Below are 288,358 nucleotides of genomic sequence, written 5' to 3'. Positions count from 1 at the left end.
GTGTCATCAGATAGTTCGGAATTGAAAAGCTGTTTACAAGTGCTAATGGGGTCATTGTGTTGTTTGGAGAAGTTTTGATTATAAACAAGTTCAATGCTTATAGGTCAGAAATACCCAGAAGAACAGAAGCGATACTAAAGTGGTTGTGTCTATTGTTACTATGACGGGTGCCAGAAAATTTCTGTAGTTATGGGGAAAAACAAGAGGAGTGATTTGGGTCCACCCCCTCGCTGGCTGCATTGCCCTAGGAAAGGGCAGATAATTGTTGGTGAGTAGGAGTAGTTTTTATATGCTACAAATTTACAGTTTGTACTTATTATTAAATGCCATTGATTGTAATGTGAAAGTATACTACTGCATTACATCACTATGATGATTAACATCTTAAGTTTAAGCCCTCATTGAATGACACCATCTGCAAATTTAAGACAATTGCCTGTACTTGTTTCCTTTTGTATATTATTTACAGTCAATAATTTAAATCATCTTCTTCGGAGAATAGTTGTGTACTATTTGTCATAGAATTTGATATGTCATGACGTCTTTTTTCTCCACAGATATATTTGTGCCTTTCAAGACTCCACTTGATGGGCGCTATGATGATGATGTTCCAGAGGAGTGTAGATTTAATGTCTCTATGTTATTTGATTCATTGAAAATGTACAAGGTAAAGCAGAACATGTTTCCTAGTTACCTTATTTAAATTGAAACTTTCAAATGTTTAGTTAGAAAAAGTTACCTGTTATGATATCTCAACTGTTTCAAGATATTATAGAAAATAATGCTAGAATGTAAATGATTGTACATGAAATTTAAATATATAAGGAGTTTCTCTTATGCAATTTTCAAGCTAGAATATTACCTTGCATCCGGGGGATCGCAAAAATAACATTTATACAGAGTTAACCATTCTTCTTTTTATATACATGTATATCATTACGATTACGAGAGACCCCTCAATCTGTCGTTGTTGACCCCCAGTTGGTAATTCTTAGGGAAGCCCTGAAAAAAGCATGTAAATTATGTTCTCGCACATGTTGATGTTTGCAGAAGAAGTTAGGATTAGTTGTTGACCTGACCAACACAACACGCTTCTACGACAAGCTTGAGGTGGAGAAACGAGATTGCAGATACGTGAAAATGCAGTGCAGGGGGTAGGTTGTAGTGTTGTTATCATAAACAATTTGTTTTCAATTCAATGTAGTGGTAATATAATATTCAAAGAATCTCTGTCTTATACAATAAATTTATTCAAACCTTATCTTAAAAGAATAGAAAATATTTTTTGTTGTATATTATGTCAGGCATAGCTATGTTTTGCAATTGACATGATGCTGAATCAGAAATCTCCCTTGATTTTTACCTTCATTATTTAAAAAGTGAAAACATTTAATCAACAATTTATTACAGGCACGGGGAAACACCCTCAAAGGAGCAGACGCAGGCGTTTATTGAGCTGGTGGCACGCTTTCATTCCCAGAAACCACTGGAAATGATTGGCATCCACTGCACCCATGGATTCAATCGTACAGGGTTCCTCATAGTTGCCTACATCGTGGAACAATTGAGTTGGAGGTTAGATAGGATTAATATTTACACTAACAGTGGTCAAAATTACTGAAAGCCCTGCACAGGTAAAATATTTTACAAGCTTGTTTAAAATCAAGATTTTATGTAGCAGGATTATTAAAAAAATGATAGCAATTGTTAGTGTAAGAATTCGGGCATGTTCATCCAATAGCTTAATTTTGATGACAATTAATATACCTTATAATTTGTTTATATCATATACATTAAAAATACTTAGCTACCGGTATTTGTTTATGCCAAATTGTGAAGTGGATGTCAATATATTGTGTTCTTAATATCAGAATGACATAAAGGAAAGTGTGGCTTACATATAATTATGCAAATCATTTGAAATAGAAATAAAACATGATTTCTTCCATTTACAGTGTGGATGCTGCCGTGCAGCTGTATGCTCAGGTCAGTTTTGGCTTTCTTTTGAAGGCTTTAGGGCATGACTGTTTCATAAGCCATGATCAGGCATAACAGTAAATAAAATGTTGTTGTTTTTTTCAGATTTCCCTACCTATTTTTTTTCGGGCACCGCCACTATTTTTTTCTGACCTTTAACTGTTTTTATCCTTTTGGGGTTAAGTTTTCAGTTGTTTCTTGCATGGGAAAGCTGCATAAATGTAATTAGTTAAAAAGGTGATGTTTTTCATTCTGAAAAAAACATACAGAGACATATTTGTTACAACTTAAAAACCTGTATATATCCCGACCTACCTACCATATTATTTTTGGCATTAAATTTGGGATAAAATTGGCGTTATTTAATTTGTCCTAAGTACAATACATAATCATAGATATTTTATTTATATGTTAGTTTTGCTTGAGACTATACAAGAATGAAGCTTAAACGACCTTTATAAGGTACTGAAATTATAAATATTCTGGGATCTTAAAAGAAATATAAATGTACCTGGCATCTTACCACAGTGGATAACTGTGAAAATCTTATGGCTACCAGCCTCAATATCCTTTAATCCCATTTGACTACCAAAATAAATGTCATTGTAATTTGCTCCTTGATAGTAATTTTCTCACAATTGATTTGTATAATATTATCCTTTTGGACTTTCTTTGCAAGATTTCATTTATTTCAGCCCAATTTCTCTTCTTCCAAAACAGAATCTTTCCCCAAACATCTCACCATAATTAATCCCCCATATCATACTCTTCAGTTTTGGTTCTAGTTTTATGAATCAAGGTTATATGAATGAAAACCCCCATTCAAGTCAGAAGCTTAACATTCAAAATTTAATTTGTTGTTATTAAATAATGAAACCAAAATGTGGAAGCATGAACATTTCGAAATATTAATCTATCATTGATTGGTCTGATTCCAGGTTAATTAGATAAATACAATCTTTTACGATTTACAGGCTCGCTCACCAGGCATCTACAAGCAGGACTATCTTCAGGAACTTTTCCATCGTTATGGCGATGTAGATGACACACCGGCTGCCCCCATTCTGCCTGAGTGGTGTAATGGTACTGTGTTTTGTTGTTCATTTAATGTCAACGAGGTACAAAAACTAAAATGTTGTTTCTAACTTTAACAGTTAGAAAATTGGATAATATGATAATGTTAACTGTTAGAAAATTGGATAAAATAATAACTTTAACACTCAGAAAATTGGATACCAGTTATATAAATATGTCAAGAATTTCTGTTTGATTCTATGAAAAGTTTACTTTCAAATTCAAATAAACTTTGTCTTACTTTTCCAGTTTTAGAATTTGTTATAAAAATACATCACTATTACTCAGGGAAACTGATTTGAAAAAGATATTGTAGGATATGATCATTGATAAGAGAGTCCTATTAACATTCAAATTGGTCCACATATTATATACTCATGCTTAGGAAGTCCTCTTACTCCGTCTTAAAGTTATGTGGTTGTTGACCTTATGTGATTTCTTAGAAGGCCTCTGATTGGCTGAGGGAAAGGTCGCCACAAGATGTGGCCTTGATAGACTCGACCTCAGATCCCAGTAGCAGAGCGTATTAAGGATAAGTTTTTAATCCGTTTGTGCTCTTGTGTATAATTATGATGATGATACTTTCCTAAACATTGCAAAACTATTTTATGCTCAACAAACACCATGTATAACTTACCTCTGCTTGTATAGAGTCAGAAGAGGGAGTGGATGATGACGGCAATGCTATTGAAGAGGACGGCACGGACCAGGCAGGGGCTAGGAAAAGATTTAAGAAGGAGGTTGTGAAAAAGGTACATTGTAGTCTGTTTTATGTGATTCTTTTTAGCTCGACTATTCGAAGAATAGGTGGGCCATACTGCTCGCCCCAGTGTCGGCGTCGGCGTCCGGTTAAAGTTTTAGGGCAAGTTGGGATTTTCACTTATAAGTCCAATACCCTACATTCAATTGACTTAAAACTTCATGCAGTTGTTCAGGGCCATCACATGATGAGGTTAGATGACTCCATATTATTCTTTACACAGATAATGGCCCCTGATTGACAATGGAACTTAGGTTAAAGTTTTAGGGCAAGTTGGAATATTTATAAATAACTTCTGTATTCTTTGTTCAATTGACTTAATACTTCACACCATCGCACAATGAGGTTACATAACTCCATATTATCCTAAATAGAAGTTATGGCCCCTGATTGACTTAGGTTAAAGTTTTAGGGCAGGTTAAAGTTTTATGGCAAGTTGGGATTTTCACTTAAAACTCCAATACCATTCATTCAATTGACTTAATACTTCACACAGATGTTCAGAGCCATCACATAATGAGGTTACATAACTCCATATGATCTTTTATACAAATTATGGCCCCTGATTGACTATGGAACTTAGGTTAAAGTTTTAGGGCAGGTTGGGATATTGTTTAATAACTTATATACCCTTCATTCAATTGACTTAATACTTCACACATTGTTCAGGACCATCACCCAATGAGGTTACATAACTCCATATCCTAAATACAAGTTATTGCCCCTGATTGACTTAGGTTAAAGTTTTAGGCAAGTAAAAGTTAAGGGCAAGTTGGGATTTTAATAAAAAAAACTTCTATACCGTTCATTAAATGCACTTAATAAAATTCAAAATTATTATGACTATCTTGCAACAAGAAACATAACTCCGTTTTAAGCCTAAATACAAATTATGGCCCTTGATTTTTTTTTTTAATTTCCTTTGAAAGGCATATTTGTATATTCTTAACAACATTTTCATTATGGGAAATCAAGTTATTTTATCGAATAATTTTAGTTATGTTTGACATAAAGAGACCAAACTTGGTATTATTACATCGTTATTGTATTCGAAGTCAAAGCGGCGTAGTCGAGTGCGCTGTCTTACGACGGCTCTTGTTAGATAAACAAATACTACTAGGTGTCTTGAATTATGTGTTCCCTGCAAATCATGGGATGCACAATCTTCCTAGGGATTTCCTTGTCTGGCTTTGTTGTCAGCTGACACACTTTTTCAGATTATTTTTTGAATACCATAGCTTGTTGTTGAGACCTCAAACTTAGCATTGGATAATGTCAGTAGATGGTCGTTATTGATTTAGGGGTCTGTAGCTCAATGGTTTAGGTAATGTTGAAATTTGCGCAATTCAAGAGGCAATGCTTGCTAATTAGTCAAATTATGCATACTAGCAATGACTTTTTGAACTGACTGGAAGTCAATCTGTACTGCACAAAGCATTTATACTCCAGACTTCATAGGTGTCAGTAATGTCTCAAAAGTCACTGTTGTATTTTGGCATTTGCCATTTTATTTACAGGTGTCAGCAAATAAGTGGCATACTAAAATAGCCTTGAGTATAGTTTAGCAAAGGACAAATTGAAAGTCAAAAATAGCATGAAGTCAAAGCTAAACATCCCTTCCTGAAGACAATTCTTTGATTTCAGAATGCAAAGTTCGTGGATGGAGTTACGGGGGTGAAACAGGTCGGCGACCAGCCTAGACTCGGCAGCATTCAACAGAAAGTCCAGGATATGTGTGATTGGAAGGGGTAAGTGTATGGATACTCTTGTAGCCCTTGGCTTCGTTTATGGTTCCATTTCAGATAGGGTTTCTATGTTTAAAGCATGTCACGATTGATGTGAAGAATATGAAAAAATGTTATTAGCTTTTGTGTCTAATTTTCAAAGAACAAATGTCGGGCTATTGTGATAGCCTTGGTGTTACCATAAACAATGCCATTGTGAAAAACTTAAGCCTTGGCCTCAACTTAAACAGCATATGTATAAGATATTTAAATGAAACTCGGTACACATGTTGCAAGAGACAAGGGGCATCTGTAAAACAAGGCCCAGAAGTCTGACTTTAGTTAAATTTAAGTTCTGCCCTTTTTTCAGAAGAAAAAAGACAAGTGTAAGCCTTTGCTCTGCTGAGCTCTTGTTTCTTTTTTCCACTTGCTGAAGGTCATTTTTGTCTGGTAAAATTTCAGGTCAGGATTTCCTGGCTCCCAGCCGATTTCTTTGGATGTGAAGAATATTGACTATCTGAGGAAGAAGCCATATAAATGTAGCTGGAAGGCTGATGGAACCAGGTATGAATTATGAAAGTAAAGTTATATTTTATAGAAATAAACACTAAGCTTGTTTTTCTTTCAACCATTCAATTGACCAATACAGGAACTATATGTTGTCATATAATAGCTCATGGTTGTGTACAATGGATTACTTTGGCCACCTCTGACAAACAGGCATGAAACCAGGCTTGAGCTTGGCTTCTATTCATGTCATATTAGTAATGTTTATCCTCGTTCAGAAAGGTGTGTGATGGTTAAGTGCTGAAGAGGTATAGATGTTTAGCTGTTGCCCTATAAAAGGGTTATGGGTTTTAATACCACCTAAAACCTCCTCAGGCCTAACAGGCCATTTAACAGCTTGCAGTCTGTTAAATCATAAAGTTCATTAGTGTTTGGTTGCTCAAAAGTCCTGTTAACTTGAACAGCTTAATTAAAAAGTCAAACCTACCGACCTTTCTGACCTCCAAACCTCAATTAAATCTTAACGGGAGGTTTGAAACTGGCCTCATCATCTCTGAAAAGTAAAAATTGACACCAATATTAGTTTCATCCAACCAAATGGACAATAATATGATTTATACATGTTTTGACGATTAGACATTTGCACTGAATTTCGAGTGTAAATTTTGTAATCTTGTAATAATCTACTTATTTTATATCTTCTTTGTTTCAGGTTTATGATGTTGATAGATGGTGAGCACCAAGTATTTATGCTGGACAGGGATAACACAGTCTTCCATGTACCAAATCTCATGGTATGTTTCCTTCTTAATCCTCAAGGATAAACTACTGAATTACAGATTTTATGGTAGGAAAGATAATATACTCAGGAAAATAGTTGGAAAAACCAGGTTAAAGCAAAAATAATGTGTACATGTATTAAACATCGGGATTAAATCAAGATTACTGGAGATTGCCTTGAACATACAAGGATTTTAGCTTAACTTTTCTAAGAATAAGGAAGTCTTTTCTACTCGTGTCTGACTTTGGTTAGTTTATTGCTCATTGACCGTTCATCAGGGCTTCTATTTTTTTCATAATTAATCCAGTTTGGATGTTATTCTAATCAATTTATGTCATAAATTTTGCATTTGTTTTCTAATCAAAAAGTATACTGGTAACTGGTACAAAATTGTACAAAACACTATTGTGCTTAGATTGATAATGCTGGGGGAAATTGAGATGATGCTGTTTTCATTTTCATTATATAAATTTCTATGGATAATAATCATGTACAATATACAGTAAAATTTGTTGAAAATTTTAATAGAGTTCCTTATTTTCTGCTTTCTTCATCTAAGCAAATTTGTTCTATTTTTGGCAGTTTCCACGGCGAAAGGATCTCAACGGGCACACAACTAACACCTTGCTTGATGGGGAAATGATCGTGGACACGGTTAACGGTCAGAATGTGCCGCGATTCCTCATCTATGACATCATCAAATTTGAGGTCTGTACTGCAGTAAGAATGTTTGGCCTTTGTTCTTCATTTAGTTTTTGACTGAAGTTGGCAATGAAAGATGAAATAATCATAAACAGATGAAAGAAAGATCCAGTAAAAATTCAACTGTTTCGTACACGCTTTATGTCAATAAAAACTGCATGTGAATTTGGTTTATGATCACCAGGCCGGACAAGTGGGTTTCCTCCAGGCTCTCCGTATTCCCCCATAACACAAGAACACACTCTCATGAATTCTCATGCCAACATAAATGATTAATATACTGTTGTAGTAACTTGTTTCACAATCGTTGTAAAAAGAAACAACTGCAAAAGAATTGTCACGACGCTGGATGTCAATCAACCATTCACTTGACAAATAAAGGGATTATATTTCATCAAGAAATAAATCTCATCAAGTATTTAGGCAGATATAAGCTCCTTGTACACATAATGTTTATTCTCATGAGTTTACGTTTTTGTGACATTAATGGTTTAAATTTGTTCCTTTTGTGTGTGTTTTTTAATTGAATATTGACTATTTCAACAAAACTATGGTTAGCGGATGAGCGAAATGAAAAATAAATGAATAGTGGAATTTGGGCTTTCATTTAATTTAAATGTGACTGTAGATGACTTAATGCTGTGATGAGTTGCAAAGGGCTCAAGGGTCGGTTTCATTTATAGATCTTGGTTGTAATTATTTTATATCTGACAGTATAAATGGCAAAAGTTGCAACAAATTGAATCTTTTTATTTCTTCAACCTTGTGTTTACTTTAAATACTAGTTAAAGTTCAAATCAGTCACAAAATCTGATATGGAGAATAAAGTAAAACATATGAATAAATTCTACATGTGATTAGTTTAAACTTTATTTATTTAACAACAATTGGGAAATTTTTTATATTAACTTATACTTAGTCACTCTCGGTGGCAATATGTTGTGCGAGAGTGTGGTCTTGTGATGTGAGGGGAACTGGAAAACCCATAGAAAACCCATTGGCCTGGCTTGGTGACCACCAACCAAACTCACATATGCCCAGACCGAGAATCTACCCCGGTCGCCTTTTTGAGAAGCGAGTGTGCTAACCACTGAGCTAACCGGACATGTGATTAACGACTAAGCCTAACATCTTTCTTGAAATAAGCCCCAGATAGTTGAAAATATTTTTAGAAATGGTGACAAAAATATATCTGATACACAAATTTTGACAGTTATTACATTCAGACAAATTAATTACACTTAATTACAATAGACAAATGAGGTAAATTTTCTTTAATATTGGTCGCTTCAGTAGTTTTTTAAAAATAAAGGCACAAGTATTAGTACGGTATGTTGTGGGTTGTTGTTTTTTTTTTTCAAAAAAATAATGTTTAAATTATTTTCTATGGTTTGTGTCTTTTTTGAATGCTTGAAAAAGCCATTTTAGACTTTGAAGGGCATCTTATCAATAAGGCTAGGACCAAACATTATCAGATCACAATTTTTCTTTTGGATATAAAGGGAGTGTCAGAAATAGAATTGAAAAAAAATATCTAAATAAGTCAAGAGTAATATTTAATAAGTCAAGAGTAATATTTTCAGCCAATTGTTTCTTCCAAAATATATCTCATGGCAACCAAGAATACAGGATTCGAAAAATTGATCGTACAAAAAGCTCGTTGGTTAGAATGCTTCTCTATGACTAAATTTTATGAACTTAAGATTTTTTTGTTGTTTTTTGTTAGGGTAAGGAGGTAGGTAAGACAGATTTCAACACACGGATTCTATGCATAGAAAAGGAAATCATCGGTCCCCGGCATGCAAAGATGAGCGCAGGTAAACTTGACAAGGCACGGGAACCATTCAGTGTCCGTATTAAACCATTCTGGGACATCGTCACGGCTAGAAAGGTACAAGCATGGGCCTTTTTTAAGGGAAAGAGTGTTCGGTATTTGTGCCCCCCACAGCATGAATTAAAGGGTGATTTACTGTCCATAAAATGGATGATTTTCGACATAAAATTAATTAGTTTGTGAAACTGTACTTTGACAGATGTTGACACATTAACCAAAGATGTTTCATACAAAATTTTAACTTCCTACAACAAAAACTGTGTCAATGTAAAAAAACTTAAGAAGAGTTCGGTTTTGTGGCTTTAGCCCCTGGCAAATTGGTCAGACTTTCTTATTCATTCCTATATTTACACAAAGTTATCTGGCAATAATAATAACATGCAAGTTTGACAGTTTACAGATAAAACTATTTGATGGATTCTTTATGGTGTTTGAAGACTTTTTGTATCAAATGTGTTTAATGACTTGATAATTCAGAAAATTCATCAGTATTTCTTCCAAATGTGCATGTAGATTGTATATGATTTTAAGCTTACATGTTTCAATGAAATATTGGGGCCATATTCATTAACGTTTTGAGTCTGAATTTGAGACTCAGGCTCAGAAAACTAAATTCTTAAATGTTTAAAAGTATCTATGATATAATTAATTTTGACAAAAGATGTGTGCCGGACTCTAGAACATCTTATTAATTACAGTTACAGTACTTTTAATATTTGCTCCTGTAATAGCATTATTACAACAAAATGAAAATTGCTTTTTTGATTCTTCAAGTTTAAATTTGGCCATAACTCCAAAAACTGTTCAAGATATTGAATTGAAACTTGGTACACATGTTCACAATGACAATTTTGCACATGTATAGTAAGGCCCATAACTCTAGCTTTAATAATCATCGTTTAATTATGCTACTTTTTTGACTGACAAAAAATGACAGCTCTACAGCACTCTTGTATTGTTTGTTTCATTGTTCTTATTTGGTTTTATTTTTAAGTTACTTGATGGGGCGTTTGCCAGCCAAGTGAGCCACGAGGTCGACGGCCTGATATTTCAACCTGTTCCTGATGTGAGTGCTGGAAAACGATTATGATTGAGTTTAGTACAATCAAGTACATTTTGATGGTCTTCCAAAAACTATCATCACACGTATATACAATGTATATACACAAGGATGACAATAAAAGGGTTAGGCAGAAAAAAACATTAGTTACAGGCCTTTTAAGGAAAGGAATGATTTAGTTATAATTACAATAAAATAATCAGTTCTAAATTGGCTCTTTAAATAAAAAAGGTTGTTTTTCACATTTTATGAACTCAACTGTTGTTGGTCAAAATGATTTTATAACCCTTTAGAACATACTTTTGTTTTTAGGACATCCACCCTGTTTGAATTCTCAAAACCTGAAAGTCGTAATTTCCGATGATTTTACCTCTTAAGATCCAAATTTAATTTCAATGACTGGACTATTCTGACTGTATTTTATATTCCAGCCGTACCATCCTGGACGTTGTAAGGAGACACTAAAGTGGAAACCACCCGAGCTCAACTCTGTCGACTTTAAGATGGTCATTAAAATGGACGCTGGGGGAGAAGGGTAAGGCTACATATAACTGATTATTGTTACTTCACAAGGCTATGGTCATCTTGTCATAAACAGAGTTTCAGCCTGGGTTTCAAAAGGCAGGGTACTGCTGAAAAGGGACATGTTGTTCAAGCTGAACAAAATTTAAAAACTACTTAATTATCTACAGCATTTAGTTCTATAAAAAAGTGTAGTGAGTCGTTACCAGGTGCAATACCCGCCTATAACTCTATAAGTTATACCTTATCATAACGCTTGAGTCAACTGATTATCATATTTTTTCCAGGATAACCCATAGAACTTAAAGTATTCTGTTTAAGAAGATTTGTGTTGTCATTCTCCAGTGAAGCAATTATATATGAGGTTCTGTAACTATTTTATTGTTATAACACTTTTCAACATGTAGTTTAAGGTACCGTATGTCATTTTGAAAGTGGCATAACAATTGGAAGAGCAAGCTCGAAATCTCCTTACACCAGTTTTTTTAAACAACCACTTCTATGTTAAATTCAGAATTTGAGCAAGCAAGGAAAGCATTAACCAGTGCATGGCTTGCAGGATTTTGCTAATTTCCACCACTGGCCTATTGTCTAGTATTAGTGCAGTTAGGAAAATATGTAATCGGAAATATCTTCAGTTCACCATAATGCCATAATAAGATGGCCAATTCATACATACACGGCCTTCTCTTTATAAATTTTCAATGTGTGTTTCAGGATGCTGGCATCCAAACGAGCCCTCTTGTACGTGACCGGCCTCGAGCAACCATTCTCAGAAATGAAGGTAACAAATTGTACAAAGTTTTATATATACAATTTTATGCTACCAAATTTTATGGTATATGAAATGCTAGGAAAGATAATGCACTTGGAAAAATATGATGCAACAAACCAAATAGCCATGTGTCTGTGAGTCACTATGGCATTGCTCGGCCAAAATTGTCAAATTGTCAAATTTCCACAAATGTTTTGTGTGTTTTGATTATATTTGTAGAAATGAGAGCAGATTCATCTTTTTTTTTTAACACCCCCTCACAAAGATACATGTCGGAACAAACAACACGAATTACAGAATTTATTATTCAGGTATAAAATTGATTTTTTCCGTTTTTCAGTACACCAAAGATCTGAAAGAACTAGATAAGAAGATTATAGAGTGCTGTTTTGACCCGACCACAAATGCTTGGAAGTATATGCGTGTACGGACAGACAAATCCTTCCCCAACCACTACACTACTGCTGTTGGTACTGTGACATTTATTGTTAAACTGCACATGCCACATTACTGTCTGCAAAATATCTATTTCAATTAAAAAAGTTATTCCGACTCCAACACTAAAAAATATTTTTTAGAATTTGGGAGTCTGAATATTTTCTATGGATGGAATTCAAACATTTATGAGTAATATTTCCACAAAGAAAAACATTATTTTTAGATATCTATATTTTACCATGTAGTTATTAAAAGTATGAGTCTGGTCCAGTCTGTTAGACCCATCTTTTGCAATATTTCTTTAACTTGGTTGTTTTTTCGTAGAAAAAAGACGAAGAATTGTGATAGTCTTGGTCATAACTCAAAAACTGATCAAGAAATTCAAATGAAACTTGATACCAGAGACCATACACATGTTCAACTATTCCCATAACTCTGCCTTTAATAATTATTGAGTGGAAAAAACAAAACAGATAAAAAACGAACGTTGGCCTTCGTTAAAATGCATGTTATATGAACTGCTGGGATGAATGTCAAATTTGATGGTGTTGGTATATGATTTACATCCCCAGTAGTAATTTTGTGTTACATGTCTGTTATTGTAAGAAATTAACTGTTTTCAGCTGTGTGTGACAGTATCAAGTACCCTGTGACAAAGGAGATGCTCTTCCGTGTCGTAGAGGTGGAGCGCTGGATGCCCCCTGCCCGTGAAATGATGCCCCCACCAGTGGGGAGACCCCTACATAAGGTCACCCAAAAATGACCTTGAGATTTGCTGCCCCACAGGTGACATGATGCCCCCACATGTTGGGATGCTCCTACATAAAAAACACATCACCTTGACCTTGAAGTCTGTCCATGCATTAGTGGACTCATATACAAACTTTGACATAGTCCCATTTGGTTGAAGTGACCTTGACATTGGCCTATTTATGGGGAAGTGACATTGACCTCCCACTAAGTGATGTGGGGTGATTGTTGCTATAGATGCACAGGGCTGTATAAGCTTTGGAAATGATTTCTTTAGTGAAAGAAACACCTTTGTATCAGCCTATTTTGGGCAAAGTGACATTGACATTCCAGTGATGTGGGATGCTTGTGATTTTATGTGCACAGGACTATCAGCTTGGAAAATGGTGTTAGATTAGATCCAGAATGAAAAACCTCATTGACTTTGATATTTGACATTTTTTGTGAAGTGAATTTTGCATCCCACTTAGTGATGTTAATTGTGTGTGACTTTATGGCATAGTGGTATAATAAACTTTGGAATGGAGTATGTCAATTTAACACTCAAGGGTCTTATAAGAAACACAATGACATTGGCCACCAGTATCGTATGTGGGAGCTTGTGATTTCACATCCATAGGGCTTTTAAAAGTGCTCAAATATTTTCCATGTGTACATAGGACGTAATTATGACACTTAAAACATATAGTGAATTTTTTTAAGCGTCAAAAATAAAAGCTCTGGTGTAAGTTTACAGCCAACAGAGTTGTGTTTCAACTTCTGAAAAGTTGGTGCTATATGGAAGGTTTAATGGCAAACATGTAACTGATATTATAAATTTTTTGATGGGAGCTCGCATTTATAATGATCAGGCAAGTTGTTGGACTTACACACACTAAGTCATACATGTGTATGTCCCTCATTTGTGGGCTTTCAGCATTTAACATAGTGGATTAACATCATATCAATTGAAGGACATCTTATTGTATGAAGATTAATTTAGTGTTCTTAATCCATTTACCTTTATTCTAAAACCCAGTGTCCATATTCTTAAGCATCTTGAGTCTGAGTTCTCGACCTATGACTCAGTAAATAAAATTCTTAAATGTTTTAGAATTTCTTTGATATAACTGCCTTTATGAAAGAAAGATAAGCTTTTTGTAATGGAGCGTTATCTTTGTTTTCATCTACATATCAACTGCCATATCAGAACAGTTACAACTTAAATAGGCATATTTTTTCTATTACTACCATGCAGATAAATTACAATGCCATTCACTAATACATCACACTATTTAAAGAATGTTGTCCTTGACAACATGTTCTTTAGAGCTACAGCACCCGCAACCCTGGTAATTGAAATAATCTCAATAACTCCAGTTGTGGGTGCTGTAACTATTACACATACAGAAATTAATGACATTATTGCTCAGGTAAAAGTGATTTTACATCAGGATTATTATAGACAGCTTTGAGTCTCGAATCTCTAACTCAAGAAGTTAATGAATATGAATTCTGAACCTACATGTTCATTCGGAACTCCTCGACCATTTTCCATCGAAAATGCTTTCCGATGTTTGCCTGTACATCAGAAGAAGTATGTCGTAAAAATTGAGATAATAGTATTAATTGTACTGTTTTCACATGTATTTTGTATTATTAAGTTTAAATTGATATCCTGTGAAGTGTATAATCGCTTAAATAATAAAGATTCCCAACAGTAAAGTCACTAAGTGTAACTGTTAAATTGTTTTTACTCTACAATGTAGTTGCACCTCGGTTAAATGTAAAGATTTCCGCCCATATACATCGGAGGTTGTTTTCTATTGAAAATGGTTGAGGAGATCCAAATACCTTCAAGTTCACTTTTAGTTATTTCAACAGAGTGTAGAAAAAGTCAAGAACATTAAAATGTTGCTGTCATTACAGCCCATAAACCAATCACTTTGTTAATGAAGTGAATTTTATTTAACGTATGAACTACTCACTATTTATAGAACTTGTCAGTTACTGAGTTCATTATTTGTGTGACGTTGACCTTGCAAGTACTAATCACAATGAAATAAAATTTGTCTTAAATGTTCGTTGTTTATTCTGGTTACCATTTCTCCGATTATTGTTGATAGAGGTTAACCAGGGACATGTAGTTGGCGTTTGCTGTTACTGTTTGTCAGTCCATCCACTCTCTAATTTCTTAACTCTTTAAATTTTACGTTGAAAATATTTCTTATTGACTTTGTTAAAATATAATCATTTTATAATCTTATCAACAGATATCATTACGGTTTTAGCCGGGTTTTTAGCTCGACTTTTCGAAGAATAAGGAGAGCTATACTACTCACCCAGGCGTCGGCGTCACACCTTGGTTAAGGTTTTGCATGCAAGCACCTTTATGTCATTATCTCAGTAAATACATCATGTATTGCATTGAAACTTTAGATATGAATTCCCAACTATCTTACCTACTAAATTAATAAAGTGAGATAACACTTATTTGGACTTAATGCAAATAATGGGCCTTTATTATTTGACTTAGAAAGTCTGGTTAAGGTTTTGCATGTAAGCACACATAGGTTAATATCTCAGCAACTACTTGATGTATTGCATTAAGACTTTATACAATGGTACTGAACCATCCAACCTTCTTAGTTAACCAAGTTAGATAACTCTAGTTTGCATTTAATGCAAATAATGACCCTTTATTATTCTACTTAGAAAATCTGGTTAAGGTTTTGCATGTTGCATGTTTGGAGTATTGTGTTTGCCCTACTCCACTGTTTGGAGTATTGTGTTTGCCCTACTCCACCGTTTGGAGTATTGTGTTTACCCTGCGCCATTGTTTGTAGTATTGTGTTTACCCTACACAATAGTTTAAAGTAGTGTATTTCCCCTACTCCATCGTTTGGAGTATTGTGTTTACCCTACGCCATAGTTTAAAGTAATGTGTTTGCCTTACGCCATCGTTTGGAGTATTGTGTTTATCCTACGCCATCGTTGGAGTATTGTGTTTATCCTACGCAATCGTTTGGAGTATTGTGTTAACCCTACTCCACCGTTTGGAGTATTGTGTTTACCCTACTCCATCGTTTGGATTATTGTGTTTACCCTACGCCACAGTTTAAAGTAGTGTGTTTGCCTAACGCCATTGTTTGGAGTATTGTGTTTATCCTACGCGATCGTTTGGAGTATTGTGTTTACCCTACTCCACCGTTTGGAGTATTGTGTTTGCCCTACTCCACCGTTTGGAGTATTGTGTTTGCCCTACTCCACCGTTTGGAGTATTGTGTTTACCCTACGCCATAGTTTAAAGTAGTGTGTTTGCCCTACTCCACCGTTTGGAGTATTGTGTTTACCCTACGCCATAGTTTAAAGTAGTGTGTTTACCCTACTCCACCGTTTGGAGAATTGTGTTTACCCTACGCCATCTTTTAAAGTAGTGTGTTTACCCTACTCCACCGTTTGGAGTATTGTGTTTGCCCTACTCCACCGTTTGGAGAATTGTGTTTACCCTACGCCATAGTTTAAAGTAGTGTGTTTGCCCTACTCCACCGTTTGGAGTATTGTGTTTACCCTACGCCATCTTTTAAAGTATTGTGTTTACCCTACGCCATCGTTTGTTGTATTGTGTTTACCCTACGCCATAGTTTAAAGTAGTGTGTTTACCCTACTCCATCGTTTGTAGTATTGTGTTAACCCTACGCCATAGTTTAAAGTAGTGTATTTACCCTACTCCATCGTTTGTAGTATTGTGTTTACCCTACGCCATAGTTTAAAGTAGTGTGTTTACCCTACTCCATCGTTTGTTGTATTGTGTTTACCCTACGCCATAGTTTAAAGTAGTGTATTTACCCTACTCCATCGTTTGTTGTATTGTGTTTACCCTACGCCATAGTTTAAAGTAGTGTATTTACCCTACTCCATCGTTTGTTGTATTGTGTTTACCCTACGCCATAGTTTAAAGTAGTGTGTTTACCCTACTCCATCGTTTGTAGTATTGTGTTAACCCTACGCCATAGTTTAAAGTAGTGTATTTACCCTACGCCATCGTTTGTTGTATTGTGTTTACCCTACGCCATAGTTTAAAGTAGTGTGTTTACCCTACTCCATCGTTTGGAGTATTGTGTTTACCCTACGCCATAGTTTAAAGTAGTGTATTTACCCTACTCCATCGTTTGTAGTATTGTGTTTACCCTACGCCATAGTTTAAAGTAGTGTGTTTACCCTACTCCACCGTTTGGAGTATTGTGTTTACCCTACGCCATAGTTTAAAGTAGTGTATTTACCCTACGCCATCGTTTGTAGTATTGTGTTAACCCTACGCCATAGTTTAAAGTAGTGTATTTACCCTACTCCATCGTTTGTAGTATTGTGTTAACCCTACGCCATAGTTTAAAGTAGTGTATTTACCCTACGCCATCGTTTGTAGTATTGTGTTAACCCTACGCCATAGTTTAAAGTAGTGTATTTACCCTACTCCATCGTTTGTAGTATTGTGTTAACCCTACGCCATAGTTTAAAGTAGTGTATTTACCCTACTCCATCGTTTGTAGTATTGTGTTTACCCTACGCCCTCTTTTAAAGTAGTGTATTTACCCTACGCCATCGTTTGTAGTATTGTGTTTACCCTACGCCATAGTTTAAAGTAGTGTATTTACCCTACTCCATCGTTTGTAGTATTGTGTTTACCCTACGCCATCGTTTAAAGTAGTGTATTTACCCTACGCCATAGTTTAAAGTAGTGTGTTTACCCTACTCCATCGTTTGGAGTATTGTGTTTAACCTACGCCATAGTTTAAAGTAGTGTGTTTACCCTACGCCATTGTTTGGAGTATTGTGTTTACTCTACGCCATAGTTTAAAGTAGTGTATTTACCCTACGCCATCGTTTGTAGTATTGTGTTTACCCTACGCCATAGTTTGGAGTACTGTTTACTCTACGCCATCGTTTTAAGTATTGTGTTTACCCAATGTCGTCGTTTGGAGTATTGTGTTTACCCTACGCCATTGTTTGGAGCATTGTGTTTACCCTACGTCGTCGTTTTTAAGGATTGTGTTTACCCTACGTCATCGTTTTTAAGGATTGTGTTTAGCCAACGTCATCGTTTTTAAGGATTTTGTTTACCCTACGTCATCGTTTTTAAGGATTGTGTTTACCCAACGTCATCGTTTTTAAGGATTGTGTTTAGCCAACGCCATCGTTTGGAGTATTACGTTTTCCCCACGCAATCGTTTGGAGTATTGTGTTTACCCTATGTCATCTTATGGAGTATTGTGTTTACCCAACGTCATCCTTTCGAGCATTGTGTTTATCCAACGTCATGGTTTAAAGTATTGTGCTTAACCTACGCCATCGTTTTAAGTATTGTGCTTACCCTACGCCATCGTTTTAAGTATTGTGCTTACCCTACGCCATCGTTTTAAGTATTGTGTTTACCCTACGCCATCGTTTTAAGTAGTGTGCTTACCCTACGCCATCGCTTGAAGTAGTGTGTTTACCCTACGCCATCGTTTGGAGTATTGTGTTTACCCTACGCCATCGTAAGTAGTATTGTGTTTACCCTACGCCATCGTTTGGAGTATTACGTTTACCCTACGCCATCGTTTAGAGTATTGTCATTTGCCTACGCCATCATTAAGTACATTTAACTAACAGTGGATTTCACATGGCTTTAAATTTTCCCTAGAAATAATGTCTTCTTAGAGAGAACGTCCGTTCCTATGATGTTTTCAGAGTTTAATAATTTCAAAATGCTTTTCCCGCTTCTAGTCTTAATCAGTTTTACGAAAACGTGAATATGAATAACTGCATTATAGCTAGTCTGAATCATTCGATGATGATTCAGATTTAATGTTGTTGTTTAAAGTTCTATTCTTTTTATAGTATGAAATTAAGTGCTATAATCATCATCATCATCGTCATCATCATCGTCGTCGCCGCCGCCCCCGTCGTCGTCATTACCACCACCACCACCACCACCTTCATCATCATCATCATCATCATCATCATCATCATCAACATCATCATCATCATCATCATCATCATCATCGGCATCATTATCATCATCATCATCATCATCATCATCATCATCGTCATTATAAAAAAAAAAAAAGATAAATTAAAGTAATTCATGAGGAATGTATTAGCACATTTACAAAAGATTGCAAAGGCATGTAAAACATATAATAGACTATAGTACCAAAAATAAATAAAAAAGTAAAAATCTCCCTGAACAAATATCGACACCAAATGGCATTGACCAAATAAACAATTCGAATATCAAACATTTCATGAATACAAATATCTTGCATAAATAATACATGATTATGAATATAATACACAATAATGTTATATACATACATGTATTCGCCGAAGAACTAGTATAACATGTACATTACATTTACAAAACTGCTACATGTTTGACCAAAACATATTTCCATAATGCAAGTTAAGAACATTTAATTTCTTAATCCATAAAAGTTTCTTCTAACCTAAACACATCACCATTAATTTGATGTAAAACAAACCTTATCTCGTAAAAATATGAGGGAAACATAAATACAATGACTTTTCAATTCAAACGTATGAATTATAAATCTCCACGACTGTTTATAGAATCTGTTAAAGACATATCCTAATAGGTAAAATAATATGAAAATTACAAAGTTGAAACATAAACATGTGTTTTTCTAAAGTGGTACAGAAGAATTTGTCCGTTGCTTTCTCATTTGAGATTCGATAATTAAAGTTTTATATACCATGACCAATACTTCCACGAATTGTGTTGTAATAAGCCATTTGATAGTATATATCAACCCAGATAATGGATGTTTCCTACCATATGGCAGTTACAACCTCAAACTATGATAGTAAACCTGTAGTAAACAGGAATTGGTAGTGAAACTCAGTTGGCTGTTAGAGGGTCATGAACTTTCAAGATCTGTCAATCAACATTGCTGGGAAATTTGAATTTGTTTGACAGTTATAAAAAAAATATTTGAAAGTAGTATATATAACTGTTTGAGAGACTTGAAATTCACAAAATATGTTTATGATACATTTAATTAATCATCTTGCAAATTTTAGCATTTTTTGTTCGTTAATTATTTGTATATTTGAAAAAAAAATGTACTGGCAGTCTGTACTAGCAGACAATTCTGTGAGGTCATGTGAAGTGGCCATTTTTCTGACTGTCTGCCTTTTATACTATTACCCCGGCCTTTAAAGTGTGTGGTGTCCGAAGGACTCCACGGGTACTTTGACCAACCTAATTGCGTTCATATCCCCAATAATGACATCAACCCCGCAATTCATTCCTTAATTGTACACCAATAGTTCATTATTTCTTTCAAAAATTGTTAAAAAAAGACTTTATTTCATTTAAGAAAACCTAACAGTAATTCTTTCTCACTCATTCTGTATATTATAAAATATATAGAACGACCCGACTGTAACCGGAAACAGTGAATCAAATGTCGTCACAATAATGCGGGAAAAGATCAACCACTTGAAATCACTTTTAAACGTAAAATTGAATTCTAATGACAACATTACATTTAAGATATCAAAAATTTACACTTGCAAAAATGTTGATTTATATTTTACGGGACCTGCTGCCACAATACAAACAATAACAAGATCAACAATGTTCATGTATATTGTTATTCTATGACTCGCGGTCCGGACATATCCGAAGATGTTGCGTTCATCGGATGATTACCGCAATTGTTGAAAGGCAGTTCATTTAAGCTTGGGAGTTGAGGTGTAAATATTTACTCTGACTTGTCTAGATTTAAAACCTCGACTTTTTTATTTTATATCTGACAATTGTTTTGTATTCATTTGAAATGCGTGATCGTACGACATTTTGTTCTTCCCTAACTTTTGTAAACATTCTTTATAAAATATTTTCAGTGTGACATAATAAATGTTCTATACAGAGATGAAAAACAAACACACACTCAAACTTAAATATTCTGATGTTCTATCTAATTAAAAATGAACACTTAAATATTCTGATGTTCTAGCTATTTCAAAATGAAGTTAAAGTCGCTGCTTCTTACTTCTAAAGCAATACTGGTTGTTTTGAAAAATTCTTAAACTATGGGCAGAAAGGCACCACAGAAAAAACACTACAAAAGTACTCTACACTGATTTTTTCGGTGCGATATCGAAATATCAACAAACTAATATTTAAAAAATGCTTATTCCAATCATACTATAGAAATAGACTGGTAACACCCAAATCCGTTGTCTGCGGTTTAATTACTTCGGCACCTTATTGCAAAGGTTACATATTTGGCTATTAAAAACCCCAGCGAATGACTCTTTACGAGAGAAACGGAATACGACTATAATTATGAGACGAAACATTTCTGTTTCAAAATCGCACATTCGATGTTAGGCAGAAAATCGCGAGTGTTGATTATGAGTTTGATTATAGCTGGTAAGCGGTGAGTATCACGGTGAAGAAATGCACTCGTTCTCATTAATTTCGACAAAATAAAAATCGTTGAATATCTGTGCAAGTAAAGAATGCAGGTTTAAGTTTCGAATATAGTATGTTCTTCGCAAATATAAGATAAATTTATTTAGTATACCGCCGCGTTTATGTTCTTGATTTAATTACTTTTAATATAGAAGGTGTTCGACTGGAAAAGTAGCCATACGGAAGAACTAGGCATAGTTCGCAGTAATCGGAACAATTCTTGATCTACGTGTTTAATGAATTGTGAAGTTGTTCGTTGCCGCTGTTCCGTAACTGAAAGACGTACCGTTTCCAATTTGATCAAATAGCGTTTCCAGTTTTGACTCATTTTGGATTTGAAACTGCAACACCTTTAGGATTAATAATTTCTGTCATGTGTTTCCGTTGCGGATAGAAAAATCCGACCCGAGGGCACCTGCGTTGCCAGGTTACGAGTCTTGCCGTTTTTATATCCGGTAAAGAAAATACTTTAAACGGCGTATTTTTGTATATATATATATATATATATATATATATATATATATATATATATATATATATATATATATATATATATATATATATATATATAAAGTTAATGTTTATGGAACTTATCTATTTAAATCTCAAAATTATGATTACATAAAGTAAATTATAAAAGAAATTGAAATTAATACGTCACAGCGCGTGACTCATCTGGCATGGGGGATGCCAGATGGAGATTTCCAGCGCGGCTGAATTCACCGGAAATGCCTATCCGGTGTGCTAGAATGAATTTTCCAGCACAGCTGAATTCACCGGAGATGCCTATCCGGTGTGCAAGAATGAATTTTCCAGCACAGCTGAATTCACCGGAAATGCCTATCCGGTGTGCTAGAATGAATTTTTCAGCACAGTTGAACCGGAGATGCCTATTCGGTGTGCTAAAAAACTGGATTCTCGCATATAATATCTTCACCCAAATAAGTGGTGTCGACAGTTACGTCTGGGTGTTTCGAATTTCTGCATTCCCCAAACCTGTCGCAAACATACAATCGCCGATTCTACTTCCTCAACTGTTGAACACAGAACAGGACATTCATAGAAACTGATATCTGATACACGGAGCTCGCCTGGCAGTTCGACCATTCCGCCTGCAGTATTGGCTGAGGCTTGAAAAGTATTTGTACTTGTCAGCAAGGCTACACGCTGCTGAGCTTGAACACTCTACACACGCCTTCAAATCCAACCTTCTCTACAGCAATCGTCTTGATAAAAAATATGTCTAAACATTTTAAGCGAAACTTGTATGATTCAAACATCTCAGCACGGGCTCGACTAACAGTCAATGAATTTAATATTTCAGTAGATACGTTATCAAATCATATTCTTTTACAAGGACAATAACATTCAGATATCAAATGTAAAACACTGTCGCAAAATTCTGTTTGTGCACCAGACAATCGAACCTCCTCTAGATGCGAAAGGCTGACATTTCCCGTTTGTATGGGTCTATCTATTTGTTTTTGAAACTGATCTGACAGTCGGAAGAGAAACAGACGCTATGACTGAACGCTGTGTTCATGAAATTGCGTCTCAGTAGACACTCCAACAAAAACAAACCTTTATAGGTGCTACCTCCTGTATCAATTCTGACCTTCGTAAACCAAAAACTACCCTAGGGGAGACGGGGTGATGGCCACGTGTACATTATAGCTAATTTGAAGAGGTATTTGGAACCACTGAGATGGGTTGAGGGTGATTTTGGCCAGGTGACAATTCTGTATTCTTATTTTGGAGATATGCCTGAGACCGCTGAGATCGAAGTGAGTATCTGACAGGAATGTCAATGCATCAAGGCGTAGTTCCTGTAGTGCACTACAACATTGCATGTTACATACGTCAAATATACCCGTCAACACTTCAGATGTGGTGTTGTCAATAATTAATGTGTGTAATTCCTGACAATTTACCAAATCAAGGGGAACATCCATGGTCACGTGCATTAAACAGAGTTTATGTAGACTATTAGAAAACTGCGACCCGCTTACAAAGGACACCTTCATGCGAGGCAATTCCTGCATCCACTCTGACCTCATGTACAACCAGAGTTTCTCTAGGCAGGATGGGGTGATGGTGATATTGTCCAGGTGACAATTCTGTATTGTTATTTTGGAGATATGCCTGAGACCGCTGAGATCCAAGTGAGTATCTGCAGGAAATTTCAATGTTGTAAGGCCTAGTTCCTGTAGTGCACTACAACATTGCATGTTACATACGTCAAATATACCCGTCAACCCTTCAGATGTGGTGTTGTCAATAATTAATGTGTGTAATTCCTGACAATTTACCAAATCAAGGGGAACATCCATGGCCACGTGCATTAAACAGAGTTTCTGTAGACTATTAGGAAACTGCGAACCGTCTACAAAGGACACCTCCATGCGAGGCAATTCCTGCATCAACTCTGAACTCATCTTCAACAGGAGTTCTTCTAGACAAGATGGGTTGATGGTGATATTGTCCAGGTGACAATCATCTATTATTATTTTGGAGATATGTCTGAGACCGCTGAGATCCAAGTGAGTATCTGCAGGAAATTTCAATGCTTCAAGGCGTAGTTCATGTAGTGCATCACAACAATGCATGTTATAAACGTCGCAAAGACCTGTCAACCCTTCCGATGTGGTGTTGTCAATAATTAATTTGTGTAATTTCCGACAATTTGCTAAATCAATGTGGCCATCCATGGACACTTGCATTAAGCAGAGTTCATGTAGACTATTAGAGAAATGCGACCCGCCTACAAAGGACACCTTCATGTGAGGTAATTCCTGCCTCCACTCTGACCTCATGTACAACCAGAGAACCTCTAGACAAGATGGGTTGACAGTGATGTTAGCCAGGTGACAATTCTGTATTCTTATTTTGGAGATATGTCTGAGACCGCTGAGATCCAAGTGAGTATCTGCAGGAAATTTCAATGTTGTAAGGCAAAGTTCCTGTAGTGCACTACAACATTGCATGTTACATACGTCAAATATACCCGTCAACCCTTCAGATGTGGTGTTGTCAATAATTAATGTGTGTAATTCCTGACAATTTACCAAATCAAGGGGAACATACATGGCCACATGCATTAAACAGAGTTTATGTAGACTATTAGGAAACTGCGACCCGCCTACAAAGGACACCTTCATGTGAGGCAATTCCTGCCTCCACTCTAAACTCATGTACAACCAGAGAATATCCAGGCAAGATGGGTTGATGGTGATGTTAGCCAGGTGACAATCATCTATTATTATTTGGGAGATATGTCTGAGACCGCTGAGATCCAAGTGAGTATCTGCAGGAAATTTCAATGTTTCAAGGCGTAGTTCCTGTAGTGCACTACAACATTGCATGTTACATACGTCGCATATTCCTGTCAACACTTCAGATGTGGTGTTATTTATAAATAAACTTTGTAATTTTCGACAATTTGCTAAATCAATGTGGCCATCCATGGACACGTGCATTAAGCAGAGTATCTGTAGACTATTAGAGAAATGCGACCCGCCTAAAAAAGACACCTTCATGTGAGGCAGTTCCTGCCTCATCTCTGACCTCATGTACAACCAGAGTTTCTCTAGGCAGGATGGGTTGATGGTGATGTTAGCCAGGTGACAATTCTGAATTGTTATTTTGGAGATATGTCTGAGACCACTGAGATCCAAGTGAGTATCTGACAGGAATGTCAATGCATCAAGGCGTAGTTCCTGTAGTGCACTACAACATTGCATGTTACATACGTCGAATATACCTGTCAATCCTTCAGATGTGGTGTTTTCAATATTTAATTTGTGTAATTTCTGACAATTTGCCAAATCAAGAGAAACATACATGGCCACGTGCATTAAACAGAGTTCCTGTAGAGTATTAGAGAACTGTGACCCGCCTACAAAAGTCACCTTCATGTGAGGCAATTCCTGCCTCACCTCTGACCCAATGGACAACAAGAGAACCTCTAGGTAAGATGGGTTGATGGTGATGTTGGTCAGGTGACAATTCTGAATTGTTATTTTGGAGATATGTCTGAGACCGCTGAGATCCAAGTGAGTATCTGACGGGAATATCAATGTGTGAAGGTGTATTTCCTGTAGTGCATCACAACATTGCATGTTACATACGTCGCATATTCCTGTCAACCCTTCAGATGTGGTGTAATTTATAAATAAACTTTGTAATTTCCGACAATTTGCTAAATCAATGTGGCCATCCATGGACACGTGCTCTAAGCAGAGTTTCTGTAGACTATTAGAGAAATGCGACCCGCCTACAAAGGACACATTAATGTGAGGCAATTCCTGCCTCACCTCTGACCCAATGGACAACAAGAGAACCTCTAGGTAAGATGGGTTGATGGTGATGCTGGCCAGGTGACACTCCTGTATAATTAATATTGCGAGATGTGTACATATGGAAAAGTCGATATGATCATCGTGGAAAGTAGTTCTTTCTACTAATAAATACGCCAAAGATGCTGAGAATAAGTTTGGATTTATTGCTGTGGTAAACGTACATTTGCGTATGACAATTGTTTCCAGCTTTATACCGCTTGCTTTCAAAAGTGCATGGTACGGTCCAATGCCTGAATCTTGTTCGAGCAGTATATGTTTCAACGAAATTCGCGGCGTTTTAACGCCATTGTCGGAACATTCTTTGTGGGCTAATGTAATTGTAGATTGATAGTCAATTAGATCGGAAATGTAAAACATGCTGTCTCTATAAAACAGCCGTTCTTTTTCATTAAATATGTCTAAACACTTGCAACCTTGTTCGTAGTTCATGACACATAAAAACGACAACATATCGGGTGACATTACAGTTTCAAATTTGTTTATAAACTTTTTCCATACATCACTATCGAAATCCTGTGAAGATAGAAACACACAGGCTAGCATCTCCTTGTAAGTCTGATGTAAAAATGTGTACAAACTTCTTTCTTCTGATATCGTTTTCAGGCTTGTGTTCGAAAGAAGTCCAGATTTAAGAAGTACTGTCGTTTCCTCTTTCCTAAGTTTCCTTATTTGGTGTTCTTCTATTAAAGATCTATTATCGCCTAAGAGTGAAGAGGCAGCCAACTTTCCAATATCGTGAAGTAGTTTTGCTAAACCACAGCATGTGTAATTTCTTTCATCAAAACATTCGGGAAGTGCATGTGTTTGACCATTATTCTTATATAACTCACTTAGACCTTGTACGAGTGGTTTATCTTTCTTTTCGGCACTACGTAGCATCAGTTCTATCATATTTGCGTACAAATGCGATCTTGTCTTACCAAGGTTCATCGATTTCTGCTTGTGATAATCTGACTCTGTTTTGTACTCTGTACTGCCCATGGCTTCATTCGTTGGATATGTTTTATTTTCACTGCGTTTGTTGTGGTAGACGCATAACAACTGCAGTGCAAACATGGGATTTTGGAGATGAGATTCTACATGTTGAATCTGAACAGCATGTACGAAATCACTGGTCTCATATGATGTCTTGAAATGCTTGTTTAAAAATTCGTTCGCACGAATCACAAGTTCTTTCGACATATCTTGTTTCATAGCCTCAATTTGCGCATGTGTATATTACTGACCATATTTATATTTGCAAGTTTCCAAGGACGTGATGTTATAAGAATGGTATAGTTTCTATTAGTGGCTAGGGGCATAATGGAAGGAACGTTACATTCATCTAAGCCATCTAAAATGAACAAACCGTTTTCTTTAGATAAGATTTCATCAAAGGTAGTATTATCCCGCGTTAATTTTGTGTCAACTAATTCCGTATGCGAGAAAATGATATCCTCTAATTTATTACATTGGTTTTCACGTAAATTTATGTAAAACAAATATGTGAACTCTTTTAAATACTCGATATCGCTAAAAACGGTTTGGGTGCCACTAACCGTCGGTTTCAGATCGGTCGATCCCTCTTGTACCTTACACCAAGAGGCAACCAAAAACTTACAAAATGATGTCTTTCCAACACCAGCGTCTGCGGTAAGAATGATTATACCTTTTGAACTGAACAATTGTTCCAGATTCGTGAGAGGTTCTGTGGTGTGTTCTTTTGATGTCTCGTGTGTCTGCATTGACTGAGGAATAACTCTACTAATATTTGGTGGAATATAAAATTCATCGAGTCCATCTACAGTCTCAAGAAAATGACCAAGCGTCAGCGTTGAGTTGTTCTCCCGGTGATATTTTATGAGAGCCTTATTCAGATCTGTAAATTAAAAGAATAAACGTTAGCGGACATTTGTTCTCCCGGTGATACTTAATGAGAGCCATATTCAGATCTGTAAATTAAAAGAATATGCGTTAGGAGACATTTGTTTTCCTGGTGATATTTTATGAAAGCCTTATTCAGATCTGTAAGTTAAACGAATATGCGTTAGCGGACATTTGTTCTCCCGGTGATACTTTATGAGAACCATATTCAGATCTGTAAATTAAAAGAATATGTGTTAGCGGACATTTGTTTTCCTGGTGATATTTTATGAGAGCCATATTCAGATCTGTAAATTAAAAGAATATGCGTTAGCGGACATTTGTTCTCCCGGTGATACTTTATGAGAGCCATATTCAGATCTGTAAATTAAAAGAATATGCGTTAGCGGACATTTGTTTTCCTGGTGAACGTCGCTAAGATTCTCCTTCGGATCTGTTAAATAAAAGACTTCGTGATATTCATAGTTGTACCTAAAACAAACAGTAATCAAACCGATTTTTGGGGGGTATGTTTTAGGAAGGCATTTTGCAGGAACATAGTTATGCAGTAAGTTTATATATGCACATAAAAAGGTAAACGTTGCTGTCCTTGTATGTAAGTTATATCGTATTGTACATAATCAATCTTTTTAAATTGAACATTTGTTATTGAAGTGTTGATAGCGTGTGTTCATGTTGAGTGAACGCATGAGGACACGCAACAACACCAATGTAGCTCTCTTTGCCGAAAGCCTTAATTTTATAACAACACATTGAACTAAACCACTGACCTGATTTAAATGAGGCTCGTTTATCCTCACTCAACCCTGTTATGTCTTGGATGGCTCTTTCTGTAGCATCTTGTATAGCATTGACGCCTTCATCTGACTTGCAATCAAGCACGTCACCAAGGGCCGACGATTTTCTCTCTAATCCGGATCTCAACTCTACGAATATTTCTTTAAGGTCAAGTGCTGCTTTGATGTCTGAAGGTCGAATCACAAGTTCGTCTTTCTCTAGCTGTAAAAATACCTAGTTTACATTAACTTATGAAGTGTTTTCTAACGTCGACGTACACAAACCTGCAAAACATACAGTGCAGGTAGGCTTCGAACATTTAAGCGAACGTTTACTCAAAGAATCTTACCTGATCCAATTGGTCAATTGCATCTTGCGCAAGAGGATTTTCTTTGTTGAAAGTTGGGTCAGCAAATAAAGTCTTGAGATCAGTTAACCGGACTTTCAAGTCATCGTCCGTAACCTCCAATCCGGGAACGTGGCGAATATGCTTTCCGACGTCACGTACCTGAAACAGGGATACAAAGTGTGTACATTGACGTAAGCTAAAGGTATAACGTCCGTCGTTAACTGTAAATGGACGTCAGTTCAAGGTATATCGACAATCAACATACAATGAATGTAGTTAAAGGAACTACGTCAGTTAACCATAAAAGGATGCATGCTAAAGGTATATAACGTCCGTTAACCATTTATGGACGTAAACTTAAGGTATAACGTCCGTTTTACTATTTGTGTACTATTACTATTTACGTACATAAGCTAAAGGTATAACGTCCGTTTCCCCTAAGCTAAAGGTATAACGTCGCTTTACCATTGATGGACGTAAGCTAAAGGTATAATATCCGTTTACCATTTATGTGCGTAAGCTAAAGGTATAACGTCCGCTTCCCGTAAGCTAAAGGTATAACGTCAATTTACCATTGATGGACGTAAGCTGAAGGTATAACGTCCGTTTACCGTTTATTGGCGTAATCTAAAGGTGAAACGTCCGTTTACCGTTTGTGGACGTACGCTTATGGCATGACGTCCGTTTACCATTTATGGATGTAAGCTAAAGGTATAACGTCCGTTTACCGTTTGTGGACGTACGCTAACGGTATGACGTCCGTTTACCATTCACGAACGTAAGCTAAAGGTATAACGTCCGTTTACCGTTTGTGGACGTACGCTAACGGCATGACGTCCGTTTACCGTTTGTGGACGTACGCTATAGGCATGACGTATGTTTACCATTTATGAACGTAAGCTGTTATACGGGATTCTTCCAATCTCTAGTGAAGGATTTGCCATATCAAAAATCGTAAAAAAAAATCCGTAAACGTACAATTATTTGTACTAATATCCAATAAGCAATTATTAAAGTAATTTATCTCATATTTTCATTAAAGTAAAGCAAAACATTTTCATTCGTTTAGCGCCCAAAAGTCACATGGTCTCAGTTTCAGATTTGGTTCAAGCATTTAAATAAGCTGAAGAATTATTTTAAACATGTATACAGGTATATAGGGTCACGGACAATACAGACCATGGACCTTACGGACCAGACATAACAGACCAGAATTGGGGATATAAAAAAAACATATTTAAGGACATTATGGACCATGATAAATAATTTTATTCACAGTTTGTTTTAACTTTATGCAACAGTCAATTGTAACCACGGCCCCCCAGGTCCGGGGAATAGCGGGGACTTTGACTTTCGGGCCAGCCAACCCCGGGTAAAATCCCCTGCGGGGACGAACAGATGGTAAAATCCCCGCCAAACGCCCCCGCACCCATGGGACCTTAGGTTCGGCCTATTCCCCGCTATATTTTTGCGAACACAAAACCACCGCATTCACCCTGTACTGCGGGGCCACATGGAAGGTAATAACACGGCCCCTTTCCCCGGTATACCAGGGTGGGGGCGTGGTTACAATTGACTGGTGCATAACATATCATATTTGCAGACAATGATATATAATTTAACTCATAGTTTGTTTTTACTTTATATTGTACCATATTTTGGGACATTATGAACCATGAACTATACATCACTCACAGTTTGTTTTAGAACAAAATTTATATAATGCCATATTTGAGGTCAATTATGGACAATGATTTATAATTTTACATACAACTTATGTATACATGGGAATGTGAATATTTATATGTTCTTATAGGTGATAGATTGCTCTGATAAACTTTGGATTGTCATATTTGTTTGTTTTCCGTTTCATCTGTTTTAATTGTTTACTATATTTATTTATATATACATATCATCATACATATTGAATGTTATTTGTATATTTCATGAAATATGTATATGTTTATAGACAATGTACCATGTACACGTCGGAATAAATATTTCTGTCTGTCTGTCTGTCTGTCTTTAATTGAAAGGTTCAGTGAAAGTGCGCCATCACACTGGGTTTTCACACTTTCATGATTGCCAATTAAAGGCTGTTTCATCAGTATTATGTTTGTTTCTTTTAGTATATACCAATGATAATTACGGGCCACAATTACAACTAATAAACACTGATTTATGCAACAGAAATTGCCAATTTTAAACATCAGTTGGAGTGAATAAATAAAAAAAAATGTTAATAACTATAAATCATGGTTTGTAAGTTTCTCAAGATGGTCCGTAATGTCCCTAAATATGGTCCGCTATGTCTGGTCCGTAATTTTCATAGTTCGTTATGTCCGTAATTTGGTACATATAGGGGCCTTAACTTTATCGTACACACGGTATGCCACAATATATACAATTTTATAAACAGGTTGAAATTCAACAATTCTTCAAAAACCTTCATGTAAATTCACTTACAGCTGGCTTTATACTATTTCTAGGCATAATTGTAAGTGTATCTTTGTTGATTGCTTGGCATCAAATTTTCTAACAAGTCCTGCTATATAAATTACAGAATTTAAGCAAGCCTGGAAGACATTTTACCAATGTAGGTCTTACGGGCTTGTGTTAATTTCGACTGCTGGCACATTAGCCATTTTTAGCACTGATAAAGATTTTTTTTTAATTGGAATGTAACTTTAAACAAACCTCAATGTTTGTAATATTTACTGATAAATTATATATATATATATATATATATATATATATATATATATATATATATATATATATATATATATATATATATATATATATATATATATATATATATATATGATCAATATTATAATATATAAAGCGTTTATGACATTTCATAAGATAAAAATAAATTACCAGTATATCAATATAATATTGATTCGCATGTAATTCAAACTCAAGACCAGTCAGTTAAAATAAATGACAAAAATTTATAAGCCCCTAAATGCTTTTCTACATGGAATGAAGTGTTTTTCTTAAAACTGCCGTGGCTGTTTAAAGAGCAGCATAGAGCAGTGTGTCGTAAATATATAATTTCTCACAAGAATAAGTACAAAAATCATTAATAATAGTACAGTAACGAGGGCAAACAGTCATTTTATTAACCACCTATATCTATATGGTAATTTCAATGTCAAGTTTAATTTGGCTAAAAAAGAAGAAAGATATATGGTAATCCATCAATGTACATGTATAAGTAAGTTATAGCACAGACACGAGCATGTGAACTCTGACCTTTAAATGTCTTGTGTGACCTTGACCTTTGAGGAATGGACCCGAGTCAAGGTCACTGCATATCGTCTCAATGAGGACAACATTTGTACCAACTAATATGGTAATCCATCAATACATAAGTAAGTTATAGCCAAACAAGAGCATGTGTACTCTGACCTTTAAATGTCTCATGTGACCTTGACCTTTGAGGTATGGACCCGGGTCAATGCCACTGCACATTGTCTCAATGCGACAACATTTGAACCAAGAAATATGGTTATCTATCAATGCATAAGTAAGTTATAGTGTGAACACGAAATGTTACGGACAGACAGACAGATGGACAGACTGACAGACGAATGAAGTGCATTCCTTTAAACACCTCCCCAATCTATGGCGGGGGATTTAAAACCATTAAATAATGGTGAATATTCAAAAAAATATGAGAATTTCAAGATACTGCTCATCACTTGTAAAAATGAGCATAGACTGCATAGTCCAGTCCACACTGATACCTTTTTACTTTTCTTCAAACAAGTTATGTGCAACACACAGGGGGCAGAAACAAATTATTTTTATTTATTCTATCCTTTATGCATATACCAGTATATATATATTCCTTAAGGCTAGAATATTATATACAAATAATTTGTTTCTGCTCCCTGTGGTCTAACATTAAAAAATCCACATTATAACCAATATCACCAGTTATCACATGCTATATGTACATGGAATTTGATTATAAGCTAACATTAATAATATAAATAACTACAGATAACATTTGAAATTCCATGAAAATGTGCAAAAACATCAAACAAGTATCCATAACAATTTGCACATACTTTTTATGCAGTTATCATATTTTTGAAACCTCATTTAACTATTCAAAATGAGTGAGGGCACATATGTTAAAAATATAAAAATGTCAAGAATAGTCATATATAATAAAAGAAAAAAGTATAATAAATCTAAACAATGCTAGTGAATAACACCAATATACCAACATTTTATACAAAGGAATGAAAAAACGTTTTTTACATCGGCTCTCCTGATTGTTTACTACTTACACCGCCATTTTGATTTGGTTCCCGTATTCTCATTATTTTTCGATTGCACGACGGGCACCTGGTTTAGCTGATACCGGTCTCTTTTTGTAGAAAAGAGAATAAGGGTACCAGTCTAGTTTATTGACGTAAGCTAACGGTATGACGTCCGTTTACCATTTATGTACGTAAGCTAAGGTATAACGTCTGTTAACCGTTAATGAACGTAAGCTCAATATATAACGTCCGTTATTCGTTATTGGAGTGTTGTGACGACGCTTTGTCACTTAGTTGTATGTAACCCGGCCGACTATAAGGAGGCGTTTTGTAGAGCCTTACGGTGCGATCAAAAGACTGCGCATGCGCTCTCTTTGGATGCAGCCCGCGAAGACACAAGACGTTGCAAAAAGTGCTCTGTGTTCTTAGAGAAAATAAGAGTGTTTTGGTGTGGTTTGAAGGGGCCCTACGTAGTAATACAGGGTATTTAGTGGTGTCAGAAAAATTAACGAAACTTCGTCTGGAAAATTACATAATTTTGACCGGAAGTCGCATGGTTTAGGTCCAGCGAAAATTAGGACTATTTTGTTCAGTATTTTTTACTAACAAATTGTGTTGGACTGTAGACTTGTTGTAGTATTTTTTACTAGCAAGTGTGTATTTTGTTGAAATTTAACCTGGCTTAGTATTTTTTACAAGTAGGTGTAAATTGAGGCCTGTTCACTTAGTTTTAGTATTTTTTACTAGCAAGTGTTAGGGTTTATAGTGCAAGGAGTCGCAGATTCAGGCAAGAAAGACCTCATTAGACGAAAAAGATCAACAGAGAGGTTTGTGGAAAGTTAAAGACTTAAAAAGTAAAATATTTATTGATAATATATGAACTTATGGTTGGCAGTATTAACAGTATTTTGGATTTTGTATATATAGATCTGTGATAAGTTATCGCTTTAAATTGATTGCGTGTCAGAGGGATTTGTGGTTGGTTGCAGGGTCTTGCATTTGTATTTGTCACATTGGGTATTCTTTATCTAATGGTGATATGGAACAGGATTTTTTCTTGAAACATTTGCTTAGATATTGGGTATCTAGAAATTGCTAAGACAGATATTGGTGTATTTTTTACACAGTCTTGGGTGTATTTTTTACACAGTCGTTGGTGTATTGGTATACGTGGTGGAAAAGTGTATTGTTTACACCAGTAGGCCTTGAGTTAGCGCTATATCAGCATTTGTAGGATTTTACTCATTTGTCATATCATCTACTATTTCTAGTATTAACTATTTTTGATATTGAAGATTTAAAAAAAAAAAAAAAAACACATCAACACACAATCATGTTTGAATCATCATAATTTAATAAATGATATAAAGTAAAAAAAGTAGAATATTAATAATAAGAATGGCGTTGAAAATAAATTTGGCTACAAAGGATGAAATTGCAGCTATTATACCGGGGTACGGGGAGAAAAAATCAAACCTACTTATAAGGTATAGGGAAACAAATGGTCCATTTGATGAAGAAACGTTGAGGTATGTGTTGGGAGAGGAGACTTACGATAAAATATCGAGTCTGCTGGACTTTTCAATGGAGGAGCCAGCTGAATCTCTCGAGTATGATCTATTGGATGCAGATTTGAGACGGCAATTGAAAATTTTAAGGGAGGGGGTTGACTCCTTACCTGATGTGCCTCTCACACCAATAAGTGAAACGTTAGGGGCCATTCCAAAAAAAAAATGGTTGTTACACCTAAGGTACCAAAGACACTGAAAACAGAAAAATTGGAGTTTACTCCTAAACAGAAAGTGGCGACAGTGCAGGTACCTAGGCTTAAAAAAGTTGAGGGTAGTAGAGTGAAGTCCACTGTGAAGTTGGTGGAGGTCCCTGAAAAGAAAAGCACACATTCTGTGGAACGGGCAACCACTTTAAAAGAAACAGATACCGACAGTGATACTGAAACAGATATGTCACATATGGGGGGTTATCTTAGTAAATCAGTCCATTCTAAATCTAAACATAAATCACGTAGAAATAGACATCGTAGTAGATCACATTCAAAATCACCTTATAGAAAACATAAAAAATCAAAGAGATCCCTGTCACGCAAACACAAAAAATCAAAGCGCTCAAGGTCTAGAAAGAGGCGTGCTCATAGGCATTACAGTAGTAGTTCATCCTCATCCAGTAGTAGATCACCATCATTAGATAAAAGGGGGAAGAGATATAGCTCTTCAAGTGAGACAGAAGATTCTGACCAAGGGGTAAGGGGTAATCCCAGCAAAATACCCAAGTACTTAACATATGACGGTGTGTCAAACTGGACATCCTTTAAAGTTAAGTTTGACAGTTACAGGCGAGCTATGAGATGGACGGATGAGGAGAGCTTAGATTATCTGTCTTGGTGTTTACAGGGAAAGGCACTTGATCATTATTCTTTAATGGTCCAGAATGGGCATAGACTGTCGTTTCGACGGTTAATGCGCATGTTAGATAACCGTTTTGGCACCACAGAGCTGCCAGAAACGGCAAGGGCAAAGTTTGATCAAGCTTGCCAAAATGGGTGTGAGGCGTTGGAGGATTGGGCTGATCGAGTCCTGATGTTAGCTACACCAGCATACAGAGAGTTTAGGCACTTTGTAGTACAAAGGGAAGCTGTGAAGAAGTTCTGTCAGGGGTGTACGGATAAGGAGGCTGGTAAGTATGCGTGTTTACGGCACCCATCATCTATGGAGGAGGCATTGAACTTTATAAAAGAGTTTCAGTACACAACCTCAGCCATGGAGAGTGGTCGCCGCAAACGTAGGCCGGATGAGGTACAGTTCAATGTGGTTGACGACAGCAGAAATGCGCACCTTGAAAAAATGGTTGAGTCTCTGACAGAGCAGCTGACTGAATTAAAATCTTCAGTTGGTAACCAGGGACAAGGCTTTGGGTCTTGTTACTTTTGTGGGAGGAAAGGACATTTCAAGAGAGATTGCCTGAAACGTAAATAGTGGCAAAAGGAAAAAGATAATAGCCAGGGGAGAGCAGTTTAGGGTCAGTCGCAAAAGGGAAACGGCAAAGGGCCGGGGTCAGTAGGCCAATCCCTAGGTCCGAGGAAGAATTAGGCCGTAAAACTTCAGTTGATAAGGTCAGGCAGGAGGTGAGAAGTTGTGTACAAAAACCTGAGCTTTTCAAAGAGGAAGAGATAGTAACATCAGTGCATAGGGTATGTGCGGGATCTTCGTCCGTAAACATGATGGTAGGTGATGTTAGGGTAACAGCTAGGATAGATTCAGGTGCAGAAATAACAATTCTGTCTACTGAATGTTATAATAAATTGTCGTCAAGACCGGCTAAGGTGAAAGAGGTATCCATGCAATTGGCAGATAAGGATGTAGTTTTGAAAGGGTTTGTAACTCAACCGGTAGAAATACAATTAGGAAAGCAAAGTTTCAAATCTAGACTGTATGTAGCACCAATTAGTGATGAGTTGTTGTTAGGACATGATTTATTACATCATTTAGGCGTAAGTATAGACTGGTTGTCTGAAACATTGGTAGTTGGAGGAGAGCACATTCCATTACAAACACAATTTAAAGAAAGCAAACCAAAAAAAGCAAGGGTAACGATAGCAAAAAGACTAGTAGTACCTCCAAATTCAGTGGTTAGAGTTTCATGTAAGATAGATCAGGCATTGCACGATTACATAATCGAACCAAGTAGTGAGCTCAGTATTGAATCCCCTAGGGTACTGCGGAAGGCAGGGACGAGGCCTGTCATGTCTTTTGTGAATGCTACTGATCATTTTCAAACCTTTAAGAAAGGGAAATTAGTTGCAAATGCATATGAGGTTCAGGGTTTTGTACATAATGAAGAGAAAGATACTGTTTCTTACAGTGAGGAGGTTTGTGAAGTGGGCCTAAAGGACAGCAAAAAGCAGTGCTGTGATGAAGGGCATGGTGAGAAAGAAGGTTTTTTACCCCAAAATAAGTCAGGTTTCTTATCTGATAAAGACTCACCTGAAAAGAGAATGGGAGGAACTAAAGTTCCGGAGCATTTAAGTCAACTGTTTGAAAATTCCAGTAATAATCTAGATGAACAGCAAAAAAATCAGTTGGCCGATTTGCTCTGTAACTATGGAGAGGTCTTTGCCATTAATGAGTTTGATTTAGGTAGTTTTTCTACCATTGAACACACCATTGATACTGGGGATGCTCGCCCAATCAAGCAAAGAATGCGTAAAACACCAGCATGCTTTGTTAATGAGGAAGAGGCGCATCTGAAGAAAATGGTTGACGCAGGGGTAATCCAAGAGTCAGTCTCTGACTGGGCTTCAGCTCCTGTGTTGATCCGGAAAAGAGATGGTTCGGTTCGCTGGTGTGTAGATTATCGGGCTCTTAATGATGTGACAGTGAAAGACACTTTTCCTCTCCCATTAGTAGATGATTGTCTGGACACATTAGCAGGTAGTGTATGGTTTTCGAAACTAGATGCAAATTGTGCATATTGGCAGGTCAAAATAAGTGAGGCGGATAGAAAGAAAACAGCATTCTTAACTAAGTATGGTCTGTTTGAGCATGTGAGAATGGGGTTTGGTTTGACAAATGCCCCAGCAACGTTTTCTAGGGTGGTCAATCTTATTTTGAGGGGAATGAATTGGAAAACGGTGTTAGCCTTTTTGGATGACATCTTGGTGTTGGGTAAAAGTTTCGAAGATCATATGCATAACCTGGCTGAGACATTAGAGCGGTTTAAGAAGCAGGGGATGAAGCTTAAGCCGAAAAAATGTGTATTGTTTCAGAAGAAAGTGGAGTTCTTGGGTAGAATTGTAAGTGAAAATGAGATCGCCATGGCAGACCGGGACATAGAAACAGTTGTAAACTGCCTACTCCATCTTGCTCAAAAGATGTAGAGAGATTCCTGGGTCTGGCTAACTATCACCGGTTCTTTGTGAAAGATTTTGCAAGAGTAGCTCAGCCACTATATAATCTGACAGGGAAAAAACCATTTATCTGGGAAGAAGTGCAAAATGAAGCATTTAATGAACTAAAAACAGCTCTAACATGTCCACCTGTTCTGGCTTTGCCAAACAACCAGGACCCTTTCATTCTGGACACTGATGCGTCAGATTATGCAGTGGGTGGGGTGCTTAGCCAAATTCAGAATGGGGTAGAAAAGGTTATCTCATATTGTTGCTTTACGCTCACAACGGAGCAAAAGAATTATTGCACTACCCGAAAAGAACTGCTGGCTATTGTAAGATTGACCAGGCACTATAAACACTATCTTTTAGGTAATGTTTTTAGGGTGCGGACAGACCATAGTAGCTTAACCTGGTTGTTACGGTTTAAGGAGCCGCAAGGTCAATTAGCAAGGTGGATTGAGGAGTTGTCCCAATATCACATGGTGGTGCAACATAGACCAGGTTCTAAGCATGGTAATGCAGATGCCATGTCTAGGTTGCGGGATGATCTGGTGCCATGTCACTCTTATATTGCAAGTTACCATGTGGTGGTTGTGATTACTGCAAAAGAGCAGATGATCGGTGGGGTGAATTTACCAGGTCAGTGGATGAAGCGGTAGCCTTGAGAGTGATAACTGGAGAGAGTAGAGAAAGGAGAGCAGAGGATAATGTCAAAGTAGAAAAGGGAGGGTCTGAGTCAAATGAAGGTTTAGGGACACCTTGTTCAGGCAATTATTCAGGCTGTTTCAGCCAGGATATTCCTGATGGAAGTCGCCAGGGAGATAAAATCGGCAGTACTGCCGGGAAGGCACTCAGGGGTGATGGAGATCAGGGGCTTGCCGAGTTATGTCGGGAAGGGATCCTCAATGAGCGAAATCAAGGGGAACATACCGGATTGTACACCCGGGAGGGTAAACCTGATTCGTGTGTCAGGGAAAATCATATGTTTGAGCAAGGAGGCAGTTTTTCTGATTCATTGGGCTATGACATATCTGACAGTCAGTCAGGGTTTGACATTATCAGAGATGGAGCGGACATCATGATTAGAACCTGTTCTGTTAAGGTACCGCAAGAAGCGACAACAGAAAGTCCATCTTGTTGGGGGTTTACTTTTGAAGAACTCCAAATAGAACAAGCTGCTGATGGAGATTTGGGTATCATTAGGGCTTATCTTGAGGCAGGTACTGTGCCGACAGAGGGAGAGTTTTTTTTAGCCTCCTCTGACAGCAAGTACTATTGGATAAACAAAGAATTGTTTAAAATCAGTCATGGTGTGCTGTTTAAGCAAAAGAGGGAATCGGAAGATTTGGAATTGGTGGTACCCAAAGCATTGCAAGAACTGGCAATTTATTGGCATCATGATATACCTTCTGCCGCACATCAGGGGATTGCAAGAACCAAAGCTAAGATTAAAGAAAAATTCTTTTGGTTGCACTTGGGAAGAGATGTTGAAAGATACATCTTGTCCTGTGATGTGTGTGGCAAGAACAAGAAAACTAAGGCATATGGAAAGGTACCACTGGCTGAGTACCATGCCGGGGCACCAATGGAACGGGTCCATATAGATTTTATGGGACCTTTGCCAAAAACAGCACAAGGCAATGAGCACTGCTTAATGATGGTGGATCAATTTACAAAGTGGGTAGAATGTATACCGTTACCATCCCAAAAAGCAGAAGTAACCGCAAAGGCAGCCGTGAATGAGTTTTTCTCAAGATTCGGCTTTTCTTTTCAGATTTTTTCTGATCAAGGACGCAATTTCGAAAGTAAATTGTTTACAGCCCTTTGCCGTGCTTTAGAAATACACAAGGCACGTACCACACCGTATAGACCCGCAGCAAATGGTCAGGTTGAGAGGTATAATAGAACTCTGATGGAGGCGGTGCGTTGTTTTTTGGGCAAGTCGCAAAACAAATGTGATGAGCACATACCTCAGATAGCAGGAGCTCTTCGGTCAGCTGTGAACAGAAGCACAGGTTTCACACCAAACATGTTGATGTTGGGTCGTGAGGTGAACACACCGGCAAGTTTAATGTTCCCAAATCACGCTGACAAAAGTGTTGAACCGGAGGAGTATGTAGCAGAGCTACAAGAGAGGATGAAGAATGCTCATGACACCGCTCGAAAACAATTGAAAACTTCTTTAAAGCGGATGAAAAGGTACTACGATCTAAAGGTTCTATTAAGGCCATACAAAGAGGGGGATCTGGTGTACTTGTTAGACACGGCAGTGGTGAAAGGAAAGTGCAAGAAATTAACTGCACCCTGGAAAGGGCCCGCAATCATTACAAGAAAGGTGTCTGGTTACCAGTACCAGATTAAATTGAAGAATGCGGTGGTGGTAACCAATCATGACAGGTTAATGCCTTGTACAGCAAGAACTATCCCAGCTTGGATAAGAAAGTACCAAGAAAAACCGGATAGTGATCCATTCCTGTCAAAAGGAACTGGAACAGATGAGACAAAGTACTGTGTATGCAAGCAGCCATGGGGAGGTAGATTCATGATTCAGTGTGACTATTGTGATGAATGGTACCATGGTTCTTGTGTGAATGTTACACCCTCTGAAGCTTTGAATATTGATAAATACAAGTGTAGGAGTTGTATAACATCAAAGAATGTGTAATAGTCATTTTTTGTCTATTTTGTTTAAGGATGGCTGACAGCAAGATCGTTCGGGAGGTGAAAGACCTTCTTGAGAAAGGCCGCTACTATGAGCCTGCAGACAAATTGGTGTCACGCCTCAGCTTGGCACTCTGCAAGGAAGGGGACCAAGATCTTCTGAAAAGCCTGATAAAGGCGACGTGTGATCTGGCTCGTAGTACGGGACGAGGAAAAGGAAAGGGGTTGAATTTCTGTAAAAAAGTGGCCAATGAACTGAACATCCTGGAAGTCGTGGACAGGGAGTGGATAGTAACCAATATCCACAAACTTCCACCCATCAAAGTGACCAAGGAACAGATCTATGAGCCGCTGAAGCAAACAAAAGACCTCAGGCTGGAAATTGACCCCCAGATTGAAAAAGTGGTCAGCGATGCCGGAAAAGGGGCTGAGTGTGAAGAAATGGAGGTGGAGTTTGAATTGGACTTGTCCGCACATTCATCTCTACTAAATACTCCGGAAGGGGAAAAGGGTAGATCACCACGAATATCCCCCGTAAAGATTGTGGTATCCCCTGCAGTAATAAGGATTTCCCCTGTTAAGGCTCAACTGCCTGAACAAATTAGCCGGAAGACAAGTAGAGATGAACAGCAACCATCCACTTCAGAAGATCAACATCAGCCCAGTGCAGGAAACGGGAAAAGGTTGAAGAGAGCTTCTTGCTCTAACAACCCAGAGGAGAGGAGAGTTTTTTACTCTGAAGAGGCTGGAGGGAGTGGACGTCTGACTATATCAAAGGGAGTTTCTTACTCTACTGATAAGTCAGTAAGTAAAACTAATATGGTTCCACTCAACCAGGACACTTTAGCATCTGGAGGAGCAATGGAGGGCGTGGCCTTGCATTACGGGTATAAAAGAACCCGCACATGTATCATACCAGGCTGTGGAGGTAATACAAGGTACCCCAAAGTTCATGCCTTCCGGGAACATGTCCCAAGCATTTTTGATGAGCGCCTGCCCCCCGATGATGAGGAGGTTCTGGAAAGAAGAAAGCGGGCGTTGGTTCTCATGACGACCTGGATGCTTGGGAGACCAGGGACTTTAGATGAGTTGGCCGAGTGTCTCCGGATGCAGAGAGTGTTGGAGTTGGCGGATAATGTCTCTGTTTCGGACAGATTAAAGTTGCATATGGAGGCTTTTTTGCCGATATGTTGGACATGCGATTCCCGCCAAGTTTACAGTGTGCCCACTCAATTCTATTGGGGCGGTGCTTCACTATAAAGCATTGATGATAATCTTGGCGACGTTCGATCAGGAACAGCAGACTTATCTGAGAACCATTTTTGACGGGCCAGCAGATTTGATGAGGGATCCTCTGCCAATTGCCTATGATGCACACTTTCATCTAGACAGGTTGAAGACCAAGTTGAGTCTGCCAAATTGTGCTACGTTGGAGGCCATCTGGTCTAAAGCAGAAGTATTGCCCGACATGGAAATAGACCTCATCGGATCTTGTGCAAGCTTCTGTGATCCCAAGACGTGGCCAACAAACAGACAGCTTCAGGATCTTCCCGGGAGTTTGGCAGTGGCGGTAGGGATCCATCCAAGGCACGCCAGCAACCACCAATATGCACGAGAGTCTTCGGATCTCAAAAGGTTGGAAGTTCTTCTGCGCCAGAAAAGGGTTGTTGCGCTGGGAGAGATTGGTGTGGACCATTCGGAGATGCCGCATCATTGGCACCATCAATTGGAGCTGCTGGACGTCATTTTGCCACTAGCTCAAGAGAAACAGACCGTTATTTTCCACTGTAGGGGAATGCAGAATGATGACGGGACGGAGGCGTATCTGGTATTGCTGCACTATGCCAAGAAATACCTGAACAAGGACCACCCAGTGTATCTCCACTGCTTTACTGGAGACAGTTACGTCCTCGAAAAGTGGCAACATGCATTCACCCACCTGTATTGTGGTTTCACAGCGATGGCCAAAAGTTTCAACGAAGACCAGAAACAAGCCATGAAGAAGGTCCCGCTGACTTCCATGTTGTTGGAGACGGATGCCCCATACTTTCCACCCGAAGGAGAAAGGATCTCGGCTCCAAATCAGCTGTACCGTACCGCAAAGATTGTGAGCCATATATATGGAATGCCAGCGGCGGAACTACTCCAGGCTACAGCGGAAAATGGAAGGAGTCTGTTTCGTGGGGAGAACTAGAGGCAAGGGGGTAAATGGAACAAAGCTGAAAGAGAAATTTGGTATTTTTTACCAGTTCTCTGTTTTTAAAATAAAAAAAAATATATGAAAGTAACTTTTGTAAACCAAAATTAATTAAAGGGGAAAGAGAAATATGGTATTTTTTACCAGTTCTCTGTTTTTAGGGGAAAAATGGGAAAGAGAAATATGGTATTTTTTACCAGTTCTCTGTTTTTAGGGAAATAAAATAATAAATGTTCCATTTTCACCAGGAAATGGTATTATTTACCATTGAGACAGAAGTAGTATTTTTTACTGCTAAAACACTAATACTTAAGCTGAAGGCTGACCAATACAAGAATTTATCTCTTGCAATTTTTAGTCCCACTGTACATCTCAAAAACATTGTTAGGGGTCATGATATAGAACGGTTAAGTTAAGGGGTTACCATAGTATCATCAGTTAAAGGGGTATCACGGTTATGGTCCATTAAGGTGGTTAGTCTAAGCTTTAGTCCAATTTTGGTCAAAGGTGCAACTTGTCGGCAACAGGTTAAAGGGAGGTTACATTTAGGCAGGTTAACTCTTCCCGTTGTACCCAGACTTTAATTTATAAAGTTGGGGGGAGTGTTGTGACGACGCTTTGTCACTTAGTTGTATGTAACCCGGCCGACTATAAGGAGGCGTTTTGTAGAGCCTTACGGTGCGATCAAAAGACTGCGCATGCGCTCTCTTTGGATGCAGCCCGCGAAGACACAAGACGTTGCAAAAAGTGCTCTGTGTTCTTAGAGAAAATAAGAGTGTTTTGGTGTGGTTTGAAGGGGCCCTACGTAGTAATAAAGGGTATTTAGGACTAGTAGAGCCGGCATACTCACTAAACACTTTAGGAGGTAAGCTCATAGTTGGCCTAAGCCTATTGTCCAGCGTTCATTAATGGACTTAAGCCCTTATGTGTATCGTAACATTTCTTTATTTTTTTTCAAACAATTAGGTTAATATTATCATAGTCCACCCCGAGACCATCTTTAAAACTTGTAATGTGCCCCGTTCATCTTGTACTGGCGCAATGCGTACGTCAGTGCATAAAAAGTACATATACTTTGTTAACGACAAGAAAGCTACCTGGCAATACATGTTTATTATTGCCCTACAGTTAAATTGATCACTTTCAAGTTAAAAAAAAAAACATGCATAATTCCCCTTATAGTGATCCGATGAGTTGAACGTTGGCTGTCATGTTAAATGATGATGACATGATTAAAGCGATCAACAAATCAAGTGAAGTCCTGTAATTATTGCTAATGAACATTGTCATGGTTGATATATAAACAGAAATAAACGAGTGATAAAACCACGAGTGAAAAAATATTTTTTCTATGATCATGATTTTACACTATCAACAAATTTTATGTTTCTTTAATGCTTATGTTCGGAGTTTTTTTTTAGTATTTTAATTTATTTTTCTTAAGGCCACACCAAATTAATATTTCGTTCCTCGGATTTTTGCCCAAAAAAATTGTCAGTTTTCATAAAAATCGAAGCGAGCCAAGAGCGAAAAATATATTTTTCCTTATATTCAAAATAAATAAGAAAGATTGTTCAATATGATTGCTCTTAAACCCATTTTAATGCCATCTTGAACTGAACCTCTAATGGACATTGGGAAAATGTCGGAATACATACTATTTATTCATCCGTGTTTAGTACAAACATTATATGGATAAATCTAATTTCTTATATATAATTAAAACGTTCTTTAATATGACGATCATTCATAATAAGAAATAACCCTGCTTTTAATAAAAAGTATGAAACAACTGATATAAATCTACCTGAATCATTTTAACATCATATGCAACTGTATTTAGACATAACTTAGGATTGATTTTGGATTTGTAAAAAATAATCACTTACACAGGCATCATCAAACATCAGACTCCATAACATAGACTAAATTTTGTTTTTATTAACACAGGTAATGCAATGGCATGTGCTTATTAAAACAAAAAGAACAAGGGTATATTTCAGAGTACTGTTTTTGGTTATTTAGATGTTTTTATGCACCAGCCAATTGTATATACCTCCCCCCCAAGTCCGGAAGAGCAGTGACTTTGACTTCCGGTCTGTCAAAACCCGGGTAAAATACCCGACCTGCAGGGACACACTGCTGGTAAAATCCCCGCCAAATGGCCCCGAAACCCCGGATACCTATGTGAGGCCCATTCCCGACTATTTTCAATATGAACACAAAACCACATTCACTAGGCACTGCGGGGCCACCTGAAAGGTAAAAACACAGCCCGTTGCCTCCACTGTCGCCGGTATACCCCTGGAACGAGGGCAATGGGTGGGCGGGGCAGTGGTTACAATTGACAAGTTCCCCTTCCCTAAATTTGCCACCAACTTCCACCAAATGCCATGGATTTGGGTGGCATTTGGTGGAAAATGGGTGGCACTTGGTGGAAAATGGGTGGCACTTGGTGGAATATCAAGAATTCCACCAACTGCCATGAAATTTCCACCCAACTGGAGGTGGCAGTTGGTGTAAAATTGAACTCAGTTTTTTTCATGTGGCACTTGGTGAAAAACTGGACTTAGTTAATTTTTCGGATGGCATTTGGTGAAAAAAGACTTAGAAAATCTCAAGAGTTCTGTAAAATGGAACCATTACTTTTCATCATGGAATAAGAATAGCATTTACGACAGTGTAATATAGTATAATATGTGAATGTTTTTTATTAATCTTCAATATTATTAAGTAAGGGTTACTTTTAGAGGAATTATGATATTTCATAATTCATCATTTCACCTGATGAATAATCCTGCATGTGTTATCATTAGGGACTTTACGGTATTTAGGTGGTCATTGATAATTGTTTACTGTTAACTGTTATTTCATGATGTCGGTCACCTGACCAGTCATGTGATTAAGATAGAATTGTTGGTTCCCAAACTGGTTTTCATGTTTTTCTCATTAATATTCATTCCATTTTTAGCAACCAATGAGTATATGTTTTCCTGAGTTTTTAACCAATGAATGTCTTGTTTCAAGCTTTTGGTGAGCCTCAGCCAAATAATGTTTCTCAGGAACATTTCTGATTTTGGTTTCTGGCGTGATGGTTCTAATTAATTTAATAAAATTTCATTGGAAGGGAAAACATCAAATTAAAGGTACTTGCTTCTTTTATGTTTTTATTCTACTTGTATTGCAATTGAGATTCAAATAGTTATTTGAGATTTACTATTGCTGGAATTTAACATGGTGTTTTAACAAATAACTTAATATTTATTAACATGCATGTTTCAGCTTTACCATAAAACATGTGAGGATGAGCGTGAAATCGGTCTACCTCCATATCAGTAACTGAAGTATATACGATTATAGTCTACTAGAGATTATACTCTAGGTGTGTGTGTTTTATGTATATCAAGAATTGTAAATTTCTGTGTAATGTGTTCCATATAATTAATTATATTAACGGTTTTAATAACCTACATGAATTAATGGAACTCGCTGTATTTGTGTATTTTGTCTTGTGTTCTATTGCTTGTATTTGTGTACATTGTTTTATTCACAATTTAATTATAGTTATGTCCTGTTTGTTTCAGGGCTTATTAAAAATAGCTCAGTCCAGTATTTGGAAACATAATATAAAATAAACATATTGGAGACAACTGAAAATAAAGAACTCAAAATATTAATCACGCTTTGTCTTTTTGGATCTAAATGTTGGATTCAATATAAAGATACAACAACAGTTGCTGTTCATGCTGCTGTTTTAGCATCATTACATATGCTACTATTTAAAACTAACTGGTAATACTACTTTTGGGGATTTCTCCCACTACTACTATAACTACATGTCCTACTACTCTTTATCATGTTGGTGGTTCTATTGATGATGATTACAATGTTGGTGGTTCTATTGATGATGATTATGATGTTGGTGGTTCTATTGATGATGATTATGATATTGGTGGTTCTATTGATGATGATTATGGTGGTGGTGGTGGTGGTGGTGGTGGTAATTATGATGATGGTGGTGGTGGTGATTATGATGATTGTGGTGGTTGATTTTGATAATTGTGGTGTTGTTGGTAGTTCATTGTGGTGTTGGTGAATATGATGATTGTGGTGGTATTGGTGATGATGATGATTGTGGTGGTGGTGATAGTGATCATGATGATTGTGGTGGTGGTGCTACTATTGACCGAAAGGAAAGGAATTAATTGCTTAAATTGACCGAAAGGAAAGGAATTAATTGCTTAAATTAACTGAAAGAAAATGGAATAAACTGACTTAAAGGAAAAGGAATAAATTGCTTAAATTAACCGAAAAAAAGGAATCAATTGCTTTAAGCAAAATTTTTAAAGTGCGTATACGGAACCATTTGAGGTGCAAATCTGATAAAAGATTGGTCTTTTCCAAAGTATGAATGCTAAGCAAAGACGCAAACGCCTGGTTACTGTGAAGATGATAACGGAATTCATGTACATACCTTGTCGCATATGCTCTGTCGACTGGATAGGTCAGCTGTAAAATACTGTTGAAACTCTTCACAGTTGATGTAGACACTAATTATCCCGTTCAAGTCAGTATCGTCCTCATTGTCAACATCTGCGTAGCCATCTGGGGGCATAAAGCACTTAGCAATATCCCAGGCATTAACACACCATTTCCTTGCATCGGTGTTCTTCCATGATGGAAACCCAAACCTGTGTTTCTGTTCTATGGCATCCCGGAGCGTATCACAAATGTTACTCGGACATGGCCTGTTTTGGATAAAAAGTTTTGTATTTTGGTCCATATGGAATTTGCACCTTCCCGAATTGCAGACTCTATTTCCTAGAATACACTGTACGATTTCTTTTGTGCTGCAGCTATTGCAAGTGAAACCTAAATCGATCCCTTTTTTGATGTTTTCGATAACAGTGTTACGATACTCGTTACATTTAATTATAAGGCACGGGCGAAAAACACGCCCCTTATGAAATCGGCATTGTCCTGCATTACAAATGTTGTTATTAGTGTCACACGGTATTACTTCAACAATGGAGCAGTTCTCACAGAGGTCAGGCAAAACTTGATTTAATGCTGTTTTTAACTTTTCGACACGAATGTCATCACAAACCTTACAAGCGAATGGAGCAAGTCCTCGTTTTGTAATATTAACCGCCACTGACTCTTTGAGCCAGTTTTGGCTCCCGGGTGTGTTAAAATGTTTATTGTAGTCCTCCATTGTTTTAGCTATATTGTTATATTAAAGATCACATTATAGGTACTACAGTGGCAACATTAATCTACTATGATTCACATTCGTCTGTCGGAAATATTTCAGTCCTTTGAAATATTTTTCGGCAAAACATCTGCATAGTAAAGAAATAAACACATCCAAAATAGCGTTGAAATATTTTTAGTACCGCACGTTTTCCAGAACGAAATGATTCACTTTTATAATTGAAATGTTTATTTTTGCTTTCAATTACCTTAATAAAGGATGAATCCTAACCACAATGCTGTAGTTATATAATGCGTGTAAAATGTTTAGCATGTCCAAGCACCCAAAATGATTATAACATAAACAAAAACATCCGATCACTAGGGGTGTTCGTTATGAATGGTGACATTCAAAACATAGCTGTATCCAACAGCCTAGATCATTGCCAAAAAGCGTGATATTCAAAATCGGTGAACGTATAGAATTACATGTACGAGGGTCATTCGAAAAGTAACAAACAGAAAATTCATCGCGTATGAAACAACGATCGACTGTGGAAAGGTGCTACCGAGAACTTTGAAAATAAGTTCGAAAAATCTCACTTCCTCAAACTCATTAGTTGTAGACACGAAAATATATTGAATCTAGCCTATTGAGGACTTTTAACAATATCATATATTGACATATAGATTGCGATATTGATTTGAATTAAATGCATTAATTAAATGTTATTGGGAGACAAGCATCAGCGCGTTATGATTCGAGTTGATTTAACTAGTTTACAAGTGTGAAGAAGTATACATTAACCTACGCCAAGTCACTCTTGTTATAGTCTTGTGTTGTGGGGGGGGGGGGGTAGGAAAACCCGTAGAAAAATCAGTTGTCTGCCTTGTCTGCCTTGGTGACCACAACCAACTCACATGCGCCCAGGAGGGTAATCGTACCCCCTCCACCTGTGCTAACAGTCCTGTCTGTCTGAACGCAATGCCAAACACATGGGTACTAGTGATTTTGTCGACTTAATGACAAAAGGTACCAAACCATTCTATATTTAAATTCCGCCTGCTACATTCCTATATAGAGTTCCGTATACTTACGAATGAGCTAAACTATGTATTCATTATCAAAACGTGTCTAGAATACTATTTTATGGCATTTAATGGATTTAATTTTTCGAAAACTTCATACATCAACACGAAGTCTATATACCATTACGTATCGTTAAAAAACATAATGTGTCTACATAATCGATCTTTGCCTGCACATTTATCAACATCATTTTAAAAAAAAAATCTTTTATTGTTTTCAGCACTCATATTTATGCCTTAATACAGTCATGTAACTGGATAGATACTGGACAAAACTTCAACGGCGTGCCCTCCCCGTCATCACGAAAAATAACAATGAGAGAGACATACTTCTTTTTAAACGAACCAATGTTTTTATCGTAATTCAGTGGGAAGTCTTTATATATACTGTTCGGTCTTTGTGCGAGTGGTTTGAATAATCGTTCAAGAAATTATCTTCTGTTAGTTTATTTAAAATGAAAATGTTGATTTCTTTGATAATTATTTACTTTTTTGAAAAACGAATTCAACGAAATGATCAGTGAACAAGAGGGTCCTAGCTAAATCCTCGTTTCAACCTTGTTTGAAATATTAATTTACACGAATCCTGTCCGTAGGCTAGAACGGCCCTCGTGCTGGTTCATTGTATCCAAATACTGGGCCTGTTGATTCATTGAATAGACTTGAAAAACCAAATAAGGTGTGCTCTCGTAATATAATATGAGCACAATCACCGGATGAAGTAATCACATTCCTCCACCTTTGCTTTAAAGCTGCACTGTCACAGATTTACCGTTTTTACAACTGTCTTGGAAAGTGGAAATTTTTGCGTAAATATCTGCACACCAATGATAAAAGATTACTGAAAAAAGATCAGAGCGCAGATTTGCATATTTCCGTTCAAAAATTTGATGTTTTATGGCTTAAACCGTTACTAACGGTTTAAGAGAAAAGCATTAAAACACGAGTTTTTGATCTTAAATATGAAATTCTGCGAGCGAATTTTTTTCAGCAGTCTTATTATCACTTTCCCATGGATTTTCGCAAAAGGTGGCTCGTTCCAAGAAAAAAAAATGCAGCTTTAACATAATTATTGGAATTGGTTTTAAATGGTCTCGTTTACTTTATATGGGCTCAAATATTAAAACAAACAAGTTGTTTAAATGTAAATAAAATGCATGATACAATGATAATCATTAGCACACATTAAGATTAAAGTTTCTGCTGTAAATAATTATTTAAACGTGGCTGAATATTTTTATTTGACCGGAAAAAGGATTAGAGCTGAACTGTCACAGATTTACCGTTTTTGATTTATTTGCTTTGGAATGAGCCAATTTTGCAATTTTTCAGCAAATCAGAGATATCAGACTGCTGACAAAAGATCAGATCGCAGATTTTCATATTTCAGTTTGAAAATTAATGTTTTATGGTTAAAATATGGCTCTTTCCAAGACAACAAAAAATAAAAAAGTGAGAGTGCAGCTTTAATAAGCTTAGGAAAATTGAATTATCGTAGGCGTATTGCCTCTATTGAAAATAAATCTATTGTTTGCTTGTATTTACAAACTTCTGCTAAAACTGATATCTGCCGGTTTTTGTTTAGTTTTCATTCGTAAAAAAAAGAAGATAAAATTCGGAAAATTGTGTGAGTCCCTTTCAAAAATACATTAATGAACAATAGCTAAAGTATGTTTGTCTTAAACAGATAAATAGAATTTCAGATGCTGCAAAACACAATTTTTACAGTTCAGTTGCGAAATTTCTTTTAAAATTTGCACTTGTAGGCTCGCAGGAAACTTCTCCTTACATGTCATTTTAAACTTGTTCAAAGTGCCTACAAAAGAGGCCTACATGTACATGTACCTGTACAAGGAGTGTTTCGCAACTACTCTATTATGTTCAGTCTGCAGCATGGTTTGTATAAATGTCCTTGTTGGGACAGTCATGCATACAAGACGATATTTATATAAGAGAATAATGTTGATATTTAATACATTTATTGCAAAAACAGCTTTTTAAACTGCTATCCAAACCGCTATCATATTGATGATATATGATATTGTATGTAAATGAAACGTTTGTGGTTTCAATACTGTAGATCACCGTCAGATAACGCTTACAAACTGGCAATTTTAACAGAAAATAGAAAACATTAATAATTGTAACAAAATTCATTTCGAAATGCTGTACTGTATACATGTGCCTCGGTCATAAAGAATGTACATGTACAGATTAATAAGAATCACGGCGCACACAGCGTTGCATCGTTCTACAAAATTCCGTCGAGTTGAAATATTGGCCAAGGATTACATCATTAAAATACAAACAAATCCAAAATATTTAACACTTGTAGAAGCAGAAAATAGCATAGTCTTTTATAGGCTAGGAAATATTTTCCTATCTTTTCTCTCAAAAAAGTTATTTAGGAATCAACTTCACTTTTTTGTTTGTTAACATTGGTTTTGACCCGCGGTGACCCATGTGAGAACCCCGTTGAAGTCACGTGATTCCTCACCCTGCATATGGCTTTCGTAAAATTGAGATAAAATCGAGTGTCAGCTAAAGCACTCTTATGCACCAGTCAGTTGTAACCACGCCCCCCCCCCCCCTCCCAGGTCCGGGGAATAGCGGGGACTTTGATTTTCGGTCCAGCCAACCCCGGCTAAAATCCCCTTCCTGCGGGGAAGAACAGATGGTAAAATCCCCGCCAAATGCCCCCGCACCCCAGGGACCCTAGGTAAGGCCAATTCCCCGCTATATTTAAAGCGAAGACAAAACCACCGCATTCACCCGGCACTGCGGGGCCACCTGAAAGGTAAAAACACGGCCCATTTCCCCGGCTATCCATGGTATACCCCCGGACCTGGGGGGGGGGGGGGCGTGGTTACAATTGACTGGTGCATTACTACTAGTATTATACACATGCGCTATAGCAATCTTTAATGGTACATGTGGATAATTCAAAAACCCGTTTTTAAACGAGGAAGCATAATATTGTAACATGCAATAATTTTTTCTTTAAAATAAAAAATACCCAAATTTAAGAGCGTGAACCCAGCAAAAAACAAATGGAGCATTAGAATACCACTAAGGCCACTCCTTTTTTATTTTTTGGTTTACAAGAATTTTTGGGAAAAATGTCCACCGGGCGGTCGAAAAAAAAAAAAAAAAAAAAAAGGTTAAAAGTCACAAAACATACTCTTAAAGGGTAAAAATCAGAGAACAACATAAAAACATTGAAAATTTATATCATTTACATGACGTTTTAATTTTTTAAACTGCTATTAATGCATGTTTTAATACACTCAAAGTTTCAAATTTCTAATTAAACATACAGTTTAAATCTTACATACTGTGCATATAAAACATCAATGAAATTGACTATAAAACATGTTTACATGTATAAACTACACTTTTTATCAAAGATACATTGAATATCACTCAGCAAGACATTTGTTAAGCTTCAAGGGTATGCTAAAGCAAAAGTGAATGCAGAACACTAAACTGAACAATATTAAATAGAAAAAAAAGAGAAGGCAATTTTACGCATTTAAATACAAAAAATTGCACTGTATTAAAACAATACATAATATTTTCTAAACATTGTTTCAGTTATTTCAATATTGGAAAATGCCAATAAAGTGAAATAATTACCAATTTTGTAAATAAGGAAGTAACATTTTATGAAGACATTTGAACTAACATTGTGAAAGCAATTCCTGAAAAACTAAAAACCAAACTAGACCTAGATTTGAGTTTTAATAACCTTTACCATGGTGGGTCCTAGTTGTGTGTAACCCGATCCATGCTAAGTTCGGATATTTTCGGACCGGGATATTTACCATGGGATGTTCACCAAATCCATTTCAAATTCAAATCTTGCATCAAATTACCACATCAGTACATAAAAATCACATAACAAAATAATAAATCTAGCATGTGACTTAACTTTATGTACCAATGATAGTAACAGAGAAATCCATAATTATGTATCGGATATTTTCATCTTCTCCCAACTCCGCCATTTTGTGTATACACGAGTTCACAGGGCATCTATACTTCATGCTTGTTTATTTTTCATTTTAAAGAGTATTCCCTGGTTACAACAAGAAATCTCATTTATAGTGAAATATCAAGTTCATTACAAATTGAAATGGACTTATTCAAAATAGTTTTCCGTGTTGTTTTATCTAAATGTTTTGCACACAACTCATGGCATTAGTATTAAAATGTCATCGAGACATGTGTTCAACTCTTTCATTGTTTTTACTCTACTATTAACCCAAACATGAATAAACATGTAATCTAGAATAAACACAAGCTTTACATGACTCAATAACAAGTATTTCCAAACCATTTTGTGATTTCAAATCCATAAACACCATCGACCGAACTTGTGAAATTAGGTCACCGGTATCAACTTTTACTTTCGATTTCACCACTCCCACTTAGTGCACTGTTATTTGATATTTTACCATAAAATGTTATAAAATGTTTTTCTCACACATAATTTACAGATATTTGTGTCTACTAATTCGATGGCAGCCGCTGAAAATTTTATTTTTTATCTATTAACAACAATATTTTCATGACATAAATTGGCGGGGAATAACAACAATCACGTGACAGTTATTGTTTGTGTCGGCTGTTAAATTTGCCAATGTTTATTGCTATTGTTATTTTAACAACTCCTGCATATTTTAATTAATTATTTCATACAAAGAATGACTGCTATCGTCAATTCCGCCATTGATTGGCTCACATGCTATCACATGCTATCACTATAAATTGGCAAATACGACCACGGAACAACAAACCAGTCCAGATCTACTGCATTCGTACTCTTATCTGTGCGTTTTTCTTTCCTTTCGCACCAAAATCAATACGGTCGGGAAAATAATTTTGAAAAAATAGTGAAATTCATTATTTATTTTTTTTGTACTTTTCGGAAAATTAGACCCGCCGGTTTTGTAAACCAATTTATATAAAAGTAGTGGCCTAATGATATACAATAGCCACAACTGTAGATCCGGTCACGATATTGCTATAAAACTTGCTACCTAACATGAGTAACCTTTCCTTATTTCTGTAGTTGACTGTTGACCAATAAGTACCAACGAGTATGCCAAGTGGTAATGGGTCCTCTCTAAAAACAGGGGCATTTTTAAACAAATTCAGGCTTACCAAGTTATTTGCCCAATGCATAGGCCATGTGTCCTGTCGTATCAGACAACACAATCCTTGTTTAAATTTTATTTGTTCTAATTAATGACCATATCCGACTATGGGAATGCTTGAGCAAACAGACTTGAGAGAAGTTATATGTGTCCCCATGTTATAGCTTGATCAGCCGTGAGGTGTCAGCCATTGTATCGCCGTCGTATTAAGTTTTACCAAATGACTTACCCGGAACGCTTTTGCAGTAATCGATCTCAATAAAAGGTCCTTCCATTAAAGCAGTAATGTACTACCTAGTTTTAATATCATCAGGCAATATGAGGACTGACAAACACAGACCCGGAAGTCCGATACAATCCAATTGTTTTCGTCCATTCGTTTGACAATGATCACCTTTTATTTGACGGGAAACGAAATTATATAAGCAGGGAAACCAATATTGTGAACGACATGATGAACCTGGATATGGAATGTCACTGATTATTGTCAGCCATAGTCTGGCCGTTTGCCTTCTTAAGAAAGTATTTCTTTTGCAGAAATTATTACTTAATTTATATATATTAAGTTTGAGCCATAAATAATCTATACCATATTAAGATGGAGAGATTTTACAACTCGGTTAAGGATCCATCGGTATATCGACTGTCAACAGAATAATAGATTAAACATGCAGGATGACAATGCTGGAGTGTTGGAAAGCGAAACACATTTCGTTCAAAATGAGTTTGACTTATTTGAGCTTTTCGATCAATACGGACACATTAGCAATACGTTAACCACACATTTAATTGCGACCTATGAACGACGTTATTTCCGACGTCAAACTGGCAATAAATGGTCTCAAATGACGTCAGTGGATTTATAATGCTGACTTGCTTTATCTTTTGCATAAAACTTGAAACGTGATAGTTCGCTTACATTATACAAATTATGCAAGAGGGTCGTCGATCAAAGTCACTTAATTACTCAGTGTAGGAGAGTTTTCAAGGAACTTTATTAAAATTATACTTATGAAGCACATTATACATTTGTTATATCTTTAAGAAATAAGTTAGGTTGCGATACACAATGTGTATGTATGTGTAATGAGCGTAACAACCTCATCATGTATTTGCAGACCTTTACAATGTACACGTTTTCGAAAGACGTAGTGCCCAAAAAGTAGCTCACAAATGAAAAATGAAAGCTCTGGTGTAAGTTTGCAGCCAACAAAGTTATGTTTCAACTTCTGAAAAGATGGTGCTAATCAGCTTTCAGCAAGGCTTTATGGCAAACACGAAACTGATCTTATAATTTTGGTAGGAGCTCGCATTTATAATCATCAGGAAAGTTGTTGGACTTGCACACTTTTAGTTATATGTGTGTGTCGCTCATTTGTAGGCTGGCGGTATTTGACATAGTGGATGAACATCATATCTGCTGAAGGACATCTTATTATGTGAAGATTAATTCCGTGTTCCTATTCCATTTACATTTGCCTTGAATTCTAAACTCCAGGGTCCATATTCATAAGCATCTTGAGTCTTGAGTTCTCGACCCATGACTCAAAAAGATAATTCTTAAATGTTTTAAAATGTCCTTGATATAGATATAACTATATTTTGACAGATTGTAGAACAGGTTATTTGTAACTTGTACCATTATTTATGCGAAAAGTCCATGTTTGAAAGTGATTTCTTTGTTTTACATCCTTATGTTAAGTCTAATATGGTGACTAGAATTGGCGCATTTCATCTATTTAAATATAACTACTGCCATGCGGTCAAACTCCAATGCTATACACTAATACTCCTCACTATTTATTGAACGTTGTCCTTGACAACATTGTACACAACAGCTACAACACCCGCATCTCTCTGAATTTAAAATAATCTCAATAACTCCGGTTGTTGATAACGTAACTATTACATGTACAGAAGAATTGCCTTTGAGTCTAGAATCTCTAACTCAAGATGATAGTAAATATGGACTCTAAGCCTTCAAGTTCATTCAGAACTCAGTCAACCATTTCCCATCGAAATCAACCTCAGATGTATGCGGGTACATAAGTATAAGTAGATCATAGAAATTTAAATCAAAGTATTAAATAATTGTAATATTTTAATGTGTATTTTGTATTACTAAGTTTAAATTGATATCCAGGTAAGCATATTATTGCATAAATAAAATAGATTCCCAATGATTTAGTCATTTAGTTTAATTGCTAAATTGATATTATTACTGTAACGTGCGACGCCAATTACACAATCACCAGAGCTTTCTGGTGTAATGAAACAAACACCAGCAGATCCCTTCAGGGAAAAGCATGCTCGACCGTGAAGGGGTCCACTGGTCTTTATACACTAACCTCTCTATTCTCACATAGCCCGGGCTTTGCTAATTTGCATATTACCAACCAAGTTTACATCCGGTATGAACGTACTTCCGTTTTATACGGAATATTATTATGAACGCACCTTCGGCCGCTTACAGCGGACCGTTACACTACGCAATCTAGTTGCAGCTTGGTAAAGATTTCTGACATTGTAAACCGTCCGTATATATCAAAGGTTGTTTTCTATGAAAAATGGCAGAGGAGTTACAAATGCCTTCAAGTTCATCCTTTAGTGTTTCAACAGAGTGTAGAAATGTCAAGGGCAGTAATAGTTGCTGACATTACAGTCCATGAACCTGGCACTTTGTTTACGAAGTAAATTTTATTTAACTCGTGTTCACCATTTCATGAACTACTCACTATTTATAGAACTTGTCAGTTATTGGGTTCATTATTTGTGTGATGTTGACCTTGCAAGTACTAATCACAATGAAATAAAATTTGTCTTAAATGTTCATTGTTTATTCTGATGTCAATTTGTCCGATTATTGTTGATAGAGGTTGATCAGGGACATGTAGTTGCTGTTTGTCAGTCCAAACTCTTTAAAGGGACTTCACAGATCTAACGTTGGAAATATTTCTTATTTAAACAGACATCTAGGGTTTAAGCCAGGTTTTTAAAAGGAGAGGGTGCTGTAGAAAAAGGAAAGGGTGCTTAAAATGGAAAAGGGGCACATTGTGTCTGGCAGTTAAGAATTTGAACTTAAGGAGTTTCACAAAAAAGTAGGAATTGTGTTAAATTGAATAATAATAGGTTTCAACTGCCAAATATGTCAAGTTTGTATGAATTTAAAATAATAATGTAAGTTTTAATCAAAACAAAAGAAATTATTGATTATCATAAGCATTAGATTCTATGAAGGCAGGAGGGTACACATGCTGGTCTCCATGAGGGCAGAAGGGTGCTACCAAAAAAGGACAGGGTGCAGCACCCTTCTATAACTCTTTAGTTTAAACCCTAGACATCAAACAGCAAAATGGCAGATACTAATTTGACCTGAATTTCGTATATCCAAGTCTAACATAATTAAATTTCAAAATTGTTACTAATGCTTTTCTCATAAATACTAAATAGCTTTTTCTTTTACAATTTAAACAGATATTAACGAAGGAGTTCATATAAAATTTGAACTTTTGACTGTTTAATCATTGTAACAAGGATGTTATTCACTTTCACTCAAAATGTTTTGTTTTTTTAAGTCTGGCCCTTAGAACTGCTTGGTGGATTAAGGAATAATTTGGGACACATGCACTAATACAAATGTTTTATCCACATTGATCTTAGACTTATTTCAAGCTATATTTTCATTATCCATAGATCTTTAACCAGTTTATACCCCCACAAAATAGAAGATAACTCATGGAAGCAATGACAGATTTAAAGGATAAATTACATGTCAAGTTTGACTTCGGTTACAATCCACTGATTTTTAGCTCGACTATTCGAAGAATAAGGAGAACTATCCTAGTCACCCGAGCGTCGGCGTCGGCGTAACCACTTATGTTAAAGTTTTTGTAAGTGTTTTGTACCACCTCAAATATTTTCAAAGTCCATTGACATCTGGCTTTGAAACTTTGCACACTTGTTCACCATCATGCCTCCAACCTGTACACAGGAGGAGGTAACTCTATCAAGCATTTTGACAAAATTATGCCCCTTTTTCTACCTAGAATTTACTTTAAAGTTTGCGTACCACCTCAAATATTTTCAAAGTCTATAGACATATGGCTTTGAAACTTTGCACACTTGTTCACCATCATGCCCCCAACCTGTACACAGGAGGAGGTGACTCTATCAAGCATTTTGACAAAAAAATGCCCCTTTTACGACTTAGAATTTACATTAAAGTTTGCGTACCACCTCAAATATTTTCAAAGTCTATAGACATATGGCTTTGAAACTTTGCACACTTGTTCACCATCATTCCCCCAACCTGTACACAGGAGGAGGTAACTTTATCAAGCATTTTGACAAAAAATGCCCCTTTTACGACTAATTTACGTAAAATTTTGCGTACCACTTCAAATATTTTCAAAGTCCATTGACATCTGGCTTTGAAACTTTGCACCATTGTTCACCATCATGCCCCCAACCTGTACACAGGAGGAGGTAACTCTATCAAACATTTTGACAAAAAATGCCCCTTTTACGACTTAGAATTTACGTTAAAGTTTGCGTACCACCTCAAATATTTTCAAAATCTATAGACATATGGCTTTGAAACTTTGCACACTTGGTCACCATCATGCCCCCAACCTATACACAGGAGGAGGTAACTCTATCAAGCATTTTGACAAAAGTATGCCCCTTTTTCTACTTAGAATTTACGTTAAAGTTTGGGTACCACCTCAAATATTTTTCAAAGTCAATTGACATCTGGCTTTGAAACTGTGCACACTTGTTCACCATCATGCCCCCAACAGGTACACAGGAGGAGGTAACTCTATCAAGCATTTTGACAAAAGTATGCCCCTTTTTTACTTAGAATTTACGTTAAAGTTTGCGTACCACCTCAAATATTTTCAAAGTCAATTGACATCTGGCTTTGAAACTGTGCACGCTTGTTCACCATCATGCCCCCAACAGGTACACAGGAGGAGGTAACTCTATCAAGCATTTTGACAAAATTATGCCCCTTTTTTACTTAGAATTTACGTTAAAGTTTGCGTACCACCTCAAAATATTTCAAAGTCCATTGACATCTGGCTTTGAAACTTCCCATGCTTGTTCACCATCATGCCCACCACCATGCCCCCAACCTGTACACGGGAGGAGGTCACCGTATCGAGCAATTTAACAGAATTGTGCCCCTTTTTCGACTTATAATTAACATTAAAGTTTGCGTACCACCTCAAATATTTTCCAATTCAATTTATGTAAATATCCCAGCACATCATGTATTGAATTGAAATCTCATCTAACAGTGATCCATGCATGTTTCGCCAAAACATTTCAATCCATGCACCGAAAAGCGGCGGAATAGTCTGTGACAGCTCTTGTTTACAGTGTTATGGCCCAATTTCAACATATGCCAAAAATACAGTGTCCAGACAAAAACTCATGAAAGGGGTGATGGATTTAATGACTAGCTTGTACACATTTTGAACACCATATTAGAAATGCAGGTGAACTTTCACCTTCGATATTAACCACTAATTATTCCCAAGCCAAACAAAGTTTGGGTGGTATATTGGTCAGTCTTGTCCGAACAATTTCTCATGAAAGTGTGGACAAATTTGAATAATTATTGGTACACATGTTAATACCATTAAATACACCTTCAGTTTTTCCTTGGTTACAAACCACTTATCTTGGACAGATTTATTGCCCCTTTTGAACAAAGAATTGGCAAAAAGTACGGTGTCTGGACTGCATCTCAGGATTTAAATATCATTTAAATGATATCGGTACTTATGTTAAACATCATATAATATAGGTCAAATTTGATTTGGGTTTCAAACAAGCAATTTTTACATCGTTATGTCCTCTTTTTTCAACCTAAAGGTTGCACATAAAAAGGTGTCCCAGAAAATAATTTATGACAGGGTTGATGGGTTAAAAATTTGGTATACATGTTAAGCATTATTACAATACAATCCACCAATGTTTGAACAGAGTAATTTCCCCTTCTTAAAGAAATAGACCCTTTGTGTCCAGGGGCATGTAGGGGTATTTGTCACTGCTGTGACATCTCTAGTAAGAAAAGAACAAAACAAGAAATAAAAATCAAATTATCTATACACATACAGAAATTTTTTTTGACCTGAGTTAGCAACTAAACATAGGTTCTTAATGAGTTACCATTTAATACAAAAAAATAATGAATCAACATTAGAAAAAAAGTGAGAATTGGGAAGGCTTTATAACTTTCTGTACTAACAACTTTTATAATTGTTTGTATAAAATGGCAACTGTTGTAAGATTGCTATTTTCACATAACACATTCTTAGCCCAAAATGAGGATTTTATTAATTTATCAGAAGAAAAAGAATGAAGCTAAATAAGAAGGGCGAACATTATATGTAGTTTTACACTTGAGTGATTCAAACTTCATATAGCTGTGATATACTGCTGGATGGGAAAATCTTGTCAACAAGAGTAGCGTAATAGCGTAGTGTTGAATTTGATTTCTGAAACTAGCTGAGTATTAAACTGTATTTCCTGATCTAATGTCATGTTGTAGATTCACTCGCTAATAAAATGGCACTTATTTATGAGAAGGCTTCACCCCAAAATTTACAAATCACAACGGCACTAGCTGCTGTAGTAGAATCATTCTCTTCACTGAGCCGACAGAACGTCCATCAAAGGCCAGAACAACTGGTAGTGTATTGTCTTCAACCTAAATCAAATAAAATATAAGGTGTAACAAACTAATTATGTTCAGTTTTCAGACCTTCCCTTTCTTTGCTACCAACCCTAATGTTTTTACTGCAAGCACATAAAAAAGATCTGAACTTTATTTTTTTCTCCTTCTGGGATTCTTTTTGGTAGGTTCTTGAATGAGTAAGACATGTAAATGTACCCAGATCAAATCACAATGTCTCCTTAGTGTGAACACGATAAAAGACATTACTTACTCGCATACATGGACGATCAATTCGAGTACTCGGGTACCCATTGCCTAGAAAGAATATCCTGACCAATTTCCAACTTTCCCTATATTTTTTGGCCTTGAAATCAGAAGCAAATAGTAAAAATGTTTAATGCCTAAGTCATTGAGCACATTTGCTCTTAGTTATAAAGTGAAATAATGGAGGTCATCATCCAGCAACAGCATTTTTTTTTCAAAATAACTCCCAACAGAGTTGACACAGAAGGTCATGGTCACATTTCTAGTTTGAATTTTGTATTACCTTGACCTTGAACTATGCTAAATTGGTAAGATAATCTCTATTATCTATGTTCATTACCATACAAATCTTAGGAAGAACATTGTATAAAGTGAACAAACGGAGGTCATCATACAGAAACAGCAAGTTTTTTTCAATATAACTCCCAACAGAGCTGACACAGAAAATTCCATCATACAACATTCAAACTAGAAATGTGACCTTGACCTTGAACTATGTCCGAATAAGTAAGATAATTTCTATTATCTTTGTTAATTACCACACAGATCTTAGAAAGAACAAGTTATTACTTTTGGTGGAGTTGGTGGTGGTGGAGTTGGTGGTGGCGGTGTGGGGTCATCAGGTACCGGCGAGGGTTTTCGTGCTGGTTTTGGTCTTGGTTGGTGGCGGGATTTCCCAGTGAGGGGGTCTATATCGGGTAGCTTGTACTCCTGATATTTCATGTCGGATAGGTCCCTATTCCCTTTCCAGATGCTAGTTGTAGGTTGAACGTGCTGTAAATTGAAGTCATAAAATATTTTTTTTTTCACAATCAATCATATGGACAACCATTGGTCATAGTTTTGTTAAATTTGGAAATGATCATTTCCGTACAAATCATATGAATAAAACTAACACTTATAAATTTTAATGAATTATTAATTAGTTAATAACTTCCATGTCTTATTTATGTATCTTATTAATTTTTTTATCCGTCATATATATGAAATATTGCAATTTGATACATTTCTTACTTTTATATAAGCATGTTTATTCTTAACAGGATGCATTTAGATAATTATTTGTATTAATAAGCATGAAAATAATAGACATATGACTAAACCCTTTTTATCTAGTCAGGCCGAACATGAAATTGTTCGTTTCTGAATTCTTGACCTAGCTAAAAAAATAATACCTAAATTTAACTCTAATTTATTGTACTACAAGTTAAGACAACCTATTTCTGACTTTTATATGTTTTTTCATCTATTGGGATATATTTTTGGTCGTTAAAAAACCTTGCTCAGGACAGACGGGTTAATGTTCACAGATCCAATTGTGACAGTATGTGAAAATCATATTAAAACTACATATAAAAAAAATGAAACCGACATTTTTTGGCAATAAGATTGGAAACAAACTTTATATTTCCTTACGCCTAAGTAAAATTATGACTTTGTACATTAACATCATAGCTTTTAAATGTTTTTTTTTTAATAATTAAAGTCATTAACAATTACTTAGTAAGATTACATGCACAATAAAACTTGTTTATCTAACTGAGAGAGCATCTATAACAACTTACGGAAATCTTGAACTTGGAAGGTGTGTATCTGACAGGGTCATCAATCTTGGTTTTCAGCGGGTCCTGCCAGCCCCGGGTAGACATGTAGTCTTTCTGAGGACCCTGGGGCCCAATTTGGCCTGCCATCTACAATCTGTTCAGCTGTACTCTCAGTAGGAATTACTTGTAGGGTTGTTTTTTGTTTTCGCTTATTTTCTGAAGTCTGATCATATTTGAACAAGTCTGTCACCAACACAACAACCTTTCTTTCTATTGATTGAGTCACTATCAATTTCAATTAAGCCAATGTATGTTACATTTATATGATAAGAATGCCGAGAGTAACATTTAATAAGGCTCAGGTAATTAGATTTTGATAACTTTGTTGATCTTAACCAATTATATATTTCTGTAATTTTATCTTTCTTACATGGAAATCAAAAATATATCAAAAACGAAAATGTCCAATTATTACATGTCCTGACACTTATTCTTAGAGCAGAATACTTCTCTTCATCAATTTTCTACCATCACTTTAAAAATGTAATCAAGTAATATAATAACACTGTTATTTTTCCCAATATTCATAAACCAGACAATCTGGTGTTTCACAATAACACTATAATACGTTCTTACTGTAACCTCTTCAATAAATATTGTGTTTCCATACTATACATAAATTAAAAATAATTACCAAATAACCAAAGTATAAAGTTACGGCTATTCTCAATTTGAAACCATCAAGGCCACACAATGCCACAGTGCTATAAGGCAGGCAATTATCCTTTTGTATTCAGAGTTTATAGTGGGTATGAAATTGAAACATTTTAAAAGTATTCTTAAAATAAGACTGCAATTAATAAAACTTTGTCTGGCATTTTCCTGTACACATATTTTGGTTTTAGTAGATAGGTACTTTCTACTTTTTATTTCAACTCATTAAGAGAGTTGAAATGACTGGACCTTTGGGGGAAGGTTAAAACAAACCCATGACCACTCACTGGACAGGGGTTAAGTACAAAACTATAACCACTCACTGGACAAGGGTTAAGTACAAAACTATAACCACTCACTGGACAGGGGTTAAGTACAAAATTATGACCACTCACTGGACAGGGGTTAAAAACAAAACTATAACCACTCACTGGACAGGGGTTAAGTACAAAACTATAACCACTCACTGGACAGAGGTTAAGTACAAAATTATGACCACTCACTGGACAGGGGTTAAGTACAAAATTATGACCACTCACTGTACAGAGGTTAAGTACAAAATTATGACCACTCACTGGACAGAGGTTAAGTACAAAATTATGACCACTTGCTGGACAGGGGTTAAAAACAAAACTATGACCACTCACTGGACAGGGGTTAAGTACAAAATTATGACCACTCACTGGACAGGGGTTAAGTACAAAATTATGACCACTCACTGGACATGGGTTAAGTACAAAATTATGACCACTCATTGGACAGGGGTTAAGTACAAAATTATGACCACTCACTGGACAGGGGTTAAGTACAAAATCATGACTACTCCCTGGACAGGGATCAAATACAAAATTATGACCACTCGCTGGACAGGGGTTAAAGAGAAAAACTAGGACCACTTATCTTTTTTTTGAAATTTTATTATTCCACTAAAGATAACAATTATCCCACATGAACAACAGCTTAAATTTATTCAACAAAATGTTAGAAAATGTAATTCTACACAAGAATAGCCATTTCAACGATTTGAGAATTTATATTGGATTATGCAATTAAAAATGTAATGTTTAACAATTAAGTTTTTATTCAACAATAATGTTAAAAAATGTTATAAATCTGATAAAACATAATTGATAATGCAATAAGAAATATTATAAATAAAAAGGTAAATTTATTGATTTTTTATTCAACAATGCTGCTAAGTAAAATATTACAAAACAAAAATAACCATTTTATGGATATGAGAATATTAAATAGAAAAGGCAATCGAAAATTGGTAACACACAGGATAGACATACAATGGCTACTGCTAAACCAGTTCCCATATAGTCCTTGAATTTTTGACACAATACATTGATACTGTTGTAAGCCTTATGTGGGGATTAACAATGAAAGTACTACAGAATTACCAGAATTTTACCAGATAATCACCAAAATGGGTCTTACACTTGTTAAAGGGCGTGACTCAAGTACACCTGTGTTTAACACTTGATAAGGCCAAGGGTCATAACTCAAGAACAACTGTGTTTAACATCTGTTAAGACCAAGGGCCGTAACTCAAGTACTCAGTATATGAATTATCACATATCTATACGCATTTATTTTCACTACGCACAAAAGAGTTCCAGCAAAAACCATTTTTTTCTTAATTTTGTTTAACTGAGGTGTAAGAAAAAGCATCTACCATAGCCGCTCGTGTAAGGTAAGTTCATCCCAACCCTCGCTCAGGGTAAACCTCATTTCCACAAAACACCCTACGCTCTGGTCGGAATGAACCTATCTTACACTCTCGGCCATAGAAGATACTTATAATCTTGACACCTTATACTGCGTTAATGACAAAATAGTTGTTTTGTCCAACGATAGGTCTTTAAATAATGTTCATTATGTATAAACTAACAATAACAATAACAGCTACATATTCGAGACCAATTAATAACAGGATGAGGTGATCTTTTGAAATTTGAGGGATATAAAGTGATACCAAATTACAATTTTTGTAAGAAATTTGATTTGTTCACCCAATAATAAGTTGAGATAATGTACCTTATAATAATGTCCTACTTAACTACTCCTACTGTCAATATACTACTCTTTTTAAATTAATATTTTTTTTTCGTAAAATAAAATTCCAACTATGTGTTTTTTGCATTACAGAGTTCTAAATAAAACAAGAACCAATACAATGCTTGTTAAGGACAAAAGCACCACCAATGGATACCATGAAGCGCTCATCATTTGTTGTGTTTGAATAACAAAAGGGACACAACTCAACAATAATTAACACAAGAGTTATCTGCCTTGGTAAATATTTGCATTTTGTTGCTGGCAACATGTGTACCAACACCAATCATGATATTGACGCCACAACAATGACACCAACGCCACGGCAACAACACCAAGGCTTCTACATTTAGTTGTTGTTGTTTTTTCAAAAACAGACGAGATAAAATGGAGATCAAAAACTAACACAAAACCGAAATATGTACAAAGTCATCCACTTCCATTCAAAATTACAGCCAACATTTTCAACTTAAATGAAAAATGCTATAAATAAACAACGGCTGTCATAGAACAGAGCGCTCGACTCTACACCCTTTTGTCTTAGAAATAAATGCAAAAGTGATGTTCCCAGGAAAGGTTTCCGTAAACTCATCGTATATGCCAAGTTTGGTTACAATATGTCAACTATAACTTTAGTTATTTGGTACCTACCATTTTTCTATTTTAAGTAGCAGTGACCTTGACCTTGATGGGCAGCGCCCCAAACATAGCCCCATGAAAGGTCTCTATTAACTCTTCCTATATACCACATTTGGTTGCAATATGTCTATCTTAACTAAAGTTATTCAGTACCAACCACTTTTCTATTTTAAGTAACAGTGACCTTAACCTTCATCCTAGGAGCCCCAAACACAATAAACCCTTCCTTTATACAAAGTTTGGTCACCATATGTCAAACATAGATCAAATTATTTGATAACATAATTATGTGAGTTTGACCCTGCCATCATGCATGTCCACACCAACAATGGCGTCATTTAAGGGCCATAATTTGTTTTTATGTTTAATATGGATGTTTAATATGGAGATATGTAACCTAATTGTGTGATAGCCGCGAACAACTCTGTTAAGTATTACAACTGTGTGAAGTATTAAGCCAATTGAATGAAAGGTATATGGGTAATTAGTGAAAATTCAAACTTGCCCTTAAACTTAAACGGGACACAATGTGCCCTTAAACTTTAACCTAATCAATCAGGGGCCATAATTTGTATTAAAGATAATATGGAAATATGAAACCTAATTGTGTGATGATCCTATACAACTGTTTGAAGTATTAGGTGAATTAAATGAAGGGTATTGGAGTTGAGAGTGAAAATGCCAACTTGCCCTAAAACAGTAACCAGACATCGAGTCAAGCTTCCTTATTCTTTAAATAGACGAGCTAAACAACAATCTATTAACGCAATTAGTTTATACTGATTTTTTTATCTCAATTTTGACTAAAGCTTATAAAGCACCCATGAGTCTGATTCCTGGAAAGTAAATCCAGTATTGGTGTCCATTTTGGAGTAGTTATGAGAAGGATCCCCCAGTGGAGGTAAAACCCACAACCTCTTGGGTGAGACAAACACCTGTACCACTTGATTACTGTCAGGCCTATTCCATTTAAACATATAACCCCCCGGAGGGAAGGCACTTTTAAATTATGCCACCCCCCTACTGAAGCAAATTTACCCTTGTGGGGTCCAAATAAGCGGAAAAAAACACCTACCTATAATCTATTTAAATAATTGCCATCCCCCCCAGGGTTATATGTTTTACTGGAATAGCCCTCACCTACTCAAAACACGTCATACATATATTAATACATTTACCAGTTTTATTAACATACATCTACTGTATTTTTCTTGAACACAACAAAAATACAGAAATAGAACAACAGTCAATATTTTGCTTTAATAGGGATATAATCTATTTAACTAAGAAATTTTTTCCCAAAATACATGTTCATTGTATTACAGCGCTTTGATAATTTTTCTAAATAAAACAATTCTCTTGAGATATCAAACTTGTTATTACCAAAAGCATTATGAATGGTTACCAAAGCAAGTCTGTTGTTGACTGTTTAGTAAAATAAAAAAGGGACATAACTCAACAATCATTAAAGCAGGAGTTATGGGCCTTGCTACAAGTTTGAATTTTGTTACTGGCAACATTTGTACTAAGTTTCATGTGAATACCATTTATTGTTTTAAATGGTTGGGCCATGATTAAAGTGTTTGCATGAAGATGCTCAAGCTACCAACACTAACATGTCAACGACACAACATGTCACAATATGTTGACTTTTTATCTTAAAAAAACAAACAATTAAAAGCGGAGATCAAAAACAAAATATGTACATGCAGTTTCATTCTAAATCACAGCTACATTTCTGACATTGATAGAATGCTTTAAAGTAGAAACTTTTAATATATAAACAATCTATAAAATATTTAAAAAAAACAGCTTAAAGGCAGCCAAGCACAAATGTTTGTATAAAACTTATAAAATACAAATTAGTGATACACTTCTTGTACCATATATTTATAACATAATCAGTGCTCAAGCTTTAAGAAAATTGCAAAATAAAGCAACAAAAATGGAACACATTTTTTTCAAAATCTCCATTCAGAATGCCCGTTTCATTTTTAGAATGGACATCCTGCATGAACTGTATGTACTAGAACCAAATCATTTTGATCTAAGCCAGCAATTTAACACACTCATTTCTTAACTTGTTCTATAGGTTGAATTTGGCCAATTTTGAATATTTTTTTTTGTATTTTTGTGATACTTCTTTTTATCATATCTTTATTAATATTTTTTTTAATAAAATGAAGTTGACTGCCTTTAATAACGAACAACAACAGCAACAATCTAGTGAACATAATAATCAAGTTCCAAGTGTAAGCAATCAGATGTACAATACAGAGAAATTGGCTGCCTGGTGACCCAGTATTATTTTGTATCATAAGAAAGAGTTTGATATGTAGAAAACAAGAGGCCCATGAAGACCTATGCATGGCTTTTAGGGGCCATTTTGATCCAGACCATGTATGTATGTATGGGTAATATACAACATACTGATAGATCACTTTGAACATATTGTGTTTGTGTAAGCTAAAAATGCAGGTGTTTAAGGACACTGTTTAGAAAACATTGGGTAATAAATAAATAAATGAAGAAATCGTCAAGATTCAATCAACACAGTTTAACAATGAAAAGGGAGAAAACAAAAAACACTCTCTGAGTACAGATTGTCTCTCTTAGACTGTAATTTCCACCTCTTAACAACACAAAGGAGTTATAAAAAGCTACAACAGTTTTACTGCACTCTCTGATCTTTGGCCAAGTATATCTAAAAATATCTAAAATTAAATCGCAACAAATAATACTAAGAAGTATTTTGAATTTGAAATATTGTAAAATAGGGAATTCCATTTTAAAAACACACACTGTGCTAACTTGAATCAATTTTCCATGAAGTGTCAACAATAATGAAGATAAAGTAACACAAAATCAAACAATAAAAACTCATGACAAATTAATTGACACATGATAACAAATTGACAAAGGTTTTTCAGCACTGTCCCTGTAACTAGAATGTGACAAACTCCTTAACGAGCTGATGGTTCCCTGCTACGGGCCAGACTTCAAATATGTCCTGCAAATTTTTCAAGTCCCATGCTGCCAGGTGACGTAGTTCCATTACCACGGAAATCAGGCTATTAAGGTCAAAGGGGTCCGGGCGCTTGTTGGTCAGATACTTCAAACATTTACATAGTTTGCTCTGAATGGCCTCAACTTTGTCACGATCCTTCAGATTTATTCGATCTGAAATTGAATAGCACATACTAAAATTAAAGAACTTGTGAGAAAAGTTATTTTTGGAAAGTTATGCCACAATTATTTAATTAATTTGGCATTGCCCGATGGACTCACAAAAATACCAGCGACTTGAATGTTTGAGGTTTTCATTTACATTTATCTCAACTTTATGGCACTTACAGTACATTTAGTCTTAGGTCTACACCACCTTCAGTACATCCACTCTGAGCTCTACACCACCTACAGCACATCCACTCTGAGCTCTACACCACCTACAGCACATCCACTCTGAGCTCTACACCACCTTCAGCACATCCACTCTGAGCTCTACACCACCTACAGTACATCCACTCTGAGCTCTACACCACCTACAGTACATCCACTCTGAGCTCTACACCACCTACAGCACATCCACTCTGAGCTCTACACCACCTACAGCACATCCACTCTGAGCTCTACACCACCTACAGTACATCCACTCTGAGCTCTACACCACCTACAGCACATCCACTCTGAGCTCTACACCACCTACAGCACATCCACTCTGAGCTCTACACCACCTACAGCACATCCACTCTGAGCTCTACACCACCTACAGCCCATCCACTCTGTGCTTCACACCACCTACAGTACATCCACTCTGAGCTCTACACCACCTACAGTACATCCACTCTGAGCTCTACACCACCTACAGTACATCCACTCTGAGCTCTACACCACCTACAGTACATCCACTCTGAGCTCTACACCACCTACAGTACATCCACTCTGAGCTCTACACCACCTACAGTACATCCACTCTGAGCTCTACACCACCTACTGTATATCCACTCTGAGCTCTACACCACCTACAGTACATCCACTCTGAGCTCAACACCACCTACAGCACATCCACTCTGAGCTCTACACCACCTACAGCACATCCACTCTGAGCTCTACACCACCTTCAGCACATCCACTCTGAGCTCTACACCACCTACAGCACATCCATTCTGAGCTCTACACCACCTATAGCACATCCACTCTGAGCTCTACACCACCTACAGCACATCTGATCTCTACACCACCTACAGCACATCCACTCTGAGCTCTACACCACCTACAGCACATCCACTCTGAGCTCTACACCACCTACAGCACATCCACTCTGAGCTCTACACCACCTACAGTACATCCACTCTGAGCTCTACACCACCTACAGCACATCCACTCTGAGCTCTACACCATCTGCAGTACATCCACTCTGAGCTCTACACCACCTACAGTACATCCACTCTGAGCTCTACACCACCTACTGCACATCCACTCTGAGCTCTACACCACCTACAGTACATCCACTCTGAGCTCTACACCACCTACAGTACATCCACTCTGAGCTCTACACCACCTACAGCACATCCACTCTGAGCTCTACACCACCTACAGTACATCCACTCTGAGCTCTACACCACCTACAGCACATCCACTCTGAGCTCTACACCACCTACAGTACATCCACTCTGAGCTCTACACCACCTACAGTACATCCACTCTGAGCTCTACACCACCTACAGTACATCAACTCTGAGTTCTACACCACCTACAGTACATTCACTCTGAGCTCTTCATTACTTTTACACACCCTCTTCAATTATTTTCAAACACTCTTCATTCACTCCACACACTCTTTACTACCTGGATAAGTTATGACAAGGGCCCTGGCGACACATGTCTCCTCCACAGTCAACTGCAAGGCGTTTACACGTGAGGCTGCCTCCATTTTTTGCTGCAAACAAATAACAGCTCTTAACATAAATAAACTTAAATAAAAATTTAATATTTATTTACTTAAGTTATAAGTCCTTGTTTAAGTATCTCACTGGTCATATGTTAAACTAATTTCATACTTTTGAAATACTTTCGTTTCATTGACTTAATTTAAAATACATGCTTATATATAACAAGGGGCAATAACTCTGTGATAAGATGCAATAGAGTTATGGTTCTTGTACTCTGCATATCCTCTTGTTGTGCTTAACCATTGTATGTAGGTCTAATTAAATTCCATCCAGTAGTTTTCAAGTTATGCTATGGACAGGAAAAATTGCACAGGACCGACCAACCAATCACAAGGTGACCAATATGGCGCCTCAAAACTTTGTTTATTGGGAGTATAAAATGCCTATGTTTGACCTTGCCCAAGAGGCGTGAAAGCCTTAATGCCATCGGCAAAACACTTTCCCATGCTGCTATACAGTTCTGTGAAGCTTGAAATTAAGTTGCAACTGAGATATGATAGAGTAACTGAGAGACGGATGGGTGGACTGTGAAACCACTATTAAAACATACATAATTATACAATGCATACCTCCCTTCAGGGGCATAAAAAGCTATTTATTATACAAGGTCCCAATAACACAACAGCATACATTTTTTGTGGGCTTCATACCTTACAGTAGTTGGGTGGCAAAACCTTCATTATTTCTTCAACGTGGTATTCCTTGTCCCATGGTAGTGTGGCAACATTCAATGAAGACAGGATGCACTTCTGGCCGCCAAACTTTAACATGTCATGCTCAAATCTTGATGCTGAAATGGACAGGTCAAGTAAGAAACTTCTTGATGTAGTCAAGAAGATATTTCGTTGTCCTATAACAGTGTGGCAACATTCAGAGAGGACAGCACGCACTTTGGGTCCTTAAACATGTCATGCTCAAATAGTAACACAGAAAATGTACGGTTGACTACTGGTACTTTGCAGCACAAAACATCAACACCCAGGGCTTCCTTTGATGGATTTTTTAAGTTCATAGATCAGCGTGTGTTTACCACGTGATAAATTGCGTCATAAATGCTACGTCAGAGGGCAAAATTTTGCTTCGAATGAAGACTTTTAACAAAGATAACTTCACTATTTCTTCACCATTTTACATGAAACAGTCTTTGCCGCTTACGGGGCCCCGCATTCATTCATTTACCAGAGTTTGATTGAGAGTTTTGTTTTTTAAAACACTTCGACAAACCTTTTCACAAAACGGCTGTCTGACGGAGCACTGTCAAAACATTATTTTGGAAACAGGTTTGTCGAAGTGTTTAATGAAGCTCATCACCTTATCAAACTCCGGTAATAAAACGAAAGCGTGGCTCTTTAAGCGGCATAGACTGCCCTTTGTTTCATTAAAAATAGAATAGTAAAAGAAAAGTTATCTTTGTTTTAAGTCTTTATTTTAAGCAAAATGTTTCCTTCCGATGTAGCATATATGACGTAATTTATCACATGGTATACACACACTGTAGATGTCTCCCTAGAAATGGGCTTTAAGTAACACCCTTACTCAAAATCAATACAAACACATTTATGACTAACATAAATTTTGAGTGATAACCCTTAAACTACTAACTAAACAATGCACTTTAGGAAAATGTGAATTAATTACTAATTTTAAATTTAAAATGATTATCTTACTTTTAAGAAGCAGTGCTTGATCATTGATGTCAAGGTCGTTGAAGCCTGGGATTCCGCGGGAAAACTTGACCATGTTGTTGATGGTCGTTTCAAAATACTTAAGACATTCAATCACCAACTGCTGCCGATTATCGATATCTATTCCTGTTTGGTTGTAGAATGACATATATTCCTCTGTTGAGATCTTCATCTGTCCAAACATACTTAACTTGGCGTTGTACTGCTCCTGTGAACAAAATTATAAGGGATTTTTTCCATTATTATTCTTTAAAAGAGCTCACACATAATTAGAAAACTTGTCAGCATTTTGCTTCAATATATGAATTTAAATGCCACATATTTGACATGGAACAAATAACTTTGTATTATTCATAACCTAAAGCATTATTTGGTAAAATTTAATAAAAACTGTTTACCCCTTAAAATACCAGTCCATAAATACATTCCCCAATCCTTAATTGGGATTTGTTTGTGTGTTTGGGCAGGTTGCCTTGGGAACAGCATTGATACCATTATCTACCTTCTATATATCGTTAATGAAATACCTATATGGCATTGTGAAAGCTAACTTTTAAAAGTAGTTCCAATAGTCACTACACTGGTGATGGGGCATGTAGGCCATGGCAAAATGAATGTGACCTTTAAACTATAGAAGACTTAGGCAATCTAAACAGCTCGGAAAGTGCTCCAGTCATTGCCTACAGAAAACAAGAGCATCAAGGAGCAATCACCCACGGTTCCAACATGTATACCAAGTTTCATTTAATTTTCATGAATGTTTTTTTCAGTTATAGCCATGGGTAAAGTGTTTTCCACAGCGGCTATAATGTCAAGACTTTAACCTTTTTGTTTCTTCAAAATAACCAATGAGTAAAAATTCTCAATAATAATGACACCCAGACTGTGAAAATAGTTAAAAAAAATCCGTACGCAAAATGTGAGGGTTAAAATTCTAATCTATTAAAACTATTGTGTATTGCTTTTAATAATGACAAGGTAAGATCTGATATAGTATATTACTTTAAATTCTCACCAGGTAAGATCTAATAAGTAATAGTGTGTATTGCTTTTGATACTCACAAGGTAAGATTTAATTAAGAAATATTACACACCACTGAGGGTCATATGACATAAGGACTGGCCTGTCAGCCCCCGAAGCTGTATATGGACCAAGCGTTAGCCGAGAGCAGCCAAGAACATGATATGGACCGCTGACGTCATAAAAACTTTTATTAAAATACATTGATATACGGACAGATCAACTTTATATAAACAAAGAAGGGACACATTTATGTAAAGTACACTATTATTATGTATTGCTTTTAATACTCACAAGGTAAGCTTTATGTCTCTGCTTGATTTCGGAGCATGTCAACATCTCAAACTTGGTTATCTGTGAAATCGCAAGTTCCGTTAATTTCTTAATAATTCCTTCCATTTCATCCACACTGAAATCATTATCATAAAAATCCTGGTACATCTCAAAACCCTTCCCGAATTCAAGTTCATGCTCTAGGGCATCTTCATTTCTAGGAAAAAAGTTCTGCAGATAAACATCATCAAAAAGATCACACTCGTAGGTATTCGAATCACAAGTCATTCCACAGTTTTGTTTCAGGGTAAAATTCCCATCACACGTAACTTCACCCTCTTCATGAAGACTCTGATCCCCATTTACCTGTTTTTCATCCTGCTCCCACATTGAAGGGACCGATTGTTCTTTTTGGGCATAGCTTTGTTCCGCAAAAGCGTGTATTTTGTCAGAAGTGGGAGCAGAGAGAGGGGATACAAGCAAACTGTCCATTGTTGAGGGTTCGCTCTGGCTCTGTGGGGAGAAGCTTGATTGAGAAAAGCCGCTGTCAGGGAAACTTACGGATGGTGAAGGCATCGCAACACTGCCTGGCGAACTGTCTGACGGAGGTGACATTAGGAGACTTTCAATTGGAGAGGCATCAGATTGACTTTGACTTGATGTGTAAGCCGGACCAGAGATTTGTACAGTGTTGCCATTAGTTGTCATGGAAACGGAGGGAGGTGACATTAAAAGGTTCTCAATTGGTGATAATTCAACTGCTCCCAAATTTTCTGGTGATTTCATTAGATAATCTACTGAGTCGAGAGTGTTACTCTCCCCCATCCCAGAAAATGGTGAATTAAGAGTGACATTAAATGTCTGTGGCATGAGTGAGTCAGGGATGCTCGTGGACGATGAAAACTGAAACTGTGACGTCCCATGATCTGAATTGGATATGGACATAGAAACAGCCTGTAGGTCAAACGGCTCCATAAAAAGTTTTTCCATTGGTGTTGTTTCAGAGTCATCTTTTGGAGTTGCTGGTGTCATATCAGTCTGATTTTTAAGAAGTGAGTGGAATATGATGTTTGTCATGGATCTGTAGAGCATACCAGTCTCTGGATCATTGCCGTCCGACCGTCGCAACTTCTTAACGCTCCGCGCTGGCACAGGTTTAGGGTCCTTTAAGGTCAAATTGTCAATGTCACTTGCTACTTCTTCAGGCGAGCTCACCGATTGCCCTAGGATAGAAAATATAGTATTATTTAAGCAAGGATTTCATTCACAGTGGAAGATGTATGTAACAAATATATGTCAATATTCATAATAGTCCAAATAAACAGGAGAAACATGAATAATTTAACAAAATTGGTCACATTTATTTGTAAAACTTAAATTCCATTAATTAGATATGTCCCATGTCGAGAGCACCTGTACTTTTTGTGAAGGTTACCATGACCTTGACCTTTTAATCCCATAATCAATCACTTATTTATGTGGCCGAACAAAGTAATCTTTATGTGTCAGCCATTTTTCGCTGGAGTCCCAATAATAAATCCAAATGATTATTGAGTCACAAGTTGCATGGCATCTCAATGACGCCTTGATTTTGCATTTAAATAATTAATTCAGGAATCATTAATTCTTGCATAAAAAAGTTTTTCAAGACCTCTTTAGTTAAGTTAATACTAATTTCTTTAAACATGATTGTGACCAAAGCTGATAATTTACAAGTCCAACAGAAACAGATTTACATTTTTCAATAGATACTTTGAGTGTATATATATATATTTTAAAATCTTTGTCTATGTATTACTTTATTACCTGTGACATTGTTGCTTTTATGATCTAATAAACGGACTGTTATACTTTAGCAGTTCCAAAAAGAAAAAAACATTTTTTTTGAGGCAATGAGAAAGTACCTCTAGTAGGGATCAAACCCATGGTATCTTTGATGAGAGACAAATGCATATAACATAATACCACTTAACCGCGTTCACCCTGAAATGACTATTAAAGGTGACTTTTTATCTCTTTGATCAATATTACTTACTAGTAACCATGAACAAGTGTGAGCCTGACCTCTTGTTTACCTTTCCAAGTTTCACTATATATAAGAACTAGGGATTGTATTTCCTGGTAAACATGTATAGCCTTACCCCCTCCCCCCACACCTTTCTCCATCAACAGCCTATCTTATAACACCCGTAATTCACCTGTGAAAAATGGAGCACCAAAACTCTTGAAGCTCTCACTGATTTGTTACTAGTGACTGTATTTCCTGGTAAACATGTATAGCCTTAACCCATTTCTCCATCAAAACCTTATTCAATCACTCCCATACCAGTAATTCGCCTGTACTAAATGGTGAGCCAGAACTTTGGAAAATACACTGTTAAACATGTGCATCCCCCTTCTGCTTCCTCCATCCACACCTTTCCTACTTTCTCCCATAATTAAACTGAGTTATATGGAGACCCAGTCCCTTACCTGTGCTTTATGGAGGGCCGGAACTCTTTGAGCTCTCACTGTTCAGTCTTTTATCTGTGCTAAATGGAGACCCAGAACTCTTTGAGCTCTCACTGTTCAGTCCCTCACCTGTGCTATATGGAGACCCAGAACTCTTTGAGCTCCCACTGTGAGTCTCTAACCTGTGCTATATGGAGACCCAGAACTCTTTGAACTCCCACTGTTCAGTCCCTCACCTGTGCTATATGATGACCCAGAACTCTTTGAGTTCTCACTGTTCAGTCCCTCACCTGTGCTATATGGAGACCCAGAACTCTTTGAGCTCTCACTGTTCAGTCCCTCACCTGTGCTATATGGAGACCCAGAACTCTTTGAGCTCCCACTGTGAGTCTCTAACCTGTGCTATTTGGAGGGCCGGAACTCTTTGAGCTCTCACTGTTCAGTCTTTTATCTGTGCTATATATGATGACCCAGAACTCTTTGAGTTCTCACTGTTCAGTCCCTCACCTGTGCTATATGGAGACCCAGAACTCTTTGAGCTCCCACTGTGAGTCTCTAACCTGTGCTATATGGAGACCCAGAACTCTTTGAGCTCCCACTGTTCAGTCCCTCACCTGTGCTATATGATGACCCAGAACTCTTTGAGTTCTCACTGTTCAGTCCCTCACCTGTGCTATATGGAGACCCAGAACTCTTTGAGCTCTCACTGTTCAGTCCCTCACCTGTGCTATATGGAGACCCAGAACTCTTTGAGCTCCCACTGTGAGTCTCTAACCTGTGCTATTTGGAGAGCAGGAAGTCTTTGAGCTCCCACTGTGAGTCTCTAACCTGTGCTATTTGGAGAGCAGGAAGTCTTTGAGCTCCCACTGTGAGTCTCTAACCTGTGCTATTTGGAGAGCAGGAAGTCTTTGAGCTCTCACTGTGAGTCTCTAACCTGTGCTATTTGGAGAGCAGGAAGTCTTTGAGCTCTCACTGTGAGTCTCTAACCTGTGCTATATGGAGACCCAGAACTCTTTGATCTCTCACTTTTCAGTCCCTCACCTGTGCTATATGGAGACCCAGAACTCTTTGAGCTCTCACTGTTCAGTTCCTCACCTGTGCTATATGGAGACCCAGAACTCTTTGAGCTCTCACTTTTCAGTCCCTCACCTGTGCTATATGGAGACCCAGAACTCTTTGAGCTTTCACTGTTCAGTCTCCCACCTGTGCTATATGGTGACCCAGAACTCTGAGCTCTCAATGTTCAGTCCCTCACCTGTGCTATATGGAGACCCAGAACTCTTTGAGCTCCCACTGTTAAGACCCTAACCTGTGCTATATGGAGACCCAGATCTCTTTGCGCTCCCACTGTTCAGTCCCTCACCTGTGCTATATGGAGACCCAGAACTCTTTGAGCTCTCACTGTTCAGTCCCTCACCTGTGCTATATGGAGACCCAGAACTCTTTGAGCTCTCACTGTTCAGTCCCTCACCTGTGCTATATGGAGACCCAGAACTCTTTGAGCTCTCACTGTTCAGTCTCTCACCTGTGCAATATGGAGACCCAGAACTATTTGAGCTTTCACTGTTCAGTCCCTCACCTGTGTTATATGGAGACCTAGATCTCTTTGAGCTTTCACTGTTCAGTCTCTCACCTGTGCAATATGGAGACCCAGAACTCTTTGAGCTCTCACTGTTCAGTCCCTCACCTGTGCTATATGGAGACCCAGAACTCTTTGAGCTCCCATTGTTCAGTCTCTCACCTGTGCTATATGAAGACCCAGAACTCTTTGAGCTCCCACTGTTCAGTCCCTCACCTGTGCTATATGGAGACCCAGAACTCTTTGAGCTTTCACTGTTCAGTCCCTCACCTGTGTTATATGGAGACCTAGATCTCTTTGAGCTTTCACTTTTCAGTCTCTCACCTGTGCTATGTGGAGACCCAGAACTCTTTGAGCTCTCACTGTTCAGTCCCTCACCTGTACTATATGAAGACCCAGAACTCTTTGAGCTCTCACTGTTCAGTCCCTCACCTGTGCTATATGGAGACCCAGAACTCTTTGAGCTCCAACTGTTCAGTCCCTCACCTGTGTTATATGGAGACCCAGAACTCTTTGAGCTTTCACTGTTCAGTCTCTCACCTGTGCTATGTGGAGACCCAGAACTCTTTGAGCTCTCACTGTTCAGTCCCTCACCTGTGCTATATGGAGACCTAGATCTCTTTGAGCTTTCACTGTTCAGTCTCTCACCTGTGCTATGTGGAGACCCAGAACTCTTTGAGCTCTCACTGTTCAGTCCCTCACCTGTGCTTTATGGAGACCTAGATCTCTTTGAGCTTTCACTGTTCAGTCCCTCACCTGTGCTATATGGAGACCCAGAACTCTTTGAGCTACCACTGTTCAGTCCCTCACCTGTGCTATATGGAGACCTAGATCTCTTTGAGCTTTCACTGTTCAGTCCCTCACCTGTGCTATATGGAGACCCAGAACTCTTTGAGCTTTCACTGTTCAGTCCCTCACCTGTGCTATATGGAGACCCAGAACTCTTTGAGCTCTCACTGTTCAGTCCCTCACCTGTGCTATATGGATACCCAGAACTCTTTGAGCTCTCACTGTTCAGTCACTCACCTGTGCTATATGGAGACCCAGAACTCTTTGAGCTTTCACTGTTCAGTCTTTCCTTTCTCTGTTCATGAGTCTTGACTTCCTGATCGTTCTGTCGCTTTCTGCCAATTGTGTACCGCCCGATCTTTATGGCTGAAAATATTGCAAAAAATAGAAAATCCTATCATCATGATAACAGTTTTTTTGTGAGGAATTGTTAGCTGAGGGTTCATGAATTACACATTCACGGTTTCTGGTAATGTTGAGGGGACAAATATAATGATTAATACTCAACTTTGAGGATGTCAGGGATTGACAGTAACTAGGAAATTAGGGTCCAAGATATTGGCAGTAAGGAGAAAATGGGGGATCCTTGACAGATAATTTAGGGGAAACTCCTGAGATAACAAATCCTTCATTTTATTAGCTGATTGATCAATCAAGGATTTAAGCAACACATTTTCCCAAGCTGAGGTGCAAAAATCTTTCAAAATTGAAAGAGAAAAAAACAGGTGACCAAAAATCTTGCTTATTGTAAGAAATATGGAATTGCGTGTAAATTTCAAGTGACACTCTTATTCAAAATCAATAAACACACATGTATAACAACAATAAATTTAGAGTGATATACCTTTAACTACTTAATAATTATGCATTATGGAAAATATTAATTACTGATAACAAGATTGTAACTGAATGCTAAAAGATTTACTGTGATCTACTATCGTGTCATGAGGTAGAAATACCATGTTTTCTGCACCTTTCTTTCAAATTAAACTTATAGGTATCCCTCATGAGAACCATTGTTTTCGACATTTATTCAGCCTTTTTGGTAAATTAAAACAATTGTATTGATTGTGGTAAATCTTATTTGAGAGTAAGAGTGCATCTTTAAGTATTAAACTTTAAATTACAGCTTTATTAAAAAAAATAATATAAGAACAAATCAAGGTACAAAATTCCTGCAAAGAGTTTTATACAATTAAATGAATAACCCTTTGTAGTTGTTTTCAGACATCAAATATTTCAAAACCTTGGGTTCAGCCAAAAAAATATCCTAGACATAGATTTACACACATACCACAGGTGGTAGTTGCAGTCAGTGATTGTGAAAAAAACAACTCATTTTAATGTAAATATAATCTGAAGTTATTGAATGTCTGGTCAGAATTGAGTGAAACATAAAACATGATGTGGCCAACACTGTCGCCAAACAAGGTAATCCTGATTTGTCTGCCATCAGCTTTGCAGACAACACAAAAACCACTGACTTATAGTGCCACCTATGCTAAACAATAAAACAACTGAGAAAAAAAACTTTGCTGTCTGGATATTAATGTCTCATAGATCAGATTTCTTAGTTGATTGCACTGAGCTAGTATTCCTTTACAATAAACATTTCAATATTCATAACTTGAATCAAGTTTCATTGTGGTACATTTTAATCAGTAGAACTCTGTACCATTCCCGACCTGAAATTACTGTACATTGTTTTAACAAACAGTTGTACACTAATTATTTAAATGTATATATTGTATCTAAATATTCTCAAGTAAAAAAGTTAACAACTGAAAAAAAATAATTTAATTCCTCATTCAAAAATTACCGGAAAGACAATCCAAAAAATTTACTAACTTAAAATTTTGAAAAAATAAGAAGCAAAATTTGATAAACATTAACACTTACCATAATAGTCAGTTTTAGAAGTTGTGGAATGTTGGCGTTCTTATTAATGTTCTGATTTTTTTTAGGACATAAATACTTCTATTATTAAGATTTAATCCCCCTATCCCCTCATACTACATTTGTCATAAATACTTTTTTGTTATGATTTAAAGCTGCACTCTCACAAATTGAGAGTTTTGACCTTTTTAAAAAAAAAATGTCTCAGAATCAGCCTCTCAGTGCCTTCAATTCAGTCATATAAGATAACTCCTAATAGAACAGATCTCAATTGTATGATTAACTGTCTAAAATTTCATTTTTCTTAAATGCTATTAGCTATAAAACATCAATTTTCGAATGTAAATATAAACTAGAACTCCGCGAGTCGGATGTGTCGCCTGACGAATTATTTACTGTCGACATTATAGCTGTTAGATTGGCATTTTATTCATTTATAGAAAATGATGTTGCCATTTAACTTTCAAGTGTAGGTGGCATTTGAACCCTCAATCAGATATACCTACGGAATAAGTTTCAGGTTGAAACCTCCTATAGTTTACGAGATATGCCACGGACAAAACCTAAGCAAGAAAATTAACAAAGGGCAATAACTCTAAAAATATGGCAGCAAGAGTAACAGTTCTTGTGCACTGCACTTGCCCTCAATTAGATCTATGTACATATGAAGTTTCAAGTTGATACCACTAATAGTTTAGGAGATATACCCCGGACAAGCGAAAATGGGACGCGGACGCCGCCGCCGCCGACACCACCGCCGCCGACGACAAAAGTAACCCCTATATGTCATCTTTTCAGGCGACACAAAAACTGTGATCTGCTCTTTTGTCAACAATCTTAAAACACTGGTTTCCAGACATTAAGCAAAATTGGCTCTTTCCAAGACAAAAAAATTATTACAAGTTGTCAAAACAATAAATCTGTGTGAGTGCAGATTTAATCTCTTGAAGATTCAAATTCCCCTATTCAATCACTCATACTGTATTTGCCAATAATTTACTTGATGAACTTGAAAATTGTCAAATAAGCAAGACTGTTTGTATTATTATTTTAGCACAACGATATTTAAACCTTTTTACCATTTTTTTAAACAGAAAATGCAATTGAATTACAAATTATTATTAATAAACATCGATATTCTTACACCAAACATTAGAATGAAATAACAATTTCTTTCATTTAAACTATATATATATATTAAAACAAATATTGATTTTGTTTTCAATTTTTGCTCAGCAAATTGTGTGGAATTGGCAAAACCTTCCCTGTGAAAATCCAGGTTAAACCTATTCTTCCTACATGCTAGCTTTTGTTTTTGTTGTTTTTTAAACATTATATATTTTACAACGATTGTGAAAAAAGCTATGATAGCTTATACTTAGTCACTCTCATTTGAATGATGTTGCTCCAGAGTGTGGTCTTGTGTTGTGGGGGAAACCGGAGTGCCCCGAGAAAACCCACTTGTCAGGCTTGGCGACCACAAACCAAATTCACATGCGCCCAAGCCGGGAATCGATCCTGGGTCACCTTGGTGAGAAGCGAGTGCGCTAACCACTGCGCTAAACGAACAACCAAACTTTGTTGTTTTTTGTATAATAACTACATGATCATGTAGCTCTTTCTTCAGAGATCAGGGGCTGAATGCAATAACCAACTTAAATTTAAGAGTAGAACATAACGAGTTCTGATTTGATTGTAAAAATAGTTGACCAAACAACTGAGAAGAATCACCAAGACGTGTCTAAGGATAAGAATAGAATTTCTTCTGAATACAGCCCCAGAGGTCAAGCCATAATGCAGCCATTATAGGGCACAGACAGACCATAAGAAACTAAAGACGATCAATGAAGACAGACTGGACCAACAAATTAACTAACAGACTCGCTTGTTACCAAGGCAACCCGGTTTCGATTCCCGACTTAGGCCCATGTGAGTTGGTGTTCACCTAGCTGTACAAGTGAGGTTTCCTCAGGGTTCCTCGACTACTCAAGACCACAGACTCTTGCCAAACATGGTCCCAACAAGAGTGACTAAGCATAAATCAATATATAACTTTCTTCACATTTTTGTAAAATAAACACAAGTTTAAATTAACAGTTTATGATGGCTTGACGCTTAGATGCTGTGAATGTTCTATTGATATCATATAAACAAGCTCTATAAATCATTCTCGTCCACTAATGATTAAGCTGCTGTACATTAAACATGCATTAAGCTTGCAAACTCTTCGATGATCATATACATCATTTAGCGTAGATCCATTAAAAAGCAGATATTATAGTGATTGAAGTTAGCACAAGCCAGCAAGCCCCAATGGTAAAATGCTTTCCTGGAATAGCATTCTGGAATTCTGGAATTTATAAAGACAGACTTGTTCATTTATATTATGCCATTCAAAAGCATAGAAACCTGGCTTTCAAAAGCATTGACATCTGGCTTTCAAATGCATAGACATCTGGCTTTCAAATGCATAGACATCTGGATTTCAAATGCATAGACATCTGGCTTTCAAAAGATTAGACATTGGGCTTTCAAAAGCACAGACATCAGGCGTGTTCTACCAAACTCTTAATTTTGATGACCGAGTTTGGGCTTTCAAAAACAATGCAAGAGAATGACAACAGTAATTACACCTACCATCCTTTGACATGCCGAGTTTAATACAACGCTCGTAGCGACATTTCGGACAGGAGAACTTTCTGGCGATGTCAGTTCCAAGCCGTTTCTCTTCCGGTGGACATGTACACTGGTAGTCCTGATTCTCACGTTTTAATGTTCGTCTGAAGAATGCCTAAAACCAAAAGAAAACAGATAAGGAGACTATTTAGGGATCAACTGACTCTGTTAGAATTTCAGTTTGTTATTATCAGTGCTGCTATTTACACAGCAGTCAAAATTCAATTGCTTTCATAAGTTAAGGTCCCCGTGTTGCTAAGTAAGAGTGGCCATTATGTCAGGTCGAAACTGTTTGAGATGACGCCACCATAATAAGGTCACGACTTAGTGTTTCTCATGTGATTTTAAAATTAACACAAAATAAGGCCATTTCTCAAAAGTTTCTCAGAGAGGAACATGCTTTGAATGGTCACTGCAAAATCAACTAAATAATGTGAAAAAACAACAACTGGAGGACAACAGGTAGACACTGACCTTGCATGCCTCACACGTGTTAACGCCATAGTGAAGGCCCCGGGGTGAGGTGTCATCTCCACAGACACGACATGGTGGCAGCTTCGAGGCTGAAATACACACACATATTTTTGAGTCCTAACATCATAAATATTTTTTACATATATTCTTTTGTCATTAAATGTTGTGTCCAGTTTGAAATATATTTTTCTGACATTTTTTGTGGTGTTTTTAATAACAGTAGACTGGTGTAGGCTCTATCATAATTCAGAGAGTACGATACTTATAAATATTTTTATTTCATGTCTAAAATAGTTTGGGGTTTTTTGCTTTGTGCATATCATATATATATATTATCGCTCTATTGACTGTTAGTTTCATGAACCACTTTTTGCAAATAAACTGAGCAAAACTTTCTTGTCAATCAGTAGCATAGTGCTCATTAACATTGCCATTATCATGCACCAATGACAATGTCATGATATACTCCCTTTACAAGAACAGGCAGACTTTTTAAGGGTTTGAAGTCACATTTGATGTCACCGTGTGGTGTTGTCATTCACAGCTGTGCAAGTTGTGGACTGTTAATCATATTGTTAGCAATTGCATACCCTTACATCTCAGACTTTTGTTCAAGTGCATGGCTGTTCAAATTTAGCCTGTTATCTTGTGATACATCATACATATACAGTTTTTATACACCCATTCAGACGATCTTTTGATGTTCCCACAAATTGTTCAACAGACAGTTGCAGATATGGGAGGGCTTTGCACTGCTACTATTCAATGGTTCAAAACATAAAAAATGCTCAATCCATTTTCAAACATTAGTATTATATACAAGGCGTTATTTATGTGTTACTTGTAAATGAATAACTCTAATCAATCTGAAATGTTGTCAATAATCATGTCTTTGTGTATTACGATGTCCAATGCTTTCAAATCATAAACTGTATAAATATATTTATGTTTTGCCCAGGGCTTCTAAAATCTACACTTTGCCAGTGGACCAATTTTGACCACAGCGGACATATTTCAGTATTGAAACAGAAATGGCTAAAAAAAGGTTTGTTCATTTATTTATATTTCGTTACCATTTATTTTATGGAGGAAACAATAAGTATATTTCCAGTGTTAGAACTGGAGATTGGTCACCAGGAAAACCCACTGTCTTCCCCACTATTTGCCAACCATGAAGGGAATCCTCAATAAATATCACAACTCAGTGATGTCTGGCCAATGGATTTGGGATGGACAAAGTTTGTGACATCCATCCATACCAGGCGCGTAGCGTGGCATACTCGTTTACTCGTTCGAGTAAACTTTTGAATTGAAGGTAAAAAAAATAAATCACTTTTAAATGCGAAAAAGACAATAAAAATATTTCGAATGGATGTAGGGGGGTCTAACATAGATGAACTCTTACTTACTGTAAGTATTAAACAGATACAATATACTAGTGTTCCAACTCTTATATTAAAATACGCCAATTATTTAGTTGCCCAGTAGAGCTAGCGCTGTGTCAATATTGTTTATGACCGGTAACCCAGCTCGAGTATCTATTATGTTTAACGTGTTACTTCCCTTATCGTCTACATCGCCGTTTTCCTATGGTCGTTTCGTCTACAGTAAACATGACGTTCGATCCTTTGTATCCAGATGTTTTTGAAGAAAAAAAGAACGCAGACAATAACTTTAAATTAAAGATATTGACATCGAAGTGGGATATGGCGCACAGATATGCCTTTCCATCCAGGTAAACATACTAGATATACATTCATTGAATCGTTAAATTCAATGTTTTTTGTAGATAATATTTCAAGATATTCAAAGATGATTTTTTGCTTTAAAATATATCAGTGATATTTTACTTAACCTGTACAATACAAATAAATAAGTAGCAATGCATATTATTATGTTATATTGAGCACATATATCCAAACACCTTGCAATTATTGCTATATATGAAAAAATAATGAAATAATATCCCTTATCATGAACCTTTAACAATTCTTTTTCTTTTATTATTTTGTTGAGTTCAAAAAAACTGCTGAAAATTCATTTTTCACTTGCTTATAGTTACATATGATATTATTTATTCTTAGATATCAAGCAGGGTGCTTTCGAAAACTGAACCATAAGTGGTTGACAGAAAATAGTTGGCTTCGGTATTTTGTATCCAAAGACAAAACATGTACAATACATTTGTAGACCATCTCATTACAGAATTGAGGGATTGTCTTCTTGTTCCACATGGGCGTTTTAGGGCGCAGTACCTCATTCCAAACCAGGTTGGTGAGCTGGAAAATGAGACGGTGCAGCAAATCTTTACCGAATTTGAGGCTGATATCAACAGCTACAATGATCAATTCTGCAACGAAGTTCGACGTTGGAAAACTAGATGGACAGCAGTAACGCCGGAAGATGTCCCCGACTCACTTGAAACAGCTGTAAAAAGAGCCCCGTTGGAAGAATGTGCCTGTCAGTTTTACTGGCTATGCCAGTTTCTACGGCAACAGCAGAAAGGTCGATGAAGCGCGTTAAAACGTATCTGAGAAACACCATGAAAACAGAACGGCTCTCTGGGTTAGGTTTGATGAACATTTACAGAGAAAGGGAGATCAGTCCCGAGAGAGTGGTCGACATCTTTGCTAGACACAAGAACAGAAGACTAGCTCTTATAATTTGTGTTTAAACATTGAAAAAGAACAATATATCAATTCTTAACTTAAAATCATTATATAACGTCTGTAGTCATTTATACTTACCAAACTATGACGACTGATAGTTATACATTTGAAGTAGATCATGACTTTGAACCTTCATATATTAGATCGTATGAAAAGTGTTTTATTAAAAGTCTGGCAAGTCATATATGATCTCCTTCATTTTATTTTGAAAAACTAGACAAAAAGTCAACATAAAAACAATACAGTTGATATCAATTTAAGCCCCTAAACCCCTAATTTTTCGTTTTTCTTAAAAAAAAATCAGGGGGAGGACCCCCGGACCCCCCGCAAACAAATACCATATTTCGAGTAAACTCAATTCTGCTCACGTTACGCCCCTGCATACCAACATCAAACACTCGCTCCTTTCATAACAAAGTTTTGCTCATTTTTTATTTGATGATTATGTTGTTTATATTTGATTTTTATTTATGAAATTTCAATACTTCATTTTTATTTAATATTGAAATATTATTCAACAGATTTTAACAATTTATAACATATTTTGTCATATCGCTTTTAATAGTATCAAACAAGAGCTGTCACAGTATGTGACGAATGCCCCCAAATGTGACATTGACCTATGAACAAGGTCAGTACATGAAAAGTTAAAGATCAAACAAATACATATGGCAAATTATTTTAAATTGCCTCTGAACATAAAAAAATACCACCGATACTTGACAACCTACATTCTTATGTCCTTATATTCAGCATTCCATTGTGAATAAACAGTTACACTAAGTGTATCTTTCACCTTAGAGGTAGGGACATGGGTCTTGCACGCGACACGATGTCTTGGTTTGTCGAACACATGTGGCAAGTTATTTTAAAATCTGTCCATACAAGAAAAAGTTACAGCCCGGACATAAAAACCAATACTCTGTATCCTTATATGCAGCACTCCATTGTGAATAAACATCTAAGTGTGACCTTGACCTTAGGGGTAGGGACACGGGTCTTGCACGCCAAATGTCGCCTTGGTATTTCGTACACATGTGGCAAGTTATTTTAAATTCTGTCCATACAAGGGAAAGTTACAGCCCGGACACGACAACCTATACTCTTTGTCCTTATATGCAGCATTCCATTGTGAATAAACACCTAAGTGTGACCTTGACCTAAGAGGTAGGGACACAGGTCTTGCATGCGACACGTCATCTTGGTATGTCGAACACATGTGGCAAGTAATTTTAAAATCTGTCTATACAAGGGAAAGTTACAGCCCGGACACAACAACCTATACTCTATGTCCTTATATGCAGTATTCAATTGTGAATAAACACTAAGTGTGACCTTGACCTAAGAGGTAGGGACACGGGTCTTGCACACGACACGTCGTCTTGGTATGCCGAACACATGTGGCAAGTTATTTTAAAATCTGTCTATACAAGGGAAAGTTACAGCCCGGACACGGCAACCTATACTCTATGTCCTTATATGCAGCATTCCATTGTGAATAAACACTAAGTGTGACCTTGACCTTAGAGGTAGGGACATGGGTCTTGCACGCGACACGTCGTCTTGGGTCCATACAAGGGAAAGTTACAGCCCGGACACGAGTTATTGAGCCGGACACACGGACGGACGGACAGAGGGACGGTGCGATTTTAATATGCCCATCTTCAGGGCCTTAAAAAATCACAATATTAAATGAGTTTATGAGTTTTCAGAATATTCAAAGACAATGTAATGACTAATGAGTTTTCTGACAATCATGTTAAATAACTTTTGACCTGATTATTTTGTGAAATTTTGAATGTTTTAACACATACCTGTCCATGACTTAGATTTCCATGCATCTGTTTGCCCTGTGTCAGACTCATTCATCATTTTAAATCCAACAAGTTTAATCCCATTGGACGATTCATCCGATCCTGCCACCACACCAGATCCTGACTTCTGCCTTTTCTCCATTTCTATTGGCTCCTTTGTTTTCTGAATATTTCCAGCATTCTGATTGGCAGCTTTAACTGATCCACCTGACTTTGGTTTATCAGACAAAGTTTTACTTCCCACATAAATAGCTGTTGTAAATACAGGCTTTTTCTCATTTTGTGTTGTCCCTTGAAAATTCACTGACACTGCAGATGGGGTCAAGGTTTTCCTGTTCCGCAATGCATCTTGCACATCTGGATTTAGCTTTGGAGGCATCTTGGAGTAAGTGGCAATAGATGGTTGCTCTTTAGAGGCAAGTACTGTCCTGATAGTTTTATTAGACATTTTGCCTTATATGTTTCAACGTGTCATCTAAGATTCTGAAATTCACAAAAATTTGCCACTGTGAATTAACATTTAAATCACACATATACATAAATTTTGTTTCACATGTTTTTGTGAATTATTAAAAATGATACCTTAAGTTAACTTAATTGACTATTGATTATATAGTCAAAGTGTTACACATGTAGATGAATGCCCGAACTATAAATAGCAAGTATCCCATGATCATGAGCATTTTATTTAAAAAAAATTAGCTTAATAATTGGTACTCAATAACACTAACAGTGCCACATGTAAAAAATGAAGCACAAGACTAAATATAGCAATTATATCATTTCACAAGTTAAAGGATGGGCAGGATACTGCAGAGTTAAATGGTTGTGTTATGTTTTGAGGGATCGGTCAAAATATTGAACAAGATGCCATATTTTACACATGCCGCCACAATATAATAACATTATATTATTAATTACATAACATTTTAATACTAGCTGTGGTCTACATTTTTATTACGTGAGAGAATGACAAAAATATGAAAAACTGGTTTTAAATCAATTTCTAATAATATCCAACCTTGGCGTCTATGATTCTGCTCAGTCTTTCATGCTTTGACTTATGTTATAAATCAAATGCTAAACAAAGTCACGGGTAACTGCCCTTTGAAAACCAACATGATACTGTAGAACCATAAAAACATACACCAGATTTTTAAATTTATTAAAACTTAAAGGTAAAAATTACTTTTTTTAAACAGTTATTAAAAGATAAATATTGGTCTGACACAAGCATTAACAGAAAGTGTGATTGAATATTAGCCACAGAGTTGTCGAATTTTACTACAGTATGGATTTGTCTAAGAGGACCTGGCGTTACTATAAGTGAAGATGATCTACAAAACTATAATATACACATTTACCTGTTTCCATTTTAAAAATCCATATGTATCAAAAGAAAATGTCGGAAACAGCATTCTACGCACTAATATTACTATTAAATCAGCATTGATACTTATTATGACTGAACTCTGAGTTAAGTGCAGTTGTGTCAGACGACTCTAGACAAGAGCAAAACTGCAGCTAGTGTGGTGGGGAATGTTTAAAGAAGCTTTGGTTTGGCATTCATCTGTTCATGACAATTGACATTTCATATTTATCAAAACGACAGCGTGCAAAATACCGTAAGCATGTTCTTATACAATAGTTAAAAATACTTTATTCAACTATTGCAAAATTCAGATCTGTCACCTATTAGTGTTGGCGTTGTTCTAATTTAGAAGTGAAACTCTGCATTACCGTGCATTTTTGTTGACAATCTAGAACTACATCCGCCTTACTGGTTTCATACTTCGAGGCCAACTGCGGGAACCAATATCCCCCATTTTGGATATGTAGCAGTTACTTCCCTTACTCAATACAAAATTAAGTATACTGTATATATATATATATATATATATATATATATATATATATATATATATATATATATATATATATATATATATATATATATATATATATATATGTGTGTGTGTGTGTGTGTGTGTGTGTGAAAAATAAAGAACGAGTTTTTCTTCAAAAGTGTCCTCTTACAGACGTAAGAAGCCGTTTCGCTAAGACGAACACCAATTTTGTCCGAGGCGAAGCCTAACTGTATCTGACTTATACGACGATAAGTGTACTGCATAAATTAAATTTCAATGTCAAATTTTGTTCTTATTCTATATATTATGCGTTTCTTTGTGTATGTTGTATGCAAATGTGAATACCCTTCTTTGCCTATGCTGTATGCATTACTCTATTTCTCTGTTGTATGCATTTATACTGCGCCACTTTTCAATAGCTCTGCTGGGGGTACTGTATGGTCGTATAAACGATACTATACCATTTTCATTTTTATGAGTGTGTTTTAGTTATATGAATATTATGAGATCATCATAAATTGGAATAACTGTTTATTTTTGAAGCTTTTATCTGTCTTTCGGTTGGCGAGTCGGCACGACGAATTCGATCTCGAAAACTGAAATTTCAACTACCTATTATATATCATTATATTTCAATATTTTTCTCTAAAATTGGTTTGGTAAAGTATTTGTATATTATTAATAAAAAAAACAATAAAATAAGTGCATTAGAAGGCGTCTTTCGGTAACTTTCATGCGTACTTCGGTAATTTTATCCGTCTTTCGGTAAATAAGCGTATTTCGGTAAGTCCAGCTAGTATCCGTACCACTCCTAGTCAAATTGGCAACGTACGTATCTTTGGGCATATTTTTTTTACATCAAATATGTATGTATGTATGTATGTATGTATGTATGTATGTATGTATGTATGTATGTATGTATGTATGTATGTATGTATGTATGTATGTATGTATGTATGTATGTATGTATGTATGTATGTATGTATGTATGTATGTATGTATGTATGTATAACTGTATTTCTTTAGACCTTGCGGTCAAGGATAACCCGTGAAAGTGAAAGCACTTATTTCCAACGGGGTACTTTGTTTTTGCTGAAGGGACAGCACGCTGAAGAGACAGTGGTGGGATACGAGGAAGTCCGGGTGCGAAACCCTAGCTCTTTTTCGAAGAGACCCCTTGCTTCTTTTACGTGCTCGGTGTAAGCACCGATACACGGGGTGCAACTTTCCGGGGTTAAACCAGTACTGAGTACACCACTTTTCCAAGCACTACCCTTTAAATGCCGAGCGCCAGGCAAGGGAGCTACTTGTACCAATTTTTAACGTCTTTTGGTATGACGCGGCCAGGGATCGAATCCACGACCTCCCGCTCCGTAGGCGGACTCTTAACCACTAGGCCACGGAGACGGTCATAAATAAACTACCACCATGGTGGCAACAGGTCAACGTTACAAGTGAATACTTGCAGAACTTAACGTAAGAAAAGGTTATTGACTATTGCCACGTACGTATTCGGGCATTCACCCCCACGCCAATGCTACATTAGCTGTAGATAAAAGTACCGATGAAAATCTAAATTATTTGGCAAAATGTCTATTGACTGATAGTTTCTTGTACAAATTTATGAAAATATATGCAAAATGTAGTAAGGTCTGCATTTAAAATATTTCATCGTTCAGACCACCACGTTTTTAAAGTGCAAATGTTGAAACTGTTCAAGTGCTCGCCCTTTCACTGGGACCAATAACAAATCCTGCTCCAAGCCTGTCAGAGGAATATCGTCACAGCTGACAAGTCTCATCACCCAGCAACAACCATTATTTACTTGGTTTAGGGTTAAAAAGTGGTCTAGTGGTATAGGTACGACGTTGGTTTAGGGTTAAAAAGTGGTCTAGTGGTATAGGTAACGGCGTCACATCCAAGAGAATGTGGGTTCGACCCCAAAGTTAAGGCCTGTGATCTGAAACGCGATATTCGATAGTACGATGAAAAAACGCGAAATCACCGGCGCGTGGTGAAATTACGATAATTAAAACGCGACAGTACGATGATGATAATGCGACAGTACGATGATGAAAACGCGACAGTACGATGATGATAATGCGACATAAAGATAACAAAAAAGCCGCGTAATTATTAGCGTACTATCGCCTTCCGATGCGTATGCTCATAGAAGAATTTCCCCTCCATGTGACAACATATGGATAATATCTGCAAACCAATGATATAAGATTGCTGACAAAAAATCAGATCGTAGATTTTCATATTTCCGTTCGAAAATTAATGTTTTATGGTTTAAACCGTTACTAACGGTTTAAGAAAAATACATCAAACATCAATTTTTAAACTTAAATATAAAAATCTAATCTAAAGATTTAATTTTCCGCAGCAGTCTTATATAACTGGTTTCCATGGAATTATGCAAAAATTGGCTCGTTCCAAGACAAACAATAATAAAAGTTGTCAAAATGTTCAATCTGTGAGAGTGAAGCTTTAAGACATATGTAATGACAATCTGAGCCACACGCTGCAGCACGAAGACAGAGTCCGAGGACCAGAACATTGCCAAGGTGACTGTATCGACCATAAGCAGACTCTGAGATGATGCATCGTTTTACCGATCTTAGAATTTCTTTGACAGCACACTGGACACATTGGATGTTGGATAACCTACTGCGCCAATGGGACGGAAAATGGCAAAGCGGTATGCCGTCGGCGTCGACGCATCACATAAGTACCCTGTCACAACGAAATACTTGTACCGCTTGCAGTATTAAGAGGCCATCGACCTGGTGATGACGGGTATTTGTGAACGGTTCGACTAGCCATGCTTCCGGCTATTTCGTCGCCTTAAGCAATTCTCAGCCAAGGCGTTTCTGGTCCCTCCGATGACTTAGACTGCATCCTGGACATGTATAAGGGCAATTGAAAACGCGAGGCTCTGACCACCCAACTCCAGACAATGAAGACCATGGTCAATGACAAGCATACGAAGGAAACAGTGACACACCGATCGTTTGTTGGCTTGAGCCAGAAGATGACGCCACTGATCAGCCTAAATGTGACACTGTTGCGACTGGTTGTTGTGACTGGTTCTCGGCGCTACGTCACATGAGATCAACGATGTGACAGTTCAGCTCATGGTATTAATTATCCATCGATCTCGAGAGACCACATGACGACCTAGATCTAGACGCTGTTGCTTTTGAGGAAAGAATGCCGTGCAGCCACCTGTGTTTAAGTTCTAAATCATCATGTGCTATTCTAGTGAGCTGTATTTATTTTATGTTTATTATGTGCTATTTATATTAGGCTTAAATTAGAACAGTATATATTATATACTAATTAAATGCACATAAATAATGACTTTTTCCTAATGTTATCAATAAATGAATAAAAATGAAATCGAAATCCCTTTAAACCTCCGAAAAATATTGTTCTTTTTTGTATTACCTCTCTGCGTTGAGGCCACTCAGCTGCGGGACAGCCTTCCAAAGAAATTAGGTGGCCTCAAAACTTCCGAGAATTTAGAAGGTTAATCCGCACTCCGACAGGTCCTGTAAATGCTCAATGTGCAACTAAAACTTAAAATAGAGATTTATTAGGTGTCTCACAGATGATTTGTTCGTTCTTTGTCTTAATGTAGCGGAAAAGGAGTTTTGTATTCAGTATGATGGTTTACACCCACTGTAAAATATGGGGTATTCAAAATATAGAAAATATTCCAGTGGGCAGTTTGAATATTAATTATCAAACTTTCAATTCAATGGCTAATGTTTATTCTTAATTTCTTATTTTTTGTTTTCAAATTTCTATATCATAAACATCTATCAAACAATTAAACTACTTGGGTTTTTTCCCCGACAACTTTTTATAGGGTGTTATGATTTGCTACATCCACAGACATATTCGTAAAGAATGGTTTATAGGTTTGTGCGTTTAGGTAGGGATTGGCCCAATAATAGGAGCATCCATGTATTTGTACATTACTATTTCTGATATTGTCAGAAAAATCTAGGCTAAAACTTTAAAATGACATGGTGAATTCAGAGCTTCCTCGACATCTCAGTAATATTTTCAAAATATTTTTTAGCAATACATGTTATTACATGTAAATCATGCTGTTTCAAGTGTTTACGGTTATTATCCTTAATTTATATTCTTGAAAAATCTAACCATTATACAGCGGTACCTCGCTGGGTTGGAAAAGTTGCTTCGGTGTCGTGTAACCTAAATGTATGCGGTACAATATTTCTACTAGGCAGCGCATGCGCACTACGCTATTTGGCGCGAAAATGTATATAAACAACAATTCTGTCAATTCGACAAATTTATAATTGTCAACAGAATAAAGACAGTATTTATTCACTATCTGATAATGGTAAATAACTATGTATATCAATTTTATTCAAAACATCATATTTGAAAAAACAGGTGCCCCATCCACTACCCAAATCCGAAACTGGAGAAAGTAACATTTCATTTGTCACTTGCCCTGCCCAAACCATGATGTTTCAAACTTGTTGAACTCTTATGGCAATTTCATGATAAAGAAAAATATTCATGTTTACAAAATAACGTGTAGTAGCAGTTAACACGAAAACCTGTTGGACATTGTCGGTTGATTTTAATACTGTCCGCCTAGTCTAAAATAATAGATTCTTCCAATCCCTAACGTCTAAACGGGAAATAGTCTAAAATAATAGACGTGTTATACGGGATTCTTCCAATCCCTAACGTCTAAACGGGAATGTGCAAAAAACGGGGGTGTTATAAAAATATTGAAATTGTTTTAAGTGAAGTATTTTATGGTTGAAATTGATCATAAAGAGTTATATTCATATTTTACCATGTAAGTGAAATGTTATTTTGCACTGAACAAGCAATTAATGCATTAAAACATGTTGTTTACCTTTCCAATAAAACGAAAGTTGACTGACACAGACAACAATTATGCGAAGGGGAACAACTCGATACAATCGTAATAACTCGGCCTCCTCCGACAAAGCTTCGAGATAGACCTCGTCATACAATCGATACAACTCGGCCATGGCCGAAATGTTCCGAGCGATTTAAAACTGTGCCCTAAAGCCTTGCAGGTGCCCTTCATGTATATATCGTAATGTTTTGACAGAATGAAATGAAGAAAAGCCGTCAAACTCATTATTATAAGTTGGATATTTAATTTTTGTGTACGGAACTAATATAAAATAACATTATCTGGTAATATTTCTTGTTTTTATGATATTTTATAGACGCTATATGCTTTAACCCGGAATCCTGATCGGAACAACTACCCACTTTTGATACTAAACAATTTGTACGTGAAGGATTTGCCATATCAAAAATCTAAAAAAAAAAACCGTCAACGTACAATTATTTGGACTAAACGGGAAAGTGCAAAAAACGGGGGTGTTTTAAAAATATTGCCATTGTTTTAAGTGAAGTATTTTATGGTTGAAATTGATCATATAGAGTTATATTCATATTTTACCATGTAAGTGAAATGTTATTTTTCACTAAACAAGCATTTAATGCATTCAAACAAGTTGTTTACCTTTCCAATAAAACGAAAGTTGACTGACGCAGACAACAATTATGCGAAGGGGAACAACTCGATACAATCGTAATAACTCGGCCTCCTCCGACAAAGCTTCGAGATAGACCTCATTATACAATTGTAACAACTCGGCCATGGCCGAAATGTTCCAAGCGATTTAAAACTGTGCCCTGAAAGCCTTGCAGGTGCCCTTCATGTATATATCGTTATGTTTTGACCGAATGAAATGAAGAAAAGCCGTCAAACTCATAGTTTTAAGTTGGATATTTATTTTTTGTGTACGGAACTAATATAAAATAACATTATCATGTAATATTTCTTGTTTTTATGATATTTTATGACGCTATATGCTTTAACCCGGAATCCTGATCGGAACAACTACCCACTTTTGATATTAAACAATTTGTACGTGAAGGATTTGCCATATCAAAAATCTAAAAAAAATCCGTCAACGTACAATTATTTGGACTAACTGTCTGCCATGACGTCAACACAATTTATGTTCACCCTGTCCCCATCATACAGTTGTCCCAGGTAACAATGGTACTGGGTAGAATGCTAAGTATGTTCTATTCTCTAATAATGTGAGTTCTTAATTACTGTGAAAGTCCAGCAATGCCAGCATTGTACACATGCGTAGTTGTTGTTGGGTCATTTTCGGTGCATTTGTTAACAAATTTACTGACAGTTGCTAAACTAGGTTCTGTGACTATTTTGTTGGTCCAGTGTGTATAAACAGAATCATAATATTGCCCTAATATTCTGCATACTAATATGGAATTATTTTTTAATTGTTAAATGTTTAATATGTTTTGAATTATTTTCTAAGACTAGTTTTTTGTGCATCATTTGGGTAGAGGTTTTGTTGAGAACATTTCATGGTTTTCCGATTATGCAATAATCAGAAGACCACTATCTCCGCGGCTCTTGCGCACAAAGTTTTTGCCAGGCCTTTATGGCTTGTCAGACAAGACGTGCCTTTTGGCTAGGCTAATAACAGACATGCTTTTATTGCACTGACGCCATTTATACCTACCGCGATGAGGCTTATTAAAACTCTAATCAACATTGACAAGTAACAGCTTTACTACTCTCGTAATGGTTGATTGACAGCCAGAAGGCTTGTCTGGAGTAATATCTCATGACGCATCATCCAATCATGATCAAGGCTGTAGATCCTAACATCTCCAATAATCGTCCGACTTCGTACATTTGATAAACATAATAAATAAAAACTCCATCTTTCTTATCAATGTTAGCACAATCGATTGATTGATTTTTTTTAGTGCCCAACATTATATTTTGAAAATAAATAAAATTGCTTATGTTCATAACCTTATTTGTAAATATAAATATAACGTTATTTGTAAACGTAAATATGTAAAAAAGACACCTGTGCTGATGTGATCAAACCGTGTCAAAAACATACTATGAGTCTTTAACAACAATGACAGTTACTTCACTTCCAAAAATAAGTAATTTACAACTAATGCACCAGTCAATGGTAACCACGGCCCCCCAGGTCCGGGGAATAGCGGGAACTTTGACTTTCGGGCCAAGCCCGGGCAAAGTTCCCTTCCTGCGGGGAAGAACTGCTCGTGAAACCCCGCCAAATGCCCCCGCACCCAAGGGACTCGAGGAAAGGCCCATTCCCTGCTAAATTTGGCGTGGAGACAAAACCACTGCATTCACCCGGCACTGCGGGCCACCTGGAAGGTAAAAACACGGCTCATTTCCCCAGCTATCCCCAGTATACCCCCGGACCTGGGGGGGCCGTGGTTACAATTGACTGGTGCATGATCTTTAGTAAATTGGTACATAAGCAGGGTTTTCCCCCTAAATTTCTGATATGAAAACTACTTTAAATTTGCTGAAAATACAGGAAATTGCACCATTTAGACTACCGGTAAGTTTACTGATAAAAAAATCGAAATGCGGAGATACCTCTCCAGCACCTAACCAATCAGTTACAACCTGCCATGCCTTCATACTTCCCAGGCAGAGTGAGTCCCTGAATGCTACTCAGTGTGATGCAATATTGGTTTTTAATTCCGTCAGGGTTTTGATACTAATTAACTAATGAATATGCTAACACGCGGCTTTTAGACAATTCGGTAACAAGTAAAGATTTTTTCAATCTGGACCTTTTCTAGAAATGATGGATTATTCTTAAATCATAGTCACTATAAAAGGTAGCTTTCTTCTTTAACACCCTCATCTTCTGCAGTATTCTGCCCTTTTAAAAACTTAGCCTAAACCCTTAAGCATAGTTTGTGTGACATCAAAGTTATTTTGTAATATTGATGTTGTGTTTATATTAATAAGATAACAACATTTTGATAAGGATGGTAGATCAGTGTTCATGGAAATATCAAACCAAAACTCTTTATCTTAAATTATTTTTCAGGATATCAGGAATTTTTTTGGTGCAAAACCAGTGAAGAGGTCAGACTCGAGTGCCAAGCCCAGCGCTGACCTCACAAAAATCAAGAATGGTAAAGATAAACAGAAACCAATAGAAACAATTGACTTGACTGATCATAGAGATGAAAATGCAAATAAAAAGGTTGAAAAACCGGAAAAACAAATTAAAAAAGCTAAAACTAACACTGATAAGTGTAACAGCAAAGACGGACATAAGAAAGAGAAACATAAGACAAAGGTGAAAGATGTGTCATTTGAAGATGAAGAGGTGATAGTTGTAGACGACGATAAAAGCAAGGCAAAGCCAAAGGCAAAGGGTAGGGATAAGTCTAGTGATAGTAAAAAATCTAAAGATAGAAGTACGAAGCGGAAGCTGGACTCGAGCACCTCGGAGAAAGATGAAGTTGACGGGGAGGCATTGGCAAAAAAGACAAGTAGAAAGAAAAGAAAAATTGAGGTATGTAATTTCATAATATTGCCCCGTTAGGAATGTACAATGGCTGAGCTGTGTCGAACATTGCATAAAAGGAGAAAAAATCAGTTTGTTTCTTTTACAGTTAGACGGTACCTCGCATAACTGTGTCAAACATTACGTGGGGGGGCGGGCTCAGCCTTTCGAATCAGAGTTATTTTAATAAAATTGGGAGTTTAAATTTTACCTCCAAATGAACAAAAATGCTTGAAAAATCACAACATTAAATTTAGATGAATGTGATGTAATTACTAGTTTAAAAATACGTCACTTTTTCCATATGAAATTGGTGTGATTGTCCAGCTTCAACACAAATTGGGAATTTCTTGTTTGCTTTTTGGAAAGACGTATATGAGTAAGCAAGGGGTCAGGAATAAATTGTTCTGATTGGGATGTAATAGAAATTTATGATTGCTAAGAAATGGTTGTGGCATTCCATGGCACCTTAATTCAAATGCTTAAAGCAGCTTTGGTCAGAACTCCTTTGAGCCTGTTGGTAATATCATAGAAAACTTGTTTTTTAGGGAAGTAGTACATTTTAATCTTCCTATTGTTGGACTAGTATAATTGCACATGTAGCATTACATTTATTACAATAATTGAACTAATAGCCATCCATTCAGATATCACTGACTTCACATACACAAATTCTGAAAAGTTAGTATCATGAATACTGTAAATGTAAATACTGATTTTACTTCCGATATTCACTTCCTTTTCTTGGGAGTGTCTGATGCACGCTAGGACTTGCACACACATGACTACTGTAACCTTCATCAATGTTTTTTATGGCAGGATTCAGATGATGAGGATTTTGTCACAGAGAAAAAGCTAGAGTCAGATGAAGATGAAGACGATGATGAGGTTGTGGTTAGAAAGTCAAAGGCAAAACGGCGGGGCAAAAAGAAACATAAACTCCTAGATTCAGGTACATGTACATGCCGACATCGTCCAATCAAATTTGTCCCATCTGTATCTTTAAAGCTTTATTTTGAGTTTCAGTGGCGAAAGTAAGCCCAAGCCCGCTCTGTAATGCCTACAGAACTTGTTCAAATTCTGAATTTATTTAGCAGGGTTTTATAAAATTTGGTTTTAAACTGAAAAGATGTGTAATAGTCCAGGCTTGTTCATCCAAAAGTCTTGATTTCAATGGGTTAAGTGATTTACCAGCAGCCGATTGGATAAGTTATCCACAGGTTATCTTTTGGCTAGTTTGCTCTTAAAAGCATTTTGATTGGGCAACAGTAATAATTGGATCGATATTGACCAATCAATAAACATTTTGGCTAGCTTAACCAAACCAAAGTAATACCCAGTTTGTACAATTGGCAGATATTTATATAAGGGTTACTTTGAAACGTAAGGCTTCACTAAATTATTTAAAGATTAGAAGTTTCCACTTAATGATTTTACTTTTGCAATATTTAGACATGTAGAAAGTGTTCAATTGGCAAATCGTATATTCATAATCTTGAGTTAATTGAATGTGGTATTTTTTGTGCTGTATCTAGATTCTGATGAAGACCCGGTGCCGAAGGAGAAGAAGCAGAGAAAGTCCAGGAAAGTTGTACACATAGGTGGCTCAGGTATAAACTGTTTATCAACTATTTTGGGAAGGTGGTCGGTGGAATTTAGAAACATGAGTCATTTCGACGTAAAATGGGAATTTGAATTTTACAAAGAAATGAACATTAAATGAGACGAGGGAAGGAAGAAGATTGTGATCAAGTTTTCTTCTTTTACAATAAATGAACTCTTCAATACCTGAACCAAGCTTTTTATGAAGAGATAATATAAAAAACAAAACAACGAAAAGCCCAAACAGCAATTAAAAATTTTATTTTCACATTTTGGATGAAAGTATACTTATGTTTGAGCAGTTGGAATAGGGCCAGATTTCAACCCAAACTTTATCAGATAAGAACTGTAAGTGCATGTACATCTTTAGTAATCCACATTCTAATCAGATACATTTGCACTCCTTCTGTAGGGAGATTAAATAATCCCCTGGTAATAAAAAAAAGGTCTGAGATTGGGGAAAATGTGAACTACAGTCGAACCTCGCGATGTCGACGTCGGATAAGTCGACTTTCCGGTTATGTCGACTTTTTTTTCCGGTCCCGAATTTATTCCTTCTTATTCTATATAAAATAAATCTGTTTGTATCGATTTTTTTATCTCGATTTTTTCGCTATGTCGACCTCGTTTTTCAGTCCCAGTGGTTGAATTTCACACATTTCCTATGTTCTTTATGTCGGACTGTAGATCGAGACGTAGGTGTGAAAATATTCATGACGGTTTGCGGCATGCCGCAAAATATCGTTTGTGTCAATATAACAAACTGTCATAATTAGGGGATACAAAAATGTAATTGGTAAGTGTGAATAATTAAAGTTGTTTGTTTATGTATTTGATTAAAGAGACATTTATTGCTCAAGCTCTTTGGTATTGTATAAAACATGAACATTTTATTGATTAGATATCAATCCCGAATGGGAACAGAAAGAATAACTACAAAATGTCAAATGTTAGTTCCACTGCTCTGGTCGACCAATTCAGAGAAGGACCCGGTATAAAAGCTTACAATGTACAAATGTATGCAATTGTGGTTTTATATGTGTTTTGTGTGATCCATAAACATAAAAGAAAGAAATTTGACACAAATAATTCTTCTTTTGTTTCACTTTATTTTTCAATAATAAGTCTGCTGTTTTCACAATGAAAATATTTAACAAGACCGTTCAATTGTGGATGTAAATATAACAGTATGGTAATCCAGGTATAAATACCAACGCAAGTCATGTTCTGAAGACTTGTAATCTGCAAGATATATTATATACATTAACAATGTAATCAAGACACATACATATATAAATAGAAGATGGGATAAAAGACTGCTAGTTGCCTACAGTACAATATAACGCATAACACACAATGACATGTACTAACATGGCATACAATGTAATACAAAAGAACATATAACCACAATGACAAACGGTCAAAGCAAATACAAAACATTGTACAGCGTATACAGTGAAAACTCACTAAACCGGACAAGGTCCGGACCGGGGAAAATTTCCGGTTTAGTGAGGATTCCGGTTTAGTGAGGATTTGATGTACGGAGTAAGTTTAGACGGAGGTTGAGACATGATTAAAGCACATGCAAAAGTGATAAACATATTTCTGCGTTTTTATAATCATCTTTTTTCCGAGTCTAAAAAAATAAAACAACTCGCGTAATTTAATGCTTGTTAAGTATATTGATATTTTAATCAACGCACCGCTCTAATTTGATTCACTCATAGAAGTCTTTAGATAAAACAACCCCCCAAAATGATCACTTAATAACCGTTTCTAGTTCTTTATTTTCTACAACAAACAAATTAATGTCTCAATCAATTTTTCTTTTCACAAGTTTGATTAACGTTTGATTATCGCGCGGCAGTCAATCCACAGCGGAATCATCATTATCGAGTTATCACAACATCAAAGGTGCAATATTTAACGACGCACGGGCTGTCAAAACAAAGTGATAAAGTGACACGCGATTCGCGAATTCCTAATACACAAAATCATTTTGACATGTTTGAACAAATAAACGTCCGGTTTTGCGAGGTAAAATTACGTTGACAACTAACAAATTTTCTCGATTTTTTTGTCCGGTATCCGGAATTCCGAGGTTCCGGTTTTGTGGGGATTATTTTACATTGAAAAGTATAAGGGAAAAATCGGGACTCTGAAAAAAGTCCGGTATCCCGAAGATTCCGGTTTTGTGGAGATCCGGTTTAGCGAGGTTCCACTGTACAACATATTCATACACTGTACTTACCAATATGTGGTATTGAAAACTGCTCCAGTACACCTCCCCTCACCCACAGTGATTGAAATGGTTAGTTAGTCTCTAAAAAGTAAGTTAAAAGAATAGTAAGTGTACATAGATTATATAAGGGAAAAGATCAATTGTTATGTTATTTTATAGAATAATATACCGCTTTTCGGATAACACCTTATCTTTGACAGTCACGAATAAAAGCGCTACACAAAATGACATAAATCATCTCAGCGAGAACACAGACAAATACATGGATAAAACTAGGAATGCATACCTTGAAACAAACCTCCAAAGGACTAGCAATGATTTTAAAGTTACTAAAAATAAGACTGCATGAAACACGTCTTGACTGCAGAAAATCGTGGGAAACAGTGAGCGAAATATCCACGAACCAATCATAGGAAAGGTTACATAAACCTTTGACCAATCAGATTCCTTGAAAGTAAACCATGCTGAACTGATGATTAAAACAGAAGTATTCCAAATGATATCAATAAGTAAAATCGGCAATGCACAGTCCGGTCAGATAAACATCGGTCTGGTCACATAAACATCGTACAATCCAACTCAAATGTGTTGGGATTGGTGATATTTTTTGTAATTCGGATGAGTCGACTTTTTGTTATCTCGACTTTTTTCACTAGGTCCCGAAAAAGTCGACATAACGAGGTTCGACTGTAGATGACTTGATACGATACATTTTCCTACAATAATACTCATACAGTGGTCCTCAGTTTAAAAGGTGTTAGCTTAAAATAAACCCTTTCATGGCTCGAGTGACCCCAAAACAATGCCCTGGATTTTTTTTAACTGGTTCCTTTTTGTTGTTTCTTTATTTGTTGTAAGTATTGACGCTCAAGTTCAGTTCAAATTTAATGGCAGAAGAGCCCTCAAAAGGGCTTCTTCAAAGCTGGTTTTGCTTCTGCAGCAGGGTGCTCCACCTTCTCTGACCAACATTGGGGCCCCCAAAACCAACCACCAAAATGGTTTTAGCCCTTCAGCTGCGATGGTCAATCATATTCCTGTGTTTAACAAACATGTCACAATTCTTTCAGGGGGCTACCATGAAGAGGAGCTGGAAGAAATTAAGCCCAAAAAGACATTCATGGACAACTTTCTTAGCGGGCAAAGCCCACAGAAGACACCTGGGAAAACTGATCACAACGGGAAGAAAGATGGGAAACCAGAGTCACAGAAACAGACAGTGTTGGCAGCAGATTTCTTCGGAAGCTCGTCTGTACACAGAGTGGAGAGAAAGACTGTGCCAGCAACAAAAGTGGCTGAGGTATGGTGAGATAAGTAGGAAATGTGGCTGGGGTATGGTCAGATTTGTAGGAAATATCACCTTTGATGTGTATTAGATTGAACGTGTTTGTAGAACTGAACATCTATTTTTGTTTGGATATTCCTTGATAACTCTTAAAATTATATTTGAGGCGTGACTATGATTTTATGAAAGTGTTATAATATTCTCCTGTATTAAGTCTAATAACACTTACATGTTGGTGTGTATATTTTGATCAGGACGATTTTGAGATGCACAGTGATGATGAGTTTGAGCGCACGTTGGAACTGCTGGACGAAGATGCCCTCACAGCTGTCAAGGTGAGTAGAGGTCAAGGTCACACTTGCTGAAATGGGTAAATTCTCTGTCCTTATTTCAAGTCTTTATTTTCATAGCTGTAAAGATTTTTCTATAAGACTATAACTGCACAAATTCACAGCCATTTAAAATAAGGCGTATGGTACATGTACTCAAAACAAAACAAAAAATAGAAAAAATAGTTCAGTGCCAATAAAAAAAATAATAAGAATCAGGTGCAATAAATAAGGGTTGGTAAGGGAATCCCAAACAGACTCTTGTTTTACTGGTCTTAGTTGTAGACAGCTAAAAGCTGAAATATCTACTATGACAATGGTGTTTTTCTTATTTGGTGTTTTTCCTTATAGGAGCCTGAAGTGAAAACAGAATCTGTGGGTATGTATTTTTTCATTATCTCAATATCTGCAGTATAATTGTTGATTTCAGTGCAAGATTATAATATATTTGACTGAGGGAGGACCAAATCTTATATTTTACGAGTAAAATATTCATTTTTGGTGTTTACAAGGTGAAATATATTGCAATCTTACACTGAAATATCATTTTTTTCATTTTATTATATGCATAAAAAGGATATTAAATGACATTTTATTGCATTTTTGTTTCAGCACAGTGCGCCAAAATGTAATGATATTTAGGAAATGATGTCTACTTATTGTGTCCCAGCACTGTGTGCGCTGAAGTTTTATTTGGACATGAGAACGGGTTAAAATTTAAAAACTGAAAATAATCAAATTGATATATTCACTGTTTGAAACATCTTTCTTTTATATCTGTATCTTTTTTATATATTTTTAAAATGAGCTAGGTTGACTTTTAAAATCCTCTTGCTTGATTATAGAAAACACAACTAGAGACATGCATTACATTGCTTTGTGGGGCTCTTGTTTGTATCTCCAAATACTGGTTTCAAGCTGTAAGGCTCAAACACAACAAAGTATGTATATGTATGCTCACTATTGCATTGGCTATTGATAAGTAAAGCATTCTTAAATTAACTTTTTTATTCATGTCACAGAAGATAGTGGTGATAAGCCCAGCCTATCCAGTAAACTGGCCAGCAGGGCAAAACAGGAAGCCGGCCTGCCTGACAAAAAATCCACAATCCTTGTTCCAGATACGCCAGAACTAAAAAAGGTGGGCCCTACTGTTAACATGGTCTAAATTTTAATTATAAATGCAGTTTTTGTTTTTTTTGCAAAGTTATTTTTATAGCTGTGGAGTTTTGGTGTCTTTTTACTTGTTAAGAATATTAAATGTTTGGAATAGTGCTGATTCTTTTGTGTTATCAGTTTGAAACTTTAAACAACAGTGGTCGAAATTAGCACAAGCCAGCAAGCCCTGTACTTTTAAAATGCTTTCTGGGCTTGCTCAAATTCTGGGTTTTGTAAAGCAGGGCTTGTTCAAAGATGTAATAATGCCAAGCAGTAGTATATGAATTTGGTTTGTTCAAACAAAAGACTTATTTGATTACTGGAACAGTTGTGAACAATTTACATGCATATGAACTGCAAGTCACATCGTCTGGCTAAAATGCACCCACTTGTAATCTACAGTTTTGTCAATAAGAAATCATTAATAAACAATATGCCTTTAATCTTCAGCCTAGTCCAAAGAAATCGAAGATGGAGTTTGTAATGAACCGATCAGAACGAAAATCAGAAACATCTCCAAAGAAGCCTGACCAGACCAAGTCAGCTCTAGCGCACTCTGACGATGGTTCTCATAGCAAGAAAACATCTCCAAAAACCACCCCAGACAAGGCGCAAACTGCTGTGGGCTCCCTTAGCAAGAAAACTCCACAAAAGACGTCACAACATAAAACCTCACCAGCCAAAGCAGACGGAAGTAAAGTCAGCCCCGCCAAACCTGATGATGTAAGTTTCAGGAAAAAGTATAAAACTGTGTTAAAGTATAAAACTGTGTTAAAGTATAAAACTGTGTTTTTAAAATAAATAAGGCTGAAATCAATAAAGTATGTGGATTGTTCAGACCTTTGATGAAATTTACAACATTGTAAACATCCTGGTTGTTAACTTCAAATTGTTGCAACTCTGGAAAGTTAATTGCCACACTTCAATCAGCTGTAATTTTTATATTTATAGATCTGAGCACATCAAATAGTTAAAAAAATTAACAATGGTTAATCACCTTGTAAACTGTAACAAAGTTCTAAATAATTGGCCGAGTGTTAGTGTAAGATAACATGATGTTTCTACAGATAAAAGGTATGATCTGTAGGGGATCTTAAGCTTTAGCTCAATTATTGGAACTTTTTCATGCCCTCGTCAAATGGATACTAATAGGGATTTTTTATTCATATCGCTTTGTAGCTACCAATACAATCCAGCTTTGATAAGTTAGTCTTACATAAGAATGGATCCCAGCTTGCTTGTACAGTTTTTAGGGTTTATTGTTTGAGATGATTTGTGTATTTCAGGGATTTACTCCAAATCGGGCTGGTTACCGGGCATACCTGAACAGGGCCGGACCACAGTCACTAGGAGCAAAGGAAATCCCAGAGGTAGGCTGTCTTTTAAAGAAGTGATTTTTTTTAGATTTGCTTAAGCCTTTAGTGCTGATAGTCAGTACTTAGTCATGATGTTCGTGATAATAGCTGTTCATGAATAGTTTTAGCATGAATGTAGTTTGAGCATGAATGTGATAATGGCCATTTACAAGCGTGATGACTTCATTTCGGACTCTTGATAACATTTTTTTTTAAACATTTCAGTGTGGTTCATGGTCTAGTGCTCATAATACATACCAGTGTTTAAGGCTATTGATCGTAATGCAATCATTTCAGGGAGCTGAGAATTGCCTTGAGGGTCTGACGTTTGTGATAACAGGAGTTCTCGAATCCTTTGAGCGTGACGAGGCTAAGACAGCTGTAGAACGTTATGGTGGGAAGGTGACAGGAAATGTCAGCAAGAAGACCGACTATGTTGTGGCTGGTCGGGACCCAGGGCAGAGCAAAATGACTAAGGTTTGGATTGTTTTTGTTTGGTTTACGTCATATGTACAGGTATATTGGTTTTTGGTATAATATACAAGGTAGTTTTTTATACATGTTACTATGAGTAATACTTTTAAGAGATCTAAGATATGTATCTATGAAAATTATTTGTAAACGTTCGGTAATTCAAGGAGGTTTTAAGGATATTTAACCATAAGCAATTGCTTAAAAGGTTTTAGGAAATACACAATTAACAAAAGAAATGTATTTGACTGTAGGCTGTTGTAAGGCCAAAAAAAAAAATTGTTTGTTTAGGGTAACCTTCCCAAAATTTCTAGGTAGGGTAGGTAGGGATTTTTTTATGCCCCCTTTTGAAAAAAGTGGGGTATATTGTTTTGCACATGTCGGTCGGTCGGTCGGTCGGTCTGTCTGTCTGTCGGTCGGTCGGAATACCAAATGGTTTCCGATCAATAACTTGAGAACGCTTTGACCGAGGGACCTCATACTTGGTATGTGTATTGGTCATCACCAGCAGATGAACCCTATTGATTTTGAGGTCAGTGGGTCAAAGGTCAAGGTCAGTGTGACCTTTACATGAAAAACGGTTTCCGATCAATAACTTGAGAACGCTTTGACCCAGGAACCTCATACTTGGTAGGTGTATTGGTCATGACCAGCAGATGAACCCTATTGATTTTGAGGTCAGTGGGTCAAAGGTCAAGGTCAGTGTGACCTTAACATGAAAAACGGTTTCCGATCAATAACTTGAGAACGCTTTGACCCAGGGACCTCATACTAGGTAGGCTTATTGGTCATGACCAGCAGATGAACCCTATTGATTTTGAGGTCAGTGGGTCAAAGGTCAAGGTCAGTGTGACTGTAAGCTGAAAAAAGGTTTTCTGATTGTCCATATTTTATTTAAGTGTCCAAATCCTACTAACAATTTGGCTCCCAAGGGGGCATAAATGTTTCACTAACATCTCTTGTTTTTTTATTATTATTATTATTTTTTCAAAATCTGTCGTAAGTTCAGAGTGTTTTCTTGCACATGGCGGTCTTTCCAACATTACTGTCATTGCCTGACTTTGTTTTATCATATAAACAATAATTCTGATGGAAATCTGCATTTATCCGCCCTTCGTAAGTCTCTATTCGCTAACGAATATTTTTTTTGCTTAGAAACAGAAAAAAACCAGTAAGGGTCGGCGCATTTTTATAGGTAGGGTCGGGTTACCCGAAACAGACATATTTTTTTTTAGGCCTAATGTATGATTGAATCAGAAACTTATTACTACAATAAGTCTATTGGTTAATTCTATTGGTCTATTCTAGAGCTCTTTTAATTTCTATTCATTATGATATAGGACTAGGTGGTCTCTCTGTTCATGTGTTTGGCTATTTCTCAGCAACAACTGGCTAGAATTCAATGACACTTTGTGGAAAGCTTAACTTATAACAAGAGATGAGAACATAATCAGAACGTTCTGGCTACATGAGTTTTCAGAGTTTGTACCCAGCCTGGGAGCATACATTGTTTCCAACAATAACTTGTTAAAGGATAAGTTTTGTTTCCAAAATTGAATTTCTAGCTTCAATGTATGTTTGATTCTTATGGTGTAAACTTTCAGGCTGAGTCAATGAAGACTAAGATTATAGATGAAGATGCTTTACTGGACCTGATCAGAACTCGACCTGGCAAGACGTCCAAATATACCTTACAGGCTGAACAGTCAGTTAAAAAGGTGACAAAGAGTTTAGAGGTTTGGGAGATGGTTTTTGTTTATCTGTATGATGTATGGTGTACTGAATAATATATTTAAAAATGACATATATTTTCTATTAAGTAAAATTATGAAAGTAAAGATTAAGCTTAAAATGTTCACAATGAATTGTTTGACTATATTTTATTGTCAAATCTGTTGAGTCATAAACTCTTTCTTTAGTATAAGAATAGTGGTCGAATAGCACAAGACAGCAAGCCTTGCACTGGTAAAATGTTAAAAGGGATTGTTCCAATTTTTTTATACAGCAGGTCTTTGTTAAGAATGTTGATGACAAGCACTTGTGTCAGAATTTGGGCTTGTTCACCCAAAGTCTAATTTCAGTGACGATAAGAATGTAGAATGAGATGAGACGTCAAGGTTTAAATCATACAGCTAACTTTATTTGCCTTGGGTTCATTTAAAATTGCGTGGATGTACCCATAAATACTTTAGTCATATCAAATGAATGTTAGATATCAGAGAATACTGAAAATAGTTTGTGTTAATTTGACCACCACCAGTGATTCATTTTGATGCTCATTCTGAGTCAATTATTATTTATTCTAAGGATCGATCATTCCTAACATGTGCATGGTGGGGTTGCTTGGGACCCATGTTAGTGAATTATGAGTTCATGAGTGATGTCTTCAAGCAAATTTGAATATGAATCACTAAAGTACTGTAAGGTTGCAAGAAGGGATGTTTCTTTACATTGCAGGAACATTCATTAACTCCAAAGTCTTCGAAGGAAAATCTTTCATCATTCAAAAGAGAAACTCCGTCAAAAACTAATTCCGTCAGTGCCAAAAACATACCAGCTTCAATGACAACAGTGTCTAATTCCAGTGATTTAAAATCTAACCAATCAGTGTCAAGTAACAAAACCAAAACTGACCAATCACAGCCTTCGTTACTTTGGGTTGACAAATACAAACCAACACAGTTGAAGCAGATCATTGGTCAGACTGGAGATAAGAGTAATGCCAAGAAGCTGCTTGATTGGCTGAATTCCTGGCATAAAAATCAAGCAGCAGGTGTTAAACCGGTTACAACAGGGAAGTTCTTTGGTAAGGGTGGAAGTGACACAGGGGCGGGGTTTAAAGCAGCATTGTTGTCAGGTCCACCAGGAATTGGAAAAACAACAACTGCCACCATAGTCTGCCAGGTTTGTAAAGATTTGTACTTCTGTAAAACTGAAGATTTTCAGATAATTACTCGTGTAGCTGAGTTATAGTCCAGTAAAAAGGTTCAAATGCTTTTAGTGTCAAGGATATAATTTACATTTTTATATCTGAAAAAAGAAATCGATGCAACACTGAGAACATTATTGAAACATGAGAAAATGTGGTAAGTTCTTACAAGAAGTTAAACTGGCAATAGAATTATACTAGAAACAATGCAATGATGGAATTAAAAACATAGATTTTTTCATGCATGCCATATTTTGGGAAAGATTCCCGGTGGATTTTGTAGAGATAATTTTAAATTTTGAGACACATTTATCTCCTGCTAGGGGGCTAGGGGATGGAGTAAATATCCAGAGGATTTTTTTTACCTAGCAGGGGAATATGATTTGTATGACTTCTGAAAACTTAAACTTTGTAACAGCTTTCTTTTTAATTCAACAGGAGGCAGGTTTTTCATATGTTGAGCTGAATGCGTCTGACACACGTAATGCCAAGAGTCTGAAGGAAGTAATAGCCACGTCCGTGCGCAATACGACTATGATGGACTACATTGGAACTGGGTCTTCACTTACCCACGGGCACAAACACTGCCTCATTATGGACGAGGTGGATGGTATGTCAGGAAACCAGGATCGCGGTGGCGTCCAGGTACAATTGATCAATTACTGTACTGTACATAATGATTAGGGCAATGGTCTCAAAAATGTTGCGTATGGTAGGTACCAAATTTTCAGTCAAAACAGTAAATCATATCTTGAATGCTAACCATGAAATTTCTGTATAGTGTCACAGTGTGTATGTAATAATAAATGCTTCATTGTTTTAATTGCAATCAACACAAATGGTTTTTATAATTATAACAGCCTTTAAATCTTTAGTATAAGACTTTAAATGGGGGGATATTATTTTGGTGTTGTTAAACACCCAGTTCTTTCTTTGCATTCATCAGGAGTTAGTGAACTTAATCAAGAACACTCGTATCCCGATCATCACAATGTGTAATGACCGGAACCACCAGAAGATGCGTACGCTGGCCAACTACACCTTCGACCTGCGCTTCCAGAGGCCGAGGGTGGAGCAAATCAAGGTGGGTTGGGGATGTGCTTTTATGGGGGTAACAAGAATGCACATTGGTCTATAAAATATGTAGTGGTGAGAGTCAGCGGTGTAGTTAAATAGGACAGAAAATAATTGCTTAAAAAATGGCAATAAAATGATTGTTTATCATGCTTTAAAAAAAAAAGGTGTCTTGAATGTATGCAGATTTTTATCTACGCATGCAGAAGCTGGTTCTGCAATGTTTATAACCATTAATGGCCTGGGCAATCAAACTTTGAAAGTGAAACACATCTTTTTACCATAATAAATATTATTAATTGTATAGGGAGCGGTGATGTCTATAGCCTTCAAGGAGGGCCTCACCATCCCGCCACCTGCTGTCAACGAAATTATCCTTGCAGCCAACCAGGACATGAGACAGGTGTGTTGTAGCTTGCCAGTGTACTCATGATGTTCCTATTGTAATGTAGATACCATTGATTATACTTCCAGCGTAATCATTTTAATCAGGACTTATATAATATGAAAAATATTTGTGTGACAATTTTTAACATGAGAAAAGGACGCTGATTATGACATTTCTTTTATGTAATAAAAATAGCGAAGTCTATTAATACAGAAATATTTGCCCTCATGGATGTCCCCTGGTATTTTTGGGATGTGGTATGACATACACTGTTTGTGTATTATAATTTTTAAAAAAATTCTGAAAACGTTTCAGCAAAGTCAAAATCAGTCCAGACTGCCAAATTGTCAGTTTTTAAAACGCTTGCATTCTGTGCATTTTTGGCTTGTCTGTTTTTCAAATGAAACGAGGTGAGGAATTTTGATAGCTTCGGCGTCATTGTTTGGACAAATTTAAATAATGTTTGCCTTAACTTAACCATTGTTCAATATATTGAAATGAAACTGAGTTATTCCCCTTTTTCAAGTGAATAAATAACAGATGATGATGCCGCCGCTTCATGGTGCTCTTGTTGTTAAGCTTATATGGTTTATTAAAAGAATAAGAAATTTGTTACGGTGATATCTAAGGCCTAAACAAAAAATACATTTGGTTCGGGTTACCCGACCCTACCTACGGAATAGGCGCCGACCCTTCCGTTTTTATAGTCAGTTTGAAAAAAAATAATGAAAAACGAAAACAAAAAAAAATAATATTTTTTTCTTTTTTTTTTAATTGCTTTTCAATATGTAGTTTAAAATCTTAAATGCTTATACAGAAGATAACTTTAACACCATTCTCCAATGATGAAAATAACATTCTTGTATAAAGCCTAATAAAAAAATAAAATAAAAAGCCTACCTACCCTACCTATTTTTGAAAAGGATGTAACCCTAACCAAACAATATTTTTTTTAGGTCTAAGGCATTTTTATAGATATTTGAGTTATTTACATTTTACGGCCAAAAATGAGATTGGATTCAGAAAACTATTTGTTGATTGTCCTGTTATCTGTCAATAATACATTGGAAACTATAAGAGGGTTGGCCCAGCGGGCAATACTTGCGCCTATTAAAGGCTATTTCCAACTTACTGTGCATCCTATTCCTAGGATACCACTAAGGGACTACACAAAACTACTAAAACTACTATAAAATTACTACAAGCTCCCAATTTGACATCCATCAGTAATCTACGCTAAAAACGGAAGACCTTTATAACTGCAATATTATTATTCATGTGTCAAATGTTCTAATGGAGGTGACTACATGCATGTTTGTACATTGCATATCTAGGTTTTACACAACCTGTCCATGTGGACAGCAGCAGACAAGGCTGTTACCTATGACCAGGTGAAATTGGACTCTAAACAGGCGCATAAGGACATCAAATTGGTAGGTACAAAATCTAGGTTATCAGGGAAATAGATATTTGATAAAATAAACGGTCACTTTACAACATACATGTACATGTATTTGCTCACATATATACCAGTGTCTGTACACACGAGATAAATTATGTCATGTATGCTACGTAAGAAGGCAACATTTTGCTTAAAATGAAGATTTTAACCAAAGATAACTTCAATTTTACGACAACAATTTTAATGAAACAAAGGGCAGTCTATGCCGCTTAAAGAGCAATAGATCCACCTTCGTTGTATTAACAGAGTTCAATAAGGCAATTTTTTCATCAAACACTTAGACAAACCTGTTTCCAAAATAATGTTTTGACAGTGCTACGTCAGAAGGCCGTATTGTAAAAAGCTTTGTCAAAGTGTTTTAAGAAACTAAACTCTCAATCAAACTCTGGTAAAAGACCAAAGGCGGGGCTCCATAAGCCGCGTAGACTGCGCTATGTTTCACTCAACATGGTGAAGATATAGTGAAGTTATCTTTGTTTTAAGTTTTCATTCGAATCAAAATTTTGTCTTCCGATGTAGCATTTATAGCGCAAGTCATCACATAGTATACACACACTGTATACAGTGCTCCAGCTAGGATTTGGAAAGGGCAGAGTAGTCTTATGAAATGGACAAGCAAAATGGGCTAGCTGGAGCACTGAATGTATAGCTCAAACTAGATCTAATTTACCAAATCAAAGATTGCATGAAGGCCGTTCACGACATTTTTAGAATTAAGAGCTTGCTGTTTTCAACTCCTTTTCGGCTTGCCTTTATCTTTCCTCTTAGGTCTGGGTCTGTTTCATGTGTGAACTTATTCCATGACTATGCTTAAATCTTTCTTCTTGACAGGGTCCGTTTGACGTGTGTCGAAAGGTATTTGTAGGCGGAGAGGAGACCCGAAACATGACCATTAACGACAAGGCAGACCTGTTCTTTCACGACTACAACATCGCGCCGCTGTTTGTCCAGGAAAACTACATTCACGTAACACCCTTTGCTGCCAAGTACGTTTTTTTATAATTATAACAGTTAATGCTCTATGATTTGACAGACCTTTCTGTATTTTCTGAGAGTCATATAAAATCCTCTATGAATGTATGGATGACAGCATCATGCCGCTTTTTGTCCAGGAAATCTTGATGTTTATAACACCCTTCTCTGCAAAGTTAATGTTTTACAATTTATAATTATAACGGTTCAATTTTTAAACTTTACAACTTTTTGACATCAGCTATTAAATTTAGTGTTATGGCCATTGAATTGTCAAACTTGGGTGGATAAAAAACATTCAGTCCATTATTTTCATGAAGCATAAAACTTGTAATTATATTTTTGACTTTATAATGACTTGTACTAATCTCTGAACTTGTATGACATTCACCACTATCTTTGTGCTTCATTCTAGAGGGAACCAAAACCGTCACCTGTCCCTACTAGCACGCGCAGCTGACTCCCTGTGTGACAGCGATGTTGTGGAGAGGAACATCAGAAATAGTCAATCATGGAGTCTACTGGGACTTGAGGTACCAGGGCTGTATTCTAATGATTTTGGAGTCGAAATTTCCCACATTAAGAAAGTTTTTATTTCCCCCCGTATTGTGTCCAAATTCTCATAAGGTTGTTCAGTATATGAAGAAAGATTCTGTTAAAACAGCCTGTATTATTTGAATAGATTCACGTTATACCAGGAGCGTTTAATGAGTAATGGTAAGTACCTTATCTCTATAGCTTGTGTCATGACGGAAATGTCAGTTTTAGTCCCTCAAAGTATTCCCTCTGGTCATCCACACATTTTGTGATCTGTGACATTCAATCAGAAACTGCCATTATGATTTCTTCTTATGGTAGATTGTTAATTCACTGGTATAAGGCCCTCAATGGCACTGTGCATCTCAAAATGACATCTGCATATACATGACTTGAAAGGATTCAAACTGAAGTCACAAGTAGAGAGATAAGAGGTGTTTGTGCTGTTGCAAATATTCTTTTACCAGAGCATTATTGTGCAACAACTTGAAACCGCACACCCTGGTATGTGGGCACTTGGTATTATAGTGGTCAACAGTGTTCGAAAGTCGCAGTAGTCCGATAGCCCGAGGCTACCGAATTTCAGCTCGGGCTACCAAAATTCCGTAAAAACTAGCCCAACCGGGCAACCGTTTTTTAGCTCTACTGGCCAAAGGCCAGAAGAGCTTATGCGATGGAAATGTGAACGTAGTATGTGCATCCGTGCGTCCGTGCGTCTGTAAACAATTGCTTGTGAACACGATACAGTCTTCAGTTTTAATTGTATCTCCATGAACTTTGTACAGGATCTAGATATCCATTAGAGCTTGCTTCCTTTGAAAACCAGCCAGATCCGCCCATGCAAGCCTAGATTATGGGCCTTGATAGTATAAAAAAAATGCTATTGTGTAAACAATTGGTTGTGAACACGATACAGTCTTCATTTTTGATTGTATCTCGATGAAACTTGTACAGTATCTAGATATCCATTAGAGCTCAGTTCCTTTCGAAAACCAGCCAGATCCGCCCATGCATGCCTAGATTATGGCCCTTGATAGTATAAAAAAATCAGTGTGTCTGTAAACAATACAGTCTTCAGTTTTGATTGTATCTCGATGAAACTTGTACAGTATTTAGATATCCATTAGAACTCGGTTCCTTTTGAAAACCAGCCAGATCTACCCATGCATGCCTGGATTATGGGTCTTGAAAGTATAAAAAAATGCTATTTTTTGCTAAGTCTATTTTTAGCCAAGTCTACATGAGCGAAGTCTATTTTAGCCAAGTTTACATGTAAAGTCATACTTGCTTGTGAAGGTTTGTTCAAATTATGCTTATAAATAACTTATTTAAGAAATATTTTCAAAATCTTCTTGTTTCAAACCACAAGGCCCATACCTTTGATATTTGTTGTGGAGCATTATATGATGCATTTGAAAACATTTGAAATAATGCCCCTTGGGCAAAAGCTGGCCCCATCCCTTTTGACTTAATTTTTTAATTTTTAAATCTACAGTAATGAAATTTTGATCATGTGAACAGTTTTGCAAACAAGCATTAATGTTGTCCTCAGATGTCCTTGACATTGACCTTTGACTGACTTTTATTTTTAAAGCTACAGAAATGAAAATGACCACAAGAGCCATGCCAGTAGAGCATAGGCCCTTTTGGGCCTCTTGTTTTCCAAATGAATTTTAATAAAAAAACAACATGCCAATTAAACGCGTAAAGCATCATGTTTTATACGCTTATTTTTTAAGAATGCGTCCTACCGGGCAATACAAGCGAGTAAGACCAAGTCGCCTTGACAACGGCGAAAGATCAAAGCGAAGTTAGAATTGCCGAAATTTACGATGATCAAAAATCTTATTCCTCTGCGGTTCAGGGCTGCAAGCCATGAGCAGAATGTTTGTTTATTCAATTAGTATGGATAAACACATGTCAAGAGTAATTATACCCCAAGTTTGAGGGGGTATATAGGAGTGAGCTTGTCGGTCGGTCTGTTGGTCGGTCTGTCTGTCTGTCGGTTTTCATGGTTTCCGGACGATAACTCATGAAAGGCTGGACAGATTTGAAAACTTTTTGGTACACAGGTGTAGCATCAGAAGATACAGGTCAAGTTTAATATTGGGGCTGGTGGGGCCAAGGTCAAGGTCACTGTTACTAAAAATAGAAAAACGGTTTCCGGCTGATAACTCATGAAAGGCTTGACAGATTTGAAAAAATTTTGGTACACAGGTGTAACATCAGAAGATACAGGTCAGGTTTGATATTGGGGCTGGTGGGGCCAAGGTCAAGGTCACTGTTACTAAAAATAGAAAAACGGTTTCCGGACGATAACTCATGAAAGGCTTGACAGATTTGAAAAAATTTTGGTACACAGGTGTAACATCAGAAGATACAGCTCAAGTTCGATATTGGGGCTGGTGGGGCCAAGGTCAAGGTCACTGTTACTAAAAAAAGAAAAAGGGTTTCTGGACGATAACTCATGAAAGGCTAAACGGATTTGAACAATTTTTGGTACACAGGTGTAACATCAGAAGATACAGATCAAGTTCGATATTGGGGCTGGTGGGGTCAAGGTCACTGTTACTAAAAATAGAAAAATGGTTTCCGGACGATAACTCATGAAATGCTTGACAGATTTGAACATTTTTTGGTAAACAGGTGTAACATCAGAAGATACAGGTCAAGTTCGATATTGGGGCTGGTGGGGCCAAGGTCAAGGTCACTGTTACTAAAAATAGAAAAATGGTTTCTGCTTCATAACTTTAATTAGGCATGAGATATTGTGATGAAACTTGCTGTATAGGCAGCCTCTGTGAAGACAATGCTTGTGATTGAAAATGGGGCCAGTGGAGTAAAGGTTTTTGTGCACTGTTACGAAAATAGAAAAAACGGTTTCCGGACAAACAATACATGCATGATAAAAGAAGATGCAGTGTGCAGTAACCTTAGTTATGGCCTCTTTTCAAAGGAATGGTTTGCCATTCCTGTGCTCAGGCGGCATTTGGGGGTATTCGTCACTCCTGTGACAGCTCTAGTTAAAGCCCGAAGTGACAAGTGACTATCGCTCTGTTTGTAACCAGTAACTGTGTCAAACTCAATGACGTCAATAACTCTCCATTATGTAAATAAACGATAACCTCGGCAGATCTCGCTAATTACAATGGCAGTGAAAAACAGCTACGCTAAATATCAATATCAAAATTTTTGGGTACATCAGATAAAGGTTTTGTGTGGTCTGTATATAACCCCCAGACCACTCAAAACCTTTATGTGATGTACCCCTTTTGGATAAGAGAACTACAATAATTGTACATGCATAATTCTTATCATCTTTTAATAATTAATTATATGTTCAACAGAGTCAGTAAATATTTCGCCTTTTTTTTAAACTTTTTGAAAGCTTTATTATTTATATGTTTCACTATAACTTATCTACCTATATTTATGCCCCCTTTTGAAAAAAGTGGGGTATATTGTTTTGCACATGTCGGTCGGTCGGTCGGTCTGTCTGTCTGTCGGTCGGTCGGTCGGAATACCAAATGGTTTCCGATCAATAACTTGAGAACGCTTTGACCGAGGGACCTCATACTTGGTATGTGTATTGGTCATCACCAGCAGATGAACCCTATTGATTTTGAGGTCAGTGGGTCAAAGGTCAAGGTCAGTGTGACCTTTACATGAAAAACGGTTTCCGATCAATAACTTGAGAACGCTTTGACCCAGGAACCTCATACTTGGTAGGTGTATTGGTCATGACCAGCAGATGAACCCTATTGATTTTGAGGTCAGTGGGTCAATGGTCAAGGTCAGTGTGACCTTAACATGAAAAACGGTTTCCGATCAATAACTTGAGAACGCTTTGACCCAGGGACCTCATACTAGGTAGGCTTATTGGTCATGACCAGCAGATGAACCCTATTGATTTTGAGGTCAGTGGGTCAAAGGTCAAGGTCAGTGTGACCTTTACATGAAAAACGGTTTCCGATCAATAACTTGAGAACGCTTTGACCCAGGAACCTCATACTTGGTAGGTGTATTGGTCATGACCAGCAGATGAACCCTATTGATTTTGAGGTCAAAGGTCAAGGTCAGTGTGACCTTAACATGAAAAACGGTTTCCGATCAATAACTTGAGAACGCTTTGACCCAGGGACCTCATACTAGGTAGGCTTATTGGTCATGACCAGCAGATGAACCCTATTGATTTTGAGGTCAGTGGGTCAAAGGTCAAGGTCAGTGTGACCTTTACATGAAAAACGGTTTCCGATCAATAACTTGAGAACGCTTTGACCCAGGGACCTCATACTTGGTAGGTGTATTGGTCATGACCAGCAGATGAACCCTATTGATTTTGAGGTCAGTGGGTCAAAGGTCAAGGTCAGTGTGACCTTTACATGAAAAACGGTTTCCGATCAATAACTTGAGAACGCTTTGACCCAGGGACCTCATACTAGGTAGGCTTATTGGTCATGACCAGCAGATGAACCCTATTGATTTTGAGGTCAGTGGGTCAAAGGTCAAGGTCAGTGTGACTGTAAGCTGAAAAAAGGTTTTCTGATTGTCCATATTTTTTTAATGCATGCACAGATGATTGGGATTGATGTATAAATGTTTGTATAGAAATGATTTTCTTTTATGTTACTATTTTAGTTGGGCATTTATTTGCCTTCTTAAGTTATCATAAGTAGATGACCTGCCTCATATGCATCCAATGACAAATCAGCTGTCATTTCAGTCCATGCATATTTCATTCAATTGTCCAAATATTTCTGGCAACTTGGCGCTCAGGGGGCATAATGTTTGACAAACATCTCTTGTTTTTTCTGTGGGGTGGGGAGAGCGATTTTTTAGTCTGCGAGAAGTTCACTTTGCTTAATAAATTGATGCATTGACACATTGACTTGTCCAGATTAAGGAACATTTATTGAACTATTGAAATTGAATGAGTGTGCTCGTTTTGTAGTCAAAATCATAATAAAACTTCAATAAATTCTTCCAAACAAATGATTATTTATGGTGTTTATGTTTGGGCTAGTGAAATTGGTTTTGGGCTAGTAAAATTTCCCATCTGGTAGCCCGAATGGGCTTGTGGATTCAAATCTGAATTTCGTACACTGGGTCAACAACAGCAGTGAGAACATGATCACTATTAAATATGACTGTGGCACAACTGTACTTAGAGGGACTGTGACTTGGTCTATCCTTCCAGTTGTTTGTTTTACATGAACGGTATGTGCATGAGGAAACTGACTCTACACTATTCCACCACTATTATTGAAACGCTTCAATCAACGTTTTATCAACCCATAGTTTAGCCTATTTATCATTAATATAATATCTTTCCCTCACTGCATTTCAGGCGATGTACGCAAGTGTAATTCCGGGAGAGTATATGCGTGGGAATATTGGACAGATGATCAGCTTTCCCAGCTGGCTTGGGAAGAACTCCACCACTGGCAAGAACGACCGAATTCTCCAGGAGCTCCGCACACACATGAGGCTACAGTGAGTTGCCTCAGTGTTTTTTTTAAGGCCTGTCATAAGATAGGAAATTTAATGAATTCACTGGCAGCAGATGGCATCCGCTCAGTTGTCTGCACTCTAGAAAAGCTTTTTTCCATTCATCAAACTTAGACAATGCGTGTATGGGCATAGTATCTCGGCAAAGTTCGATAACAAGCCATCTAACTTCAGAGTAATGGCCCTTGAATTGCTTGAATTATATAAACTTAAAATTAATGCATTTATGATTTCGATGGGCATATCTTATGACAGTTTTCCATTCTTGATCTCTACAATTTACCGCCCTTTAAAGGCTCTTTCCCCTTGAAAAAAAGTGTACATTTTCTGCAATAAGCTGTTATCTTTTCCTGATATGCTGGACACCGTTTCTGTAATGGCATAATTTCAAAAAACACAAACAAGGTCATCAAATAACTAGCTATAACACAGTTTATTTTATATTTAAATGTCTAAACAGGTTTTTCTGCTGTCATACCATTTACTTGGTACGGTGGTGCAATTTTCCAAAGTCTGAAATGTTCCCAATTTTTGGAAGACAAAGTTGGTGGAGACTTTAAAAAAACAACACGCTGAACATTACTAGTCACATCGATGTATGGTGGGTCTCTTAACCTTTAAATATTTATTTTCAGGATTTCCGGTGACAAGCGTGCGCTGAATCTGGACTACCTACCATTCATGCGTTACTCTTTGACGGAGCCACTGGTATCGCGTGAGGCCGAGGGGGTACCAGATGTCATTCACATGATGGATGAATATGACATCATCAAGGACGATTTTGATAACATCCTTGACGTCACCAAGTGGCCGAACAGTTCAGATCCTCTCAGTAAACTCAGCTCCAAGGTACACAGATCTATGGACTTAGGATTTTTTTGCCCATACCCAATGCTAAAATTTGTTGTTTTTTAGCTCACCTGTCACGTAGTGACAAGGTGAGCTTTTGTGATCACTCTTCGTCCGTCGTCCGTCCGTCCGTCCGTCCGTCCGTCCGTCCGTTCACAATTGCTTGTGAACACAATAGAGGTCACAATTTTGACCTAATCTTTATGAAACTTGGTCAAACTGATCATCTCTATGAAATCTAGGTCAAGTTCGATATTGGGTCATCTGGGGTCAAAAACTAGGTCACTAGGTCAATTAGTAGAAAAACCTTGTGAACACAATAGAGGTCACAATTTTAGCCTAATCTCAATGCAACTTGGTCAGAATGGTCATCTCTATAAAATCTAGGTCAAGTTCGATATTGGGTCATCCGCGGTCAATAATTAGGTCACTAGGTCAATTAGTAGAAAAACCTTTTGAACACAATAGAGGTCACAATTTTAGCCTAATCTCAATGCAACTTGGTCAGAATGATCATCTCTATAAAATGTAGGTCAAGTTCGATATTGGGTCATCCGCGGTCAACAACTAGGTCACTAGGTCAATTAGTACAAAAACCTTGTGAACACAATAGAGGTCACAATTTTAGCCTAATCTCAATGCAAGTTGGTCAGAATAATCATCTCTATAAAATCTAGGTCAAGTTCGATATTGGGTCATCCGCAGTCAATAACTAGGTCACTAGGTCAATTATTAGAAAAACCTTGTGAACACAACAGAGGTCACAATTTTGACCTAATCTTTATGAAACTTGGTCAGACTGATCATCTCTATGAAATCTAGGTCAAGTTCGATATTGGGTCATCTGGGGTCAAAAACTAGGTCAGTAGGTCAATTAGTAGAAATACCTTGTGAACACATTAGAGGTCACAATTTTAGCCTAATCTCAATGCAACTTGGTTAGAATGATCATCTCTATAAAATCTAGGTCAAGTTCGATATTGTGTCATCCGCGGTCAATAACTAGGTCGCTAGGTCAATTAGTAGAAAAACCTTGTGAACACAATAGAGGTCACAATTTTAGCCTAATCTCAATGCAAATTGCTCAGAATGATCATCGCTGTAAAATGTAGGTCAAGTTTGATATTGGGTCATTCACGGTCAATAACTAGGTCACTAGGTCAATTAGTACAAAAACCTTGTGAACACAATAGAGGTCACAATTTTAGCCTAATCTCAATGCAACTTGGTCAGAATGATCATCCTTATAAAATCTAGGTCAAGTTCGATATTGGGTCATCCGCGGTCAATAACTAGGTCACTAGGTCAATTAGTACAAAAACCTTGTGAACACAATAGAGGTCACAATTTTAGGCTAATCTTAATGCAACTTGGTCAGAATGATCATCTCTATAAAATCTGGGTCAATTTCGATATTGGGTCATACGCAGTCAATAACTAGGTCACTAGGTCAATTATTAGAAAAACCTTGTGAACAAAATAGAGGTCACAATTTTAGCCTTATCTTAATGAAACTTGGTCAGAATGATCATCTTAACATAAGCTAGGTCAAGTTCCATATTGGGTCAACCCAGGTCAAAAACTAGGTCACTAGGTCAATTAGTAGAAAAACCTTGTGAACACAACAGAGGTCACAATTTTGACCTAATCTTTATGAAACTTGGTCAGACTGATCATCTCTATGAAATCTAGGTCAAGTTCGATATTGGGTCATCTGGGGTCAAAAACTAGGTCAGTAGGTCAATTAGAAGAAATACCTTGTGAACACATTAGAGGTCACAATTTTAGCCTAATCTCAATGCAACTTGGTCAGAATGATCATCTCTATAAAATCTAGGTCAAGTTCGATATTGTGTCATCCGCGGTCAATAACTAGGTCACTAGGTCAATTAGTAGAAAAACCTTGTGAACACAATAGAGGTCACAATTTTAGCCTAATCTCAATGCAAATTGCTCAGAATGATCATCGCTGTAAAATGTAGGTCAAGTTTGATATTGGGTCATTCACGGTCAATAACTAGGTCACTAGGTCAATTAGTACGAAAACCTTGTGAACACAATAGAGGTCACAATTTTAGCCTAATCTCAATGCAAGTTGGTCAGAATAATCATCTTTATAAAATCTAGGTCAAGTTCGATATTGGGTCATCCGCAGTCAATAACTAGGTCACTAGGTCAATTATTAGAAAAACCTTGTGAACACAACAGAGGTCACAATTTTGACCTAATCTTTATGAAACTTGGTCAGACTGATCATCTCTATGAAATCTAGGTCAAGTTCGATATTGGGTCATCTGGGGTCAAAAACTAGGTCACTAGGTCAATTAGTAGAAATACATTGTGAACACATTAGAGGTCACAATTTTAGCCTAATCTCAATGCAACTTGGTCAGAATGATCATCTCTATAAAATCTGGGTCAATTTCGATATTGGGTCATACGCAGTCAATAACTAGGTCACTAGGTCAATTATTAAAAAAACCTTGTGAACAAAATAGAGGTCACAATTTTAGGCTAATCTTAATGCAACTTGGTCAGAATGATCATCTCTATAAAATCTGGGTCAATTTTGATATTGGGTCATACGCAGTCAATAACTAGGTCACTAGGTCAATTATTAGAAAAACCTTGTGAACAAAATAGAGGTCACAATTTTAGCCTTATCTTAATGAAACTTGGTCAGAATGATCATCTTAACATAAGCTAGGTCAAGTTCCATATTGGGTCAACCCAGGTCAAAAACTAGGTCACTAGGTCAATTAGTAGAAAAACCTTGTGAACACAATAGAGGTCACAATTTTAGCCTAATCTCAATGCAACTTGGTCAGAATGATCATCGCTATAAAATCTAGGTCAAGTTCGATATTGGGTCATTCACGGTCAATAACTAGGTCACTAGGTCAATTATTACAAAAACCTTGTGAACACAATAGAGATCACAATTTTAGCCTAATCTCAATGCAACTTGGTCAGAATGATCATCTCTATAAAATCTAGGTCAAGTTTGATATTGGGTCATTCACGGTCAATAACTAGGTCACTAGGTCAATTAGTACAAAAACCTTGTGAACACAATAGAGGTCACAATTTTAGGCTAATCTTAATGCAACTTGGTCAGAATGATCATCTCTATAAAATCTGGGTCAAGTTCGATATTGGGTCATACGCAGTCAATAACTAGGTCACTAGGTCAATTATTAGAAAAACCTTGTGAACAAAATAGAGGTCACAATTTTAGCCTTATCTTAATGAAACTTGGTCAGAATGATCATCTTAACATAAGCTAGGTCAAGTTCCATATTGGGTCAACCCAGGTCAAAAACTAGGTCACTAGGTCAATTATTTTTATTTACCGGTGATATTTGAACATAAATGTCTATGTTTGAGAACTTTCAGCTGTTTCATATATCTGATAAATATGATTATCATTTTGCAAGTGCAACTACTGACTCTTAAATAATGTCTATTTGGATTTTCTTGTATCATTCTATTTATGGCAGATATTAATTGTTCTTATTAAGACTTACAATCACATTATATAAATATTTTTGGATTTATTATTGATTTACATAACCATACGTAATTCTACTAAATTTTATTTCCAATTTATAATAATATCTTTTTAGATTTTTTTTTTATGAAATTGCCTTTTTAGCTCACCTGTCACTTTGTGACATGGTGAGCTTTTGTGATCGCCTTTTGTCCGTCGTGAGGCGTGCGTCGTCCGTCAACAATTTACTTAAAAGACATCTCCTCCTTAACCGCTAGGCCAATATTAATAAAACTTCATAGGTTCCTTGGGTTGTCTTCTATCAAAGTTGTTCAAAGAATTCAATTCCATACAGAACTCTGGTTGCCATGGCAACCAAAAGGAAAAACTTTAAAAATCTTCTTCTCCCAAACCACAAGGCTTAGGCCGTTGATATATGGTAGGTAGGATCACCAAATGGTCTTCTACCAAGATTGTTCAAATTATGGCCCTGGGGTCAAAATTGGCCACGTCCCGGGGGTCATGGGTTTTCTCTATATGTTTATAGTGAAAACTTCAAAAATCTTCTCCTCTGAACTTACTTGGCCTAGAGCTTAGATATTTGGCATGATTCATCGTCTAGTGGACCTCTACAAAGTTTGTTCAAATTATGGCCCTGGGGTCAAAATTGGCCCCGCCCCGGGGGTCATGGGTATACTTGATATGTTTATAGTTAAAACTTCAAAAATCTTCTCCTCTTAACTTACTTGGACTAGAGCTTAGATATTTGGCATGATTCATCGTCTAGTGGACCTCTACAAAGTTTGTTCAAATTATGGCCCTGGGGTCAAAATTGGCGCTGCCCCGAGGGGTCATTGGTTTTCTCTATATGTTTATAGTGAAAACCTTAAAAAATCTTCTCCTCTGAACTTACTTGGCCTAGAGCTTAGATATTTGGCATGATTCATCGTCTAGTGGACCTCTACAAAGTTTGTTCAAATTATGGCCCTTGGGTCAAAATTGGCCCCGCCCCGGGGGTAATGGATTTTCTCTATATGTTTATAGTGAAAACTTCAAAAATCTTCTCCTCTGAACTTACTTGGCCTAGAGCTTAGATATTTGGCATGATTCATCGTCTAGTGGACCTCTACAAAGTTTGTTCAAATTATGGCCCTGGGGTCAAAATTGGCCCCGCCCCGGGGGGTCATGGGTATTCTCTATATGTTTATAGTTAAAACTTCAAAAATCTTCTCCTCTGAACTTACTTGGACTAGAGCTTAGATATTTGGCATGATTCATCGTCTAGTGGACCTTTACAAAGATTGTTCAAATTATGGCCTTGGATTCAAAATTGGCCCCGCCCCGGGGGTAATGGGTTTTCTCTATATGTTTATAGTGAAAACTTCAAAAATCTTCTCCTTTGAACTTACTTGGACTAGAGCTTAGATATTTGGCATGGTTCATCGTCTAGTTGACCTCTACAAAGATTGTTCAAATTATGGCCTTGGGGTCAAAATTGACCCCGCCCTGGGGGGTCATGGGTATACTTGATATGTTTATAGTTAAAACTTCAAAAATCTTCTCCTCTTAACTTACTTGGACTAGAGCTTAGATATTTGGCATGATTCATCGTCTAGTGGACCTCTACAAAGATTGTTCAAATTATGGCCTTTGGGTCAAAATTGGCCCCGCCCCGGGGGGTCATGGGTTTTCTCTATATGTTTATAGTAAATAAAATAAAAAATCTCTTCTGAACTTACGTTGCTTAGAGCTTAGATATTTGGCATGATTCATCGTCTAGTGGACCTCTACAAAGATTGTTCAAAATTGGCCCCGCCCCGGGGGGTCATGGGTTTTCTCTATATGTTTATAGTTAAAACTTCAAAAATCTTCTCCTCTGAACTTACTTGGACTAGAGCTTAGATATTTGGCATGATTCATCATCTAGTGGACCTCTACAAAGATTGTTCAAATTATGGCCTTGGGGTCAAAATTGGCCCCGCCCCCTTGGGGGGTCATGGGTTTTCTCTATATGTTTATAGTGAAAACTTCAAAAATCATCTCCTCTGAACTTACGTGGCTTAGAGCTTAGATATTTGGCATGATTCATCGTCTAGTGGACCTCTACAAAGTTTGTTCAAATTATGGCCCTGGGGTCAACATTGGCCACACCCCGGGGCTAATGGTTTTTCTCTATATGGGTTATAGTGAAAACTTAAAAAATCTTCTTCGAACTCACAAAGACAAATAACGTCTTAATTTAAACTGGATAACATATTTAGTACACATACCAATTTTCAATATGGGCCACATACAACAATTAATTACAAATATACATATATAGATACACACGTAAAATCAAGTAGTGACAAGAGCTTAGATATTTGGCATGATATACCATCTAGTTGACTTGTACCAATATTGTTCAATCTTTGGCTCTGGGGTCAAAAAATGGCCCCACCCGGGCGGTCATGGGTTTCCTTATATATGTATATGATGAAAACTTAAGTAATCTTCTTCTCCGAAACCAAAAGGCGAAGGCCTTAGATATTTGGTATGAAGCATCGTTTATCGGACCACTATTAAGATTGTTCAAACTTTAGCCCTGGGGTCAAAATTGGCCACGCCCCGTGTTCATAGGCTTAGGTTTTCAATATTTGTATATAATGGAAGAATGTGCAATATATGACAGGTGAGCGATTCAGGGCCATTTGGCCCTCTTGTTTCCAAATGTTGATGAAAAGTTTCCAATCAGAAATTTTAATTTTTTTCTTAGCTTATCAATTTTTGAAGAACAAAAAGTGTCTAGGTATATCTTGTGTGGGGTTATCCAATGTGGCAAATCTGTGACCATATTTGCCTAACATGAAAACTGTTGAAGGTGCATGTAGTTATGAATTTATATACCTTCAACAACTGCCATTTTGCAGACAAAGGCAGCTTTCACTCGGCAGTACAATAAGGAGGTGCATATGACACCCTACTCTACGGGGGCCGTAGCCAAGAAAAAGAGGGGCGGGGGTGGGGGTGATCTGCCCGACCCCCTGGGTGAGGGAGAGGAAGGGGGAGGCCCAGAAGAGGAGGAGGAGGGTGAAGATGATACTATTGAGACAGACACCATGATTAAGGTGAGCTTTGTCTTATTTAACTGAATAAAGAGAGCTCTAGTGGTCTAGATGTCCAACTTTCACCCTAGAGTTATGGTAGTGGGTTTGAGCTACATCAGGGTTATGTGCTGTTTGCTTCTTAAAGTGGACACCATGGTTTCTGCTCTGAAAACAGACTCCAGCATGTTACATTTCTGCTTATGAAAGGTGGCTGTTTTCAATATCGAGCAAAGATATATATTGATATTAACTAATTGAAGAAAGTTAAGTAGACCTCCGTACAGCCAAGCGTGTTCCAAAATCAGAACAGCGAAGCGTGTTCCAAAATCAACCTTATTTTTAACGTATAAAGTGATTATAGCTTTTAGCTCATCTGTTTTTAGGTATTGTTATAGCGCTGCTGTCGTCTCAACGTAACCTTTGGTCATAACGCACAAATAGTTCGAGATATTTGCATGAAACTTAAAATACATGTTGCCAGTGACAATAGTCACATGACTTTTGTATAGCAAGGCCCTTAACACTTTGACTTGAATACATTGTTGAGTTATGCCCCTTGACAAAATGAGAAAACATGAGGGTTGTCATTTATTTTCTGATCTGACTGACTTGAGGAAACATTCAATTTCTAAAATACAGTATTTGTTTTACAGAAGAAGGCCAAGACGGCACCAAAGGCGAGTGCAAAGACAGAGACAAAGGGGAAAGGCAAGGGTCCTGCGAAGGGGAAAGGGGAACCGAAGGGAAAGGGCAAGGGTAAACGCTGACCTGAGAGAAAACAAGCAGAAAGAGACCTGCCAGGGGAAAGGAAGTTTCAATTGCTGACATGAGCTACATGTAGATATAAGAGGGAGGGAATTTTTATGGTTCACGGAGGATGGTGTATATAAAAGTGGCTCTTTTAGGAATGGAAACCTGCATTAAAGTGTGTGATAACATTGATAACATTATAGCATAACATTGATGATTGTATATGTACATGTACATATCAGAACTTTGAACTCAGTGTTTTTGTTAAAGCAGAGGTCAACGTTGTTTTCTGTTGCTGTACTTGATTGAAGTTGTAGTAATGGTTTGGATGATCTTCCTCAATTTTGTTAGAGAAGTTCAGTTACTTCTAGAAATTAGAAAGTGCTGTTATTCTTCAGTGGTATTACTGAAATACTTACATTAATTTTTAAATGCTTACCAGTAAGTGTTGTGCTTTGTTCTTGCATTGGTTATATTTCCTTACCTCAACCAGATTGGAAAATGTTGCCCTAATATGTGCTTAGTCTTTAAATTCATGAATTGTAAATCAATGATACAATTGGGTGGACGGTTGTTGTGGAAATATTGTGCTATCAAAATGTGCATGTTTAGACTTAATTTATGACATTTTGAGTGTGGATTATGTGAACAGTATGTTGATTGTGCTGAAATATACTATACCTTAGAAGTGTTATATTGTTTTTATAGTTTATGAAACTTTAAGCAATGAGGATTTTACCATTATGTGTGGTGCCTTGATTTTCCACATAATGTATTTGTAATATTATAGTTTTGGTTTTGTTCGTTCGTTGTACAACATGTAACAAGAAGCAAATGACTGTTTCCAGTTTCCTGACAAACCCTGGTTATTTTAACCCAATCCAAATTATGCCCCCATGCGACATATAGTTATTGCATTGTCTGGCAGTCCAATGTTGCTGTAACTTCCTCAATTTCATTCAAATTTCTATCAAACAAACTATAAAATTTTATAGGAGTGAGCTTGTCGGTCGGTCTGTCTGTCTGTCGGTCGGTCTGTCAGTTTTCATGGTTTCCGGACGATAACTCGTGAAAGACTAGACAGATTTGAAAAAAATTTGGTACACAGGTGTAACATCAGAAGATACATGTCAAGTTCGATATTGGGGCTGGTGGGGCCAAGGTCAAGGTCACTTACTAAAAATAGAAAAACGCTTTCCGGACGATAACATGAAAGGCTTGACAGATTTGAACAATTTTTGGTACACAGTTGTAACATCAGAAGATACAGGTCAAGTTCGATATTGGGGCTGGTGGGGCCAAGGTCACTGTTACTAAAAATAGAAAAACGGTTTCCGGACGATAACTCATGAACGGCTTGACAGATTTGAAAAATTTGTGGTACACAGTTGTAACATCAGAAGATACAGGTCAAGTTCGATATTGGGGCTGGTGGGGCCAAGGTCAAGGTCAATGTTACTAAAAATAGAAAAACGGTTTCTGGACGATAACTCATGAAAGGCTTGACAGATTTGAACACTTTTTGGTACACAGGTGTAACATCAGAAGATACAGATCAAGTTCGATATTGGGGCTGGTGGGGTCAAGGTCACTGTTACTAAAAATAGAAAAATGGTTTCCGGACGATAACTCATGAAAGACTTGACAGATTTGAACATTTTTTGGTGCACAGGTGTTACATCAGAAGATACAGGTCAAGTTCGATATTGGGGCTGGTGGGGCCAAGGTCAAGGTCACTGTTTGTGGCGAAGTTTCTTTTATTTATTTAATTGGCCCCAAACTTGCCACACTGGAGTTGAGAGCTACAAAGACATACTTTTCTTCAAACTTTTATATATTTCTTTTATTAACACAAAGTTGCCACAAATGTATGATTTTAATTTATTCACAAATCCAAAAAGTAAGCAATAATCCAATTTCGTTTTATATCAAATAAAGATGGTTCACAAATGTCTAAAATAAACTGATATAATGTAAGTCCAGAAAGATCCAACGTTAATTTATCTCTGGCGAATATAAATCGCACGTCTTTATATACTTAGTGCAAGAGCTTGAAATGCACGAGAATTCCGAGTTACATGATATCCCGTTTCAACGGAGCAGTCTCCGGCGGAGCAAAGGCACCGTTACAACACAATGGCGGTTCTAATCCATTATGTAAACTTTAGCGGAGCAATGCCGTATAGTAAATATTTAACATGTGAAAATATAGTACATGAAGTGAATAAACCTTTGTAAGAGTTGCATACACAATCTTTAACAATTTTAGTTGTATACAATACTAACATTAAGAAAATTAGTATTTATATTGCAAATAAAACATATGACTACACAAGTATAACAGTTATGCATATAGTCAATGTTACTCTCGCGACAATTCGCGACACTGTTACTAAAAATAGGAAAATGGTTTCTGCTTCATAACTTTAATTGGGCATGAGATATTGTGATGAAACTTGCTGTATAGGCAGCCTCTGTGAAGACAATGCTTGTGATTGAAAATGGGGCCAGTGGAGTAAAGGTTTTTGTGCACTGTTACGAAAATAGAAAAACGGTTTCCGGACAAACAATACATGCATGGTAAAAGAAGATGCAGTGTGCAGTAACCTTGGAGTTATGGCCTCTTTTCAAAGGAGTGGTTTGCCATTCCTTTGAAATTTAATATTTCCCCCGGTCTTCCGGCGGGGGATAAAAAATCTCCCGGAATTTATAAAAAGATATTTAAAAAATCAGCCTTTTTGAACAATACCGCTGGAACGGTCTACTGAAATATAGCATGTATGTTATAATGTGTATTGCTCATCAAAGAATACTTCTTATTTTAACCCATAATTTTGAGTCATTATTCATTTCAATGAATGCCAATAATTAACCGCACCACTGTTGCTTTTAATTGTGCGAGTAAGTAAACATAAATATATAAATTTTACATGGGTTTTAACATCCGCACGACAGTGAATTTCACAGCTTTGTAACAATGTATTGATTTTACTATATCTTTGCAATACAAGGTAGAAGATTGCAGTTATATAGAGTCCATACCTATTATTATATCGGAAGTGATTAAATCGGTTGGAATTGTAAACACTTGCTCTGTAAATGGGACTTAAGGTATTTAAAAAATACTTTTATTTCGTTTTTGTTATCAATTTTATGTTATTAACTAAAAGTCGGCTCTTCAATGTTTTAACTTCTGCTATCATTTAGATTTTGCGCATGTTGCGTGCATACTTTCTAGTGACGACAAGCTTTAAAATGCTATTCATATTAAATAACAGAACAGGAATTTAATTGACATGGCAGGGTAAAAAAGATTTAAATACCTGCTGAGCTATGATAACATTTAGCTATGACCACATTGATGCATGATTTGTTTTATTGCATGTTCCATAAGTTAAGCTAGTCCGTTTTTTTAAGAAAACACAATTCTAGCCATAGCCTTAGGGCCGTGCAAAAATATTTTTGGACATTGAAGATATTGAAATGAAACTTGGTACACATGCTTCCAGAGAAAATACACGCATGTATAGCAAGCCCCATACCTGGCATTTAATATTACTTGTTGAGTTTTGCCCCATTTTGGACTAGAAACAACAGATGAGGATCCGTGGCACTCTTGTTTTATGTGTAATATCCATGACGTGTATATTGTATCCATATGGAGTATGGTATGTGTTGTTGGAACCGACAATGGTGCTCGAGTGCTCGACTTGTTTAGGTTTCGATCTATCGTATGTATATTTAATATGAACATAAAAGGATGCAGGTCGTGAGTTAGCCTCGATCTCGACCAATCCACAGTTCTCGACCAATTGCCTGTTCGAGGAATCGCAGTTTTATTATGTTTTTTTCTTTCAACATCAAAGTGATAATTCAAATTACATTCTGTAGGTTGTTGATGTGCAGCGTGATGGTAAACTTTACAAAGATTTATTTGCAAAATATTTTGAACGAGGATAAAATGAAGGCTTACAATTTTTAATATTTTATGCAAGCATTGGATCGAGCATTTCATTGTCTTAGTGCGTAGGATTTTAACTATTTGTAAGGGAAAGTACACTTTGTAACATTTATTCACATACTTCATTTAAAAAGAAAGGGATTTCAGCCGTTGTGCCTGCTTTATCATGCATTTTTTTATTCAGTCACTGATGTGCTTTATATTAAAATAACTTCAGCTTTATTTTGTATTTCTGCTTTGGAATTAAATTACTCATGTTGCGAACTATGCCATAGTTCACGGAAGAAGTAAACAATTTTCAGCGTTTTACTCCATTCACCATTGCATCTTTTTATTAAAACAATATTCGTTATTGAAAACTTTACTTTGGGATTAACATTCTCATGCTGCGAACCATGATTGTGCAAACGAAAGAAAATGACTTTTCTTGAGAAAGGCTTCATGTTTGTTTGTATTTGCTTTTCTTCCGCGCAAAGACGAATAACTATGTCTGGAGACTTACTGATAAGTGCCTCAAACGTGCTGACAGGCCATGGGAAATAACCAGTAGACTGGTCAAACTAATGCACTATCGGCCATCATAAGACGTATTGTTTTTAACAATATCTATGGCCATATTTTGATATTTTTCTTACCGCAAACGCTTTCTTAAAAGGAGTTTTGAAAACGGGTCATTATTTTTCTACATTTATTGTTCAAATCCGCAAAAGCTATAATTAATTTTCATGCATTATGTAACTGGAAACATTGATTCATACTTGCAGCGAATCTTTCAAACGAATTGATAACTCGCCTAACAGAATATCTCGTTGCATTTGTCCCATTCAAGCATAAATCCTTTCATAATTCCATTGACTTTCATTAAACGACGGCCTTTATGATTACATCAATAATGACTTTATACCTGGCGCAATAGATTTTATCATGTGCTTAATCTCTATTGATTTGAGCTGATATTTCAAACCACCATGTCAATAATGTGATTAATGAACCTCATTTTATGGCGGATTCCACTTATGCTTTATTGTGAATGACAATATTAATTACATTTCAGAAGATGGTTATAATACGTCTATAAAAAGAGTAGCATGTACCGGCCGTATATTTAATATATTAATGCTGCTGCTACTGCTGTTGTTGATTATGATGATGAGGATTTATTGATTTTAAAGTATAATATCACTTGCTAAATGTTTCATAGTTGGTCATAAATAATCAACAATTTTAAAATATTTTGGGTTTTTAAAATGATCGATTTTAAGGTACTTGCTTTTAAAGTTTAATACCTCTTGCTAAAAGATTCATAGTTGATCATAACTAATCAACAGTTTAAGCGTCTTTTGGTGTTTAAAGGGATCGATTTTAAGGTACTCAAAACATTGATCGAAATTCTAAAACCCATTAATGCATTGCAATCATTATACACCACATTCTCATAAGACAACATGATCATGCTTAAAGTATAGTTTCAAGAAATTCATACAGTGTGTTTTGATCCCATATTTCAAAGTCGAGTAATTATAAAGTAACCCTGCTAGGTCAAGGTAAAAAGGCTTATATCGGATAATTGCGCATTAGGAATTCTTTCATGTCAATATCGGGCTACCCTTTCTTTTCATTCTATCAAGAAAACTCCGTAAACATTGCGCTTATCTTAACCAAAATACACTTTTTGTTTATTAGGCAAACACTTTCAAGTCAATTTACATGTTGATTCCAAATTTAACGAATCTTAAAACGATTAACACAGAAGGCATTTTTAAAATTGTTGAATTAATGTTCCGAAGGTTTAATATTCCTTTCTCTAACAAGGCCTTCTTGAGTTTGTATCTGCAATTTGATAGAGATGGTTCGAGTATTAGTAGAATTACATGTTCATTTTATTTTTTTACCACACGAATCTTAAAACGCCCAATACGAAGATAGCCTACTTATATTATTGATATACAATTTCGAAGCTTTAGTATTATTTTCTCTTTTAAACAAGGTCTTTTTATTCGTATTCTTTATTTCGATAAGAGAGATTCGAGTGTCTATGGTTCTTGTCTGTTTCAATTATAATGGTATTGGGAAAGAACGTGAGACATATTTCCATTTGCATATTTGTTCAGAGAATAAATACTTTGCTCCTTGTCAAAATATTTTAACAATTAATGACAGACAGTTATGTTCACAACCTCTTTTAGTTATGCCATTGTATGTCACTTTGTGCACAACAACAATATTTTATTAAAGATAATTGCAAACTGCCAAGCACCGATGTACAATTCGATGTTAAGTGTTTACCCCCATGACTCAGTCAACGGGATCGTCGGACGGATTCTGATGTTATCCTTAAGAAAAATTCTTAAAATGCTAACAAAATGCATCTCGCTCATAAATGTGTTCATATGCTATTAAGTCAATACCTGTTATTATATCGTACGTTATTAAATCGGTTGGAATTGTAAATACTTGCTTCAGAAATTAAACTGTCATCTTTATTTACTTTCTGCAAGAAATATAGTTAAACTAGTGTTATAACTTAAAATTTGTGCGTCTGGCGTGTATAATTCAAGTTCTAGTTATCTTTTATCAAAATTTAAAACAGGAATTTGATTGACATAAGGAAGTGAAATAGAGTTATTAACCAGCTTAAAATTAATCACCTCTCTATAATTTGAATGCAATTTCAGAATTTAAGCTCGTCTGCTGTTCAAAGAAAAAGGTCGGGCTATTGTGATAGTCTTGATGTCCTCGACGTAATGCAACACAGTTGCACTGATCATAACACTATAAACATTCAAACTATTCAAATCAAACTTGTTATCTTTAAAGCTGTTTTATGGATGCCTATTCTTCCTTACATTTAAGAGACTGTTCCTAAAGTATTTTTATTCTTTTCGTTTTCGTATTTTTTAACCTTGTTAAGGTATACTTGTCTTTGATTGACTTTACCGTACCTTTTATAAGCTAGCACTGTTGCCTAGATTTGATTAATTTGTTTACATGGTCGTTGAGTACTTTAAATTACTTTATAAATGTATGTTATGTTTTACTTTATTCTTCATTGTTTTTAAATTGACACATGCTCTGATGACACATATATTTTTAATTTAGAGTAATTATTGATAAATACTAGTTTAAGACTCGTGTTCCAGTGAACTCGTGTTCCAGTAGACTCGTGTTCCAGTAGATTCGTGTTCCAGTGAACTCGTGTTCCAGTAGACTCGTGTTCCAGTAGACTCGTGTTTCAGTAGACTCGTGTTCCAGTGAACTCGTGTTCCAGTAGACTCGTGTTCCAGTAGATTCGTGTTCCAGTAGACTCGTGTTCCAGTAGACACGTGTTCCAGTGAACCCGTGTTCCAGTAGACTCGTGTTCCAGTGAACTCGTGTTCCAGTAGACTCGTGTTCCAGTGAACTCGTGTTCCAGTAGACTCTTGTTCCAGTAGATTCGTGTTCCAGTGAACTCGTGTTCCAGTAGACTCGTGTTCCAGTAGATTCGTGTTCCAGTGAATTCGTGTTCCAGTAGACTCGTGTTCCAGTGAACTCGTGTTCCAGTAGACTCGTGTTCCAGTGAACTCGTGTTCCAGTAGACTCGTGTTCCAGTAGACTCGTGTTCCAGTGAACTCGTTTTACAGACCGTTCCAAAGCTCCCCCCATTTATCGGAAAAGCTATTTTGATGAGTGTGTGGTCTGTTTGGGTTTGTGTATGTGATTTTAATATGTTTGCTAATATAGTTCATTGTCGCTGGGGCCCTTGCCTGTTGCCCCTAAAAGGGGGTTTATTTTTTATTTTTCGACTTCTTGGCTTGTCCCAGTAGTTTACACTGTATATCTGGTACACTTGTCGCCAGAGACAATACACACATGTCTACCAAACTCATAACTGTGTCAATCGCTGTAAAAATGGACTATAACAACAACAAGTGATTACTGCCGTCCACATAGTGACGTGAATATTTTATTCGCATGATTCGTCAGCGAAACGAGGATACATTAAAGGCTTATAGACTTTATATTTGATGCAGGCATGTTGTCGTCTTATTTTGCAGGGATTTTACCATTCGTATGGTAATATTTGTTTACATAGTTCATGGAAGGAGAAAGGCATTTTGGCCGTTTAGCAAGGCACATTTTTTGAATGATATGCTAAATTTAAAGACGTTTAAATCGTTTGTATTTCTGCTTTGGGATTAAAATACTCACGTTGCGACCCATGAATATGCAATCGATAGAAAATAACTGTTCCCTAGAGAAAATAAAGCTCTTCCTTTGTTTGTTTTCCTTCGTGCAAAGACGAATAACAATGACTGCAGACTTACTGATAAGCGCCCAAAACGAGCCTAGGCCTTGAACGATTACCAGTAGCTCTCTGGCGTCACCATTGGGCATGATGCCATTAGGATAATTGTTGTCATATTATTTTTTTTCTGCAAAATGCTTAACCAAATAGCGTTTTAAATTGTGGTCATTATACTTCTAAACATATGGTTAAGATTCTCAAATGCTGAAGCGTATTATCATTTTGCGCTTTTAATTGTCTGGATTAATCATTTCTTCCATATCATCCAAAGTTTGCATAATGGAATTCAGGAGATCGTATCGAAACGTTTATCTATTAATTCTTTCTGAAAAGATGGCATAAGAACAAATAACTCTTTAACAGAGTATCCCGTTGCAATGCGTAGACTCTTTATAATCATTAATCCTTGCATAATTACATTGGTTTTCATTTGAAGACGGTGTTTATAATGTGCTTTATCTCTATTGATTTGTGCTGATATTTCATCCCATCATGTCAATAGTATGGTTAATAAATCTCATGTATGGCGGATTCCACTTCATTAAGACTAAACTTCTGTAGATGGTAATAATACGTTTATAGATAGAATAGTAGCACATACCGGCCATATACTCAATATAGTACTGCTGTTGACCTTGGTATTGCTGCTCCTGCTGCTGATGATGTTGGTGTTCATGATGACATTCGCCGGAATGGAAACATCCATTCACACACGCAATAATAATATTGCACATTTTAACGTGTTTATGTTTTAAACATTTGGTTCCAAATATATTATGTAGAGTGACTTGGTCGCATAATTAAAAAATCTAAAGTCACCTTCGTAAGTCAATGTAAAACAAGCTTTTATCAAATGATTACGAATAAAGAATTCTTTAATCTCAATATCAGTTGTCGTTTTTATTCATATATATCAACCAAATTTCGCTTGTCTTAACTGATATCTACTGAAAAGGACAATTTTAGTATGGTCATAACAGCTTGTTGCCTGAGGAAGTACAGACATGTAAAACAAGGTCCATAACTAGGGCTCTAAAATTGTCACGTTTCCCTCTTGATAAACTAAAAAAGCCATACAAACTTGATTATAACTAAAAACCCGTTCAAGAGATTTGAATAGAACTCGGTACACAATGTTACTAGTGACAGTGTCCTCATGTGATGCAACGATATTACTCTTGCTTTAGTATATGTTAAGTTATGATCCTAAATAATTTGAAAAGGACATGGAAAATATTAAACATTGTCATGACTGAATACCATTTTAATATATATTAATATATTCAAATAAAAGTTTGAACACATGTTGCTAGTGCTAATATTCATATGTTTACCAAGGCACACAACTCTGGCTGTAACACTTGTCAAGTTATGACACATATCACACAGAAAAAGTTATATTGGCCATAACTTAATAACCATTCAAGAATTTCCCATGAAAGTTTACATACATGTTACTGGTGACAACATGCCCATATTGAACAAGGCAAGCTACTATGGCTGAAATAATAGACAAATTATGTTCCTTGATAGAAAGTCATAACTTTAACTTTGTCATAAATAAATAACTGTTCAAAAATATACTCGAAACTAGGTATACCTATAAGTGACAATGCACGCATGTGTAGATGACACATACCTCTTGCCTGGCATTCTTCTGACGGCTCTTGTATTAGTGTTTATGCTCATGTCTTTACTACAATCGGAAGGATCCGCATTTAATCGTTTGTAGGAAGCTGCCCCACCCCCCAAAGTTCTAGGTTCAATCCCCACCCATACTCATCTTGCGAAATATGAATATATAGTTGAAAAAAATAACTTAAGTTTATAGAAAATAAAGCTCTTTGTTCGTTTATTTTTTTTCTCTCGTGCGAAGGAGAATACTAAAGACTGCATAATTGCTTTTAAGTGCTATATTGATCAAAACTTGGAATAGTTTTCCCTATTATTTTTACTTACATTGTATAGAGTATTTAGAGTCTAAGGCCTTTTAACAGTATTATCAGGACTGGAAATCATTTACCAGTGGGCATGTTGTTTTCATTATAATGTAGTCATATTTCATTATGGGCTTTTTGAAAATCTGTCTTTTGTTTGCTACATATTATGTTAAGGTAAGCTAGTGCTAATACATATTTTCGTTTTGAAGTTTTTTTTAACTGTCTGAAGTTAATACTTTATTTCGTGTGATTCAAAGTCTGTATAATGTCAGAAATTCTAAATTTTGGAGATCATGCATTTATTCCCACCTGGCGTTGAATGAATAACTATTATAAAAAGCTAGAAATATCCCGTTTCTTATTCAAGCATATTTCAATTAATTTTCTAAGACAGTGATTATGGGAACATCAATACTGTTATTTTACAATACGTAGTATTTTATATTGTGCTTAATCTCTATTGCTTTGTGCCGCTATTGACGAACTATGTTATCATTAATGAGCTTCATTTATGGCGAATTCAACTTGTTTAAGACTTGATTGTAAATGGCAATATATTTCTCTAGGTGGTAAAACTAAAGGTATGAAAAGAATTAGTAACATGTACCTTCCGTACACTCAAGATGATGATGGTGGTGATGATGATGATGATGATGATGATGATGAATTATCCATTTATGCATCGCAATAATTTTATACTACATTTTAATCATGTTCAAGCTTTCAAGACTTTCGTAGAGAGTTCTTTGATCGCATATTTTTAAAGTGTTATAGTCGAATTATTATAAAGTCCCCCTACTAGGCCAAAAATAACAAAGCTTATATTGAATTATTAGAAATAAGGAGTTCTTAAATCTCAACATCGGACGATGTTATCATTCATTTATATCAAGCAAACTATATAAACAATGCGCTAAAATATACTGAATGTCACAATTTGCATAAATTAAGTAAATGGAGTCCTAGTTACTTTCAAGTTGATTTACGTGTTCAAACTAGGACTCCAAATTTCACCACTTCAATCTCATGACACTCAACACGAAGGAGGGCTACTTAAATTTGTTGATATAAAGCTTCGATGGTTTAATATGCATTTATCTTTTAAACAAGGTCTTTATGATATTGAATCCGAATTTGGATAGAGAAGATTCGAGTGCCCCTGGTTTGTGTCTGTTCCAATTCGAAGGGGAAAGCTAAATGGATCTAAGTGACTTTAAAGGGACTAGACACCAGATGATACCATTGCAAGACTTAACACGAAGGAGGGCTACTCAAATGTGTTGATATACAGCTGCGATGGTTTAATATGAATTTGTCTTTTAAGCAATGTCTTTATGATTTAGAATCCGAATTTTGATGCATATATTTTGTGCAACGGACAGAACTTAAAACAACAACAACAACAACATTATCCACGAAACGGCACAGATCAATCCACGGGAAACAACGAATGCACTTTTGCATAAGAATTCGCTTCAGAGCGTTCCATAGCAAACCATTTATGCAACACACCCCTGGTTTTTGCAAACTAAACGACCCCTGTGAAGAATTCAAGTCTGAATAAAGCTGCTGAATAAATACATACTAAACGTTTTATTGCAAATAAGTTAATATGTTTGATCCCAACCAAGGGAACTTCCTCATGGCCTCTCTAAATTGTCACAGTCAAGCTGAGGTTAAATTGATATAAACTTAACGGTTCCATTGCAAAGGGTTGACATAGTTTTCCATCGTTAATAAGTCGGTTATGTGCACTGCTTTTATAAAAATATTTAAAGTGACACTCTTATTCAAAATCAATACATACACATATATAACAAACATCAATTATGACTGATAAACCTTTAACTACTTACTAAATAATGCATTTATGTAAAATATAAATAACTGATTACAAGATTGTAACCGTGTATTTAATAACAGAAAGCGCAAAACTATTAAGTGATTGGTGAATGCTAAAAGATTTACTGTGGTCTACAAAAGTCTCATTAGGTGGAAATACCGTGTTCTATGCTCATTTCTTTTAAATAAAACTAGGTATCCTTCATATTGTTTTCGACATTTATTCATCTTTTTAGGAATATTAAAACCATATTATTAATTGTGATAAAACGTATTTGTGAGAAAAAGTGCGTTTTTAAGTCATTAATAATTTCTATGAGTTCATCAATTAATCACAATAACTGTCGCTCATAAATGTGTCACAGGATAAAACAAAACATGAATTAAACATGGATTTTAACATCTGTCCGATATGGAATTTCACTGTTTTGTCACAATGTATTGATTTTACTATATCTTTGCAATAAAAGGTAGAATATTGCGGCGAATATACTTGCGGTCCATACCTGTTATTATATCGGAAGTGATTAAAGCGGTTGGAATTGTTAACATTTGCTCTGCAAATAGGACTTAAAGTATTTAAGGTATTTAAACTGTCATTTTTATTTCGTCCCTGTCAGAAATATAGTTAAACTAATTTGATATCATTATCTTAGATTTTGCTCATCTTCAATGTTTTATAGACATGTTTTTTGTATGCATTCTCAATAAAAAAGGATGTGTGATGTAAAACTCATAACGTTCTTGTAAGATCACGAAAATTCATTTGCAAAATGCATAATGGGGATGAGGACAACATGAATGCTTATAATCATTACATTTTTATGCAATCAAGTAATCGTGCACTTCAATGTCTTTCTCAAGAGATAACACTTTTTGCAGCATTTGTTTGTATAGTTAATGGAAATAAAACTTTTTGAGATGTTTTTACCACCTTAAACCTTTGCATGGTATTTCAATGATATGTTTTATAGTGTAATAAGCTTTTGTTGTATTTTTGCTTTGGGATTTAAATACTCATGATATGAACCAATAATTATTTCGTGAAGATAAAGCTCTTCTTTCGTTTATTGTCATATTCGTGCAAAGTTGAATACTACACGACTTGTGAAATATAACTTTTGGTGCTCAATCGGTGAAACATGTAACGATTTAACATTATCATCTATAAGTCTGTAAAGCTTGATTTTGAATAGTAAATTTGCATTACAAACAACAGTACCCTGACATAGAGAAAGATGGCGTTGAAAACAATTCGTTTTATGCCTGAGAGGTTTCACTTTAGAGTGCCATATATCTGTGCAGTTTGAGTTTTGCCTAACATTTGCACTTCTTTTAGTACAAAATGCCCTAATGGACACCAATAACTTTGCATGAGTTTAAGCTCCTACAACCCTCTTGGGATTCCGAATCCCCCATTCTTTAAATAAATTGTCAGGATTTTATTTTCTGATCTGTTCATATTATCATCCCTACATATTATTTCATAGACAACAATATGATCTCTGTCTCACACCTTGTCACATTACCAGCAGAATGAAATTGCTAATTCACCAACGGCCATGTTGTCTTCGAAGCTTAAGTTTTTGTATTAGATATATGTTTTTCCCTGCTAATTGTTCAAACATGCTATTTTCTTATCGCCGTTTTGGAAATGAGTCATTATTTTGTTACATATCTTGTTATGATCCGAAAAAGCTAATTTATATGTTCATTTTAACTGGGATTTGTTTATCACTTGTTTACTGTCATCCTAAGACAGCACGAAAGATATCCACTTTTGAAACCGTATACAAACGTTTATTAATACCTGCTTTGAAGGTTTCACGCAAATGCATAACTCGTAAAACAGAATATTCAATTGCATTCGTAGATTCTTATTCAATCGTACTCCCTTTTATAATGCCATAGACTTTCATTTAAAGACGGTGATTATGATTATTTCAATTGTGACTTTATACCAGGCGTAAGTTTGATTACCGAACCTCTTTTTGGTGGATTTCACTTAATATAGACTTGATTGTGAATGGCAATATTTTTCTGTACATGGTAATTATAAATTTATAGAAGTGAATAGTAGAATTTACCGGCTTTATACTAGATACTTATGCTGCTGCTGCTGATGAAGATGGCGACGATATTTATACATTTATGTCTTGCTTAAAGAACAGTATTTATGCACTAATCATTAAACATTTAAAAGGCTTATGGTGTTTTAAAAGGATCGATTTTAAGATACTAAAAACGTTCATCGAAAACCTAATTTCCATTCATGTATCGCAAAAAATACATACATCATTCTCAATATGTGCAAGCTTTAAAGGTTCTCGCACAGAGTAGTTTTCGTTGTACACTGTGTATATTTCAATTGCATAGTTATAAGTCTTAAAGTCGAGTATTTAGAATCTCTTTATAATCCTCCTTTGGGACGTAAGTAATTCAATAATAGATATTTTAGTTGTAAAGTCACCCTGCTAGGTCAAAGTAACAAAACTTAAACCGGATAATTGGGAATTAGGAATTCTTAAATAACAAAATCGGGCGACCCTTTCATTCCTTTTTATCAAGAAAGCTCCATAAACAATGCGCTTATCTTAACCAAAATACACTGAAAGTGACAATTTGAGTTTATTAGGCAAATACCTTCAAGTAGACCTACATGTATACACTAGGATACCACATGAATATATAAACGCTTAGCGCGAAGAAGGCTTACTTAAATTTATTGATATAAAGCTTCGATAGTTTAATATTCATTTCTCTTTGAAACAACGTCTTTACAATTGTCAAACACGTCTTGATAGAGAGGTTCGAGTACCTACGGTTCTTGTATGTTCAAATTATAATGGGAAGGATGATATTGAGACATATTTCCATTTTCATATTTATTCAGAGATTGTGTAATCGATCCGTAGGATAAATAGTTTGCACTTTGTCAAAATATTTTTACAATTGCCTGATATTGATTGCCACCTTTTCATCTGTGCTTTTATTTGTACCCAATAGGAAGAACATTCATATTGTGAAATTCTGTATCTGACATTCACTGTATTTATTTCGTGCCTTTTCCATTGTTATATAAGGACAATGTGAACCAGATTTTAAACAAATATGATAAGGATAATTAGTAACACACGTTAGATAATCGGTTAAAACTAAGTACCCAGAGAAAACCCAGCTGGATGGTCTGCGGTCATTAAGCCGAACAAGTGTGATTTCTCCGCGTACTCCGGTACATAAGACCACACTAAATTCGCGAAAAGTTGTGCCAACGAGAGTGATTATGTTATGTTGTAATAACTTGTTTCACAATCTTTGTAAAATAAATGAGTTTTAACTTTTAAACTAACTGTTAAAACACAGAAACATTTTTGCCTTTTGGATTTAAAACATTATTGAACTTGGGTCGGACTTGTAAATACTTGCCTAAGGCAATAAAACTGTCATCTTTATTTAGTTTCTGCAAGAAATAAAGTTATGTAAATTTATGTTATAACTTAGACTTTGCGCATCTTGCGTGCATAATTTCTAATTTTAAAAGATCTAAAAGGCAATTGAAACTTGAATTCTAAAATAGGAATTTAATTGACATAAGGAAGTGAAATAGAGGAACAATTATTTTTACCTCCCGTGGAAGTTCCTCACGAATGCAGAACTCTTATCCCGTTTCTTATTCAAGCATAATTCAATTGGCATTCTTTCGAAGACAGTGATTATGGCCACATCAATAATGACTCTATACCAGGCGTAATATATTGCATATTGCGCTTAATTTGCATTGATGTTTGCCGATATTGACCTACAAAGTAAATACAATCATTAATGAGCATCATTTATGGCGATTTCCACTTATTGCATAATTTTTTAATGCGAAATTATCTGGGTTTGTCCATCACGTAAATAGCAGTAAATTTAAAAATAGCGCAAGTTTATGTATCCGTACTAATCACGGGACCTTCACATACTAATTATCCACACTTTAAACTGGGACACCAGTATACGCTATTTTTAAAGGGTTAAACTCAGCCTGGACAGCGATAAAATACTATGTTAATCATGTGAAATAATGTATAATCGACCTCATACTGGCTTGTATTGATAATTATATGCTTGTTTTGATTTAATACTGAAATTGCCGTTTTTGCGACCGTCTGGTGTCTAGTCCCTGTAAATGCAGAAGCAAATAAAATCGTTCTGCCTTCAGCCCTCAAACTGTAATGGGAATTGATGAATGTGAAACTTATTTTCATTTGCATATTTATTCAGAGATTCTGTAATTGATCTGCAGACAATGATATTAACGTTGATAAATATTTTGCACTTTGTCAAACATTTTGACAATTACCTAATACTCTCATAATATTTTCAGATAAATGCTTTTGTATTTGCATAAAAGGAAAAACGATTAATTCTTTTATCATGGATAACATTATATGCAGTAATGCCGGCTGCCAAGTAAAGAAGCATGGATTTAAATCCTCATTCGTTTTTTTAGTGCATACGCTAATATTGACTCCGTAAATGGGATCTCCGGACGGATTGTTGTGCAATCATTTAGAAAGCATCTAATCATGACAACGAACATGACCGCCAAGGTTTTATTAAGTCACTAAGTCATTATTTAGTTTTGCTTTACTTAACAATTAAATCGGCAGACGAGCTGTACCCCTTTAAATCTGAATAAACCTGCTGAAGTCAATGAATATAAACTAAACTGTTTCATTGCAAATTAGTTAATAATTGTGATCCCAACCAAGGGAACTTTCTCATGGCCTCTCAAAATTGACACCAGGTCAGGATAATGATACTGTTTGATATTGGTCAGGAAAGAGTACACTCTGTCGTCACAGTCGGGCTGAGGTTAAATTGATATAAACTAAATTGTTTCACTGCGATGGGTTGACATAGCTTTTCTTTATATCGTTAATAAGTCGGTTATGTGCACTGTTTTTATAAAATTTTAAAGTGACACTCTCACTCAAAATCAATACATACACATATATAACAAACATCAATTATGACTGATAAACCTTTAACTACTTACTAAATAATGCATTTATGAAAAATATTAATTACTGATTACAAGATTGTAACCGTGTATTTAATAGCAGAAAGCGCAAAAATATTAATTGATTGGTGAGTGCTAAAATATTTACTGTGGTCTATTTTACTCTCTCATTAAGTGGAAATACCGTGTTTTATGCTCACCTCGTTCAAATTAAATTAGGTATTCTTCACATAAACCATTGTTTTCGACATTTATTCATCCTTTTAGGAATATTAAAACAATATTATTATTAATTGTGGTAAAACGTATTTGGGAGTAAGAGTGCATTTTTAAGTCATTAATAATTCCTATGATTTCATCAGTTCATCACACAACTGTCGCTCATAAATGTGTCATAGGATAAAACAAAAAATGAATTATACATGGATTTTAACATCTGTCCGTTAGGGAATATCACAGTTTTGTCGCAAGGTATTGATTTTACTATATCTTTGCAATAAAAGGTAGAAGATTGTGTTGAATATACTTGAAGTCCATACCTGTTATTATATCGGAAGTGATTAAAGCGGTTGGAATTGTAAACACTTGCTATGCAAATAGGACTTAAAGTATTTAAGGTATTTAAACTGTCATTTTTATTTCGTCCATGTAAGAAATATAGTTACACTAATTTGATATCCTTATCTTAGATTTTGCTCATCTTCAATGTTTTATAGACATGTTTTTTGTATGCATTCTCAATAAAAAAGGATGTGTGATGTAAAACTCATAACGTTCTTGTAAGATACGAAAATTCATTCGCAAAATGCATTATGGGGATGAGGACAACATGAATGCTTGTAATCATTACATTTTTATGCAATCAAGTAATCGTGCACTTCAATGTCTTTTTCAAGAAGATAACACTTTTTGCAGCATTTGTTTGCATAGTTAATGGAAAGAAAACTTTTTGAGATGTTTTTTACCACCTTAAACATTTGCATGTTATTTCAATGATATGTTTTATGGTATAATAAGCTTCTGTTGTATTTTTGCTTTGGGATTTAAATACTCATGATGTGAACCAATAATTATTTCGTGAAGATAAAGCTCTTCTTTCGTTTATTGTCATATTCGTGCAAAGTTGAATACTACGCCACTTGTGAAATATAACTTTTGGTGCTCAATCGGTGAATCATGTAACGATTTAACATTATCATCTATAAGTCTGTAAAGCTTGTTTTTAAATAGCCATTTGCATTACAAACAACAGTACCCTGACATGGCTAAAGATGGCGTTGAAAACAAATCGTTTATGAGAGGTTTCACTTTCAGAGTGCTATATGTTTGTGAAGTTTGATTTTTGCTTGACATATGCATTTACAAATGGATATCAATGGTTTTGCATGATTTTAAGCTCCTGCAACCCTGGTTGAGAGTCCGAATCCCCCATGCTTCAAGTAAATTTTCAAGATTTTCATCCCTACATATTATTTCATAGCAAACAATATAATCTCTTTCTCACACCTTGGCACATAACCAGCATAATGGAATTGCTAATTGTTGTCTTCGAAGCTTAAGTTTTTGTATTCGATATACGTTTTTCCCTGCTAATTGTTCAAACATGCTATTTTCTTATCGCCGTTTTGGAAATGAGTCATTAGTTTGCTACATATCTTGTTATGATCCACAAATGCTAATATATATATGTTCATTTCACGCTTTTAACTGGGATTTGTTTATCACTTGTTTATTGTCATCTTAAGACAGCACGCAGGATATCCACTTTTGAAATCGTATACAAACGCTTATTAATACCTGCGTTGGAGGGTTCACACAAATGCATAACTCGTAAAACAGAATATTCAATTGCATTCGTAGATTCGTATTCAATCGTATTCAATCGTATTCGCTTTTTAATGCCATAGACTTTCATTTGAAGACGGTAATTATGATTATATCAATTGTGATTTTATACCTGGCGTAAGTGTTTTTATTATGTGCTTAATCTCTCTTGATTTGAGCTGATAATTCAACATGCCATTTTAATAATATGATTAACGAATCTCATATTTTGCGGATTTCACTTTATTAGACTTGATTGTGAATAACAATATTTTTCTGTACATGATGATTATAAAGATACGGAAATGAGAATTTACCAGTCATATTATCAAGATACTTATGATGTTGCTGCTGCTGCTGATGATGATGTCGATGATGGAGAAGGTGACGATGACGTAAATGCTGATATATTAATTTTAAGGTTAATGTCTTGCTCAAAGAGCAACATTTATTCATAAATCTTTTAACAGTTTAAGAGTGATATGGTGTTTAAAAAGGATCGATTATAATGTACTCAAGACATCCATAAAAATACTAAAATCCATAGATTCATCGCAAAAATTACAAACAGTATTCTCAATATGTTCTACTATCAAGGTTTAAGCAAAGAATCAGTTTCGTTGTACATCGTGTATATTTCAATTGCAGTTTAAAGTCTTACAGTCGAGTAATTAGAAGTTCTTCGTAATCCTCCGTTGGAACATAAGTACATATATAGTATATATATACTTAAGTTATAAAGTCATCCTACTAGGTCAAAGTAACAAAGCTTAAATCGGATAATTGCGAATTAGGAATTCTTAAATCTCAAAATCGGGCAACCCTTTCATTCCTTTCCATCAAGAAAACTTCATAAACAATGCGCTTATCTTAACCAAAATACACTGCAAGTGACAATTTGAGTTTATTAGGCAAATACCTTCAAGTAGACCTACATGTATAAACTAGGATTCCAAATTTAACCACACGAAGATATAAACGCTTAGCGGTAAGAAGGCCTACTTAATCGTTTTGGTATTAAGCGTCGATGGTTCAATATTCTTTTCTCTTTTAAACAAGTGCTTTGCGATTTGAATACACGTTTTGATAGAGATTCGAGTACCTACGGTTCTTGTCTGTTCAAATTATTATGGGAATGATGATCGTGAGACATATTTCCATTTTCATATTTATTCAGAGATTGTGAAATCGATCTGTAGGATAAATATTTTGCACTTTGTCAAAATATTTTAACAATTTCCGAAAAAACGAAGTTGTTTGCCACCTTTTCATCTATGCTTTTGTTTGCACACAAAAAGAAAAAAAACAAAACAAAACAATTGTGTAATTATGTATCCGTCATCTAAGCACTGGTGATAAATACTGTATTTATTTTTTGCCTTTCCCAAAGTTATGTAAGGACAATGTGAACGAGGTTTAAACAAATATGATAAGGCAACGTAGTGACACACATAAGATGAACGGTTAAAACGGAGTACCCGGAGAAAACCCACTTGTCCGACTTGGTTGTTTGAGGTCATTATGCCGGTTTCCTCGGGTATTCCGGTTTCTCCCATACTCTCGCGTAAGATTGTGCCAGCGAGAGTGGTTAATGTAAAGTTGCAATAACTTGTTTCACTATCGTCGTAAAATATTTAAGTTAAAACTTTTAATTTAACGTTTAAACTATACACTCCTCTTTTTGTACTTTGGATTTTAAGCATTATTTGATTTCGACGTTATGACAGTTTTGTTCTAGCATGGTCTTGGATACTTTCTATTTAATATCGTTAATGATTCATTTTCACCATTTGCACAGATGAACCTCTTCAGCAACATTCTTCTGACGTCAACGTGAAACATGTCTGCCCAACGAGACTTCACCGTGAACGATGCACTAAGTGACGTCACGGTCGTTGTTGAGGGAACAAAACTATACGTGCACCGACAGTACTTGGCGGAATGGTCCGGAGTTTGGCGGAAACTGTTCGTCGCCGAGTGCCCTGATGACGTGACGTCATCGATTGAAATAATCATTGAAGACAAGAAGCTTGACGAAGTTTTGGAATTATTACACTGCATTTATTCTTCACAGAAACCCACATCAGGTAATATCTGTTTAAAAACAGTTTCATTAAATATCCAGGTGTTCATAGTTGGCGAACTTCATAATGGTATTGCTAAAAAGCATTTAAATTAAGTTTTACGAAAAAAGGCGTTAATATAAAGTCCACTTTTGAGACATCTAAATAATGCTGAATGTTACCAGATAATACTTTTTATTGTGTCAAATATTTCTAAATGCGCACATTTTGCAGATTCAAATGTAGACATACTTCTAGACTTCGCAGAAGAATACGACATGCCGAGTATGCGCAATCGATGTGAGGACTACTTATGTGCGCAAGATGCCTCGATTGAACATCTAATTGTGGCGGAAAAGTTTGATCTAAAACACCTATACAAACAGTGCGTAGATTTTGCCAAAACTCGAACGCTTGAGGATTTAGAGAAAGATCCATTGTGTAAATGTGTAAGCGAAAAGACGCTAACGAGAATATACAAAGAGAAGGTTAATATGATGCGGGATTACGCAAATGATTTGAAACAGTCGGAGACTAAACTGACTCGTGCAAACGAACAATTGCTTGATGAAAAAGAAGGGATGGCTGCAATGTTGGGAAGTATTGGTAAAATATGGGAAATGCCGAACAAGCGTTGTTACAAACACATGACAGATGATCGGTTTGATTTCACTTGCAGGGATTGTAATGAGAAAATTCAGCGCGAGGTTCGCCGAATGTGTAGTGACGCCCAACATGTGCGGAGGTTCTTTACGTTAAATAATAAATAAACCATTCACTTTGTTTCATTGATACATTAAGTGAAAAAATGCAATAAATACTTCATTGTCATTTCTACTATTGTAAGTACGCAACACCAGTTAAACCATTAGTAGGTGGAGGTACACAGAACATTACTATTTGTGATTTTAAGTTGTGCATAGTTCAATTGAATGACCATTGGTGTGTCTATCGTGTAGACTTTCCGGTAGGGATACAAGGTATACAATTTCTTACTAAGGGAATAGTGCAGTCTTTGAAAGCCTACTATTATCCCGATTAAAATGGCCAAATATACAGACAAACTCTCTAGAAAAAAAGGCTTCTGAACCCTTTTAATGTTTACTTTAAGTAGTGATTTTGTTGGAGCAATTCGCGTTTCAACTCTTTCCGTTAATCTATAAGTTAAGAACTCTTGAAAGAATGCTTGTATGTATTGATATATAGGTTAACTTGTAACTGTATGTAGAACCGATGTTTGTCCGGCGTAAAAAAACACTATTAAGCTGGGATCCATAAAATAATATTCGTTCAGGGTGAGTCTTTCCACAAGAGTCCTCGGTTTGTTCACACTGACATACATGCTTTAGTTGGAAAACGGTTTTTACCTGTTCGTGTGGATATAACTAAAGTAGCAGTTTTGTAAATCAGCCGCCGGATGTTTCCATGTTCAATTAAGGTTTGTCATTTCCGGATATCGTTGGAACACGCGAGTTCCTCTTCCGTTACATATAAAACAACTGATATATTAATTTTCGATGAAATTATACGTTAGGAGTTTTCTTGGCATCGGCTCTCGAGAAGTTATTTTCCAGAAGAAGATGTTATTTTAAATGTTCTCTCAGCATAACCGCATTGATAAATACTAGTGAAAAGTTATTCTCAGACTATATTTAAATATACATTTTCTCAGATGAATAAGGTAGTACCAGCTTCGGCTTAGCACACAAGTGCGTATACGTGTAAATATATGTATGGACAATGTTTTGTGTACGACGTCATCCGGGTGTGTGTACATTGTACATGTTAAGAATGACATTTATGATATAAATGTAGACAGTACATGCCGAGTTTAAAATAACAAAACATTTAATGAAAGTTTTTTTTAATACTTTTATACACTGACCAAAGCTTAAATAATAGTTAGATGTGTACATACATCGCCCGAAATAAAGTTGAATAACATATAAAGGTTAGAAACAAGGCTGTTTAAACATAATGAACAGTCGCCATAGTTGTTTTAACAACCTGCGTTTACACACGATAATTATATTAATGCGGTGGGAATAGATGTGCGGACATGCGTTTGTTCCCATTCTCTTTAATCTCAAACACAATTCATCACCGTCTCATCCGTCCACTGCCACGTCAACTCTAGGCCAGGTAAGTGCCTAACATAAATCAAGATTCATACATTAATTCAAAGGTGTCTGCATTTGAATGCAAACTGATTTTACAAATCAATATGTCAAAAAGGCCATGAATATTAGCAATAACAAAAGGCCGCTTCCAAACCAATTTCTGATGTGCTTAGCAATGTAACAATCATAGTTATAACGCCAAAGTAAGTCTGACTTTACGTTCACTGGTATCAAGTTTCAGCTGGGCATCAATCTAGTGTGAACTTGAAAGGAATATTTAAGTCTCCTAGTTCATCCTTGAAGAATTTATCAAACAGTTCGCTCTGTGTAACCGTGAAGAGATTTTTCCAGTCTCCAACCTCACCTGCAGTGAAACAAATATACGTCTTTAACAAAGTTTTGTTTGCGTCGTCCCGACCGATTCACCTAAAATGATCCGTTTCAATATATTTACCCCTTGGGCACGCTTATAGTTCTATTGCAGTATGTTTTTTTCTTGCTAATCCAGCAAAGACCGAAAAAAACATATCAACAACAATAATTCATTACTCTTCCTCAAAAGTTGTATTCTTATTCTAGAACAAAATTCGTTTTTTTCGTTATTAGAAGTATTCTTATTCTAGCAAAACCCAGGACAAAATTCGCTACTTTTACTTATTAGTTACATTCTTATTCTAGCAAAACCCAGGACGAAATTCGCTACTTTTACTTAGATTCTTATTCTAGCAAAACCCAGTACGAAATTCGCTACTTTTACTTATTAGTTAGATTCTTATTCTAGCAAAATCGCTACTTTAACTTATTAGTTAGATTCGTTTTCCTTAACATTTATATTCTCATTCAAGAAAAGACCAACACAAAAGTTGCTACATTTCCCGAACAGTCATATCTTTATTCTAGCACAGATCAACGCAATTTAATTACCTTTCTTTATCAGTTGTGTTCTTGTTCTAGCATATACAATTAAGATTCCTTTATAGTTAGAATTAACCAAATTTGTCATCGAAATATTCCTGGTTATAGATTAACGGAAACATATCAGCATACTATTTAAAACCCAATGTGGGTATTCTCTGGTAAAAATAGGACACTAGGTAAAGTATTAAGACACAATTTCAATTTCACGTTTTTTTTATTCCTTTAACAGATTCACCAGTGTAAACTGTTCCAGAAACTATATCAGAATATTTCGCAGCATAATACGTAGGACCAGTGTGAATATGGGTCATGTCAGGTCAAAACGAAGTAGAAACCAGGTAGAACTAGTATGAATAAGGGTGATCTCGGGTCAAAACGAGGTAGAACCTGTATGAATAAGGGTGATCTCTGGTCAAAACGAGGTAGAACCAGTATGAATAACTTAAGTATGATCTCGGGTCAAAACGAGGTAGGACCAGTATAAATAAGGATGATCTCGGGTCTAAACCAGGTAGAACCAGTATGAATAAGGGTGATCTCGGGACAAGACCAGGTAGAACCAGTATGAATAAGGGTGATCTCGGGACAAAACCAGGTAGAACCAGTATGAATAAGGGTGATCTCGGGTAAAAACGAGGTAGAACCAGTGAGAATATGAGTGATCTCGGGTAAAAACGAAGTAGAACCAGTATGAATAAGGGTGATCTCGGGTCAAAACGAGGTAGAACCAGTATGAATAAGGGTGATCTCGGGTCAAAACGAGGTAGGACCAGTATGAATATCATTGATTTCGGGTCAAAACTAGGTAGGACCAGTGTGAATATCATTGATTTCGGGTCAAAACTAGGTAGGACCAGTGTGAATATCATTGATTTCGGGTCAAAACTAAGTAGGACCAGTGTGAATATCATTGATTTCGGGTCAAAACTACTAAGTTGGACCAGTATGAATATCATTGATTTCGGGTCAAAACTAGGTTGGACCAGTATGAATATCATTGATTTCGGGTCAAAACTAGATTGGACCAGTATGAATATCATTGATTTCGGGTCAAACCTAGGTTGGACCAGTGTGAATATCATTGATTTCGGGTCAAAACTACTAGGTTGGACCAGTATAAATATCATTGATTTCGGGTCAAAACGAGGTTGGACCAGTATGAATATCATTAATTTCGGGTCAAAACTAGGTTGGACCAGTGTGAATATCATTGATTTCGGGTCAAAACGAGGTTGGACCAGTGTGAATATCATTGATTTCGGGTCAAAATTAGGTTGGACCAGTATGAATATCATTGATTTCGGGTCAAAACTAGGTTGGACCAGTGTGAATATGAGTGATCTCGGGTCAAAACTAGGTTGGACCAGTATGAATATCATTGATTTCGGGTCAAAACTAGGTTGGACCAGTATGAATATCATTGATTTCGGGTCACAACTAGGTAAGACCAGTATGAATATCATTGATTTTGCGTCAAAACGAGGTTGGACCAGTATGAATATCATTGATTTCGGGTCAAAACGAGGTTGGACCAGTGTGAATATCATTGATTTCGGGTCAAAACGAGGTTGGACCAGTGTGAATATCATTAAGGACCACAATGGAAATAAGGGATTATCAATCCCTTTTTTTGTGTTATCCTTAGATATATAATGTAGTTAACATGGATATATTTTATTCCTGATATTATTTATCATGTGTTTAATTCCATGCTATGTACATTTTATGCTGAAATAAATCTATCTATCTATCTATCTATTGATTTCGGGTCAAAACGAGGTTAGACCAGTGTGAATATGAATGATATCGGGTCAAAAACTGGTAGAACCAGTGTGAATATTGGTGATCTCGGGTCTAAAACTGGTAGAACCAGTGTGAACATGAGTGATTTTGGGTCAAATCTAGGTAAGACCAGTGTGAATATGGGTCAGCAGTATTGCCTTTTTCATCTGTTAAGACACATTCAAAAATTGGTGCAAAATCGCATTGATCAAGAAGGATTTTCCGGCTTTAACAGTATTTCAGTTAAACACCTTGTTTTTATTCTAATAATAGGGAAGACAAACACGGAAAAACATTACCTTTTCTTAACAAGGGCGACACCTCCGCGTTTATGGAGTACACATCCAGATGGTTCGTCATCGGGTTGGAGCGCATGCTGTCGAACAAACAGTGGCCGGTAATCGCGTCTCGAACGCCCTCTGGAAGATTACAGACCAATGTTAATGAACATTCAATACATAATACAAAGCTTATTCTGAGGAAATCAATATATTCAAGACAAAGTATTCTTTTTTATTTCCTTGAAGAATAGCATAAAACCGTTATGAATACGCTACATAAATACCATATCTAAAATGTTGAAATAATAAGCATCTTATATAATAGCACAAATTCAGTATTTGTACCTTACAGAAAAAGGCTATATCCATCATGCATGTCCTACAAAAACAGAATACAGCCAGTATGTACACCGTATAGAAACATCATATAACCACTATCTATATCTGACTTGTATAAACTGATTGATTGAATAGTAATTACCCTGTTGATATTGAATAATGTCACTAAATAACAGCATTAGATTTTCTAAACAAAAATAAATCATATGCTAGCATTTCTATGACAAATTGAAGTGACGTCGTACCTTGAAGTGGTTTCTCCAGGAAGTCACAAAGGCGGTCAATCTCCCGTCGGAGGTCACTCTTCATGTCCTCGAAGTAGAGGATGCAGATACGCGGGTCCTGCCGCCGTGCCCACCAACTGCGCGTGTAGTCGAACCAGGATCCGTGGTCAACTGTGCATAGCGAGCGATACGGGGCATTAGTGAAACGTAAACACTTCTAAATATTTTGTAAATTTCAGAATTGTTTTGTATTAAAAATACTTGAATCTTTATTTCAAAGCATTCCTTTAAGTTACGCGTTGCTCACCGATAAACAGATTTAACAACAACAGCAACATTTACATACATTTTGAGCGTTTCGAAATGTAGCCCGTTTACATAGAAAAGGACTTTCTAAACTCTACCATGTCCGTCTAGAAACATGTAGAAGAAGTCTTCCCAGGTTCCGCGGAAGTCACCGAATGAGGAACTGGCGCGGTAGAAGTGGTAGTATGAGACGCATAAATCCTTTGGGTTCCGGAATAGTACGATCGTCTGAGGAGAGAGGTTAAATTGTTCTAATGTGTTTGGCCTTAATGAAAACTATTATACAGAAAAACGGTCATCGTGTGGTCAAACGGACCGGCGGAAGGATCAACACTCGTTAACGAACAACAAGATCTTGTGCGGATTAGAATTATGACAAAAGACTCCTTATGCTCACAACTAGTTCAATATGACCGTTTGTATATACATGCATTACATGAAGAGTTAAATGACGATCGAGCTCCTTTTTCTTATTTCGAAATCTGTTTATTTATGCTTAGAACATATAGAGTAACATACCTTACAGTCTCTTGATTTTATCTGCCTTGGTATAAGTTTCACCGGAAGATGCGACTTTATAACTCTTGGTGACGGCATTTGATTAGCTAGATCCAACCCAACCTCGTTTAAAACTTCATCCTTGAATTCTAAAAATGGTGACCGGAAGTAAACAGGTTTTTGGATTGCTTCGTCAAAGTTCCCATCATTCATTATCAACCACGTAAGTTCCTGTAGCCATGTTGTACCTGTAAACCAATGATTAATATCTGAAATTCGTTTTACCTTATTTGTTACTCTGTAATTGACCACGCGATAGTTGTATATCTGATAGGGGTGAGGGATAAAGGATCTTTAAATAGACTCTTTCTTAAAACAAACACCGGTCTCACTCAGTCAAAACGGCTGGCTCATTTATCAACAAAACTTAAGTATTTTACTTCATTTTGGTCCTAGCCCACACTCTTCCATTGAAACACCGAGGGCGAACGATCCTCAAATAAAGGTGACATCACATAAGGTCACAGGTCAAGAAGAAATACCAGGTCAAATTGCTAACAGAGCATCCAGGCGAACTAGCTCCAATATTCATTTTTTTTTCAAGCTTCAATTCACTGATGCGCTATTCCTGATTATCAAGGAAAGTGACTGTGATAATAAGCGTTGAGGTTAACGATATAACCAAATATGTTTCTTTAGCAACAAATATCCGAAAATGAGCTCTATAAACAACGATTAAAACCAACTGAGATGTCCAGGCTTACACAGATGAACCAATTTAGAAACTGAAATAGACTTTTGCAACTGGAATTCTATCACCTTAATTGTATATTCGAACATAATACCAGCAATAGAAGCCTAAATCATATGTCGTACACCATTCACAATCACACTCGTGGTCAGCAAGGTATCTTCGGACCATCATAAAAATATTATGAACTAAAAAAAACCCAGTAAAATATTTCAATAATCTCCTACCAATCCACAAAGTCAAGCCAAAATCAGAAAGCTGGAGACGGTCGAAATGTAGACTACATGGGAACCAGCATCCTCACCGAGTGGACCCCACTGCAGGAAAAGAGCGCAAAGGTTAAAGTCATCATTATGAGCACCAATTGCTTTGACATATCTGGAAGTTTATCATTACCAAAAATACCACTAGTGGCGTCAGTATAACTATTCTGGAACCATACCCTCAAAACTTGTAAACCAACTGCTTTGACGTCCCTGGTAGCATGCTCATTGCAACAGCTTCCATCACCGGACTCACTATGATCCATATGGAATTTTACGCTCGAAATTTGCATACCAACTGCGTTGACACCCATAGTAGCATGCTCATTGCATAAGCTTCCATCAGCGACCTAAGTTTATACCTCTTAGGGTGTGATAAGCTGTATCGGAAGAAAAAGATCCTTGAAACTATTTCTCCAAAAGCGGCATCAAAATGAATTAGGCAAATTGTAGTCAAAGCTCATACTCGCAATGTGCCCAGAGCCTAACAATTGTGCTAAAGATATGGGAGTCTCGGTATTAAAATAGTCATAAATTAAGACGTCAGAACTGAGCCGATCGATGAAGAAAACAATCTTAAACAACAGCCGTTAATTTGTCCCTGTTGGCTATTGCTTCTATATTACCGTGATGTTTATGACCATATAAGACGCATTCACCAATTGTTTTTGTAGATATATTATCTATTTCTGCCAAGATTTAAATCCACCAGAATAAACCTTCAGATTGCAAGCACAGAGATTGTAGAGTACAACTGTATCTGTATTTGGTGTTTAACATATTTATTAAGAGTACATCATATTAAATATCTTAATAAAGATTACTTAATATCGTGGCGCATGTGGTAACGAACATTAGTCATATTTTCTGTTATGTTAAAGCATATCATATTAAACGCAATATCAAAGAAATTCTATAAGAACATTTTGGTTCTTAGTTATCTAGAAAGACAATAAATTTTCTGCCTTCAAAAGTATCGGAGATTTATTTTCAGCTCAAGTCGGCAAACCAGACACTTTAATGGAAGTTCGATGTACATGGTTTCCAGATCTTCATATAATAACCTTAAAATACGGTTTACTGCAGAGAACGCATTTACGGAAAGCTTAAAAGACATGTTCCGAGTGTTGTGAGGTGTCAAAGGTCTCGTATTATGCAAGAATTACGTCTTGTAAAGGGACTTTGTCACAATTAACAATATAAGATATTATATCTCTAATGTTATTTCACAATGTCAAGTCGACAGTGAAAATAATATCGAAATTTCTGATATTCATTAATAGTTGAAAAAGTGAAAAAATGCATCATTAGAAAACCTTTAGTAACTTGATTGTTAATTACGTCATTCAAAAACCTTGTGTTCACAATATCTCTGTGGAAATGAGTCAACCAAATAGTATACAGAGCACTGCTCTAACTTGTACTGTATGCAACTCAAAGATTCACAATTACAGTTTATCCTGATTGACATAAAGTAGCAAATTCGGAAATAAAATAGCACGTAAGTCTACATTAAGATGGTCGATGGTGAAAATAATATAAAACAACATATTGAGTATTATTTTTATCATAAATCTGTAAATTCTCCCTGTATGTTATTGCTATGTATATATTCGTTACAGTTATGAGCCTTAGAAGTCTGAATTCGCCAAATTTATATCTATCATTATTTTGCCTGTAAGGATATCCAACCAGATTTAATAATTCTAAATATACCTGAATTGCCTCACGATGATACGGGCGGATGTATACAGTACGATAATGCAATGAAAACAACAGTACTTAATAATTTAAAGCCAAAATCATGTCTAAAGACACATGGTTAGGGTAAAGAGGCTCTGAACGAGAGACCCTAAATGTACAAACAAATATAACATGCATCTTAAAAGCTTTTTCAATAAATGATGTGGCTAGCGCCATAGAACGGTCAATGAAACAAAATGTTCATCTGGGTTTTAACCAGTTTATGTTTACAAAACCTTCTCTTTTAATGACGAATGCATATAAGATGGAACGATATCAACGACCTAATGGTGCCCCCACCTTACACTTGGGTATTACACATGGTTTGATCTGGGTCTGTATCTGTATAAGCCATTTGTGTCTGTTTTCATGGATCCGATCTCTGTTCAATGCATATTGATCAGTCGAATACTCGTCGCATCTTTTTCCTCCAGAACACTAATTGCAATTAGCCAGGGCAATTAACAGGCGATACATAAGTATTATATTATCAAGAAAAGTATCAGTGTGCAAAAGTCCATTTCACGGAGAAAACAATCTGGAACAACAATTAATATGACCATTGGTTTTCTCATAAAATATGTCCTGGTTATAGTTTCGATATTTTCATGAGCAGTATAAGCCATATATGCTTATTAAATTTTGTATCATTATTTCTGTCTGAATGGAAACACAATCCATAATTTGAATAAACTCGCAAATTGCCTTATCATATTGCATTCACAAGGGATTGTTGTATTCAATTGCATTTATATTTAGCGCATGTAATATTCATGAATATGGCATTACGATTCTGTGCTCATCTTAACCGACGAATAAGCAACACATGGCCACAATATTGTACACAATTGTTTCTAATCATGGCAATCGTTATCACGTATTTTCACCCTAAAACTTCCGCTAAATTATTTTAATGTGTAAAATTCAACAATATACGTGCTTAATTTAAGGACTGATTTCAACCATTTAAAAGCCCATAGCTTTACTTTGAAAACAGTGTGTCGTTTTATGACTAGTGAAATGCTAAGATATGTTGAAAAAAAATTGCTTGCATCGCTGCTTGCATTATGAATATAAGAAGATGAGAATTATGGCTGGTTAAATTGTTGTTGTATTTTCATTCTGATAATTTGACGATCATCATACCTTTATATCGATCTGATGATATATTGAAAGAACATGGAGGCTTGATGTCTTGTAAGACACTGAATCATCCGGCTAGAGATCTTTAGAAACATAGGCATAAGGGATTGATTTTAGCTCAAACCAGTTCAAAGCACATTTAAATGAAGGCTCGCTGGTGGCAAATTCCGGATCTGATATTGCAAACAAGACATAAGCGCCGGAAAGCACGGATTCATTAAGAAACAGTACTTAGGGCAAGCTTCGAAGCCATGTTTGAGTGGTGATAATGTTTAAATCTGATTTGATTGAAATCAAAGCTTCATCGATGACGTCGGGTATGGAAGGTTATTGCATATTGAGCAGCCTTGTGTCCATATGTCATACATATATTCCATGACTATCGAGTTTGTTAATGATATATCAGTGTCTGAATACATGAGTAGTTGCTATTACTAATAGTGCGAGATCGTCCAGTGTTATGGTCAAGATGTTTGTTGGTTCGATTCCCAACCAGGGTATTCCATATGACCTTTCCAAATTATATACGAGTACTAGTTTCTACCCAGGGAATGGACTCGAGGATGATAATGAAAGTTACAACTGAGCTTAAACAATAAGAATTCGTTTATATTAATTCCATACCAGCTTTCGGGAAGGTTGAAAGGAAGATATCAGAGTCCCTCACTTCGAAGTCCTTCACGGCGTCGAGAATATCTGGTGGTGTGTAACCGAAGAACAAGACCCCTTCATATACATGCTCCCCTGGTCAGTGCAAATAAATAAAAATACATTTATATAGATTGTATTGGTTTCTTTTATTCAAAGGATCAGTTAAACCGCTTTTCGTGTTAATTTTTCTTTTAACAAATCGTTTTTACTACTACTAATACTAATAAAAATGAACATGCTCGCAAAATGAAAAGTAAAATATTTTTTATTGTGATTAAAAACTTAAATCATTGCAGAAGCGTTTCCGTTTTTGGTAAAACATATTTGCGAGCAGTAATCATCGAAATTATTAAGAAAGAAAATTGTCTGCTTTATCCTTTTTAAAGAATTTGAAACTCAGATACTTTCTTTAAGTTAGAGTGCTATGAATGGATTTGTAATAGAAATACTATTCCGGCGTTTTCGTAAAACTATTCAAAAGTCTCGATGTGATGTTTATTCACTCGATTCATATCAATTTCCAACTTTTGTTCCTAAATACAAATAGAGTTGCACATTATATATTTAATATGACTTGGTGTACGTTTTCATTGTTAAATAACAATAAATCATAAACTCTAACCTGGTAAAACATGTTCGTGCCGTTTTTCTATGACTTCAGATTTTTCATCCTCATTATCCGACATTTCGTTTTTTTTTGTTTCAAATATATCACACACGTACAGAATTCTCTTAAATTGTTTTTGTAATTTCTAACGTTTCATTCAACAAAATTCCAATCGCATCAACTCCATTTCAGAACGCTAAATAAAACCAGCGTCGATATTTTAGATACAGTCTATTCAGAATTCTTCAATACCCTGTTCTCAGAAAGGAGATTCTATTGGTTTTATATAAACACGTAAATGACTATGAACGTATCGATTAACAAATAAGCAGTGAGCTTGTAAAGGTTAGAAGCTTTTATGGAAATGATACTAAAGCACGTCAAGGCTTCTGGATTGTTTGTCGTGATGCCGAGGAGAGTTTTAAAGGGACTTTGTCAAAGATTTACCTAAATTGGAAAGGTTCTCCTTTCCCGAATGCAAGTATTGGTATCCGTATTGCAGATCTACTATAACAGCTTACACAAACCTTTATTGAAAGCTTGTATGACTTTTATTAATGTTAACATATTGCCTTTGAAATTGACAACTTTAAACTGCAATGATACCACGATTTGGCTGAAATATTATCACCGCTTTGACTATCTAGTGCCGCGTTTATATGCCAAACATTTAAACAGGAAAGTCTAGCTTAGATTACCACGGTATTGTCCCTGATACTGTATCGTGTTGCTCGCCAATCGTATTGCGACGGTTTTATCCGATGGGACTTGGATATAGACGCAAAGTCGATAAGAAGATATATCATATGGCTTATATTAATGTTTAAATCTTGACTCAAGTGTTGCACACTTTGATCTGCAATAATACCACAATTGGACCGAAATATTTGCACCGCTATGACTATCTATTGCTGCGATTATATGACGAACATGAAGGAAAAAGTGACAATAAACAGAGTTTTATTCTTTTAATCATTAAACAACGCACAAAAAAAACTAAATTTATTATATATAAGCATTATTAAAAACAGTAGTTTGCTATTTAGACCAGTTTGCGTATTAATATAGACTGACTTTATGTAACCATATGAACATGATGCTGACAACATAAACATCCATACATCAACAATTATACAGAGGACAGTTTGACAATGATCTTTAATAAAGCGTTTGACGAAACCAATCTAAAGTCTTTTAATGTAAATTTGTGATCACATGTCATATAAAGGAATTAAACACAGAAATTCTGTCCATTTGGACTTCCGCGTCACCATTTCTCCAACTGTATTAGAATTGATGTCGTGAGTGAAATTAAGCGTGATACCACGCACTTTGCCATTTGAAGTTTGTCATCTTTCGTTGGATTAAAATAATGCGTTAACATTCATTTTATGTCCTAATAATGGTATCAATAAGAACTTCATTCCTTAAATCTCCAAAGTAATTCCCGAGCTAATGTCTCAATCGTAATGGCGCTGTAGTAAATATACAATATTCAGTGTGGCAGAACCGTACTCGCATTTTTAAAGATTTACCAAAAATAGAATTCGTACGATAAACTTGAAATGGTAAAAAAATATATTATCGTCATTTTTATCAAAAATGATTTTTCTGCGGATATGCTTGACTGATTAGGAATATGATATGCTTGACTGTTTTTTTCGGATATGCTTGAACGATTGCATCATGCTTGATTCTCCGATTTCAAAATATTTTTCTATGAAAATTCGTTCCTTTAATCATGATTTATCTTTGACGACTTCTCATGTTATACAAAGCTGTAATGATGAGGCATATATGCTAAATTTTGTAAATATTGATACATGTATGGAAACGGGTGAGGGTATGGACATATAAAGAACTTTAAATCCCCAGCTAACTTATCTTTAACTGAACTCGAGTTTCACTGACCGTTCCAAGGTAATTCCATAATTTATCGTTTATGCTTATTCGATGAGTGTGTGTCTGTTTGTATGTAGTTCGCTGGTGAATCTCGTGCAATGTCGTGTAGGCCCTTACCTTGTGCTTCTAAACAATGTTAAAGTATTTGTTTTCGACAATTTTTAATTTTAAAGTGGATTTTGAATTCATTATGAATCGGAACATTTCATGAAAAATAATTATGAAGACTTATTCCGGAATTTGGATTTGACATTTGATGAATGTAATGCACCGGACAATTTAACAACACATGGAATCAAGGAATCAAATAAGAGCATATTTTAGAGCACCAAGCAACGTCCAGAAGAAAGAGCTCAGCTCAACACTAAGTACTCTCGCATCCTCTGGCTATATTTCCGCGAAAGTTCAAGTTTCTAATCAATTACCCCACCTAACGTTTCATCCGATGGTAACTTCCAATGAAATCACAGTGCATTTGCTGATATTTCCCATACCGTATTCCATAAACCAATTGCCTTTTCAACATAAATCTCAAAAAGTAGTTTGACTAAAAATTTATCTCTAAAATGTCTCACAACCGCTAATTTCGAGCATTATCGCGAGGTATGATGAGTACGTTGAAGGTGTTGCTATTTTTGTTGTTTTCCTGTTTTTGTTAATATTTCATAACCCCATTTGTATTATTGAATATGTTATATTGTTTTCATACGATGTTATAATAAACTTGTCATTGAAAATATAGAAATATAAACAATAAAAAGGAACCTTTTTCTGCGCATTCATTGATTTTTAGATTTAGGTAACTTTAGCTGTTCGAATTACCCACCGTTAAGAACAACGAAAGAAAGAAAGCAAGAAAAAAATATGTTGAATAAAATCTAATTATTTTTGCAGCAATGAACATTTAAATAAACGTAAATATAAGTGTTAAACATCGACATTTTGCAATTTAATATGCTGTTGGAGTTCTTCGATCTCGACCCATTATGAACAGTCCCGTTGCATGCCATACTCCAATGAAATACAAAAAGTCAAATTTAAAGCCTTAACAAATCCCATAAAATTTATGGGTGTAACGAACACGATCTGATGGGCTATTTTAGCTTGAAAAATATAAGAAACCGTTGCTAAAAAACCCGTATGAATTGTCACAACTCAGCAAATAAAGAGTGTGACTTGAACGATGCAATGAGTTCTTCCACTTTTTGAATGTAAATGCGGTCTTGGCGAAAAGGGATGCCGCGACGTTTGTGCGAGAGGATGAACGCATGATTAGTGTGACGTGCACGCATGGAAAGAAGAGAAAACAAAAACAATCTTTATACATTAACAGATGCTCTAAACCTGACTGTGAGATGTTAGTTCCTAAAATTTCTCTGTACATGGTGTTTTTACGATTTCGTGCAGACTTTCATATGAGACATTACGAGATTGGCGATGCTTTACTTTGGTTTCTCCCACACTTTCCGATGAAACTTTTACCATAAAAGGACTTTGTCATACCAATCTAGAAATATCTTATGTGTCAAGAATATTTATTTATTCATTTTCAATCAAGTTTCTAAAGTTAAGTGATTTTGAAAACGATCTATTATGGTCACGAGTGTGGACTTCGCCTGGTGATGGTTTATCAACCAAATGTAAACAAAGGTGATTTAAACAATGACCGCTCGTGTAATGTAATGACCACTCTCCGAAAAGTATGGGTATTAAATGAGCATGTCCGAACTTATTTGAGCTAACGTCATCTTCGACCAATTATCTACCGGGCTCTTATTCACTAACGCCTAAAGGATGAATTTGATTCAGGCGCAGACTAATGAATACTTAATGAACATTGACCCCGTAGAACAGATATGCAATGCTCATTTAAATCATAGACTATTCCTCAAAAGGAGTCGCTGCTTCAATAGGCTACTTAAACGAATACACAAACTACAAATTGAATTCACTTTAGTAAAACACTTTTTATTGGACGGAAACCTCTGGTCATTGTTTTGCAATACGCCGTCGAATATCATTCTTGGACTACGCCAAATACATTTAATCTGTTTTGACGTTCATGGTAGTCAATAATTATGTCCACAGTGGGATCATACATTAGAATAAAAAAAGGGATACGATATGATTAAACCACACGGAAAGGCTTACAATTTCTCAGACGGCTCAGGGATGAACTCGAAAAGGTTACAATATACAATACCTTTAACCAATGCCTTTTAACACTCCTTGTTTTGATATAAGCTAAAAGCTTGTCAAAAGATGAGATTTTTCTGTCTATGTAAATACCAAGCATTTTTAAATGTGTTACGAGCACTGTTTGAGGTGATAGTATACCACTTCATTTTAAATGAATTTAATTTAAGATGTTGTCCATGATGATAGTTCTTTTACATTGCCATAACATACACTTATAAATTTGCACTTCTTATTGTTTTTGAAGTAAAACATTTATTTGAGCAATCCAATGCATGCGTGTGATCTTATGGAAACATTGGCCATAACTTGAACACTTAAATTTTCGTATACAATGTTTTGGCCATAACTTGAACACTTAAATTTCGTATACTATGTTTTGAAAGAGTATTGAATGCTTATACCAAATAACTATGTAAGAGAATATCTTGTATATAAATCACATTATGAAATTTGCAGCTTTATATGTTTGTAATGGGGAAATGGCTTAGTTGTTAAGTCACTAAACCAAAGTTGCAAAAACTTAGTTGTTGTATTATTTTCGGTATATTTGCTAAATATTATATCCCTCCAGATGATAGCCTTACACATGATGGGTTTTACAGACATCTGAAAATCATATAACTGTGTTGTAATTTAAATCTTGTTAAGTGAAAATGTATATAAACAAGGTGATTGTCGTGGTTTGGTGTTTTATATATGCATGCTCGGATCAAGTGTTTATAACTAATAACTTATGCCACGATTTCGACTTGCAAATTTTAAATTCAATCATCCGATCACAGATAAGAAGTTTCATCACTGATAATCTTTTTTGTGGAAAACTTACATTCAACAGGGTATTGAAAATCATGCTTAATTAATCTGACTGCTGTTTTATGAGTGAGTACGCATTGTTCAGTGTTTAGAAATTAATTGATTAGGTTTGAAGACAAACATTATACAATATAGATGAAATAAACACGGTAAGCATCATACTCTTTAAAAAAATGCACTTTGAACAACAGAATACACGGTTAAAATTAAATCCAATTTATTCCATGCTAAGAATTTCGGTTCGTGGGTAATGTCAATTTCATGATTTATGCAATCGCTATTATCACCGATGACTTGTACAATGTTTAAAGGTATTCATGAAATAATATATATATATATTTTAGATAGAGTTATTTCATTTGAAAGTTTTCATTCTGTTATCAAAGTTCAATGTGCTCGGTGCTCAAGAGTATTTAAACATCTTGAGCATACACCCATAACAGTATGTAAAAATATAAATCAACCAATCACACACCTTTATAATAAAACACATAATAATAAACTATAAAGGTAAACCCAGCACGTGTTTTCCAATAGGCCTGACTCATATACCCAGGCATGTATCGTTCACCAGGCGTGTCTCAGATACCCAGGCATGAATCGTCCACCAGACGTGTCCAGATGGTTCGTGTGGGGATAACTAAAAAGCAGTTTGGGAAATCAGCTGACGGATGTATCCATGATCATTTAAGGCTTGTCTTTTTCGGAGATCGTTGTAACACACGAGTTCTAATTCCCATTGCAATATGAACGAAAAACTGATGTATTAATATTCGATGAAATTATACGTTATGATTATTCTTGGCATCGGCTCTAGAGAATTGTTTTCCTGAATAACATGTTCTGAAGTTTTTTCCGACGATTTAGCACATAAGTGCGGATACGTGTACATATATGTATGGACAATGATTTATGTACGACGTCACCCTGGTTTGTGAACATATTAAATGTTAAAAATGACTTGTATTTAACATATGTAGACGGTACATTGCAGTGCGAGTTAAAATATAACAAAACATTTAATGAAAGCTTTTTTATTGCTTTTTTACACTGACGAAAGCTATAATAATAATATGTGTACATGCATCACGCGACATAAAGTTGAATACCATACAAAGGTTTTAACAATATAATTGATTAAACATTAACAACTCTCGCCACAATTGTTTATGCAACATGTGTTTAAACACGATAATTCTTTTACTGCGGTGGGAATAGATGTGCAATCATCTGTTTGTTCCCATCCACTTCCCTCACCATACTTTACGTTTAACCATTATTTATTACAGTCTCATCCATTTACTGCCACGTTGGATGAGACTGTAATAAATAATGGTTAAACGTAAAGTATGGTGAGGGAAGTGGATGGGAACAAACAGATGATTGCACATCTATTCCCACCGCAGTAAAAAAATTATCGTGTTTAAACACTTGTTGCATAAACAATTGTGGCGAGCGAGAGTTGTTAATGTTTAATCAATTATTTTGTCAACTCTATGATGTTTGAGTCTGTTAATGCTTTTCTCGACAAATTGTAAAAGCTTGACATAATCGAGATTCATATATCAATTCAAAGGTCTCTGCATTTAAATGCAAACTGATTTTACAAATCAATATTTCAAAAATGCCATGAATATTAGCAATAACTAAAGGTCACCTCCAAACCCATATCTGATGTGCTTAGCAATTTAACCACCATAGGTAGATTATAACGCCAAAGTTAGTTTGACGTCACTTATATTTGTATCAAGTGGCAGCTGGGCATCAATCTAGGGTGAATTTGAAAGGGATATTTAAGTTTCCTAGTTCATCCTTGTAGAATTTGTCGAACAGTTCGCTCTGTGTCACCGTGAAGAGGTTTTTCCAGTCTCCAACCTCACCTGTAATGAAACAATTATACGTCTTTAACAAATTTTTGTTTGCGTCGTCCCGACCGATTCACCTTAAAAGACCCGCTTCAATATATTTACCCCTTGAGCATGGCTATAATTCTATTGCAGTATGGTGTTCTCTTGACAATCCAGAAAAGACAGAAAAACATATCAACAACATTATTCTAGAACAAAATTAGTTTTTTCGTTATTAGAATTATTCTTTTTTAAGCAAAACCCAGGACAAAATTCGTTACTTTTCCTTATTAGTAAGATTTTTATTCTAGCAAATACCAAAACGAAATTCTATACTTTTCCTGAATATTTGTACTCATTCTAACACAGACCAACACACATTTCGCTACATTTCCTTATTAGTTAGATTCTTATTCTAGCAAAACTCAGGACAAAATATCCGTTACTTTTCCTTATTTGTTAGATTTTTATTCTAGCAAAACTCGGGACAAAATTCGTTACTTTTCCGTATTTGTTAGATTTTTATTCTAGCAAAACCCAGGACACAAATCATTTCTTTTCCTTAAAAGATAGATTCTTATTCTAGCAAAACCAAAGACAAAATTCGCTACCTTTCCTTAACAGTTATATTCTCATACTAGAAAAGACTAAAACAAATTTCGATACTTTTCCTTAACATTTATATTCTCATTCAAGCAAAGACCTACACAGAATACGGTACATTTCCGTGATCTCGGGTCAAAACCAGGTAGAACCAGTGTGAATATGGGTGATCTCGGGTCAAAACCAGGTAGAACCAGTATGAATATGGGTGTTCTCGGGTCAAAACCAGGTAGAACCAGTGTGAATATGGGTGATCTCGGGTCAAAACCAGGTAGAACCAGCGTGAATATGGGTGATCTCGGGTCAAAAGCAGGAAGAACCAGAGAAAATATGTGCTATCTCGGGTCTAAAACAGATAGAACCGGTGTGAATATGGGAGATCTCGGGTCGAAACCAGGCAGAACTAGTTTGAATATGGGAGATCTCGGGTCGAAACCAGGTAGCACCAGTTTGAATATGGGTGATCTCGGTTCAAAACCAGGCAGAACCAGTGTGAATATGGGTGATCTCGGGTCAAAACCAGGGAAAACCAGGGTAAATACGGCTGATCTCGGGTCAAAACCAGGTAGAACCAGTGTGAATATGGGAGATCTCGGGTCTAAACCAGGTAGAACTAGTGTGAATATGGTTGACCTCGGGTCAAAACCGGGTAGAACCAGTGTGAATATGGGTGATCTCGGGTCAAAACAAGGTAGAACCAGTGTGAATATGAGTGATCTCGGGTCAAAACCAGGTAGAACCAATGAGAATATTGGTGATCTCAGGTCAAAACCAGGTAGAACCAGTGTGAATATGAGTGATCTCGGGTCAAAACCAGGTAGAACCAGTGAGAATATTGGTGATCTCAGGTCAAAACCAGGTAGAACCAGTGTGAACATGGGTGACCTCGGGTCAAAACCAGGCAAAACCAGTATGAACATGAGTGATTTTGTGTCAAAACTAGGAAGGACCAGTGTGAATATGGGTGATCTCGGGTTTAAACCAGGTAGAACCAATTTGAACACGAGTGATTTCGGGTCAAAACCAGGTAGAACCAGTGTAAATATCGCCGATCTCGGGTCAAAACCAAAAAGAACCAGTGTGAATATGGGTGATCTCGGGTCAAAACCAGATAGAACCAGTGTGAACATGAGTGATTTCGGATCAAAACTAGGTAGGACCAGTGTTGATATGGGTCAGAAATATTCACTTTTTCCTCTGTTTGCACACATTCTGGTGCAAAATCGCATTAATCAAGAAATAATTTCTAAGTTTAATAGTATTTCAGTTAAACCCCTTGTTTTTATTCTAATAATAGGGAAGAAAAACACGGAAAAACGTTACCTTTTCTTAACAAGGGCGACACCTCCGCGTTTATGGAGTATACATCGAGATGGTTCGTCATCGGGTTGGAGCGCATGCTGTCGAACAGGCAGTGGCCGGTAATTGCGTCTCGAACGCCCTCTGGAAGGTTACAGACCAATATTAATTGTATATACAATACATAGTACAAAGCTTATTCTGAGGAAATAAATATATACAAGACAAACTTATTTATTCGGATGACGTACACCTTTCAAGACTAGCATAAAACCGTTATGAATACCTTACATAAATACCATATTTAAAATGTAGAAATAAGATGCATCTAATATAATAGCACATATTCAGTATTTTCACCTTACAAAAAAGGCTATATCCATCCCATATGCCCTACAAAAACAGATTACAGCCAGTAGGTACACCGTATAGAAATATCATATAACCACAATCTATATCTGACTTGTATAAACTGATTGATTGAATAGTAATTACCCTCTTGTTGTTTAATAATGTCCCTTTATAACAGCATTAGATTTTCTAAAACATTATAAATCATATGCTAGCATTCCTATGACAAATTGAAGTGACGTCGAACCTTGAAGTGGTTTCTCTAGGAAATCACAAAGGCGGTCGATCTCCCGTCGGGACTAGTCACTAACTAATAATAACATTGGATTTTCTGTAAACAAATATGCTAGCATATTTATGTCAAAATGAAGTGAGAGTGACGCAATACCTTGAAGTGGTTTCTCCAGGAAGTCACAAAGGCGGTCGATCTCTCGTCGGAGGTCACTCTTCATGTCCTCGAAGTAGAGGATGCAGACACGCGGGTCTTCTCGCCTCGCCCACCAGCTGCGCGTGAAATCGAACCAGGACCCGTGGTCAACTGTGCATAGCGAAACGGGGCATTATTCGAACACTTCTTAATACTTTTGTATATTTCACGATTGTTCTGTATTAAAAATGCTTGAATCTTTATTTTAAAGCATTCCTTTAATTTGCTCACCAAAAACGACACTTACATACATTTTAATAGCAATTCTAAAAGTAGCCTGTTTACATAGAGAGGAAATTCCAAACTACCATACACAAGCGTACCGTGTCCGTCTAGAAACATGTAGAAGAAGTCTTCCCAGGTTCCGCGGAAGTCACCGAAGGAAGAACTGGCGCGATAGAAGTGGTAGTATGAGACGCATAAATCCTTTGGGTTCCGGAATAGTACGACTGTCTGAGGAGAAAGGTTAAATTGTTCTAATATGCTTGCCCTTATCGGAACGACAACTATTATAAAGAAAATAGGTAATCGAGTGGTCAAACGGATTGTCAGAAGTAACAACACTGGTTAAAGAACAACAAGATCTTGTGCGGATTATAATAATGACAAAAGACTCCTTATGCTCACAACTACCTCAATATGACCGTATGTATATACTAGCATTACATGAAGAACTAAATGACAATCGAGTTCCCTTTTCTTGTTCGAAATATGTTTATTTATGGATTTCGTATCATTTACATGCATCAATATAACTACAAATTGCTATGATGCTTATTATATTCAGAGTAACATACCTTGCAGTCTTTTGTTTTTATCTGCCTGGGCATAAGTTTCACTGGAAGATGCGACTTTATAACTCTTGGTGACGGCATTGGATTAGCTAGATCCAGCCCAACCTCGTTTAAAATTTCATCCTTGAATTCTAAAAATGGTGACCGGAAGTAAACAGGTTTTTGGATTGCTTCGTCAAAGTTCCCATCATTCATTATCAACCACGTAAGTTCCTGTAGCCATGTTGTACCTGTAAACCAATGATTAATATCTGAAAATCATTTTACTTTATTTGTTATTAAGAACTGACCACACGATAGTTGTATATCTTAATAGGGCGAGGGATAAATGATCTATGAAGTAGACTCTTTCTCAAAACAAATAATAATAAATACCGGCCTCACTCAGTCAAAACGCCTGCCTCATTTATCAAGAAAACTTAAGTATTTTACTTAACGTTGGTCCTAGCCTAAACTCTTCCTTTGATAAAAGCAGAATCACCAACGAGGGCGAACGATCTTCTAATTAAAGTGAAATCACATAAGCCATGATAAGGCCACAGGTCAAGACGAGATACCAGGTCAAATTGCTTACAGAGCTTTCAGACTAACCAGCTCCGATATTCTCTAGTTTCTTTCAAGCGTCCATTCACTGATGCGCTATTCCCAATGTCTTGAAAGAAAAGCGACCTGTGTTCGACTTAGTCAGCAGCGAAAATGACCACCTGCTTATAAATAATCATTGAGGTTAATGATGTAACCAAATATGTTTCTTTAGCAACAATTATCCGAGCATGTTCTATATAAACAACGATTAAAACCAATTGAGATGTCCAGGTTTACAATTTAGAAAAGAAAAACAAAACTTTTGCAAGTGGAATTCTATCACCATAATGGTCGAACATATTACCAGCAACAGACGCCTGAATCATATCTCATACACCATTCACGGTCACACTCGTGATCAGCTAAGTATTTTCGGACTAACATACACTATTATATGAACTTGAATTACTATTAGGTATTTCAATTATCCCCTAACATCCTCAAAATCAAGCCGGCATCAGAAAGCTTGAGATGGTCAAAATATAGACTACATGAGAACCAGCAACATCACCGAGTGGACCCACAACAGGAAAGGGACCCAAAGGTTAAAGTCATTATTAGGTACGGGATTGAACACCTATTGCTTTGAAAACTCTAGTTTATCATTGCCAAACATTTCTACTAGCGGCGTCAGTATGATCATTCTGGAACCATACGCTCGAAACTTGTAGGCCAACTGCTTTGATATCCCAAGAAGCATGCTCATTGCAACAGCTTCCATTAGCGACATTAGTATGATCTAGCTGGAACCTCACGCTCGAAATTTGCATACCAACTGCATTGACACCCATTGTAACATGCTCATTGCATAAACTGCCATCAACGACCTAACTTTATACCCCAGAGGGTGTGATAAGCTGTATCGGAAGAAAAAGATCCTTGAAGCTATTTATCCAATAGCGGCATTACAAAGAATTAAGCAAGTTGTAGTCAGAACTCATACTCGCAAAGTGCCCAGAGCCTTATAAACATGCCATAGATATGGCAAAATCAGAAATAAAATAGTCATAAATTAAGACGTAACGGTCAGAACTGAGACGATCGATGAAGGAAACAATCTTAAACAACAGCCGTTGATTTGTCCCTGTTGGCTATTGCTTCTTTATTACTGTGATATTTATGACCATATAAGACGCATTCACCAATTGTTTTTGTAGATGTATTATCTATTTTTGTCCAGATTTAAATCCATCAGAATAAACCTTCAGATTGCAAACACAGAGATTGGTAAGTACAAATGTATTTGTATTTGGCGTATAACTTATTTATTAAGAGTATATAATATTTTATGTCTTAATAAAAATACTTAAAATTGTGGCGCATGTGGTCACCAACATAAATAATACTTTCCAATACTTGCTATAAGGACCTATTGGCTCTACGATATCTAGACTGATAATTAATTTTCTGCCTTTAAAAGTATTGGAGATTTACTTTCAGCTTAAGTCGGCAAAACACACACTTAAATGGAGGTTCGATGCACATCATTTCTTAATCTAATAAACCTGAAAATACGGTTTACTGTAGAGAACACATTCACGGAAAGCTTAGACTATTTATGCGAAAAGCTACAGAAACAAGATCAGTGGCAAAAGGTTTAAACCTAATCCCGGTTTAATGGCACTGGGTAAACACCAAAGACATATAACATAAAATCACAAACAAGAAACATGGAAGAACGGCACAAAACTCCAATAGCAGCACAGTACATACACACTGTATATAAAAAAACTAGGTGTGTTTATCAAGTATTTTTAGGTACCGCCTTGGAACGGTCGGTAAAATGTAAATTTACTGGGGGTTTGAACCAGTTTGTGTGCATTAACCTCACTTTTATCCCAAACAATCCCGAACAAAGAAAAACCGTAAATCTTATCTTATCAAAGTATACATTAACTTGGTGAATCATAAACCCCGTTTAATGACACGGTGTAGACGCCAAAGACATAGAATACATAAACAAACAATCACAAACCAGACACATGGAACAACAGCACAAAACTCCACAAACAACTCAGTACACATATACTATTTTAAAAAAAAACAAACTAGGGGTGTTTATCAAGGATTGTTCGGTACCGCCTTGGAACGATCAGTAAAATGAAGACATGTCCAGAAGAAGAAGAAGACATGTCCAGAGTGTTTTGAGTTGTTAAGCATCGAAGGAGTCGGTTTATGCAATAATTACGCTATGTAAAGGGACTTTGTCACAATTTACAATATAAGATATTGTATCTCTAGTGTTATTTCACAAAGTCGACAGGAAAAAATATATTGAAATATCTGCTATTTATAAATATTTGAAAAGGTGGAAAAATGCATCATTGTGCAAATGAGTCAACCAAATGGTAGACAGAGCTCTGCTCTAACTTGTACACTCTGCCACCTAGAGAATCACATTTACATCCAAAGTTTATCCTGATTGACATTAACTAGACATTCGAAAATAAAATAGCCCATAAGTCTGCAGTAAGATGGTCGTTGGTGAAAATAACATAAAACAACATATTGAGTATTATTTCTGTCATAAATCTGTAAATTTCCCCTGTAGGTTATTGTTATGTATATATTCATGATAGTTATGAGCCATAGCAGTCTGAAGACGCCAAATTTATTTCTATAATTATTGACGGTGAAAAGATTGCCAACCAGGTTTGATAACTCTAAATACTATAACAGGATTGCTTTTAAATGATATTATACGGCCAAAATCCTGTTTAAAGACACATGGTTATTGTAAAAAGACACTGAACGACAGACACTAAATATACAAACAAACACAACATTAATTAGAATAGATTTATCAATAAATGATTTGGCAAGCACCTTGAAATGGTCAGTGAATCAGAAGTTCACCTGGGTTTGTAACCAGTTTTTGTTTACAAAACCTCACGATGTCAACGTCCTATTGGTCCCCCACCTCAATCTTGGATATTACAGGTTGATTTTGAGTCTTAATTTTTATAAACCATTTATGCCATCGATCTGATCTCTAATCAATGCATATTCGTCAGTCAAATATAAAAAAGCTATTCTCCACAGAACACAGTCCTAAATTGCAATTAGCTAGGGCAATAAACAGGGGAAACATAAGTATTATACTATCAATAATAAGTAACACAGTGGAAACGCAAGTCCAAGGAGAAAACAATCTGGAACAACAAGTAAATTGACTATTGGTTTTCTCATAAATATGTCCCTGTTATTGTGTCGATTTTTCTATGTGCTCTAAAAGCCATTTATGTTTTATCAAATTTTGTATCATTATTTCTGTTTGAATTGAAACACATACCATAATTGTAAATAAAGTTGCAACTCGCTTTATCATATTGCATTCACAAAGAATTGTTGTATTCAATTGCATTTGTATTCAGCGCATTCCATATTCATGAATATGGTATTACGTTTCTGTATTGATTTTTATCGACAAATAAGCAACACATGGCCACGATATTGCACCATATTGTAACTTATCATAGCCATCGTTATCACGCAATTTTCCCCCTAACATTTGTGCTTCAATTAACGTCTAATATATGTGCACAATTCCACAATTACTTGTTTAATTTCAGCAGTGTGTCGTTTTATGGCTAGGTGCTTAGATATGTTACACTAATATTTGCTTGCGTAGCTGTTGGCATTATGAATATAAATGAAGAGAAATCTGGCTCGTTAAATTCTTCTTATTTTCATTCTGATAATTTGACGATCATCATTCCTCTAAATCAATCTGATGAAATTTTCAAAGAAAATAGAGTTTTGATGTCTTGAAAGATAATAAATTATCCGATTGGAGATCTTTAGAAACATAAGCACAAGGGATTGATTTTAGCTCAAGCCAGTTCAAAGCCCATTTAAAGGAAAGTTCGCTGTTAGCCAAATTCCGGATCTCATATTGCAAATAAGACATATGCGCCTGAAAGTAGGGAATTAATGCGAGAGAGTATTTAGGCAAGCATAGACGTCATGTTTCAGTGGTGATAATGTTTAAATCTGATTTGATTGAAATCAAAGCTTCATCGATGACGTCGGGTAATGAAGGTTATTACTTATTGGACAGCCTTATTCCCATATGTCATGCACATACAGATATTCCTTGACCATCGAGTTTGTTAATAATATATCAGTGTCTGAATACATGAATAGTTGCTATTACTAATTTTGGAAATTTTGGGAATGTTTAATGAACATTACAACTGAGCTAACAGCAATGAGAATAAGTTTATATTAATTTCATACCAGCTTTCGGGTAGGTTGACAGGAAGATATCAGAGTCCCTCACTTCAAAGTCCTTTACAGCGTCGAGAATATCTGGTGGTGTGTAACCGAAGAACAAGACCCCTTCATATACATGCTCCCCTGGTCAGTGCAAATAAATAAAAATACATTTTTATAGATTGTATTGGTTTCTTTTATTCAAAGGATCAGTTAAACCGCTTTTCGTGTTAATTTTTCTTTTAAGAAATCGTTTTTACTACAACTAATACTAATAAAAATGAACATGCTCGCAAAATGAAAAGTAAAATATTTTTATTGTGATTAAAAACTTAAATCATTGCAGAAGCGTTTCCGTTTTTGGTAAAACATATTTGCGAGCAGTAATCATCGAAATTATTAAGAAAGAAAATTGTCTGCTTTATCCTTTTTAAAGAATTTGAAACTCAGATACTTTCTTCAAGTTAGAATGCTATGAATGGATTTGTAATAGAAATACTATTCCGGCGTTTTCGTAAAACTATTCAATAGTCTCGATGTGTTGTTTATTCACTAGATTCATATAAATTTCCAACTTTAGTTCCTAAAGACAAATTGAGTTGCACATTATATATTTACTACTTCTACTACTACTACTACTACTACTACTACTACTACTACTACTACTACTACTACTACTACTACTACTACTACTACTACTACTACTACTAATAATAATAATAATAATAGTAAAAATAATTATAATAATAATAATAATAATAATAATAATAATAATAATAATAATAATAATAATAATAATCATCATCATCATGAACATGCTCGCAAAGTGAAAAGCAAAGTAACTTTTTATTCTGATAAAAAACTTAAACATTGCAGATGCGTTTCCGTTCTTGGTTAAACATTTTGCGGGCAGTAACCATCACAATTATTAAGACAGAAAAAATATTCTTCTCCAGTCTTTTTAAAGAATTCGATACTCAAATATGTTCTTCAAGTTATATTGCTATGAAAGGGTTTATAGTATAAATAATGTTACAGGGTTTTCGTGAAAGTATGCAATAGTCTCTTTGGGTTCTTTATTCACTCGATTTATATCAATTTCCAAATTTTGTAAAAAATACAAATCGCGTTGCACATTATCTATTTGCTATGACTTTGTATTCGCTTTTATGGTTTAATAACAATAAATAATAAAATCTAACCTGGTAAAACATGTTCGTGCCGTTTTTCTATGACTTCAGATTTTTCATCCTCATTATCCGACATTTCGTTTTTTTTGTTTGAAATATATTTCACACGTTCAGAATTCTCTTAGATTAGTTTTGTAATTTCTAACGTTTCATTTAATAATAAAATTTCAATCGCAGCAACTCCATGTCAGAACGCTTCATAAACCAAGCATCGATATTTAAGATACAGTCTATTCGGATGTTTTCAATACCCTATTCTCAGAAAGGAGATTATTGGTTTTATATAAACACGTAAATGAGTATGTACGTTGCATATCGATAGGGAAATTACCAATGAGTTTGTAAAGGTTAGAAGCTTTTGTGGGAATGATAATAAACCACGTCAAGGCTTCCAGATTGTTTGTCGTGATGCCAAAGAGAGCTTTAAAGGGACTTACCTAAACTGAAAAGGTTCTCCTTTCCCAAATGCAAGCTTTGGCAGCCGTATTGCAAATATTATGGTACTATTATGTTTTACACAAACCTTTATTGAAAGCTTATATGACTTTCATTAGTGATAACTTGCTGACTTTGAAATTGTCAACTTTAAATGCAAAATAATACAACTATTGGGCCGAAATAACATCACCTGTATGACAATCTAGTACCGCGTGTATATGCCAACCATTTGAAACAGATAGTCCAGTTTTATTGACTGTCACAGCATTGTCCCTGATACTTTCGGATAAATCGCAAAGTGTTAATCGTGTTGCTCGCCAATCGTACTGCGACGGTTTTATCTGATGGGACTTTGATATAGGTGCAAAGTCGATAAGAAGCCATATTATATGAGTTATATTAAAGTTTAAATCTTGCGTCTAACGTTGTGTAATACTAGAACGACTGGGCCGGAATATTCGCACCTCTATGTCTATTTAGTGATGCGATTGTATGACCAACATGATGATCAAACTGGCAATAACCGGAGTTTAATTCTTTTAATAATAAGAACAACACACAATACAAACTAAATATATTATACATAAACAATATTAAAAACAGCAGTCTCTTATTTAGACAAGTTTTTGTACTGATATAGTCTTTTTTATGTAATCAACATCTTGCTAAGAACAACATAAACATCAATATATCAACAATATAACAGAGGGTAGTTTGACAATGATCTTTAATAAAACGTTTGGCGGAACCAATCTTTAAGTCTTTTACTGAGCACTTTTTCATCACATTTGATTAAACTGGTTTGTACTGACCGTTCCAAGGCGGAACCTAACAATTCTTGATAAACATACCTATTTATATATATATATATATATAGTATGTATGCACTGTGCTGTTTGTGGAGTTTTGTGCTGTTCTTCTGTGTTTCTTGTTTGTGATTTTATGTTATATGTCTTTGGCGTGCCACTTAACCAGGCTTATGTTTAAACTTTTTGCTACTGAGCTTGTTTCTGTAGATTATTTTCATAAATATTCATATAAAAGAATTAAACATAGAATATCTGCCTATTTGGCCTTTCCAGACACCATTTCTCCAACTGAATTGAAATTGATGACGTGATTGAAATGGAGCGTGTAGCCACGCACTTTGCCATTTGATGTTTGTCTTTTTTGTTAGATTAAGATAATGTGTTAACATACATTTTATGTCGTCATAATGGTGCCTTTAAGAACTTCATCCGTTAAACTCGTTAAGTAAACACGAGCGACTGTCCCCAGCGTAATGGTGCTGTAGTAAATATACAATGATCAGTGTGGAATAACAGAACTCGGTTTCTTAAAGGTTTATTGAAAATTGAATTTCATAAGTCCTTTCCGTAGGATAAACCTTAAATGGTACAAACGTTTTCGTCATTAGGATATAATATGCTTGAGTGATTTCCTCTTGGTTATTTTTCCGAGTTCAAGAGTATTTTTCATGAATATTCGTACATTGAATTATGTCTGATCGTCGATGACTTCTGATGTCATTTACAATGAAATAATGAACATTCGTTATGAACATGTTGTTAAAGAAACGAGACGATTTTGTTTATTTGACAATATTTTCTATAAAAATGACATAACTATTTTGAAGGCTTATATGTTTAGCTTTGAAACTATTGATACATGTATGGACAAGGTGAGGGTATGGACATAAAAAGTACTTTCAATACCCAGCCCTTTTGTGTTAAACTGAACTCGAGTTTCACTGACCGTTCCAAGGTAATTCCATCATTTATCGTTTATGCTTATTCGATGAGTGTGTGTTTGTAGTGATTTTACGCTGGTGAATCTCGTGCAATCTCGTGCAAGCTCGTGCAGTGTCGTTTAGGCCCTTACATTCTGCCTCTAAACAGGGTTTATGTATTTGTTTTTGACAATTTTTGTTTTTAATGTGGAGTTTTGATTTCATGATGGACGGAACATTAGAAGAAAAATAATTATGAAGACTTATTTCGGAATTTGGATTTGACATTTGGTTAATTTAATGCACTTGAAAATATAACAACACATGGCATCAAGGAATCAAACACGAGCATATTTTAGGGCACCCAGCAACGTACAGAAGAAAGGGCTCAGCTCAACACTGTCCTTTGGCTCCATTTCCGGGAACGTGTCAACTTCTTATCAATTACCCCACCCAGCGTAATTGTCGTTTCATCCGATGGTAATATCCAATGAAATTGCAATGCACTTGCTGATTCTTCCAACACCGTATTCAAACATCGCTCATTAACCAATTGCTTTTTCAATATAGCGCCCAAAAAGTATTTTGACTGAAATTTATCTCTAATATGACCCACAACCGCTAATATAGAGCATTACTTAGTGTGGACATACACGTGGTTTGTGGCGTCATATTTGGCTTATTTCGAGCATTATCGCGAGATATAATGACTACGTTAAATGTGATGTATTCCTGTTATTATTTTTTTTTTCAAAACCCTACTTGTATGATTGAAGCTGTTATATTGTTTTCATACGATGCTATAATAAACTTGTCATTGAAAATATAAAAATAAAGCCAATGAACAAGGAAGCTTTTTCTGCGCATTCATTGATTTTTAGATTTAGGTAACTGAAGCTGTTCGATTACCCACCGTTAAAAACAACGAAAGTTGTTTGAGATGGAGTTCTTCGATCTCGACCCATTATGAACAGCCCTGTTGTATACCATAATCCAATAATATACAAAAAGTCGAATATAAATCTTAAAAAAAAAATCCCGTAAAATGTATGAGAGTCACGAGCACGATCTGATGGGTTATTTGGCTTGAAAAATATAAGAAATCGTTGCTAAAAGAAACCGTAAGAAATGTCCCGACTCAGCAAATAAAGAAAGTGTCTTGATCGATCCAATGAGTCATTCGACTTTTTGAAAGCAAATACGATCTTTGCGAAAGAGGATGCCGCGTCGCTTGTGCGAGAAGATGAACGAATGAATAGTGTGTCGTGAATGCAAGGGAAGAAGAGAAAACAAAAACAATTTTGATCCAGATCTTCTAAACTTAAAAGCAAATGATAAGATGTCAGTTTTATCTGTTCCTATATTTTGTCTGTACAATATCTTTCTACGATTTCGTGCAGACTTTTATATGGGACATTACGAGATCGGCGATGCATTACTTTGCTTTTTCCAACACGTTCAGATGATACTATAACCATAAAGTGTTAGTCATAACAATGCCTTACGTGTTAGGAATAATTGTTTTATCATTTATTTATAGCTTTTCAATCAAATTTCTGTAGTGAAGTGATTTTGGAAAACGATCCATCATGGTCACGAATGTGGAATTGCAGCGGTCTCCTGGTGATGGCTTGTCAACCTAATGTAAGCAATATTGTTTTAAACAATGAATAACACTGTTCGTTTATTTAATAACCAATCTCCGCAATCTCCGAAAATGACGGGTATTAAATGATCATGTCCAAACCGTTTTTAGCTAACGTCTTCTTCGATCAATGAACTACCGGGCTCATATTCACTAACGACCGAAGGATGAGATTGATTTAGGCGAGGGCAAATGATTACTTAGTGAGTATGAACCCCGTAGGACAGATACTCAATGCTCATTCAAACCATAGACACCTTTTCAAAAGAAGTCGCTGCTAAAATAGGCAACGTAAAACACTTCTCAATAAACGGATTACGGAAACGTCTGGTCATTGTTTTGCAATATGCCGTCGGATATTATTCTTGGACAAAACCAAATAGATTTAATCTGTTTTGGCGTTCACGTTTGTCAATAATTATGTCCACAGTGGGATCATACATTAGTGTCGGAGAATTGAGATACGATATATTAAAAAAACAACACGGAAAGGCTGGCAATTTATCAGACGGCTAATTAATATCCAGGAATGAATTGGAAAAGGTTATTTCAAAGCACTAAAAGCCTTTTAACGGCTCCATATGATAATCGCTAAAAGCCTGTTAGAGGAATGTTATTTTCTGTAAACGCAAATACTAAACAAATGCCAATGCATTATGGGCAGTGTTTGAAGTTTCTCTGTAAGTGTGTTTGACACTTAAAACACAAAACCAAACAATTGAATTACACAATACACCACGTCATTTAAAATGTATTAAATTTGAGATGTTGTCCCTGATGATTGTTTTTCACATTACCACTACGTAACATTCTGTTACGAATTTGCACTTATTTTAGTTTGTGATTTTTTTTGAAGGTATGCGATGCAAATAAACGCTTTTCATGTTATCGAAGCAATGACGATAATGTTTTCATTTGAATTTCAAATACTAATGGTATACTTTAAAAGAGTATTGCACACTTATAACAAAAATCTATGTAACATAACGTGTTGTTTAGATATAAAATAATGGTATTTGCAGCTTTATATTTTATATTTTCCCAACCGTTTGGCGACGGTAATTGGCTTATTTTTAAATCAATGAAGCCAAACTTGCTTAAACTTGTCTGTTCTAGTTTTTTTCGGTATATTTGTAAAATATGACGTCCAGTATTATACATGATGGTTAAACAGGCATCTGAGAGTCATCTTGCTGTTTTCTAAATTATTTCAGTCATGTCATGAAATTGGACATATATTTGGGAAAACATCTACATGACTAAGATAATTGTATCAATGTACTGCACAACCGTTTGCGGACGCGGAGGCTAGGGAAATGTGAACACGCAGAGAATAAAATGCATGGTAAATTAGACAAACATTATTTCCCCGTTGGCTGGCTAACGGTCTCGTAAATAAATTCATTTTTCAATTTTTATCGAGTAAACTTTATGAAAAGTTGCTTAAAATTGCTTAAAATCGGTTTTAATAACGCGAGCTGAAATGGTGTTGAAACGCTAAATCTCTGAAAAATCTCTCTCTCTCTCTCCCTGACTTTGGGTGCAACAATGGGCGGGGCATATTTACTACAAAACGTACGTTTGATGAAATCGAAGTGAACGTTATTGGCAACCTGCAAAACTGAAAGCTGCGGTAAACCAGGCCCTAATATAAAAAAAATATACTTAAGTCATATCTCGAACTCAATCTCAACTCATTTTACCATATAACATCAACATTGATTGAAAATAATATGTTTTTACATATTTTTAAACAACATGCTTTCATTGAATATGTTGATTAAAACCTTTTTTCAAGATTCCAAAGGAAAAATATTCTGCAGCCAAAAATGTACTTGAGTACAATTCATTGCCTATTAACAATAACTCAATTATATTATTTGCTCTAGAATAAGTTTTCTTTGAAATATAGACAAAATCTTTCAAAAACACATTCTATGAGACAATAAGCTTTCAAAAAGTATAAGAACATGCAAGATTTTGAATAATATTTTGCTTTTATGTGGTAAAATGAGTTGAGATTGAGGTTGAGATTTGACTTAAGTATTTTCATGATATTGGGGCCAGAATGATATTCTGATTGATTTTGGTAAAGATTGTGATTTTATGATGGAAGGAAAATTAGAAGAAAATTATATGACAATGATAAAGACCTAAGTCGGAATTTGGAATTGACATTTGGTAAATTTAAAGCATCTGACAATTCAACCAAATATAAAATAAAGACCATTTAACAAGTTAATATTGTAGATCACCGACCATCGTCCAGAAGAAAGAGGTCAGTTCAACCCTTAGTTTCTCGCGTCCTCTGGCTCTACTGTTGTTGCGTTTGCTTAACAAATAACCCCACAAACCGTCACTGTCGTTTCATCCGTTGTTAATTTCCAGGGAAATGACAATGCACTTGCTGATTTTTCCAAAGCCGTTTTCCAAGATTCAGCATAAACGCTCAAAACGTTAATTGAGTGGAATTTATCTTTTATTTGACAATTCGTGACTCACAAACGCTAATATCCTGATAGCAAATTGAGATGTCAGTATTATTATCCTACGATTTCGTGTAGATCCCTTACGAGACATTGAGAGATTGCATTACTTTGCTTTCTCCAACACGTTTTGGTGATGCTATAACCATAAATAGCTTTAGTCATAACAATCAAAAAGTTTCTTACCCGGCTAGAATAATTGTTCATTCATTTATTTATAGATTTCACTCAGTTTTTACGAGTAAAGTGATTTTGGAATACGATCTACCATGGTAACGAATGTGGAATAGTAGCGATCACCTTGTTGTGGTTTATCGAACAAAGTTAAACCAAAGGAAAATAAGCAATGACAAACATTGTTCATAAGTCTAAATGAATGTATTCAAACTGAGTTTGACTTAGGCGCGGAAAGAAAACTTCTGAGTGATATTCACTAAGAAGATTCTTTTCCGCGCTTAAGTTAATCTATATCGGCCCCGTAGAACCGAATGTCAATGACCATTTAAACCATATACTACTTTTCAAAAGGAATCGATGCTAAAATAGGCTACGTAAACAAATAATTCAAAAACTGCGAATTGAATTAACTTTGTAGAACACTTTTCATTTACAAATGATGGATATGCCGCCGAATATCGTTCTTTGACAAAACCAAAAACATTTAATGTGTTTGGGCGTTCATGGTAGTTTACTGTGGGACCATACATTAGTGTCTGTGAAAGGTGATTCGACAACACGGAAAGGCTGGTAATGTCTCAGACGGCTAGTTCATATGAACTCCAAAAGGTTGTAATATACAATAACATCAAAGCACTAAGTGCCTTTTAACACCCCTTGTCTTGATTTAAGCTAAAAGCCTGTCAGAAGATGATTTTTTTTCTGTCTACGTAAAAACAAAGAATTTGCAAATGTGTTATGAGCACTGCTTAAGGTGATATTTTACTCGGGTTGTGTGTGTGGCATTAAAAACACAAAACCAAACTATGAAATTATTTAATAAACCACGACATTTTAAATGAATTTAATTTAAGATGTTGTCTATGATGATAGTTTTTCACATTGCCAAAACGTTACATTCAATTTGCACTTCTTATTGATTGTGAAATAAAACTTTTATTTGAGGAATCTGATGCAAATTCATGCTTGTCATTTTATGGAAACATATGCCATAATTTTAACATATTAACTCCGAATACTAATGGTATATTTTTAAAGAGTATTGAATGCTTATAACAAATAACTGTGTAAAAGAACATCTTGTATAAATATCACATTCACAGCTTTATATGTTTGTTATGAATTACAAATATAGTAAGACGTGAAATTGCTTAGTTTTTAATTCACTAAAGCAAAAGTTGCTTAAACTTGGTTGTTATATTATTTTCGGTATATTTGCAAAATATTCTATCCCTTCAGATAATATCTTTATACATGATAGGCATCTGAAAATCACATAACTGTGTTCTGAATAATGTAAATTTTGTCATGTAATTGGACATGAATTTGGGACAACGTCTTCACGACTTATATAATTATTGTGCTAATGTATTGTACCACCTTTTGCATACGCGCAAGTGGGGGGAAGTGTGAACATGCAGAGAATGAATACACACTGCAAACATTGTTATCTATTTGCTGCACCTAGAAAATTTGTCATAATTCCTGGGGTCGAATGCGTTCCTTGGATCATTAATTGGACAAAGTGTATTTCCCCGTAGGCTGCAGCACGGTCTCGTTTGTTGTATTATGCGCATTCATTATGGAGCTGTTTTAAAGCATATTCTGGACCCCTATGCCTAGTGTTCTGAGCAGTCATTTATTTTACTGAGGTTGTTGAATGTCATGAATTGATTTTGAACACATTTCTTAAGGTTGTGGGGTCGCAAAACCGCCTGTAAAAGACAACGTTTATTATAGAAGATACACAATAAAGAAAGGAAACTACCAGTTTACAAATGATTTTGCAAACACAGTGATAGTAGAAACAAAAACGGTAAATGAGTAAAATATCTATTTAGAGTGTGACGAAATATGTTTATGATAAGTTTTGTAGATAATAAGTTGGATTATAAGAAGTGAACATTTATAAGAAGTGAACTTATAGCGCGTAAACTTTATGACAAGTATATAATGGTTTAAAAACAATTTTAGTAACGCGCGCTGTTAAACCGTTTCACAATATTTATGCGAAAAGCTACAGAAACATGCTCAGTAGCAAAAAGTTTAAACATAAACCCGGTTTAGTGGCAATGGGCAAACGCCAAAGACATAGAACACAAAATCACAAACAAGAAACATAGAACAGCACAAAACTCTTCGAACAGCACAATGCATAAATACTATATATATAAAACTAATTGGTATGTTTATCAAGAATTGTTAGGTACCACCTTGGAACGGTCAGTAAAATGTAAATTTACTGGGGATTTAAACCAATTTATGTGCACAAACCTCACCCAAAGGTTTTTGGTTTACAACTTGCCTGAAACTGCAAGAAAATGTATATAAACAAGTTAATTGTCGTGGTTTCGTGTTTTATATATGCATGCTCGGACCCAGTATTTATAAATAATAATTAATGCCACGATTTCAACTTAAAATGCAAATTTTAATACAATCATCCGTTCCCAGATAAAAAGTTTCATCACAAATTAGCTTTGTTTTGAAAAAAGCTAACATTGAACAGGGTATTGAAAATAAGGCTCAATTAAACTAACGGCTGGTTTATGAGTGAGTGCGCTTTGTTCAGTGTTTATATCATTTTTGCTTTAAATTGGAAGACAGCCATTATTCAATTAAGATGAAATAAAGACGGTTAGCGCATAATGATTATTACACCGTGCTTGATCAACCATGTTTAAATATCACAAATGCACTTTGAACAACATAATACGCGGTTAAAATTAAATCCAATACATTCCATGCTTATTATTTCGCCGCTCCGTGTGTAATTTTAATTTCATGATGTATGTAATCGATATTATCACCGATGACTTGTACAATGTTTTAAGGTATCATGTAATAACATATATATTATAGATTGAATTATTTTACTTGAAAAAACGTTTCAAGATGTTTTCATTTTGTTAAATATCAGTTTAAAGTTGGGTATTTCAAATGAATTTCGTTCCATACAAACTGAATTTCAGGTATCTTATTAACCGTTTGTTAAATGTGGCTAATGAACATAAACAAGTTCAGTGTGCTCGGTGCTCAAGATATTTTTAACATTTTGAGCATACACCCATAACATCACTTACAATTGTAAATCAACTAATCACGCAACTATAGAATAAACACATAATCACTATAATGGTAAATCAAGCACGTATTTTCCACAAGGCGTGTCTCAGATACCCAAGCATGTATTGTCCACCAGGGGGGTCTCAGATACACTAGCATGTATCGTCCACCAGGCGTGTAAGACCTGTTTTAATAATCAAAATTGCCAAAGCAATAAGGCATAGTATTCTGCATTTTCTCGAAGAAAATTGGGTTTAACTGGTTCGTGTGGGGGTAACTAAAAAGCAGTTTGGGAAATCAGCCGAAAGATGTATCCATATTCATTTAAGGCTGGTCTTTTTCGAATATCGTTGTAAAACACGAGTTCTAATTCCCATTGCAATATATGAGAAAAACTGCAATATTAATATTCGTTGAAATAATACGTTATGAATATTCTTGGCATCGGCTCTCGATAATTGTTTTTCTGAAGATGTAATTTTATAGGTTATGTTATCACAACATAACATCCTAGTTTAACACTAGTGATTAGGTAATTCTCAGGCTATATTTAAATATATATTCTCTCAGATGATTAAGGTAGTACCAGCTTCGATTTAGCACACAAGTGCGGATACGTGTACATATATGTATGTACAATGTTTTGTGTACGACGTCATCATGGTTTATGTTTATTGTTCATGTTAAAAATGACATGTACGATATAACTGTAGACGGTACATAGAGAGTTGAAATATAACAAAACATTTAATGAAAGCTTCTTTACTACTATTTAACACTGAGCAAAGCTTTAATAAAAAAATGTGCATTTACATCACGCGACATAAAATTGAATAAATTACAGAGGTTATACATAAAATAATTGTTAAAATATTAATAACTCTCGTCATAGTTGTTTATGCAACATGTGATGAAAACACGATAATTCTTTTACTGCGGTGGAAATAGATATGCGATTATTCGTTTCTTCCCACTTTTCTTTCAACCATAATTGATTACGGTCTCATCCATTTTCTGTCACGTCAACTCTATGTTGTTTGAGTCTGTTAATGTTTTTCTCGACAAAATATAAAGGCTTGGCATAAATAATCGAGATTCATACTATAATTCAGAGGTCTCTGCTTTTAAATACAAACTCATTTTACAAATCAATATGTCAAAGAAGACCATGAAATTTAGAAACAACAACAAGACACCTCCAAACCCCTTTCTCATGTACTTAGTCATTTAACCATCATAGGTAGCTTAAATCACCAAAGCTACTCTGACAACACCTACACTAGTATCAAGTTCCAGCTTGGCATCAATCTAGTGTGAATTTGAAAGGAATATTTAAGTCTCCTAGTTCATCCTTGTAGAATTTATCGAACAGTTCGCTCTGTGTAACCGTGAAAAGGTTCTTCCAGTCTCCAACTTCACCTGTAACGAAAACAATAAACATCTTCAACAAATATGTGTTTGCAGACAAAAAGTAAAACGTATCAAAAACAACAATTCATTACCTGACCTCAAAAGGTATAGTTTCACTCTAGAACAATATTTGCTACATGTCCTTATTAGTCACATTCTCATTATGACAAAAAAACCAGGACACAATTCGTTACTTTTCCTTATTAGTTAGATCCTCATTCTGGCACAAACCAGCACAGAAATCACTACCTTTCTTTTACAGTTAGAACAGCAAGAATTGTCATCGATATATTCCGGAGTATTAATTGACGAAAAACCTTAAGGACTTGTGTAGTTAATTAGTTTGCTTTAAAGTTATTATTCCGTAAATTCATCAGTTTGTATCTGCTCTTTATGAAACTTGGTCAGAATATGAATCAGCATATTTAAGACAAATGTGAATTTGGGTAATCTCTGATAAACATAGGGTCACTAGGTCAAGTGTTATGACACAATTTTGTGTTAAAAGATTTTTATTTCTTTAATAGATTCATCAATGCTATCAACTGTTCCAGTAACTCAGTCCGACCTTTATAAAACTTGGTCAAAATATGTATCAGCATAGTATTAATACCAATGTGGGTCAACCCTGGTTAAAATAGGTCACTAGGTTAAGTAGTATGACACAACTTTTTTTTATTACTTTAGCATATTCACCAGTGTTATCAACTGTTCCAAAAACTCAGTCAGAATATTTCTCAGCAGAATATGTAGGACCAGTGTGAATATGTGTGAGGGAAGACAAACGCAGAAATACCTTACCTTTTCTTAACAAGGGCGACACCTCCGCGTTTATGGAGTACACATCGAGATGGTTCGTCATCGGGTTGGATCGCATGCTGTCGAACAGGCAGTGACCGGTAATCGCGTCCCGCACGCCCTCTGGAAGGATACAGACCATCATTAACATAGTGAAAAGTAAATTATAAGGAAAAAATATTCTAGAGACAGTAAGTGATTCAGATCACAAAAAAACATTAATTTATTATAATAACCATACACAAAATGTAGAAAAAATAAGCATCTGACAAAATAACACATATTCAGTATTTGCACCATACATAATTAGGCTCTATCGATTAATTATATCTTACAAAAACAACAACAGAATTCAGCCGATGAACCGTATAGAAATATGGTATAACCACTATCTATATCTGACTTGTTTAAACTACATTACTGAATATCAATAACAAAGTTGATGTTGAAGTATGTCACTAACTAACGATAACATTAGATTTTCTGTAAAAATATATACTAGCATATTTATAACAAAATAAAGTGAGAGTGACGCCATACCTTGAAGTGGTTTCTCCAGGAAGTCGCAAAGGCGGTCAATCTCCCGTCGGAGGTCACTCTTCATGTCCTCGAAGTAGAGGATGCATACACGTGGGTCCTGCCGCCGTGCCCACCAACTGCGCGTGTAGTCGAACCAGGACCCGTGGTCAACTGTGCATAATGGAACGGGGCGTAATTCAAACGTTAATACTTCGTTATGTCATTTTGTATTTCAACATTGTTTTGTATTTAAAATACTTGAATCTTAATTTGCAAAGCGTTCCGCTTTGCTCACCCATAAACAGATTTAAAGATCATAACAGCAGCAACAACAACAACATTAACATACATTTAAATAACGTTCCTAAAGGTTACCTATTTTCATAGAAGAATGACTTTCTAAATTCCCATACACAAGCTTACCGTGTCCGTCTAGAAACATGTAGAAGAAGTCTTCCCAGGTTCCGCGGAAGTCACCGAATGAGGAACTGGCGCGGTAGAAGTGGTAGTATGAGACGCACAAATCCTTTGGGTTTCGGAATAGAACGATCGTCTGAGGAGAAAGGTTGGAGTCGATTAATTTATTTACCATTAATCGAAACAAGAACTATTATACAAGAAACAGACAATCGAGTGGACAAATTGACTGGAAGAAGGATCCAAAAGTCCTAGAACAACAATCTTCTACGGATGAGAAGAATGAAAAAAGACTCCTAACGCTCACTTCAATATGACTGTATACATTCATGCAGTAAATGACATTAATGACATAAATGAGTTTCTGTTGTGTTTTTTGTTAAAAATCTGTATATAAACAGGATTTTACATGTATATGCATCAATAAAATTACACATACCTTGCAATCTCTTGTTTGTATCTGGCTTGGCATAAGTTTCGTCGGTAGATGGGTCTTTAAAATTCTCGGCGAAGGCATTGGATTAGCGAGATCCAGCCCAACCTCGTTTAAATCTTCGTCCTTGAACTCTAGAAATGGTGACCGGAAGTAAACAGGTTTTTGGATTGCTTCGTCAAAGTTCCCATCATTCATTACCAACCAAGTCAGTTCCTGTAGCCATGTTGTACCTGTAAACCAATGATTATTATCAGCGACATCAGTATCAATTGTCGGAAACCTTTCGCTCAAAAACCTGAAATACTAATACAGTGTTCTTCCGCGATACCATCAGACTGTGTACTGGCAATGGGGAGCTTTTATATCAATGACAACTTCAGAATCTAGGATCAGACAACCACGATTTCTACCTGCACTATAATACTTCTTAAAAATTCACCAATATTTTAGCTTTATTGCGCAACATATGTGTCATTACGGGTTTATACGCCAGAGGCCGTTATGCAATGTATCGGAAGGAAAGACGTATGGCATAGGAATGCATTACAATCTTGTCCGGTATGCGAGCGATAACGGCGTATGAGAACATATATATTTGTATACATGCATGTGTGTATAAAAACCTATCTGGCTTCGTTTTCGGATCTAATACAAACGACTTTATCTGATAAAAATCGGCATTTCAAATATCTAAGCAACTTGTAGTCAAAGCTCAAACTCGTAAAGCGCCCGGAGCCAAATTTTCCGTGTGATTTATATACACGGAACATTTTAAAATAAACAAAATCAGTTAATTTGTCCCTGATGGCTATTGCTTCTATATTACCGTAATATTTATGACCGTATAGGGCGCGTTCACCAATTTTAATTATATTTTTTGCCTGGATAGAAATCCACCAGAATAAACCTTCAAATTTCAAACAGAGATAAAAATAATAATAATAATAATAATAATAATAATAATAATAATAATAATAATAATAATAATAAAAACAATTAAAATAATAATAATAATAATAATAATAATAATAATAATAATAATAATAATAATGAAAATTCATGAAATAATAATAAAGATAATAGTAATGATAATAGTGATAATAAAATTAAAAATAATAATAATAATAATAATAATAATAATAATAATAATAATAATAATAATAATAATAATAAAATAATAATAATAATAAAAATAATAATAAAAATGATTATAATAGCAATGATAATTTTAATACAAATAAATAATAATAATACTAATACTTATACTAATACTAATACTAATACTACTACTACTACTACTACTACTACTACTACTAATAATAATAATAATAATAATAATAATAATAATAATAATAATAATAATAATAATAATAATAATAATAATAATGAAAATAACAGGGACAAGCCAATAGTGTGGTTTACATATAAACAATGCTTTTTATGTATTATTATTATTTGTTTTAAAATTAGAAAAAAAATGTGTGGAGAATTTGGTCATCATCATGAATCACAATTAAGACAAATAGAGTCACATTTTCACGAACGTTATAACATATCAAATTACAAGCAATAGTATGGGACAAATTGGTTCTATGATTTCTAGATTGATAATTAATGTTCTACTTACACAAGTTTTGAAGATTTATTTTCAGCGAAAGTCTGCAAAACATTTTAATGGAGGTTTGATGTACATCATTTCCTGATCGGAATCTAATAACCTGAATAAAAGGGTTACTGTAGAGAACGCATTTACGGAAAGGTTAGAAAACATGTCTCGTGTGTTGCGAAGCGTAAAGCATCAAAGGTGTCGGTTTATGCAAGAGAGCTAGATACGTTGTGTAAAGAGAACTTTGTCACATTTAACAGGATATGATATTGCATCTCTAATGTGATTACACAATGTTAAGTCAACAGAGAAAATATATTAAATCACTGCTTTTTATAAATATTTAAAAATGTGGGAAAATGCATCATTAGATAAGCAATAGTAGCTAAAATTCAAAACATTTTTTTTTGCAAATGAGTCAATCAAATGGTAGGCAGAGCTCGGCTTAATCTTGTACAATGCGCCACGGCATAGAATCAAAATCTTATACTTAATTACTAACAATTAAGTAAATTCGGAAATAAAATAACCCAGTCTACTACAGTAAGGCGGTTGACACAGGATTTATTCTAAAAATCATATTGATAATTATTTCTAACCTAAATCTGTAAATTCTCCCTGTATGTTATTGATACGAATATACTCCTCATAGCTCTGAACCATAGAAGTCTGAATTCGACAATTTCTCTATATATTATTATTTTGTCTGTTAAGAAAGGCCACCAAAGTTAATTATTCTCAATACAATAGCAGATCTGCTTCACATTCAGATTATTATACACACGGAAGTTAATAGTAGCGAAATGCAATGAAAACTACAAGCCCACAAGTTGAACATTTATAGCTGAAATCTTGTTGAATATTGAGCAGTCAAAGCATAGTTGTTGTAGCCACTTCCCCTGAACACATGCCTAAATGGCAATTTGTCAAGGAAACAAACAGGGGTGCATAGCGGGGTATAAACAAGCCAGACATTCCTTTAATCAGGTCTTTAAACAATATTTTTTTCAAGAATAAGTAACACTTTAAAAAAGCCAGTCAAATGAGAAAACAATTTGAAATGTTTTCAATGTTTCAATGCTTTGTGTAGGACATTTATGTTTTATTAAATTGTATATCATTTTGTTTCTGTCTGAATGGAAACAAACACAAAAATGTGATTGAACTTGCAGATTGCTTTATTATATTATACGTTTAATAAAGTGTTGTATGAACAGTGGATTGTTGTATTCAATTTTATTTGTATTTAGCGTATGCAATGAACATGATTTTTTCGTTTCTGAGCACATCTTTATTGACCGATACTAAACGCAGGACAATACTATTTCAGAAAATTTGTACTTATCATAGAATATTGATCATGCCATTAACATTCTAAAACTTGTGCAACAGTTTGGTTTTTATGTGTGTCCAATTGCACATTAAAAGATTTCTTGAAACTCTGACTTTAACCTATTTAAAACACTTGTGACGTTTTATTTCTTATGCGCATAACTACCTTTTCTCATAAACGGTGTTGTCATAATTAACTACTTGCAATGCTTTTTGAATTATAAATAAAAAAGATGAAAAGAAATACGATTCGTTCAATTGTTGTAAGTTGTATTTTATTGTGTTAACATGACATAGTCCCTTACGAACATCATTTCGATATATCATTAATAGGGAATGTAAGAGAAAAGTATTGATGTCTTGAGAGATAATAAATAATCCGCCTGGAGAAGGCAAAGACTGATTTTATCTTAAGTCAGCTCAAAACCCATTTAAGTTTTAATGGCGACATTGTTCAGATCAGATGACATGTTTTGAGTGATCTTAATTTTTTAAACAAATTTGATGAAAAGAAAAATTTCATGTATATCATAGGGCGGGAAGTGTATTTCTTACTTCACAGCCTTGTGTCCAAATGTCCTATTAATACACATATGCTTTGACCATCAAGTGACTATACAGAACTTATTAACAATTTGTATGATGATATACTAGAGCCCGAATTTAAGTATTATTGCCAATACTAATTGCTTGAGAATGGTCTAATGATACAACCAAGAATATTGTGGGTAATGATACCATCAGGCGTACTTTCTCATAACATCTCTTACACGAAAATCGGCACTGGCTGTTGTTACCAAGGGAACGGGCTAAAATAAATAAAGCTTAACTAATAAGTATAACCTAATATTAATACAATACCAGCTTTTGGGTAGGTTGACAGGAAGATATCAGAGTCCCTCACTTCGAAGTCCTTTACGGCGTCGAGAATATCTGGTGGTGTGTAACCGAAGAACAAGACCCCTTCATATACGTGCTCTCCTGCTCAATGAAATCAAACTTTTGAATATTTTTATAGATTGTATTGGTGCATTTTGTTCATTATCTAAACCGTTCTTAATGTTTTTTTATTCATTTTAAAACAATTATTTTTGGAAACCATAATGCTCGCAAATTGTAAAACAAAATCATTTTTTTCATTCTAATAAAAGACTAAAACACTACAATATCATAAGCTGTTTCATTTTCACTATACATTTTGTAAGCAGCGAGTATAATAATCATTTAAAAGAATATCGTGGTCTGGTCCAGTACCAGTTAAAAGGCTATTTAAGGATAGAAAAGATAACACAAATACTATTCCAGCGTTTTCGTGAAAGTTTTTTATCTTCTCGATGTTTATGCACTTGATTTATATAAATTTACAATTGTTTTACAAAATACAAATCAAGTTACCTATTGTATATTTAATATGACTTGAAATACACTTTTATGGTTAAAAAACAATAAATCATAAATCTAACCTGGTAAAACATGTTCGTGCCGTTTTTCTATGACATCAGATTTTTCATCCTCATAATCCGACATTTCGTTAATCGTTTAAATAAAACAAATACAGACTTCTTTTAAATTAGTTTGTAATTTCTAACATTTCATTTAATAAAATTCCAATATCAGCAAATCCCTTTTCAGAACGCTACATAACACCAGCGCCGATATTTTAGATACAGTCTATTCAGATGTATTTTCAATACCCTGCTCTCAAAAAGGAGATTCTATTGGTTTTATATAAACACGAACATGACTACGTACGTTGCATATTGATTAACAAATTACCAGAGAGCCTGTTAAGGTTAGAAGCTTGTGAGGAAATATTATTAACGCACACCAAAGCTTCCTGATTGTTTGTCGAGATGCCAAGGAGAATTTTAAATCGACTTTGTCAAAGATTTACAACTTTCAAGACAACGTTTTCCTGTCCCGACGGCAAGTATTAGCTCATGTATAGCATCTCGCTGGTAGTATCAGATCTTAACTTGACCCTTACTTAAAGCCTGCACCATTCTGTGCATATTTTATGTCCTATATGATTATTCAATTGCTGCTTTTTAATTTAAATGCAATGATAACACGATTGGGCCGATATACTCGCGACACTATGAGTACCCAGTACCCAGTTTACATGCCCAACATTTAGAGAGTTCCTATTGTGTCGGATAGTTTAGCTTTAATAGTCACAGCTTTTTTCCTGATACTTTCTGATAAATCGCAAATATTTATCATGTAGCTTGTCAACTGTACCGCGACCGTTTAGTCGTATTGGACTCGTAGTCGATAAGAAGTATAACATGTCATAATTTTATTCAAACCGATGAATGCTACGTGATATAACACTTAGTCTAGTAGATCAATTAACAAGGGTAAAAGGCTACATAGGACTTTCCATAGCTATGAACATAACGTCAATACCACAATCACTTGCAATTAATCGTCTGCGACGGCATTCATCGAGATATTTGATGTCACCCAATCTGACAATAAACCGAGTTTTATTCTTTTATTAGTATTACAACACACAGTTCAAACTAAATTTATTCACAATATTGTAAACAAATCTCTGCTATTTAGACGGGTTGCGTACTCGTATGACTTGATGCTTAATAACCATATGTCAACAATTGTTACAGGGACCTGTTTCCAAATGTTGTTTAATAAAGCAATTGACACAAAACAAGGTTTTTACTGAACACTTTGTGATCACGTGTCCTCTAGAATTCCTGAAAATTAATTATCTTTCCACGCAGAAAAAACTGTCCTTTTATCCTTTCTAATCACCAATTACCTAACCGTATTAAAATTGATGTCGTATGTGTTTTTGAAATTTAAAATCATGCCCCGCACTTTGCAAGTTGATGTTTGTTTTCTTTTATTTAGTTAAGATAATGCGCAAACCTACATTTAAGGTCCTCAGATTTGTATCTTTTAAAAGTTCATTCTTTCAATATCCAAAAAATCATCCCAGCGACTGTAACGGCGTTTTGATACATACACCTAAATCCGTGTCACAGAACTTGTCCCCCTTTCTAATTCAGTATTGCTTAAGTTGTTCTCGTAAGATTATAATTTCTTTCTCAGGAAATGATGGTAGAACCAAAATGTGGAAATGTTTTACTGATCTGTTGATATGCTTAACTGTTTTATCGTTGATGCTTGAGTTTTTTTATTATGCTTGTTTCTCCGATTTTACATTTATGACATATTTTCAAGAAAATGTTTCTTGGCAATCAAGACATTTCTTCGTGATTTATCTTCGACCACTGTTCGTCCATTCCTAATGTCATTTAAAAATATACAATGAATAAAACATGTTATGCACATGTTGTTGAAGAATCGAGAATATTTTTGTTGTTGTTTTATTATAGTTCCTTGAAAAAAACAACACATATTTAGATGAGGCTTTTCTTACTGTTCAGACAAGTGTATGGTTATGACCATACACTAATAAGCTCGTTTAAATAATCCAGTAGATTCGTATTCAACTGATCTTGTGATAAAATGACTGTTTTAAGGTAATCCCATCATTTATCCTTTTAGCTAATTCGACGAGTGCATTGTTTGTTGTAGTGTTTGTATACTTGTGTATATCTTGCTCTTACTTAATGCCTCTTATTGGGGTTAATGTATGTTTTTGACAAGTGGGCATGTCCTGTATTCATTTTTTTGTTGATTGACATTGCCCTAATTCTAATTTTCTAAATTGTGCCTTTTAATTCAGTATCTTTATCATTCTGTTATAATATATTTTTGAAATTGCGAGTCGATGGGCGTGAGTCATTTTTCCCCAGGTTAATTGAGACAGAAATTCCAAGGCCCGGTAGAAACACTGAAACGCATGGCCGTTATAGATAAAGAAAAACGCAAAAACAAATTAAACTGACATGGCTCTAACGGATGAGGACATAGCATGATTCTCAACGAATAATGAAAAAAGCCTTTGTGCATGTGTATCGCTTTTTCATAACTTTGTAAATCGGGGCTATTTGGCAAGAATCGTGACCCCTTGGCCTACTAAAAGTTTGTAGATTTTTTCGGAAAATAAGTGATCATCATTTCCGTAAAAAATGCCATCCGCGCTGTGATAAATCAATGGAGAATGGAAAAGAATTATAAACAAAGAAACAGTATTATTTGTCACAAATAGATTATGGCGAGGACGATCCTATTCGCTTTTCTATGTTTTAAACATTTGAAACCGTAAATTTAGAAACGGTTTGTTTTATCACTATTCGGCCATCTATGAGTCTTAAGAGCACGATCTGATGGGTTATTTAACCTTTTTTTATTTTAAAAATAACCGTTACAAAACCGTATGATTTGTCTCCACTGGGCAAAACAGAGAAGGGCGTGAACGATCCAATAGATTATTCCCATTTTAAAAAAGCAAATGCTACCTTGACAAGAGAGGATGCTGCGACCTTCGCTAGCGAGGACGGACACATGAAGAGGGTTAAGTGCGCGCATTAAAAAAAAGACAAAACACGAATCTATGATATGGATCATATATGTGTTACAGCACCGAAATCAAAAGCTATGAATTTACTCTGTTATATCACTTTTCGTTTACCGGATGACGGAATCCTCTGGCCATTGTTTTGCAATATGCCGTCGAATATCGATCTGGGACAAAACCAAATAAATCTTATCTGTTTTGGCAGTCATGGTAGTCAATAATTACGTCCACAGTGGGATCATACATTAGTGTCGGAGAACGGAGATCCGATATACTAAAAACAACACGGAAAGGCTGGCCATTTCTCAGACGGCTAGTTTATATCCAGGAATGACCTCGAAAAGGTTTATATGTATTTCAAAGCACTTAGAGCCTTTAAACTTCCCCAATCGTCTTGATATGCGCTAAAAGCCAAAGTCAGAAAAAAGGATTATTTTGTCAACGCAAATAACAAGAATTTGCCAATGTAGTATGGGAAATGTTTAGGTGATTAGTTACTCTGTTACTGTGTATGACATTAAAACACACAAACCAATGTGATGATATGATACACCTACTAATTTTCAATTTAATGAATTTGATATATTTTCCCATCAATTTGCATCTCTTAATGTTTGTGAATTAAACCTGTTGCTGAAACTTGTTTGTTACATTATTTTCTGTTTAAGTGTTAAATATTATATCTGTCAAGATAAAAGCTTCTTACATGATGGGTTTAACAGACATCTGAAAATCACCAAACTGTGTTCTGAATTATGTAAATCATGTTATGTGAATATGATGTGGGACTACGCAAATGATTTGATACAGCCGGAGACAAAACGGACTTGTGCAAACAAACAATTTGCTTGATGAAAAAGAAAGGATGTCTGCAATGTTGGGAAGTATTGGTAATATGAGAAATGCCAAATAAACGTTGTTATAATCACATGACAGATGATCGGATTGATTTCATTGGCAGGGATTGTAATAATAACAGTCATACGTGAGAAAGTTCTTTACGTAACAATTGCTTGATGATAAAAAAGGGATGGCTGCAATGTTGGGAAGTATTGGTAAAACATGGGAAATGCCAAATATAATATAGTATAAACTCATGACATATGAATGGTTCGATTTCATTTACAGGGATTGTAATAAGAAAAATCAGCGCGAGTTCGCCGAACGTGTACTGACGCACAACACGTGCGAAATTTCTTTACGTAATATATCAAACTATTCGTCCTTATTGTTTCATTGATACATTGAAAAAAGCACAATTACACAATTGTCCTCTAAACTTCCGTTTGTACAAAATACCTGCAATACCAATTCTGCAATACACATTTACCATAAAACCAAACATAAATGGAGGTCTGCAGAACATTACTATTGGAGATTTCAAGTTGTGCAAAGCTCAATTTAATGACCATCAGTGTCTCTTTTTTGACGATTTGTCTATCGTGTAGACTTTTGGGTACGAGGAAAACCGTTTACAATGTCTTACAAAAAATAGCCCACTATAATCTCGATTCTGAATATCGTTTGAACACACGAGCTATAATTCTCATTGCTATATGTACGTCAAAATATTCGACGAAATTAAACGTTATGAATAATTGGCATCGGCTTTTTAGAAGTTGTTTTCCTGAAGAAGATGTTCGTTTTAATGTTCTTTTGTTTTCAAAGACTAACCGCCTTGTTTAACAATAGTGATAAGTTATTCTCAGGCTATATTTAAAGGTATATTTTTTCAGATGGGTAAGGAAGTACTGGCTTCGGTTTAGCACACAAGTGCAAGTACGTGTACATATACGTATGGGCACTGTTTTGTGTACTACGTCAACCAGTATGTGTAGATTGTACAAGTTTAGAATGACCTGTATCATAGTAGTTAGGTCATGCCCAGTTACACAATAACTAAGCATTTAATGAAACCTTCAGTATTACTTTATGACACTGATCAAAGCTATAATAATAATGAGATGTGAACATAAATCGCTAGACATAAAGTTGAATAGCATGCAAAATTTTGAAACAAATTAAGTTGTTTAAACATAATGAACTGTCGCCATAGTCGTTTTACAAACTGCGTTTACACACGATCATTATTTTATTGTGGTGGGAATAGATGTGCGAATATTCGTTTGTTCCCATCCACTCCACTCTCCACCACAATTCATCACGGTCTTATCCGTCCACTGCGACGTCAATTCTAGGCCAAATAAAATAAATCTCCTATGACAAGGTTATCTATAAAAGAATCTAAAACGCTTATTGTTTGAGTCTGTAAAAGCTTTTCTCAATAAATGATAAGTGCTTATCATAAATCAACATTCATACTTTAACTTAGACGTCTCTGCATTTCAGTGCAAGTTGATTTAACAAATCAGTATGTCAAAAACGTCTATGAAATTTAGAAATAACTACAAGCCGCCCGAAACCCATCTCTGATGTACTTAGCCATTGAACCATCAAAGGTTGCTTATAACGCTAAGAAATAATCTTACGTCACAAACACTAGTATCAAGTGCCATCTGCGCATCAGTCTAGTGTAAATTTGTAAGGGATATTTAAGTCTACTTGTTCATCCTTGTAGAATTTTTCGAAGAGATCGCTCTGCTTCACAGTGAAAAGGTTTTTCCAGTCTCCAATCTCACCTGTATCGAAAGAAATAGACATCTTAAAGAAATATTTGTTTACTTCGTTTCCGACCAATTCACCTAAAAAGACCCACTTCAATGACTCGGTTCATTCTTGTAACCAATTGAGCACGCTATAATTGTTTGGCAGTATGGTGCTCTCTTAACATTCGAGCAAAGGCAAAACATAAAGCAAATTAACAACAATAATGGATATCCTGACTTCAAACAATTGGTACTTGTCCTAGTTTGTCATACTCTCATACTAGCAAAAGCCAGGACAAAATTCGTTACTTTTCCTTATTAGATAATTATACATGTATTTGTATTCCAGCAAAAAACAGGAAAGAGGTCTTTACTTTTCCTTTTAGTTAGATTCTCATTCGAGCGAAACCTAAGACAAAATTGTGACCTTTCATCGACAGTTATATTCTCATTTAAGGAAAAGAAAAGCAAACTATTCGGTACTTCTTATTAATCTATATTCTCATTTTAGCAAAGACCAGCACCAAATTCGATACTTATCCTTAACTTTTATATTTTAATTCTAACAAAGACCAGCAACAAATTCAATAATTTTCCTTAATATTAATTTTTTTCTCATTCAAGCTGATAATTGGTTAACTTTCATTATCAGTTATATTTTTATTTAAGCACAGACAACTGCAAAATGTATCAAAATATTTCGGAATATAGCTTGACCAAAACCTTACAGACTGGTGTCGTTTACTATCCTACGCTAACGTTATTTTTTCGTGACATACAAACAGCAGTTTGTATCCGATCTTTATGAAACTTGTTTCATTAAGCTATTTAATGTGATTCAAGGTCTTCGCTGATGAAATAAAAGGTCACAAGGTTAAGTATTATGACACACTTTTGTGTTGAAGTCTTTTATGACTTTTATAAAATCAGCAGAGTTATCAACTGTTCAATAAACTCAGTCAGCATATTTCTCAGCATAGTACGTAAGACCAGCGTGAATATGAGTGATCTAGGATCAAAACAAGGTAGAACCGATGAGAATATGAGTCAGAAGCATTTATTTTTTTATTTTTAAACATTCATCTTGCTGCAGAGTCGGATTTGTTAAGAAGGAAATTTCGGCTTAATGCGATTTCACTTTCTTGTTGTAGGTAGGATAAACAATAAAATACGTTACCTTTACTTAACAAGAGTGATACTTCCAATTTTATGGAGTAGACATCGAAATGGTTCGTCATCGGGTTGGTTCGCATACTGTTGAACAGGCAGTGTCCTGTAATCGCGTCCCGAACGTCCTCTGGAAGGTTACAGACCACCATTAATTGTACATACAATAAAAGGTACAAACTTAATTCCGAGGAAAAAATAAAGATACAGGAAGAATGTTCCTACAAGAATGTCATTAAACCGTTAACAATACAGACAAACCTTATATAAAATGTAACAATAATAGCCATCTTAATTAATAACACATATTCAGTGATTGTGCCATACAGAAAAGGCTATATCCATTATGCAAACCCTACAAAAGCAGGATACAGCCATTATATACACTTTATAGAAATATCATATAACCACTATCTATATCCTACCTGTATAGATTGATTGTATAGTATCTACCATGTCGATGTTTAATGATGTCACTAAATAAGTGCATTAGATTTTCAGTAAATAACATTTGATTTGGTAGCATTTTAATCACAAAAATAAGTGAGAGTGACGCCATACTTTGGAGTGGTTTCTCAAGAAGTCACAAAGGCGGCCAATCTCCCAACTGAAGTCACTCTTCATGTCCTCGAAGTAGAGGATGCAGACACGCCGGTACTCCCGCCGCGCCCACCAGCTGCGCGTTTAGTCGAACCAGGACCCGTGGTCAAAGGTAAATGGCGAAAGTCAAACGAACACACCTCTACTCCATGTTTTATTTCAGCATTGTTCTGTATTTAAAATACTTATTTAATTTAATTTCATTTAACTAATCTTTATTTGCAAACTATCCCATTTATTTATTTGCATGTTCGCTAAAAAGAAAGATAAAGAGGACTGCAGCAGCAACAACACCGTAAAAAAACATATTGAGCAATTCGGAAAGAAACCAGTTCAAATAGAGATTGACATTCTAAAATCCCGTACACAAGCATACCGTGTCCATCTACAAACATGTAGAAGAAGTCTTCCCAAGTTCGGCAGAAGTCACCGATGAGGAACTGGCGCGGTAGAAGTGGTAGTATGAGACGAATAAATCCTTTGGGTTCCGGAAAAGTACGACAGTCTTTGGAGAAAGGTTAGTTTGTTTTCATTTATTTACCCTTAATTGGAATGACAACTGATGTACAGAAAATAAGTAATCGAGTGGCAAAGTTGACTGGTTGAAGGATCGACATGATCATCTGCAGATAATAAGAATGAAAAACAACGCTTACCCTTTCTTCAATATGACTGTATATATAAATGCATTACATGTACAATCTCTGAAGATCGAGTTTCTTTTTCTTGTTCGAAATTTGTGTTTATATGTATATGGGTTATTACATGAAAAGTCATCAATAATACTACAATTTGGTATGCTTACTATTACAAAGTTTAATACCTTGCAATGTCTTGTTTTTATCTGCCTTGACATAAGTTTCACCGGAAGATGTGACTTTATAACTCTTGGTGACGGCATTGAATTAGCTAAATCCAGCCCCACCTCGTTTAAAACTTTGTCTTTGAATTCTAAAAATGGCGACCGGAAGTAAACAGGTTATTTAATTGCTTTGTAAAATTTTTCATCATTTATTAACAACCGCGTGAGTTCCTGTAGCCATGTCGTACCTGAAATCCAATGATTGCATTCTGAAATTTGTTTGATCTTACTTGTTATTACGTTTCTGGCCACATTGTTGTATGTCGTGTATAAGGTAAGGAATAAAGAATTTACGACGTAATCTCATTCTAAACAAAATTCCCGGCCTCCGTAATTCAAACAGCGAAACTGAAACAAACAGCTCCTTTTCTTTATCAAAATATTTGAAGTTTTTTACTTGACTTTGGTCTTAGCCCACACCCTTCTATTGACAAAAGCAGACTCATCACTCAGGGCGAACGTGAACTTCAATTTAACGTGAATTCACGTAAGGTGTACCAGGTCAAATTGCTTACAGATTTGTAGAGGAACTAGCTCAGATATTCACAACGTTTCCATTGACTATTGCGGTATTCCGAATGACTTGAAAGACTGGTGCTTAACTAATTCAGCAGCACTCTTGGCGAACTGCTAATTGGTCTTTATGCTGACGATGTACCCAACTATGTTTCTTCAACAACCATTATCCGAGTATGTGCTATATATAGGAATATTAAAACCGATTTGGATGTTCAGGCTTACACAGAAGGCCCAATTTAGAATCAGAAAAATATCGGTTTTAACTATAATTCCACCGCCATAATTGTAAAGTCGAACATATTACAAGTTACAGAAGCCTGAATCAGATGTCTGACATTAAACACGGTCACACTTGTGAGCAGCAAAGTATTTGCGGACTAACATACACAATAATATGAACTGGAATGATCCCATAAAGCTTTATATAAAGCCGCACACAATTAAAGAGCATTAATTCAGATAAGCATGCACTATCATGAAACACAACTCTAATGAGACCACTGGCAGTGTATTCCCTTCCATAAAAGATCCACATATTGAACCCAACATCAGAAAGCTGGAAGATGGTCTAACTTCGATAAGCCCGCATGGTATTCGTAGACTAAAGGAGGAAAAGCAACGTGACCGAGAATCAGTGGTCCCAACAACTGGAAAGGAGCGTCAAATTTAAAGTCATCATAATGTACGTTATTGAATACCAACTGCTTTAAATCCCGAAAGTTTTTAATTGCAAAAACTTCTATCAGCGGCTTCAATTTGGTCATTATGAAACCATACGCTCGAAACTTTTACACCAACTGCTTTGGCATCCCTAGTAGCATTTTCAGTGCAACAGCTTACATCAGCGACATCAGTATGAAATATCGGCAACATTCGCTGGTAACCTGAAATACTAAAACAATGTTTTTCCGCGATACCATCAGACTGTGGAAAGGCAATTGGAAGCTGTCATATCAATGACAAAGTTAGGTCCAGACAGCGACGATTTACCTTCACTATAATATATGTAATTTAAAAAACATCACAAACATTTTAGCCTTATTACACAACATATGTGCCTTGCGATGGTATACGCAAGAGGCTGTGATTAACTGTATCGGAAGGAAAAGACGTATCAAACTGAAAAGCATTGTTTTCTTGTTAACTAAATATCCAGCATGTAAGCGATAAGAGGGTAAAGAGCATATATATTTGTAAATACGCAGGATTCGTTTTCGGATCTAATACAAACTTCATTATTTGGTAAAAACTAGTTTATCTAGTAAAAAGCGGCATTTCAAATATTTAATCAAATTGAAGTCAAAGCTCATATTCGTAAAGCGTCCAGAGACAAATAACAGTGATACATATGGGAAGTTTGAAAATAAAATAGTCATAAATATAGAGGCTTTCGTAAGAAATGGGGCGATCGATGGAGGAAATAATCTTAAACAACATCGGCTGATTTGTCCCTGTTGGCTATTGCTTCTATATTACCGTGATATTTATGACCTTATAAGTCGCATTCACCAATTGTTTTTGTATTATCTATTTTTGTCTGGATAGATATCCACCAGAAAAAACCTACAGACTTGAAAAACGGAGGTTGCAGAGTACAATTGCGTTTGTATTATGTGTAAAACATATATATATATATATATATATATATATTTATATATATATATATATATATATATATATATATATATATATATATATATATATATATATATATATATATATATATATGAAGAGAATATCAACGTTGTCCTCGTTATAGGAATAATAATACAATAATAAATAATAATATTGATATTAAGAAAAGAAGAAGAAGAAGAAGAAGAAGAAGAAGAAGAAGAAGAAGAAGAAGAAGAAGAAGAAGAAGAAGAATATTGAAAATAACAGGGACAAGCCCAGTAGGCTTGGATTTTACTAGGATTTTGTTAAAACGGGTTATACATATAAAATGCTGATGTTTTTTTAAATATATTTTATTGTAATGTTATTTGTTTTAATAAAATTCACATAAAGTTTGTGGAGTATGTGATCACCATTATGAATCACAATTGAAACGATATAGTCACATGTAAGTGACGGGGATGGAAAAAACTTATCTGGCAAGGCAGAGCAATTTATCGGGTAAGCCGAAGGAGGTTCGATGTACATCATTTCCGGATCTTAATCTTACAACCTGAAAATGCGGTTTCCTGTAGAGAACGCATTTACGGAAAGCTTAAAAACATGTCCCGAGTGTTGTGAGGTGTTAAGCATCAAAGAACGTGGTTTATGCAAGAGATACGTCGCATTTTTCAAAATAATATATCATATATCTAATGTGATAACAAGTTGTCAAGTCTACCGACAAGCAAATCATAAACTATCTGCAATTCATGAATATTGAAAAAATGCATCATTAGATAAGCTTCAGGAACTAGATAGTTAAATACATCATTCAAGGACTTATAAATACCAAAAACTCGGTGCAAACCAAAAAGTAGTCAGAACTCTGCTTTATCTTGTGCATAGGGCCGTTGAAAACTAGAAAAATTGTATTCCTAGCTTATCCTTATTTACATCGACTAGTAAACTCGGAAATTAAATTACCAAGTATACAGTCGATGGAGAACATAATACAAAACAATATTCCAGTATTATTTCTGTCATAAATATGAACATTCTCCTTTCATGTTATTGATATGTATATATTCGTGATATTTATGAGTCATAGAAGTCTGAATTCGCCACTGATTTATATATTATTATTGTGTTTGTAAAAATGGCGCACCAGATTTGATCAATTTGAATAGACTAGCAGGATTGTTTCAACATGATAATTATAAAACACACGGAACATATTAGTACAGTTATGCAACGAATGAACAAGCCCTGTAGTTGAAATCCTATTTGAAGACATATGTTTAGGGCAAATAGACAATTAACGAGAGACTCTAAATATAAAAAAAAGAACTCCATGCATCAAAATAGTTTTATCAACAAGTGTAAGAGCAAGCGCCTTGGGCGGTCTTTGAAACAGAAGTTCCCTGGGGGTTTAAAGTAGTTTTTGTTAACAATACCTAGCTCTTTGAATGACGATGCTACAAAATTAAAGCCCTATTTTGGCCTCACTTGCTCAATTTTTGGTGTCACACAAGTGTGTTTATTTGTTTTAATCTGTAGAAGCCTTTTGTGCTTGTTTTCATTGATTTAAATATTGTATATTGATTAGTCAAAGCATAATTTTTGCAGCCCCTTTCCCAAGCACCGGGCCTAAATGGCAACTAGCAATGCTAATAAACAGGGGATGCATAGGGTATGAACAAGCAATACATTCCTTAAGTCAGGCCTTTAAGCGGCATTATATTTTCAAAAGTAAGTAATTCTGTAGAAAAAGCCAGTCCAAGAAGAAATCGATCTGAAATGGTTTCAATGTTTCCATGATTTGTATAAGACACGTATGTTTTATTAAATTGTGGATATATCTTTTCTCTGATTTGAAACACACACAATAACTGTTGTTGACCCTGGAGATTGCTTTATCATATTATTCATACAATTGATTGTTGTATTCAATTGCATTTTTATTAAGCGCATGCAATGTTTACGATTTCTTTCCGTTTCTGAGTACATCTTTATTTACCAATAATTAACGCAGGATCACAATATATCACAAATGCTTTACTCATTTAAAACATGTGATCATGCAGTTTTAATCCAAAAACTTATGCATTCATTTGTTTGCGTACAATTCAACAAAAAGTTCTTTTAAACACTGATTTTAACCTTTTTAAAACAATTGTGACGTTTTTTTTCTAGTGAAATGCAAAAATATCTTGACACAATTAACTTCTTGCAATGCTGTTTGAATTATGAGTAAAAATTGAAGAGAAATATGGCTGGTTAATTTATTGTTGTATTTTATTGTGTTAGCCAAACATAGCCCTTGACGAACATGATATTCAATATATCATTATTCGGGAATATTGTACGACAAAGTGGCATTTTACAAGTCAATAACAATTTGCAAATAATATACCATTGCCTGAATACACGTATTATTGTTAATACCATTTATGTGAGAGTGGTTTAATGATGTAACCAAGACAGTTGTGGGTAAGATTCCCACCAGGCGCACTTTCTTATGACATCTCCAAAATTTACATATTTACTGTTTTGTTGCCCAAGACCTAGGGAACATGCTCGAAATTTGTTATTGTTAAGCTTAAATAATTAGTATAACCTAGTATTAATACAATACCAGCTTTCGGGTAGATTGACAGGAAGATATCAGAGTCCCTCACATCGAAGTCCTTCACGGCGTTGAGAATATCTGGTGGTGTGTTACCGAAGAACAAGACACCTTCATATACGTGCTCCCCTGCTCAGTGATAACAAAATTTGGAATACATTTATAGATTGTATTAGTGCCTTTTGTTCTAAACATAATTTAAGTCGTTAAAAATGTTTCGTGTTCATTTAAAAAACGATTTTTGTAAATCATAATGTTCATGTTCGCAAAATCTTTTTCATTCTAATCAAAGACGTAAACACTTCAATATTATTAGCGATTTTGTTTTGTTTATACATTATGTAAGCAGCAAGCACCATAATAATTTACAAGGACGATCGTAGTCTGTTTCAGTCTGTTTTAAGTTGCTTCTCAAATATTCACTTCAAGTTAAAGAGGTATGAAAGGATTTATAATAGAAAAAATATTCAAGTGTTTTCGTGAATTTTTTCAAAAGTCTCGATGTGTTTCCAACTTTTGTACAAAATCCAAATTGAGTTACCCAATTTGTACTTAATATGACTTTATGTACACGATTATGGTTACATAAAAATAAATCGTAGAATCAAACCTGGTAAAACATGTTTGTGTCGTTTTTCAATGACATCCGATTTTCATCCTCATTATCCGACATTTCGTTATTGTTTTAAAAATAACACGTACAGTTTTGTTTTAAATTAGTTTTGTAATTTCTAACGTTTCATTTGATAATAAATTTCCAATATCAGGAACTCTAATTCAGAACGCTAAATAAAACAGCATCGATTTTTTAGATACAGATGTTCAGATGTTTTCAATACCTTGTTCGCAGAAATGAAAATTCTATTGGTTTAAAATTTATATAAACACGTAAATGACTATGTACGTTGCATATCGATTACAAATTACCAGTGAGCTTGTGAAGATGAGCGCTTTTGCGGAAACAAGATTAAAGCATGCCAATGCGTCCTGATTGTTTGTCGCGATTCCGAGGAGAGTTATGTCAAAGATTTACAACTTTCGAGAAACTGTTTCCTGTCCCGAATGCATGTATTGGCACCTGTATAGCAAAAAGCTGGTAGTACAACGTCTTACCCCAACCCTTACTGAAAGCTTGCACTATTCAGGACATATTTTAGGTCTTACATAAATGTTCAATTATTGCTTTTAAAGTTTAAACTGCAAAAATACCACGATTGGGCCGATATACTCGAGCCGCTACGAATACCTAGTGCTGCGTTTATATGCCGAACTTATCTTATTGTGTTGGATAGTCTAGCTTTGATTGTTACGGCTTTCTTCCTGATAATTTCCGATAAATCGCAAGTGTTAATCTTGTATATTGCCAATTGTACCACGGCCGTTTTATCCTATGGGACTTGCGTTGTGGATAACAAGTATAACATGTCATAATTCTGTTCAAACCGATGAATGCTACGTGGTATATTTTACTAGTAGATCAATTTACAAGGGTAAAAGACACCATAGGACTCTCCGTAACCATGAACATACCGTCAATACCATAATCAATTGCAATTAATCGTCTGCGAAGGCATTCATCGAGATATTGGATGTCACCAAGCTGACAATAAACCTAGTTTTTTATTAATATTACAACAAATTATACATTATGTAAGCAGCAAGCACCATAATAATTTACAAGGACGATCGTAGTCTTATTCAGTCTGTTTTAAGTTGCTTCTCAAATATTCGCTTCAAGTTAAAGAGGTATGAAAGGATTTATAATAGAAAAATATTCAAGTGTTTTCGTGAATTTTTTCAAAAGTCTCGATGTGTTTCCAACTTTTGTACAAAATCCAAATTGAGTTACCCAATTTGTACTTAATATGACTTTATGTACACGATTATGGTTACATAAAAATAAATCGTAGAATCAAACCTGGTAAAACATGTTTGTGTCGTTTTTCAATGACATCCGATTTTCATCCTCATTATCCGACATTTCGTTATTGTTTTAAAAATAACACGTACAGTTTTTTTTTTGAAATTAGTTTTGTAATTTCTAACGTTTCATTTGATAATAAATTTCCAATATCAGGAACTCTAATTCAGAACGCTAAATAAAACAGCATCGATATTTTAGATACAGATGTTCAGATGTTTTCAATACCTTGTTCGCAGAAATGAAAATTCTATTGGTTTTATATAAACACGTAAATGACTATGTACGTTGCATATCGATTACAAATTACCAGTGAGCTTGTGAAGATGAGCGCTTTTGCGGAAACAAGATTAAAGCATGCCAATGCGTCCTGATTGTTTGTCGCGATTCCGAGGAGAGTTTTGTCAAAGATTTACAACTTTCGAGAAACTGTTTCCTGTCCCGAATGCATGTATTGGCACCTGTATAGCAAAAAGCTGGTAGTACAACGTCTTACCCCAACCCTTACTGAAAGCTTGCACTATTCAGGACATATTTTAGGTCTTACATAAATGTTCAATTATTGCTTTTAAAGTTTAAACTGCAAAAATACCACGATTGGGCCGATATACTCGAGCCGCTACGAATACCTAGTGCTGCGTTTATATGCCGAACTTATCTTATTGTGTTGGATAGTCTAGCTTTGATTGTTACGGCTTTCTTCCTGATAATTTCCGATAAATCGCAAGTGTTAATCTTGTATATTGCCAATTGTACCACGGCCGTTTTATCCTATGGGACTTGCGTTGTGGATAAGAAGTATAACATGTCATAATTCTGTTCAAACCGATGAATGCTACGTGGTATATTTTACCAGTAGATCAATTTACAAGGGTAAAAGACACCATAGGACTTTTCGTAACCATGAACATACCGTTAATACCATAATCAATTGCAATTAATCATCTGCGAAGGCATTCATCGAGATATTGGATGTCACCAAGCTGACAATAAACCTAGTTTTTTTTTATTAATATTACAACACACAGTTCAAAGTTATTTGATATTTATACACAATATTTGAAACAGTAAATTGCTATTTAGACCAGTATGCGTACATACATAGACTGTCTTTATGTAGTCATATTGCATAGCACCCATATTTCAACATTGTTTACTGGGAACAGTTTGAAAATGATCTTCAAAAAATGCATGTGTCCTGTAGAATGTTTGACAATTAATTATCCTTCAACGCAGAAATATTGACCTTTAAGCCTTTCCGAGCACCAATCCCCTAACTGTATTAAAATTGATGTCGTGTGTTTTCGAAATTGAGAGTGATGCCAAACACTTTGTAAGTTGATGTTTGTATTCTCTTGTTTGATTAAGATAATGCGAAAGAATACGTTATAGGTTCACAGAATGGTTTCTTTCAAAATTGCATCCCTTATACCTCCAAAGTGGCCCAAAAGCAAAGGTAAGCATTGTAAATTCGTGTGACAGAACCGTGCCCGGTTTCATAAAGGGTTTCCTAATTAAGAACTGGTTAAATAGTTCTCGTAAGACATACTTTAAGAGATTTAAAAGTTTTCTTCATCTTTATCCTATAAATATTGGAAAACAAAACGTGGAAATGCTTATTTTTTCAACGGATATTATTGACTGATTTGTGAATATGATTGATTTCTTTTTTCGGATTTGCTTGATTGATTTCATTATGCTGGTTTCTCCGATTTCATTAGACATCTTTTCAAGAGCATGTTCCAGGAAAACCTGTACAATTTATCATGTGTTATCTTCGACGTTGTTTTGTCCCTATCGGCTGTCATTTACAATCAAATAATGTACTTTCATTATGAACATGTTGTTAAAGAAATGAGACGATTTCATTTGTTTCACAAATAATGACAAAGCTACTTAGACGAGGCTGTTATGTTCCATTTTGTAACTATTGACACATGTATGGACAAGGGTGATGGTATGGACATATTGAGTACTTTAATCCCCAGCTCACTTGTGTTTAACTGAACTCGAGTTTCACTGACCGTTTCAAGGTAATCCCATCATCTGTCGTTTATGCTTATTTGATGAGTGTGTGTCTGTTTGTAATGTTTGTTCGCTAGTAAATCTCGTGCTTGTAACTTGGGCCTTTCCTTTATGTCTCTGAACATGGTTTATATAATTGTTTTTTTTACAAGTGGGCTTACCCTGTCATTTTCATTGTACTATTCAAAGTATTTTGACATATTATACATCTTATCGACTACTCAGTGCTATCAACTTTACATTACGACAAAATTTCATTATTCAAAGATAAAGGGGTATTTTGAGAAGTTTTACTTTGGATAATCGTACTTGAATTGGGGGTGTTACATCGTGTGCTGCTCGCTAAGCCCGAATTGTCTTACAATTCCACAGTTACACGATTGCGGATTATTGAAAGAAATTTAAATTTAAAAAATTAGCAGTAGAATAGGAGGGTACTATTGTTTACTATTTGTTACTTTTAAACGATTCTGGAATCCTCCGATTCAAAGATTGCGGATTTATGGATTAAAGTCAGGTAACCACAGTAATATTGGCGGGTTTCGACGTCGCTACTCGTTACTTCCTCATAACAAGAAGAAAAATATTGGAAGAAATTTAAAAAAATAGGCGATTACGTCGTCTTCAACAAATTACGCCCGAACGTTTCTGAAGATTCCGTTATTATACGATTGCGGATTATTGGATGACATTTAAGTGTAAAAAAAACGGTTTTTATTTTAAAATTGCGCATAACGCCGTCTGCTTCTTTTAACAACCGAGCAGTGCTGTAAAGTAGCTAACTTTTAAAGGTTTTAATTAGTTAAGTAAATTAAAAGGAAAGAAAAACTAAAGATCTTAGAAACCGTTTTTATTTTCAAAACTAGGACAGCTACAGACTGTGGTAAGCACGAATGGATATGCTCGTTTATGTTTTAAACCCACGAAACCGTAAAATATGAAACAGTTTGTATTGTCACCATTCAGCAATTCATTGATGGATGAAGTGTCGGACAAATTACACGTAATTTATACATTAACAACTTCACCCATCAACTAAACGCAGAAAAATAATGTTCAATTCTTAAATGGTTGCATTAAAACGTCATTCCTTAACGTTGGTGGTTGTTTATCACATTTTTTTCTGTTAAATGTGCAATGATATTTCCCATCGAAATCGCGTGTTTCTGTTCGATACTTCTGACCTGTCATTGAGCGCAACAATACTAATAGGCGGTAAGTAAATTGAATTAATATTGATTTTGATTAAAGGATGGATAAAACATTTGAAAATTATATATAACAATAAAAAAGACTTTTTTAAATTTGCAAATGGCATTATGTAAATACAAAGAATCTGACCATTCAACAAAAGATAAAATAAAAAACATTGAACAGGATTTTGAAACCGATCTTGCATGGTAACGAACGTACAATTGTAGCGATCACCTTGTGGTGGTTTATAAACCAAATGTAAACAAAAGTAAAATAAACAATGACAAACACTATTCATTTATGTAAAGCTAAATTTCCAAAAAAGGATAGGTATTAAATGAGCATGTCCAAAATGGTCAAGATACCATCAACTTCGATCAATGACTACTAAGCCTATATTAACTTATACCTTAAGGATGAGTTTGACTAAGGCCAAGAAAAAGGTGATTTCTTAGTTTATATTGTCCTACAGAACTGAAAGGCAATGGTCATTGAAGCCATATACAACTGTTCTGACAGAATGGCTGCCTAAAAGTCTACTTAAATGATCACACAAATACTGATTGAGCTTATTCTGGTAAAACACTTCTCAATAAACGGATGACGGAAACCTCTGGTCATTGTTTGCAATATGCCGTCGAATATCGATCTGGAACAACACATACATACATTTAATCTGTTTTGGCGTTCATGGTAGTCAATAATTATGTCCACAGTGGGATCATACATAGGAGTCAGAGTAAAAACAACGCGGATAGGATGACAATTCCTCGGACGGCTTGTTACTATCAAAGAATAACTCGAAAAGGTTCTAATATATATTTATTTCAAAGCACTTAAAACCTTTTCATCCCTCTTCTTTATAAACGCTAAAAGCCTGTCAAAAGATAGAATCTTTTGTGTCAACGCTAATACCAATACCAATACATTATGATCAGTGTTTGAGGAGATAAGCTACTCAGTTAATGTGTGTATTATTAAACCACAAAAGCAAACCATAAGATTAAATTATACACCACGTCATTTAAAATGTACTAGGTTTGAGATGTTGTCCCTGATGATAGTTTTTTAACATTGCCACAACACAACATCTTTTATTAATTTACACTAATTTTTGTTTGTGAATTTAAAATTTAATTTGAAGGTATGCGATGCAAAAAATCGTTTTACATGCTATCGAACTATTGGCAAAAACACCTTGTATAGATATAAATTATAATGGTATTTGCAGCTTTATATTTTTATAATTTTATTTCAACTATAAAAAGTCGCGAATTTGCTTAGTTTTAAATTCACTAAAGCCATACTTGCTTAAAGTTGTTATTATTTTATTTCTCTTTGCTTTAGTTGTTTAATATTCTATCCCTCTAGATAATAGCTTTTTCACATGACGGGTTTAACAGGCATCTGAAAATCACCTAACAGTATTCTGATTTATGTAAATCATGTAATGTGAATATGATGTGGGATACACACATTATTTAAAACAGCCGGAGACTAAACGGACTCAAACAAACAATTTGCTTGATGAAAAAGAAGGGATGTCTGCAATGTTAAGAAGTATTGGTAATATGAGAAATGCCAAATAAGCGTTGTTATAATCACATGACCGATGATCGGATTGATTACATTGGCAGGGATTGTAATAATAACAGTCACACGTGCGGAGGTTTTTTACGTAACAGTTGTCATATCATGACATATGAATGTATGAATGTTTCATTTCATTTACAAAAATTGGAATGAGAAAATTCAGCGCGAGGTTCGCCAAATGTGAAGTGACACACAACACGTGCGGAGGTTACGTAAAATCTCAAAATAATCGTCCCCTTTGTTTCATTGATACATTGAAAAAATACAATTACACTCTTCATTGTCCTCTTCATTGTCCTCTTTACTTGCGTTTGTACAAAATACCAACAAAAACAATTCTGCAGTACACTAATACCATAAAATAAAAAAAATCTGCAGAACATTACGTTTTGAGATTTCAAGTTGTGAGTTCAGTTAAATGATCACCAGTGTGACTTTTTGGGATGATTTGTCTATCGTGTAGACTTTCCGGTACAAGGGAAACGGTATACAATGTCTTACTAAGTATCTGAATGCCTACTATTATCTCGATTCTGGTTGCGAAATATGCAGACACAACACTCGAACAAAAATGTCTTGTAAACGCTTGCAACGTTTACTTTCTGTAATGATTTCTTTCGATCAATTTGCGTTACAACCTTCCCCGTGAGTCTAAACGCTAAGAACATTTTAAAGAATGCTTGTATGTATTGAGATATCGGCTTACTTTGTGATGTATGTAGAGCCAATATCAGTCTGACGAGGGAGCACAATCACGCTAGGACCTAGAAGATTTTTGTTCTTGGTGAGTCTTTCCACAAGAGTCACAGGTTTGTTCACACTGAGACACATGTTTTGAAAGTAATATTTATGTGCAAAACTACAGAAATAAACTCAGTAGCCAAAATTTTAAACTTAAACCCGTTTAATGTCACAGGGTAAACGTTACACCCATTTTATCAACGCTGTTGATTAGTGAAAAACAACGCTTAGCGAAGACATATGTGTATTTAAAAACGAACGTTAACGGCCAAGTGGCATACGCTTTAATTAATAACTTGCAATTCATAAAGGTCTGGCCACGTTGAACATCTTTATTTAATGCACAATCAAGCCTACCCATCATGATTAAGTGTGATTAAATGGCGTACGTGACAACAGTCAGAAGTGACCACAAATCCCAGTCATATCTTTATATAAACATAATTCCAGAAGCACAGTGAGCTAAAAGGAGCTCTTGATGTGATTACCCTAGCTCGTTTTCGAAAATAAAACTGGTTTTTAACGTGGCCGATGTTAAGCACCAATACAAGGATTATACCTGTGTTGGCTTTTAATCAGTACTGGGTAAGTCATCTTCCCAAGCCAATTCAACATATTAGCCACATATTGGCATCAGTTTAACAGTGGGCACCAGTCTTTAAAGGTTGAGCTGCATACTGCACAGAAAATACCTACCTACTGTTTTCCTGAGTTAGTTTATTACATTGACAAACGTCCCTTCAGTAATAGGTGTGGGACACTTGGGTCGACAGTCAAATGTTTTATCACTAGACTACGGATCCGAGACTGGATTAATACATGTATTTAATTTAGCTGCCAATCTATAAGCATCCCATTTAGGAGCCAAATAAGGTTTTGTGTGAACTCACGATGAAACTAATATCAACTTTATTTTCATGAAATAAGTATAGGTTATAGACCATGTATTATAAAAATACACAAATGTATTCGAAGGGAGCGAGACCCCTAGGGTTTGAGGCAGATACTTAAACTACTAGATAACTCACTGATTGACACTCGTTTTCTTAACCAATATATATATGAAAAACTACAGAAACAAGCCCAGTAGCTCATACACATAACATAAACCCCGTTTAATGGCACAGGGTAAACGCCAAAGAATAAAACAAAGAATCAAAAATTCACAAACAAGAAACAACATCACAAAACTCCACAAACAATGCATATATACTATATAAAACTTGATGCGTTTATCAATGGTCATTTGGCAAAAGGTCTCGCAGTAAATTCAAGACATGTTGTATTTGTCAATGCAAAGTAGTCTGCAAGTTCTCGTAGATAATTGGTTTGCACTGGTTCTTGTGGGGATAACAAAAGTCACAATTCGGGAAATCAGCCGCCGGATGTATCCATGTTCAATTAAGGCTTGTCTTTTCCGAATATCGTTGGAACATACGCACACAAGTTATAATTCCCATTGCTATACATACGTCAAAACTGATATACTAATATTCGACAAATTTAGTGTTCTTCTGTTATCAAAGCATAACGCCTTGTTTAACACAAGTAATGAGTTATTCTCAGAATATATTTAAAGGTAAATTCTCTCAGATGGGTTAGGTAGTACCGGCTTCGGTTTAGCACACAAGTGCAAGTACGTGTACATATACGTATAGGCACTGTTTTGTGTACTACGTCAACCAGTGTGTTTACATTCTACCAGTTAAGAATGACAAACATGTATGATATAAATGCAAATGGTACATCTTTATTACACTGACCAAAGCCATAATTATAATAATATGTGTACATACATCACCCGACCAAATATTGAATCGCATTCAAAGATTAGAAATAAAATACTTGTTTAAACATAGTAAACTGTCGCTGTAGTTGATTTTACATCATGCGTTTAAACACGATAATTATACTACTGCGGAAGGAATAGATGTCCGAACATCAGTTTGTGCCCTGTTTACTCTCAACCACATTTCATTACGGTATCATTCATTCACTGCCACGTCAACTCTAGACCAATAAAATAAATCAACGACGAAAAAGGTAATCTATAAAAGTTTTTAAGCACTTGCTGTTTGAGTCTGTCAATACTTTGCTCTATAAATGTTAAGTGCTAATATAAATCAAGACTGATAGTTTATTTCAGAAGTCTATGCAAACATATTTTAAAAAGCAATAGACAAAACAAAACGCCAAGCAGTTTAGGAAAAATACTACAACCCGAATCCAACCCCCTCTCTGATGTGCTTATCTATATCGCCTTCATAGGTAGCTTATAACGCCAATGCTAGTGTGACGTCACATACACTAGTATCAAGTTCGTGCTGGGCATCAATCTAGTGTAAATTTGAAAGGGATATCTAAGTCTCCTAGTTCATCCTTGTAGAATTTGTCGAATAATTCGCTCTGAGTCACCGTGAAAAGGTTTTTCCAGTCTCCAACCTCACCTGTAGCGAAACAAATACACATCTTTAACATATGTTTGTTTGCGTCGTCCATATCGATTCACATAATTCATGTATGACCCGCTTCAATCTGTTTACCCGTTGAGTACACACAATATTCTTTTGCAGTATGGTGTTCTCGTGAAAATCGAGCAATGACAAAAATAAAGCATATGAACAATAATTCATTACCTGACCTCAAAGGGTATATTGGCATTTAAGAGCAAAAGTGTTTACTTTCCCTTAGTAGTCATTTTATTATTCCAGCATTACCCAGAACAAAGTTCGTTACATTTCCAAATTAGACCTCTTCTCATTCTAGCAAATACCAGGACACACTTTGTGACATACCCTTGACAGTTATATTCTCATTCAAGAAAAGACCAGAATAAAATTCGTTACTTTTCATTAGTAGTTATCTCCTCGCTCTAGCCAAGACCATCGCCAACTTTTTCTTGACAGTTATATTCTCATTCTAGCAAAGACTAGCACACAATTAATAACCTTTCCTTATCTTTTCTTTTACCTATATCCCGCATTTTCGCATTCAAATTTGTTATCCAATTTCTTTTATTACTGATTGACGACAACCTTAAAGACTAGTGTCGTTAACTGTTTTGCATTAAAGATAATTTTCCATGAAATATAAAGATCTGTATGTATGCGATCTTTATGAAACTTGGATGTATCTTGTTTGTTATTTTTTGTTGTAGTGTTCTATATCTTTGGAGTTTACCCCGTGCCAGTTAACGGTGTTTTTTGTTTAACCTTTTTGCTACTGTACTTGTTTCTGTAGATCTAATATAAGTATTGGTCAGAAAATGTATAGGTTTACCATTTAAGACCAATGTGAATGTTGGTCATCCCTGGAATATTATAGGTCACTAGGTCAAGTGTCACAAATTCACCAGTGCTATCAATTGTTCAATGAAGTCAGGCATTTTATCCAGCCTATTATGTAGGACCAGTGTGAATTTAAGTGATCTCTGTCAAAACCAGGTAGGACCAGTGTGGATATAGGTCATCAACATTAACTTTTTCATCTATAAACATAAATCCTTCTGTACCATCCCATTTGTCAAAAGGAAAATTCCGGCTTTAATGCGATTTCGGCATGAATATCCTGTTCTTATTCTATGGAAGACAAAAAAAGAAATACCTTACCTTTTCTTAACAAGGGCGACACCTCCGCGTTTATTGAGTACACATCGAGATGGTTCGTCATCGGGTTGGAGCGCATACTGTCGAACAGGCAGTGGCCGGTAATCGCGTCTCGAACGCCCTCTGTAAGGTTACATATCATCATTAATTGTACATAAAACACATAGTACAAACTCAATTCTAAAAAAAATAAATATTTAAGACGCAGAAAATGATTCAGATCACGTTCAACCTACAAGAATATCATAAAAACATTATGAATACAGAAATATCATATATAAACTGTTGCAATAATAAGCATCTTAAATAATAGCACATATCCAATACTACAAAAACATAATACAGCCATTGTGTACACAAAATAGAAATATCTTACAAACACTATATATATATAACTTTTTAAAACTGATTGTTTGAATCGTAATTACCCGGTTGATGTTGAATTATGTCGTTAAATAATAGCATTAGATTTTCTGTAAAAAAGCTTATGATATCCTAGCATTTTTATGACAAAATGAAGAGGGAGTGGCGTCATACCTTGAAGTGGTTTCTCAAGGAAGTCACAAAGGCGGTCAATCTCCCGTCGGAGGTCACTCTTCATGTCCTCGAAGTAGAGGATGCAGACACGTGGGTCCTCCCGCCGTGCCCACCAACTGCGCGTGTAGTCGAACCAGGACCCGTGGTCAACTGTAAAAAGTGAAACGTAAACACTTCTTCTCCATGTTCTTTTTCAACATTGTTCTGTATTTAAAATACTTATTTCATCTAATTTAATTTAATATTTTTATTTGCAAACCATCCCATTAATTTACTTGCATGCTCGCTTAAATAAGAAGAGATAAATACGACAGCAGCAGCAACAATAATACATTTACATACATTTTGAGCAATTCGATGGCCCGTTCACAAAACGAATGACTTTTTTAACTCCCGTACACAAGCATACCGTGTCCGTCTAGAAACATGTAGAAGAAGTCTTCCCAGGATCCGCGGAAGTCACCGAATGAGGAACTCGCGCGGTAGAAGTGGTAGTATGAGACGCATAAATCCTTTGGGTTTCGGAATAGAACGATCGTCTGAGGAGAAAGGTTAAGATGTTCTTATATGTTTGCCCTTAATCATAATGACAACTGTCATACAGAAAAAGGTCATCGAGTGGCAAAATTGACTGGTTGAAGGATCAACATAATCTTCTGCAGATTAGAAATATGAAAAAAATGCTCACACTCACTTCAATATGAAATTATACATAAATGCATTACATGTACAATATCTGAAAATCGAGTTCCTTTTTCTTGTTTGGAGTCTGTATATATATGAGTAATTACATGAATATGCCTCAATTAACCTACAAATTGGCATCCTTACTATGTATAGAGTTACATACCTTGCAATCTCTTGTTTTTAGCTGCCTTGGCATAAGTTTCACAGGAAGATGCGTCTTTATAACTCTTGGTGACGGCATTGGATTAGCTAAATCCAGCCCAACCTCGTTTAAAACTTCGTCCTTGAACTCTAAAAATGGAGACCGGAAGTAAACAGGTTTCTGGATTGCTTCGTCAAAGTTCCCATCATTCATAATCAACCACGTGAGTTCCTGTAGCCATGTTGTACCTGCAAACCAATGATAAATATTCTGAAATTCGTTTTATCTGATTTGTTATTCTGTTACTGGCCACAAAATAGTTGTATACCTTATAGAGGGTAAGCGATAAAGGATATATGAGGTAGACTCTTTTTTAAAAACAATACCGGCCTGGCTCATTCAAGCATCGAAACCAGAGCAAACAACTCCTTTATTTTTTCTTCAAAATTAAAGTATTTCACTTGACTTTAGTTCTAGCCCATACCCTTCCATTGATAAAAGCAGAATCATCTGCGATGGCGAACGTGAACTGAAAATTAACGTCAAATCCCGTAAAGTTTACGAGGTCAAATTGCTAACAGAGTTTGCAGTTGAACTAGCACAGATACTCACAACGTTCTTTTCGTTGACTAATACGGCATTCCTGATTACTTGAAAGAACGGTGCATAACAGCAGCGATCTTGGCGAACTGCTACTGAACTGGACTTTACTATGTACCTAAATATGTTTCTTCAACAACCGTTGTCCGAAATGCACTATACATAGGAGGATTAAAACCAATTCAGATGCACAGGGTTACACAGAAGACCAAATTTAGAAACAGAGAAATCTAATGAGACCACTTGTAGTGTATTCCCTGCCATAGTGTATCCAAAAATTGGAACCCACATCAGAAGGCTGGAGATGGTCGAACGACGATCAGCCCGCATGGTATTCGTAGACTACAGGAGAAACAGCAACAAGACCGAGATTCAGTGGACCCCATTACAGGAAAGGAACACATTGGTTAAAGTCATCATTACGTTCGGGATTGAACACCAACTGCTTTTACATCCCTAGAAGTTTATCATTGTAAAAACCACCAGCGGCTTCAGTATGATCAGTTTGGAACCATACGCTCGAAACTTGTAGGCCTGTTGAGACGTCCCTAGTAGCATGCTCATTGCAAAACCTTACATCAGCGACCTCGGTTTGAAATATCGGAAACCATTCGTTCGTAACCTGAAATACTAAAACAATGTTCTCCCGAGATACCATCAGACTGTGGACTGGCAATTGGGACCTGTCATACCATTGACAACTTCGGAAGTTAGGTCCTGACAGCGACGATATTAACATTCACTATAATATATGTATTTTAAAAAAACTTCACAAACATTTTAGCTTTATTGTCCAACATATGTGCCATTACGGTTGTATACGCAGAGGCTGTGATAAACTGTATCGAAAGGAAAAGACGTATGAAACTGGAATGCATTGCAATCTTGTTAAGTAAATATCCAGCATGCAAGCGATAAGAGTATTTATATTTGTAAATACGCATGTGTTCATAATAATCTATCATGCTTCGTTTCGGATCTAACACAAACTAGTTTATCTGGTAAAAAGCGCATATTAAAGATTAAAGCATTGTAGTCAAAGCTCATATTCGTAAAGCGCCCAGAGACATATAACAGGGCTATATATGTGGGAAATATGGAAATAAAATTGTCATAAATATAGACGCTTTCGTAAGAACTAAGACGATCGATGTAGGAAATAATCTGAAACAACATCCGTTGATTTGTCCCTGTTGGCTATTGCTTCTATATTACCGTGATGTTTATGACCGTATAAGTCGCATTCACCAATTGTTTTTGTATTATCTATTTTTGTCTGGATAGAAATCCTCTAGAATAAACCTTCAGATTTCAAACACAGAGGTTGCATAGTACAAGTACGTTTGTATTAAGTGTATAACATATTTATGAAGAGTATATCAACGTTTCCTTCGTGATAATAAAATAATAAAATAATAATAATAATAATAATAATAATAATAATAATAATAATAATAATAAATAATAATAATAAAGAAAATGAGCATAAAACACGGTAATTCTACCTTATGAGACTTAGCATTCACCAATCATTTAATATTTTTGCGCTTTCTGTTATAAAATACACGCTACAATCTTGTTATCAGGAATTATTATTTTCCATAAATGCTAAATTTAAGACGTAGTTAAAGGTTTATCAGTCAAAAATGATGTGAACTTTTTTTATATTTGTGAATATACTAAGAGTGCCACTTTTATAAAGATAATTACAATAATTATGTGTACATCTTTATTGACCAATAATTAAAGCAGACCCACAGTATTTCACTAATGTTTAACTCATCATAAGAATGTGATTATTCATTTTTCATCCTAAAACTTGTGCAATAATTTGTTGTTTTTTTGTGTGCGTATAATTCTATTTTAAACAATGATTTTATCCTTTTGGGAGGTATGATGACATTATTAACTATTTGCACCGCTGTTTGAATAATAAATAAAAAGATAAAGAGAAATATGGCTGGTTGTAATTCATTGTATTAACTTGACATAGCCCTTTACGAACATCATCTCAATATATCATTAAGATTGAATATCTCAAGACAAAATAGTCTTGATGTCTTGAACGGTAATAGATTATTGGCCTGGAGAAATTTAAAGTTTCGCGAAGAAACATAGGCACAGAACATTGATTTCAGCTAAAGTCAGCTCAAACCCCATTTAATTGTTATGGAGAGTACTAAGGGCGAGCTTAGATCACATGTTTCGCGTTATCCTTATGTTTAAAACTGTTTTGATGTAATTTAAAACTTCATCTTTATCGTAGAGTGGGAGGTAGAACTTTATAACAATATGCAAATAATATACCAGTGTATGAATACACGTTTTATTGCTTATAATAACTGTGTTAGGGTGGTCTGTTGATATAACCATATGGGGTACTTCCTCATGACATCACCAAAATGAACATCAGGACTAGTTTTTTTGTTTTTTTTCTCTTTGAAACCATTTCCGATAGCCCGTTAATTGGTTAAAAAAATAAAGATATATATACATTTATATATATACACACACACACACATTGCAACACAAAGGTTATGGATATCAAATCGGAGTACATTTAAGACAATTAACATTTAAACATTCAATAAGTATCAAAACGTTTTGTGTTTGTGTATTGAAATAAAACATACTGTCGTTTATATTATCTAACAATATATAGCTATTTTAATATTTTAATCGATTGATTAAGGATATTTTAAAGGTAGCAAAATGAGGCAAAAACAAATAAACCAAAAAAAAACAACAAAAAAGCAAAGAAACCAATAACAACAAAACAAATACTCACTTTAGAAGGAATCTATATTAACATAGAAGTCCTTAATGAGTATGATTTCTACTGAAATTATAGGAGTTCTCACGATGTCTACTAACAAAAGCGAAATATTAGAGACAATCGAAAAACTATTAAAGAAAAAAAAAACAGAAGAAAGTAATACAGAAAAACAACAACACTATTTTACTACAAACGTTTAAGCTTTTCGAAAAAAATAGATATCATATTATGATTTTCATTATTTTTGTGCAAGTATAAAACAAGGGTCTCTAAACTCGCCTTAAGAATGCTAATTATGTTTATATGTTTTAATTCGTCTATTACTTATCATATATGATTTATATATTGCAAATCCAATGTAGGCTAGCAGTATATTGATATCATTATATTCTTTACTGTATACTTTGTATCCTATAACAATATATTTAAGTGATTTAAATGAATGGTCAAAATTACAACTCTTGAATTTACCAGTAATAACATTCCAGAAATTTTCTACATATCTACATTGAATAAAAAAGTGGTCGAAATCTTCCATTTCATTACACACGGAACACATTAGAATATATCTTATTTTCCAGGTGTATAGGTTTATATTAGTAGCTGTTATTCTATGAATCAATTTGAACTTAAATTGTTTGATTCGATTATCAAATATTTTTTTATTCAGCACAAAATAAACCGAATTCCATTCGATATGAGTATCATTAAGTTCTGTTTCCCATGACCTTTGTGTGTATGGTTTTTCTGAATTTCTTGCCAATTAAAAGTTGTTTTATGCATTTGTTAGTGCTATTCATGAACTTAAATTTGTTCGGTAATACTATAGTTCAGTCTGTTCTAACGTTTGCTCTTATTGGCTGATGCGTGTTAAATGCTTGTTTACAAATTGTTGGAATATCTTTTATTAAGCGGTGGATTTCAGATATCCAATTAGATTTTGATTTTAATTTACTTAATATAAATGTTTCATTGTTCTTTCCATCTTTTAATATATCGTCAACTAGTTGGTTTTTACCCAGGGAACTTGATCGAAAATCAATACAATTATGCTAACCAATGAGAATAAATTAATATTAATACAATACCAGCTTTTGGGTAGGTTGACAGGAATATATCCGAGTCCCTCACTTCGAAGTCCTTCACAGCGTCGAGAATATCTGGTGGTGTGTAACCGAAGAACAAGACCCCTTCATATACGTGCTCTCCTGCTCAGTGAAAAAAAAAATGGAATATGTTTATCGATAATATTGGTGCCTTTTGCTCTGGAAATCATTTAAACCGTTAAATTGTTTCTTTTACATTTTAAAAAGGCGTTTGTAAATCATACTGTATATCATCGCAAATTGTAAAACATTTTTTTCTTCATTCGTTTTAGTTAATCTGTACACTTTATAAGCAGCAAGCATCATTATCATTTGCAAAGCAAATCAAAGTCTGATCCAGTGTTAGTTAAAGAGCTACAGAAGGATCTATGATAGAAAAAATATTCCAGCGTTTTCGTGAAAGTTTTCAACATTCTCGATGTGCTGTTTATTCACTCAATTCATATAAATTTCAATCTTGTGTACAAAATACAATTTGAAGCTCCCATTGTGTATTTATTTTCACCTGATATACAATTTAATGGTAAAATAACAATACAACATAATATTTAACCTGGTAGAACATGTTCGTGCCGTTTTTCAATGACATCAGATTCTTCATCCTCATTATCCGACATTTCGTTTTTTTTGTTTTAAATATAACACGTACAGAATTTCTCTTAAATTAGTTTTGTAATTTCTAACGTTTCATTCAATAATAAGATTCCAATCATAGCAACTCCATTTCCGAACGCTTAATAAAACCAGCGTCGATATTTTAGATACAGCCTATTCAGATGTTTTCAATACCCTGTTCGCAGACCTGAGATTCTATTGGTTTTATATAAACACGAAAATGACTACGTACGTTGCATATCGATTAGCAAATTACCAGTGAGCTTGTAAAGGTCAGAAGCTTGTGGAAAAATGATCTTAAAGCACGCCAAAGGTTCCGGATTGTTTGACGCGATGCCAAGGGAGGTTTCAAAGGGACATATTGCAGTTTAAAGTTGACAACTAAAAAGGCAACAATTGAACATTTACATAAGACATAAGAAAATCCGGAATAGTGCAAGCTATCATGAAGGGTTAGGGTAAGATGGAATATTACCACCGATTTGCAATACGGGTGCTAATACTTGCAGCCGGGACAGGATTTTTTTTTATCGAAAGTTGATACAAGTAAATATTTTACCCTTCTATAAATTTGGTGCTTGCTGCTTACAAAATTAATCACATAATTTGTTGTTTTAAATAAAAAGTAACATTTAAAACGGTTTAACTAATGTTTAGAACAAAAGGCATCAATACAATCTATACGAATATTCCAAATATTTCCAGATATTCTCGACAACGTTAAGGACGTTTATGAGAGGGACTGATATTTTCATGTCAATCCACCCGAAAGCTAGTATTGTATTAACATTAGGTAAGACACAATTGTACAATATACTTTTTTAACTTGTTTGTTTCTTTATAATCACTTTCGAGCCCGTTTCCTGGATAGAACAACCAGTACTGATGTACATTTTAGAGATATCATGAGAAAATGCGTCTGGTGGGAATATAACCCACAACCTTTTTGGTCATATCTTTAGACCACTCTAACACAATTAGTTATAGATGATATTGATATGACACATGGGAACAAAGCTATATAATAGGCAATAACCTACCAAACCCACGTCATCGATGAAGCTTTGATTTTCATCACATCAACTATAAACATTAGGACCACTGAAACATGGCATCTATGCTTGCCTAAATACTATCTCGCATTAAATCCCTACTTAAGGCGCTTACGTCTTGCTTTCAATATCAGATCCGGAATTGGCTAACAGCGAACCTTCCTTTAAATGGGTTTTGAACTGGCTTAAGCTAAAATCCATCCTTTGTGCCTTTGTTTCTAAACATCTCCAGTCGGATAGTTTATTACTTTCAAGACATTAAGGATATTTTTTCTTGCAAAATTCCATCAGATTGATCATATAGAGGAATGTTCGTCAAATTAACAGATGAAAAGACAACAAAAACTTAGCTAGCCATAATTCCCTTTTTCTCCTATACATCATGCAAACAGCGATTAAAGCAATTATTTTTTGCAACATATTTTAGCATTTCACAAGTCATAAAACATCACACTATTTTTAAAATAAGCTTATGGGCTTCCGTTCCAAGGCGGGTCCTAACAATCCTTTATAAACACATCTACTTTTTATATATAGTATATATGCACTGTGTTGTTTGTGGAGTTTTGTGCTGTTGTTCAATGTTTCTTGTTTGTGTTTTTTTGTTTTTGTGTTCCACGTCTTTTGCGTTTACCCTGTGTCATTAAACGGGAGTTATTTTTAAACCTTTGGCTATTGAGCTTGTTTCTGTTGTTTTTCGTATAAACATTTTAAATGTTTGAAATCAGTGTTAAAGATGAACACGTTATTTGTGGAAGTGTGCACTTTTAAAAGACGTGTATTGAAGCGACAGTTTAAGAATGAAAATGCATGATAAATAATTTTATGACTTGTAACAATTTTGTGCAATATTGTGGTCCTGTGTTCCTTAACACAGAAAATTAATGCCATATTTATGAATATGGCAAGCGCTAAATACAAATGCAATTGAATACAACAATCCCTTGTGAATGCAATATGATTAAGCCATTTGCAAGTTTATTAACAATTATGGATTGTGTTTCCATTCAGACAGAAATAATGATACAAAGTTTAATAAAACATATTTGGCTGATACAATTCCAGGAAATATTGAATCTATAACCAGGACATATTTATGAGAAACCCAATAGCCAATTTACTTGTTGTTCCAAATTGTTTTCTCCATGGACTAGCGTTTTCCACAGTGTCACTTATTCTTGATATTATAATACTTATGTATCCCTGAGTATTTCACTGATAAATATCCATTGATCAGACATCCGATCGAGGAAAAAAACACAAAAGGCTTATTTATACAACCATGTGTTATACCCAACATTTAGGTGGGGGCACTAATAGGGCGTTGACATCGTCGCATCTTATTTGAATCCGTTTAAAATAAAATTGATTGCAATATGATATTCTTTAACGTAAGGGAAAACATGACTTTGTTTGTCTCAATTCTGATTCATGATGGTGATCACATGCCCCACAAACTCTGAATTTGATCAAAAATAGTTTCTATAATGCATATTTAATAAAATCATTTCTTATAGTATATATTTCTTTCGTATAAACCCGTTTTAAAAATGTATCTTGGTTAAATCTTACGTATCCCAAGTACATATACCTTTTTTATATTTTAGTATGTATTATTTTTATCATCATTTTATTATTATCTTTATTAGAAGTAGTAGTTGTAGCGTGGTAATGGTAGTAGCAGTAGTAGTAGTAGTAGTAGTAGTAGTAGTAGTAGTAGTAGTAGTAGTAGTAGTAGTAGTAGCAGCAGCAGTAGTAGTAGTAGTAGTAGTAGTAGTAGTAGTAGTAGTAGTAGTAGTAGTAGTAGTAGTAGTAGTAGTAGTAGTAGTAGTAGTTGTAGTAGTAGTAGTAGTAGTAGTAGTAGTAGTAGTAGTAGTAGTAGTAGTAGTCGTAGTCGTAGTCGTCGTCGTAGTAGTAGTAGTAGTAGTAGTAGTAGTAGTAGTAGTAGTAGTGGTAGAAGTAGTAGAAGCAGCAGGTGAGGAACTATCCGTGTATTGGTGCTTGACATCGGGCACGTTAAAGATCATAAAGACTTTTTCGAAAAAGACCTAGGGTATCACACCGGAGCTCTTTGTAACTCAGTCTGTTTTTTTAACTCTATTAAAATCTAGATATGACTGGAATTTGTTGTACTTTTAACTCATGTCACATTTGCCTTTAAACACCCTTAATTCTGATGAGATACACGACTGGAGTTTGCGTCCAATGAAAGTGGCCAGACAGTTAACGTCTGCCTGCTCTAAGCGTTGTTGTTTTTAGCTAATCGATGTCGTTGATAAAAATGGGTGCAGCGTTATAGTCATTTATCGACTGATACTCATTCAGTAACTGGGAATATCTTTGTAAAACCCTGTATGTTATTTTCGAAAAGTATATATTTACTTATCACTGAGTACTATTCCCCCATTCGTTATGTGTCATAACAAGACTTTCAAAGCATGTGTCTTAGTGTGAATAAACCGGTGACTCTTTTGGAAAGACTCACCCAGAACAAACACAATTTTATAGATACTAGCTTGATAGCTCTTTTTCCGTTGGACTAAAAAGTAACAAGTTAGTTGATATCTTAATATACTTTAAACATTCTTATCTACACAAACGGAGAAAGTTAACGTGAAAGAACCAACAGAATAGAGAAACGCAAAATGTCACAACGAACATCACTACAGTAATCGAACATGGTAAGGGTTTATCGAGTTATTTCGACAATATTCTTCGACTGCTATGTCTGTATATTTGGCCACTGTTATCGGGAAAACTGAAACTATTTCCGAGTAAGACACTGAATACCGCTTTCCCGTACCTGAAAAGCTTCACGAAAGACAAATCATAAAATTCACAGTTGGCTACGCAAAACTTGAAATCTCAACTAGTAATGTTCTGCAGACCTCCACTTATTTTTTTTTTAATATTAGTTAACTGTGAATTGATTTTTACTGATAAATTGTACAAACGAAAGTTAAGAGGACAATGAAGAGTGTAATTGCATTTTTATCAATGGATCAATGAAACAAAAGGAATGGTTAATTTGTTTTTTTACGTAAAGAACCTCCACACATGTTTTGCGTCACTACACATTCGGCGAATCTTGCCCTGACTTATACCATTATAATCCATGCCAATGAAATCGAACCGATCATTTGTCATATTTTAATAACAAAGCATCAAGCAAATTGTTTGTCTGCACGAGTCAGTTAAGTCTCCGGCAGTATCGAACAATTTGCGTAATCCCACATCATATTCACATGATTTACATTAATCATTACACAGTTAGATGATTTTCAGATGCCTGTTAAATGCATCAAGTAAAAACCTTTTATCTTGTCAGATATAATATTTCACAATTAAATCGAAAATAAGGTAACAAGCATTGCAACATTGCATGTTGCGCCAGGTGTAGGCTGCATTTTTCTGTGCTCTCACATATTAATATTTTTATGACGCTTATTCTTATCTCACGCTTATGTAAATTGGATATTTTGGAGATTATTTTATTGTGATTTATGTGCTACAAATGACATGTTGATTTTAATTGTAATTTTAAAGATATTTGTGCTTTTAAAAAACAAATAAAAACGAACAATTATATTGCAGTTTCAATGAGCATATCCTGCTGGAATAATGTGTTTTAGTGAGCGAATGTCACAAAGGATCATTTATAATAGATCAGAGCTGCATAGTATCGGACAATCAACAGTTGTACAAAAGAGACCTAATCCTACTATTCTGACTAAATTGAAGGAGTGTGGAATATTACAATATAGAGGGATTAGAGGTGGCAAAAATCATGTTAAACGAGCATGGGACACTAACAATGGAGTAAATAGCAACAATTTACAAACAAGAAATATCGACTATTATTCAAACCAAAAGTAAAGTAAAGTCAATCAACACTTACAATGATAGAAACATTATACAGTTAGATCGTGTGAGCACTAAAATTGTCAAAGGGCAAAAAAAACCCATCAAGATATGTTCAATTAATACATGATCAGTGAAAAATAAAACTCTATATATGTGACTTCATTCTTACAAATGAATTTGACATCTGTGCTATTACTGAAACATGGCTCGGAAGCTTGGTTGACAAAACGTGTATCAGCGAACTAGTACCCAGCGGCTACAAAATAAAACATGTCTCTCGTAGTGGTAGGCGCGGTGGGGGTGTAGCGATCATTTACAAGGCTGCCATCCAGGTGAACATTGTCGCATCAAGCAAGGACAATGAATTTCATAATTTTGAGTATATGGATTGCAATGTAGTGATATGCGGACACTCGATACGGTTTGCAATTATATACAGACCACCCCCTTCTAAAGAAAATGGCTTGAACACAAATACCTACCTTGAACAAGAATGGTCTCTTTTTTTAGCTAAATATGCTACGGTTGATACGACCATAATCATTGTAGGAGATCTGAACTTTCATCTGGATTCAATTGAAAATCGCGACACAAAAAAGTTTAACAGCTGCTTAGAAGGATGTGGCATGCACCAATGCGTTAACGAACCAACACATGTTGCTGGTCATACATTGGATGTGGTGATCATCAGAGACAGTGATAATACTGTTTCAAACATCGTGACCAAAGACCCTGGACTCTCTGATTCCAATGGAAAAGCATCACGTGATCATCTGGCTGTTATTTTCGACGCTAAAGCTTCTAAACCACCATCAGTAGGAAAAACTGTCCTTGGTATAATGAACCACTACACGAAGCGATTGGTAAAATTGATTCAATCAGAAACAACATATCATCACAAACACAGTCTGTTTCTGATCTCGATAACATAGAAACCGACTATGCGGGTGTTAATTTTGAAGAATTTACTCAAACCCCCGAAGTCGAAGTGAAAGCAATAATTAAAAAGTCAGCAAACAAATCTTGTGAACTAGATCCCATTCCGACCTGGTTATAAAAAGAATGTCTCGATGAACTTACACCTGTGATGACAAAAATTATAAATGCATATCTAGACGGTGCTTATGTGCCAAAATTATTCAAAAGTTCGCGTATTAGACCTCTTCTAAAAAAATCAACCTAGATGCTAATGTATTGAAAAACTATAGGCCAGTGTCCAATCTACCATTTCTGTCCAAGATCTTAGAAAAAGTTGTAGATGTTCGAATCGAAAATCATCTGAAAAACAATGACCTTCATGAAGTTAATCAATCTGCCTATAGAAAGTTCCACTCTACAGAAACCGCTCAACTCAAATTGTAATTATATTATCTTTTTTTGTCTGGATAGAAATCCACCAGAATAAACCTCCAGATTTCAAACGTGGCTATAAGATATTTCTATTAGTTGTACACAATGGCTGTATTCTGTTTTTGTAGTATTGAGCCTTTTTCTGTAAGGCACAAATACTGAATAGGTGCTATTATATAAAATGCTTATTATTGCAACAGTTTATATATAATATTTCTGTATTCATAACGTTTTTTTATGATAATCTTCTAGGGTGAACGTGATCTGAATCACTTACTGAATCTTAAATATTTTTCCTCAGATTTAAGTTTGCACTATATATTGTATGTACAATAAAGGTGGTCTGTAATCTTACAGAGGGCGTTCGGGACGCGATAACCGGCCACTGTCTGTTCGACAGTATGCGAACAAACCCGATGACGAACCATCTCGATGTGTACTCCATAAACGCGGAGGTGTCGCCCATGTTACGAAAAGGTAACGTTTTTCCGGGTTTATCTTCCATAGAATAAGACTAAGAACAAATGATTTATACCGAAATCGCATTAAAGCCGCAATTTTCATTTTGACAAATGCGATGGTACAGAAGGATTTATGTTTATAGATAAAAAACAAATGTCGCTGACTCATATCCTCCTTGGTCTAACCTGATTTTGATCAGGGATCACTTATATTCACACTGGTCCTAGATATTATGCTGAGAAAATGACTGAGGGTTTTAAACAGTTGATAACACTGGTGAATTTGTAACACTTGACCTACTGACCTATAATATTCCAGAGATGACCAACATTTACATTGTTCTTAAATGGTATTCTTATATTTTTTTCTGACCAATACTACTAAATCTACAGAAACAAGAAGGTACAGTAGCCAAAGGTTTGAACATAAAACCTGTTTAATAGCACGGGGTAAACGCCAAAGACATAAAACACAACAACAGAAAATCACAAATAAGAAACATTCAAGTTTCATAAAGATCGCATACATACTGATTGTTCTATGACATGGAAACTTAACTTTAATGCAAAACAGATAACGATACTAGTCTTTAAGGTTGTCGTCAATTACAATAATAAATATTTGGATGACAAATTTGGATGCGAAAATGCGGATATAGCTAAAGGAAAGGTTATGGAAAGGCTATTGTGTTATTAATTATGTGTTGGACTTTGCTAGAACGAGAATATAACTGTCAAGAAAAAGTATCAAATTTGGTGATGGTCTTGGCTAGAACGGGGAGATAACTACTAATGAAAAGTAACGAATTTTTTTGTCTATTGCTTTTTGAAATCTGTTTGCATAGACTTCTGAAACAAACTGTCAGTTTTGATTTATGTTTAGCACTTAACATTTATAGAGCAAAGTATTTACAGACTCAAACAGCAAGTGTTTAGAAACTTTTATAGGTTACGTTTCAGTAATAGCACAGAAGTAAAACGAGGCCAGACCTTTATAAATTGTAAGCAATAAGCTAGAGCTTATGTCACTTCGCCGTTAACGCTCCTTTTTTAATACACATACAACTGCGCTAAGCGCTGTTTTCTTTCGCTAATCAACATCGTTGATAAAATGGGTGTAACGTTATGGTCTTTATCGACCGATACCCCTTCAGTCACTCCTACTGTGAATATATCTTTGAATAACCTACATATTATTTTTGAAAAGGATATATTAAGTTACCACCGATTACTTCTTCCACAGTCATTATGAGTCATGACAATACTTTCTTTCAAGGCATGTGTCTCAGTGTGAACAAACCGAGGCTTCTTGTGGAAAAACTCACCCAAAACGAATATCATTTTCTAGATCCTAGCTTGATAATACTTCCACGTCGGACTGACTTTGGATCTACATACATTAAAAAGAAAGCATTCTTTTAAATATTCTAAACGCATAGGTTAACGGAGATAGTTGAAACGGTAATTGATCCAACGAAATCACTACATAAAGTAACCATTATAAGGGTTCATAAGACATTTTCCTCGAGTATTGTGTCACAGTGACCACCGCATGTGTCACAAAAATGAGATAATAGTTAGCATGCAGAACCTGAACTATTTTCTAAGTAAGACATTGTATACCGTTTTCCTCGAGCCAGAAAGTCTACCGATAGACAAATCTTCCAAAGACACACTGATGGTCATTAAATTGAATTTTGCAGAGCTTGAAATCTCAAATAATAATGTTCTGCAGATCTCCAATTAATTTTGGTTTATTCTATTGTACTGCAGACTTGGCTTTGCTAGTATTTTGTACAAACAAAAGGAAAGTGGAAAATGAAGAGTGATTGTATTTCTTTCCATGTATCAATGGAACAAAAGTAACGATTAATTTGATATTTTACGTTAAGAGCCTCCGCCGTCACTACACATTCGTCTAACCTCGCGCTGATGTTTCTTATTCCAATACCTGTAAATGAAATCGAACCATTCATATGTCATGATATTATATTATATTATATTATATTATATTATATTATATTTGGCAGTTCCCATATTTTACCAATTCTTCCCAACACTGCAGGCATCCCTTGTTTTTCATCAAGCAATTGTTACGTAAAGTACCTCCGCACGTGTGACTGTTATCATTACAATCCCTGCCATTATAATCAATCCGATCATCTGTCATGTGATTATATTATATTGTATTTGGCATTTCTCATATTACCAATACTTTCCAACATTGCAGACATCCTTTTTTCATCAAGCAAATTGTTTGTTTGCACGAGTCCGTTAAGTCTCCGGTCTCTCAACTCATTTGCGTAATCCCACAACATATTCACATAACATGATTTACATAAATCAGAATACTGTTTGGTGACTTTCAGATGCCTGTTAAACCCATCATGTGAAAAAGCTATTATCTAGAGAGATATAATACCTAACAACTAAAGCAAAAAGATATAAAAATAAAAACAATTTTAAGCAAGTATGGCTTTAGTGAATTTAAAACTAAGCCATTTCGCGTCGTTTTATAGTTGAAATAAAATTACAAAAATATAAAGCTTCAAATACCATTGATTTATATCTAAACAAGGTGTTTTTGCCAATGTTTCGATAGCATGAAAAACGTGTTTGCATCGCATACCTTCAAATTATAGTTTTAATTCACAAACAAAAATAAGTGCAAATTGATAAAAGAATGTTGTGTTGTGGAAATGTAAAAAAAAATATCATCAGGGACACCAGCTTATTTCCTCAAACACTGATTATAATATATTGGTATTGGTATTAGCTTGTACAGAAAGCTTGTACAAAAAGATCATATCTTGTGACAGGCTTTTAGCGTATACAAAGAAGAGGGATGAAAAGGCTCTAAGTGCTTTGAAATAAATGTCTATTAGAACCTTTTCGAGGTTATTTTTTGATATTAACAAGCCGTCCGAGAAATTGTCACTCTTTCCGTGTTGTTTTTTCTCCGACTCTAATGTATGATCCCATGTGGCCATAATTGACTACCGTGTCCGCCAAGAAAGAATATATTTGTTTTTGTCCAAGAACGATATTCGACTGTATATTGCAAAACAATAACCAGAGGTTTCCGTCATCCGTTAATTGAAAATATTTTTTTTACCAAAGTTAACTCGATTCTTAATTTTGTATTCATTTTTAAGCAGGGATTCTGTTTAAAAAGTGTGTTTGGTTGCAATGATCATTGCCTTTCAGTTCTACGGGACTCATATTCATATAGAATTCACTTTTCCGCGCCTACCTCAAACTCAGCCTCAATGCGTGAGTGAATTTTGTCCTCTTAGTTCATTGATCGAAATAGATGTTAACATGACCAGGATGGACATGCTCATTTAATACCATTCCTTTTTGGAAATTTATGTATACATACATTGACAGTGTTTGTCATTGTTTATTTTACTTTGGTGTTCATTTGGATTTTATACCATCACAAGGTGATCGCTACCATTGCACGTTCGTTGCCATGCTTGGTCGTTTTCAAAAATCACTTTCCTCGAGAACACTGAGTAAAACTCTATAAATAATTGAATAAACAAATATTCCTGACTCGTAAGACATTTCTGGACTGTAATGACTAAGGCTGTTATGGTTATAGTATCATCGGAACGTGTTGGAGAAAGCAGTATAATGCAACGCCGATCTGGTAATGTCTCATATGAAAGTCTAAACGAAATCATACGAACAGATAATAACGTATGATACCAGTATAGCAGCTACAAACTACATGAAGTATCGAATAGAAGCACGCGATTTCGATGATAAATACCATTGCACTTAATACAAAAATAAAGTGAAATTGATCAAAAACAACCATCGTTAAGAAATTAAGTGTTCACGTAAATATTGTTGAATAGTGACAAAAGAAAACAGTTCCATATGTTATGGCTTCGTGTGTTTTAAACATAAAATAGCGCATCTGATCGAGCTCGCCATACTCTTTATATTCCCTTGTTGTGACAATACGTACGGTTTCTATGATTGTATTCCTTCTCTGATTAATACAACGATTTACGCTATGAAAACGTTATCCACCAAAGTAAATGTGGTAATTTAAATGTCATCCAGTAATCCACTATCTTGGCGTAAAGCAATTTTCAGAACTGTTCGTGCCTGACTTGTTAGATAAAACAATTTCCGCCTATTCTACTGCGTTTTATTTCAAATTTCTTACAATCATTTGCCTTTTTGTCATGAGGGACTTGTTTTAGAACCGTTCTAGCGTAAAGAGTAGCAGACGTCTTAGCCCGTCAATTCTATTGCGGTTAATTAACCTTTACCAAGAAACCGCAATCTTGGAATGAGGTAGATTTTATAACCGTTCGTAACGAGTATTAAACAATATTTTCCGCCAATTCCACTGCAGATAATTAAATTTATATTTCTTTCAATAATCCGCAACCTTGTACTTGTGGAATTTTAAGAACAGTTCGGGTCTTGCAAAAATACACGATGTTACCCCTCCAATTCTAGTGCGATATCTTAATTTATAATTCTCACAATACTCTTTTATCTTGTTATACGGGAAGGGAAGTTTGAAGTAATGTAAATAGGAAAGCGATGTGAGGTGGCTTTACCCATCAAAATACTTTCAATAATACAATGAAAATTACACGACGAGCCCTCCACTCAAAAGATGAGTAGTCGTTGAAAACTTTGGCACGTCAAAATACATGTCAAATAATGCAATGAAATCTACATGGCATGCCCAAGTGTCAGAAACAAATATATAAACCCTGTTTACAGCCTGAACGACACACACTGCGCGAGATAAGAAAGCACCGAAATACTATAAACAGATACACACTCATCAAATTAGAATAAACGATGAATGATGGGATTCCCGGTTAGTGAAACTTGAGTTCTGTTAAACACACCTTTGCTTGGGATAAGAGCTACTTCATATGTCCATAACCTTACCCTTGAAACATTTATCCATAGTTATAAGTAATTAATAATAATTAAATAATAATTAAGAAACAGTTCCCGAAATGAAAACAATACAGAAAATGAAATTAATTAATACATGTATATCGTAGAGGACAAAGTAGGAATGGTTAGTTAAAAGAAGTGGCCGTGAAACTGGTTGCCGATTCGATTGTAGTGTTACAGCTATTGCAGGTTCTGCAATCATATGCATCACACGAAACCCAACGCAGTGATCCTGCCGGATCCCCATTACTGACACCACGTTCTTAAACAACATGTTTAAAACAAATGTTCATTATTTGATGGTAAATGACATCAGAAGTCGTCCGAGATAAAACATGATTAAATGTACGGATTTTCATTTAAAATACTCTTAAAATTGGACAAAAACGTAATGAAGTAACTCTAGAATATCCAAAAAAGCAGACAAGCTCATCATATCCCAAACCGGTCAAGCATATTCGCAGAGAAATCATTATTTTTTTTTATAAAAATGACGAACATGTTTTAACTATTTATAGGTTGTCGTACGGAAACGACATATTCTATTCTATATCCATTTAAAAAAAAAACACGGTACTGCGACAATGATTATTGTATATTCATTAATATAAAACTAATAGTACTACAGCGCCATGACGATGGGGGATGTCGCTCGGGGATTACTGTGAAGATATAATGGATACTGATACCATTATGAGGACATAAAATGTATGTTAACAACATGTGATTACAAAGTGTTCTGTAAAAGACTTTAAGATCGGTTTCGTCAAACGCCTTATTAAAGATAATTTTCAAACTGTCCCCTGTGAAGCTTTTGACATATGGTTGTGTATTTTGATCTAAGCATCATGTACACGTGATTAGTCTATGAAATTGATCTTAGTACGTAAACTGGTATAAATAGCAAAATACTGTTTTCATTATAGTTAATGTATATTTTATTTATTTTGTTTTGTGTGTTGTTTTATTATTAAACTGTGTTTATTATCAATTGATGTCACTGTTGGTCATATAAACGCAGCACTTGATAACCGGTGTGGATATTTTGGCCCGATCGTTGTATTATTGCAGTTTAAAGTTAACAACTTCAAAGGACATAATTGAACGAACATAAATATAAGTACTACGCATCTCTTCCCAAGTCCCATTGGATAAAACAAATGCGGTACGATTTGCGATTAACACTGGAGACCTTTAGCTCGACTATCTTGGACAAATATTGTGCTCAGAAACGCAGTAACGTGTTTATATAAAACCAATACAGTCTCATTTCTGAGAACAAGGTATTGAAAACATCTGAATAGACTGCATCTAAATTATCGACGCTAATTTTATTGATAATTTTGAGATTATTGAATGAAACGTTAGAAATTACAAAATTATTTTGAAGAGAATTCTTTACGTGATACATATCTAAAAAAACAACACGAAATGTCGGATAATGAGGAAGAAAAATCAGGCGTCATAGAAATACGTCACGAGCATGTTGTACAAGGTTAGACTCAATGAATTTCTTTCCCTAAAAGTTGCTGGGTAATTCCATTTGCGCTGTGTATGAAAGTTGGGAAAATTTATATGAATGAACAACCCATCAAGACTATTGACAACGTTCACGAAAACACTGGATATTATTATTTTTTGTAATAAATCCTCTCACAGATATTTAACTTGAAGGAACTATTTGAGAATCATATTCTTGAAAAAGAATGGAGCAGATAACGATTTACTGTGAATACAAAAACAAAACAAAAACGAAAACGCTTCTAAAATTATAATGTTTAAGTTTTTGTTAAGAGAAGAAAAATATTTCCCTTTGCTCTGCTAGCAAGTGTACATTACCAAAATTAATAAAAACGAGTTTTTAAAGGAAAAACAACAACAACACGAATAACAGTTTGAATGGCTTCCGGTTTCCAGTTTAAACAAACCTCGATAAATTCCATCAGTGCAAATATGTAGATTTCTCCCTTTTCGAGTTTATCCCGATGCAGAAAATAAAGCTGACAAAAGCCAATGGGTAAGACAAGCCCTAATAAACCAGTAGAAATCCCCGGCAAAAGTACAAGATCTTGAATCTGAGCTTGATAAAAGCAACCAATACAGTAGAAGGTTGTGTGTAGTCATCAGCAATGTAAAAGAAGAAGCTGGAGAATCTACTGATAAAATAGTGATTGATGTTGCCAAGGAAGGTGGTTCCAACATATCCATATCTGACATAGACAGGTCCCACAGGAATGGTAAACCCCAGGCCAATAAACCTAGAAACATTGTTGTCAAGTTTCTTTCTTACAAGGCAAAGACAAGCTTCATCAAGTCAAGAAAAGAACTTAGACAAAAAAAGAGCAATATTTTCATCAATGAACAGTTGACTCCATTTAGAAGTGGCCTAGCCTACAATTGCAGGAAGCTCAAGAAGGACACTAAATCTCCAATTGTGGATACATGGACATATGATGGAAATATATTCATCAAAACAATCATCAGAATTGAGAGCTTCAATGACCTTCAAAAATTTGGCTACAAGCCTGAATAAGACTTATCTCACACTATGTACATATAGCAATTGTATATGATGATGCCATACTATATATATATTAAGCACTTCAAAACTCATATAAAATTCAATATCATAGCATATAGTTCATGTCACCTTTCATTTATGATTAAAGAACAAACATTAAAAGCATTGAATTGTATACAATTTGTTCCACTAATCAACCTGCCCTCATAGTGTTGTTGTATTGTTTGAAATGTGTGTTGTGCTTCTTGCATGTGCTATATAAAACATTTGTGTTAAATGTTTGTTTTGTAAATACATTGCAATTACTCTTTTACTTTTGCAATATTTTACTTTTCATCATTAAAAAATTTCATGTCTCAAACATTAAGTTTTGTTTGTATGTATGTATGTATGTATTTCTTTAGACCTTGCGATCAAGGATAACCCGTGAAAGTGCAAGCACTTATTTCCAACGGGGTCCTTTGTTTTTGCTGAAGGGACAGCACGCTGAAGAGACAGTGGTGGGATACAAGGAAGTCCGGGTGCGAGATCCTAGCTCTTTTTCGACGAGACCCCTTGGTTCTTTTACGTGCTCGGTGTAAAGCACCGATACACGAGGTACAACTTTCCTGGGTTAAACCAGTACTGAGTACACCACTTTTCCAAGCACTACCCTTTAAATGCCAAGCGCCAGGCAAGGGAGCTACTTGTACCAACTTTTAACGTCTTTTAGTAAGACGCGGCCAGGGATCGAACCCACGACCTCCCGCTCCGTAGGCGGACGCTTATCCACTAGGCCACGGAGACGGTTAAAAACATGTTTGGTTTCTATATTTTGTATCTTAAAAAATGGAAAGTTGTTGTATAGAATTATAAACCTTCTTCCAATTAGTGCCTATGCTATGCATGATGAGTGTATATAACTATAAAGATAAACAAACTATTTATGGATTAGTATCAGAATGTTAAATGTAAATATGTGTTATTAATTTTTAATAATGACATGACCTGCATGGCAAAAGTGTATATGAATTAAAATAAAATATGTTCAAACTTAATATAAAAACTGCATATCTAATAATTCTCATTAAAATCTGTTATATTTATTATTTATTATTTTGTTTATTTTATTGTAAATGATTTAAGGAATAACTTTACAAAGTAATTAATCCAAAAGATCAAAAAACAATATATATTGAGCATCTCCCATTATTCCATCTAAATGTTTAATTATTTGCCTCTTTAAATGTTGAATAACATCAAAATAAGCATTATTGTTTTCTGGATAAAACAATGTACTCTGTCTTATCTTGTCGTTTATATCTTACAAATTTGTAGCTTTGCATATATCTTTGAATCTTGTGCAATTTCATTAATATTCCTATCTTTTAATTGTTACCTGTATTGTCCATAAACACTCTACACATGTGTATATAGTAATGTTGATATAGAAATTAACCTCTTATAATAAATAAGTGAACAATGTACAACTGGTACCTGACAAATTTCCAGTTATACTTATAAAAAATATACAAACATAACATATTTAAATGTTGTAACATCTGCCATGTAGTGATTTACTCAAACATTTATTTTACTGAAATGCTTAATTTTAGATTTATACTTACCTAGTACACTATTAAGTTTACTGCTCATTTCCTTATGCTGCTGTCATTATATGCATGTATTATCAAATACACGCAGATATACGAAAGTTCACCCAAACAACTTTATCCACACAAAATAATCTTAAAGTAAAATCCTCAAAAATATTTCCATACATTGTAAATCCACAATTTAATTTCTAGATGCTTTTTGTTTTTGTTTATCTCTCATTAGTTCCATCTGAATTCCACTAAACACACAATTAAACCATTAATTTCCTATTTGCATCACTTTACAACTACAATTTTACAATAGTCATTTACTATTACACTAGTAAACATCTAGTCACATTTTCATAACACGACAATATGAAATCCATTTTAAATAACAGCGTAAAACTGAATGGACAATTTCAATTAGAAATACTACATGTAAGCGAAATCAATCCATGCCTTTTTTTAGGAAAGCATGCACACTTTTTGACACATTAAAGGCACATTCTCAATCGCACTAAATAAAACTAAGCTGTTCACTGTTAAACTATTTTAGCGAGCAGATGTGGTAGCATTTGTTCAACCACTGTTATGTATTTAATCAGTATAAACCAGTTCTTAAATCCCATATTATCTTCTCTCCAACACTGCTCTCTTTTTTATTACCACACCAATTTTCTTATCTTAGCTGAAGTGTTCCTTTAACATTTTACTCATTTCTGATCGGTCAGAGTCGTGGCTAGTCAAGCGATAAATAAATAGGTACATTGACTGGTTAACTATTCTAATCGGATATTCATATCTTATTCTACCGCATTGTTTTTTATTCGCAATATCACGGTATCAAACATATCACCGATCAGCTTATATTGAATGTTACAAAAGGCACAATTTTGCAAATACATGCACATGTAGAATACCCGTTTCATACTTATTTTCTCCGTACGCTTAAATATGAAATTTTACACTTACCCTAACAACTCTTTTAAAATGGAACTCGTCACATTCTATCTTACATTATGTTATTCTACTTCTATTTACTTACTTACTTTTCAACCTATTCTTTCTTCTTTCTATTACATGGCGGTACTGGTCAGACGGTGTTTGGATACCCCTCATTCTTAGCGCCGTTTGATCCCGGAATCACATGTATCAAATGTCTATTGAAATAGGTACATTTCGAATGAGGGTAGGTTTATTCTGCTACTATCAATCTCGTTCTAAAGGAATCAAATGTCTCTCTCACTTCGAACTAATTTGCTGGCTAGCAATGCTCCTACTCTGTTCTCGAGACGTTCATAAATATCATGGCCCCTCACATTCTCCATCCTCCTCCTTCTCTTCTGAAATCCCAGTTGACGTTACTGGATGCCTTAATATCGTCCACTATAATGTTCAAAGCTTCCGCAGGCAGCAAAAAGGACATCTTGTTTGCTGATCTACGAAACTTTGACATATTAGCCTTCACGGAAACATGGCTCACTCCTAACTCAGCAACCCCCGATTTGATATTTCCAAACTTCCATGTACCTTATAGAAGAGATAGACTTTCTGATGCACATGGTGGTATTATTGTATACATAAAGTCAGACTTGTTTGCATTAGAAAGACATGACCTCGAGATAAACGACATTGAATGTATTTGGCTTGAACTGCGAATTAAAAATAGACGTCTTCTACTTGGTACATTCTATAGACCTCCTAACTCCAATCCATATGTCCTTGAATGTATTACCAACTCAATTTCACTGGCGGTTGATACTGGTATTACAGACATTCCTATCACAGGGGATTTTAACCTAGATATAAATAAACCCTTAACCCGTCAAAAGATTGACTCTATATGTCAAGAGTTCAACTTGACCCAAGTAATACGAGACCCTACTCACTTCACCGAGTCCTCTGAGTCTCTCATTGACCTATTTCTTGTCTCTTTAAAAGATACTCTCCTCGACTGTGGAGTAGGTGAACCATTCCTCGAACAGTTAGTACGGTATCATTGTCCAGTTTATTGTGTTCTTCGATTCGATAAAACTGTCGGTTCATCATTCAAACGTAAGGTTTGGAAATTCGATCAAGGTGATTATGTAAAACTAAGGAACCTTATCTCTAACTTTGACTGGATGTCTTGTGTGCACACAGATATCAACATATATACCGATAATTGCGAGACCTGCATACCTACAAAGACTGTTGTAATTCGCAATAAAGACCCCCCTTGGTTTCATAATGAAATCCGAAAATCTCTTTGACAAAGACGGCGCGCTTATAGAAAGGCAAAACGTGTAAGTTCCAAACACCAATGGTGTATATACAATCAAATACGAAATCTTGTTACCAACCTTGTTCGATCTGCCAAGCAGTCACATTATGAAAAACTAGCTACACGACTCAAGGAAAAAAACATTCCCACCTCCGACTTTTGGAAAACCATAAAGAACTTCGCTATACCAACAATTTAATCTAAAGAAATCCCACCACTTAGCAATAACGGCATCATCTACGAATCAGATACAGACAAAGCGAACCTACTTAACACTTTCTTTCAATCTCAGACTCAATTAAATATACCAAACAGGCCACTTCCTTCCTCCATTGATACTGATAATCCAAAACTACAATACTTTGTTATTTCACTTCAAGACGTAATTGATTCAATAATGGTTCTTAAATAGGCAAAGCAACTAGACCAGATTTTATAAATAGGTTTGTGCTGAGGGAGGTAGCAATTGAAATTTCTTACCCACTTCGTGACCTTTTTAATACCTCACTTCGGCTTGGTAAAGTACCATGTAAGTGGAAGCTAGCTCATGTCTGTGCTACTGATAAGAATTCTGACCCCCATGATGTTGGAAATTATCGTCCTATTTCCCTATTAAGTGTTATCAGTAAGGTTCTTGAAAGAATTTTGCATAAGTATATGTTCAAATTCTAACACCATTTCAATCTGGTTTTGTTCCTAAAGACTCCACTGTCAACCAGCTTGTATCGATCTATCATTCTTTTTGCCTCGCTCTAAATGAAGGTAAAGAAGTAAGAGCAGTATTTTGTGATATTTCGAAAGCTTTTAATCGAGTATGGCATGACGGTCTAATCCATAAACTTCGTGAAAGTGGCATTACCGGTTCTTTATTGTTATGGCTTTGTGATTATCTCAGCGAACGTAAACAACGTGTTGTTCTTTCTGGTTCTATGTCTGAAACGGTTACAATATCAGCTGGAGTCCCTCAAGGCGCCATTCTTGGGCCTCTGCTCTTTCTTATCTACATTAATGGCATTGTCTGCGATATACAATCACATATACGGCTATTCGCAGATGATACAACCTTGTACTTAATAGTCGAAGACCCCGTGCTTGCCGCGCAGCAACTTACTGATGACCTAGAAAAAATCCATATGTGGGCTGACAGATGGCTTGTTACATTTAATCCTGCGAAATTCAAATCGCTACTTTTCAGTAGGAAGTCTAATAGGCAAGTGCACCCCTCAATATTTATAATGAATAATACACAACTAACCGTTACAAGTTACAACTCATAAACACTTGGGCGTCACTCTTTCTAGCACATGCTCCTGGCACGATCATATTCAATCCAACAAACAGAAGGCTTGGCAGCGAATTCACTTCATGCGATCATTCAAATACGTTCTTGATCGTAAATCGCTTGAGGTTCTGTATTTCACATTTATTAGGCCTTTTTTGGAATATGCCGATGTTGTCTGGAATAATCTGACTCAAGCTGATGAGGATGACTTAGAAAAAGTACAACATGAGGCGGCCAGAATTATATCGGGTGCAACTCGATTAGTATCTCTAACCAATCTTTATGTTGAAACTGGAATCGAACCACTCAAAGAAAGGCGACGTAAACATACACTTATCCTATTTTACAAGATGTTTCACTCCCTTGCATCAGCATATCTAACTTCACTAATTCCAACAAGAGTTGGCGATGCTACCTCGTATAACCTTCGAAATGCAGATAACCTACGGAACATTTCATGCAAATCACAGTTGTTGACGAGTTCATTTCTGCCATCAAATATATCCGCATGGAACGCACTCCCGGAAGAAATTCGTTCATCGCCATCCTTACCTTCTTTCAAATACAAACTTAACAAGAACACAAAACAAGTTCCTGACTTCTACTACGAAGGTGACCGCAAATCCTGTGTCAATCACGCGAGGTTACGTATGCACTGTAGCAATCTTAATGAACATTTATTCTCAAAAAATATTGTATACAGTCCTAATTGTCAATGCGGTGAAATTGAGGACACCTTTCACTTCTTCTTCACCTGTCCATTATATAGCGTCCAAAGAAATCATCTGATTTTTCAGTTATCCACCGTTGGGCAATTGTCTCTTCAGCTGTTACTCTTTGGGTCGAAAGAAGCCTCATATCAAAAGAACAAACTTATCTTTGATAGCGTCCAGAGCTACATACGCCAATCCAAACGTTTTTGAGTACACATTATAACAAACCTTATCCCAATCCCGATCTGACCAGTGCCTGTACCACCTCTCTCGCTCAGCTTCCTTTTATTCTATCGTTATCTTTTCCTCCTTCTAACTAAATGATTTCAGACTAAAACAACTTGTTTTACATACCATAGTTTACACAATACGACTATAAGATTATATTTATTCGACTCACCGCAACTTGCGCACTAGCCTACGCAGCGTAAATGACCTACAGAAGCGAGACATAGTATAAGCCTTAAGGCTTTCTTCGCAATTCTGTTTACACTATTGTTTTGTGCATAATTAACATATTCGTTGTTTATATGCATTACATAATTGGTCTTTGTTAACGTTGATTATGCTCAAATTTGTTAAACTAAACTAATTGTAAATATTATATCGAAATAAATTCAACAGTTTGAATGATGCTTAGAAAAAAAGACACAAATACAATTTATAAAGATATATTTATTTATTTTTACTGAGCAGGGAGGCATGTATATGAAGGGGTCTTGTTCTTCAGTTACACACAACCAGAAATTCTCGACGCCGTGAAGGACTTCGAAGTGAGGGACTCTGATATCTTCTTGTCCACTAAATTAATATAAGATTATTCGCATTGCCTTTAGCTCAGTTGTATCTTCTAGAATCACTCGCAAGTTCAATCACTGGTTAGAATCCAGTACTTGTGTACAATTTGGAGAGGTCATAGGGAAGTACCCCCGCTGGGAATCGAACCCACAACTTTTTTCGTAATAACATTAGACCAGTTCTAGTTAACTTATTACATTTTGACATATAGGAACAAGGCTGTCCGATAAGTAATAACCTTCACACCCGACGTCGTCGATGAAGCGTTGATTGCCATCAAATCAGATTTTAACATAATGACTATTTGAAACATGGCATTTAAGCTTGTCCTAAGTACTATCTCTCATTGAATCCGTGCTTTCATGCGCTTATGTCTCGTTTGCAATTTCAGATCCGGAATTGACCAGCAGCGAACCATCCTTTAGATGTGCTTTAAACTGGCTTGAGCTTAAATAAATACCTTGTGCCCATGTTTCTAAAGTTTTCCAGTCGGATAATTTATTATCTTTAAAGACATCAAGCCTCTTTTTTCTTTCAATATTTCATTGGATTGATAAAGAAGAATGCTGTTCGTCAAATTAACATAATGAAAAAGACAACATTTAATTTAACCAGCGATACTTTTCATCTTTTCCTATTATTTATGCAAACAGCGATGCAAGCAATTATTTTTTGCAAGATATTTTAGCATTTAACCAGTCATAAATCGTCACACTGTTTTTGAAGTAAGCTTATGGGCTTCTAAATTATTAACATCGGTGCTGAAATATTGTAGTATGAAAATGCATGATAATTTTTTTTTTATAATTAGTGAAAATGTGCGCAATATTGCGACCCGGTGTTTCTTATTCGCCAGGGAAGATGAAAACAAAAACGTAATACAATATGTATGAATACGGCATGCGATAAATACAAATGCGTTTGAATACAACAATCCCTTGAGATTTTAATTGATAAAGCAATTTGCAAGTTTAAATTATTGCACGGTCTCAATCCAGACTGAAATATTGCTATTTAATAAAACATATATGGTTGATACATATCACGGAAATACATGAACTATAACCAGTACATATTTATGAGCAACAGAATAGTCCATTTATTTGTTGTTCTAGATTGATTTCCCCGAGGACTGGCTCTTTCCACAGTGTTACTTATTCTTGATAATTTAATGCTTATGTATTCCCTTTTAATTTTCCTTGGTAATTGCAATTAAGGACTGTGTTCTGGGGGAAAAGTTGCATCATTTATGTTTTGACTGATCAATATGCATTGATTTGAGATCGGATTGATTGAACCAAACACAAAAGGCTAATACAGATAAAGACCCAGAAACAACCAAACGTTATACCAAAGATTGAGGTGGAGGCACCATTAGGGCGTTAAAATCGTTGCATCTTACATCTCGCACTCGTCTTTCAAAAGGTTAGATTTCGTATACATTAAAATCTCATGGAACTTTTGATTCACCGACCGTCTCAAGGCGCTTGCCCAAACATTTATTGATAAATCTGTTTTGATGCATGTAATTTTTGTTTATATATTTAGTGTCATTTTACCCTAGCCATGTGTCTTTAAACAGGATTTTGGCCTTAAATGTTCAACTACATAGTTTGTAGTTTTCATAGCATTATTGTACTTGAAACATTCGTCCGTATAATAGCATGATGAAGCAATTCTGCTAGTGTATTCAGAGTTATCAATCTGAAGGGCTACCTTTACAGACAAAATAATTATAGATATAAAATGAGCGAATTCGGACTTCTATTGCTCATAACTGTCACTAATATATTCATAGCAATAGCGACTTTACAGATTTGTTACAGCAATAATACTCAGTATATATTTGTTTTATTTTCTCTATCCGCCGTCTTTTTGTAGACTAATAGGATGCTTTATTTCAATATTTGCTAATATATGTAAATAAAAATAACCTTTGAATATCATTTTGATACTTTGCAGTGGCGCATTCTACCGTTTGGTTGACTCATTTTCATTGAGCTCTTGTGAATTCAAGGTTTTTGAATTATGTATTTAACAATTTAGTTACTAAAGCTCTTTTAACGATGCATTTTTCCACATTTTCAAATATTTATGAATAACAGTGATTGAATATAATATATCTTCTGTCGACTTGATATTGTGTTTATTATATTAATTATATTTGATTTACAATTTATTCCTGTTAAATTTGACCAAGTCCCTATCTTGTATCTCTTGCATAAATACCTTTTGAACATGTCTTCTTATCATTCCGTAAATGCGTTCTCTTCAGTAAACTGTATTTTCTGGTTTAAGATCCAGTTATCGTGTACACCGAAAATAAATCTTCTATACTTGTACAGAAAACTAATTATCTTTCTAGAAATCTAGGAACCAATATGCCCTTATCACATTCCCCTTATATTGCTTGTAATATGATAAGCTTTCACGTAAGAGAAACTGTGACTATATTTGTCTCCATTGTGATTTATGGATGATGCTCCATAAAACATATGTGCGTTTTATTTAAACAAATAATAAGAAAATTTAAAATATATATATGTGTCAATGACAAATAGTTTATTGATAGTGTGGCAATCAGTCGTCATCAAGAATAAACTGAATTTTACTTAATGACATTCATCTATTCCAGCGCATGAGAGGTTGGTAGAATCTCTTCCAATTATCACGAAAAACATGGGGCTTATAGTATGCAGTGTCAAAAAAGGCACACGCAAGGGTTAATCTTGTATAGATATTTTAACTTACAGCAAGCTGTGAAATTAAATTTATAATTTTAGTGTTCAGGAATAACTAACCGTTATACGTGTCAATGAATTTTACAGACAACATTTCCTTTTCATTAGCTAACTTATGAGACATCTCACTCGCTGCCTTTCTTTTCAGTCTCGTTGTCTGAAAGAAAACGAACACTGTACCATATATTAGGTATAATGTTGTTTTCTTGCAGGTTTTTTTTTCTGGTATTTTAGGAATATGACCTTTACCCATGAGATTGGGAAATTTTGCGTCAATTATGGCAAAATTGGGAATTTCTTCAAAAATAATTACAAAGGATATGATATAAATATAATACTACAATGAATAGCATTTGTATCTTCAACATGATATGCACAAACTACTTTAACATCTTACATAGCTTAATACCTTTGTTTTATCTCAATGAAATAGTCAATTGTTTGATAAAACAAATCTTGGCTCAGAGATTGGTCCACTTCGTCAAGCATACAAGTTCTTATCAATGCATCAAAACTGCATATACATAAAGAAAATTTCGATTTTATTATTATTGTCAGTTTTCATTCAAACAGTATTTTGGGACCGAGTAATTTGGGAGATTTTCAGGAAGCGATCAAATTCAATAGACGCTATATTTAGGTTAAGTCTATTTCCCGGCTTCTGTTAACTTAATTTGAAAAAAAAACGGTTTGCCGGTCGAAAACTTAGTTAAAACCTTATTTAACAACATTAATTGTTGAAATAAAAACGCTTAAATTGTTTGTAATCTTAATAAAATAGAGGTACATGAGTTAAAATAATGACCGCAAGACAACAGCCAAAGATGAAAAATAAAACCTGGCTTGCACAGTACAACATTGTGGTGCAGCTGGTAATGGAATATTTGACTTTGTTGAACAGCTTATTTACACTTAGATGAGAATAATTACACAAAACTGATACTGTTTTCACTTGAATATTTTATTCGTGCTTGTATACATATAGTGTTATGTATATGTATAGTATTATTTGACATGCATGTATATGTATGCTATGCATAATTTGACATCATATTTATTTTATAAAAATCCAAACAAAATGGCCTTCTCTGAGCAAAATGCCATGCCTCATTTAATTTAAATTTAAATATTGATTCGGCGTAAATAACAAGAATTAAAGAGAATGGTCAACTGATTTAGTAATTGGCTTGTCACTTACTAGCCACAATAAAGCACGTTTAGGGAGCTTTCTTAACCTATGGATATTCAGTTTGTTCCATAAACACCACAAGTCAACTGGTTCATACCAATGTAAAATATATTTTCAATTGTAACTCTACAAAATTTATCACTGCATTGTTAAATAAAAAACAACAAAAGTTACACATAAACTACTTTGAGCTAATACCCTTTTTTTATAACACTTAGCATTTCATGAAACAAAAATTCAGATCGATCTGTCAACAAAGCATCATCATTTTTTTAACTACCCAACAGGTGCCCGTTATCTTCCTCTCAATATATTTTAGCGCTGGGATCTGTCATTCTTGGCGTATGGTCGCGTATGGTCGCCAAAACAATCAAAGCACTGAAAGTGCTAATGGACGGTGACATTGTTCGGTCTGCTGCAAGTATAGAACTAAGTCCTTTCTCTTATAAACACAGAAAATCATCGGAACCTAATCTTGAATATAGAAGCATAATTTGAACACTCTTAGGTGAGGACAATTAGACAATGCTTCAAACCAAATATCTAAGCTTGATATTTATTTTCCAAACATAATTATTCATCTTAATGCTGTAGCTTTGAAAAGTTGATGAAAAGGTCACCTGGCAATATCATCGTTAATGTTTGTTTGCAGAACTACTTCATAGTCAAAATTTCATTCCAGTTGCATAACAAATACGCCAAAAGGACACAATCAAGATAACTGAAGCATAACATTAACAGATGTTTTTTAAAACAGTATACATGGTCCAAAGTTCAATGTTGTACTCAAAATTAAAAACGTAGGCCTTAGCTGAAGCTACTGTGCACAAGATGATCAATCTGCAAGAAAAACAATTGTCGAAAACTGACATAAACTTGCTATTAATGTGTACAATGCATTGAATCTTACTAACTGAAGTACCACCTAGTTTACAATTTATTTTAGCTAAGCAGTGATTTTGTATTTTTCCATTAAAAATATTACTGGGTATGTCTACGAAGGTATATAGCTTAAAAATACCACCCGTTTGGATTAAGCCTTTGTAGCACAGCGGATACAACACTGGACTGCTATTTTTTACATTTTGGTCCTTTCTCTATAATTATGATTCAAAGCATAACACATTCTATTAAATAATTGTCCTGAGTTGCGTTACAGGAAAAAAAATTCGGTGCCAATCTGGTGTACAGTCCCTTTAAAGTAACCCGAGAACAACAATGATGAATTGTTTTCCAAACATAGCAACATTTTATTGCAGAGGCCACAAAAATAAAAAAGTAAGTGAAAATGTCACAATCATGGTTAGCCAAACACAACATTCATAATTATTCTTAAAGCAGTGCATTTTATGAAAGAGGGTCAAAAGGTCACAGTAAAGAAGATCTGAGGACAACATTGATAATTGTTTTGCAAAACTTACTGAACTTTCGTTGCAGTACCTTAGAATAGAAAAGATGTTCAAACGGTAATTATCAAGGTTATCCAAGTACAAAATTGATATTTGGTTTAAAATTTTTGTTGCTTCAAAAATAGAATGTATGTCAAAAATCATATTCTATGTCATCAAAGCACAACATTGCTTTTTGTTTTGAAAACTGTACTAAAAAACTTTCATTGAAGTAGCTTAAAAATAGGAAAGTATGTCGAAAGGACAACGTTATCAAAGCACAATTTTGATTTTTGATTTCGAATCAATGGTCTTAATTTCATGGCTGAAGCTTCAAATTTTAATGTGTGTCAAAAGGCCACAATCTAGGTCATCAAAAGACAACATTAAATATTGTTTTCAAAACTGTCTAAAATGCTATAGCTCTAAAAAATAATTAGGTCAAAAAGGTCCCAGTCAGGGTCATCTGAAAACGACATATATAAATATATGTTTGTTTCCAAAACAGTACTGATGTCAAGTTTTCATTAATGAAGCTTTAAAAAACATATTCAACAACTTCAGGAAATGTGTAAATAACTTAGCCTTTGTCGATCATACTAACATATTTCCTTGAAGAGTTGTATAATACAGTCTATTATATGATGACGAGTTTTAGTATCTTTTTATCAAAATATTCTTTAATTAAAGACAACAAAAACAACTTACCTGTTTTACTTCTCTAGTAAACAAGAGCTGTCACAGAGACTGCGCGCTCGACTATTACGCCGCTGTTCAGTGTAAGGATTAACAAGTTTTGGCGAAACATGGATCACTGTAAAATTAGATTAGATTTCAATGCAATACATTATGTATTTGTTGAGATATTAACATGAATGTGGTTACATGGAAAATTTTAAGTCCAATACTTGAAACTTAAACAGTATTTCTAAGTTGCATAATAAAGGGGCAAAAATGATAAAATATAAAAGATAGAGTTATCTTTCCTGATTATTTAAGAAGGTTGAATAGTTGGGAGCCTGTGTATAAAGTTTCAATACAATACATGATGTATTTGAATTTATATGTCAAATAATAGAGCAAAACCTTAACCAGAATTTTTAAGTCGAATAATAAAGGGTCATTATTTGCTTTAAATGCAAACTAGAGTTATCTTACTTGGTTAATTAGGAAGGTTGGATGGTTGAGTACTATTGTATAAAATCTTAATGCATTACATCAAGTAGTTGCTGAGATATCAACCTATGTGTGCTTACATGCAAAACCTTAACCAGAATTTCAAAGTCAAATAATAAAGGCCCATTTTTTGCATTAAATTCAAATAAGTGTTATCTAACTTCATTAATTTAGTAGGTTAGATAGTTGGGAATACATATCTAAAGTTTCAATGCAATACATGATGTATTTGCTGAGATAATGACTTAAAGGTGCTTACATGCAAAACCTTAACCAAGGTGTGACGCCGACGCTTGGGTGAGTAGTATAGCTCTCCATATTCTTCGAATAGTCGAGCTAAAACAGGATACATGTACCATTAAAGCGATGCTATTCTCTGGACTACAAGCATGCATTGCAAAAAATTGTATAAGGAAAAATTTCAAACCAAAGAATCATGCGATCATTCTCACACTGTTTGTAAGAAGAATACATATAAAGGTGATATCAAGTACAGCAGAAAGGAATAACAACAAAAAACTAAACTCTTTTTAATTGTGACATCATAATGGTCACCGGTAAGATGAAGTCATAGATTACTATGTGTTCATGACGTCATTTCCTATTTAAACCAATATATAGTACCCCATTCAGTACCCAACGTGATTGAAAGTTTTTATCAGGAGATAAGATAAATATCACATTTTCCTCTTAAGAATTGGTTGGAAATTTAATTTTACATTTTTTTCATCACAATGAATACAAAATGACAAATTGTCATTTGAAAAAAACATTCTTGTCTATGAATTTGTTTAAAAACATGTGGAAGGATACTATAAGTTCCATACTCAGTAGGTAACCCGCGATATGGGATATTCAATGTAAAGGAAACCATATTGCGGTGGAGTGAAGCTCGAACCTAAATATGGATTCTTGCCCCCCATATTTCCAATACTATGTCGCCTACTAACCCCGTAATGTAAGTATAACGTTGACAACCTGTTCTCCTGTTTAAATGTTTTATCTATTCATTGAAATATTCATCAAATCCGAATAAAGACGCCATTTTGTTGTAATTTAAATTTGGAAAATGGAAAAATGTGGTGTCACCGGCCGCGTGACCTGTCCTTGACCAACAGCGGTGTTTCATAAATATTGGGAGTCGTGACCTTTTTTTGACCAATAGAAATAGACCAATGTTATATTGATATCCCCATGTGTATTTAGGAGAGAAAAAATGTGTGATGGCTGTATTTAACTGGATATAAAGTATACAAGTAAATAAAAAACACGAAAAAAATAAAATCTTTATGAATAAGCATTATTCAGAATGGGTGGAGTGATTGATGATAATGAGCCCTTCTTAATCATTAGGCTAGTTACTTTAGGTCATTTAATTGACTTAGAAAACAACCTCATTGTCTAATTCATTGTCGACGTAAAATCTTATGCAGGGATTGTGCATCAGGTGAGTGACAGTAGGCTGAGGAAAAACCCAACTTGAAGAATGAAATTGTTAATGATTAAGGATAGCACTTCATTTATACCTATCTGAAATTTTCATTTGCTTAATTGTAGGTTTGTTCTATTTTTGTTGTTAAAGCTGCACTCACACAGATTGAAAGTATTGACAACTTCTTTATTTTTTGTTTCCGAACGAGCCATTTTTTTGCAAAAATCCATGGAAACCAGTAATATAAGACTGCTGACAAAAAATCAGATCATAGATTCTTATACTTAAGTTCAAAAATTGATGTTTAATGCATTTTTTCTTTCACCGTTAGTATCAGTTTAAGCCATTAAGCATCAATTTTTGAACATAAATATGAAAATCTAAGATCTGATATTTTATCAGATATCTTATTATTGGTTTGCACATATATATTTACGCAATAATTTGCTCTTTCCAAAACAAAAAAATAAAAGAAGCTGTTAAAATAGTCAATCTGTGGGAGTGCAGCTTTAAAGGCTCATTATTTCTTAGTCTAAACAAGTTGATGTTCAAATTAAGAGTCTTCTTATCCATAAACATCTATTAAAACAAGTTTTTTTTAAAAAGAGGGTGTTTTGAAAATATCAAAATTGAATTAAGGAAAAGAATTTCATATTTATCAGGTTTGAACTGACATTTCCAAATGCTTTACCCTTTGGAACAAGCCATGTGGTAACTAAGAAATATGTCCATGATATACGCATTAGCACAAAATTAATCAAGCACAATTTTGATCACAATTCACACACTGTGCAAGCATGTCAAAACATGGCCATGTTAAAATTGCAAAATTTCCTTCTGATTGAAAAAAAAATCACAGACTGTCAGACTAAATTACTGACACTCCTTTTCTATAAAAGTTCATGCTGTCTTCAGAAATAAATTGAAATAACGAATAAGGGTAATGTAACATTCTGCCAAAGGGGGAAGTGCATTCATAGTATGTGGATGTCCTGGATTAAATATGCAAATTAACATACCAGGTCTCTGTTTGGAGGGAGAATATATGTAGATAAAAGGATTATGCATGATTTTCTCTGAAGGGATCTGTTGGCCTTGAACATTTCAGTAATATGGCTTCTTTTTATTGATCTTTTTTAGACATACATGTTTGATGCTTGATAGGCATACCAATGAGAATGATTTGCCCAAAATTGCAACAGAACAATTTCAGGGGCGTAGCCAGCGTTACACACTTACGCACATGCGTAACATCAATTTGAAAAATGAAAAAATGGTCAAACATGGCATCAAAGTCGAGGGTTATGTTTTGACATCAGAATAAAACCTTAAAGGGTAGATCAGCTATAGAAAGCATTGTTTCTCTGTGCTAGATAGCTAACACAGCCTTAAAAATCACTTAAAAAATATAATAAAACCTTAAAGGGTAGATCAGCTATAAAAGCATTGTTTCTCTGTGCTAGATAGCTAACACAGCCTTAAAAATCACTTAAAAAAAATTCCGTGGGGAGCAGCCCCCCACCCCCCTAACCTCCTACGGTTACAGGGATTCCCCATCCCATAGCCTCTCACATTTAGTACAGCCTGGCTACATCCTTGAATTTAATTAATTGCCAAAAAATGTCAAAATCCTGTCTACATTCTAGTATTTTGATTTTTTTTTTCATTGAGTAAGACCCTTTTGAGCTTTTTAAACACTGTAAATATCCGTAAAGCTATATGCATGTATACAATATCGATATCCCCAGCATGCACAATTAAGTTATGCATTATCTTTTACCATTGTTAATTTTAACATACAAGAAGATACTGTATTTTACACTTACCTAAAAAATGTGTAGACAATGATAGAGAATAATAAGTGGCAGATTTCAAATCAAGGCATTTAAGGCTCACCAGGCGCTTAGCACCATCAAGATAATACAGACAGGCTAGCTCCATGTCCTAATGCCAGGATCATTTATAGTAACTTTATCTTGTTGAAAAGTTTAATACTTGACTAGTCCAAATAAACAGCAACTTCAGAGTCTTGGACAAGTTTTGTTTTGGCGAGTCTTCATGTCCACATCCAACTTTTTCTCCTAGCTAAGAATGACATTTCAAGCACTAAGTTTATTTAGTTCAAATAATTGTACATTGAATGATTTTTTACCATTTTTGATATGGCACGTCACATAGTGAACACATCTATAATTTTCGACTTGATGCATATTGAGCTTCAAGATGACGCGCATCAGCTAGATAGGTCCAAAATGGCAATGCTATGTTGACAGAAGCTGATCGGAATTTAAGTGTTTAATGAAACACTTGTGTAATTATACACACTTGTGTGATTAAACAATGATATTGGCTCAAGATAAATTATGTGAAACTTTCGTGTTCCTATTTTGCAAAGCAATGTTTAATATTGAAGTGTTGTTACAGTTGAAGAAAATATTTTACTATGGTAGGAATCAGATCAACATGGCATAAAGGGAACCAAATTATGCACTGGTCAGTCAATTGTAACCACGCCCACCCCACCCCCACCCCCAGATCTTGGGAATAGCGGGGACTTGGACTTTCAGTACAGCCAACACCGGCTAGATTCTATGCCATGCGGAGACGAACAGTTGGTAAAATCCCAACCAAAGTCCCTGCACCCCGGGGATTCTAGGCAAGGCCAATTACCCGCTGTATTTAAAACAGACAAAACCACCGCATTCACCCGGCAATGTGTAGTTGGACTAGGCAATGTGGGGCTACCTGACAAGCATAAACACGACCCATTTCACCCGCTATTCCCCGTATATCCCCGGACCTGGGTTGGCCGTGGTTACAATTGACTGGTGCATTAATATCACAATTTTAAAGAAAATCTGAAGTACCTACTGTAGTGTAATGTATGTTTTATGCAGAAAGATGACAACTGTGACGCAGATGCAAGTTGTTCCGAGTTATTTATATTATCATTATTTTTCACATCAATATTTGCAACAATTATTGGCACGAAGCAAAACGACGTCATTGTTTTTTGGATTTTCACTAAGTTTGTATTTCCGTGTTTTACTGCAACTTACTATTAGTCGTGGGTGACCTTTCACCAGATGTATATTAGTCATTAATTGTATTGCGTTAAATTCAGCCAATTTGACCACAAGGTGATGATGTTATTCAATTATTTTTAATTCTCCTTTTCTGCACTAACAATCCATTGTAAAACTCGAGTGTGATGCCTTAAATCCGATTTGACATCGGAAATTCCACGGACATGTGTTGATTCATCCGCCATCTTGGATAAACCGGGTCATTTTGGGTCATGCCATTCACACATCATATTTTGATGATTCTACTTAAAGAGTCTATATGATATATATTTTAAAATATTTCGAAAGTTCAAAGTATTGAATTAATTATGTTTAGCAACAATGTACTTCAGTATTCAGTTCGAAACATTTACGGATTTATTTTTATCGATACAGTAAAATGGCCGAGGAGTTCCGAATGCATTTTTGTAGTAATGTAGTGGAACTATTTCCATGTAGTAGTTAATATTGGCGAAATGATTTATCAATATAAAAAATTGATATCAGTACCAATTGTCAATAAATTATACATGACCCACTTCTCTCACTATTCGCCCAGACATTTTAGAAAAAAACTATGTAACAGCCACTTTAAATCAGCTGTGTATTCAAAACAATGATGAGAACTATTTACTGAGCGCACTGGCGTTCTTTGGCTTGTAGTTTGCTCGGCTGATGTGCCTACTTAGGACGGGCCCTGAGGCGCACCGTCCAAAAATCGTCAAAGACTCTGAAGCGGCTTTTGTCTTCGTACCAAATCTAGCGGGGAATGGGACTTACCTAGGGTCCCAGGGGTGTGGGGAAAATTTAGCGGGGATTTGACAACAGTTCGTCCCCTGCAGGGCGAGGATTTTACCCGGGCTTTGCTGGACCGAAAGTCAAAGTCCCCGCTATTCCCCAGCGAACAAATATATATTTAGTCATTTAACCCCCTTTTTATCACATTTTATTCACTTATTTACTGAACAATGATATTGTAAACAGTAACACGTTTTCTTATAAGACGATAATTTTCACAAGCTATTAATGTTAACACTTTTTTCTCAAAGAAATTATCAAACTATATGATTCCAATACCTCCCTCGCTATGTGAAATTAAAAAAAATGCTTTGTGCTTACGGACATAAAACGTATTATGTACAAGAGGAAATCAGAAACAAAGTGGAAGACCGAGCCTGAAGTATTTATTTGGTGTTAGAAATGGTGCAAGGCATGATGAGGTGTACGTGAACTGGTACCTGTAGCTTCCAGTGGAGGCAAATGTTCCATGAAACACGAACTGTACGTGAACTTGCAAATGTAGCTTCCCGTGGAGGTAAATGTTCCATGAAACACGAACTGTACGTGAACTTGCAAATGTAGCTTCCCGTGCAGGTAAATGTTCCATGAAACACGAAGTGTACGTGAACTTGCAAATGTAGCTTCCCGTGGTGGTAAATGTTCCATGAAACACGAACTGTACGTGAACTTGCAAATGTAGCTTCTCGTGGAGGTAAATTTTCCAAGAAACACGAACTGTTCGTGAACTTAAACGTGAAGCTTCCCGTGCAGGTAAAGATCCATGAAACATGAAGTGTACGTGAACTTGAACGTGAAGCTTACCGTGCAGGTAAATGTTCCATGAAACACGATCTGTACGTGAACTTGCAAGTGTAGCTTACCGTGCAGGTAAATGTTCCACGAAACACAATCTATACGTGAACTTGTACGTGTAGTTTCCCGTGCAGGTAAATGTTCCATAAAACACGAACTGTACGTGAACTTGTACGTGTATATCCCCGTGCAGGTAAAATGCTCCATGAAACACGAACTGTACGTAACCTTGAAGGTGTATATTCCCGTTTAGGTAAATGTTCCATGAAACACGAACTGAACGTGAACTTGCAAATGTAGCTTCCCGTGGAGGTAAATGTTCAAAGAAACACGAACTGTTCGTGAACATAAACGTGAAGCTTCCCGTGCAGGTAAAGATCCATGAAACATGAAGTGTACGTGAACTTGAACGTGAAGCTTACCGTGCAGGTAAATGTTCCATGAAACACGATCTGTACGTGAACTTGCAAGTGTAGCTTACCGTGCAGGTAAATGTTCCACGAAACACAAACTATACGTGAACTTGTACGTGTAGTTTCCCGTGCAGGTAAATGTTCCATAAAACACGAACTGTACGTGAACTTGTACGTGTATATCCCCGTGCAGGTAAATGCTCCATGAAACACGAACTGTACGTAAACTTGAACGTGTAGCTTCCCGTGCAGGTGAATGTTCCACGAAACACAAACTATACGTGAACTTGAACGTGACGATTCCCGTGCAGGTAAATGTTCCATGAAACACGACTTGTACGTGATCTTGTACGTGTAGCTTCCTGTGGTGGTAAATGTTCCAAGAAACACGAACTGTATGTGAACTTGTACGTGTATATCCCCGTGCAGGTAAATGCTCCATGAAACACGAACTGTACGTAAACTTGAACGTGTAGCTTCCCGTGCAGGTGAATGTTCCATGAAACAGGAACTGTACGTGAACTTGAACGTGACGCTTCCCGTGCAGGTAAATGATCCATGAAACACGACCTGTACGTGAACTTGTACGTGTATATCCCCGTGCAGGTAAATGCTCCATGAAACACGAACTGTACGTAAACTTGAACGTGTAGCTTCCCGTGCAGGTGAATGTTCCATGAAACAGGAACTGTACGTGAACTTGAACGTGACGCTTCCCGTGCAGGTAAATGTTCCATGAAACACGAACTGTATGTGAACTTGTACGTGTATATCCCCGTGCAGGTAAATGCTCCATGAAACACCAACTGTACGTAAACTTGAACGTGTAGCTTCCCGTGCAGGTGAATGTTCCATGAAACAGGAACTGTACGTGAACTTGAACGTGACGCTTCCCGTGCAGGTAAATGTTCCATGAAACACGACCTGTACGTGAACTTGTACGTGTAGCTTCCCGTGGTGGTAAATGTTCCATGAAACACGAACTGTACGTGAACTTGCAAATGTAGCTTCCCGTACAGGTAAATTTTCCATGAAACACGAAGTGTACGTGAACTTGCAAATGTAGCTTCCCGTACAGGTAAATGTTCCATGAACCACGAAGTGTACGTGAACTTGCAAATGTAGCTTCCCGTGCAGGTAAATGTTCCATGAACCACGAAGTGTACGTGAACTTGCAAATGTAGCTTCCCGTGCAGGTAAATGTTCCATGAACCACGAAGTGTACGTGAACTTGCAAATGTAGCTCCCGTACAGGTAAATTTTCCATGAAACACGAAGTGTACGTGAACTTGCGAATGTAGCTTCCCGTGCAGGTAAATGCTCCATCAAACACGAAGTGTACGTGATCTTTTACTTATAGATTCCCGTGCAGGTAAATGTTCCATGAAACACGACCTGTACATGAACTTGCAAGTGTAGATTCCCGTGTAGGTAAATGTTACATGAAACACGAACTGTACGTGAACTTGCAAATGTAGATTCCCGTGCAGGTAAATGTTCCATGAAACCCGAACTGTACGTGAACTTGTACGTGTATATTCCCGTTTAGGTAAATGTTCCATGAAACACGAAGTGTACGTGAACTTGCAAATGTAGCTTCCCGTGGAGGTAAATGTTCCATGAAACACGAACTGTACGTGAACTTGTACGTGTATATTCCTGTTTAGGTAAATGCTCCATGAAACACGAACTGTACATGAACTTGCAAATGTAGCTTCCCGTGGAGGTAAATGTTACATGAAACACGACCTGTACGTGAACTTGTACGTGTAGATTCCTGTGCAGGGTAATGTTGCAATTGAGTTTACAAGGCATTTGCGGCATTTTAGTTTAAACCTGTAGACTTGTTGCAACACATGTATCACTTACCTCAGACTATCGTACATGTAATTTTAAACATGTAAAATGTACACATACATGGATGACGAATTGCACAAGTTCAAAATAAAGAAGTTCGCACGACATGTACCCATACAGGTGTTTTCCTTCAGTTTTAAATTTAACATCAGTAAGATTGAATGAGCTAAATGATTAATAAAACGTACATTTATGTAACATGAATACCTTTAAATAAGGTATAAGGGACATTTTTCAATAACTCATCGGTAACTTTCAAGCCGCACGTGATTCTGTCACAACTTCAGTCGGACATTAAGGAAATTGGTAAACAGCTAGTGACTCGTCTACTCTCCAGCAGTTGCAGATTGATTTAACCATGTAAGTGTCGCCTTAATAAAGTTTAATGGAATGTTAAACAGTATTATAGCCGGCCTTCCTAGGCAATATGCTAATTTACATTCACAAACATTAATGACTGATGTATCGAGGCTAGAAGAGAGCATATACGCTATCAATAAGCGTTTTGTGGATACGGACATTTCAGTTGCTAAACCAGTGAAGCCCATCGAAAAACAAGGTGTTTAAAAGAAAGAACCCGAGTACACTGCGCAACGATTAAGTGAAATCACCATAAAAACATAGTGCGAGGTTTTAACCTCCCCACCAAAACAAATAGTTGTCAATAAATGCAACACGGGAGATTAACGCAAAACGTGGTATATCATAAAATCACTCAACCTTTGAAGGGGCGATACTAACGATGACGAACACGGTGCACAGCCAAAGGAGCCAAGCTGTTCGTCATTAAAGCAAAACCCCAAAGCCCAATGAATCAGGCAATATGAAGGAGCCTACCGGTACAGGCACTTTGAATGATGTTTGCGTAAGAAGAAAGAAGACATTCTCCTATCACAATCGCTGTTGATTTTAGCGTTGCCGAGGACGATATCGTAGATTATCGCACCGACGGTGGTGTACACGCCGAGCAAGTAGTACCTTTTCGTGGAAAGTATGGTTCCTATGCCAGAATAAACATTTAACCGGATGTCATTGCAATCGTCAAAAGCAAGCACGTCTGGTCGGAGTTGTATTTCGCAAATTAGTCAGCAAGGCAGAGTTTGAGCACTTGTGATGGACGTGAGGTTGCACCAGGGACGACGATGATTACCAACGTTACTATGGAAACAGCAATTGTCAGTCTTCAGGAGGCCGCTTCAACGATGATTGGTACGAGTGTTGCTAGGATTTTGGCGAAAAGTACGTCTAAGACGCAGCCATGGACGTGTATTTGTCTAATAGTGTCTTATTACTGACGGCATTAAGTCCGTAAACTACCTTTTCATTCCAATAATCACTGTAAACAAAATACTATTTACAAATATGATTTTAAACATTGCATTGCATTATGTTATATGCTTATAACGTTAACATATCCCTTATTAGTATATCTTTAATCTTCATTGATTGTATTACATGAATATAGACGATACATAAGAATGTTTTAGTATGTAACGTTGCGGAAAGGCTGGTACCGCACGAACACTATACCAAAAATCGCTACATTAACGGAGGTGAATGATATCATAAAAGTATTTCAGGAAGAAAATGCCCAAATAAGGATTACATATCAAATGAACACGTAATTAATTTTCAATTAAATTATCGCGAATGAGTATGTCCTGTTATGAAGACAAACTAGTGATCTTATCCCAGTCTACAAGGGTAAGGGTGTCTTGGCGTCAGGGGTAAGCCCTTCGACTGCTTCAGTCGTCATACAATAACTCGCGATGCGACATCTGATATAGCAGCAAGACAGCTAACGCCCTCGAAATTTAGCGTGGGCACTGGAAGGCTGGGGCCATGTCTACATTTTTGTAACTGGTCTACGTTGACGAGCTACTCCATACTCTAGAGAAAACTAATTACAATGCAGAGATGATGTCAGTAAAATGCAGCTGCCCTACATTTGCAGACGAAATTTCCTTATGACCAACTTCCCTCAACAGTCTGCAGAGTCAAGTTGACGTCGTAAAATACACTGTTGTCGATGGAATGTTGAAGTTAACGTAACAAATTCAACAACTATAACATTCGCAAACATCGAGCTCCACTCAGGATTAGCGTCGTCTATGGTGACGCTCTTATTTCTAATTCACCTTTTGCAAATCATCTTGGAATAATCCATGCAGTAAAAATCGGCAAACAATAAGCGGTAGAATGTACAAGGCTCGAAACTTACCTTTTCAATTATTTCACCGGGCGTTCACCCTTAAAAACTATTACCTCAGTTAGTTTGTATATACATATAAAAAGAATGTTCTACTAACGCTTCTGTATGGAATGACATGTGTGAATCCGATGAAAATAATGATGTATTTCAACATTTTGCATCAATGAAAATTCAAGGAATATGAACGCGTTCACGTTCAGATATGGACCAGTCTATGTTAGGGCTACACACAACATATTCTAAAATTGAAAGCCGAAAGCTTATGTTCTTACGTAAAATAGTATTCCTTCCTGGCCATTGTATTACGAAGCAAATATTTATATATGTACGAGATAGAAACGCAGTTTTATCAGGATTTATTCCCGATACCTGTTTTATTCTACAAACATATAATATTGTTCATATGATAAATGTTTATATGTTGAATCTGTCTTGACTTCCAAATACCTCTTGAAAGCATATGTCTAAAATAACAATCAATGCTTCTGAAATTGGCACGTGGAACACTAGAAAAGCAAATGATCCAGAATTTATGTTATTTCGTATATTGCGTCCATGTATCCAACAAAGTGTCATATATGTCGCAATGTAGTATATGAAGGCAAACAACGATCATTTCAAAACTCGAAGCTTAATATTGCTCAACTCTGGTGCAAACAACCTGTCTTAAGCAACATGAACTGTGTTACATGTAATTGTACTTACCAGGAGAAATTGTCGCATGTAATTGCTGAATGCGCCAACACTGTGATGACATAGGTCTATGTCTCCGTCTCCTTGGCGCTCCTTTGCTGCCATTACTTATTACTCTGATGAATATGCTTTCCTTAACGCTTCGTACTATTTTATTGTTATATGTATGAAAGCTTACTTCTGTTATTATAAGTATGGTTGATGTATAAATAGTAAACGACCTCAAGCATGTGTTGCAGTTTCTCGATACACTAATGTAATGTATGTTAAGTCGTTCAAGCAACGTGTGATAATGTGACTCAGTTATATACATTGTATATTGACAATACATAGAAATCATACACTATCCGCACTTGCTATATAATGTTTTCTTTCCATTGTAAACATGCTTTATCCTGTGTTTAATCAAAAGACCCTTTGTTTCATTTCGTTAAGGTATGTATTACATTGAACACCTAATATATTTGTTTTATATTTAATATTTGTTTTATATTTAATATTTGTTTCATATTTAATATGTGTTTGATGTTTAATCACTGAACAATAACTTATATACATACTATCTTTATGTGTATGTTTATTTAGCAACTACTTTAGTATGTATTTTCCTCATTATCTATGTATTTTCCTCGTTAAATATGTATTTTTCTCATTTTATATGTATTTTCCTCATTATCTATGTAATTTCATCATTATCTATGTATTTTTCTCATTATCTATGTATTTTCCTCATTATCTATGTATTTTCCTATTCACGCATCTTCATTTTTGGAGGCAATAGAGTATTGAACTGAATTACATTGAATTGGGAACATGTGTCGGAAGTTTCAATGCAATACATTTTATCACATGCTTACCCTTATTTTCCGTGTAATATACCCATTACGAATATTTTTATCTTACACATGTGTAAGATAACATATCAAACATTTCTATTGTCTAGACTAATCACACGCGACCTAGATATCCCTCCGCATTGTTTGTAAACAAAATGGTTTAAACACCAACAAATACTAACCTCAATAATGAAGCGGAAGGACTTCCGGGAGACAAATGGCTTACGAATCATAGTGCCAGGAAGCATCTTGTTCGAAAACTTTCTGATAACAATGTTCCGCCAACCAGATAATGCAGATTACTAGTCACAGAAATATCCAGTCAGTCAAAAAATACAGCCACATTAGTGACAAACAACACGAGAACATTTCAAACATCTCCATCTTAACAGGCAATATGCGACCAATGCCATAAAATTTGCTTGCCAGTTTAATCAGCTGTCGGTTACCAAAACACAAATACGAATTCCGCAGCACAGGTTTCTCATCACACGTACGTCCCAAGACGGTAAGAACAGCTTGTTCTCTGGAAACATTCTTGATGGAACTTTTTCAACATCAACATCCATGCAGTGCAGAGTAAGGCTTCGTCGTAATCATCTGCATGTTGTGAAAATCCATGTCCACTAAGAAAACGCTTTAAAGTCATCGTAGAAAGCGACAGCGAATAACTTTTAAATCCGTGCACACAGTAAAACTTGACAAACGATGTAGGTCACATAAACCGCGTAAAAGCATGTACTCTCAGTGTGACGTCATCAAGTTGTGTACTTATTGTGTTTTAATGGTTAAAATTGTTCGTTATTCATGTTGTTCGATATTTTACTACACATGTTTATACTTGTGACTTGTTCAGCGCTTTATCAGAATAAAAACTTGATAACTGCTAGCTGTTTTTGTCATTTTCATTTGGAACTATTTATATGGCGCATCGTTGACATTCCACTCAGTGTACTTTGGCTGTCAAACAATGGGTTTAGAAAGTGGAACGTGGAACTAAATTGGTAATAAAAACACCGTTTTAAGCATGTGATAAAAAAGATCTGACACTCGTTGTCATTTTATACAAGATTTTTATTAAACTCGTCCATGAAAGTTGTTAGTAAGCTCGCCAGAGGCTCGCTTACTAACAAATTTCATGAACTCGTTTAATAAAATCTTGTAGTAAATGACAACTCGTGTCAGATCCTATATATCTGTTTTCTGACAATTGACTTCAATTTGCTTACATGCATAAACTGAACCAGAATTCCTTACCCGAACAACATACGTCCATACTTTGCATTTTATGCAGGATAAAGTTTCAATGCAAAGAATATATTGAAATATGATTCAACAAGGTGTGAATATTCAGGCGTTATGTCAATGATGTTCTGTCCTTAAGCAGCATGATTGATTAAAGCGACCCCCCCGCCTGACCTTAAGCAGTAGGATTGATTTAAGCATCCCCCTGCCTGTCGTTATGCAGCATTAATGATTATAGCACCCCCTGCCTCCTCAATTTATGCCTATTGTTTTTACAATGAGATAAGCAAAAGGTACGCATACATGTACGTTTTTAAAACATGTGCGACAAAGAACTTAAAAAATAAAGCTTGTGCCGTACTTGGTATCTAGGATTATACAGTGCTGACTTGAATTATGTGAAGTATCAAATAAATTGATTGTTTGATCAAAAGTCGCAACAAACCGGATAAAATTAACAAACTTCTTACGGAAACCCGGGTCCATATTCTATATTGATGCTCAAATAGAGTAAAACAACTTTGTTGTCTGATGGTCCTAAACAGCTATTTGGTGTATCAATTCAATTTTATTAACTGGTTTTGATATATAATCAAAAGTTTATTTAGCCGAAAGGCCCTGAAATGTACATATCCAAAATCATGGTCGTAAAATGATTCATACAATATGCAAATTATTAACCCACACTAATAAGTTTAAGTAGTTAGTTTTAATTTTAGTAAAGCCAACTCATACTATGAAAAACCAACGTTGACCTCTTTGGAACATTAGTTAAACCAGTATCGTTCTTAACGCTAGAGTTAAGTTATAATCAAATACCAGTTGTCTTACGGACCAGGTCAGCGCCCGAGCTCCCTACCACATGCAGGTCAATACGCTTATAAACTTACTTAATCAAAAATGCACTGGCTTATATTTCCCCGAAATGTTAGCTGTATGTGGAACTGAAGTCAGTTGATTGCAACCTACCAAATTTCAAAGCGGAGATTGAACGTACTGCAACATATGAGTCACTACCATTGAAAACTCGTTAACCCGTTTTAGCAATAGCAAACTTGACCCTAAACGACCCACAATGCGAACCCAGCTGTTTCTAATACTGACCAGAGTTAAGAAGGCGACGGTCCGTTTACCAGAAGTCATAATTGAAACATACACCTCCAATCCATTATATCACCATGTTGGAACTCCACAAAAGCCTAAATAAATGGACCACGAAAAAGGAACGAGGATGTATCAGTTACCTTGTACAAGGTGTTTGTTGTCAAGGAGGCACCAACCCACATTTCCATAAAAAAATCGCATTTATGGGAATGGCCGCATATTTAACCCAAAATATACAGTCGATTTTTGACGATCAATGAACATAAAATGTGACCTTGACTTTTCATCTTTATTTTTTATACACGACCCCTCTTCTTGTGGTGAACACACAATGCATGGTCGTGATAACATTCCGTGCATTATTTTGAATGTTCCTACCAATTTGCAAACCGACCGGGGTACTTACCTATAGTAGTATCTTTCCTTTAACCGTTAAACATCCGCTCGGAATATTTACTTGGATCATTCTCTGGAAATTTCTTTTTCCTAAGGAAGGATCTCCCTCGCCGAGCAAAATGGTAAATGACAGTATTATCTTGCCAAACATCCTCTTCACTTGGCTTCGGCATTGGCACATTTTAGTTCCCCAGGGCAATGTGGATATCCTTTTATGTGCTTTATAGGACAGCCTCAGCCCCCTAACATTGTATGCGCATGTGATCTAGACGGGGCATACCATCGTTCACCAATACCTTATAGATAAACTACTGTAATAATGTTGTTAGGACCACCAAACGCAATAGAGAATAAAAAATAATTAACAAATTTCACACAGACACAACATTAAATTTATTTACTTGCAGTTTTAAAACAGTTATTTCAATTACGTTATGTTAAAAATATATGTTACCTAAATAAAGGAATAATTTCCAAAAGTAAAGAACATTTATTTTGCTGATCCTGTTAATTTTTAATGTACACAGAATAAAATCAACATGAAATATTGAATACACTGAATGCACTGAATGCGCACTAATAAAAAGGGTCAAACATTTTAGAAAAACCTCCAATAAAAGGGTGAAATTAAAACATTGGTAAATACTAAAATTTAATCCAAGATTTACGAAATTTTGATTTGATGGTGTTTGTAGTCATGGCCCCTGATCAGAGAGGTCTGCTTAATTATAAGGCTGATATCTTTCCAGTGCATTCTACAAAAAAAGCAAGAACTTTTCTCAAATTATTTAGGAATTTTGCATTGAATAAAAGGACACCTCTTGAACATTCTAAACAAAAATTGACAAAAACAATATAATAAAATCAAGGAGAAAAAAGTTTATCTTAATGAATCTATGCATTAATTTAAAACAAAAATACTAGAAATAAGATTTAAAATACATACGCATGTAACAATAAATAAATACATGCGATTGAGTCAGTCACAATGCCATCATATATAACACAACCTTTTTGCGATATTAATGGATAGGAATCGTCAACATCTGTCCTAATTAATATCAATGTTTTTCTGTCTTCGTTTCTGAGATTTTTGACTAGCAATGTAGATATTAACTTTCTCTCACTTTAGGTAAGTAGATCCAAAAATTTAACCATGCTAGAAATTCTTAACTTGCCCACGGGCAAAGATAAAACACTTACGCGTATGGAATTCCTTTTTAATGCAAGGAACGCACCTTTCAAGAAATAATGCTCCACTCTCTTCAGAACTATTTAAAGACCGATTTGACTATAAACATAATCTGAATCACTGCACGCATATCCATGACAACCACCAATTATCACATATCCATACGCAATTAGTTTCACTACGCACAAAGGAGTCCAGCGCAACATACATTTTTACTGAATTTTGTTTAATTGAGTTGGGAGAAAAAGCATCTACCATAGCCGCTCGTGTAAGATAGGTTCATCCAAACCCTCGCGCAGGGTGTTTTGCGCTAACTCGGTAAACCTCGTTTCCGTAAAACACCCTACGCTCGGGTCGGGATGAACCTATCTAACACTCTCGGCCATGGAAGATACTTATAGTCTGATCAAAAACAAACAGGCGGTGCATCCTTGGATTGTTTGAAACTTTGTTTAATTTATAACGTGATTAACGACATCGTTTTTACCCTAAAAACTTCAAATATTGTATGTTGTGCTCATATATTAAAATAAACCAAATGCCACTTATTAAACAGTCTCTCACATATTACTAGAAACACAGATCACAAGTGAATCCATTAAACTTCTCGATCAGTAAACATTTCGAAAATTAAAACGACGGCGCAATCACTGTTGTTAGCTTTAACAAAGTTCTGAACAATAAGCCCATTATGTTATGTAAGGCAACTGTGTCATATAGGGTGCTTAGCACGACTAGTATTTACAAACATAGCGCAGAAAATACACAAACTATATACAACAATATATCATTTTCAACATGATGATACAGTATACAGTAAAAGTAATGGCAAATGTAACTAAACAATCACGTCTTTCTCATAATTTATGTTAGTTTTCCCGTGTATTTGTAGAGAAACAAAACAATATGTAAGTACTATGCCGATTAAGGTATTGCAAACTATTTATTAACATTTTCGGCAATTGTTTATTTCTTCGAATTGGAGTAAAATACCAACTGCCATCATTGTATCAATAATGCGGCGTTGATCATTTCTTATGTAAATATCAAGTGGGCAATACCTTTAAAATCATACAACACTTTAATGGGGTCACCATGCAGCACAATTTAACAATAAAGCAAATGGTAAATAAACATACACGGCATTCAAAATTTGTAACTAAAAATCATTCATATTCTTAAAGAAAATGAATGTGCCAAAATCCACACAACACTGAGAACAAATCGTTTAAATATTTCTGAGAAAACTTAACAATAAAAACCCAGTAGACTTGCATTTCATTTTTTTTCGAAAACATATATTTCAAAACATGTACATATTTCCAAGGATATCATCAACAGAACACAACACTTTCATGATTAAATTTCCGAAACAAATTGACAATCATACTATTCTAAGTACAGAATATAATATTATAAGTGGTATAAATAGAGAACTATTGAACTCTAGGCTAAATATATGAGTACCATATAATTATATATACAAAAGAACGATAAGATAACAAGTGAACTCAAGCTTATTTTAATATTACAACAAAGCCAAATGCATGCTTTTCACGACAGTTCGCACATCATTTACTAACCACTAAGAAAATAAAACACACACAACAGCGATATTTTAAAACTGATTATAACGATATGCTCTCAAATGTTTGTTTCGACAACATCTTTTAAATTCTTTACAGGATTGGAATTTATACTTAACACAGTTTCGCTGTTAAAAATGATTTCTAAAGAGCTACAATGTGATATTGGATTAATGTAAAAGGATTTTGATCTGTTGGCTCCGAAGTCTTACATATTGTCAATCCTATATTTGCCTTGTTTCTTATATGATCTTGGTGGGTACAGATATCAATCAAGTTACTCTTTTACCGAGTAACAAAATACAATAAATGCAAATAAAACATCAAAATGACAAACAGCATCATTGATTGCCGGTACCGCTTCTGGTTTCATTTGAATTCAGCCCATATCACGATGTGTTGATGGACTGAAACAAGAACGGCAACCTTAAATAATATTGTAATAATCTATCGTTTAATATGGTATTTAAATTTTAAGTCTGAAGTCTGAGTAAAACTGCTAAATCGAGAATAATTAATATAAACATTAACTTTGAAAGATCATACCCGACACTCGTAAAACAAATCGGTTATTTATCTACGCACTTGTCGTCCCCTTGAAGCGTTGCACATGATAACATACCCTACATATGTAAATACGATGCTTATAACCTCAATCCCGACGTGCTTACTTATACTTGTGTGACGTAAATACACATTTACTTGTGTCCTCTAGACGCTTTAACATGTAAATTGTACACAGTCATGGCACAATCTCGTAGTCTATAAAAGTATATGATGTTTTCGGGTATGTACCCCGACGAATCGCATTTGTTCTGACGTGTGCCAGTCAGTGGCAACCGGAATTCGTATAAAACCGTTTTTGTTTAACCATTAACCACAGCCCAACGTTGCGCGCTAAATGGCACAAACTCGGTAAGGTATGTGACTAGTCCGTGAATAGAACCCGTGACTCCAGGCATGCAATCCAGGTGCTCTATAAACTGACATTACTGCTCAGATAACTTATATACTATACGGCAAGTGCGAATCAGTACTTTGAAACAGATATAATCAAATGAGATCCCTTATCGGCCTTGTTTATGCGACTTTTTACCACGTTGTTTATGTAGTTATCAATATGGTTAATCTAAACGTTACTAAACTATTGTTTTCAATCAATACTTACACAAAGGTTTGTTTTGGGTATCAAACATCACAATGTACGGCGGATTCAGACTACCAGCCTTGTCTGTCAGGCACTCAGGAAGGCCGGCGTCAAACACACTGAATGCTAGCGAGGTGCAGGGATCGGTTGGCTGATCATCCTTCCCGATTGTCAAGAACTGTCCAGGCAAGTCAGAACTGTAAAGGATAACAATAAAACAGTCGTCTCATATGCACAACGTTCCAGTCACTTTCTCAGTTGTCTCTGGGAAAAGCCAAGGGTTTGAAGTTATTGAAACTAATTCACTATATTGAAACATATTGTAAGAAAAAATATCATTGAAACGTTGTCTTCGATTTTTTCACTAAGAGTTTTTGCGGATTCTGCCGCTTTGGTATCAAGAAATATGATGAATTGCCCCATTAGCCTTTAAGTATATTATTCCGATAAAGTATAGCCAATAAATATACAATAGCCTATGAATAAGAAATAAACAATGAATATACAATAGCTTATGAATATGCAATGCACTTATATTATGAAACAGGGTCGCTGTTACTAGTTTATCAAGCGAGGTCAAACATTTTAAAAATTGAAAAAATCTAATAATAGCCTTATATTCTCATAGCTTTTGCTAAAGAAGGTTTGCAAGTCATCAAGGAATGTGCGCATGTTAGTATGCTTGTTGTGTAAAGTGTTGCTTCTTTTTATATTTGGTGCAATTGTTATACGTCCTTTTCCACAGGTTGTAAACTACATTCAAATCAATATATATCAAAATCAATAAATGTTGCGATAATACCGACTTGAAAGAAGACTGCAAGGACAAGCCCAGTTGCCAAACATGAAAGATCCTTAATTAAGCCGTTAAACCTTATATGAAAACTTCAGAAACAAGTCAATTAGTCAAATGCTTAAAGATGCACTCTTACACCCTAGAATAGAATTACCACAATAAATATATGTATATTTTCATATACCAAAAAGGATGAATAAATGTCAAAAAAAATGGTTGTTTTGAGGGATACCGAGTTTAATTTGAAAAAAGGTGTAGAAAACACCATAGATCAGATTAAATCTTTTAGAATTCACGAAATTGAATCTTTTTTTATGCTTTTGCGTTTTCAGCTATTGAATACATGGTCATAATATTTTTATTAGTAATTAATAATTTCCAAAAGTGAATTGTTTAGTAAGAAGTTTCAGGTTCATCCCTCAAAATTTATGTTTGTTATATATGTGTTTGTATTGATTTTTAAATTAAAGTGTCACTTTAAACATTTACCCCGTCGAAAAGGCCTTACAACCATTACGGCACGGCATACAAAGTGCAAAACAACACAAACATAGTGACCCAGTGGCGTAGCTACATATAGGCCTTGTAGGCCTGGACCTACAAATTTTTATGAAAAATGACATAATTTAAATAACCCAAAGATGCAATAAAAACTAATAGATGCTCAAGCACTTTGAACAACTCAAAAGTTTGTTTTTATTCTAACTAAAGGTTGGTGTTTTTTTAAACTACGTACAGGGTGTATTGCTTCATTTGATTGTACTCATTGCAAATATAATCAAGTGTGTGTAAAGTCCCCAAACTCACATAGAACCAATGGGCCTCCAAGTATTTTAGGCCTAGCTACGCCCCTGCATACCACGCATGCTTTAACGTTTCTTCATTAATGAATGTTGAGGCGGCCGCCTTGGAAGATTCATCCGAACAGTAGTTAACTTGCCTGGGTTAAACCGTCGACATGCTACTTATCTCAAATATGTCCGTTTACTTACACATAAAATATAGTTAAAGCTCTCTAGCCTAAGAATTCATCAATTTGTTGAAAATAAAATAAAAGGCAAAAACAGATCGTATAAACTAATGATTGGCTGAAAGTTTTTCGGCATTGAAAATATAAAGACATCACCAGCAATTGAATAAGAACAGGCAAAAATGGTACAATATAGTCGTACTATAGACAACAACTGAACAACTCCCAAAACTAAAAGTTAAAAACTATAAATCGTGGTTAAATCATTGCTCTGAACAACAGTGCAAACTATATGTATGGGGAAACAAACAAAGCTTTTTTTCTTCTTTTATTATGGCAAGCAATCCTCAAGGATGGAATTGATTCACCATATACATATATATGATACGAGTTTGGCCAGCAAGTAAAAATTGAAAGCGAAATGGCCAAAACTACATTAAAAGATGCACTCTTACTCCCAAATTAGATTTAACACCATACATGTGATAATTTCTTGGGTCGATTTCGGGACACTCGTCGTAATGTCAACGCACACTAGGGGTCCGGAATATTTTTTTAAATGGGGAACGTCGGTGCATTCTAGAGCATATCTGGGGCTCTATTAGTCGTTTGTAACGTCGGGAAAATGTACCTATTTTAACTGCCATGACGTATTTTTTACTTGACATGGTTTTTTTTCTGCATTTTCTTGAAAAAAAAAAAAACACCAGATATTTTCCCAGGCTTTAAATGAAGTGCTAACCAGGTGGATATGCAGTCTACTTTCGGTTACATCCAAACAGGAAATAAACAGCTATACGGGTACCTGTTTTCCTGCGCTTTTGAGAACATGCGTTACAAAATATTTATTTATAGATATGAATAATATACACAACGATAGTTCGAAAAAAGTTCAAAACACTAAAATTAAACACTTAATAATATTGTTTTAATATTTCAAAAAGAGTGAACAAATGTCGAAAAAATTCTTATGAAGGATACCTAGTTTTATTTGAAAGAAATGAGCATAAAACACGGTAATTCTACCTTATGTGACTATAATAGACCACAGTAAATATTTTAGCATTCACCAATCATTTAGTATTTTTTGTTATGAGTTGTTAATAATTTCCACAAATGCATTATTTATAAAGAAGTTAAAGGTTTATCTGTTAGAATTGATGTTTGTTATACATGTGTTTGTTTTGATTTTGAATAAGAGTGTCACTTTAAGGGCCTTCCACCGTGCAAAAGTTTTCCGAAGGACCAAAACCTACCAATATATTCGTTCGTTGCCAAATGGGTAGGTCTAAATAGGAATTGAGCAAATTTTAAGACAGAAAACTCGATCAGATTTTCAATTGAAAGCTTTAGTATTTTTTCGGAAATTTATTTATACAAAATGATGATTTGTGCCAAAACGTCAACATTATCCAACCAAAACTGCCTTGTGACTTTGTGGTGGTTGATGCTATTTCTAGAAAGATGTTTGAATTTTCGTAATAAGGATATGAATTCAATCCACTATTTGACATTATCAATGAATAAAATTCAACTCTAAAACAAAGTTACCATGACAGATTACTGACCGGGTTGACGCACAATTTGAAAAAAAAAATACAAATACTTTTTGATTTGAATGTGATGAATGTTTTTTTTTATATAGAATTTGCTCAACTCGTTATTATCACAAAGTATGTCGCAAAGGATGTATGCTTTACTCCTGAAAAAAATGTTCCTCAAAACTAATTAAAAAATAAATTTTGGAAACATTTTATTATTGGCATTCTCCCCACGTTTGCACTGTGAAAGTCACTAGCGATTACAACATCCGTGAATCGTTTTCCATTGTGCTTGCTTGCATGTGTTCATGCGTGCGTACATGTCTATTTCTAAGCATATACACCATTCTAGATTGAAGCTTTTATAACCACAAACATATAAACAAAATAACACTTAATGAAACTTTACAAAGCATGGAAACGCTAGATTATTCACAATAGGTGAAAAAGTACCTGTTGAATGCTTTAAAATTATATTCCATGGACGGTCCCCATGGTGAATCGACCAGGCGCTTCGCTCCTTCTTCAAACCAACTCTCCTTCTTTGAACCTGTGCGCATGGCAGTGAATGAAGGTACATTTATAGTTGTTTACGTTAAAATAATATTAATTATTAAAACCATCTCTGATAGCTCGATCAACCTTAACGTCAAATATTGACGCCTAGTCATCCTATGAAAGATTGGCATCGTTTGAAAGTTATTAGTTTTTATATAAAATAAACGATTAAACGTACATTGTTCATAAAGTTATAATGCTTCGTATACATGCACTTTATTTCAAGTGAGTTACAATTTTTGAAGGCCAAATGATCTTGATTGATGTACATCTTCTTATACGTTTGCTTCAGCCACTCTAGTATCAATACACAGTTTATTTTTGTTTTCAAACTACAGAACAATTGCATCACAAAAATGCCAGAAAGATCGTAGTATTTAATATTGTATTATGTTATTATTCCAAGAAATATGCATACCGTCTCCCTTGAAGTGGATTGAGGATGTATTATCAGCCATTTCTGTCGGGTAAACTGTAATCGCTATCTGCAAAGTAGGATGACAGGGTTTTTTCGCATTATGTTGTTTCACGTATATTTATTTACACCTCAACTTCCATTCCTTAAATGAACTGCCTTTCGACAATTGCGGTTATCATCCGATGAACGCAACATCTTTGGATATGTGCGGATCGCAATTTATCGAATAACAATATACATGAAAGTTGTTCATCTTGTTATTGTTTGTATTGCCTCAGCAAGTCCCGTAAAATATAAATCAACATTTAAGAAAGTGTTAATTTATGATATGTTAAAAGTATTGTTGTCACACGTGTTTTTATTTTACGCTTAAATGTGATTTAAAGTGGTTCATTTTTTCCCGCGTTATTGTGACGTCAATTTATAAAATGTTTCCTGTTACAGTCGGGTCATTTACGAAATGTGTAAGAAAGGATTACTGAAAAGTTTTCTTAAATGAAATGAAGTATTGTTTAAACAATTCTTGAATGAAATAATGAACTATTGGTGTAACTATAAGTAATGAATTGCGGGTTTGGTGTCATTATCGGGGATATGAACGCAATTGGGCTGGTCAAAGTACTCGTGGAATCCTCAAATAAATCAAACAACACTAAATGAAACTAAAAACACATCTGCTTCTGTTCCTTTGTTCTTACTTGTGCTAGTTTCTGGTGCAAATATGGCCCGTAAAATCCTAAATAATAATAAATAATGCATGCACCTTTTAGACGACATTGAATTAGATCGCAATTTAGGACGAGAACATTCTTGAGCGAATAATGTGTGACATGTTTTAAGGACTTTCATTGCTATTGACTATTTCTAAAAGCTTTTGGTGTCATTGGTAGTCAATGATAGTCCAAATTTTCATTCTATGTTTGGTTTTTGTACATGCATACTATACATAAAAAATCATCTTATGATATAACACATGTTACAAATGCATACTCTCAGTATTGCTTTTAAAAAAAGCAGCCTATGGTTATTCTGGCTAAACCCAAACTATGGAGCAATATCATTGTATTTTTATACAACGGCTACATATAAAACATTATCTTGTTTGACAAACAAAGTGAAACTTGCGACTTTTCCATACGTGATTTCACTACATAAATATGACATTGTAGTTTCAATCTGACCCTTTTATTTATTCTGGTGTATTTGTAACACCTTTACTAGCTTTTTTTACACTCATTCAAGTGCTTCATGCTGCACGAAATATCAGCGTCAATTTACCATGACGTCTGACAGTCAAAAATTGATACCGAAAGAATGAAAGGACATACCCTTGCTACGTTCATGTTTTCCAAGCGGTCAAGGAGATGGCTTCTGTAGATGCCAGTACAGTTTGGATTCCATCCATCTTTACACTGTGGTGAATTTGTGACGCCAGTACCATAAAGATAGGCATCTTTGATACTTTGTCCATTGCCAGCGGCTGCACGAAACATCAGGGTCCATTTACACAAGTTTCCTGTTTCAAATGATTTATTATTATACACATGAACTCAGTTTGATATCAGATAGTAATCTCACAATGTTGCCTCAGCATCAAAATTCTTTATTGTTGAATCTTAAGTATCCCGGAACAACATATTTTCGACCACAACCTATTTTCGACCGCCTCCTGAAAATGGGTAAAACACTTCTATTTCGCGTCACTTCCGGTAAAAATAAGCTCCAATTGTTAACCATAACAGTAAAACTGTCAGAAAACTTCATTTGAAAAAGAATGGGAATGGTAGTGTTAAAAAACTTAAGTTTTACTTGAAACAACACCAATGTGTCATTTTTAATTAATGCCTAATTAGACCCTTCGTATAAAATGATTTCACATGTAAAATACTTCTTTAAAACCGTGTTGTTTTTGTTTGCCAGATCTTACATATCTACCAAAGCCTAAAACCTATGCCCTATAGTTTTCTAAGTATAGTGCACAACATTAAAAGCGCATCAAAATATGGTATGTTGCTTATTCTAAAATTAATGAAATTCATCTACAGGTAACTATATTGAATTGCATTTGGGAGCTCAGTTACCATAAAATTAAACATATTGCAGTCTAGGCAGGTCATATAAGGCTCATTCAGAGTTGGACCAGTGATAACAGGGTTCATGATGGGTGAATTTATCATTTTGTACCCATGTGAAAGCCATTAGAAGGGTGATGCATTCCTTTGCCTCTCTTGTGGTGATAAGTCACTAAAAAGTGACTCTATGGCAAATATGTAAATATCTAAGAACTTTTTTGAAAATAAAATACATTAAACAGTTTAAACAAGTTATACAAATTAAAATAAAAAATATTGTGCACAAACTTTTGTTGCGAAGTATAGTTAAAGGTCATGGTCGAAAGCATGTTGTATCTAGGTCAAATACAACATGTGGCATTTTGGATTCAAAATGTAAACAACAGACGATTGAAACAGATTTTATTTTTTTGTTTTTTTGAAAGATGAATGATTGCTTTAAATGGTTCACACAAACACTTATTTTTTTATTCTTACTTATTTATGATTAAAATGTAAATAATCCTTAGGCGGTCGAAAACCCGTTGTTCCGGGATATTCTAAAATAAATTTTGAATAATATATGTGTTACGAAATTCTTTACACTGGTGAAGAGTCATAACGTGTGTTTAATGTGATCGATAGGTTGATCATTATAGACGCTTGCCCTAGCAACTTGTTAGAAGTTCGATCTTTCTTTAGTATATTGGAATAACAGCCAGTTCATTTCATTGTTAAAAGTGTACGTTACAATAGACGTTTAGACAAACACAATCACACAATTAACATTCATGTTAAGATATAATTGAAGTCCACCTTCTGAAGTCAAATTGTAGTTCTGGTTTTTAAATTAAATAAATGTACTTCACTTTTATATAATATCAAGCAACAAACAAGGTGCAAACCTAAGGCCAGCAGAAACAGACATGTCAAACATTTCAAACAACACTGATAGCTCCCACACAAACTTTAATCCTGTATATTGCATGTTATTTTAAGAAACGAGATTTTACATATCTTTATTATTTTACTCACTTTTTTCGCACCAATCACCTTTAACGGGCACAGCAACCTGGTAACCCTTGTCAGTATTTAACCGGTTATCGACACAAGTCCACTCGTTCAGAAGTTCATTACACCTTACTAAGCCGTACGCTGGCGAAGTAGCTTCAATGGCAAAACAAAATTATAATTTTCAACACCAAGATATCACGAATGTGGACAATAGTAGTTTGTTATTTGGTTTTATCGACCAATGTTGTTTTAAGATCCCAATACGTTAAGTGTTTCACCGAGATCCACCTAGTCACACCAGCAAATGCTGTAGGTTGGGCTAATTGAAAAGAGTTGGTCTATATTTCACGGTTTTATACGAAAATAAAGTGAAAAATGTAAGGTCAAACGGGGTAGTCAAATAGTCAAATTTCTACCCTATTTATTGAGCCTTTTTCTTAATTCTGAACTTGAAATTGTTGAAAACAAATGTTTATGGATATACTTGCAATAATAACTGTGATAATATAAGTCATACATGTGCTATTATCAATTTATGAATTTGTATTCACCAGAGTAAGACGGTTTTCTTTATCAAAGTTGCAGCAACTTTCGAATTTTATTGTTTTTAAATCAAGTATATATTCGGTTACTATTCACTGAGTGTATCTACGTTTACTAATGACCCGGCATACATCCGAGGCTCCTCGTATGATGGATATGCCCAAAGTGCTACGATTGTCATTTCTGGTGAAATAGGCCTGAGAAGTATATCCGATGACAGATGGGACTCCCGCCACTTTTTCTTTTATCATATTATCCATCAAAATTAGTTCATGACAATTCAATACAGTAAAATTGAAAACATTTTTTTGTAAGAATTGTTTTTCAAAGCAAGTAAATATTATTTTTTTTAAAAGGGAACGTTTCAGAGGAATTATTCGATGGCGATATTGTGCTGAAAGAAAGGCGCGTCATTACGGCAGTAAACTACGTTGCATGTTCGAATTACCAAAATGTTCACAGCATGATTTTAGACGTCATGTCACAAACCATTCCGGCTTTTCTGGTACAGATGATTATTTCCGACTCTCAAGCACGTTGATTGGCCTGTAAATCAGTAAAACTCACGTTCAGTCACGCAGCTTGGCCGGTAAATCAGTCTGACTTAATTTTGGGCACTTTTGGGCACTCTGCTTGGCCGGTAAATCAGTAAGACTCACCTCCGGGCCCTTTCGGGCACGCTGCTTGGCCGGTAAATAAGTAAGACTCACTTTCGGACACTTTTGGGCGCGCTGCTTGGCCGTAAAATCTGTAAGACTCACCTTCGGGCCCTTTCGGGCATGCTGCTTGGCCGGTAAATCAGTAAGAATCACATTCGGGCACTTTTGGGCAGGCTGCTTGGTCGGTAAATTAGTAAGACTTTATTTCGGGCATTTTCGGGCACGCTGCTTGGCTGGTAAATCAGTACCACTCATTTTCGGGCACGCCGCTTGGCCGGTTTCTCAGTAACACTTTTTTCGGGCACATTGCTTGGCCGGAAACTCAGTAACACTCATTTTTGGGCACGCTGCTTAGCCGGTAAATCAGTTTCACTTATTTTCGAGCACGCTGCTTGGCCGGTAACACAGGTAACACAGGAACACTCATTTTCGGGCACGCTGCTTGGCCGGTAACTCAGTAAGACTCACTTTCGGGCACGCTGTTTGGTCGGTAACTCAGTAAGACTCACTTTCGGTCACGCTGCTTGGCCGGTAACTCAGTAAGACTCACCTTCAGGCGTTTTCGGACACGATGCTTGTCCGGTAACTCAGTAAGCTTGTTTCTGTACTTTTTCACATAAAATTGTAACACAGGAAGCATCCTTTGGCTTAATGCCTTTTGCACGTGCTCCTGGTTGGATTCTTCCACGCTTATTGGCCAGTAACTCATCAAGCTTATTAATTGGCTTTTGCAACTGCCCTCGGATCGGATTCTCCCATGCTGCCTCGCCTGTAACTCACCAAGCCTCCTTACCAGCTTTCGCACGTGTCCTTGGATCAAACTGGCCCATCCTGCTTTGCCGGTAAAGCAGCAAAACTTACTGGCCTTTTCACTAGCCATTGTGGCGAATTATTTTAATATATTCAATGTATAGAATATCATACCAACATATACCGATGGTATCAACTAATTGTATTCTCTCATCGCCAGCGCTGTATATATTTATTCATATTCGTGAAAACAAGTGTATATAAAAAAATGAATGTTTTTTTGGTATCGTTATTTAGAATTCCTTTCTTTGACATCTTGACGTTAACTTTGTTTTATGATGTCACTATTGTTTGTGTTTTGACAATAATGTTTTAACCAGATCCTGTGGTTACGAAGAGGATTTTTTCTCCCAATGCTTTCGATAAGGTTTCTGAATAATTTATTCAAATGAGGAATGGTCATCAAAAACCATTTAAATTATTTCAGAATTGTAGGAATGTTTCAAATCGACCCTTTTTGATCTACATCTGATTTGATACAATGTGAAATGGTATCTTTCTGCGCAATATAAATAAAGCAAAGTTTAATTAAACAGAACAATGTCATGAAGTGTATGAAACACACCGCGATATGTGTGTGTGTTTAAATACATGCGAAATTGGTGTACAACAAGTAAAGACTTGCAGCGCCAGTCAAGTACCGAAATTGCATACGACACGTGAATTTAAAGTCTACTATATTTAAATAAGCATAAATGTTAGGATAACATAATGTAACAATATTTACGTACACCAAGAAATTTCCATTTTACGTATAAAAAAAATCCTGTTGAAGCTATTTTAACTATCTGCTATTAAGCTATTATGCTTACCTGGTTTACCCAAACATTTACAGTTCTAAATTAGACAAAAGGAACCAAGTTGACCTACTTTGAACAGTATATCCGATTTTACAGGTAAGAAGTCTAATTTGTGGATCAGGCAACCTCTCTACGTCAGTGAACTCTGCGTTTTTAACTCTTGGATTGTCTTCACAAACTGTCAACAGCAGTAAACATTGATCATATGATAAGAGATAGCATGCAATACATCTACAAGCATCACATCATATATATTCATTCGTCCGAAGTGCAGAACGGCAGTATTTTATTCTGACACGTCACTTCAAACAATAGCATAATGTTTCTATGGTATCAGTTATCGAACGAATGCGTTATCAACTTCTAATGGCATAATACGTTATGTGTCTCCTCAACTATTTTAACAAGTTAGATGTATAGTAAAGAATATCTTTAGTCTTTTTTCCAGTTTCAATTGACAAACGCCTTGTCAGAATCCAGAAATGATAAAGATATGCTCATGACTGTGTGGTTTATCTGGGTTGTTCATACGTTGTGTGTCTGTCGTTAAATCTCTGTAGGCACTTACCATGGCCTTTGTTAAGGATTATTAATAAGAGCTTATCCATGTAATTTCGATTGTGTTTATTTACTTCTAGGTGTGAACGTCACACCGATAATGCGATGTAGTTTAAACTTTATTTAATTTTACAGCGATTGTGAAACAAGCTATAGCAACTTATATTAATCACTCTCGTTGGCACGATGTTGCGCAAGAGTGTGGTCTTGTGTTGTGGGGGAAACCGGAGAACCCGGAGAAAACCCACTTGTCCGGCTTGGTGACCACTAACCAAACTCACATGCGCCCAGGCCGGGAATCGAACCCGGGTCGCCTTGGTGAGAAGCGAGTGCGCTAACCACTGCGCTAACCGGACAACCAATAAATAAAATAACCAGAAATAATGCGATTTCTTAAACTGCTCAACTATCTAATGAACAATATATTCTCTTTAATTGCTAAACGATAGATAGAGTAGAGTCTTACCAATATGTTTGCACGTGTACGTTTCTCCTGAGGGAAGGCACATCTCTCTGCCCGAACAGGTGTTATTACTACAGCTCCCATAATCTTCCTAAACCAAATAGATATGATAGACAGATCATTAAGTTACCCAGTACAAACATACTTTAAACTGTGCAAATTGGGCACCGGTGCACGTACGATGTGTCTAATGGTCTAATTAAAAAGTGATTTGCCAATAGAGAGGTTGCAAAACACAACGTGCAAGTACCGTTGCAAGAGTGCCTGCAACGTTACTCTTCAAACTTGTACCCGCAGACTCGCTGATACGTTGTTACTTTGTTTTTCAATGCACAGTTGCATTGCTGAACTATATATCGGTTGATTACTTGAATAAAAGCTTAAATGTGTTTATGTATTGAAAAAAATATATGTAGTAGCACAATAACCCTCACATAACTTTTTGAATAAAAATGTTAAAAAAGATAAAATAAATTTTCATCAAATACTTAAGAATTTGATCGGAAACTATAAGCTTATAAAGAATAAAGATCATCTTCTTTGGAACAAATAGTTGTGTTTATTATCTCGTTGTCTAATGGATACAATTACTTATTCAATCGCACATTGCAACATACACTAGTACACAATATAATTATATAATGTTTGATTTGGCAACAGAACGATAAATTTATAATTTAATTAATGTTCTTTCATTGATAGCATAATACCGGTAAAGTGACACTATTTTAACACTATAAACTTAAGATGACGACATGGAAACTTTATTTCTATCAGGTCATTCAGGATTAAAATAATGATAATAAATATACACACGCATATATAGAGAGAGACCGGATTAGTTAGATGTTTATAGATAACTGGAACTAGTTGCAAACGAGACATATATAAACAAATCTAAATATTCTGATATCTTATATATCTAGGTACTTTTCATATCTCCAATATATTGCAGCTTCTTTGTTTGTCAATGTTTCTTACCCACTGACTATAAAAGTTGAGAGAATTTTGTGATATCTTTTTCCTCTATTACTTATATATGTTCAGCACAAATGAATGGGTGTTTCCAGAAAAAAATGTTTTATCAAGTTTTACCCATACTATACAATAAATATAATTTCGAACTACAAATACATAAGTCCACTGCTATACAATTATTTGATAATTTAGCGTTAATAACTAATCCACTCGACTGTATATATATAATGTTATGGTTTTCTTGTTACACGTTCAACGATAGAACAAGTTGATTTCATTAAAAGTCCTTGTGATATCACCTAACTGTGTACTGTAGTAATATTTGGATTTATTTTTACACATATTTCTAAACGATTTTCGTAACTTAATATACATATTTGAATTCTGCTCGGTTCTATTCTTATGATATTCGAGTAAGTATTTATGCATTTCCTCTTTAAACATTTTTTGATATTTTGCATCAAGCCATATTGAATTTTCTTTGCCCTACTTGTTTTAATTCTTTAGTTAAACAAACTATTATATGGTCATAACCTGTGATAAAATTGCATATTGTCTCATAAGTATCAGTAGGTTTATAAGGCAGACTGTGTGTGATGTTTTTAGTTTCTAACGATGACTGCATCGTATCTTTGAACGGTATTTGCATTAGGTGCTCTGAATTGTTTCCCTCCGTCTGCAGAAAGAGTTGGGATCTCTAATCATAGGAGTACTTGGGGTTAACCTTTTCGTTTATTATTATTTGTTTTATTGATAAGTTTCCTCAAGTTAATGCATACTTTGATAAGATTTACCTTTTGCATTTTATCTTTATTAAGGATTGATGGGATAAGAGTGAGGTTTGACCACATACATTGGTTTAAACCCCCAGTAAATTTACATTTTACTGACCGTTCCAAGGCGGTACCTAACAATTCTTGATAAACATACCAATTATTAATATATACATACATATATATATAGTATTTATGCATTGTGCTGTTTGTAGGGTTTTGTGCTGTTCTATGTTTCTTGTTTGTGATTTTGTGTTCTATGTCTTTGACGTTTGCCCATTGCCACTAAACCGAGTTTATGTTTAAACTTTTTGCTACTGAGCATGTTTTTGTAGCTTTTTGCATAAATATTCATTTTGGCGATTCACATCTCTCTTCGATGTCGAAGTCGTTTATAATAGACATTATATTTGTTTAGACAACGCAGTAGTCAATACCTCTGTTAATTTCTTTTGATATATACGTTAAGTTGCAAACACCTTAATCAAGCCAAATCCAACCATTCTGAATGAACATGGCATATATTTCACATATTTCTATCAGTTGCATACCAGTACCAGCAGTTTTCACTTTACCAGTAGACGATTATCTATTGCCGACATCGTAAAGATTTGTGGCGGATCCGTGGTCTAGTTTTAACACACTTGACTATCAATCTAGGGGTCGCAGGTTCTATTCCCCGTCGTATCGCTAAAAACTACGAATCGTCTTCCAGGAGGGACGTTAAATGGGGGACCCGTGTGACAGTGCTATACACTGGTGCACGTTAAAGAACCAAGGTGGCTCTATCAAGGGTTACATTCTGTCTGTACACTATGCTCCAACAATCTTAAATGACCAACAATCTTAATGGAGCACTTGCCGAATTGGCTAGGCCCGAGTGCGAGTATAAATAAGCTTACACACCACCACCAACAATTCTTAAGTTTATGCAACTGTTGGATATTTCTATCAACTTATATATTTTCGCTGGGATCTCCCCATACAGCATTTTAATCACCTATCAATATCATTTTTTAACTTCGATATTCAACAGCTAATTTTTTTTAATCTTTAAGAGGTTTAATATTGTAAAGTGGCGACTCGCTTGGAGGTTAGTATGCAAATACAAATAAGGTATCGTAAACAATGCTCCTAAAACCTGATATGCTCAATAAATAGCCAAACAGTCTATTGGATGTACAAAGACATACATTGGTCTGCCAAGGCTTGCAGTTTTCACTGCTGGCAAATCATTAAAATCATATTATTGGACTTAATATTTAAGTTGTGTGTAACTTTACTCCCATGTCTCCTCTTAGGCAAAATTATCAAAAGAATATATATGAGAAAGCAATTGCAATTGCATTTAGAAATTAGTCTTGCTACATTCCAATATCCAATCTTTAGATCAAACATATGTTTTGAATTTAGGCCAGCGTTGGCCGTCCCCATTTCTAAATTCACTTCATTTAGGGTGATGCGCCGTTTTGCATACTTTATCATTCTTTGCTGCTTAGGGGCGACTATTCTTTTTCACGGATGTGAGGTTTTCCTTTCAGAAAAAAGCATCAGCGTTGTTAATATTGCATCAGCACGTATGCCCTGTTCACGGCGCAACCCTCAGCAGGCAAATATGTAGTGCTGACGTTCATATTTAATGATTTTTACAAAAACAACACGGTCGTTTCCGTCTGTCCTGACGGCAGTTTCATTGTTATTTGAACACTGCGGATCATCTGGACGTGTATGTTTCAAAACTATCTGTGTAACAACTGTGATCATTATTGCATCTTTTTTCAAAAATCGTACTCTTCAGCCCAAAAAGTCCTGGTGTTTTTGGTCTCCCTTTGCTCAAATCAACAAACATTGTTATCAATTTAATCTGAGTTATCCATTTTCTAATCACAAGTCTCTTTATTTGTATCAAATCAAGGGCTTGCTCTTAATGTTCATTTTCATCATTTTAAATTGTGCATATATACTATTTATAAATATGTTGACTTATACGTTCAACATCATGAAAGGTGATCAAGAAACGAGCGAGTTTCCCTTAGCATATGTATGATCCGAATAATATGTATAGAAATAACGTTTTTTTTACGAAAGAGATCATAATTCAATGAACTACTGCTAGGTCTTGATCTAGAACAAATATTATGTAGTTGCATACGATTAGTATTGAAAAATTAATATCATGTACGCGAATTGTAATGTAAATTTTTGAACTGTTTTACAAAGTCGGCAGAATGTACATTTAAACACCATTTTCTCGAGCACCGTTTATCCAAAGCTATTTAAAATTTATCTTTCGATCCCGATTGTTTGTTTTTTGTTAAATCCAATTTTTCACCTACAATCCGAAGTCACTATTTCTATAGCTATCGCTGTTTCAAAATCACTGCCCGGATTCTGTATCCCACATCTATTTGTCAATCATTGTTTCGAACTCGGTCATCTCATGGTTTTCACACCATACTACGATATAACTCGTGCATAAGCATTGATTGATAAAAGCGTATGTTACAGACAGCAATGGACGAAACAGAGCGATTTATATTTCGTGGTGTACTTTGCATATAATAGCTGCTTTACACAATCTTAATATATTGGCGGATGCGTGGCCTAGTGGATACACTTAGCCAAAGAAGCATATTGTCCAGACGTCAATAGCATGTAGTTTGGACAGACGTCCTCTATAATAAAAAAGGTAGAATACTGTGCCGAAGCAAGCAAAATGAACTTTCTTTCTATTAGCAAGCGGATCTTTAAATGTAAATAGAGGATCTTTGTTTCAGAGCTGAATAAGAAGGTCTGAAATCAGATTAGATGAATGTATAAATGTTTACAAAACAGCTCTTTCGAAATGTTTACCTCAGATAATTAACAGATGCTATAAAATGATTGTTTAATACTAATTTAAACTAGATATGTACCGATGTAAAAAAAAATCAGCTCTCGTAGTAAAATTATGACGGAAAAAAAGACAACGGACACCATAAATTAAGGCAAACTTTCTCAAAATATTTAATGGTCACTATAATATTATATCGAAGTACAAAAGTAGTCTTAAATCACTGATTGCTAACAGAACTGCTCATCCCGATTTTTATGGTGATGTTTTAAAAACAATCGTACAAATTAAATGTTTTCAGCAGTTAGTTAGGCATAAAGACTCAATGAATTGCTTTGTTTTTATTTAAACCGTGGATACAAACGCAATAGTTGGAAGAGTACTTGCCTCTTTGTTTTTGAATTCCTCAAACAAAATATGAGGTTGAGTATGGCGTCCTTACATATGTAAATTTTCAGTCCTTTGATTTTATGAACATTTTGCAGATTCATGTTATCTTTAAACAGTTTTTGGCTTTCTATAAATATTCCGGCGTGAAACGTCTCTTTCTGCAGATTTTTACATAGGAAATCATTTTGAAGAAAATTTTAGCTAATACAAGTCGTGGTTATTTTTAATAATGTTTTCTTAATTTGTTCCTAGATTTAGTACAATGATGATCACTATTATGGAACTGTATGATCACACAGTCTTAAACCTATTATTTTTAAAGGCAGTTTGTGCGTGATGCTCGTAAATTCAAACAATAACTGCATCGTATCTTTGAAACGTTTTTGTATTAGGTACTCTGAATTGTATTCCTCTGTCTGCAGATAGAGTTGGGATCCCTCATTGAAGTACTTGGGGTTTACCTATTAGTTTATTTTTTGTTTGTTTTATTACGAAGTTTCCTCAACCTATTACATTCTTTGCTAAGATTTACATTTTACGTTTGTACTTAATTCAGGATTGCTGGAAAAAGAATGAGATTGTGCACGTAAACTGGTTTAAACCCTCGGTAAGTTTACATTTTACTGACCGTTTAAAGGCGGTACCTAACAATCCTTGATAAAAACTAGTTAACTAGTTATTTATATAGTAAATATGCACTGTGTTGTTTGTGGAGTTTTATGCTGTTGTTCCATGTTTTTTTGTTTGTGATTGTTTGTATTTGTGTTCTATGTATTTGGCGTTTACCCTGTGCCATTAAAGGGGTTATGTTTGTATTTTTGGCTACTGGGCTTGTTTCTGTAGTTTTTCATATAAATATCGCCTGATTTGACAGGACAAACATTAGCTGTCTTCGGAAAGAAAATGAAAAAGAGCTGTTTTGACAGCAAAGTCTATAGTCCTTCTCTAATAATATAAGGAATTTTGTCTGCACCAGCATCCTTCCCTATGGGTTAAGAACAAAGTAGATTTCCGTATCAGAAATGGTTCAATGAAGGATTCTCGGTTTTGCGTCGGTGTACTGGAGATGCACCAGTTCTTTGTTCCCCAAGACAAGTTTGGTTTACAAAGACATTGTTTAATACATCAGCATCCTCTTCATTGAT

The 288,358-nt window shown here is 35.4% G+C and overlaps 13 protein-coding genes and 1 pseudogene across 20 annotated transcripts in view; 6 read left to right on the top strand and 8 right to left on the bottom strand.

The window, feature by feature from the left end:
- Window positions 1-14,966, top strand: part of LOC128205465 (mRNA-capping enzyme-like) — a 15,277-nt gene extending 311 nt beyond the window's left edge. Inside the window, exons 2-18 of the mRNA XM_052907115.1 lie at window positions 104-268; window positions 558-667; window positions 1,051-1,154; window positions 1,411-1,575; window positions 1,956-1,986; window positions 2,952-3,060; window positions 3,703-3,803; window positions 5,456-5,559; window positions 5,998-6,099; window positions 6,755-6,836; window positions 7,406-7,531; window positions 9,252-9,416; window positions 10,354-10,425; window positions 10,851-10,954; window positions 11,659-11,725; window positions 12,057-12,186; window positions 12,778-14,966. Of these exons, the coding sequence (XP_052763075.1) occupies window positions 190-268; window positions 558-667; window positions 1,051-1,154; window positions 1,411-1,575; window positions 1,956-1,986; window positions 2,952-3,060; window positions 3,703-3,803; window positions 5,456-5,559; window positions 5,998-6,099; window positions 6,755-6,836; window positions 7,406-7,531; window positions 9,252-9,416; window positions 10,354-10,425; window positions 10,851-10,954; window positions 11,659-11,725; window positions 12,057-12,186; window positions 12,778-12,917 (1,791 nt within the window). The 5' untranslated portion in view covers window positions 104-189 and the 3' untranslated portion in view covers window positions 12,918-14,966. The remainder of the gene's footprint in view (window positions 1-103; window positions 269-557; window positions 668-1,050; window positions 1,155-1,410; window positions 1,576-1,955; window positions 1,987-2,951; window positions 3,061-3,702; window positions 3,804-5,455; window positions 5,560-5,997; window positions 6,100-6,754; window positions 6,837-7,405; window positions 7,532-9,251; window positions 9,417-10,353; window positions 10,426-10,850; window positions 10,955-11,658; window positions 11,726-12,056; window positions 12,187-12,777) is intronic.
- A 6,969-nt stretch (window positions 14,967-21,935) lies between these two features.
- Window positions 21,936-48,371, bottom strand: LOC128205462 (uncharacterized). Its single transcript, XM_052907113.1, has 4 exons — window positions 47,231-48,371; window positions 28,716-28,874; window positions 28,360-28,588; window positions 21,936-27,584 (listed from the first exon to the last, which is right to left on the bottom strand). The coding sequence occupies exon 4, from the start codon at window positions 26,918-26,920 to the stop codon at window positions 23,000-23,002; it is 3,921 nt and encodes a 1,306-aa protein (XP_052763073.1). The 5' UTR covers window positions 26,921-27,584; window positions 28,360-28,588; window positions 28,716-28,874; window positions 47,231-48,371; the 3' UTR covers window positions 21,936-22,999.
- Window positions 33,553-42,162, top strand: LOC128205464 (uncharacterized). Its single transcript, XM_052907114.1, has 2 exons — window positions 33,553-33,822; window positions 40,592-42,162. The coding sequence occupies exon 2, from the start codon at window positions 40,593-40,595 to the stop codon at window positions 41,817-41,819; it is 1,227 nt and encodes a 408-aa protein (XP_052763074.1). The 5' UTR covers window positions 33,553-33,822; window position 40,592; the 3' UTR covers window positions 41,820-42,162.
- LOC128204991 (uncharacterized) lies at window positions 34,729-37,886 on the top strand. The gene is made up of 2 exons (XM_052906386.1): window positions 34,729-35,898; window positions 36,795-37,886. The coding sequence occupies exons 1-2, from the start codon at window positions 34,729-34,731 to the stop codon at window positions 37,884-37,886; spliced, it is 2,262 nt and encodes a 753-aa protein (XP_052762346.1).
- On the top strand, window positions 41,827-42,753 carry LOC128204990 (putative deoxyribonuclease TATDN2). Its single transcript, XM_052906385.1, has one exon. The coding sequence runs from the start codon at window positions 41,827-41,829 to the stop codon at window positions 42,751-42,753; it is 927 nt and encodes a 308-aa protein (XP_052762345.1).
- An 11,916-nt stretch (window positions 48,372-60,287) lies between the features above and the next one.
- On the bottom strand, window positions 60,288-63,406 carry LOC128206549 (formin-1-like). The gene is made up of 3 exons (XM_052909106.1): window positions 62,712-63,406; window positions 61,717-61,920; window positions 60,288-60,915 (listed from the first exon to the last, which is right to left on the bottom strand). The coding sequence occupies exons 1-3, from the start codon at window positions 62,835-62,837 to the stop codon at window positions 60,817-60,819; spliced, it is 429 nt and encodes a 142-aa protein (XP_052765066.1). The 5' UTR covers window positions 62,838-63,406; the 3' UTR covers window positions 60,288-60,816.
- Window positions 63,407-66,477: 3,071 nt separating this feature from the next.
- On the bottom strand, window positions 66,478-90,175 carry LOC128205835 (nuclear hormone receptor HR96-like). Of its 2 annotated transcripts, none has more exons than XM_052907838.1 (10): window positions 90,124-90,175; window positions 88,384-88,866; window positions 83,901-83,989; window positions 83,388-83,541; window positions 79,092-79,220; window positions 74,057-75,258; window positions 72,724-72,949; window positions 71,707-71,846; window positions 70,953-71,043; window positions 66,478-69,284 (listed from the first exon to the last, which is right to left on the bottom strand). In XM_052907838.1, the coding sequence occupies exons 2-10, from the start codon at window positions 88,829-88,831 to the stop codon at window positions 69,049-69,051; spliced, it is 2,715 nt and encodes a 904-aa protein (XP_052763798.1). In that variant the 5' UTR covers window positions 88,832-88,866; window positions 90,124-90,175; the 3' UTR covers window positions 66,478-69,048. The 2 variants fall into 2 exon arrangements, with proteins under 2 accessions (XP_052763798.1, XP_052763799.1); XM_052907839.1 differs by having other exon boundaries at window positions 90,076-90,142.
- Window positions 90,176-94,522: 4,347 nt separating this feature from the next.
- Window positions 94,523-128,854, top strand: LOC128206015 (replication factor C subunit 1-like). Of its 2 annotated transcripts, none has more exons than XM_052908137.1 (23): window positions 94,523-94,632; window positions 98,219-98,692; window positions 99,503-99,635; window positions 100,219-100,293; window positions 103,595-103,824; window positions 104,064-104,144; window positions 104,490-104,517; window positions 105,164-105,279; window positions 105,747-106,019; window positions 106,583-106,666; window positions 106,949-107,128; window positions 108,727-108,840; window positions 109,580-110,026; window positions 110,490-110,696; window positions 110,998-111,135; window positions 111,433-111,528; window positions 112,848-112,946; window positions 113,807-113,961; window positions 114,363-114,480; window positions 119,832-119,977; window positions 120,628-120,841; window positions 127,241-127,438; window positions 128,071-128,854. In XM_052908137.1, the coding sequence occupies exons 1-23, from the start codon at window positions 94,630-94,632 to the stop codon at window positions 128,182-128,184; spliced, it is 3,723 nt and encodes a 1,240-aa protein (XP_052764097.1). In that variant the 5' UTR covers window positions 94,523-94,629; the 3' UTR covers window positions 128,185-128,854. The 2 variants fall into 2 exon arrangements, with proteins under 2 accessions (XP_052764097.1, XP_052764096.1); XM_052908136.1 differs by having other exon boundaries at window positions 105,161-105,279.
- A 2,310-nt stretch (window positions 128,855-131,164) lies between these two features.
- LOC128206545 (uncharacterized) lies at window positions 131,165-149,910 on the top strand. 6 transcript variants are annotated; one of them, XM_052909097.1, is made up of 3 exons: window positions 131,165-131,278; window positions 148,826-149,114; window positions 149,325-149,910. In XM_052909097.1, exons 2-3 carry the CDS (start codon window positions 148,868-148,870, stop codon window positions 149,858-149,860), a joined length of 783 nt encoding a protein of 260 aa, XP_052765057.1. In that variant the 5' UTR covers window positions 131,165-131,278; window positions 148,826-148,867; the 3' UTR covers window positions 149,861-149,910. The 6 variants fall into 6 exon arrangements, with proteins under 6 accessions (XP_052765057.1, XP_052765058.1, XP_052765061.1 ...); XM_052909098.1 differs by lacking the exon at window positions 131,165-131,278 and adding an exon at window positions 140,714-140,779; XM_052909101.1 differs by lacking the exon at window positions 131,165-131,278 and adding an exon at window positions 142,076-142,161.
- Window positions 149,911-150,959: 1,049 nt separating this feature from the next.
- Window positions 150,960-160,950, bottom strand: LOC128206911 (sulfotransferase 1C4-like). The gene is made up of 7 exons (XM_052909651.1): window positions 160,732-160,950; window positions 160,083-160,202; window positions 155,580-155,806; window positions 155,159-155,288; window positions 154,776-154,925; window positions 154,210-154,329; window positions 150,960-151,574 (listed from the first exon to the last, which is right to left on the bottom strand). The coding sequence occupies exons 1-7, from the start codon at window positions 160,793-160,795 to the stop codon at window positions 151,459-151,461; spliced, it is 927 nt and encodes a 308-aa protein (XP_052765611.1). The 5' UTR covers window positions 160,796-160,950; the 3' UTR covers window positions 150,960-151,458.
- Window positions 160,951-166,982: 6,032 nt separating this feature from the next.
- LOC128206744 (sulfotransferase 1C4-like) lies at window positions 166,983-177,207 on the bottom strand. The gene is made up of 7 exons (XM_052909409.1): window positions 176,954-177,207; window positions 175,776-175,895; window positions 170,955-171,181; window positions 170,481-170,610; window positions 170,119-170,268; window positions 169,404-169,523; window positions 166,983-167,510 (listed from the first exon to the last, which is right to left on the bottom strand). Exons 1-7 carry the CDS (start codon window positions 177,015-177,017, stop codon window positions 167,395-167,397), a joined length of 927 nt encoding a protein of 308 aa, XP_052765369.1. The 5' UTR covers window positions 177,018-177,207; the 3' UTR covers window positions 166,983-167,394.
- A 10,101-nt stretch (window positions 177,208-187,308) lies between these two features.
- LOC128204129 (sulfotransferase 1C4-like) lies at window positions 187,309-194,619 on the bottom strand. Its single transcript, XM_052905494.1, has 7 exons — window positions 194,464-194,619; window positions 193,862-193,981; window positions 190,066-190,292; window positions 189,633-189,762; window positions 189,231-189,380; window positions 188,694-188,813; window positions 187,309-187,901 (listed from the first exon to the last, which is right to left on the bottom strand). The coding sequence occupies exons 1-7, from the start codon at window positions 194,525-194,527 to the stop codon at window positions 187,786-187,788; spliced, it is 927 nt and encodes a 308-aa protein (XP_052761454.1). The 5' UTR covers window positions 194,528-194,619; the 3' UTR covers window positions 187,309-187,785.
- Window positions 194,620-201,290: 6,671 nt separating this feature from the next.
- On the bottom strand, window positions 201,291-208,079 carry LOC128204989 (sulfotransferase 1C4-like; annotated as a pseudogene).
- Window positions 208,080-215,849: 7,770 nt separating this feature from the next.
- On the bottom strand, window positions 215,850-225,133 carry LOC128206675 (sulfotransferase 1C4-like). The gene is made up of 7 exons (XM_052909285.1): window positions 224,910-225,133; window positions 224,339-224,458; window positions 219,896-220,122; window positions 219,455-219,584; window positions 219,046-219,195; window positions 218,512-218,631; window positions 215,850-217,350 (listed from the first exon to the last, which is right to left on the bottom strand). The coding sequence occupies exons 1-7, from the start codon at window positions 224,971-224,973 to the stop codon at window positions 217,235-217,237; spliced, it is 927 nt and encodes a 308-aa protein (XP_052765245.1). The 5' UTR covers window positions 224,974-225,133; the 3' UTR covers window positions 215,850-217,234.
- Window positions 225,134-288,358: the final 63,225 nt, after the last annotated feature.

Source organism: Mya arenaria, chromosome 10 (assembly GCF_026914265.1).
Source record: "Mya arenaria isolate MELC-2E11 chromosome 10, ASM2691426v1".
Lineage (NCBI taxonomy): Eukaryota > Metazoa > Mollusca > Bivalvia > Myida > Myidae > Mya > Mya arenaria.
This window is presented reverse-complemented; position numbering and strand designations above follow the sequence as displayed.

What these genes read in the sequence shown, in the direction of transcription:
- LOC128205462 (XM_052907113.1), bottom strand. Translation starts at nt 26,920, where the DNA reads ATGAAACAAGATATGTCGAAAGAACTTGTGATTCGTGCGAACGAATTT.
- LOC128204991 (XM_052906386.1), top strand. Translation starts at nt 34,729, where the DNA reads ATGGTTGTTACACCTAAGGTACCAAAGACACTGAAAACAGAAAAATTG. An exon ending in TGACTGAATTAAAATCTTCA is followed by an intron (nt 35,899 to 36,794) that starts GTTGGTAACCAG and finishes CAAACCTTTAAG; the next exon opens with AAAGGGAAATTAGTTGCAAA.
- LOC128205464 (XM_052907114.1), top strand. Translation starts at nt 40,593, where the DNA reads ATGGCTGACAGCAAGATCGTTCGGGAGGTGAAAGACCTTCTTGAGAAA.
- LOC128204990 (XM_052906385.1), top strand. Translation starts at nt 41,827, where the DNA reads ATGATAATCTTGGCGACGTTCGATCAGGAACAGCAGACTTATCTGAGA.
- LOC128206549 (XM_052909106.1), bottom strand. Translation starts at nt 62,837, where the DNA reads ATGGCAGGCCAAATTGGGCCCCAGGGTCCTCAGAAAGACTACATGTCT. An exon ending in CTTCCAAGTTCAAGATTTCC is followed by an intron (nt 61,921 to 62,711) that starts GTAAGTTGTTAT and finishes TTCAATTTACAG; the next exon opens with CACGTTCAACCTACAACTAG. An exon ending in CACCACCAACTCCACCAAAA is followed by an intron (nt 60,916 to 61,716) that starts GTAATAACTTGT and finishes TATTTGATTTAG; the next exon opens with GTTGAAGACAATACACTACC.
- LOC128205835 (XM_052907838.1), bottom strand. Translation starts at nt 88,831, where the DNA reads ATGTCTAATAAAACTATCAGGACAGTACTTGCCTCTAAAGAGCAACCA. An exon ending in TCAAGCACTGCTTCTTAAAA is followed by an intron (nt 71,847 to 72,723) that starts GTAAGATAATCA and finishes TGTCCATTTCAG; the next exon opens with CATCAAGATTTGAGCATGAC. An exon ending in TGCCACCCAACTACTGTAAG is followed by an intron (nt 71,044 to 71,706) that starts GTATGAAGCCCA and finishes ATTTGTTTGCAG; the next exon opens with CAAAAAATGGAGGCAGCCTC.
- LOC128206015 (XM_052908136.1), top strand. An exon ending in CCAACCAGGACATGAGACAG is followed by an intron (nt 111,529 to 112,847) that starts GTGTGTTGTAGC and finishes TTGCATATCTAG; the next exon opens with GTTTTACACAACCTGTCCAT. An exon ending in AGACAGACACCATGATTAAG is followed by an intron (nt 127,439 to 128,070) that starts GTGAGCTTTGTC and finishes TTTGTTTTACAG; the next exon opens with AAGAAGGCCAAGACGGCACC.
- LOC128206545 (XM_052909097.1), top strand. Translation starts at nt 148,868, where the DNA reads ATGTCTGCCCAACGAGACTTCACCGTGAACGATGCACTAAGTGACGTC. An exon ending in TTCACAGAAACCCACATCAG is followed by an intron (nt 149,115 to 149,324) that starts GTAATATCTGTT and finishes CACATTTTGCAG; the next exon opens with ATTCAAATGTAGACATACTT.
- LOC128206911 (XM_052909651.1), bottom strand. Translation starts at nt 160,795, where the DNA reads ATGTCGGATAATGAGGATGAAAAATCTGAAGTCATAGAAAAACGGCAC. An exon ending in GCACGAACATGTTTTACCAG is followed by an intron (nt 160,203 to 160,731) that starts GTTAGAGTTTAT and finishes TGCACTGACCAG; the next exon opens with GGGAGCATGTATATGAAGGG. An exon ending in TTCAACCTTCCCGAAAGCTG is followed by an intron (nt 155,807 to 160,082) that starts GTATGGAATTAA and finishes ATTGGTTTACAG; the next exon opens with GTACAACATGGCTACAGGAA.
- LOC128206744 (XM_052909409.1), bottom strand. Translation starts at nt 177,017, where the DNA reads ATGTCGGATAATGAGGATGAAAAATCTGAAGTCATAGAAAAACGGCAC. An exon ending in GCACGAACATGTTTTACCAG is followed by an intron (nt 175,896 to 176,953) that starts GTTAGATTTTAT and finishes TGCACTGACCAG; the next exon opens with GGGAGCATGTATATGAAGGG. An exon ending in GTCGCCCTTGTTAAGAAAAG is followed by an intron (nt 167,511 to 169,403) that starts GTAACGTTTTTC and finishes GTTTCATTACAG; the next exon opens with GTGAGGTTGGAGACTGGAAA.
- LOC128204129 (XM_052905494.1), bottom strand. Translation starts at nt 194,527, where the DNA reads ATGTCGGATTATGAGGATGAAAAATCTGATGTCATAGAAAAACGGCAC. An exon ending in GCACGAACATGTTTTACCAG is followed by an intron (nt 193,982 to 194,463) that starts GTTAGATTTATG and finishes TTCATTGAGCAG; the next exon opens with GAGAGCACGTATATGAAGGG. An exon ending in GTCAACCTACCCAAAAGCTG is followed by an intron (nt 190,293 to 193,861) that starts GTATTGTATTAA and finishes ATTGGTTTACAG; the next exon opens with GTACAACATGGCTACAGGAA.
- LOC128206675 (XM_052909285.1), bottom strand. Translation starts at nt 224,973, where the DNA reads ATGTCGGATAATGAGGATGAAGAATCTGATGTCATTGAAAAACGGCAC. An exon ending in CATGTTTCTAGACGGACACG is followed by an intron (nt 219,196 to 219,454) that starts GTATGCTTGTGT and finishes CACTTTTTACAG; the next exon opens with TTGACCACGGGTCCTGGTTC. An exon ending in GTCGCCCTTGTTAAGAAAAG is followed by an intron (nt 217,351 to 218,511) that starts GTAAGGTATTTC and finishes GTTTCGCTACAG; the next exon opens with GTGAGGTTGGAGACTGGAAA.